The sequence below is a fragment of the Bactrocera latifrons genome, unplaced genomic scaffold (assembly GCF_001853355.1).
Source record: "Bactrocera latifrons isolate USDA-ARS-PBARC rearing strain unplaced genomic scaffold, ASM185335v1 scaffold_3, whole genome shotgun sequence".
NCBI lineage: Eukaryota > Metazoa > Arthropoda > Insecta > Diptera > Tephritidae > Bactrocera > Bactrocera latifrons.
The window spans coordinates 2,316,390-2,561,129 of NW_017536629.1; the positions used below are offsets into that span (position 1 = coordinate 2,316,390).

The 244,740-nt window shown below is 36.4% G+C and overlaps 13 protein-coding genes across 23 annotated transcripts; 5 read left to right on the top strand and 8 right to left on the bottom strand.

Moving 5' to 3' along the window:
• Nucleotides 1-18,821: 18,821 nt before the first annotated feature.
• Nucleotides 18,822-20,349, bottom strand: LOC108970394. The gene has a single exon (XM_018935733.1). It carries the CDS (start codon nucleotides 20,077-20,079, stop codon nucleotides 19,480-19,482), a length of 600 nt encoding a protein of 199 aa, XP_018791278.1. The 5' UTR covers nucleotides 20,080-20,349; the 3' UTR covers nucleotides 18,822-19,479.
• A 5,772-nt stretch (nucleotides 20,350-26,121) lies between these two features.
• On the top strand, nucleotides 26,122-28,582 carry LOC108970395. The gene is made up of 2 exons (XM_018935734.1): nucleotides 26,122-26,233; nucleotides 28,006-28,582. The coding sequence occupies exons 1-2, from the start codon at nucleotides 26,209-26,211 to the stop codon at nucleotides 28,467-28,469; spliced, it is 489 nt and encodes a 162-aa protein (XP_018791279.1). The 5' UTR covers nucleotides 26,122-26,208; the 3' UTR covers nucleotides 28,470-28,582.
• A 12,194-nt stretch (nucleotides 28,583-40,776) lies between these two features.
• Nucleotides 40,777-57,437, bottom strand: LOC108970400. 2 transcript variants are annotated; one of them, XM_018935738.1, is made up of 2 exons: nucleotides 57,313-57,437; nucleotides 40,777-41,240 (listed from the first exon to the last, which is right to left on the bottom strand). In XM_018935738.1, the coding sequence occupies exon 2, from the start codon at nucleotides 41,220-41,222 to the stop codon at nucleotides 40,974-40,976; it is 249 nt and encodes an 82-aa protein (XP_018791283.1). In that variant the 5' UTR covers nucleotides 41,223-41,240; nucleotides 57,313-57,437; the 3' UTR covers nucleotides 40,777-40,973. The 2 variants fall into 2 exon arrangements, with proteins under 2 accessions (XP_018791283.1, XP_018791282.1); XM_018935737.1 differs by lacking the exon at nucleotides 57,313-57,437 and adding an exon at nucleotides 51,760-51,875.
• Nucleotides 57,438-58,644: 1,207 nt separating this feature from the next.
• LOC108970390 (DNA-directed RNA polymerase II subunit RPB1-like) lies at nucleotides 58,645-59,701 on the bottom strand. Its single transcript, XM_018935728.1, has 2 exons — nucleotides 59,610-59,701; nucleotides 58,645-59,554 (listed from the first exon to the last, which is right to left on the bottom strand). The coding sequence occupies exons 1-2, from the start codon at nucleotides 59,620-59,622 to the stop codon at nucleotides 58,761-58,763; spliced, it is 807 nt and encodes a 268-aa protein (XP_018791273.1). The 5' UTR covers nucleotides 59,623-59,701; the 3' UTR covers nucleotides 58,645-58,760.
• A 700-nt stretch (nucleotides 59,702-60,401) lies between these two features.
• On the top strand, nucleotides 60,402-70,502 carry LOC108970495 (WD repeat-containing protein 20). Of its 2 annotated transcripts, none has more exons than XM_018935928.1 (5): nucleotides 60,402-61,674; nucleotides 67,985-68,173; nucleotides 68,244-69,438; nucleotides 69,496-70,148; nucleotides 70,222-70,502. In XM_018935928.1, exons 1-5 carry the CDS (start codon nucleotides 61,138-61,140, stop codon nucleotides 70,282-70,284), a joined length of 2,637 nt encoding a protein of 878 aa, XP_018791473.1. In that variant the 5' UTR covers nucleotides 60,402-61,137; the 3' UTR covers nucleotides 70,285-70,502. The 2 variants fall into 2 exon arrangements, with proteins under 2 accessions (XP_018791473.1, XP_018791472.1); XM_018935927.1 differs by having other exon boundaries at nucleotides 60,402-61,001; nucleotides 61,054-61,674; nucleotides 68,244-70,148.
• A 4,952-nt stretch (nucleotides 70,503-75,454) lies between these two features.
• Nucleotides 75,455-77,697, bottom strand: LOC108970368 (protein YIF1B-B). Of its 2 annotated transcripts, none has more exons than XM_018935704.1 (4): nucleotides 77,548-77,697; nucleotides 76,625-77,199; nucleotides 76,171-76,557; nucleotides 75,455-76,106 (listed from the first exon to the last, which is right to left on the bottom strand). In XM_018935704.1, exons 1-4 carry the CDS (start codon nucleotides 77,579-77,581, stop codon nucleotides 75,870-75,872), a joined length of 1,233 nt encoding a protein of 410 aa, XP_018791249.1. In that variant the 5' UTR covers nucleotides 77,582-77,697; the 3' UTR covers nucleotides 75,455-75,869. The 2 variants fall into 2 exon arrangements, with proteins under 2 accessions (XP_018791249.1, XP_018791248.1); XM_018935703.1 differs by having other exon boundaries at nucleotides 77,533-77,697.
• A 462-nt stretch (nucleotides 77,698-78,159) lies between these two features.
• On the top strand, nucleotides 78,160-81,297 carry LOC108970475 (bifunctional purine biosynthesis protein PURH). 2 transcript variants are annotated; one of them, XM_018935882.1, is made up of 7 exons: nucleotides 78,160-78,190; nucleotides 78,997-79,079; nucleotides 79,160-79,646; nucleotides 79,730-80,315; nucleotides 80,372-80,805; nucleotides 80,872-80,998; nucleotides 81,068-81,297. In XM_018935882.1, the coding sequence occupies exons 2-7, from the start codon at nucleotides 79,061-79,063 to the stop codon at nucleotides 81,185-81,187; spliced, it is 1,773 nt and encodes a 590-aa protein (XP_018791427.1). In that variant the 5' UTR covers nucleotides 78,160-78,190; nucleotides 78,997-79,060; the 3' UTR covers nucleotides 81,188-81,297. The 2 variants fall into 2 exon arrangements, with proteins under 2 accessions (XP_018791427.1, XP_018791428.1); XM_018935883.1 differs by lacking the exon at nucleotides 78,160-78,190 and having other exon boundaries at nucleotides 78,976-79,079.
• Nucleotides 81,298-81,888: 591 nt separating this feature from the next.
• On the bottom strand, nucleotides 81,889-126,168 carry LOC108970476 (ATP-binding cassette sub-family G member 8). The gene is made up of 11 exons (XM_018935884.1): nucleotides 125,380-126,168; nucleotides 87,306-87,439; nucleotides 84,945-85,076; nucleotides 84,638-84,871; nucleotides 84,438-84,562; nucleotides 83,782-84,341; nucleotides 83,330-83,717; nucleotides 82,802-83,271; nucleotides 82,616-82,736; nucleotides 82,277-82,557; nucleotides 81,889-82,198 (listed from the first exon to the last, which is right to left on the bottom strand). Exons 2-11 carry the CDS (start codon nucleotides 87,434-87,436, stop codon nucleotides 81,965-81,967), a joined length of 2,676 nt encoding a protein of 891 aa, XP_018791429.1. The 5' UTR covers nucleotides 87,437-87,439; nucleotides 125,380-126,168; the 3' UTR covers nucleotides 81,889-81,964.
• Nucleotides 126,169-127,888: 1,720 nt separating this feature from the next.
• On the top strand, nucleotides 127,889-132,315 carry LOC108970372 (ATP-binding cassette sub-family G member 5). The gene is made up of 11 exons (XM_018935710.1): nucleotides 127,889-128,237; nucleotides 128,434-128,542; nucleotides 128,606-128,796; nucleotides 128,868-129,012; nucleotides 130,511-130,808; nucleotides 130,872-131,039; nucleotides 131,100-131,217; nucleotides 131,275-131,368; nucleotides 131,433-131,571; nucleotides 131,633-132,011; nucleotides 132,085-132,315. Exons 1-11 carry the CDS (start codon nucleotides 128,169-128,171, stop codon nucleotides 132,196-132,198), a joined length of 1,824 nt encoding a protein of 607 aa, XP_018791255.1. The 5' UTR covers nucleotides 127,889-128,168; the 3' UTR covers nucleotides 132,199-132,315.
• A 3,301-nt stretch (nucleotides 132,316-135,616) lies between these two features.
• Nucleotides 135,617-154,685, bottom strand: LOC108970498 (mucin-5AC). Of its 2 annotated transcripts, XM_018935933.1 has the most exons (6): nucleotides 154,601-154,678; nucleotides 153,625-153,914; nucleotides 142,707-142,903; nucleotides 138,474-138,690; nucleotides 137,860-138,174; nucleotides 135,617-137,737 (listed from the first exon to the last, which is right to left on the bottom strand). In XM_018935933.1, the coding sequence occupies exons 2-6, from the start codon at nucleotides 153,662-153,664 to the stop codon at nucleotides 135,684-135,686; spliced, it is 2,823 nt and encodes a 940-aa protein (XP_018791478.1). In that variant the 5' UTR covers nucleotides 153,665-153,914; nucleotides 154,601-154,678; the 3' UTR covers nucleotides 135,617-135,683. The 2 variants fall into 2 exon arrangements, with proteins under 2 accessions (XP_018791478.1, XP_018791477.1); XM_018935932.1 differs by having other exon boundaries at nucleotides 153,625-154,685.
• Nucleotides 154,686-190,841: 36,156 nt separating this feature from the next.
• On the bottom strand, nucleotides 190,842-196,146 carry LOC108970501 (prolyl 3-hydroxylase sudestada1). 2 transcript variants are annotated; one of them, XM_018935938.1, is made up of 8 exons: nucleotides 195,994-196,146; nucleotides 192,874-192,964; nucleotides 192,664-192,803; nucleotides 192,404-192,601; nucleotides 192,146-192,340; nucleotides 191,583-192,058; nucleotides 191,383-191,524; nucleotides 190,842-191,321 (listed from the first exon to the last, which is right to left on the bottom strand). In XM_018935938.1, exons 1-8 carry the CDS (start codon nucleotides 196,043-196,045, stop codon nucleotides 190,999-191,001), a joined length of 1,617 nt encoding a protein of 538 aa, XP_018791483.1. In that variant the 5' UTR covers nucleotides 196,046-196,146; the 3' UTR covers nucleotides 190,842-190,998. The 2 variants fall into 2 exon arrangements, with proteins under 2 accessions (XP_018791483.1, XP_018791482.1); XM_018935937.1 differs by lacking the exons at nucleotides 190,842-191,321; nucleotides 191,383-191,524; nucleotides 191,583-192,058; ... (2 more) ...; nucleotides 192,664-192,803; nucleotides 192,874-192,964 and adding an exon at nucleotides 193,391-195,698.
• A 436-nt stretch (nucleotides 196,147-196,582) lies between these two features.
• On the bottom strand, nucleotides 196,583-201,914 carry LOC108970493 (ankyrin repeat and SAM domain-containing protein 1A). 3 transcript variants are annotated; one of them, XM_018935925.1, is made up of 12 exons: nucleotides 201,783-201,914; nucleotides 201,282-201,434; nucleotides 200,978-201,215; nucleotides 200,350-200,899; nucleotides 200,102-200,282; nucleotides 198,820-199,157; nucleotides 198,399-198,762; nucleotides 197,977-198,311; nucleotides 197,494-197,900; nucleotides 197,196-197,432; nucleotides 197,002-197,133; nucleotides 196,583-196,941 (listed from the first exon to the last, which is right to left on the bottom strand). In XM_018935925.1, the coding sequence occupies exons 2-12, from the start codon at nucleotides 201,386-201,388 to the stop codon at nucleotides 196,810-196,812; spliced, it is 3,021 nt and encodes a 1,006-aa protein (XP_018791470.1). In that variant the 5' UTR covers nucleotides 201,389-201,434; nucleotides 201,783-201,914; the 3' UTR covers nucleotides 196,583-196,809. The 3 variants fall into 3 exon arrangements, with proteins under 3 accessions (XP_018791470.1, XP_018791469.1, XP_018791471.1); XM_018935924.1 differs by having other exon boundaries at nucleotides 198,399-199,157; XM_018935926.1 differs by lacking the exons at nucleotides 198,399-198,762; nucleotides 198,820-199,157.
• A 479-nt stretch (nucleotides 201,915-202,393) lies between these two features.
• LOC108970349 (putative mediator of RNA polymerase II transcription subunit 26) lies at nucleotides 202,394-205,541 on the top strand. 3 transcript variants are annotated; one of them, XM_018935677.1, is made up of 5 exons: nucleotides 202,394-202,507; nucleotides 202,553-204,207; nucleotides 204,268-204,336; nucleotides 204,407-204,589; nucleotides 204,652-205,541. In XM_018935677.1, exons 2-5 carry the CDS (start codon nucleotides 202,668-202,670, stop codon nucleotides 205,356-205,358), a joined length of 2,499 nt encoding a protein of 832 aa, XP_018791222.1. In that variant the 5' UTR covers nucleotides 202,394-202,507; nucleotides 202,553-202,667; the 3' UTR covers nucleotides 205,359-205,541. The 3 variants fall into 3 exon arrangements, with proteins under 3 accessions (XP_018791222.1, XP_018791221.1, XP_018791223.1); XM_018935676.1 differs by having other exon boundaries at nucleotides 202,567-204,207; XM_018935678.1 differs by having other exon boundaries at nucleotides 202,394-202,446; nucleotides 202,575-204,207.
• Nucleotides 205,542-244,740: the final 39,199 nt, after the last annotated feature.

A 244,740-nucleotide genomic window follows, 5' to 3' on the forward strand; every position in this document is an offset into this window, starting at 1 on the left:
ATTTTAATTTATTTAAATATTAATTTCCTACATATTCATATAGATATTACCGCGATAACGAAGTATCTGAGCTCCCATATATTTTCCACACAATTAAATTTTTGCTCTTCATTAACCTTGAAATGCAACGTCACTTCCTCCACATAGACGTTCTTTACCTTAGCAGACACGATGTAGACTGACACCAATGTCAGCACCAACTAAAGTGACACTCTTTCATGCACACGATAGTCTGCAAAATCCTCGCATTTCGCTCCTCGCTTGTCATTTCGCAAAATAAGAAATATTTGTACACACACACTAATCCACCTCAACTGCTGGCATTCGTTGCACTTCAAAAGCGACAGCAACTGTAATTACTCGGCAACTTGGCATATTATCTCGATTGCAGTTGAAATAGTTTCAGAGTCACACGCCCTTTCGAGGAGGTGTCTAAAAATACTGCATGCTCAGCATAGACACATGCCACATATTGCCACACTCAATTATTCCTCAAAATGCACAAACATGCGCATGCAGTGGTGTTATTTTTCTGTCGCTTGCTCGTCTCGAAGTTCAAAGGAAATCAGCTGAGAATATACTCGCACACTATATATATATATATATATATGGTATGTGGAGGAGTGTAAAACAAAACAAAGATGAACCAAATGAGGAATTTTCTTTTTGATTTCAATGTCATATAAAATAGTTTTCCATTCTTTAAGGGATAGAAGGGTATACTCCTGCCAGTTCTGTTACAATTTCTAGGTGATATAGGGAGTAGGAGGATAGGAGTAATGCTCAAAAATTCTACGAAAAGATGTGACGCTTAACAAAGGGTTTCAAGACCGGAGCATACTCTTGTAGAAACCCCAGAGGTGATCTAGTGACAGCTGCGAAGAGCTTACTGAATTTATAGAGGGAACATTTCTCCAGCCAACTAATTGACAGTGGAAGCATAACCGACAATTGGAATTTAAGTGTGCTCTTCCCAATAAAGAAAAAGGGAGAGCCCACAATATGTGCCAACTACCGTGGGATAAGACTCTTCAACAAGGCTCTGTCGAACTTACTGTGTGAAAAATTAAAGTCCACCGTCAATACACTGATTGTACTTTATCAGTGTGGATTTAGGCCTAGAAAATCATCAACTGACCAGATATTCACATGCGCCAAGTCTTGGAAGAAAACCATGAAAAGAGAATCGACACATTTGACAGCATAAAAAGGAACTTTTCTTTAGGTGCTATACGAGATTTCAGAGAAGGAGATTTCCTATCGTGCAACTTCTTCAATATACTCCAGGAGAAAAAGCAATTCAAGCTGCAATCTGGACACTTAAGTTACAATCTTTTATAAGAGGATAAAACTGCTGCCGTGCGCCGATGGTGTTGGTCTCATTGGTCTCAGGAACCGCCCCGTTAGTTCTGCTTTCTCTAAACTATATAAGGAAGCAAAGAAAAAAGGTCAGGACAGTCATAACTTCGAAATCGTAAATAATTTCGTCTATCTTGGAACCGGTATTAACACCAACAACAATTTCAGCCTCGAAATCCAACGCAGAATAACTCTTATGGTGCTACTTCGAACTGAGTAAGCAATTAAAAAGTAAAGTCTTCTCTCGATGAACACAGACCAAACTTTATTAGTCACTCATTATTCCCGTCCTGCTATAAGGTGCAGGGGCATGGACGAGGACAACATCTGATGCTTCGAAGTTACGAGAGAGAGAGAGGTTCTGTGGAAGGTTTATGGGCCTTTGCGCATTGGCGACTTGGAATCGCCAATTGGCTCGAAACAGCGATAAGACTGAACGACTGACTCGCTGTTATTAACTCGGCTATAACCTACGCGGTTGTCTACGCCAAAAAGAAAGAAGAAGCACAGAGCCAGTTGAGATAACCAAACTTATTTTCAGGAGCTAGTCTAATTTCTGGACATACTTAATTCCACATTAATTAAAAAACTAATTTGATCAATGATCGTTAGCAACTATATTTTGTTGTTGTTATAACGGAAATGCCACTTACCTCATCAAAATTTCTTGTCCGTCAATTAGGCGTTAACGTGTCAACGAAACCGTTTTGCTGCTGTACTGCTGTCACGGACGTTGCCGTCACTTAAAAATATATTTCTTTCTAATCAAACTAAATTGCAGCGAGCCTCGGTGCCGCGAAGGCACAGTGGGTTAGTTGAGCGCATGGTGGATTTGCACTGTATGTGTGTATGTGAGGGGAGCTTGTGTGCTCCAATGCCGCTTTTTGTTGTGCATTTTTTGCCGTTGTTGTTGTAGCTGCAGTCCAGTTGTTATGCACAGCACGAAAACTAATTAGGGGAGGGGGGGAAATGTTACGCCAAACTGACGGTTACCCCAAAGGCGAGCAAATGTCCAGCGAGCGAAATTCGTACTTTTTGTCTCAAATCCGGCAGGATATAACCGAAGGCACGAAGGGGGATTAGAACAGTAAAAGGACATTTCAGTTTCGCGTTTGTTAGTTTTTGAACAATTTCTTCATTTTGCCGTGCCTGGATCAACTCGTTTGTATGGAGGTATGTGCGTGCTTACTAGTGGGTTTGTATGTCGTCTAGTCACACACACACACACGCTTCCGCGCTGTACACAACAGTGGCATATCGAATATCTTGGGGCAGCATATGTCATTGCTTTAGCCGAGTTGACTTTTGATTGGAGCGAAATCACTATCATAAGCGAAATCTAAAATAAAAGCAACAACAAAAGAGAAAACAAACGTGGCAGCTGGAAAATAGCCGCACAAGTAGTGCAGCGGAAACGAGCTTTTATTCCAGTGGCATCCGCTACATTTTACGACATATTTTATAATTGACTGCTGATATTGTTTCGAGCAGCGTGCCACGCACACACAAATGTATGTACTATGATTGTTCTATTGTCTTTTTCTAGTCTCGTTGAATTTTTTGTTATTTCGTACTCTCTTTTTTGTGACTGCGGGTAGGTCCGTTAGTCGTCTTTTAGCTGACCAACTAGCAATTAGTTGGCATGGAAAAAAATGCTTAATGTAGGCTTTTTTCAAGTTATTTGCAATAAAGAATTTGAGAAAAATTAAATCATTAGGATTAACAGATTTTGTTGCAATCTTTTACTGCTTGCAGTAAGTGATATTTATGTTAGGCAGGTCATATCAATCATAAAAGCCATTAAAAAAAATTGATTGAAAAAAAATTATGACTTAATTCTTTTTTTATAGAAAATTATATTTTTTTTTTTTTTTCGATAATATGTGAATATAAGGAATAGCAAAGGAAAAACTAAGTTCGGGTATAACCGAACTTTTCATACTTTTGCAACTTGCAAGGACTAAAGGCCTCAAGTAGAAAAAACTTGTTAGTTGTAGGAAATTTAGGACGTGTTTTCACCCGATTTTATTCATTCTAAACATAAATATGCACCGTTATATGAAAAACACGCTCTCTCAATTTTATTAAGATAACTCACATATTGGCCGATGTATGAGGTATGAAGTCACCGGAAGTTCGAAAATCTTTATATTAGGTGTATGGGGGCTCAGGGAAGTATTGACCGGATTCATCCTATTTGTAGGACACAAACAAATTACTTTTAGGCAAAGATTCTCCTTGAATTTAAATTACACATCTCATACATTGACCAAAATTTTCGGTAAAAAGTCAACTATAAGCACTGGGTCCACACTTTCAGTAAATCTTGAATGTTTCTAATGGAATTTAAAATTCTGTTTTATGCAAAGTAGGCGTGGCTTTAGTCCGATTTTGCCAATTTTTACACTATAACATAAGAATGTCACGTAGCAAATTTTGTAAAAATCGTTTCGACGCATTTCGAGATATGTCATTTTACACCGATCGTCACATGGCTCGATTAAAGGCCTCTCATACCATTTTGGGGAAAAATTTAATGCCTATGGCGTACTTATTTAAATTTTATTATAAATATAATAAATAAAAACCTTAAAAATTTAAACACCCCCTACCCTTCCTTATCTCATTCCCAGATAGCCCTTACAATATTTTCCCTTAATATCTGTTATTTTAAGTTTTGAATCCGTTGGGTTTCATCCAACTACGATTCTTTTTGTTTTCAAAAATTGTCTACCCTGTTCTATACAACTTTGAAGTTTAGATTATTTCAATATTTTCATTTTTAGCAATTATTTTTTTCTGAAATATCAGAGTAAATTTCTCTTCAAGTCATTAAAAGACTGTTTAAAACAGCGCCAGCATAAATATTCATTCCCTCATTTTTTACCTAATTTTAACTTCAACTACCTCCAATCATCCGTTAAAAAGTCGGTCTAGATTCAGAAGACGATGTTAGCCACTGATGCATAACTAACCTTCTCATTCACGTTCTATCTGTAAATTTAACCTTGTTAACTCAAAAACCGATAAACGTCGGTCTCTCTATTGATGTTGGACTAACTTTACATATACACATTATACCCTGTCAAGAAAGTATCGGAAATTCTTCATTTAAGTCTCCTGCTTATATGGAAGGCAGGTACATTTTTTTCCTAGGTTGGTCAACTGTCCTTAATTACGATACCAAAAATTATTACGTTTACAGCAGCTGTTTATGTCAGTTGACCTCAGTAGTGTTTTTCGTATTTCGCAATGACCGAAAATATTGATCAACGTATTTGTGTTAAATTTTGTGTTACTATATCAAAAATTACTGGTGACGAGACGTAGGTCTTCGAATATGACACACTTGTGAACCAGCAATCATCTAATCGAAAGTGAAGATAATGCTCATAGTTTGCTTCGATATTCGTGGTGTCGTCCACTATGAATACGTTCTGCCAACTGGTCAAATCTTCAACAAATAGTATTATCTTAGTGTTGTGAGGTGCTTACCAGACGCTATCCGTCATAAACGTCCGAGTTTGTGGGCCAACAATTCGTGGATTCTTTATCATAATATCGCATCATCGCACAAAGCCATCATTGTGAATGAATTTGAAATATGTTGAGGATATTACTTTGAAGACGATAAAATAAATTTGGATGATGACTGAAAATTTTTCGTTTTATTCATAAATTCCCGATACTTTCTTGACAGGGTGTATGCCCAATGATTTTTAGTGCGTAGCTTTCAGTTTCGTTTCTTTTGGTTCTGGAACTCTTTGCATTTGTGAAGGGCATTATAGCTTCGAGACAGGCGAAATTAAGAACTTATCTTGTTTATTATATTTTTTATTTGGGAAATAATAACAGTGAAAATTCCAAAACTATTTGTTATTTAAAATTTGGACAAAAATATAGTATATGTTCCTTTCCATTTTTCTTTTTTTCCTAACTAAACTTTTTTAAGCTTCCAATTGTTTTTAGACACTCCTAATATTAGATAAAGCATACAAAACTGTACATATTTTCTTTGTCCTCTACTTTTCGTTGACACCACCAATTTGAACTCGATTTTCGCGCAATTTGAAATGACTTCGTGACAGTCGAACGTGATCTCGGCGAAATTGAACTGGGCTGCAAAGAAAATTGCTTTAGGAACAAAATTTCGTCAACTACCGAAAATCAAATATGTAACTGTGTATAAAATAACTGTTGCTTTTCCTGAAGTATACTTTAAAAATAATTTACTAATTTCTTTATAACCTCAAAATGGTTTCAAAAATAGACTCGAATATTCAATTTCTACATTAATTTCAGCGTAGTTTCTTGTTACGTTTGAAATAAGTTTAAACGCCATAAAGCCAACAAGAGGCCGCTAAGTGACCTCTGTGACAAGCCTCCTACTATGCAATTCCATATGCTCACCAATCTGCGGCGAGATGAGCGCTGCCAACGAGGAAGATGAATTGCGCTCGTTGCGGCAAGTTCGCTGTGACAAACGACCCGCTGGATACATAATACATAATCCAGAAATGAGTATTTAAATATGTGTGCGTGCATGGAGCGATAGCGCGTGGGTGGTTGTGGCGCAATTGCTTGGGCATTTGTCGTTTGTGTTTTTGTGAAATACTCATCAACTACATTTGCCAGCAACAACACTTGGCACGCAATAACTTGACACTTTAATCAAAGAAATTGCCTCATATTTCATAGCAGCTGACAGTCCTAGCAGACTCCTATTGACTTCACTAACTGGTGTAAGCCCGGCGTTGGCACACACACACACATGCCAACTCGATTGGCTCGTTTGCGAATCGATGCCGCAAAATGAATTCAAGTGTGGCGACTTGGTGTTGCTTCCACTTGACTACTTGCTTGCCACCTACGCCGCTACCTGACGCTGTGCACGATGCGCCTGTGTGTATGCTTACATATAAACTTACAAATAGAAGTGTGTCAGCAGCGCTGGAAGCTCAAAGTCGTGGGTGTCAGCATCCATAGGCTTAATTAGTGATTTTATGCTAAATTAATTGGCATTATTTTTACACGTTGAAAGCTGAAGTGTGATCAGCTGTTGCTGGCGGGGTGGCTTATTACTATTGATGAATGATACAGCAGCGGAAGTAGCTAAGTGTGTGTTTAATAGGATTGCTTTTCGTTGATATTCAAGCAATCAAGAACATATTTAGCAAATGTAACCAGAAGTTTCCTTTTTTTTCTAGCCCAATAATATTTCAGTTCACGTGAAGATGGAGCCATGTGTAGAAATTCACGCAAGTGAATAAAGTTTTCTGAGTGTCATTCGATGGAGCGGATGTTCCATTCACTCAGGAGTGAAGAAATGTGATGGTCGAGGCGAGGACTGAGGCGAGTAGGTCCTTGTGGCATTTACTTCAGTGCCCATATAAAGGAGCTCAAATTCGATATCTTGGTGGGAAGGAAATTCCGTCGCCAAGTGCTGGCATTCACCTGATGGATAAACGTCTATCCACAATTCGCATCAAAGCGAAGTTTTTCAGCATATCGCTGATTAGCGCCGACGGAAGAGAAGATGTGGCCAAAGTTTTCCTCTATAAGCGCTTGGAGCGCACTTATGAGAGGTACCACCGACACTCCCCAAATTGCTTGAGGCTCATCGACTTCGGCGGGACAAGAAATATGGTTATGTGTAGTACCAGATGCCAGCATCGAAAGAGAGATCAAGCTACCTGGCTGTCTCCGGACCACTACTTTGTTGCAGCGCTGATGTACATCAACCCCTTTACAGCAAAAACGCACATCCACAAACACGAATAAGATTCGATGTCCAAAAGCTGCAATCGCAACACACAGCCGAACAAGATGCGCCGAATAACATAAGGTTTCAAGACCGGAACTTACACGTGTAGTATTATTGACTGATGTCCAGAGCATACTGAAATCACGAATGGAATATTTCTCCATCCTGCTAAATAAATTTAAAAATATAAGACCAAGAAATGGTGAACTCGATTCCCTAATCGCTGTCGATGGAGCGGATGTTCCATTCTTCCATGACGCCAACAAAGCGGCGGCGGCCAATGGGTTACCAGCCGGGCTATTCAAATACGGCGACAAAGAACTGATAAAGAGCATGAATCAGCTTCCTTGTAGAATATGGTCTTACAAAAGCAGCAAAGTCATCAAAAAATTTTGTTTATAAAACCTGACAATGCCACACACGTAGCAAAATACCTGATTCTTTTGCAAACATCTTCTTAGAGAAGCTGTCAAAATATTTTTTTCAGTTCAGAATAAATTTGGCCTGATTTATATATATATTGAACATTACTGAACAAATTTCCCCAATAATATGGCAGTATGTATTGAAGCCAAAATATGTTTTTATTTTCAATTTAAGGTAAAAATAATATGAAATACTTTTACAGAGATTTCAATATCTTTCAAACCCATATACAATTATACACATTCTTAGAACTCTTGCCCACATTCCTTCTGGATGCAATTTTTATTTACAAGTACTTCTGAAGGGTTGAAATCAATAAAGTTGAATCATTTTATTGAATAAAAGTCTGTGTGGGAAAGAAAAGTGTCGATGGACGTGACTTTTATACAAATAACCGCTCACCGATGACTACTCCAACCTTACCACATGTTTTAATCCACAATTCGCATGCAACTTACCTTAACTTGCCCGTATTTAAACACATACCCTGCAGGAATTGGACAAGTAAAGTTTGTCATTCGTAAAAAACGGTGGCCGAAGACTTGAGTTATGCTTCACAAAATTTCATTCATTCATATTTTGATGCGTGATAGGGAGTTTTATTTCCCACAGAAAATCGATGCTACCAGAAATACTCCTTTATGAGTGATTCGAAGCAATATGCAAGACAGATTAACAGGTAGGATAGCTTTACAAAAATTGTAGGGTATTCCAAACGAAGGCAAAATTGGAAATAAATACAGGGTGTCACAAAGTGATTAAGATTGCTTAAGCTTATCTAGACAAGCACCTAAAGATATGGTCGAAATAGTGTCTTAACTTCGTCAACTGTGAAAACTAGTTGAAACGGCGACAAATTTTATTCAAGCTTTAAGTTTGGAATACCCTATAATACACTAATTTGGCTACTAAACAATATTAGTAAATGTATGGCCGATAAATTAGCTAAGAGTTATCACTTCTTGCTCCAATTTTAGAAGAAAAATGTCAAATCATCCCTTCTCGCTGAATTTTCCTACAGGGCAGCCTACTTTCTATATAAGTATGTACCTGCGAACACATGAAGCAAACAGCGCACTCTGCATTCCAATTTAATGAATGAATTCCCTCAAGCAAATTCAATAAAATACTGAGATTGTGTGCGCAAACAACAGTTAACATCAAAGTACCGTAAGCATACAAATGCATGAGAGCAAATATGAGCGTACTTACACACACATATATATGCTTATATACTCACACAACTGTAAGTACAAACACTTAAGTACACATGTAAATATACTAACGGCACATACAAGTATATCGACTATACAACAATGTTAGTGCGCTTGTATGTGTTTGTGTGAGGACAATAATTTTTCAAGCGCTTTACTTTAAACAAAAGCGCTGAGAGCAAATCAATTTAAAGTATTTCATGTGGAAAAGTGGTAAAGGATTTGACAAATAAAGTCACACACATATCAGTGGCATTAATCTCAAGCACAACAACACAAATAATTGCCTTTTTTATGTATGTATGTATGTATATAACTAGTGAATTTCACTTTTATCAAAGATTCTCATACTCTTTCTTTGCCTGCTTCGACCATAAATGTACTCGGTGTGAATATTATTAATGATATTTTGCTCACTTTTAAGCGCAATAGAATCAAAAATTTGCCTTATCGTAATTATGTGTAGCTTTAGAACCAACTGTGACATTTTAGAAAGATTAATGACTTTTTTAATGTCTGAAGAAATTGATAACCCATAAGTATGTAAGGGTATAAACGGAAGAATAATTCATTAGTGTGACAAATGGTATGACGATATTCGTGGTACATTTCAAACTACTGAAGAGTGTTATAGTGGAACTATAAGGGATACTTTAATAACCTGAAAGAAAGTAATTTGAAATTTTATTACTTGAACTTTATTTTTCAAATCTCAAATTTCGAATCTCGTATCGAAATATCAAATGTCAAATCTCGAATCTCAAATCTCTATTCTCGAACATCAAATCAAATCAAATGTCCATTTTCAAACCTTAAATCTCTGCTCTACTCCACTCTACTCCACAAAAAATTTCTCAGTCATTTTATTCAATAATAATTTATTTGCGCAACTCCGCAACTACTCATTTTGAAGATTTTTTTTTTAGTGATTCTCTCCAATATCCCCTTACTTTTCTGACATTTTTGCACTCAAATGCAAGTCCCTTACATTGCCATCGGCATTTTATCGCTCAATTGTGTTAACACTTAACCAAAATGCCCCCACGAGTGTGGCCTACTTTAGTCGCCTGGCATTCATCTTCCATGGCGATTCAATGAATGCACTCGAATACTATTCTCTGGAAGTAGCCTTGCACGTAGTGCCCTGCTGTCTGTGGCACGTGCAACAAATGTAATTAATTAGTTTTCAATTTTCTCCACTAAATATGCATAATTTATGTGCACTTTCGCATCCTATTCACTGTTGAAAAATGGGATTTTAAGCCCCTCCCACATGCATGCGAATTTTGGTACAGGAGCGGATCTGTGTTATATGCAATGTTAACGGCGGCAAAGCGGCAGATTAGTACATGAGTACTGCATTATCGATTTATTTATTTTTTTCTAAAAACTTTTTCCATAAAAATGTTACATGGAACATCAAAGTAGTGAATGAATCCGTATCCATTATCGATTCTCAAAAATTCAACAAGTAATAGCGAATATAAAAATCCACCGGATTACGCTTGGTGTCATTCTATTAATATTTAATATTACTACTATTATAGCGGTGACCTTAAATGTAGGCAACATATTTTTTAAATGTTGACACTATTTTTATTACTTTTCAAACACTACTAATCCGCCTCTGTTTCTTCATCCCGAACTGCAATAAAACTTGTTATCAGCCCGTGAGCTTAGATGGCATTTGTTACACGCTCCTTTTCTCCTAATTTATGTATTCACCTTACAATTGGCTGTATTCATTTCCGATGACTTCCTTTCTTACATTTTTTTCCGCCTCTAACATTTTATTTCACTTACTTATATTTTTCCCTGGTCCCTTTTGCTTCGTCGAGTGCCACATTGGTCGCCACGTTTACATTTAAAATTTATTGTTTGGCCGTTAATGCTCGTTTTACGCGAACAAGGCGCGCAAAGTAGGTGAATGAGTGAATACATTTGCATGTCGCCGTCTCTGCTTTGCGCTTTTGCCTTATTCCACACCTCACACCCTACACCCCCATCACCAAATGCGCAACAGTTACCCAGACCGCCAACTGCAGACCTATAAAACAAGTTTAACCCTCTTTAAGGTAATTTAATAGCTGCATTCCAAACTAATTTCGCAAATTCAACCATTTTTCAAATGAAATGGGGCATTGGCTGCCAGCTAAATAAAATTGCAGCCAAACTAATTAAATGGAATTTCACTGGAATTTTATTGGTGTAATTAATGTGTCAGCTTCCGAGCGAAAACAATGAAATGTTCACGGCGAAAGAAAAACGAAAAAGGTGTAACATTATTGCCTCCGCACTTAAGATGTTCAAGAAAAATTTAGCAAATTGTATTATTTTGCTTACCCTTACCTTTCAGGTAAGCAACACTCCTGGAGCTGTAACACCTTGCTGCGATGAAAATAGCTTCCCCTATGCTCCAACGCGACCGGAAGTTTGCGCTCTTTGTCCACTTTATCTATGCTGTAGCACTTCCGCTATTAAATAATGAAAGCGGCTTGCACGCAAGTATCAATAAAACCTTTAGAAGGAATAATTTCCGTTGGGGAACTTCAGCTCAGCTTTAGTTTGAAAGCTTTTAAAGTAGGAGGTTAACAATTACTTACTTATTTCACAAACTTTTTGTTGAAATTTTTTTTTTTATAAATTAACCACGAAATGATTATATGAAAAAATCTCTTTGAACGATCCTACTTTCTTAATGGAATTCCGTTAGATAGTTCATAAGCAGTTGTCAGTCTTTGGGATAACTAAATTGGCAACTCTCTCACAGTGTGTTATACCGCGGGGCTCTCAAATACGTGTGGCGTTTCGCGACCATTGTGGGAAAAGTGTACAAGATATTCCATAGTTTCACTAGTGCCTTACTCTTGACATTTTCTGCCGTCATCTTGATCTGTAAACTCCATTCGGCTGGCCACCAGGTCGTGACAATAATTCTCCACAATTCCTTGAAGAGTAATTTGGACTTTTGTGTATTTCTAATATACCCTTTTTACATGACTCTTGCAGTTTTGGGTCTCAGTAGATCATTTCTTTGCATTTTGACGAATGCATTTTGATGGATGCGTTAGACCTTAGTCCATTTTTCAGAATAAGGCTTCTAAAAGCTTCATGTTCACATGGCGGCGAACTGATAATCAAATTCTTGTATTGAAAACTTTTTAATTTGAAAAGTTATCTACTTAAAAGTTGATGTATAGAAAACTTTTATATTGGACAAGATAACTTCGCGAAATTTGGCACGAATTATTACCTAAGACAGTGTTCTAATATCCAAAGATATTGTTCAGATTGGTCTACTATAGCATATAGCTATCATACAAACTGACCGATGAAGATCTAAAGCTTATTTGGCAACATATTATTTTCCTTAAATTTCCACCGAAATATCTCACTCTTTTCACCTGTATCTACACCACCTTAAACATAACCTACAAATGCTTTCACACACAGTTATTGCGGCCATAACAAGCGACCAAATTTGTATAAAGTTTCACCAAAATTAAGTGCGTATATGGAAATTTTGGAACATTTCGACAATCTTTGCCCCGCTCCTGTGACATCTGTCTTAGTGGTTTACTGCGATCACTGAGTGACACGATCATAGGTTTTTTATATATAAAGTGACGACTTATCAGTGGTACAAAGTGAAGTCAAACCCTTCGACAGCACATTTTCACAATTACCGCTTTTTCATGAAAGCTAAGCTTTATGCAAGCTTTACTACTTAACAACCGGCTATGTTTTTCTCTCAAAGCGGGCTTCTTGTTTCAAACCACAATATTTCATTTGTGAAGACACACACCTGTGGGAATATTGAGGCAAAATAAAAAAGAAGAATTCTCATGACAAATTTCCACAAACAACGCCATTGAAACTCTGCCACAATCTCCTCTCAAGCCGCAAAAAAAATTCACCGTAATTCGCGTGGTTGGCTGGCAACCGCTGCACTGCAATGCGATTTGCTTTAATAAATCATTTTCACCCATTTCACACTTTAGTGCCGTTTCTATTTAAGTTGTGGCTGAGTATGTGTGGACAAGGGGGAAATAGCAAGAATTTGTTGTCATTTCAGATTTTCGGCGTTTAGGCCGTAAGCTTTAATGCGCCATTACTATAAACGTCTTGTCTATGAGCTGTGAGGAATGTACTGCTACTTCATACATATTTGCTCATTCGTGAAATCGCGGCAATAAAAATAACCGCAAGCAAAACAAATGATACATGCGATAATGTTTGTTTATTTTTGTTTTTGCTTTTTTATGTGTGTTAAGGTTCTGATTTAGTTTTTTATGAGCTGGGTGTAAATAGTTTTATACACATATGTACATATGTACGTAGGTATAAAGAGAAGTAGATTGGCTGAGTGCTTGTACAATATATAGACTGAAAAAAATGTCTTAATTTAACTCGAAATAAAAAGGTAGGCGTGAACCAAAACAAAAAATAATAATAAAACACCAATTAACTTTTAGTACTTCTGCACTGGAAAAAAATATAAAAGCAAATTTGAAGGGACTTTGTTTTACGAAGGTTTTTTTTTATATTTCGAGCCTTGACAACACCGGTGTTACAATCTGGAAACTGCATACTAAGAATGCTTTGGCGTACATGCGTTATTTGTATTGTTTACAATAAGCTAAAATAGTCATCACGACAAAAAAGTGGAATAAAATTATATTTCACTACTCTCGACGTGGGTTTATTCAGCAACACCGCCTCGAGTAACTTAATTCAATCTTTGGCGGTGAAACTTCATCAAGAACCAATCTAAATCGATGGTACGGCGAATTTAATCGGAGTCGTAGATCACTCCAAGAACAATTTCGTGAAAGTCGTTCTAAATCAGTTATGGTTCCGGAAACTATTGATGCTGTGAGATAGCAATATCATGATGTGACCTGTTGTCAGGTTGAGACAAATATGGGCATTATTGGGACTAGTGATGGAAGCGCTGCAAAACAAATGGTTGTCCAGTTCTTTTCGGAAAAAAATTAACATATTGCAACCAAGCCACCAGAACAACACAGAAAAGTAAATTTTGAGTGGTACAAAACCATTTGGCCGCCAGTTGTCTTTCAAGAAATCAGGCCGCCGAGAACGGATCTCTCTTCAACAACTGCATTTGTAAGCTTTCATAACATCGGTTTTATGACTTAACACCATATACTATATATAATTTTTATTGCCGTACGTAAAAATTCGACTAAGAGGTCAACATTCTTCAAAACTTAAAAAGTTGTTAATGTGTTCAGAATGTTTTGGAGATACCTCAATCAGAGGTCTTCGACAATTGATTTAAACACAGGCAATAGTATATAGATTTGAATGGCATATATTTTAAAAAACAAGAACGTCCAATAAAACTCCAACACTTCCTTATTAAATTATTCACCTTCGAACTCAACAGCCAAAACAACTCATCGGAACACCTGACTCACTAAGTTATCAGTTTCCATTTCAATTAAAACATGTGATACCAATAAAGCAGACTGAAAGGCAGCCAATTTGAGTTAACCAACACAAACACGAACAAATATCTTAAACAATCAACATTTCATCATTCTATTCTTTCATTCTTCTTTTGCACATTTTCCATTACACCGGTATCACGCGCTCGGAAGCTGATAGTGACATAGTTGACAGCGGATTTCAAATTGAAAAATATATCTGCAAATAGAAAAGTGCATAAATTGAAATCAAATATCAATAAAATTCCGCGTATCAAACGCTCGTTGATACAACAAATCCAAATGTCATACAGATGAGTGAATAGAATGTATATTGGATACTAGATCAACAAAAGCAAATATATTTATACAGGTTTATACAACGGTATCGAATTCATAATAATTTCATGATTTTATAATATCGTGGGGCGAGAGCAAGGTAATATAAAGCGTCATCTTAAAATAGTTGCTCTCTTGTAAAGTTTAGCAAAGACACAAACCTTGAATGAGAAAAGTTATGAGTTGCTGGGTGAAGTACAAAAAAAAAACAAAAAAAACAATTTTGAGCATAATTTTATGTCGAAGGCAGCCTGATAGTGGTATGATCCCACAGGCTACCTAAGTGAAGCGTCCCTTTGCAAAATGAACATCCTACCGAGCTGGAGTGTTCTTTTGCAAAATGAAGTCAGTTATTGAACTAATTTTTTTTTTTTTTTTTTTTTTTTTTTTTTTTTGTTATAATATTAAAGTTTCAATCGTCGATTTTTTCTGTTGCTTTCTGAATAGGTTCAATGCACACTTTTTTTACTTGACGTATCTAGCAGATTGCGATAAAAGTTGGTAGTACAAATTATGATCAAATTTGACCCGGACTGGTGCAACAATGAAATTTTTTTCTACATTGTAAAAAGCTGCGCATAATAGAAGCATTCAAAATGCTATAAAATACTTATCTTCATTCCATCATCCAATCATCTGTGGAATCAAGCCTTAAAGTACTTACGAATTTCAAATTTCATTTATTGAAACTCCAAACCACTGCAATGCGCTAGTCAAAACACAAACCTAACCTAACTCCAGTTCGAACATACACCGCCTTACAAAAACAACAAAGAAAAGCGCAAATGAAAATGAAAACAATACCCGATTGCCATCAAGTACGTAATTTATTTTCTAAACCACACTCGGTTCGAAACTTTGCCAGCGCATGGAATTTGATTTCATTCACCAAACAGCGCCAATAGCACATCAATATGGCAATATTTCTTAATTGAAAAGTTGCATGATGCATTGCGACAGTCGAGTTGCACCATTCAGCGCATCCGCCCGCAGCCGTGGCACTATGTCAACTGGATAATAGCAGCAAGCGGCATTGCTAATGCGCGCAATCTCACCTACACCAGCGTTTTGACATGCAAACCAACCTGTGTCAACCAAAACACACACACATTTATGAACAGATTTGCAAACATAATGTTGCAGCGGATTCACCGCCGTGCTTCACCTGGCAGCTTTGCCCTATATGAACTACATCCTCATTCTATTTATATGGAATATTTTTCATTTCCTTTTTTAAATTTCGAACATTCTTTTCATTTCACTGTTACAATGCAGACCATAGACACATACATATGTACATGTGCATGTGTTTTTCCAAAGTTGGCAAAGTGGTTGGAATTTAGTTTACAAGCATGAAACCACATGGAATTTTCAATTTCGCTGACGCTCATCGAAGCTGACTTTCGTGATTGTTTGTCATCTATTTCAGCGCTCACATATCACACACACACTCGCACACATTCATATACACATAAATGAACTCGAAATGAAAAACACATAGTTGGCAAATATTTTCAAATAACAATCAATATGCAGTAACATGCTTCTATTTGTGATGAGCCACTGGTGTGCAGAGCTATTGCCATGTCTATTATTACATAACCACCAATCATAGAAATTTACAAGCTGCACATGGAAGCAAAAAAATTTATTTTGAGTTGCGCATATATGATTTCCATTGGAAATTGTTCCAAATTGCTATTATTAATCATCGCATTTACAACCACGCTGGCGTATGAGTAACCTCAATAATTCAGTGTCGAAAGACTATATTCTTTTTCACTATGCAGTTGGTTTATTTATAATACTAATCATGCTGATTTGGCGTTAATATTAAATAGCTGAGTTGGTTGCTTGCGTACTTCGCTCTTGTATGTAGTCTTAATAAATAAAGCGCTGACTTAGTTTATGTGCAATTTTATTTTATTTTTTTTTTTTTTTTTTTTTTTTTTTTTTTTTTTTTTTTTTTTTTTTTTTTTTTTTTTTTTTTTTTTTAATTTTTTTTTTTTTTTTGGACATTGCCTTAATAAGTTTTTTATATCGAAATTAGCTGGAGAAAGATATGCTAATTATGTACACTGAAGTATTTCTAATGAAAACTGAGTAAAGGGGTTAGACCGTCTGAGAGCCCTATAAAAAGTCCCAATTTGTTCTATAAGTACGGAAGGGAATAGAATTTTTTCTACAGGTTTTCTTAACATGGTATTTTGATACAAAACGGTTAGTAGCAGCCAGACTTTAGAATCACGATGCTCTGGCCAGTGAATTACTGAATTACTTAATTTAAAAAATGGTGTCTCGTGAAAATTGCCTTGAAAGTTTTACCTGCTGAAAGTGAGGGAACTCAATGAGTCGACATTACAGTGAATTTGACAAGGTATTAAGTATTTCCTATTTGTACATTCTGCCAATATTTCCAGCTTTTTAAAAATGCTAGACTAACCAAACCCCTTAATAGCAGAAGATGACATTAATATTAAGAGCCAACAAGGCGCCTTGCGCTAAATGTTGTTAAGGCGGCTAGCTATGATGATTTAAAAATTACCTATGCTGTTGCCACATTTCGTTTTGACTACGGCATCACCATTTAAACATGATTCTATCTTTACGAGGAAACAGCTTGTTGATGTAAGCGAAATAAGTATTTTTTTTTTTTTTTTTTTTTTTTTTTTTTTTTTTTTTTTTTTTTTTTTTTTTTTTTATTTTTTTTTTTTTTTTTTTTTTTTTTTTTTTTTTTTTTTGATTTCACATTTGCAATTTCAGTGGCAAATTACTGAAGGAACTTTTTCCCCGGCTTATCCAAAACCCCTTGTTGTTCGTATATACGAAACGAATCATTGGAGAGGATTACAAAGAGCTGTTTAACAATTCTTAAAAATCATCTCCGATCTTCTGATCTCTCTTTCTTCACTGCCACCTATTATCTTAGAAATAATTGATATTAAATGTATTTATTTTCTGCACTTTTTCAAAAGTTTCAGTATAAGATAGAAGTTATCCAAATTCCACAAAAGATAAAAATGAATTGATCTTAAACTCTAGAAATTCAAAATTGCCAATTTCTTCTTAAACGCAGATGTAGAAAACTTAAAATTTTCATCTTATTTATAAATTTTTGGCGTTAATGAAAGTAGTTGGACAAACATTTTCTCATCGGAACTTTCGAGATAGATGATTTGCCGCGATAATTCTATCTCAAAAAAGGAAACATGGAAGATCCTATGAAGTATATGAATTTATATATATATTTCTTTTATGAAAAACATTTTAATTTGACGAATATTTACCAAGATAACGCTGCAATATTCAAAGAAATGTTTCAGAACGAACCACCATAGCATATAGCCAGCATATAAATTAAAGGATAAAATCCACGTTCTTAAATGGAGATTTTTTATTTGACTAGATATGTTTACGATATTTTGTATATATTATTTTTTATGACAACGCTACAATATGTGAAGAAACTTTAAAATTTCGACTACTTCACATATCATTTAGTTGTCATACAAACAGGAGGATCAGAATCAAGTATTTATATGGAATCACTTTGCTTTGTGCGTATTTTTCTAGTTTCGGTACAGCCGAAGTTGACGCTTTTTCTAATTCAATATGTTAATAATGAGGCAATATTACCATCAATTAATACTAAAATTGTGGTGCGGGGATGTACTGTCCAGAGTTTGGCATAAGACAGCATTTTAAGTTGCCAGACCGCAGTATATTTCAAGCAAAGGCACCTGCAGGCAATTCCAGAGACAACATCTATATAGACAGCCAAGCAGCAATCAAGGCATTAACCTCGAATTGCATTTTGGACAGAATTATCTTGGAAAGAAAGTGGGAAGTGTTGCCAAAAGCAAGCAACTTCACTTCTACTGTGTACCAGGCAAAAAGGCATCGAGAGTAATCAGATAGTGGATGAAATTGCCAAAACTGGTGTACGGCTAACACTATAAAACGTAATCAATACTAGCTCAGCTTATTTTGACAAGCATTGTTTAGAACAGCAACTAGAACTAGAAGAAAGCAGTCTTTTAGACGTTAAATAACCTTGTTTAAATGTGTTTAATTGCATCAAAACCTTTTTCCAAAAACATAAAAATCCTGTCAAACAAAAATTTTGAAGTATTTCTGAGAAGCAAATATTCCAGCTCAGGTATACTTCTAAGAAAATTTCATATTTAGAGATATAAAATTTGCAGCTTTTATTAAAAAAATATTATTTTTATTTACATTTAAAATCTTATTTATACTTTATACACACATACAATATACACTTGGAGGAAATATTTGAAAAATCTACTTAAATTTTGTTCTATAGAAATATGATTCCATATATAGCTACATACACATATTTTATATTTGTTTGTCATTATAATTTCACTCGTCGTATTTCTAGGAAGCACTGTGAGCAGAAATCATAATTGTTATCGCATTTCAATTTCATGGCCCACAGCAATTTCAATCAATTTATTCATTAAACGGAAACCAAGCAGAGATTTTTTCCAACACAATTCACTGCCACTCGCTGCTATCTTATCAACAGTATCAGTCGAAAAACAATTTTGGAACTTATCATACCTATTTTAACTTAATTACAGTTTTTACTTTTACCAACGTGAAAGCGCTGCCACAGCATTCTTGCCATAGGGGGTCGTATAAAAACAAAAAAACAAAACAAATTTATTGCATAAAAGCGCATACGTTTACAAAAACAACACACACATATGAAGCGTACATGCTGCATGAGTGTGTGTGCGCAATGTATGGAATATTTCGAACAACAGCGACACATGAATGCACTCACTCGGCCCCCTCGCACAGCAGTGCAGCATCCGCCCTCACACACATATTTGCACATGTTACTCAGTTTTTGCGTTGCAAGTTTTAATTTTTTTTTTTTTAACCTCAATTAGCGGAGATCTCAATAGAAGTCCGTACAATGCATGTACATGCGCCACTTCTCCCATGCGGCACAGCCTGCAATGTGCGTGCCTTCGCCGCCATGAACGCCACCACCCTCGCCAGTCCAGGCGCTGACATAACCTTTGCCCGCTTCACAGTTCAGCAGCAACGGTTCGGAGTGCTCACTTTGGCATATGTAAAATTTATTCGGATTCACAGCCGCCCAGGTCTGCTGCAGATGCAATTCGTCCTTGCATATCTCCACGGTGGCATTGCTACGCTGACTGCCACTACTACCGCTGTTTTGGCTTTCGGGCAGACTGGGGCTGTCGAGGCAGGCCGGCCAGTCGGCGTACGGTATGCAACCGGAATAACCGCGCCCACGAAAGAAGCCACGTCCCGCCGGACAGCGCATTTGACGCGTGGCGTTGCTCGTCTCATCGCAGATGTAGAATATGTTCGGGTCGACATCGCCCCACATGTGGGGTTGCGTGGAGCTGTTGCAATTATTTCGCTCAATAGGCTGTGTAGGTTTGTTCGCTTTGACGCTGGACACGACGGCCAGCAGGGAGATCAGTGTAATCGGCGATTGCAAGTTCGCCATCGTCAGCCATATCATTGTTATTTATTCCCTCTACTTCACAGCTGCTCGATCTCGGTTGCGCTCGTTCGATAACTTATCGCCTTATTTATGGTTAGATATATGTTTTTGCGTTTTCGTCATAAACAGGTTAATGAATTTATCGGCGTCGTGCGCGCGCACTCTCACAAATTGACTGATTGATGCCGCGTCATTCTCATATACTTTTATAGAAATTACCGCACATTCTCGCTTATGACAGTGTCATTTGGCGCAATGACAGCTTTCTCTGCGACGTTGTTGCTGCTGTGGGTGAGGCTCGCGACTGAGCAAGTTGCCAGCGGTGTCAACGGTACTGGTAACAGCTGGTTGCAATCAGTGCTACAGACGAAAAAAATGTTTACATATCGATATGAACCGACAAATGCTTGTAAGTATGAGTGTGTATCAACCTATATATGTAAGTTCTGAAGCAATGTTTCTGTGGTATACAATCATTATTGTTTGTAATTGGCAATTTCGACCTTGTACCCTGATAATAATATTTGTTGTTGTTGAAAAGCAAAATGAGTAACCAATGTTATATGCAACTTTGAAACCCATTAAATATATTATTTGGCTATGACTAGCCAATGGAAAGATCAGCATTGAAATAACTCTTGCCAACAGGTGCTACTTCGGACAGAGTAGGCAATTGAGAAGTAAAGTAGTCTCTCAACGAACAAAGGTACGATGACAAAATCTGATGAGTCGACGTTACGAGAAGATGATGTATGAGATATACGACGGCATTGACATAGATCAGCGAATTAAGAGACAGGGCTAGGTCATGTCGTCAGCTCTGGGAGTATCAGCTCTGAGAGTATTCGACGCAGTACCCGCCGAGGGAAGCAGAGGAAGAGGAAGACCTCTTTAAACTCTGCTATGACCTGTTCTGATATGAATCGTATTCGACAAGTCAGCTAAAACTACCCAACCGCTACTTAGTAGTTTATAACAAATATTGCAATATGAGGCCAAGCATTTTATGATGGAAATTTATTATTAATGCCTCAATCAGTTTTAGAAGTTTATAATACAGCACTGCTCTAATTTTACTAAATATGTACATAGCATGACCATGGCGGCGTGGATATTCGATTTTGTCGTTGATTCGGCCGGTTTACCGTGTTGCAATGAAATGATTTTTCGAGTTAAAGGATCTGGTATTGGATTCATTATTCATTACAATTCGCTGCAAAAACGACTTCCAATTTTTCAACGTTTTTGTTTTTTTTTTTACTTGAAGTCAAATGGCACACAATTTCCTTGCTATTGAAAGTATTTGGCAGCTTTCAAACGCTTTGAAATGGCTTCTTGAATGACTTTCGAGGATATTGCGAGCTCTTCTGCTGTTCGGGAACAATCTCCATTGACTAATGCAACCAATTCCACATTATCAAACTTTGGAGGCAAGCGTCCATTCCTTCGAGTTCCGAGTCAAAATCAATACCTCTAAATCGTTCTAACCACTTTTGGAACATTCTCTCGGCTGTATCATGGTGACATTTTTGAGTCACAAAATTGTTCTTATTTCAGTGAAAACAAAACAAACTTAACTTCGGTTGCACCGAAGCTGTAATACCCTTCACAAGAACAAAAGATTCCTTACAAGAACTTTGATAAGTCAGTTTGAAAGCAAACCAGTACATGCTACTGTGACTACATCGGAACAATTTTTCGGAGATTGCACCGTTGACTTAGGCAATAACCCATGTCAAAAACTCTTCCATACAAGTACTTCATTCAAATCGTTCAGTTAGTATGGCAACTAACTGCTATAGTGTTGCGATATTCGCCGCTCCAACAAATGAGTAGCTTCTTGGGCAGCAAAGGATATGTGCAGAATTTCTGATCGATATCTCAAAAACGGAGGGAATAGCTGGCATATATACAGACTCATATATACGGGTGGATGGACAGACGGAAAAGGCTATATCGACACAGCTCAACACACGGATCATGTACATATACGTTGCTTTATAGCGTCTCTGTCTTCTGTTCAAGGGATGCAAAGCTACGCCATCTCTTGACGAACCTTATAAAACACAGAGCTAAAATTAAAATTTGGATAATTAATGCCGGAACAAAAGCCTTTATATGTATATATAGACATATATATATATATATATATGTGTGTATTTCACGAAACTTAAGTGTTAAATATTCACGATCGCGGATACCGCATAACGCACTTTTCACAATCCAATTTCCTCTATTTTCAAACTGAGTTTATAACCGTTTCAACAGATTACAGAACTATTGCTGCCATTTACTTTGCACAATTAAATAATTTTCATTTAAGTTTCCACATTTTATTTTACTGGTACATTTGCTGACCCGCAGATCGGGCAACCGCCGCTGCAATTTAACGCTTTTGACTAACTTAATTGGCACATTTTTGTTACACAGGATTAAAAGCTAAGCCCTCAAATTAATTGCACAGTCAACGAAGCGGCTCGATTACAAGCCCTCCCGAGGGCAACTGGTGCATACACACACACACACACACACTCGCGCCGTAAAAGTGCTTTGCCTGGATTTAGTGCGTGTTGCAACAAAGGCAAATCCCCTGGCAAGTGCTTTGCCGTTTGAAGAGTTGGCCAAAAATGCTAAAATGCCGAAATGCCAAAAATACCCAGCAACAATTTGACATGTTCAAACGTTTTGACAAGCCTCGCCAACATGCGGCATTTCGCAGCGGTCGCAGCACAGGGTGGCACAGACGGCCGCGAACCGAAACAGCAATTGGAAGCAAACGGCGTTGATTGCCAGTCGGATGTTCATTGCTGATTGTTGATTGCTTTGTTGCTGCAACATTTTTTTCCACCGTTTTTGTTGTTAGTGGGTTTAAGTATTGGTGCGGTGAGTTGGTATTGGTGTCGTTCTTTCTGTTGCTGTCTGGTCTGGCCAAATGAAATGCATAAACGCAGTGTTGTTGTTGTTGAAATGCTAACAATAACGTGGCTTTGTTTATGCACACACACACGCAGGACCTCTGCAGTANATGAAATGCATAAACGCAGTGTTGTTGTTGTTGAAATGCTAACAATAACGTGGCTTTGTTTATGCACACACACACGCAGGACCTCTGCAGTACATCTTCGCCACTAGGTGCGCCAGTGTGTGTGCGCACTGAGCCGATACGAATTGACTTGTGTTTAGGCTGAGCTAAATTCGAACAAATCCGATTTGTTTATGTTAACACTTGTTAGAGTTGTTGCTGGTTGCCTGTTGGAGTTGTTGTTTGCCAGTTGACGTTTCCGCCATTGCAAATAGTTAACAATAGTGTGGGGAAGCTCTCCCAATTGCATGTGTCAGTGTGTGTATGCGACTGTCAAAACTTTGCTGCTGTTTTGTTTGGAAAGTTTCGTTGAGAAAACAACAAAAAGTGCTGGCTGACAGATACTGCAACTCAGCGCTAAATAACGCACACACACAAACTTACTGATATGTATGTATATGTATATGTACATATGCGGACTTTGCCTGGTTCGGTAAGCCATTCAGTGGTTAAAAGTTTAATGAACCCATCGTCAGACGGGTCACACCATGTTCGTTTATGTTATGGCAACATTTTAGATATGGGTATTATAACAGTATTCATTGGTAAAATAATTTGAAGTAGAATGAAATGAAATACAGTACTTTTGATAATGGTTTTGCCGCAAAAAAGAAAACTCGCAGGCATTACTATGCTCTATTTTGGCTGCTTGCGACATTCGTAGAACCCAAAACCGTGAAACTTCCTTGCTTGAGCCCACATTATTATTTAAAAACTCTGAGAATAAATTCATACTTCTTCCGTTACGACATCTGTACAAAACTTGCCGATATTGTGGTTCGCCAAAACTGTACTGAAGTACTAAAATCGATACGTTTGTGGTCTAAAGAGATGCTTAGCAATTTTACCTCTGATCTTTTTTTTAGAGGTGTGTTGAAAATCATAACATTTATTATTTGCGGACTGAAATATGACATGATTTCACTCATTTTTATTGCAGTAAGTTGCTTCAAAATTATTAATTTCTTATCCGTCTATATACATGAGAACTAGTCCAATTTTCTATCCCTCGATCTGTATACGGGTGTTTGTTGTATTTTCCTTATTTAATAACCACACATATCAACTTCGGAGAACCGGGGACACATTCAGGGTCCCAGAGGTGAACGTTCCGGAATCCTATCACACTTCGGTATCGTCACTGATAACTTGGAACACTGCGTCGCGGATTCCACTCCTAGCAGCTTCTTTCCCGCCCACATATTTCAAAGAATATTAGCGGCGGGGCGGAGGCGCCGGAGAAGACGGAAGGTTGGAGGGGAGTCTCTGTGGTGAGCTCTCCATCAAGTATTTGTTTCAATTTGCCAGACCACTGAAATGTCTTGCAAGCAGAAATGACAGCTTTTAAGGTAGCAGCAGACGTACTCCAACGAAGTTGAGCACAAAAGTTCCATGAAACTACTAGCACAACTCTGCACTTGTGGGGTGAGAAAGATGAAGCAAACATCTAAACTCTCTCTGCATCAATGTCCAGCTATGCAGGTTTGGTTGCATACGAACTGGAGTAGTTATGGCCCAGCTTTGAATTTGTGCCTGGGTCTATGCGTATTGTATGGTCTTTTTGATTCATTGTTAGGCGTTCTGAACATCACAACGCTCAAGCGTCTCTAATAGTTCAAGTGGGATTATTCGAATACAAACATATATAGTATATCTAGCTAAACCTTACCTATTAAGTAACCCGTTGACCGGTTGCGTTCTCAGATTTAATTCGAGATTCCCTACTTTTTTATACAAAAAACACAGAAACTTCAAATTTAATGGGGAATGTTTATTATCATTCGAAAGAAAATTCTATGGCATTCATTTTTTGAAGATTATCTTTTTCAAATGTTGTCCGTGGCTACGTCTCAGATGGCCCATCCGTTAAGCCCACTTCGCGATGACATTTCGACCGCTGACACGTATGATGTTTGACCGATGCGATTTGGTGCGATGTGGCGCTGTTTTGTTGAAACCAAATTTCGCCGAGATCACGAGTTTCTAGTAAGATATAATAAGAAATCTATTCAAAAATACAAAATCGGCTTATTTAAAAAACGACCTCAATATATTAAAAGTAAAAGTATATATAAAAATATATATAATAATAAATATATATAATAATTATAATACTATGATATAAAAGCTACCATTTAGGAATATTTACTATAATAATAAATATATATAATAATTATAATACTATGATATAAAAGCTACCATTTAGGAATATTTACTATAATACTTATATTGTATATAGCTTATGCTGTGTGAACGTTGCTTATTACTTTCTTTTTCTTTTTTCAAGAGCTTAAAAACCATGAAGATGACATAAGTGTTTTTTAATAATCGGGTTAATGTGCGATAATTTACGATGCATTGTTCCGCCATTCATTCATTCACCATAAATCAAAATTCTTTAACGTGAGCTCTATCTCCTCTTGCGGTTTCAGATACGGTTCGGAGCATGAGTGCATTTTCTAAATAAACACAAGACACGAGGAATTACATCAACGGAAGCCAATGAGATCACAAATAAAAATATTTATGCGCCCACTAATATTACGACAGTCTAATGTGTTATAAGACATATCACTATTTATGGATTTCAAAAACTTTTACCCTTAACTTTTTGGAATTAACGCCCTAGCAAATTATAGGGAAACTTCTCATGCATTGCGTTGCCATTAATTTAGAAATAGTATTTTTATCACGCGAGACAATCTTTATTTATTATATGGAGTCTACGGTATAAAAATCAGTTTCGTATATGTACATATGTCTATATATATGTAGTCGTCTATGCTGAATACATGTGAATATTTATAGCGTTGCCGAATATAGAGTTATATCTGCAAATAGAAAGATAACACCAGCGAAATTAAAGGCCTGTGGAAATCACAGCGCCCGATAAGTCAAATTAATTGGCGATTGGGATACGTTAGTGAGGTAATAAAATGCCAAAATTCAAAAGCATTCAAATCAGTTTACGTTCAATACTTGTTTATCACGGATCGACGCGAACATCGTGAAAGACACAGCACAAGAGCATAAAAATTAAAAAGAGAAAACTCTAAAGTGAAGTGATGTCGGGCGTCAACATGAATAAAGGTGCGAAAATAAGTTTGTCATGTGTTAAGATTTTAAGATGAGTTACAATTTTTGTAAAATGAACGCTTTAAAGGATATATAGATGCTTGGGAAAAAGACATTGAAATTAAATAATACTTCAGAAATTAAATGAAGACAATAAAATTAAAAAAAAATATCTCAAATACAATAAAAATCAATATAAATATACAGAATTTGCTACATATTGCGATAAAGAGTAGCCTAAATATGTATAAAGAAGATGAATTTTTTTTATGGAAGTGCTTGTAGGTAGTAGACTTGGTGAACAAGGTATTTCCACAAGCAGTGATAAAAACTCGAATTTAACCAAGAAGTTATCCTGCTAATTGTCGGATATTGGTTTCGATATTTGTTCCAATTGTGAGAAATGCTGCGAGAACATTGTGAAGTAATATACATTTTGGAGTACGCGAACAGCTTAAAGTTGTTTTTTACACTCTCAACTAAACTGAATTTATGCCTTGTGAAAGAGGGAAGGTCATAAGAGATCATAGTTCGCAGTACATAGCTCAATAATTCTCGATTATATTATAATCATGGGTTTTTACGGAAAGTAATCTATAAGAAAAATATTTCTTAAGCAGTTACATAGGTTTCCTCGAGATACGTCGCGTTGGCAGAATAACTCCTTACAGGATCATCTAACGTGAAAAAATACGTAGTTTAGTTAAAACCTTAACTTAGAACTTGAACGAAGGAAAGAAAACAGACATTTTTAAAAAAACAGAAAATTTGGAGAATTTTTTTTTTTTGTTTCAATAGTAATATAATCTGAAAGAGCTGTGTAAAATTTAATAAAGATCGGTTGCATGGTTCTCGAGAAACCTTTCCCATCGACTTCAAAAATACAGCTTCGAAAAAAACGCGTTCAAAGGCGGCGCACTTAGCCTAGCTAGCATCGAGCGCACAAATTCTCAAGACTGTATCTTTGAAACTACTACCCTAATCAACTAGAAAATTCAGGACAATATTCTAGAGATATTGCAAAATTTAATAGGACAATAAAAAAATGGATTTTTTGAAATCCGTAAACCCATGTAACCCCGTAATTAAATTTAAGAGCCAATAGGCTTCGGTCGAACTACCAATCAAACATTTGACATTAATAAACCTACTCAACTTTTATGAAAAAGCAAAGTTGGCTTCGCAACTATACCATTACATGGTTCTGGTGCAAACAAACATTTTTAAATTCGGGGAGTATTCAACTGTAAATAATCCCAGTAATAAGATATAACCCTCAAATTTAGACATTTAGCATAAAATTTTCAATTTACTTTTTTTTTACCCATAAAGGGTTAGGCCAGTCTAGGATACGGAAAAACGTCTGACTTCGACAGTTTTTTAGCGAGTAAAGAAGCAATCGGATTTCTCTTTCTTAGGCTTTATTTACTTATATTTGAGTTGGTAAACAATTTTTAAATATTAATGTTTTAAATATTATTAAACTCGATATCACCTTTTTCAAGTACCATCAGACACAAATTTGAAGATAAAAAGATTCTTATAAGATTTCATACCCACTTAGTGCTTTATGGGTTTATTTAGTCGATGAAAATCTGTCATTTGAATTCTTAGTAACCAAAAGCGTTTAGTAAAAGTAGAGAGAGTATTTCGTACTCATATTCCCCAAAAATGTTTGCGACTCTTCAAATATAAAACACTTCTAAAAGTTGTAAACTAACTAGTACAAAGTTTTTATTATTATTAACTATTCAACTCAGTATTTTCCACCAATTATCTAATTACAGTTGTAATTTTATTGGCCTGGCTTTTCGGCATAACCATGACCGCTATCACAGCCGCCGATGATACAAGCTGTTTGTACCAAGATGAATTGTGGGGCACTGACGATGGCACCAAATTTTATTTCTGCGACCCAGACACCAATACATCAATTCTACAAAATTGCCCCGATGAAACTTTCTTCGTACGTAATGCGACACTCACCGGTTGTATACCAATCGCTTTGATGGATCCCAATTGTGTATATACGGCTAAAGTGGGCGCCTGTAGCGGCATCAACGTTAAACAGCCACAACCCAGTACGGACCCAACTAAATTCTATCTCTGCACAAGTAAAGGTGCTACGCCATTGTTGTTACCTTGTGCGGATGGCAAAGCGTTCGTTAAGCAGAACGGATATTTGGGCTGCTTCGACTGGGCCCAGTGGCGTGCGCTGCGCAATTGCTACACGCTGACCAACCAAATTTGAACAGTCAAAGCGATAAGAAAGAAATGAAATATTCAGATATATTTAGTTAAGAAACATCCATGTTTAAAGTGAAAATATACAGGTGTGATCCGCACTGTAAATACTGGCATATATATTAATTTGTATCAATATGGTTTTCATACATAAAATAACAGTAATTTATATATGTATGTTTCTTCTTTTTTTATACCTCAACTCATGAATATTGTTTTTTTCCAGCAAAAATCAGTTATCCTCGAATTATTTAGTTTTTACGAAAAAACAAGTTAATAATATTTAAAAAAAATCCTAAAAAATTTCGAACTAAAAAAAACTCAAAATCATTAATTGTTAAGTTAAAAAGTCGTTTTTAGCTTTCCGATTTTTTTTTTTTTTTTTTTTCTTATAAATAAAATTAATTTTCTAAAGAATAAAATTAAATAAATGGGCGTCACTCAATTAAGGCTTCAAGCAATTGCCCGAAAGGAAAGCATAATTATCCATATAAATAATATTATATTTAATAACTATTATTCAATTGCTACGAAATGCTGCTTTATCAAAGCAATTTGTTTTCTTAATAACTTAGTAATAATTAATTGCGATTAACTTATGCGATTGCCATTCATTTAACTCTTGAACCTGAGTGGTTCGACTCAATATTCAATCCATTGAAAATTTGAGTTCAATCAAAAAATCATAATTACCTTTTGCCATTCAGCATTCTTGCTTTTGCTTTCGCTAATGAGTTTCTTATCTGGCACTCGGCGCCAGTAGCGGTAAATAATTGCCCATTCTAGAGCACTCATACCGTTCGCTTTGACTAGATAAAATATCGTATTAGCGGAAACTAATTAATTGCCTTGCAAATCAGTTCTCTTAGTTCACAAACAAATGTGCGAATGTGTGTGTGTATGTGTGTAATTATAGTTTATTTATGCTTCTGCTCTTATCGTTTCGAGTTTATTATCTGCGCCAGGCATTCCTTCCGAAGGCTGTGATAAATCTGTAAACAAATGAGAATTTTAAACTGCACACAAATAGCGACAACAAACTCGTTGTCCAATTAAAACACGAATAAATAATACGTAAATATAATTTATGCTCGTATTTATGACCTTTATCTCGATCTCTAAAGAGTTTTTAAAGTTTATATGGCAGCTATATGCTAAAATACGGTTCTGACAAATTAGGAACTTGTTGACTAAATCGACTTAGCTCGTCACTCGGAAGGTGTATGGCTGCAAAAGTTGACATCAGACTTAGCGAATCTGAATTCCTAAAAGAGCACGTGTCCTCACTTTGACTTCATACCGGATCATTTCAATTATTGAGTCGCCAAACCGAACTCTGGGGGCCATCTAGCGGGGAGGAAGTTGTGGGTGAGGGACAGTGAGCTTCTTCACGGATGGGTCAAAGCTTGGAGGGAAAATTGGTGGGGGTTTTACTGTCAGGGTTTTACTATCATCAACTACAGTGGCACACTTCCTGACTATTGCAGTATATTTCAGGTCGAGGTTGCAGAAATTAAGGTATCAGTAGATTTACCGCTTCGGAGTGCAGCCTTCTTCAAAGAAGTGACCATCCATTCAGATAACAGAGGCCATAACTTATTAACAGTGCGTTCAGAGCTGATCAAACTGCGCCTAACCTCGCTATCAATAGCATCGTGTGCCGTTGTGATAAGACCGGTACTGAACTAAAACCGCTATCGGTTAAAGTGGGAGCTGATCTATGCCCCGTGTTCTCTTGTGTTCTACTACTAGATAGCTGGGCTTAGCGAAAGTTTACACGGTTTCTAATATTTTCTTCTAGGTATTACAGACACTTAATGTGGCGGCGGTTGAACTTTCCTAAAATTGCATTTATGAACCGATATTTTGTTTCTTAGCTTAATTTATCTAGGTGAACAGAAGATTCTTAAAAGTATAGTGAAATGGCTCCGGGACTACTCGCCGAATGCACAAAATCACTTGCAGAAAACATAATAAAATAATATATTGCACAGTTTGTCAAGATTGATGGCATTTCGAATGACTCAACATTCAATTCTGTGATAATATACTAAAACACTGTGGTCTATCGGAAATCTATCTAGTCTGGAAACGTGGGTAATAACAAAATGAGATTAGAAAGCGCATGGATCATGTTAGATATGTTCAAAGTCTTTGGAGGCGTCCGCATGAGCGATGAATACCGAAGAAGATGGTTACACGAAACGCATGAGCTCCAAGGTATTCTGGGATGACGATACTTTAGCGAAAGGCTACTTCGATTCGTAAACCGTGGATGGACAACGAAAACAAGGGCGCATCCAATTTATGGACCACAGCATAAAGGCAACTGTCGAAATTTTGTGTTCTCGGTCCATACCGATCTACTGTAGTAGAGTCACAGAAGAAGAACATACTAGAAATCACTATTTAAATCAAATATAGTCAAAGAACAATGTATTTTCATCTTTTTCCTTCCACAGTTGATGCTATTCAAAGAATTGAACGAGATTTAAAAAGAAAATAATAAAAAATTAACTGGTCTGGTCTGGCTTAACAACTAAAGATCCAAAATTCCTTTAAATCATTATAATTTATAAAGACTTTAAACTATTATTGACATCAAAAATGTTTCTAAAAACCTGTTTATAATTTTAAATCAAGATCCTGAAATTGAAAAGAAGCTATACCAAACCATAAGTGCTTCTAAGTATTACATAAAATGGATCAATCAGCTAACTGCTCACAAGCACTCACTAAATTCAAAAGCTCTTGCTCAGTCAACTCGTAAAGGAACGCATTTTCATGGGCCATTTAAATTTTAATCAGTATAAATTCCCATATTATACAAGCATATGTTTGTGTGCGTTAACAGGACATAAGAGAAGGTGTTATAGTTAGTGGGATCAAAAAAAAAGCAGGAAAACTGCCAAGAAAAGCAATTGTAGCTTTTAATGTTACCAAAGAAATCCAACGTCTTTGGAAATATCCTTTTAAACTCAAGAGAATAATACCATTGCCTAAGCGTCGAAGCGAGGAACAGCTCAGCAACCGCGCTACCAAATAAACGAATTCGCTGACAGTGGCGAGGAAGCAATGCAAAATGAAGAAAGCGCAAAAAAGTTTGTGCAAGTAAAGGAAGCTTGAGCCAGCCGGCGGGAAGATCGTTTGACATGCACGTGGAAATGTGCAGAGTCAGCGGCAATTACCTTTAACGAGTTGACTTCAAGTGCAACAGCTACAACAGCAATAACAATAACACCAGTGGGGTTATTTATATGTATATGTGTTTTTTATCAGGATTTTTTCTTTCCTTGACGCTTGTAAGTTCGTCGAGTTGACAAAATTGCAGCTTCAAATGCACTCAAGTGCCACTCACCACGACGGTGGTTGAGAAGTAGCTTTCACTTAACGTCGTCGCCAATTATGTCGCCGACCGCGAGATAAGGCAGAGCCACTTTCTGCCCAATTATATACAAATTTATCTTCAAATGACATACATCTTACCGATTTGGAGGAAAGTTGAAAATTGTGCTCTGATAGCTTGATAAGTCCTTGCCTTTCAAAACATTTTCATTCGAGTAAGTAGATTTTTAATGGTGTACTCATTATCCGATTCAACCACCAACCAAATTTCACATCCTAGAACATTTACCATCAAAATGCTTACTTACTATACTTCAAAGTAATGCAACTGTCTTTAGCTCAACATATTATTTGATCAATAATCTTTTCTTCCTCTTTTTAATTGTTAGATTTCGCTATAGTAATCACATATTATATTTATAATAAGGAGTGATCATCGGGGTATGCATGATTCGGACAAATTTCCAGTTCTAGTTTTTGTTTATGGTGTTTAAGCAGATTCGTTCACATTTTGAAACTTTCACACATAAAATACAATGTTGCCAATTTTCATTCTCTATACAATTTCTTAACAAACTGCTCTAGTGACGGATCTTCACTCAATAAGTTTTTGAGAGAGAGCAGAAGAAGTTTTAGAGAGAAGCTCACTTTATTCAACCAGAACAATACAATGTTGCCAACTTTTACGACAGTGAATTACAAAATTTAGAGTCCAAAAGGTTATTGTATTGGACAGTTGAAATCATAGATGTAGACACTGTTTATATTGAAGTTTTGAAGATTTATAATTTTTCGAAAATTGTCCACATGTGCACTCCATTGAAAAAAAATATTACCAATACTTAAGTTGACTAATCAATTCGCATGCGTTTAGAAGGGTCCTTCCTTGATTGCTACAAGATGCATTGTAAGACTAAAACTTGAGGAAAGCAGCTGTAAACTTATCTGAATTGAAGTGTAGAGTATCGGAACCAAAAAACTATCGTATATATGAAGTAACAACTAAAGTCCGTAAATCTATCCCTCCATTGACCAATACTAGAAATAATACACAATCCAATCTTTAGAATTAGATATATCTGTTTATATATTCACTTGGCATAAGCTTTACTACAAATGTATCGAATGTAAGAGAGATACGGCAAAATAAATAACTTCTATACCAAAAGTACTAGGGAGACAAAAACATTTGGATCTGAAACTAAAACGTAAGCTGAAATACTGATGCCATTATAAACAAGCTTAATTATTTATACAAAGCTTGCTAGAAATTCCAAGAAGTTAAAAGTAATTTTAGTTTAGGTTATACCGGCCGAATATCACGCCATGCGTAGACTTACTGGTCATTAGTAATATCTGATGGAAGTTCAGTTTAATTTGCGGTGAAGAATTAATCACTTTAAAAGCGACTTTATGTCTACATTGGATACTTTGTCCAGTCCTCTGAACTTCGAAGCTCTTAAATACTTGAGACGAGTTGTAGATAGTGCTGGACAAAGACATCTCTCATGTTAACTTGCAATTTTTGCATGTATCGTTATCACTTATGCTCATTCGGCTCGTATATGATGCCAGCAGGTTGTGCCCTATCAAGAAAAAAACAGTTATCCACCAATCCTTTCGAGACTGTATGAGTAAGAAGCAAGCGAGTTTTCCTAAGGGTCTCTTACACATGATCTTGGCGATCCTGGATGTACTTGAGGCATGCCATCTCGCCCTTATCTGCCTGTCAGCCTTTTCGTAAATCCGTTGTATATCGTTTTAGTGACTTCCGTATTTCTGGTACTTGTTCGGTAGCCGGACGGATGGCACTTTTGGCTTAGCACCTGGACTAGTTTCTAGAGAAGATCTAGGTGATGCGAGTAGTCGGCGTCTAGCTAAGGCAGAGGTACATGTACACTCTCCTCTTCCTGGAAACAAGCTCTGCATATAAAACTGGGGAAGGAGGTGTATATCTACTTCTGCCATTGCTAATGAGGTACCTGGTGGTAGATATAAAATGCTAGTGGATAAGGTTCCCCGATAAGTAAACTCAACCTGAAGTACCAAAAAAAATTAATAGTAAAATACTGTAACATTCATTATTTTCAAAATTATGTGAAAGCGAGTCAGTCAGCCGCGCAACACATTACGCCAAGGGCTTTCCCTATAAGCTACAAGCGTACACAATGATAAAGACTGATTTACACATTCAAGTAAAAACCTCCATTGACACAATGCCAACACATTTGCTAATTAACTTCCGCTCAACATCTGCTCTGCGCACTCAACAACTCAAATACTCGTATGCTTGTATGTGTGTGCTTATGGAGAGTTCACGCCTTCAAAAATATCACGCTGAAAAATTTCGTGTAAATACAATTTGCGCTGGAAATGAATTAAACGCATTAAAAATGTGTGCAGAACATTAAAAATTCCTAATTATTGTTTAAAGTATTAATTAAAAATGTCATTTACACTGACGCCAAGCGGAAAATGAAACACAAAAAAAAGCACGTGAAAACGCCAATGACGTTTGCGACGACAACAACGACAAACTTTCGCAGCCGGCTTTAAGTGGCCACTTTGCACGTTCCTTTTCGCCACAATGATTTGCTAAATTGCCACTTCGCGCTAGCTGCCACCGAACTGGAGCAGCCACCCACACCCACCCGCACGCGCCCACACCAGCTGCCTTTGCCGCTGTTTTGGCATTTGCCCTGACTTTCCTTTGCTTTGCTTAACACGCTGCTCGCCACTTGCCACTTACGCTGCCTGCGGTTGCGTTATGCGTTGCAATTTACCACACTTGCCAGCCAGTGAGCGATGAGCAGGCGGGTGTAGATTGCCACTCTGCCACTCTGCTCACTCGACTGCCACTTCTGTGCTGCGTTGTGTGTAATGAAATAACGTAATTAAAGCCACCCGACGGCCCTTATTTCGTCAGCTTTTTCTATTTTCACATATTTTCTCACTTTTTTCCCTGCTTTTCTGCTCGACTTTTACTTTACCCTAAAAGGACAACAACGAAAACACGTAAGCAGCACATTGTTGTAGTTGTTGTTGCTGAAATGTAGACGACCACAGCGGAAGTTATTCATTTGCCAATATATGAGAACTCGGGATGTCGCAACGCGCTGGGAATCATGAACACATTCACAAATATGTGCACACGAGTGCATACATATATGCAGGTATGCATGTCTGTGTGTGTGTTTATATATGACTGTATTTACTTGTAAGTCGTTGACATCATGGTAGAAAGCGCCTCGAGCAGCTGCTCTTGAAGCGTGAGGTGCTGAATGTAAAGAATCCTGACCAGCTACGTGCGGTCATTAGAGTAGCGCGGAGTGCACAACGCTTGAGATTTATTGAAATATGTGGTGGAGAGAAATTGCAAAGTCAAGGACTACACATTTTAAGTTTTTAATTTTATACGGATTTAGTTTTCTTTATCAAATTATATAGTTTCCTCGTATTTCTCGTATTCTCTACCGTTTCTGGGTTTCACTAACCAGACGCAAATAATTTTTCTTCCATATTAGCGTATTCTCTCAATGAAGGAATCTCGCTCAGATGAGAAAAACTATCTATTCGACGAAAAAAAATGCGTGACCATTGTTTAGTTCTACGACAGTCGGGTCTACGTAAGGAGAACTTACCCGGATTTTTATCTGGTCAACGACTGTCAACTCGGCAGAACTCTTCTTCTACAACAACAACAACCAAAATATATATTTTCTTTCAAGGAATCAATTGCTATCAGGGTCTAAAGTAAGACCAACAGGAACTTTGAATGAAAACATTCGTTCCTTTTGATCTCAAGAGCCCGCAGAAACAGTTCTCTCGCCTCAATAAGCAGTATTTTGGTTTCTAATTGACTGTTTGTTAGGAAACTCCATAGAGCTATCATAGAAAATAGTTTCTTTATAATTATTATCTATTATTATTATCTTATACTTCCAAAGGATAGAAAAGATTTATTAGGGAATGTTTGTTATGATACCAAAGAACATTATTTGACATTTATTTTTTGAAGATGATCACTTTAAAATATTGGCCGCGGCTACGTCTATCCAGAGTCCAATTTTTGACAACTCGTTCGAGCATTTCGACTAGTAACTGACAAGTGACGAGCGTTGATGTTTTCTTTAAAGCCTGAATCAAAGCAGAACTGTCCGCATAAACTTTACACTTTACATATCTCCAAAGGAAAAGGTCTAACGATGTGATATCACAACATTTTGGTGACCAATCGACCGGCCCAAAACGTGAAATTGTCTGCTTAGCGAAGTGTTCTCTCTCAATAAATCCATTGATTGATGCGATTTGTGAGAAGTTGCACTGACTTATTGAAACCAAATGTCAAGGAGATCACAAGCTTCAATTTATCGCGTCGGTTATTATAGCGCGATAACGGTCGCCATTGACGGTTATGTACTCACCGGAAATATTTTTGAAAAAATATGGACCGATGTTTCCACCGGCCCACAAGGTACACCAAACCGTTGCTTTTTCTAAATGAAGTGGCAGCTCTTAAATCACTTCAGGTTACTTTTCGTCCCAGATCCTCATCGCTGAATAAAATTTGGCCCGAAAAGGTCAGTTTTTCTTGAAACTTTTCAAAAGCAATTTTAATAAAGTTTGAAGGATTTGTGAATGTTGTTCTGGCATAAGTCTTTCCTTGATGAAATGTCGAACAATACTGAACAAAAATAACATGACAACTTTACATGACTCACGTGTGATCTGTCAAAAAGAGGCTACTGAAAAAAGTTCCTACGTTTAGATCACCCGTTATTAAGATCATTCTTAATTTTGTTTTTTTTTTTTTTTTTTTTTTTTTTTTTTTTTTTTTTTTTTTTTTTTTTTTTTTTTTTTTTTTTTTTTTTTTTTTTTTTTTTTTTTTTTGCAATGACCCAGACTGGTAATATATCAGCATAAAAATTCAACTTTGGTGCATTCACTCCTCTAGTACTACAAGTTCGTAGGGACTTCATTTCCCACCCGCCGTTTTGTGATTTGGGTCTTGAAGTTTTCAACAAAGGGAGGGCCAACTCCAAATGCTTTATTATTAAAAAAACTGCTTGACATAAATACGGTCTAAGCATGATTAAGTATAAGTCGAGACTATGATCGAAACTGGGTCAGTGCCTATAAGATTAGTACTTACCGAAAGTCCTCAGGATATACTGAATGAATGTCTGTACTGAGCAAAAGCAATTATGTTGAGCAGAGGTATCGACTATAACAAGAAGAACAGCAAAATGGCTTGTGTAGGATTCATTTTCTGGCAACTAGATTACGCCATAATACGTCACACTAACAATGCAGCCTTCAACCGAATGTGTTTCACAATTGCCGCGACTGGAGCAACAATAGCGTGAAGAGCAGCAGCAACACCACTTCCAGCCAACGGCTGAAAATGCCAAGGAAACAAATATACGCACTCGTTTGACGACCAATCAGCCAGTCAGGACATCAGCCAAGTGCGTTAACCTGCCAGAATTTCATGTAAGTGACACTCCAGTGGCACGAGCGAATGCCACTCGCTCAACTAGCAACTAACTGTCCCGCTCCCAGGCTCCGTCGTTTGAGTACAACCTCAGTGGCTGTCTACGCCAATTTCGTTTAACCGGATGTGCGCGAGTGCACCAAGCACGGCTACACACGTACGCACATGCGAATATACAGGCATAAGGCACATCCAAAAAAACGTTAGCAATATCGCCGCCAGCAATGCGTTTCAAATTCCAAACGGTAGCAGCAGGCGGCAGGCAAAAACACCAGTTCCAGCCAACGAGTCAAGCAGTCAAGCAGTGAACCGTCAAAGCGTCTCACGTGAACGCAGTCGGGCGTGCGTCATATTCATTTGCAGATCCCCAGTTTAGCGTGTATTCTGGCACTGTTTCCATTTCTTTTCATATTCTTCGGCGTTCGTTATGCGTTCACTTGTATGGTTATATGGTATCCTATTAATTCCGTAGCTCGGAAATATTGGCCAGTCTCAGTGCACCTACCCGCCGTGGACCCACAGAGTATTTGGCCCAAACTCACACAACGTTTCATAATGTCTGTCGCTTCCCGTTATTTCCCAACCGCAGCTTTTCAATCTGTTATGGGTGAGCTTTTCATTTTGGTAACATTGTCATTGTCATTGGTGCGTTGGTCGTTGGAGTTGTGGCTGCTTACATCGTTAACGCCTTATTGCAGTTGGTGCGTAACCTCAAAATTTGCGACCACAACGCAGCACGACTGGAAACATACTAAACGGGTCTCATTTAATAACATTTGTTATTCTTCTCGCATTTTATTGTTTACGTATATATTTGTTTAGCGCGGCAAAAAAATGTTTGTGGGAGTGGGGTCCCCGTCTTCCAACAATAGATAATAAATATCCAACATAAGTGTATAATAGCACTCGAAAAGACAACAACACTATCGAAAAGAATAATTACCTTCATAAAATTCTATTAATCATCCCAAATTTCGTTACTTTCCTAGTACGTACATGTTCTTGTAGAATCCGCAGAGGGGATCTAGTGACTGATCCCTAGTGCATACTGAAATTAAGGCATCGAAGAGCTGATAAGGAGCATTCATCAATTCTTTGTAGAACATTTTAGGAAGTCGTAGATAACTTCGTCTATCTTGGAACCAATATTAACACCAAGAACAACGTCGGCGTTGAAATCTAACGCAGAATAACACTTCCCAACAAGTGCTGCTTCGGACTGAGTTGACAATCGAGAAGTAAAATCCTCTTTCGACGAACAAAGACCAAATCCTACAATTTGTTCATCATATCTGTCCTGCTATATAGTGCGGAGACATGCACAATGACAATATCTGATGAGTCGACGTTACAAGTTTTCGAGAAAAAAGTTCTACAGAAGATTTATGGTCTTTTGCGCATTGGCAACGACGAATACCGCAGTCGATGAAACGATGAGATGTATGAGATATACGACGACATTGGCATGGTACAGCGAATTAAGAGACAGCGGCTACGATGACTGGGTCATGTCGTCCGAATGAATGAAAACATTCTAGCTCTGAGAGCTTTTGTCGCAGTACCCGTCGGTCGAAGCAGATGGAGAGTACAACGTCCACTCCGTTGGAAAGACAGACTGGAGAAGGGCCTGCTTACACTTGGAATCTTCAATTAGCAAACAGGTGAAAAGGAAGTGAACAGGAAGAAGGAAGGACGATTGGCGCGGTGCTGTATACTCGGTTATAACAGCGTGAGCGGTGTCTACGCCAATAAAGAAGAAGACTAGTACATATATTTTGAAGGTTGAAAGTTCGACATATTTTTCAAAGGTTTTACGCTGCATACTCGGATATGTAATAACATGTAATTCTCCATCGTCTATCGTATGGACTAATTTCTATTCGAATTATTGTATCCTTTTGGGCAAATTCGTTCAAAATCGGTATCATCATCTATTGATATTATGCTATGCTATGATCCTGTAAATCATAAACAATCATTCCCATTTCTATAATGATAGTTTTGCTAAAATCCTGAAGAACGCGCCTACAGCTCATAAACGCAATCTTCACTTCAGTTTTTACTTTACAACTTCCGCTCTTATATATATTTTTAAGGCCTTACCTAGTGTGACAGCGTAACAAATAGATTTTTGGGTGTTATATGGTTTGATTTAACAAAAATTAACTTTTTGCTAGGTATACTCCCTAACAATATGTTATTAGACTTTCCCTCCGTAAGCCAAGAAACCTTCAGACAGACAGAGTAAACCGTTATGTACCTTTTACAAGGACGTAATTATAATCGTACTCTCTGGACCACAAAGTGAAAAATAGGGAAACCTTAACTGCGGAGGCCTTGTATTCAGGCTCTTTATATTTAAGGCGAACATAATTTTAAAAGCCTGGAATTTTCATAGGATCTCTATGGTCTACACCAATAAATTGCTCAACTTTACTACAGGGACATTTAAAATGTGCTGCGTGTTTGTGCGTTGAAGTGTAACTTTGCATACAAACCCCTTTGCGGGCATAGGCGCTTAAGTGAAATGGATTCGAGAGCAGACGACAAATGCCAAAAGGCAATGAAGTGTCTGAAACTGGCTGTAGCACAAGCGGCTGGATCAGTGGTACAGCCGAGTAATGTGCTTCAAGCACTTAAAAGCGCACGAGTTCGATAGCAACAAAACAAAAAAAAGATACTTAAAAGCTGCACAAAGGCAACGCGAGCACTTAGAACACTCAGGATATGGAACATTGAATGCAAACTCAACAAAAGCGTTTACAACGTCGGCAATGGCAACAACAAAAGCAACACTTAAAAGAGCCATAAGCAATAAAGCTGCTGATGCGGAAAAGCAACAACAATTACAAAGCGAAGCAAATGAACCCGTTAAGCCACTTTACAACAAAATAACGCAGCGAAACGCCCAAAAGGTACACAAAATGGGGTATTTACGCTGTTAGCGGTCGGCAACAGCCAAAACACAGCGGCGACGGAAGCTTCACGCGCTCACAGCAATCGAAATCGGCGGCTGAACAATATTGCATAGTCGGGGAATGTAAACGTAGCACAGTGATGATTGTGGCGATGAGCAACTCTGCTCTTGCTGGCTGTCAAAGTCTGCGTATCGAAGCGCATTTCTGTGAGGGACAACACCACAAGCACCGAGTGGCTAAGATGACAAACGACACACAAACTTAATGAAACTTCGCCTGACAAACACAATAAGCAGCGAATTTATGATTGGCAGTATAATTGTTTGGAAACTGTTTGTGGTGGCAAATAATTCGCGCTGAAATGAAGACAGAAAGAAGAGGTGAGGTAAATCCAGGTGACGTGAAATACGTGAACCGTTAACTAGTGTATTGAATATAACTTTGCTGGTTGCCGCACTAATGTCCGATGGTGTTCAAAGGAAAATATATGATGAGCACGTTTACAGCTTTAGGAAAGAGATATAAGAGAGTTTTATATGTAATATGTTAACCAATAATAATGTTTAACGCTGAACACTGTTATTTTATTTGTAAATATATTAAGTTTGTCTGCCTTAAAACATTAGAATCTGAATTTATAATTCCTAACGACGATTCTGTAAACTATACTCCTATCATTATTTATTATATCCACAAGCTTAGTTTGATGTATGCTCCTTTTTTAAAGTCTACTCATCAAGATGTTGCTGGTTCTTCACTTGTTTGCTTTACTTGGTCGACTAAGTGGCTCTTTTGGATCCGACCAATGCCATTTCTTCCAGTCAATGCACTTTTGTTCCTCCTCCGAGTAGAGTTTATTCGCATCGCAGCGCACCATTTTGGCTGGTTGTCCTTGTAGACCGCATTGCCAATATGAGGTGGGATCTTCGAAATTACGATATCGCTGATTTACTTCCAAGACAGTTTTGCAACCGGGTTCACCATTGTCCTCAATGTGTACCATGGTTTTTGTTAGATTCAACTGGAAATACAAGTGAAAAATTTAATGTGAATGCCATTTAATATTGGTTAATATATGAAATTAAAATTATTATTGCAGAGGAAGAAAAGAAAAGCTACATTAATAGTCGTAGTCTCACTCATTTTTATAACTATATTTTGCTATATTTTGCTTCATGGCCATGAAATTGGTATTAAAACCAACGTAATGAACACAAAACAGATTGTGGTATAAACTCTACCAAAGAGGCTATATTCAATTTATTGAGTACAAGTGAAAAACATCACCCTTATGATCACCCCAAACACAGAGTATTGCCTTCTTACCGAAGCGATATATTTTGGCAGTTGTTGTTGCTGTAACAGGCACCTTTGGATAATAAGTTGACGTCGACGTCATTCATCGGTAGGCCCAATAAATGTGCTGTTTGTACGGGGTCGGAACAAAGAGGTGTCAGGTGAGTAGGGTTTGTGGGGCATACAAAGAGGTGGGCAGGCGTTTCTCGTGGCAACTCGGCAACCATTCACTGAGAGGAAGTCGGTGAAGGTATTGATGACTTCACTGTGAATGGCGGTCTGTACTTATCGGAAGTTAATTGCGTCCGAATTCTGGTCGGCATATTGTTTAATGTCTTCGACGTAGTTGAGGAGTCACTTTTTGATGCTCCTAGGAGGCGATATCGCTCCAAGCATGTTCATTACGCTTCTTAACTGGGAGCATACGGGCCCCACTATGCAGGCCCCGGTATTCGATAAAAGACAACAAGAGACATCTCGTCGTAGTGGAGTGTTCTGACAAGTTTGGAGCTTCCTCGTCTGCGTTTCACTGCATCCAGGCGACCATATTGGTGCGGTGTAGTTAAGGACCGGCCGGCCGATTGCCTTGTAAGTTGCCAACAACGTCCTTTCCTCCATTTCCCCGACAAGCGATTTGACGTCTTTGTTTCGGCCCTGTACTTTGGCGACAATCGCGGTGGTATGATGATTGAAGGAGCACAAACTATCAAAGTCACACCTAAAATTTTAGGTCATCGCCAAGGTCAAGTCTGTACACCTTCATCCAGTTTGTGAATATGGTCGCTGTGGATTTAGTGGTGGAGAGATTCTTTCCGCAAATCATCACTTTTCGGTTCAAAATTTGACATTTTCAACAGAATGACAAAATTGCATTAATAACCTTCAAAAGAGTATTTCATATAGCAATTACAAGCGAATAGTTCTACTGACGACTTTAGACGTTCGAAACACCTTCAAACGACGAAAAAATTTTAGAATCCCCGATTGGAGCTATGTTAGCTAAAGAAAACTGCTGTGCCAGACTAGAGATTGAACACGGTAAATAGAAGTTATGTCAGGAGCAGCAGTCCTTTGGAACATTACCTATGACGGAATAGTAATACTTGAAATGGCCGACAAAACATATTCAATCGGCTATTATAAGGACACCTAGGCGTAAGACCGCTCTCACCTACAAAAAAAAAATACAAAAAAAAAAAGCAACTACTTATATGTAAGTACAACTATATCTTGGCGAAATAATAAAGAAACTAAAAATATTTCTAAATTTTTTTTAATATTCAAACATATTAGTGAAATTCTTTAATAGTCTCCGGTCTCGACAAAAGATGATTTGAAAACATTATAAAAGTTTCAAAATAAAAATTTTTTTTGCATCTACTATTCAAATGCCACATTTTAAGAAACAAATTTTTAGAGTAAATATACAATATACTGCTGTTATCATTATTTTTTTTATCTTTCCAATTGAATAGAATTTCTAATATCTCAAAAACAAGTAATAGTATTTACAAACAAATACTTCTTTTTTTATATAAATAACTGTAAAAACAATAGCATAAGGTAGGACATACATATATGTAATCATAAGCACACATATCCAACTATTGCTAGCAATTTTTCAGATTTTCGTTATTTTCCTACAAGAAAACATGCCATAAAAATTCGCAGGAAGTGCAAACATTAAGTGATGAAAAAATTGCAAATATTTTGCAAACCACCTTTGTAAACACCTAGCAGTAGTATACGAATGCAGACTACACGCCTGAAAGTATGCAAACAAATAGTAAAAGCTTTCATTGCATACTAAAATGTTGTAATAAACTGGCATTCACTTTGCAACAACTGAAGGCATGATACGTTGCTTGTACTTGGTACATATGTGTGTAAATTTCATAGAGTGAGTCAATAGGAATAATGAAAGTTATTTAAAGAAATATTATTTCAGCTTCTATATGCTTACGTCGTTGTTTATCGGATTTCAAAAGCCAAACATGTAAAGTCTAATGTTTATGCGAACAATCACGGGCATATCAGGGGTGTCATTCGCCAGTTAGCAATCGAAATGCTCGAACGAGTCATCGAGAATTGGACTCAACGAATGTACCATCAGAGATGTAGCCGTGGCCAACATTTGAAAGAGATAATCTACAAAAAAACGAATACCAACGAATGTTCCTACGACTGATAATAAACACTTCCCCTTAAAGTTGAAATTTCTGCGTCTTTCCTTACAAACTTCGTGACAAACTTAACATGGGTATAAAAATATTATTTTCAGGGTTCGATAGTCTATACCTTAAAAACTTTTAATAAAAATCTCCTACAGTATTTGTGTTACAACCTTCTATGTAAAGTGTAAGTAAAGTCCCACAGGGCACCTCAGTTGAACTGTGAAGCAACATAAACCGGCTAATCCATATAAAAGCATTATGCAGGCATGAACATGAACATTTTTATCATGCAATACGGAGAATACCGAAACGAAATAAAGCTAATGAAAATAAAAAAAGCAATTTGCACTATTCAATGTATGCGTATGCATGTATGTGTATGTAATATGTGTATTTGCAAAGACGTATAACGCTGCACATTGGCAACCACTTAAAAGGATTTCATTATTTATATTTTTCCAGAAAAGATGTGCTCCCCTCCAAGACCCCAATCAAACCGCCAATAAATAGCAACTTCTGTGTGTTATCGATTACATGTGTGCCAAATACAAGCACGCTGCTTGATAGCTTCAATGTCACGCTGCAAACACATTCACGCTTAGCAAATGCTTCGATCTCTTGCTTCGCCATTGCGAAAAAAATATTTGCGAAAAACCTGCAAGTTTTAAATTGTATTTACTTTTGTTTATTGCAAGCGTTACAAATCAAAAGCAGCAAACATTTGTATGTGTTTCGTGTACAACGCGCAGCGGCGACGATCTTCAGTGCAAAAGCGAAAGTAAACAAGCGCATGTGTGCACGTATGTGTGTGTGTAAGCTTGCCTAAGTATGTGCGAGCGTGCATGTTTATTTATATTTACAGGTGTCTGGCAGTCAAGTGGTTGCTTTGTGTATGCGGTGGCTTCTTTAGCTTTTAGCCGGAAGCTATGTGCACGAGTTGTGTTCGAGTGCAGTGGGGGTGGGTGTGTATTTATATAGGTGAATATGTGTATTTATGTATATGCGAAGATGTATGTGTGCAATATTTCGTGTTACAGTTTGGCTTGGTGACAGGCGACAAATTGCCAACTAACCGAATATACGTGGGAATTTCAAATTCACTCTTCGATTGCTGGCAATAGGAATATGTATACCCTATATGACTCAAAAGCATTGATTGGTTAAAAATTACCAAGTTCTGCCTACCAACGATAAACACTGGTGTTTGATGTCGTTTTAAGGCCAAAAATTTAATTCAGTTTGTCGATGCACTGTTGCTGAGGTAAGTCATGTCGAAAGTTGTGAAAAATAAGCGTGCGGAAATGTTCGCTATTTAGTTCCGAGATAGCTGAGCTGAATATTTTAAGTTACTGTAAACAACAAAACCCTACTGAGGTGCCCTGTGGGATTCCCTGCATAGGGTTGTGCGCTGGGTTTGGGACCCGCCACGTAAAAAAACCACCCCAATGAAAACGCAACAACAGCCTCGGATGAGAGACCCCACTTTTGATCTATAATCGCGTAAGCGGTGTCTACGCCAATCAAGAAGAAGAAGAAACAACAAAACACTATGTTAAAACGTTCTTAGTATTTATAAATTAAAAAAATCAATTTTTACGTTTAAGCTGTGAGGTGATTAGGTTTGTCACTAAGCTTGTAACACCCAAAACGAAAAGTCTGAACTGAAGACTCTATAACCGAGTCAATGTGTTTTACATATCTCTAAACTGAGAACCTTATAACTGAGTCGATGTTGCGACGTCTGACTACATGTATATACGCAAACAGTTCACTTAGTCTTTGAGTTATCCATCTCATGGTTTTCTCATGCTCTTTTCTCTTCAAGGAGATGCTCATTTGTCGGATATGTCCTTGGACCATTAGAGGTTATAGTTGCCATACAAACTGAACGATCGGCATCAAGTTCATGCATGGAAAACTTTTTATCAGAAATGATATATTCACAAACTTTCGCATTGAGTATTATCTAAAGCAGTACTATAATATCTGAAGGAATTTTTCAGATCGAACGACTATAACAAATAGATGCCATACAAACTGAACGATCCAAACAAAGTTCTTGTATAGAAAAATGTTTTCTGATAAGATATCTTCACAAAATTGAACGTATATTACTGCATATAACTCAAGGGAAATTTTCTTAAATTTTTGTGTAAAGGGTATACCAAATATTTTCACTTCATTTTCATTGACTTTCGTAAGCTTGGGATCAAAGCGCAATTGATTGCTATTGCAAATCCAGTAAACATGGAATTTTCATTCCATATATACATACACATGTATAGATATACATTGCTATGTAACACTTTTGCATAAAAACGCTGGGTGCTAGAAGCTATATAAATATTTGCTGACGCTTTTACATATCAGCCAAGCAATACAAAACTCAAGCATAGCAGAAAGTTTGCTTAGATAATTTTTAGAAAGAAATATATATTATATGGTATGGTACATATGACTAAAATACAGACGATAAAATGCAGTTAAACTATAAATTTAACAAAAGACGCCTAAAATCACAGACCGGTAGCCAGCCACTTTGCATGCCATTAAACATTCAAATTAATTTATGAGGAATTTACGAACAAAAACAAAGCCGGCCTCCAACCAGCATTAAATCCAACCAAAACCATTAGCTCGGGCAATTCATGCCACACGCACACAAAGGTTGCGCGCTGAGAACGCTGCATAGCCCACATTAACCTTGCCGTTGTGTGCACCACATACACACCAAATTACACAAAAATACACATACATACACATAAGTGGCCAAAAACACATATACACATACATAAGTTCACATAGGCGCACCGCACAACCCCCATTCACACTCTGCACCTATCTGCTGCCTTCTATAATTATTTGCCAAATTGTTGTTGTTGTGCCCGAAAACCGCCATCCAGACGACTGGCATCTACATTTCAGCTACTTTGCCGAGCCGCACATGCAATTACTCAAGTGTGCAAACTATTTACCATGTTACGGTACGGCTTAAGGCACTAAACCACTACTACACAGTCGGCTCGGATTGATGGCGTTGCGACAATGATGGCAATGGCAGCCAGCACGAGGCAACGGCAAATGGCGACGTCAACAGCCGCAATGACAACAAATGTTCCTCGGAAATAGGACGCTGTGATAAAGCCTAAATTATGCACCCACATTGTTGAGCGTTTCAACGGCAGACGCACGCATACCAACACTTATGCAAGCAGGTATGTGTGTGTGTGTGTGTTTGAGTGTGCATAAAGCGCATTGTGTCGCCTTGAAGTTTCGGCTGCGGTTACAGCTTCTTAGCGCGAATGCGATGTATTACGCATTCACGCTGGTGACACGGGATTTATAGTGCTCTGCTATGTTGGGAGCCATGAACTCGCAGAGCCACTTATGTGGATTATATGTATGTATATAAATGTGTTAAAAGTATATGGAGCACAAATTTAACTAGTTGTTTAGCCAGTTCTTTAACTAGTTGTTAACTAGGTTTTCACCTAATTTGAAGGTAGGAAAATTATGAAATTGTATATTTATTGGAGCCTTTTGAGCATTCACTTGACAGCTAATTTCATTTGAATACGAGAAGTCTCACAAAAGCGCTCCAGAGATAGTCATCTTAAGGGGCTATACCAGTGTGACGCATGAAAAATTAGGCGATTTTCGTGAATTTTTTAAAAGAAAGTACTAGATTGAGTGTTTCGATGTTCTATGGACGTAATAGAGTAAATTTTTAGCTATATTAAAATTTTTTTGTTTACAAAAATATTGAAAAAAAGCGGAGTTATGTGCTGTCTCCGGAAGTACCGAAAAAAGTGCCTCAACTGCTGGCATGATTCCATTCGAATGAGTGCTGAAACAAAAAAATTCAAAATGTTTATTAAACTCAAATATATTTGCTATACATTGAACTGCAATCTTTGAAAAATATCAAAAATATCAAAAATTAAGAAAATGGCGTAATTTTGACAAAAATATCTTTTTTCTACAAAAAAAAAAGGTCGTTTTTTAATGCCAAATTGACAATTTTCAACCAATCAAAAAGATCGTAGTCCACTGTATAGCAAATATATTCAACTATGCCCAGTTTTAATTAGAAGTCGATCAGTCAATTTTTCGTTGAGTTATGATGTCAGCAATTTTGAAAACTGTTGTTTCGAGAAAAACGCGTTTAAAGTTTCACTTATGTATATCTGTTTGCACCCCTGAGAGGTCGCTGTTTAGAACGCTGCCATTCAAAAACTATTCGAGATACGACTTTGCCGATTTCACAGGATATTTCTGAATATATAAACTATCAAAAAAGCAAAAAAATTGAGAGTGTCGCACTGTATAGCCCCTTAATGTGTATTTATCTCAAAGTGTGGAAAGCACAAATTTATAGCACTTGCCTACGATGAATGTATTTTTTGAAACATTTTTCAATTTAGAAGTACTCGTGGAGGTATGACATTACCTTTCTAAAATCAAGCACTACTATAAAAAGCTTTTAACGTATAATTTTTAAGTTTATCTCTATCATGATTAGACTATCTGTGATCCTCTAAGTTGAAGGCTCGCTCTCAATGCTCTTCGCTATAGCGTTGGTATCATCGGAGAGAGTCGAAAGGACTTTAATGCGTCGAATGTACTTGAAAGCATCGCAAAGACTTGAAAGCGTAAACTGGAAACAGCGAGGTCTCAAAGAACCTTAATGAAGATTTTTATCTTGGTTTCCTTTGGATAGTTGGTTTGGTGCTGAGCAGCTTCTTGGAAGCAAACAGCCTATTGAAAACAACACTTCGAAATCGCGAAAACTGAGGGTTTAATTCGCATATATACAGACAGATAGACAAACAGACAAACGGGCATGGCTAAATTCGACTCAACTCATCGCACAGATCTTATATGTATTCATATACTTTATAATGTCTCAGGATCTTTTCTCCAAGTAGGTTTTTCGAGCCTCTATATAGGCAAATGCTTTTCTAACCTTAATCAATGTTGCTATAAATGATATATTTATTCCTGAGGCAACTTTCTTTAAGTGCTTAATGTAGCAATCAAAGAATTGAATGGAGTAGATAGCTTAAGGTCTCTATAACAAAGTCATCAGCAATTCAAAATCAAAAATAGCATCGACTTTATTAGTCAAAGTAATTAAAAACTACAAAACAACTAGTTTTAAACTGGTTTCAGAAGAACTGGTATCAGAGGAACTAGTTTCATAAAAACTGTTTATAGTGCGCCTGAAATAATTTCTCCTGAAACTAGTTCGGTCCCAAATTGTAACTAGTCCTTCTGATACCAGTTCGTAACTAGTTGTTTTGTCATGAAACCTCGCACAGCTATAAACTGTAAATAGAATTACTTAATGGATTACCTTACTTTGACGATCGCTCCACCAATACTAACATATTCACACACACAATTCCAATTTGATTGCAATTTTCCGGGCAATATCTCGTTACACAATTTAACATTGCATTCTGCTAGGCTCTCCTTAGCCATTCCAATATCAACCAGTTGGATGAAAATGTGGCCATTTGTGAAGGTTGATGGCTGAGCAACTGAGCTCTGAACAGCTGTCCGTCTGAGCTTCGCTCTGCCTGAAATGCTAAAAGTATTTGTTGCACGAAAATTTCTATGAGCTGTGTACTTTGAATTAATTGGCATTGTTTGTAGCCATTTGCGATTTCGTCAAGCTCAGCACTTGTCAGCGCACACACACACAGCCACGCATCTACACACATGAGAGCAAGCAGAACATGTGCTTAGGTCGCCTGGCCGCTTTGTTGTCAGAGTTGCGTATACGACACGTCTGCTTAGCTCATAGTTTATACGTATTGCGTGTGTGCTTGGTTATGGGTGTTTGTGGCTTAATGTGTGTGCCTATGACCGAAAATAAATTGCTTACACAGTATCTCAAATTGGTAGCAAACATAGGTACATGGTAGGTGTGCGTGTGTATATATACATATATGTGTGTATGCAAGCAATATTTTATGCTAATATATGCATTTGAATATACTTGTATGTGTAGGCTCCGCATTTCTACTCAAACACACATCCTTACCTACGAGTGTGCGCTGTTGCAAGATTTTGTTCTGTGTCTTTTCATACATTTGCCGGATTCGTCTTCATAATTCAGATTAAACTTGCCACTATTCAAAGATGTTGTTAGATTTTTTTTATTTTATTCGGAATTTCAGCTTATATGTTTTGTTGTCTTATGTATTTTATGGAAAAAAGATTTTGCAACGAATATTTCATGTCTTTTACACACTAATTTTTGTGTTGCTTATCGATTGTACAGATTTTCTTTCTAATTTTTAAGGAAGGTAGTATACACATGCATAATCAGAAGTTAACGGTATAAGTGTCTAAGTAGTCAATATAAATAAATTTGTTATTGATTTGGTACCACAGTGAAATATTACATCATTTTTTTAGCTTGTTGAACTTCAGAAGAAGAAATCTATATGAAGATACATATATACTTCGAATTGTCAGATTGACTTTGATTATTTTTTTGGTTATTATTTTCGTTATTATTTTGGTTATTATTTTAGTATTGTTTTGGTTATTATTTTAATTATTGTTTTGGTTAATGTTTTCGTTGTTATTTCGGTTATTGTTTTGGTTATATGGTGAAAATATTGATAAAGTTGGCAAAGGATAATATAAACTCATAGAAAGGAACCCCTTGCGAGCAGACTAAGTGCTTTGAACCCAACACAAATCTGCTTGAGGGACACACCTACGTAGAGTGATAGCCTTAACAAGGCAATTTTTAAGAATTAAAAAAAGTTCAAAAATAATTATTTAAAAAAATAAAAATAATGATTATTAAAAATATAAAGATTATTATAAAAAATTTAAGAAATACAAAATTATTTTTTTTTTTTAATTTCACACTGTTTTCTAAACTAGTTAGCTTTCCTGAATTGCTAAAGTTGTGAATAAAGAGCATATAAGATCTGACGGTTGCCCAGCGCTCACCAAGCTTCGTAATACTGGTCCAATGATGTTGGAGTAGAGGATCTTTTCCTGTAAACTCTTCAATTTTGAAGAGCAAGAACCAAGCATTAACACACGTTTCATCACGAACTAGCTTGATTTAATTTTGAATGAAGAAGTCTTCACAAATCTCGAGATCAATGAGGTAAAGGTTAGTAAACTATTGATATGCATAGTTCGACAAAAAAAAACAAATTATTCGAAAATTCCTTATAGAAGCTCCTGAATTTTACTCAACAATTACTGTATTTCGAGGAAAAAATCACAATCCTACTAAGTCCAATAAATTAACTGTCTTTAGGAGGAAAAAATCACAACCGTACTAAGTCCAATAAATTAACTGTCTTTAGAAGGAAAAAATCGCAATACCAAATTCAATGTAATTACTAATTTTAGAGGGAAAAATCTGAAGTTTCCTTAAGAAATTTTCAAATAAACAACGAAATGATTTTCCATTCGTTTTAGAACTAGTAGAACTGATAGCAGTTAAGAATCTGTACACACTTGAACTCATGCCTTAGCACTGGATATTTGAAAAACTAACACTCAGTACTAAGAAGAAGAGGGTAATTGGAAACTTTTTTCAATGTAATTTATATAATTCGCGTTCTATATACAAAATTGGCAAACCACTGGATCCCCCGTACCATAATGTCACAATCTCTCAATAAAATTAAGATCACTTAAGTACAAATTTGGAAAAGAAAAAAGATTATTTAGTAATCAATCAAACAGCTTCCATAGTCCCACCCAACATAAGCTAAAAATCGGTGTATTGGACAAAAGCATATTTCTATTCTTTCAGCAACTTTCTGCAATAAAATTATCATTCTTATTTTCATTTAAAAATCCAAATAACTCACTCGCAACTTCTATTCAAAAATTCACAAGAAACAAATATGTATATACATTTGTACACGAAATGCTTCCAGTATATTATCCACTATACTACCCGGTATACCAAACATATGTTACCAAGCGATATCATTCGCATATTATATTATGTTTACATGAAAACTTCATCACTTAATTAAGTCTTTATAATTTACTATATTTGCAGAACGTGTCACTACTTACAATATTCTATTACCAAGTGGAAAAACACAATGGTCAAATTATATAAAAAAAAAATAAAAAATTTTAATTATACGCCAAACAGCTGTTTCTCGACGTTTGGAGCGCATGCAAGTAAGTGACTAAAGTCGATTTCCAACTTGTTGCGTGCGAAAGACTCCATTAGCGCAAACTATTGAGTGCTTAGCGGAGCTTTCGATGTGAGCTTTTCACAAGCGCTCGCTAAGAGACATTCATAATTTGCATGTGTTCAAGTTTCGTAATCTTGAACTAATCCGTTAGTATTAGGCCTTGCACAGTGGTGTTGAACATGGAAAATTTGGCTAAAATAAAAATTGACAAAATAGCGGCTTTGAAAAATAATCCGAAATTTTCGACGTTTTTGCCTGCCAAACTCTTTTCCTTCGAATCAGAACTATATGCTCTATCACGTACAGAACAGAAATTTGATAGTGAACCTTTGTCTTCGAATAATGACTCAATCAAAATTGAAAAATTTAGTTTTGAGAAAATTCATTTTAAAGATATATGAATAGAGCCGCTTGAAATGGCGGTAACCCAAAGGCTTGATCTTCCTTTCCATTTTCTGAATAAGTTTACCATATATGTATATTTATACCCTCAGAAAGCAGAGATTTCTAATCACATAAAGCTGACTTTGAAAAGTAATTTGACTTGAGACTTTTTAATCTTGAGTCAAAATAAGGTTTTCTCCTTTGTAATTTAAATTAAAAAAATTAGTATGATTGAGATTCAAGAGATAATAATAACCAAAATTTTTCATATAAATTTATGAAAAAAAGCTTATATAGAAAAGTTATAGAATTTTTCATTACCTACAACATCGGGCTTGTAGTTTTGCTGGTGATAGCCATTCTTACTTACAAACCTTGAAAATTCAACCACGCCACTCTCCTTACTTTTCTCGAACTCAGATCGCTCGTAAATTATTTTCCCTTTAGTATTTTTTATTTTATCTTTCGTTTCCGATGGATTTCATCTTACTAGTATGAAATTGTTTCCTTTTTATCATTTTCTGCACCAGTCTAAGCATGATTTTAGTTAAAAAAAAATCTAATCTAAACTCATTTTCAAATATTAAACAAAAATCGTTAAGCGCTTATTGATTCTAAATTACAAATTTAGATAACTTTTTCCATAGACGTTCTAATTTCAATTTATAATAAAATTAAAACGAACTCCTTAATTTTTCTTAGATTGTTTTTGTCAACATTTAACTGCAACTAGACCACTGTGCAGCGCGAATAGGCATGAAAACTTTGATTGCCGTTTGTAACTTGGTAATTCCCTAGTAATTGAATTGATTATAAACTTTCCAATTTAAGAGTAATTATAAGTGGTTAATAATTGTATAACTGTATATTCCATATATGTAGGCTAGAAAAAGCAAATATTTCTGATTAAAGCTTCTTAAGTAGTCTCCAGCGTTATGCAAGAATTGCACAAATTTGAGAATCAGCACTGAGTACTTCGGTGAATCTCGATTGATTTCAATAGAATGTTGGAAATACAAGGTGCGTTCCAAACTAAACAGGACTTAAAAAAAAAACAGAACAAATGGTTTTCGCCAAAATAAATTTATTTTATTGAAAATAATCTTCTTCTGCTTCAATGCAGCTTTTTGCACGGTCCAGAAGCATGTCGAACAAGTGTTTTAGCTCGTTGGCCGGTATAGCCGCCAGTATGCTGGTTCAAGCCTTTTGAATGGCCTCTTTGGTCTGCATAACACTTTCCTTTCATGGGCAAATGCATTTTTCCGAAAAGCAAGAAATCGCACGGTGCCATATCAAGTGAATACGGGGAGTGGTTAATGGTTACAATTTTTCACAAGTTCTTCATCGGTCACAAGTGTCGATCGAATGTTGGATTCTGAGCAATTTTTGTTCGTCGGAGCAAACCGTGCACACACCTTTCGTAAGCCCAAATGTTCGGTCAAAATGCGATAAATTGATGTTTTGAAGCTGTTCAATACCATTTCCATGAATTTCTATTATAATATCGGCTAATTTTTGATGAATTCACGCACAGTTTCGATGGAATTTCCGGTGATCACGGATTTCGATTGGTCCACATGTTGATCGTCATTTATAACTTACGACCACTTGGAAAACATTGAAACCACTCGTGCACCCTGCTACAGTGTAGACAATCATCCCCATAAACTTGTTTCACCAATTGAAACGTTTCGGTAAAAGTTTTAAACAAAATTTAATGTCGGCTCTTTGTTCCAAGCTCATTTTCGGTAACACAAACATACTGACACTTAAAACGTAATAACGTCACTTTCAATCAATGAAATGTCATGAAATTCTCACTGGAAAATCGATAAAGGTAGCAGATTCTAACGCACCAGTCGGCATATATATAGGTGGCGCCATCAGGGGACGCCAGATTCAAAAAGTCCTGTTTACTTTGGAATGCATCTGGTTCTATGTGCAGGATATGTAAAGTTAGGGACCTGATTTCACCAGACTGGAACACTACTAGTAGAATAGCCTAAAAAACAACCGATAGAACTATGATTTAACGAAATATACGACAAAAATGTCATTTTGTCATCTCTTAAAATTTGTCAGCATAAATAGTCAGTAAAAATCGACCATCACCCGCTGCACCCTCGAAATAGCTTAGTCAGCTTCAATGTTGTCACGTTTATACTGCGAGCGTCTTCTGGGTTTCACCTTCGCATTGACAGTGTGCTTTCAGTGAAGGTGTAGGTGTAGTTTTTATTTTTTTATACATATTTGTTCCCTTCAATCAAATCAAACTTATCTTATCAATACAAGAACAACAAGCAATTACAGGGCGTTTACTCAACTTACTCGCCAGCGTTCGCTCTTCTTCCTGTAGTGTTTATGTAACTACACATGTACCGATATAGCGTGGAGTAACGGTATAATACGGTATAATTGCATGTTGAGTTATCATAATTAAGTGGCGAGTTTTATCGCACATCAAACTGCTTCACACATATACATATTTTATGTACTTTCACACATTAGTTATCTGCTTTTTTTATATAATATTTAAGTTTTGTTGATAAAGTGTAATTAATTAATTGTGGCATGCAAATGTGAAAAAAACACCGTCTCGAAAAAGTGCCAAACGCGTGAGCTTTTAGTGAATAACTGTAAAATCTCACCTTGCCCGGCAGGTCCTAATTGCAGTTTAGAGGTCAGTATATGCACGTTTGTTTAATGGCTTTGTACAATTGTGAGAAATGCTTGTTGGTAAATAGAAAATATTTTGAAAGTCTCAACTCAAGTGCAACAAAATGTGTGACCTTGAGTACCCTTATACTGGCAAGGCCATTTGCGAAACGCAAGGCGTGTGCCCTGTAGGAAATGTAATGATTTGAAAGCGCAACTTTATCTTTAATTGGAATATTTTTTTTTTTTTTTWTAAAGTATATTAAATAAAAATATAAAAAAATAACCAAAACAAATTTTATAATATAATAAATTCATCACTCGAGAATTAAAAAAAAAAAATAAAAAATTTTCATTTAATAGCTACCCAAGAACAGGATTGCAAGTATTACTTGAAATAGTAATTGAATTAATATAAGCTTAACACAAATGATTTCCAATTTTCTATTTATATTCTTTTTTATCCCAAAAATCTTAACTCAAAATTTTTTTAAAAAATTCGAAAATAGAATTTTTTCACTAAGAAATAATTATAAAAAGAATTTTTCCACCAAGCAAGAATCATTAAACTATCGCTCATGCACCAGAAAACATGTTAGCGCAGCGTGGCATCACAACTGTTTGTTTGAGCAACTAATACAGTTTGCTCCATTCGCTGGAGAGTAAAGCTTTGGCGAATCGAAGAAGCAATTTTAAGTTTTTTATGATTTTCACTGAGAAAATTGTGACATTAGTTGATGATTTGATACAATAAGAAGCTATAATCACTTCAAACTCTTGCTTCAATGGATTCATAGAGAAATTTAAATCATAAAAAATTCACAGAACAGATAAATTGAAAGGTCTCCGACCAAGAAAACCAAATTCATGGATTTTAGGCATCGCTTTCACTAAATACGGCAGCCATAATCATGCCAGCCGATTTGCGTTTATCCATGCTTTGGAGCGAGTTCATCAAGTGCAGTCTACTCGGTGACTGTCGATTGTACTTCGGAGTGAAATAATGGAGCCATGTTTCATCCATTGTCACTTATCGTTGCTAAAACTCGGATTTATTAGGCTTGAACATCTCCAAACACTACTGCGAATCATCAACAAGTCGCTGTTTTTGGATAAAAGTGAGCTCGCGCGGAACACGCTTGGCACCGAACTTACTCATACCCAAATGTTGGGGAATGTTATGATGTAAAGATTCAGTTGATACCTTTAGAGTACCTGCTAACTCGAAAAACTTCACTTCAAAGTCCGCCACATATCATTTTGTGGACTTTTTTGATGTTTTTGTCGGTAAAAAACTCTCTATCTGCGTTGTTGTTGTAGCATTAGAAAATATTTCGAGGAATGGTGCCGAGTTGACAGCCCTTGGCCGGATAAAAATCCGCATCCGTTCCGGCTACTTAGAACAGTCTGTCATCATCATCACATCGTCAGCGTCCACTGCGTTCACCACGTCTAAACTTAGCAAGCCACTTTGCAACAGTTGTTTTTCGTGGTGCAGTGCCGCGAAACTCGTCATCGAGCCAAGTAATTGCTTCAACTGTGTTTTTTTTTCCTTCAAAAAGCAATATTTTATCAGCACGCGAAGTTCCTCACTCAAAATGGTATAATTTGCAAACGAATGATCTGACAGCTGTCAAAATTTTGTACACAAGTAGTTTAGGAATAAGTAAAAATCATATGAACTTAAGTCTACTAGCGCTACCTATATGTCAGTTCGGGGAACCATTAGTAATATTTTGAACTCACTAAAAACCAATTATTCTCTCAGCTTCAATATTCACTTAAACTTCACTTAAACGTAAATTCAGTATTGACATCAGCCTTTCATTTCCTACTGGGTACGAAGCAACATATGCACGCATATAAAAACAGTATCATATTCACCGTTATTCGTGACAACCAAACAAACGGCACGATTGCAGCGCACCGCGGTGTGTCGTGCGGGGCGTCTCGAGCAGCTGTTGTTTGTTTGCATTGTGGTACTTGTGGCACGCCCCACTGACCTACTTCCCAGCAAAGCTACCGGAAACAAGCATCTCTACGCTTAATTACAAATACAACTACAGGCACAAAGCACAAACCAACAGCAGAGCATACAATTAGGCGCGATTCCATAAGCATTTGCCAAGTATGTACGCAGAAATGTGTTCGAGTATATAAAATATGCACTTGACCTCCGCAAAAATTGCGTTAAAATAGTCACAGGCACCTGCAGCGACCAAAACACCCACACACACACGCACTCACATATGTATTCAACGCTAATTACACACATTCATTTCATTTGCACTTTTGGGCAGCAAATTATTTGTTGATGCTGACGAACACTTGTTTAATACTTGCATAAATAACTGTATTTCTTATTTGCCACGCCGTCAATATTTACCTTTTTTCTTTAGTGTCTTGGGCTTATAAATTTGATTTCGTTGTTAATATTTACTAGCGAAGGCATTCAATTTATAGTTACACTAACTGTAAGCAGATGTGATTTACGAAAAATATTTGACCGAGTGCGGGAGGCCTAGGAAAACTACGAACAAGTGCCTTGTGCATTCGTTGTGAGCTATCGAGAGCTTTGGCGAGCTTTCGCAAAGGCATTTGTTGCTTGCTACGCACGCAGGGAAATGTTAGTACGCTTAACTTTTAAGCAGAAAATAATGCGGAAATCAAATTTAAAAATAATAAAATGTGAAACAAAAACAAAAACAAAAAAAACGCCAACTTCCAATTCACCGTTATATTATTAGACCTTGTTAGGTCTATTTCTGCTAGCAAAAAAGTGCATAAAAATCAATTATTTTGATTGTGATCAGTCAGTTTGTATGACAGCTGTATGCTATAGTAGTCCCATCTTAATAATTTATTCAGATATTGCAGCAATTCATTGAATAATAATCTGTGCTAAATTTGATGAAGCTACCTCTACAAACAAAAGAGTATTTCATACAAGGACTTGAGTTCGATCGTTCGGTTTGTATGGCAGCTATATGCTATAGTAATCCGATCTGAACAATTTCTTCGGAGATTACATTGTTGCCCTAAAAAATAATCTATACCAAACTTCGTGAAGGTACCTTGTCAAATAAGTAAGAATTTCATACAAGGACTTGAGTTCAAGCGGTCAGTTTGTATGGTAGCCATATGCTATAGTAGTACGATATCGGCGACTCCGACAAATTCGCAGCTTCTTGGGGAAAAAAGGATATGTGCAAATTTTCAGATCGATATCTCAACAACTCAGGGTCTGTTTCGGGTATAACTTCACGGACAGAGAGACGGACAAAAAGCTAAATCGAGTCAACTCATCACGTTTCATATATATATATACTATATATATTATATATTTATATATTTCCTTTAGGGTTTCCGACGTTTCCTTTTTGTGTAGTTAACTTTGAAGCAAACTTAAAATAGGAACCCTGTTATAAAATATTTCAGCTTCAGTTAGTCAAAAAATGTAGACCGTTTCTTTAGGCCGAGTTTAAGGGCTAGCTCGTCCCACAATTCCATGTCTAGCAGTATGAAAGCGATTTCAAGTCTGTTTATTGACATCTTCCGAAGAAATAATAAAGTTCTCATGGCCCTTTTTGAATCTTTAAGAAGCAAAATATTCTTAGACTGCCATCTTCGACTCTCCATCAATTTTAAGAAAGTCACTTCTACTTGGCTGTAGTTGCAGCGGCGTGAAGAAGTTAGAAAAAATCACGGACCAAAAGACTTTAATTCACCAGCACCAAATGTAATAACTTTTTAATAAAATTAATACGAATACATATTTATATAAAAGTCAAGCCCTGAAACTCTTCTCTAAGTTCCTCTGGATAGTCGATCAGTTTAAGCGTTGGGAATTCCTGGGTATTGTGGTCGTGGTGAAATCATTGGATGTGGTGTATTCAGTACCTGTTGAGACTGCGGCGATAGATGTGGCGAACTCCAGACCAAAGGAGACTGTGGCGGCTGCGCAAAAGGCTGCGAGGGTTGAGCAGGATGCACAATCTGGGGAGACGGTGACGGCTGCGGTGGTAGTGGACCTAGAAAGTGCGGCTTCATAGATAGCTGTGGTTGTGAGAACGGACTTGTTGATACTAGGGATTGCTGCGATGCTTGAGAATATAACGGACTTGTTGCCACTAGGGATTGCGGCGACGCTTGAGAATATAATGGACTTGTGGGCACAAATGCTTGCGCCGCTGCATAAGGATATAACGGACTTGAAGGTACTAGATTTTGCTGCGGTCCTCCTGGATAAAGCGGACTTATTGGTGATAAAGCTTGTGGCGTTGGTTGTGGATATAACTGCTGGGGATATAATGACGAAGGCTGTGACTCCGTTTGTATGCACATAACACCAGTGGGACAACTAGGCGGATACACTGGCACCTCCCATTTCCAATATCGCCACGGAATGCAACGACCCAAACTCTGTTGGAAGGCGGTAACATCGGGACAACTCTCGCCTAGCGGCTCCAAATCTAAACCAATGCAACGCCAATAACGCATCGGATCCCAAAAGTTTCTATACACATTACCGATTTCACCCGGCGTCTTGCAACCCGGCTTGCCATCGTACGTGCTGCTCGACGCATAGCAAAGGCTGGCACTAAGCGCAAGGAGCAGCGGTATGTGGCCTGCAAAATGTTAACATTTCTGTGGTAAAAGTTATTTACAATAAAATTCACTCACTTGTAAACTGCATCGTTAACTGCAAATCCCGTTGGATGCGCCAAGTAGCATTAGCTTTGAATGACCACGCGGGTGTCACCTGTAAACATTTTATATGCTGAAGACTTTTTTACGAAGAAGACTATCTTATTTTTTATTTTTATAAATATCTTTGCTTAGTTCAATGTAAGTCCCCGGTTGTGTAACAAATAGGCAAATATTAATATGAAAGAAAGTTATACAGGAATGTGTCTATATGTATGTATTTGTATTGTATTGTGTATTGCAAAGGCAAACTTCTTACACTGACTGATTAGCTCTGTCAATGCCATTGAGCACTGTCTCTTCGTTATTTGCTCAATACATACTAACTGATTCCCTTCTACCCTTTAATACAACATTTTTCTATAAATAAGAAAAATTCTTCGATTTAGATATCTACAAAAAATCGAAGATGTGAAATTAACGATGAACATAGCGTGCATTACCGATAAGCGAGTGAGCCAGAGAATGTAAAACATGTTTAAAATATCTTTTAAGTTCTCTGAGTGAGCATCGTAGTCGTCACTTGGACTTGAAAAACACTTGTGAATTCATAACCAAACTTCTCGTCCAACAAAAATACCAGCTGCGCCACCTGCATGTGAAACTAATAATATTTCGCGCCACCTGTTGACGCATAGCTATGCACTTGTCGTTAAGCAACATTTGATGTCACCTGTTCCGGGGAATGTTGCACGGCAACATTCTGCTCTGCTGTCAAATCGGAGAATTTATCAGAAAACTGTCAAATTAGCGAGAAATGTCAATTAGAAAATAAGAAAAAATTAGAATGAAAGTAAAAACGCAAGAAATCGACGGAAAATTGTGAAAAAGTGCAAAAAGTTCTAATTACAAATAGCGGTGGACTAAGTGATTACAATAAATTAAATAATCCAATTGGTAACCGAAAATTTACGTCACATTTGTGTGTAATAAAAAATGAGACTTCGTCGTGTGGTCGATTTTGAAATTATAAGAATGAAAATGCATATAGTGTGAAAAGCGAAAAGAAAATTCCTCCCAACAACAAATGCAGCAGTGGCAAAGCAGCTTATACGGCCGCGCCCCCAAGCCCACTTTCTGCCAGGAAGAATAGCACTGGTGGTCATAGTGATTCCCTTACAAAAGAAAATTCTTATATCGCGTTACATATAAATCGTGAAACAAGTTTAGTTAATAGCAAAAGTTACGAATTTTACAATTACAAATAAATAACTTGCAAGTGTATTAGCATTCCTTTATTATATTGTGTTGTCGAGTGGTTGTGTGTGATCAAACGATTAGAGGATAGCAAGCCAGTGGCGAGTGCCACAAGAGCTGTGACGACAACGAGTCGGTCGGTGGGTTAAGGTGGAGGAGGTTTGCTAAAAGGTATTTGAACAACTTTTCGCCAAAGCCACCCACTTACCTACTTTAACACTAGCACATTAGCTGAAAACAATCAGCCGCTTGCGTAGTCGGCTAATACAACCTTCAGCAAGTCAAAACAAATATTAGATTCAGAGTAATGGCCGCACAACTCGATCCGAATGTCAAGGACGACTTGAAGACTCAGTTCGTGACGCTTGAAGGCACCTACCGGTTACTCACGCTGTCTGAGTACTCCCGTCCAAATCGTGTTGGCTATAATACCAATCAAAGTTCACCGCAAGTGCGTGTTTCCATTGTGTCGCTGCCTAATAATAACCCGTGTCCAAATACAATAAGTGGTACGAGCGGTGGTGGTAGCACCGCTGTAGCTGGCTCTATAAATGGCAATGTGAATGGTTCTGCAACAAATAATTCCAAAGGAAGTGGTGATGGTTCTGCGAATGGTAGCAATGCGTCCGCCACTGGTTCTTTAGTGAATGGTCAACAACAGGCTGCTTACGGTGTGCCAGCTACCATGGATGCGCGACTTGGTGCGGGCATTTCTATGCATACAATGATCAACGGTGGATCGGATGGACAAAATGGTCTGGCTAGTCAAATCTATGGAGGTGATAGGATTTGTTTCAATTTCGGCAGGGAATTATACGTTTATGCATTTAGAGGAGTGAAAAAGGTAAATGACTTGTAACAGTAAAACAATAAAAAAAAATCATAAAGTTTATGTTTGTAGTTCGTAGATAATAAATGAAAACGATTATTAGTAGAATCTTTTTATGATGCCGTAGCTGAGTTTCGGGCTCTAAATGCGATTACACAATCATAAGGCGCATCCATACGTACCACCTTTTCATTTTAAAAGTAACACCGCCATTCTTCTTCTCTACTTCTATTAAAAGTCTGAGTATAAATTAAACACGAATTTAAATAAATAACAAACACACTTCTTATCTTATCTAATGCGCGTCTGTCGCTGCTGCATACCGACATTTCATCTGCAAAGCAGAGAGCGCCATTCACACAACTCCCATAGTCACACCATGGACGATCGCCAAATGTTAACACACTACCAAAGTGTTGTTGTTTTGATTCATGCTGTTTGCTGCAAGTTGCAACCAATTGTCACTGGTAGTGGCTGGGATAATGTTAAATTGCTCGTGTAGTACGCAAATATAAAGTCAAAGAACAAACCTGCAAAAATACGAATGTGCTAGATTCACACAGAAAGACAGATGTTGTCATAAATATCAGCAAAACAAACTGCTGTAATATGAAATTAAATGAATTTGCTTGGTATAAAATTGAAAAAGCAAAACAACTGCAGTGCTTGTGGCAAATGAAATTGAAATATAACGAGTTTGTTTACTCATTGCAACGTATACATATGTGTGATTGTGGATAAAAATGCATTCAAATGATTTGCAAACAATCGGTTAATTTGTCGGGCAATTGTTGTGCGGCTAGCGGTTGTGTGCAGCAGCTAACCACTTTGCTCGATTAGTCGTGTGCTCTGCCACAACAACAAAAAAAGTCATTCGCTGTAAACGATGCTCTAAAGCGGCATCTAATAGGCAATGTTTTGGGTGATCGAGAAATTACAAATTGAAATTTACCGGCATGCTTGTTTGAGCTTATACCTGCCGCGAGACTTGTTACCGTAAAGGAAAACATCTATGTATTTGTTTACAAAGATATTTTTAATATTTTACATTGCTTGTTTTTATACCCTTCACAGGGAATATTAAGACTGATAGCAAGTTTGTAACAGAGATAAGGAGTCTTCAGAGGCCTTATAAAATATATAAATAAATGTTCAGTAAAACGAGATAAGATATAAGTATTTCCGTTAGCTTTTGAGAATCGATATGATATTTTGCACACGTTCTTTTTACCCCTTTAAAGTAGCTTCCTGCTCATTTATTGGATCACTTTAGTATGTAGCTTCCATACACACTGATCGATCTAATGTTGTTTATATAGAAAAACTCTTTTTATATTGAAAACTTTTTTATTTGACCAAAAATAAAATTAGTATCCACGCTAACGATATATTATGCAAAAAAATTATGTAGATCAGAGTAGCATAGCATATATGTAGCTGCCAAAGTTAGTTTTTTTTTTAGTTATAAAATTTTTTTTTTTTTTTAATTAAACGGAAAGATTTAAACAACGACATCGTTTTTTCTTTTACGAAAATATTTTATTTATAAAATTTATTTTATTTGTAACATACAAAAAAAACACTCATAAAATCAAATTCAGAAATTATCTAACGTTCAGTTTTACTATGGCAAACTTTTCAATTGAATATACTTAATTGATTCTCAAGCAGTCGCGTTGAATTTGCTCAATTTTTATTCAATTCAATTTCTTACATACACTCAAGTACATATAAATAATTACACCAACATTTATTGGACGTTTGTCACTACGTTTGTTGCTGTAGCAGTAAAATTTCGATATCTGCATGGATGTGATTTAGCGATAGGCTCTGAAAACACTGGGTGGATCAATGAAGAAGAGGGGTTTGATAAGATTTTACAGATCCTACAGAGATGTGCGTATATAATGCATATGTAATTTTTATTCCGATAAAAATTTCCATTCAAACTCCGAAATATGGTAGTAATACACAAACTTGTTCTGATAATAATCGTTAGTCGCCGTGTTAGTATTTATAGAACACTTGCAAGGAGGTTAGTTTGTTTAAAGTGTTGTCCAGTACGTTGCCCCATTTATGATGACACTTCTATTTCGATAGGGTGCATACATACAAAAGAATACATACATTTATACAATACATATGTATACAGTAATATGTTTACCCTACTACTGAGCAACTGGCGCGTGTTTGAGACATTGTAAACGCTGGTGGCCATAGCGCGCCGTTGCCATCAACAACAATTTAATTCCGAATTGTAACAATAAAAGTGGCAAGTGCAGTAAAGTATTTACATATGTACATATGTATGTACGCACATACAATAAGTACATTTACGTAGCTGCGACTGCAAAAACGCCAATTGAATACAACTACATTCACCGAATGCACTTGTGCAAATGTAGACATGGCAGTCGTCGGTGGGCATTAATACTATAACTACCCAGAAGCAACAATGATACTCAAATGAGCAGTGACAACACTCGGCTGTGTCACACTGAACTCTTACGCAACAATTATAAAGATAATCGCCACGAATCAAACTTAAACTTGACAGTTCTTATGATCGCGTATATTGATGGTGACGGCGGTGGGTGCTGCCGCTGTTGAATGTCGCTATTGCTGATCATGAAGTTCTTGCCGTTTATGGCAGTCATAGCGTCTTCAAGCGTGATATCAGAAACTCTCGGTGGTAATGTGATCGACAAGAAAGGGGAAAAACACAACTTTTTATTATATAATATTCAAGTACTCGTCTTCACCGTAATATGTTTTAATCAAATAAGTCTATGTAGGTAGTTGTGTGTTCCTTTGTTTACAATTTCGCTTGTGGGTTTTACTTCACATAGAAGCTACAAAATTCGTTTTTTAGTTTCATCTAGAGCTTAAAGCAACAAGCTGAACTTGCTTGAATGCAGTTGTAAGCAGTTGATTGTAACTAGTCGCATTAGGGTGGTAGTATATTTTTGATTACGGTAGTGGATATATAATATTACCACAATCCTAAATGTTTTAAAAAAGATCATTAATTGTTAAGAGAAATATTAATGCCCGGTTTCACATTTCATACTTAAGTTATGCTTAAGTACTGAAATTTGTTTTGAATTGTTTTGAAGTTTCAGCTATTTTCATAAGAAAACTAATTTAAGAAATTTTTTGTGAATAAAATATGGAATCGGATTGGGATTTCCAGCAGTTCCAATAGTTGCTCCGACTGGCTAGCGGTGAAATTCGGGTTCTCTTGTTGTTTTCATCCATTTTCGATAGAAATTTTCTAGTGAATTTGTGTATTGTCTGTTATAATTTAAATATTTCAAACATATTTTTATGGATGATATTTGTAAAACATATGTTACCCATAACGTTGCCATATATCATAATAATATTTTATAGAAATTAAAAAGTGACTGTAAAACGCAAACGACTACTCAGTCTGTAACAATTCTTAGCTAAGATTTTATTTAGGCACCACGAATTAAGTATGGACTGTGTAGTTGTCGTACAAAATGGCCAATCTAAATCAAGTCCTTGTATGGAAAACTTTTTTACTTTAGAAGGAAAATTGTCAGGTGGGATTGAACTATAAATAAAATAATTAAATAAATAAAAATTATATCTAAATATTAAAAAAAAAAATTCAAGAAACAAAAAGTAGTTTTTGTATTAGAACCGATTATGCACATTAAAAAAAAAAACATCATAGGTGGCACCCTAATGTACCCTATACAACTTCATGGGTATATGATACCGTAAACGTTTTTTTGTTCACACCCTTAGTTCATTTTGTACTTTGAAAATTTTCTAAACTAATTATGTAAACGAACAAATGAAGTGGGTTCATATATCTATGGTGTAGAAGCATAAGTATATACATACATATATACAAATATTTTCTTTAATCTAATATTATTAGTGTATAATCTCTTCGCTTTGCATGTATCCACTTTTGACGTTATGGCCATATTCGCATATCATAATTACAGTTGAGACGCCACAAAATAAGTAAATACATATGTATAGATATTTTATATAGAGGCACACTTGTCTATTTCTGGAGCGATAATACTAGTAGATATATCATACGTCAAAGATTAATGAATTGAAGGTTGCGTGCTTGCGGCCGGTTCCATCCAGCTGTAGAAGTAAGCTAAGCATTTCTCTTTTATTTAGGTGTTAGGTGTTTTCGGGATTGTACGCGAGAGGGGAGGGCAGGCGCCCAGCTGGTTTTGTGCTTTTCTCATTGTGTGAAATATTTATTTTGTTTTATGTTGGTGCAAATAACCGTTTGTGTTTTTAATGATAAATAAATTATATTTATAAACATTCTACTATAAATAATATTTTCCAAAAATAGAATAAAGGCTTTACAATTACCGCTTGGCCAATCTTTGAAAAGATAAGTACAAGAAAGTTACTTTTAAAGCTCAACAAAACTGTTTACTTTCCTATTAGGAAATTTCCGAGTCACCGGAAGGGAACTATCACATAAATTTATTTAATAAAGACCTTGATGTCGTCTAGTGCGTGTATGTTAAGAAAGTTAAGCTGTCAAAAGGATTTCATTTGTGATTATAAATTATGTTTTGGTTGTTGTAGTAGTAGAAAAAATTTCTGAAGTTATTTCGAGTCATGGCAAAGAGTTGACAGTCCTTGGCCGGATAAAAATGCGGGTGCGTTTCGATTTATTAGAACCCACGTGGGAGCGGATTATGAAATATATCTTGATCCACAGTAACACATTTTTCAAGAATTTTAAGCTATTTTTAAGTAAGCGCATTATATTGTATTTTTTTTTTTTTTTGTATATTGTATTTATTTGTTATCCACACCTCATATGAAACGCTTTTCAACGCGTTGACACCGTTATTAGTTATCGATTAACTAATTTATCAACTCAAAAATTGCGCTAATTAATTTTTTATACCCACATACATATGAAGACGAATATTGTATGTTTCTGTATTAGGAAGTAAAAACTCGCGAATTGCTTACTCTTTCAATTGTAATTAGTTAATAAATGAGGCATCAAATAATTACAGACTTTACTTTCACCGACGGCATTATCATATTGTGATGAATTAGCTGAAAACAGTTCGCAAATGCAAATCATGAATTCTACATTACTTAAGCGGTGATTTAAGATAACACCAGAGCTTCTGTGATTATATCATAAACCTCTATATATTTATTAAATAATTTTTCTTTCACTATTAGAACGATCGTAAGATGTTGATGTTAGTTTTTATCACAATGACAGTGCAAAAAAATTATTTGTGATGACAAAAATTTATAAATCAAAGTAATATTAATCTTTTTTTGTAACAGTCACAATACTCAGTAAATATGAAAGCATAATGTTAATAATATCAGAAGATCACGTTTTTAAATTGATTGACTTTCTATTGGTAAGTAACTTTGTAGAGTTTTAGTGTCAGGTTACAATGTGGTAGGCGATAATGAGCTGGCCAACCAGCTTCCCCGCTCTTGTTGTTATTATAGCGGTAGAAAACATTGCTGATATTAATTCGGGTCCGTTCCGGTTACTTAGACCCGACTGTCGTCCATATACCATGAAGGACCTGCTCCGCAAAGAAGAGTGAAATGCAAAGCAATGGCAACAACTCACAGACATGCGTCAGGCAAAGCTAATAACTTATAACCTTGTGCTTATAACCTGAGTTAAAATGTTTAATCACCCTCCCGAGAGACAAATATAACTGATTAGCGTGATGAGCTAAGTCGCTTTAGACATGTCCGTCCATTTCTATATGTGCGAAATTTCGCACACACATTCCTCCCCCAAAAAGCAATCGGAATCGCCGATATTGCACCATTTTGGTAACATTCCCACAACTGTCGGGTCTACATAACCGGAACAGACGCTGAATTTGTTTCCGGTCTGGGACGTGAACTCGGTAGAATTCTGCCACTACAAAAACGACAACAACAACCACTTTTGTATATAGCTGACATACAAACTAATCGATCCGATTCTTGCCGGGATTTGTGAACATATCTTTACAAAATTTGGCAAAGCTTATTGTTTAAGGAAACACAATAATCTCAACAACAACAATCTCTGCAGAAGTAGTTTAGATCGGATCAAAATAGAATATACTTAACTTAAAAACATTGACGTAAGCAACTTGTCAAAAGTTAATTTAAATATATACACACATCTTTACAAATAACCAATAATAATTTTTTTTTTTGTTTCTTTGTTGACTAACTAAAGCACATACTTCAATTAAATACTTATAAAGTTTTGTAATTTTGTTAATCGTAAGTAAAGAAATTGAACTTAAATGTTTATTATTTTTTATAGGGTGCAGAAATGACCAAACCGATCGACAAGAAGTTCTATAAAGGCACCAATCCGAGTTGTCATGACTTCAACGCGACCACAGCCACGTCGACTGGCGCGCCACTGCTCGTAGGTTTCACCACAGGGCAAATCCAGCTTGTCTCCCCACAGCCAGGACCACGTGAGCTACGCAAGCTATACAATGAAGAGGTATACATATATAATATAAATAATAGCTTAAAAATAAGAACAAAATAATGAGTTAAACTTTTGATTTCAGCGGCTGATTGACAAGACCAAAGTGACATGCCTGAAATGGTTACCGAATTCACCGAATTTATTTTTGGCTTCGCATGCATCAGGCAATCTGTATTTATACAACGAGGACCTCCCCTGCACACCGACTGCGCCCAACTATCAGCCCTTTAAAATGGGCGACGGCTATACAATACTCACCTGCAAATCGAAATCGACGCGTAATCCACTATACAAATGGATATTCAACACCGAGAATTGCTGCATCAACGAGTTTTGCTTCTCGCCATGTGGTTCCAATTTGGCCATCGTCTCGCAGGATGGCTTCCTGCGTGTCTTTCACTATGACACCATGGAATTGCTGGGCATAGCGCGTTCCTATTTCGGTGGCTTTTTGTGTGTGTGTTGGTCGCCAGATGGCAAATATATTGTGGTCGGCGGTGAAGATGACCTGGTGACGGTGTGGTCGCTGCACGAACGACGTGTAGTGGCACGCGGTCAAGGTCATCGTTCATGGGTATCCGTGGTGGCATTTGATCCCTACACCACATCGTACACCAACTGGGATGGCGGTGACTTTTCCGACGACGAAAATCAAATGAACGAATACGGCATTGGGCGAGAAGCGCGTTTCTCGGCCGATTCAACGGCCAATGGCTTCGATTACATACCCGGTGTCAGTAGCATTGCGCATGAGAAAAACTCCACACCGAATCATACACGACAGCGGCCACACTCAGCATCGTTTCGTTCGGATGCATCGTCATCGGCGGCGCTGGCACCGGACAAACTGGCGATAAGCTATCGTCTGGGCTCGGTCAGTCAGGATACGCAGATTTGTCTGTGGGACATAACAGAGGATGTGCTGAGACACCCATTGTCTCTGCGTCAACGAGTCAATAGTGTTAATTTGAACGATACTAGTTATATGAACGGCGGTATCGATGCGGATGGCATCAAAGTGATACGGCCAATAGCCATAGGTAATATATCGGCACCTTTCTCACCACCACAACACACCAGCAGTCCAACGAAAGAAACAGTAGCGCCTGAGAACAACAGCAACAGCAGCTCAAGTAAATTTTCTACAGCGAATTGTACCATATCATCGCAATCGTCGAACGCCAACACGCCACCGGATGAGGCAATGCCGGCCGGCAGCAATATAACAGGGAATAACAACAAAGCGAACAATACGAACAATAAGGCGAATGCAACAGGTAACTCAATAAAATTTCCCAACTGCATCAGTGCCACCAAATCGGACTCCATTGAAGGTAACAACAAGGACACCGCATCGAGTGTCTCCACGTCCGGCTACAACAGCAAGAACTCGAATAGTTCCACCAAGTCTTCAGATTCGAGCGTCTCGGCATTCAACAGCCTCACGCAGCGCTTTTCGAATTTCAGCTTTCTTAGCAACTCGGACAAGAAGACGACCTCCTCAATAACTGGTTCCTTTGATGCGTCACAAATTGCGGCGACGCATCGCACACATCGCAAGGGCATGAGTCTGCTCAAGTCCAACAACCAAACGAATAACAGCAATCACAACCACCAAACATATGGTGCGGGCAGCAGCACGACAGCCAGCGGCAACGACCACAACAATAGTGGCGGCGGCGGCATTGGCAGCAGCAGCACGACGGCGCATAGCTTCGGTTCACTTAAACTGGGCAAATCCAATACACATTCACACAGCTCATCGCTGAGCGCAGCATCCAATGCTGTAGTGGCTTCCTACGATCCCATGAAACTGATCGGCACACCCTCGTGTCCACGCTTCGACGAATGCCCACTGCTCGAGCCGCTGATATGCAAGAAAATCGCGCACGAGCGACTCTCGGCGTTGATATTTCGCGAAGATTGCTTCCTAACCGCGTGCCAAGATGGCTTTATCTACACATGGGCGCGACCCGGCTATGCAACCGTAAGTATGCATAAAATATGTACGCAAATGTTGTGCACATCATATGTTTTTGTTTTTGTACCACAACCTATAGCAAAATGTACCACAGCATTTATCACCAAGTCAAGTGGCGCCTCCCGGTGGTACGGTAATATAGTTCGATAAAATAAATATGAACAACTATGCACAGAATCGCAAAAGGAGCAGTCGCATGTCATTGGAAACGCCGGAATAAATTTACCAACTCATGCGCGCGCCGGCCCAAGTCACAAAGTGAACGTTGTTGAAAGTGCGTAGATTTAAACTGGTGTGGCTGGTGTGAAATTTATGCATGCAAAATACACTTGGAAAGTAAAAAAAGAAAGAAAATCAGAAGCAACATTTATATATAAACAAAACATACAAAAATACCATTTAAACGTCATTTAAAATGACGTCGATAAAACTATAAACCTATTTTCAAATATTCCACTGTAATTAGCATAAATATATAATATATACAAGCAAAGTATGTAAAACAATACTATTATGCATATAAATATATTAAATATTTTTAGTAATCTTTAAGTCAACTTGTTGAAAGCAAAAACAAAGATATAAAATAACGAAAATGGAATGAAACAACAAAACAGGAAAACAAAAACAAATAAAACATTAATTTAATACTAAGGTATGCAAATAGTGAGCACACACTTACACACATACACACCATAACGAATAGCAAACGCGTACCCACAAGAAATTCACTAAACAAAAAATCTGCAGCGAAAGAAAAGAAGCTGGCAAAAGCAAGCTGTTTAGATTGCTTTAGAAAGCAGCGTACGGAGCGTCAGCTACGCTCCAGCGTCCACTTCAGTGCACACAAAGTCGTACATATATTTCTAGTGACTATTTCGTAGTGTGTAATTGTGTTTGTGCGGTGAATTTTGTTATATTACAAAAATATATGTATGTATATGCGAAATGCAGTAGAACTGAAACTTTGAACGATTAAAAGCAGTCGCTTGTTCAAATCGAATGTAGTATAGTAAACTAAATAGATTTCATAATTAGCCACGCCGCCGCATACACTCACACACACAGAAATGTGTCCATCTGCAGGTATTTCACGTCACAAAGTACGCAAAGCGTTAATTGTTAAAGTTATAGCCAGTGCTTTGCACGCCTCCTGCTCCTCCTGCGTCGAGGTGCGCTACAGCGCAGCAATGCTTCAGGGCTCGCGCTGCAAGCCGACATAGCGCAACTTAATGTTGTTGCCGGCGAGTTAAAGTTGTTGTTTCCGTGTTTATTGCAAATCATTTCGAACCGTTTTTGCTTAACTAATTTAATTGAATATTATTTTCCATGTTGTAGTATCCTAGTATCCTAGAGAAATCGCTTTAATTATAAAATGTGCATTACTAGTAGTTTATGTTGGGCAACGCTATGTTAATAATGTGTTATAAATATATAAAACAAAAACAAAAACAAAAAAGAAGAAACAATAATGAATTCATATAACTTGTATGTTTGTATATACTGTATGTATGCTATATATAAATATTATATATAGTATATATGTTTTTGATTTTATGCTCTTATTTATGTATGTATTAAAGTCATATCATTAAAATTGCAAATTTATTGATTAGTTGTAGTGCGTTGGAAGGTGATGTAGTGGCGTCTCGTCGAGGAGCAGTTCGGTACGTGCGACGATTGCTTATTGGGTGAATTTGTATGGCTACTGTTAATAAGTTAAAGAGCGTTAATTACAGGGAGATAGAGCGTGAGAGAGCGAAAGCGCGTGTGAAAATTGTTAAACGCTGTTTTTTTTTTTTATTATTTAAGTTTTTGCTTAAGTGTATGTACATTTATGATAACAAAAAATATAGAAATTATAAAAAAAATACAGTGCTGTGGTGACTTTAAAATCTTGATTTAACTAGCTTCTTCTTAATATTTTCGTTAATAACGGGCTTTCAACATTTTTCGACAACTACAAGTGCTCTAATTCAGTTAATTGCGTGTAGTAAGGAACTTTCTCGTTTTTGTTTGCAATATTATTCTTGTAGCTTTTATGGAGACCCGACTGCCGAAAACATTATTTACAGTTGAACTTCCCTAACTCGAATCACCGTAATGCACAAAATAACTTCGTGCCAGAGAGAGATATCAGGTTATGAAAAGAAATTTGTACGAAATTTTACTCCTTTTTCCAATTCAAGAGTACGTGTTAGGGAAAATTTTAAGTTGTAAAAGTTTGAGTTATGAAAGTTCAATATTTGTTTAAATTACTGTTATTATTTATAAATTATTTTCTTTTTTATAAAACAACTTCGACAAGCAAGCCAAATAACGGTTAAAGGGTTATATTCACTTCCAAGTAAAAAAAAAACGGGTTTTAATAAGCATTTTATTTAATATATAATTTTTTTTTTTGTAAATTTCAACATATTTTGAATTTGTTTAATAATAAAAAAACAATAACTAAATTTCATGAAAACACAATGAGAATCGTAGTATGTTAGTGTTATGCTTAAATTTAAAAAAAAATAAATTAAAAATTAATTCACAGAATTTAAGTAATTTATAATCTTCGCTTTATTTTTTGTTTTTTAATATTACTATCATAATAATAATAAAAATTATTTAAAAAAAAATCAATTTTATAAAAAATTAAATTTTTAAATTTTTGAAAAATCAAAATTCGGAATTGAAAATTTTAAATCAAAATTATAATTATAAAATTGACAACCCTATCGGGAATTCTTCATCTAAATCTCGCACTTATATGGAAGACAGGTAAATTTTTTTTCTTAGATATTGCTCACATAGCCTAACTACCGTATTACCTAGACCTGATTTGGTAATTTGATATAATTTTTGACAAAATGGCGGGTTTTCAAAAGAAAGTCGTATTTTGTGATAAAATTTACATTTCAGTGTTAGAGAAAATTAAAAAAAAAATCAAATGATTGTCAATCTTATAGTTTCGATCAGTAGCTATCAGAATTCTCTAGGAGGGTTTTGTTATTTCAGACAAATTTTCTTATCTTACTTTGTAATGATTGTCTCGAAAAAATGCGTGTAAAATTTTGGAAGCTGATTAGACTAAGTTAAAAAATTCATATAAATACACCCTTCAGTTTTCGGATTTCTCAAATATATTTTTGAAATTGTCGGGTGGATATAACCCATTTTGTGTTTGATTATTAATTTTTTAAATTGCTTCATATTTAATTTCTATGGACAAAAATTTTCGACATGTTCTTGTTTTTGTTAAAGTATAAATCATTATTGTAGTCTCATTACGGCTCTCCAGTTGCTAAATCTGGTTACAGCACTTACTTCGATTCCGCTAACTTCAAAAAAGCTAAATTTTCTCCCAGCGAGTATCGATTAAATGAATTTATATTCTATTTTGCGGTGAAAACACAGCAGTGAGTCCCTTTCGTTGAAATTGTGAGCCGTAACAAAACTTCCTCGATAATAATTTGTCTTATTACTTGTATGTACATATGTACATACATATATTTCATTTGATTATGTTGTATGTAAAAGATATCAAAATTTTATGTAAAAAGTGTACAAAGTTATGATTTCATTATTTTAAGAACAAAAAAAATTATTAAACGAGAAAATTATAATGCAAACTTTTATTAAAATTTGTATATGTACACATGTATATCAAGATTTTAAAAACTTGGAAAATATTTTTTTTTTTTTTTTAATTAAATAAATGTATACCATAGAGTGGTGTAACCATGATCTTTGATTGCTTACAGAATAGTGTGGACTAATTTATTGAAATCGAAAATAAACGAATGTAAGAAAAAAAACTTCAACTGCGCTCTTGAGTTGAGTAATAGTTATAGAAATCTTAGACTCTTATTACAATGCGAATTTTGTTGAAATATTACACACATACACACGCATACATACACATATATAATACATCATTGTAATGAAATTAACATTTAAAAGAATGAAAAACTACGAAACTCTTTAAAAATAAACTAACTAAATAAATAAAAATTTATATAAAACAATAAAAAAAAACTTAGCAAATAAAGCAACAAGCTAGCAACTATTAACAGCAAGTTTATTATAGACAATTGAGCATATGGCAATGCATAAAACAATAACAACAAATATTTCTGTACATACTTGTATGTATGCATATGTATTAAAGTGTACTGTAGTGCAATTCAAATACGAATGCGTAAGCGTACATTATACTTTCTAGCATAAGTTATTAAAACATAATTAAATTAGTACTGACAATGATGTAAGCGTTTATGCCGGTGAAGACCACAATGAAATTCAATAGTCATGTGTGAGATGATGCAATCTGCATACATACACGTGTAAACAGTAGTGTGCATGCAAATGTAAATATGTATACAAGTGCGTTTGCAAAACATCCGATGAGAGTTTTCATATAATTAAAGAGACTAAAGAATTCAATAAATATTATTATTACAAAATAAAAGTGTTTCATATATACATATGCTTGGTGTGTGAAAATTTGTAAATTGCGGTGAGCAGGGTTGCAAACAATACATAAAAAATTGTTTTTTTTTTTATTTTATAATCTCGAAAACCTTAATAACAAATATTTTTAATTTTTTCATCCCAAATGCCGGATGAAAAAAATGTAAAAAGAATTTAGTTCCTAGTTCATAAATTATTAAAAAAAAATATTTTTTTTTTTAATGAAATATCAACAAATTTGGCTATTAATGCCCTATTTACATTAATTTGCTTGTAATTATAGTTTTTCAGTTGGAAATATATAAAAACATATTTCATTTTGTATCCATTTTCATTCCAAATTTGAATTTGAAAAATAATATTTTTTATTTGTACCAAAAATTTTTAAATTACGTATTTATATGTATTAAAGAATTATCTCAATTTTCAATCCGAGATGTTTAGAAATGAAAATTTATCTTGAAATTTTTATTGAAAATTAAAAAATAATCAATTATTATTAAAAATTAGATTCTAATTTTTTTCAATTTCCATTTCAAGATGTTTAGAATTAAAAACTAATTTTGAAATTTTTATTGCAAATTAAAAAATTTTAAATCAATTTTATTAAAAATTTGAATCAATTTTATTAAAAATTAGATTTTAAAATTTTTGAAAAGTCAAAATTCGGAATTGAAAATTTTAAATCCAAAAGTAGAATTATACAATTCGCAACCTTGGTGGTGAGTATATTGAGGAATTCAAAGTTTTCGGTTAGTTACAGTTAAAAATATTATAAATTAAAAAAATTAAAATCTCGTAGTGATAAATAATGAATCATATTTACCTGCACATGATTAACACCTTTTGCTTAATGTGGTTTCATTCGTTTTTATTTTAGTCATTCGCTAACAAAAATATGCTTAGTATATGGAATCGAATTTAATATTTGTTTGTATGTAAGTATATTCGTATGACAAAGCTTTCTAATTAAGTAATCTCTCTTTTTGTCACATTATTGTTGAAATGCCGATTTCTGTATTTCCTTTTATAAAACTACCAATATCTTTTGTTCACACTCCTCACTACTTTGCAAAGTTTCGTTATGTTTACTTTCACTTCAGGCAACTTAAGGTTAATTTCGTTAATAAAATTACAATAATTTTTTTTAGTTATGCATAACCTTCAGGCGAAAATTCAGTTTTACTTCTTTAAAGCAGCTTACAACAAAAACACTAACTGAAAAAAAAGTACGCACACTGGTCATACCAAAATAAGCACGATTAGGCATTAAAATTGCTCATTTCTAACGGCTAGTACCGCAGCGTCCGGAAAGTACAAGTGCTTTGATAATAAAAATGATAAGAATGCTTGGCCGCCTACAATGAGAAAGAGGAAATACAACTTTCGTTTTCGACCGCCAGTGTAGTCGAGTTGCTGCGGATTGCCGTATGGATCATAGTTGATAGCGCCGCTGTTGACTGTCGGTGTAGCATCGTGCAGCACTTTAGTCTTTAATGTGCGTAACTGTGAAGTTGAAATAGAGAGATATTTACAAAAAGTCAATGCTATAAAATTATAATCAGCATACCAGAAAGAAACCCAGCGTAAGACTTGTGTAAAGCAGTGCCACGTAGTAGCCAACGCCATGGAAAAGTGTGCTAACCAGCAAACTTGTTACGATTATAACAAATTTGTAACCGGCGAATGAGAGTAAATCCAGCGTTTTTAGACTTGTTTTTATGTTCACCACATACAGTGTGATCGAATAGACAACCAATTCGAAAATACAGTAAGCCAAAGCACTGGAAGCTTGTATGCCGAGTTGTTCGGGTGAGAAACGATTCTGCAAGCCCAACATTAGACCGGCCACCACCACATACGTGATGTAAGCCATAGCAGGTATATAGAGGTCTGGTGCATTGATGTCATAGCGTGGCTGTACAGGATTCTCTTGATCATACTTCAGTGACCAGTCCTAAAACAGATTAAGTTATATTAGTTATTTAAAATATAAACAAAAATGTATTATATTTATGCCATACCTTATGTGTGAATGGGAAGAGCAGTAATCGCAATTTATTTATTACATATTTGTTGTCAACAGCGAAATAATATTTCAATTTCGCAACTGATACCCACTTCTCAAATTGATTCTCCACCAGCTGCTTGCCTTGATCAGCCAAACGCTGACCATATTGCATAGCCATATCTTGCACAATCGGTTGCTGGAACATAGCAAATTGTGGTACGCCTGCTTGAAATTGACCTTGTGCACCTGGTGCTGCACCCATGGCTCCTGGTCCGCTCATTGGCATATTTCCACCATACTGTGGCTGAGCAGCAGGCGCTGTGGCAAATGTTGTTGTCTGCGAAGTTGGTGGCGCAGTATAGCTGTAATTTTGATTTTGCACTGGCGCTGGTCCAGTGTTGAATCCACCAATGTTGGTGGCTGTATGTTGCGGCGCCATGCCATAACCTACAGATACTCCAGTCGTGTGATCAGGTAATGGTGCTCCAACTGTTGGCTGCATATAAGGCAGCGGTGCGTTCATTGGAGCCGTTGGTCCCATGGCGTTTATATCACTCACACGTTTTGGCTTGCGGGATGGACCTTGAGCTTTTGTTGCAAAAAGTATTAAGAATGTTAATATATATATATACCATAGTCATTTCATAAAAACTGCAAGACGAAAACGCGCAGAACAAATACTCACAAATACATATATATAAATTAAATGTTAGAATTACAACGAATAAAGCAAACAAGCAAACTATAAAATAGGAAACTAGATAACTACTGTTAATATTAGATAAAATTTAATTTAAAGGTAAACAAAACAATTCGTAGAACAATAAACCACTACGTTTGTGGATATGTTTAGTTCAAGCAGTCATCACCAGTTGAACCAAGTGGATGCTCGTATTGTACTTGCGCTATCTTCATCCTTACAGGTTTCCCACTTACGATTCCGGATCCCGGCGTTTGGATTGTAGTTCATCTCGTCCTGTTTGTAAATGCACAGTGCTTTGTTTCGAGAATTCCTGAATAATTATTGGAAATTTAGTAATTGTTTAAGCAGGTAGTACACATCACCAATCAGATCAATTTGACAGTGCTGCTGACAGCTGATACCAGCGCTGACGTTTCTTAAGTTAATAACTGAGTGTTGCCAGCTGGTATAAGTTCATAATTCAAAAGCAGATATGTTACGAAAACCGAACTGCTGCAACCGAAAATTTTAATTTGTAATATTACTTAATAATAAAATTAGAAGAACAAATAATTGAACATCATCCAAATTATAACATTTCACTATACTAAATAATTGTTCTAATGGTTTAAAAGTGTTCGACAAAATTGTAGTGACGGTATAATGGTTAATATGTCAAATTCGAACATTTTTTTTTTAAATTTTTTTTGAAAATCTATTTTAAAAATTTATATAAAAAAGGATAGAGGAGTTAATATAAAGGATATCTTTCCAATATATCTTTTACTGCATATTTGTATGATCTGGCAGCTCGCTAACGATCTAACTAATCTCAACTTATTAAAGTCTAATTAGAAATGATTAAATTCAGTCATAACGTGCACTTGGTTGACAGTGGTAATATTAAGTTCTAAATATTTTATATTAAAAGTAATAATTAATTAGTGTTACATTAGTTAATTATTTTATAGTGTGTGAGGCATTGGTATTGAAGAATAGAAACCATAATATCGAAATTATAGCCATAACTAACAAAGTTTGAAATCGGATATGAGTTTTTCAGCAAGTTACGACTTTATTTTACCAGGCCACTATACTGACTTTAAAAAGGATTTCAGAAAAAACCAAGAATCATAAGTTAATTGTAGTTATGTTTAGAGCGGCATGCAACAAGTTTCCGAAACCCACATGTTTACATTGACGCAAAGCAATTTGAGCCGCATGCGAAGGCAGAAAATAAGTCTTGAGCAATAACAATCAGAATATACGCACATGCATACGTATATATGTAGTTAAACACGTGTATACACATATTTACAAACATAAATCTTGTTGGCGAGCGTGTTTCATAGGATTTGGGGTTGCCGAGTGCTGACAAAAGTAGTAGATAAGGGATGAATCTTTTGTGTTAGCTAAATGTAGGCCCGTGCCTGAATACATATATACACTTGGATGTGGCCGTTGGCCATTACTGATAACTTCAGGTTCAAATCAGAGGTCAATTACAGAGATCTCAATTATCTCCCATTAGGCGGAAAGCAACGCACTGCTTATCTCCACTAATTGCAATGATGTGTGTTAAAAGCAGGTCATTGTTTGCAATATTTTTAAATAACAACTGAAAGTAACCAACATATTAACACAAATCTTTACTGTTTACTTTGATAATAAACCAACGCAGCTCATATCATTTTTATTTACAGTTGAACTGTGTTCGCAAACGGTACTGATTCTCTATCACAAATCCTACAGACTTCATCAAGGAAAATGGCAGCGAAACGTATTGGTGAGTGTCCATTAATTTACATAATTATACTTATAAAAATCAATCTTTGTCACATTTGGAACATATGTATGTATTTCCAGCTCTTCTTAGTGTATCGGACAAAACCGGACTAATCGATTTGGGTCAGAGTCTTGCTGCGCTTGGTTTTCGCCTGGTTGCTAGTGGTGGCACTGCCACGGCCTTGCGAAATGTTGGTCTGGCGGTGGATGATGTCTCCGATATAACCGGCGCACCAGAAATGCTTGGTGGTCGCGTCAAGACCCTGCATCCAGCCGTGCATGCTGGCATACTTTCGCGCACCACAGAAAGCGATCTTGCCGATATGAAACAGCAAAACTTCGACTTGATCAGCTTGGTTGTGTGCAATCTGTATCCATTTGTAAACACTGTATTCAAACCTGATGTGACAGTGGCCGATGCTGTTGAGAATATCGATATTGGCGGCGTCACTCTGCTGCGTGCGGCAGCTAAAAATCATGCTCGTGTCACGGTCATCTGCGAGGCTAGCGATTATGCCAAGGTGCTCGGCGAAATCAAGGAGCATGGCGATACTACTTTGGACACTAGGTAAGAGTCGGCTAGTTCAAATTCCAATTTTGAAAATAACATATTTGTGTATGTACATACATACATATGTATTTCGATTTTAGAAAAGTGTTGGCGCTCAAAGCCTTCACACACACTGCCGCGTACGACGATGCAATTTCCGATTATTTCCGCAAGCAATATTCTTCAGGTGGGTCGCAGCTCAACTTACGTTATGGCATGAATCCACACCAGAAACCCGCACAGCTCTTCACACAACTCGAATCGCTTCCGCTGAAGGTGGTCAATGCTTCGCCGGGGTTTATTAATTTGTGTGATGCGCTTAATGGCTGGCAACTTGTGCGCGAACTTAAGCGTGCACTAAATCTGCCGGCCGCGACCAGTTTCAAGCACGTCTCACCGGCTGGCGCAGCCGTGGGCACACCATTGAGTCGTGAGCAAGCCAAGTTATGCATGGTAGACGATCTGTATGACAGCTTGACACCGTTGGCCATCGCGTATGCGCGTGCGCGCGGTGCCGATCGCATGTCCTCATTCGGTGACTTTGTTGCGCTTTCCGACATTTGCGACGTGGTGACTGCGCGTATAATTTCACGTGAGGTGTCAGATGGTATTATTGCGCCCGGTTATGAGCCAGCCGCGTTGGAGTTATTGAAGAAGAAAAAAAACGGCGGTTACTGCATTCTACAGGTAAGTTTCAGCGTTGAATATGCCATAATTGCTTTCAATGCTAATTTATGTCACAGATGGATCCCGATTATGAGCCAAGCACATTGGAACGCAAAACCATCTTCGGTTTAACGCTGGAACAGAAACGCAATGATGCCGTTATCGATGCCTCACTGTTCGCCAATGTCGTCACGAAGCTCAACACTCTACCTGAGAATGCCGTACGCGACTTAATTGTCGCAACTATCGCGCTGAAGTTCACGCAAAGTAATTCCGTGTGCTATGCACGCGATGGCCAAGTTATTGGCATTGGCGCCGGTCAGCAGTCGCGCATACACTGCACACGTTTGGCTGGCGAAAAGGCCGATAATTGGTGGCTGCGTCAACACCCACGTGTCGCCGGCATGAAATTCAAGTCGGGCGTCAAGCGCGCGGAAATCTCGAATGCCATCGACAACTACGTGAACGGCACCGTAGGCAAGGACATGCCGCTCAGCCAGTTCGAAGCGATGTAAGTTTTTGTAAATATTTAAAAAAATATATTTAAGTAATTATTGTTTTTGTAACGACGCTGCAGGTTTGAGGAGGTGCCACCACAGTTGAGCGGGCAAGAGAAGGCAGATTGGCTTAAGCAGTTGGACGGTGTTTCTTTGGGTTCCGATGCCTTCTTCCCATTCCGTGATAATATCGATCGCGCCAGATTGGTAAGCATGCGCAGTTGTTGCTATATGCGATAAATACTAAATTTGTTGTTGTTGTTTTTATTTATATAGAGTGGCGTATCATACATCGGCAGTCCGGCTGGTTCCACCAATGATGCTGGCGTTATCGAGGCCTGCAATGAACACGGCATTGTGTTGGCTCATACGAACTTGCGTCTATTCCATCATTGATAAGAAATACTACATTTTATTTAGCAAGCAAAGCATAATCCTCTTAGTGACAATAAGCATTGGAAATCTACAATATATAAATATACATACAGACGTATTTTTCTAAACCAGACAAACGGCTTATCATTTGCGCGCTCATTGACAACACTTTCTTTCGTTTATTCTAAATTTATTAAGATATTTATATATTTTCCTTTTGACGCTATTTATACATAAAACTTAAGCGCTTATCTCTAAGAAGAATTAAGTACGTTAATATTGTAGTCATACATACATACATACTTGCTGTATAAACATCGCATCGCACTTAATCATGTTCAATTGGAACGCGTTGGCTAAATTTATTTAGTATATTTTTAAAAATAATCGTTACTCAATTAGCATACATATCTATTTATAGTAATTACGTCGGTAAATGCGTTGTTAAAATGTGCGTATTCTGCTACAAACTATGGAAGTCAGCGTAAAAATATATTTATTTTTTAGCACTTAGCTAACGTTCATTATGCACTACATTTTTAAACTTTTTTTTGTTTTTTGATAAAACAATTTTGCTCAAAACTCTTTTTCCAAAATTTTTTTTTTCAAAATTGTTTTTCTCAATTTTTTTTTTAAATTTTTTTTTTTATTTATTTTAAAAAATTTTTTCAAAAACTTTTTTTTTTTTTAATTTTCTTCAAAACCTTTTTTTTCAATTTTTTTCAAAAACTTTTTTTCAAAAACTTTTTTTTTTAATTTTTTTCAAAAACTTTTTTTTTTTTTTTTTCAAAAAATGCTTTACATGCGCTTCTGCTTCTTGCGGAAAGTACTGCGACAATTGCACACGAAAACGAAAAACGTCACCACGAACAATATGACCGAGGCCAGCACCAAAGCGAGTGTGGTGGTCTGCTCGTACGTCTCGCTCGGATCGAGTATATGATTGCGCGGCAGCAACTGAAAATCGGCCAGCACATGGGTGCCGTTCGGTGGTGGGCACGGTTGCTGCACAATGATCTCCTGATGTTGCACCTGCAAAACAGAAAATTTAAGCAAAATTCATTAACTTGTTGCCGGAATCAAGTCTTAACTGCTAAGCCCCACACTTACCTGCTTGTTGCGACAGAGCTGTAGGCCCGCCGAGTTGGTTAGCGTGTCTGCGCTGTATTCATCCTGCACCAGAACAGGCAGCAACCACTTCTCGGGTGATATAAGCTGTGACCAGGACCACAATTTCGAGAGATCGCGCGGATGCACGGCATAGCCGCCCACAGCAGTCAGACCTAGTGTGATAAGTGCATTGAAAATGCTAGCAGACACCTTGCAGGGCATTAGGTGAGCGCAGAAGAGGCCAAGTGTTTGTATGACGGTGAGATAGAGCAGCATGTAGCCTACGAGAGCAAAGATTAAATGAACATTCACACCCTTAAGCACAAACGTGAAGCTTACCCATATAGAGATAGATGCCGGCATCGCTGCTGGTCGAATATGTATACAACCCGGCCATGCTGTGCGCCGGTAGCAAGTAAGCCAGCCAGATGCAAAGACTCGGAAACAGCCCCAATAAGCACTGTGAACGCAAGAAGTCTTCTTTAGAGAACACTATGCTACAGCAACCAGAAAAATTGAACCTACCTGTATTGTAAAGTAGAGACCACGCGAGTAGAGACCCAAGCGTATGTCGCGCTCGGCATGTCGTCGATCCTCTTGCGCATCGCGTATGGTCAAGAGCAGCAATGGCCAGTAGACCACCGCCATGACGCAGTGATGATAACCAAAGCGATCGTTGTAAGTAAGTTGTGCATCTGAAGCGGGCACATCCCAGAAAATGCAACCGATGCAAAGCGAAAGCAAAGCCGCCGCAATCAGCTTACTGATCCAGGTGAGCAGCGAACCCGGTTGCTTGTAGGCGGCAAAGCGTTTTATTAAAGCTTTCGTCTGTCCCCAGAAACCCGCTTTCCTTGTGAAGTTGGGCAATGATGCCGGTGGCGCGGCTAGCGGTGGTTCGGAGTTGATTTGATCCCACGAGTTGGCTAATGATTCGATGCGTGCCGATGACTCCAGCATGGCAGCAGCTGACAGGTCATCCAATGTAACTAAATCCACTGCAATGAAATAGCGTGTTAGTAGATGTATAAATTTTTGTTTGAAATCATCACTTACAATAGTAATCGGCTGGGTTTTTGAAGGGCGGACAAGGATAACCCAACTCCCCCATATGTCGTGGCAAGTCGGAGCGACTGCCGGAAAACACCGTACGCCCACCTGATAATAACAGTACACTGGAACACATTGAGAGTATTTCGAATGTGGGTGGCTGTAGTGTCATGATCACAATACGACCACCACTAGCCCATTGTCGCAAATATTCCACCAGAAAGAATGTGTCGAATATGTCCATATTACTAGTAATCTGATCGAGTATGAGCAGTGACGACTGTGCAAGCAATTGACAAGCGACACTCAAACGCTGCTTCTCGGAGTGTGTGAGTGAAGAGACATTCGAGGCGCGCACGGTAGTCAAACCGAGATCCTCGATTAGCACATCCATCTAATATGAAAAGAGTTAACTTAGTTTGCTACTTTTCTAAAATATTTCTACTTCACACACTTACCCGCTCCTTGAGGTCCGTTCGATCAAGCGGCCCTCTTAATGCGGCATGGAAATTCAAAGTACATTGCACGCTCATACGCGGATCCAGCGAGGATACTTTCAACGCCGGCACATAACTGCAGAGCTCACGTAAACCGCGTCTATTGATTTGTTGGCCATTGATGAGAATTTCACCACCCATGCGCTCGTGTAAGCCCGCCAAGCACTCCGTCAACGCTGTGCCTTCACGTTGCGACGTTGCCATTATGGCGAACAAATCGCCGGCCTTTGCTTGTAGTGAAACTCCGCGTAGACATGGATTCACATCCAGACAGTGCACCTGTATATTGGGATAGACAAGTCCGATACTCGAATGTTTCCGGCTGGACATAATGTAGCTGGCGTGTCCACCGTTCGGATGGTCTGAACTACGATTGCGCGATGTGCCATAGATACGTGACTCGCCGTAGTCATAACCGATGACGTCAGCGCCACCGGCCAACAAATCGGCTTCACTGTGCGAACGATGACCGTAATGCTTGCCATTCGGCATATAGTGATGAGTATTGATGTGTGTGCCCACTGTCATGCGGGTATCAGAGGAAAGTAGTAGCCATTATAGAAAAATTAGCACTGGCATGCCAAAAGAGGCGAATCGATAAAGTAAACAACACTTACCAGCTATGCTTGCACGACTGTTCGCCTGTCGCAGCGCCGTCATGGGTACGCCCTGTGCGCGCGATTCGGGACGTGAGCTTGGTATGCCGCCAATGGCACGGAAGTCCGACTCACTGCGGTATTTTCTATAAGGAATAACATGTAATTTAGTAAAATATATTTGTAAAGGTGGGATTTTGTAATTTCCCCAATGAGCTCACCTCAAGTTGGGCGGCACTCGGCTGCGCGTTGTTTCGTTGTCACTGCTATCGTAGCCAGATGAACCGGCTGGCGGCACACCTGAGCTATCGCGGAAGCCACGATTAACACGACCACGCACGCCACCCGGTCCTGGTCCCGGCGGTCGGTGTGAACGCTGCGAACCGGCATTCGGTGGAAATACGCGCGGCAGTCCGAATTTCAAATATGTATACATATTTGATCCCAAGGGGGATCTATGAAAGCAGAAAGTAAAAAAGTTGTTAAGTTTTAGCTTTTGGTTTGACTGTCATCGCAGTGAGAACTTACTTCGGTCCGTACCGCGGATGATTGAGAATTGATTGCACTGTGGTGTCGCGTAGCTGGAAATTTCCATATGGCAGCGGTGATTTGTCCGATGAGCCCAAAGCGGAATCGGTGAAGTCGGAGTTGAGATTTTGTCTGCAATTGTAAGAAGAAGAGCGGAACAATGCGCAGGAAAATTACATTTAATTCAAGCTTTGTGTGCGGTTTTCTATGACATTATGGATTTTTTTTATTATAACCGTAAATGCAATGAGCTGTTGGCGGGTTTTGCTGTGCAATGACAAAAAAAAAGAGAAATGTGTTGAGGTTGGTTGAGGTTGCAAGGGCTTGGCGTTCAACAAAATGCCTAAACGGGCAGCCATGGAAGGTGTGGTGTGCTGTATTGTGATGCGTTCAAGCGCTACCTGACATTGGCTCTTGCGGCTCAACGGTTTTGATTTAACGTCAAAAATCAATCAATGTTAATTTATGAGCACTTCCGCCTAAGCAAGCTACTCGACCGCAGAATGCAGCGACGAAGCTTCGTCTGCGGGCGTTGCAGCCCACATACCAATGAGACCACTCAGTCCTATTTTTCGATTTGTGTGCGCACCAGCGGAAATAAGTAATAGAGTAAAATACATATGTACACGTCATGTGACAGGTGGGCTTACACCGAAATAGATTGAAGCAATTTTTTTACGAGAATTAATGTCAAAAGTTTGGAGTACGAAGCGTTCAAATAAAGACGGATTATTTGTCAGTTTCAAATTGTATGCTTTATATAGGAATTGATATAAATACTAGAGAATATCGTAGAGCATTTCTATATGGAGTTGTAGTGAGAGACCTTGGATTTAAGTACCCATTAAGACGGAGATTTTTATATGTACTTAAGATTAAATTTTTTTTCAGGTCTTCCTTGGAAATTTAACTTAGATTTTTAAAGTTCTTAAAGATTTTATCGGTTTTGTGGCTTTTACTTGACACTTTTTCGGTAAAGGTAAGGTAGCTTTAGTACAAGGCTGGCAGTGACGTATATCATTTCAAAAGCGGAATGTTAAATATGGAAAGTCAATACATATGTAAGTGATGCTGCGGACCACTGTTCCTTAATTGCCTGTACCAGCTTAAGGAATGATATGTTACAATTTAACCGAACATTGTTGTACCGACAACCGAGTTAAAAATAATGTATCTCTTGATGGTGGATTTCACGTTATATACTATCTGATCATGTTTGACTCGGACTGTCAAAAAAATACAATACAAGCATGGCGTACGTTTACTTGTTATAAGCCGCGGCTCGTATGGCCTTTATTTGCTTTAGTGAATTTTAAGTATTTCAGTTTCGGCTGTTTTTTGGAGCACCCATCGCTAGATTGTACAGTTACCAGCAAAAACACTGCTTAATTAACATTTTCGATGTTATCACCACTAATAGGGGTGGATGGACGATTCGTATAGTTTTCGATAATTTCGGGACCTTCACTGAGTGCTTTATGTCACTCAAATACTTGTGATTGTGATTAAGTAGACGCCATAAAACAATTCTCTAAAAATGTTTAATGACTCTGTAGTTATTATTCCACTAAAAGTATAAATTTTCAAAAAACCCCATGGTAAGACACAACAAGCTGCCAAACACAAATAGTCAATGGCCTGTTAAAACACCACATCTGGGAAGAGGCTCGCCTTAAGGCGGGCAAACTAGATCTCTTGGGATCGAACTTGGGCCAAAACTCATTTGCGACAGCGCATATAAAGATACTGAATACGGGAGCTCCGACCCGCTCCCATACCGAAATCGGTTCTAGAGTGCCTTTCCTTGCTAGCTCATCAGCTTTACCATTTCCTGCGATATCGCAGAGACCTGGCATCCATAACAATCTTATAACAAAGACACTCGATGCTTTTGATAACGAAGTTAGACACTCCTTGACTAACTTTTACCCCACTATAAATGAGTTCAAGGCTAGTATCCCGCTCTGTTACATTTACAGAGCAGTAAATCTATTGCTGCCTTAAGTCTGCAACCTCGGCTTGGAAAACACTGCAATAGTCAGAAAGTCTGAAGCTGGAGATGATAGAGAGCTGACAATAAGCTTTGACCCACCCATAAAGAATATCATTGCCTTCCCAATCACAACTCCCTGACCTGTATGTGGGCAGAGAAGAAGTCGGCAGAGTTCAGTTTGGCGACTTCATGATGCAAGGGATCGTTATAAAATGAAAGTGTGTGGTTATTTCCCCGTAGAAATAATCTGATATCATTATCTACATTTAATTTAGGTTTTACATTTTGCGTCATTGTTTTAGGTTACTAAAGCTCCGCATACTTTCTAAATATACTCCCTGAATCCACTCGTTATGAAATTAGCTTACCTATATATCGACCAGGCATGCAAGTCCTCTGAGGCCGCTGGCGGCTGTGGTGTATGGGGGCCGTGAGGTACTGAATATCGGCGCTCCTCGCGCGATATCTTTTTCGATGCATTGAAATTGCTTAATTCCATTGTCTGCAAAGAAGAATAAAAATATTTTAGTCAAATATTATATAAAAAAGTACATAAAAATATTCACATTAAAATTTGTGTATAAAAATAAAAAATATTACTTAACAACTACGACAAAAAAAAAAAAACCGTTTATATTGACAAAGCGCAAAAAGAAGCTTCATTAAGATTTTCACACACTATAAATTTCTTGTGTAATACCACGTAAACCAAAAAAAAATCGAAGACAAAGTCCGTTAAGAAAAAGTTGACCGTTTAGAGAAGAACACTTTAAAGCACTTTGTTATAACCGTTGCTGGCGTTTTTCACACTAACTGCAGCTTGGGGCTAGAAGCGGTTTTACCAACGGTTCTGCATGTTTTTTGTTGCGATATATCATAATTACAACTTTGGTGGCAGGTACCTGTTCATGGCGCGTTAGTGAGGCACCCATAAAAAGCGGACATTATTTCTCATGACGACGAAAGTAGTGTTGCAGGGCGCTAGTGCTGGGTTTCTGAAAGTATACATTGTAATTTTAATACGCGCTCAACACATCATCAGTTATATAAACGCGCTTTTCTAGCATTTCTAATGAACCCTAGCAAAAATATTCATTACTTTTCCTTCGCAGAACACAGAACGCAGAAGCGGAGGCAACAGCGAATGCGCCAAGAGCATTACAAATTAGCAACTCTCCCGGTCCGTTCTGCATCTAATTTTACTTTCCGTTAACAGTTTTTCATTGGAAAACAACAACAAAACGCGAAATGGGTCAAGCAGCTGGCTACGCGGGCTCAAACACTCAAAACATATGGCAAACAAAGAACGTTGGTAAGCGCTTGGCGCCCAGCTTCCACTTGATTAAACTCATAAAAGACACGTGACACCGTGCATTTCGGCGTTTTAACATGAAATCCAGTTAGAATTTGCAGAGTTTGAGTTTGCGAGTTTCTTGTCTGGTCTTTGCTTTCAGACTTTCTTTGTGCAGAAGTTCACATAAATGGTAAACCGATGTACATATACACATGTGTGTATAAATATATTTGTAGAAGTATGTATTTACCTGCCTTTATAAGTAATACACGCTTATGGCGTTGTGCTGCTGGTGCGCACGCGCGTATAAGGTATTATTGGCTAACTGTTTTATTTGTGGTTGCTTATTCATTAAATGTTGTTGTAGTTGCTTATTTAGGCTTTTACCTGAACTCTGCTGCGCGGTGAGCAAAATTCCTTATCAGTTAGTATTTATCTTATTATTTATAACAATTTGTTTGGAGAAAACTTCAATATGCCTATATGTACTTATGTATGTTTTTAGTTATCTACGTGTGTGCAAAAACGAAAAAAATTGGGTTTGTTTGCAGAAAAGATTAACGAACTAAGTTATAATTGCTCTTGTTATAACAAATATTACCTTATTTATCAGACTTCTTTATCCAACATATTCTATAGATTTAGCACTTTTTCTGCTTTGAAAATCTCAAATAATAACACATAAACATGATAAGACTATTTCGAGAATCCCTAAAAGGCATCTTATTTTGAAGCAATGAAGTTGGAATACCAGTGAACCCAAGGTTTAAAGTTTATCTAACTAAGTTACCTAGCAGTAAGGTCTCTTCTAGATTCGCTTACATTAAAAATCGATGACACTAGAACCGCAAAGACATTAGTATACATTCCTAAAATGTTCGCTCTTTTCCGTTATATTTTTCGACCAGCCTTATTTATTGGGTAGTCGAAAAAGTCTTTTCGTAATTTTTCATATTTATAATAATAAATAAATAAAATAATATGTAACATTTTGGTCGACCACTTTTCGGCATTTTCTCACTAGAGACATTATTCCGTCAGTGTCACTTTTCTGGTTTCTCGGCGAAAAACTGCGGCAAGTAATTTTCACTGTTTCTCTTGCAGCCAGTTTTACTCCATTAAGGGTGGTTTTCCATTGACCGAAACAAATGGTAGTCCAATGGTGTAAGGGCAGGGCTATATGGTGGATGCTTCCCGGCCAAGCCCTCCAGTTTTTTCCGAGTCATCAAAGATGTGTGTGGTCTAGCGTTGTACTGATGGTAGTCGAAGTCCTTTCTGTTGATCAGTTCTGGCCGTTTTTTCGATTGCTTGCTTGCTTCAATCTCATCAGTTATTGACAGTAAAATCAGAATCAATCGTTCAGGCTGGGGCAGTTCATAGTGGATGATTCCTTTCCAATCCCAACAAACACTCAGCATAATCTTTCGAGGCGTCAATTCTGGCTTTGCAACCATTTGTTGAGCTTCACCACGCTTGGACCATGATCTTTTTCACACATTGTTGTCGTATTTGATCCACTTTTCGTCTCCTGTTGCCATTCGCTTCAGTAATGGTTCGATTTCATTTCGTTTCAGCAAAGAATTGCAGATGTCAATTCGGTCCAACGAAGTGATGCAGCTTCGTCTCTGTAAACTTCATACATTTTATTTGTGGCTTGCGTGGCATTCTTTCCATTTTAATACAAAAATTTCAAAATATAGCGAATTTCTTCAAAATTTTCACTTTTTTTTCCAACTTATCCAAATTTCACCTTTCAAACACTATATGTTATAATACAATGTGATTGGTAGCACTGGAGATATACGACTGCAATGACATCTATTTACAAAATACGAAAAGACTTTTTCGACTACCCAATATATTGTTTACAAACTATCACTAAATAATTATTTTCATTTGCCTCTTCTCTACTTTTTCTCTATTTATTTGCCCAATCAAATTCCGTTGAAAAAATCTTAATAAATTGAGAAAGATTTTATTATTGAATATGCCCCAATCTAATGTTCTCATATTGAGACACATACATGGGCACCTTTAACAACAAACAATTTATCGAAATTGCTGCGGCGGTCAGAGCCATTAAATTTTCATATGATTCATAAAATTGCTCAAGAAACGGCGGAAGAATCATGACACAAAAATGTCTGACATTTACCTCAGCGAGTTTTTTGCAGCAATTAAGTTGAAGTCATATTATTCGTTGCGTTATATTTAATTTTTTGTGCATATATATACACTAAAATACACATAAGCGCGATTTTATTAGTGACTTGATCAAAGATAAAATATTCTTGCATTCATCCAAAGGAAATTAAAACGGTCATAAAAGTCGCTTATTCATGGGTACACATGGCTTTATAAACAAAAGCAGAGTCATCAGTTCGCTTTTTGCATTTGCAGTTAAACTTTAAAAAGACAATCCTCTCATACTTGTGCTTCTGGAAATGCCACCTGAGTATAGCGTTTTCTGATAATTTTATTATTATCCTGGCTTAAACAAGATTTATACGTAGCTTGTGAAATCAAATAGTCCGAAATCTGACTAGCCGTAAATTCATAAATTGCAATCTGCAACTCCATTAATCCCATATTGCCAGATGCCGAAGAGATAATTGGAATCATTCTTGCTTTATTTATGGCCGAGAGGAAAAGGAGATGATAGTGAAATCCTTAAGGTGGCGATTTGCAAATAATGACATCAATGCAATCATTAGGCGATCGTTAAAAATATTTAAACAATAGATATTATGACGACGGTCTCCCATCCGAGGCTGTTTTGTTCTTTTCACAAAAAGTTGCTTTCATATAACAGAAGGTTTCAAGACCGTAGCATACTCTCGTAGAACAAAAAAAAAATTTAATCTAGTGATTGATGCCCAGAGCATAATGAAACTGTGGAGAGAACATAATTCAGTCTGATGAATGGCAGTGAAAGCAAGATGTCGAACCCGATTGCCCCATCGATGACGATGAAGCAGACGATCCATTTTCCGACCATGAAAAAGTGCAAAAAGCAATTACCTGTCCGAAGAACATTCTAAGCGGTGGGGACTGATGGATTACCGGCCGAGCTATTCAAACACGGCTGCAAAGAACTGATAAGGAGCATGCATCAGCTCCCTTGTAAAATATGGTCAGACGAAAACACGTCCACTGATTGAAATTGAAGTTTTTTGTGGCGAAACCAAAAAATCTAAGACCCCACAATCTGCGCCAACTACCGTGGGATAAGCCTCCTCAACATCGCATATAAAGTTCTATCGGGCGTACTGTGTTAAAGGTTAAAGCCTACCCTCAACTACCAGTGTGGCTATAGAACTGGAAAATCAAGAACTGACCAGATATTTACCATACATCAAAACTTGGAAAAGACTCGTTAAAAGAGAATCGACACGCGCCACCTCTTCCCGCAAAATCAATTCGGCTGTGTAAGCTGAGAATTTTTTGAGTTTATGTATTTCACTTGCGTAATTTCAAGCAAAAAACAAAAAAAAAATCAAATATAAAGTCAAAAATAAAAACGTTAATTTTCTTGTATAGAGCAAGTACAATTGAAATTACCTTGAATTATTTAATTAGATGTGGCATTGCATTCACAACCACTCGACTTAAAATTTAGGACGGAAAATTAACAGGTTTCGCAACACCTGTCAAGTGTCTGCCTTCTGAATGGCTGAGCGGAAATGAAATTCTTGCGATTTTCACAGGAAACACATTGGACAAGTCAGACTTAGAACAAGTATAAAGCGCTTATGAGTATTTATGACTTTTGATAAACTCACACAAACACTAACAACTCTGAGAATGTGCAAATTTGAGCATTGAGTAGCGAGAACAATAAGAACCGTATATTACGACATTAGCGTTCTAGTTAATGCATTATTTTTCTTTAAGTACTGTTTAAATTTTCTACTTCCATACTGTTAGGCGCATAACAGTACCTTTGCTTTACGCGGGTGGCGCAGAATTCGCATGCAAATGAGTTTTTAATTAAAGCTTCAACTTAAGCAATCGGAGGCATGCCACCACAAGAGACGCATAAGCGTGCGAACATGGTATTACGTAAGCGCATAAGCTGACCAATATGGGTGACGACTGCTTGCTGCTCAGCCGGTTGGCGGCCGACGGAGCTGAAGACAGCAGACGCAGCGCCGCCAACGTGAGCCATATGTGGCAGCAGCGGTGGCAATGGCTTGGCTAATAGATCGACGCCAACCAGCAAGCGTAAGCAAGCGTAAACAAGCCTAAACAACAACAACAACGACCACAAATAAGCAACAGCCGAATGCAGCAATGACAACAAAGCCAGCTGCATTTAGCGCACCGCCAAATAAAATGGTTTTGCTGGAGCTTCGGCGTAGTGGCTGCGGCAGCTACTGTTTGTGTTGGCGCGCTGGTGCAACGAGGCGTATGAATTTCCGTTTTGTTTTGCCTGATTTTTTGTTGTAAATGCTGAAAACTATTTAAGCGTTCGTATAAGCCCTGAGGAAAGGCACTCAGACGCCATGAATGAACGGCGAATATTAGACGAAAATAGCAGCTGTTTGCAATAACAAGAACGCATATATTTAAATATTGTTTGTGCGCTAATATTTGTATGAAACGGTGTATGTTTGCGGTGATAAGCTGATAACCCGCAAATATGACGCGAATGAAAACGATGGCACAGCATTTCTATACCCGCAGCCATTTCTATGCATACGTTTCTTAATACATAAATCCATATGTATATATAGTTACATTTATTTGCGTATGTGCATGTGTTTACTGAATGGTTTCATTCACTTCGGCGCACTTTTACTTTCTACGTTGAACGGGCGGGTTCAATGCACACAACACCACTTTGTTAATGTTTTGTTAATTGCTTTATTGTTTTTGCTGTTATTGCTGTCGTTGTTGTTGCTGTTGTTATTGTTTTAATTTATGATCACCCTGGCATAGTAGGCCAGTTGTTAAATATGTAGCTATGACCACAAAGCAACAATGTGAATTACCTTTTAATCGCATATGGCCGCACGACTACGTACGAGTATACGAACTAACACTGGCCGAGTGCATATGTACTCGTGCATGTGTATGGTTAATGTTTGTAATTTCAATTGTAAACGTAATAGCGGCGATTTTCGCTAATTTGCGGACGGCAGTGAGATGGTTTTTCCATCAGTTCAGGTCTTTTGTCTTAATCTTTCCTGCTTTAGCTCTAAATATACACCTGTGCGCAGGAAATTAGCAGTGTTTTTGTTTTTGCACGTAAATTATATAAACAGAAAATGTGTATGTACATACCACACTCATAGAGAAAGGCCAGGGTACTTTTCATACCGAAAGCAGGTAGAAACAACCCAACCTACTCAAAAGAGTTTAAGCCTATTAGCTTAACTTCCCTCTTGTTGAAAACGCTAGAGATCTTGGATGTGCACATTAGGGCCGCAGCGCCTCTTAGAAGCTTGTCCTAGACGCAGCACGCATATACGAAGGGTAAACCAGTAGAGATTACACTCCATACACTGGTTTTTAATATTGAAAGGGCTCTTGCATATAAGAAATATGCAATATTGGAGTATTCCTGGGCATTTCTGGAGCATTCAGCAACGTCTCTACGGAATCTATTCTGAGGAGTATTCAGTCAATAGGTTTTGATACAACACCTAATAATACCAGTATATTTCGAGTTGAGATGTTTGCTTTGCGAAAGCAACGTAGTTGGCCTCTAATACACCTGCAGGTAATTACAGAGTCAACATCTACGTAGACAGCCAAGTAGCAATCAAGGCAGTAACCTCATATCGCATATCGGCCAGAAGTGTCTTGGGGAAAAGCACACTAGAAAGTGTTGCCAGAAGTAAGCAACTTCACTTCTAATGGGTGCTAGGCTACAAAGTCATCGAAGGCAATGAAATAGTGGACGAGATTACCAGGATTATACGGGTAACATCCAAAACACGATCAACATGAAACCCCTACATTGTCTATTCGGCGATCTGGACAGAAGCATGGTAAAGAAAATCAAAAAGCAATGGAACGAGCCGCCTGGGTACAAGATTACAATCGTCATGTGAAAAACGGTATTGGCACTCGATAGAGAGATTGTAGGAACATGATGGGAATACTAACTGGTCACTGAATGGTGCTGACAGGTCGAAAAGATTGAATGACAATAAAAAAAAAATTTCGCCCCATAAAATGATGAAAGGCTTAATTTTTGCAGAAATTTAAATAATATTAAGGAAATTCGTCGCTCTAATATTAGTAAACTGTTCATTGCTACACTTTCAAACGCAACTGTGCTTGTGATGGCGCCGCACCCTAAAAGTAGTTTAGTTGCAGCCACTAACCGACCATTTTTGTTTTCAAATACATAATTGCAATGTGCGGTTTACTTTGTTTTACTATTAGCTCATTTTCAACACTTACGTATGTATGTAAGTATGTGTATATGTATGTACGCAGATTTAATAAATTTTTCTTGGAATAAATGCAGTTAAGCACAGATATGTAGTTGGTGCGTGCGAGTAATGGCGCTGCTGTTTAATGCCTGTTTTTTGCTATCAAAATATTGCTCTCTAATTTCATTTTCTTTATTACCGTTATTTTCTTTTAGTTTTAAATTTTTTACTGTTTTTATATTAACTTTGTTTCATAAAAACAAAAGGCGCGTCTGCTGTTACAGCATTTCTTTCACGCAATGAAAGTGCTAGCCACTTGAAAAATCCCAACAAGCGATTAAAATAAATTTTATTAAATGTGTGCTTTCCGACATTTATGTGTGCAAATAAGCGGCTTGCCATGTGTTGAGCCATAAAAAGAGCGCCTAAACTGTGTTCACATGCAAATGAGTGTAGGTAAACTGATACCTAACTATTGTTGAGTGTCTGTTGGCTTGTTGGGCGCTATCAGCGCACAGTGACCGCGGGTCAAAATCGACTATAAAACCTCATTAATTATGGCTTTTCATTTACTCTTTTTTTTTTACGGCGAAGCAGCAAAAGAAAGCGAAAGTCGCGAATCTTAGTTATTTCATAATTTCGTAAAAAAAATAACATTAAACATTTTAGGTCATTAATTTCATATCACTTAACTTATTATTAACTTACGTAACTAATGTAAAGTAGCTGCAGTTTTTGTTGTACGAAAGCTGAGAAAGTTTAGCGTGATTTTATAGAAAGCTGTCTGTTCAAAGTTTTAATATGAGCAAGTGAATGCCTCATTTTTAATATCCTTATAACTTTTTAATGACTTTTGATAAAATAACGAGTGATCCAAGTAAAAGTACTTTTCTCATTAGCCTTTCTTTGACTGATCAAGCGGGAGTCGTGTCAAGCTGTCATGTTGTTTTCGTTCAGTATTTTTTGACATTTCATCTTCACGTTCTGTAAAGAATGTGTTTCGCGCGCTTCGCTAAATTTATGTTCAACATAAGCGGTCTACTGAGTGTACTATTCGCAACATCGTCACCCATATTGAGACCCAGCATTAAATATTGGATAATATTCGACCAAACAGACCACATCCAGCACGCAGTGAAGATAATATAGCAGCCTCAGCCACCAGCTCGGTCTGACGCGTCACCCGTTTGGAACGACTTGGCGTATTTTATGTCGAAATCTTAGATTGAAAGCAACAAAATACAGCTTGTGTAAGAACTAAAGCCTCTCGACCTTACCAACAACATAGCTTCGCTCTCTTAGCTCTTGAATAGTTCCAAGAAAATTCGACGTTTGCGAGCGAAATTTTGTTCAGCGAAAAAGCTCATTTCTGGCTCAAAGAGCATGTAAAGCCTAAAGTCTATGCGGATAATTCCGCTTCGCAAAATATCACGGGTGTCATTTGGCAGTTACCAGTCGCAAAGTTCGAAATTCATTGAAAATGACATTCAAATCATCGAAAATTGGGCTCAACAGATGGACCATCTGAGACATACAGGGTTTGTCCAGAAAGCAATTGGATTGATTTCCTTCTGCCGGATTCGGTAGAGGGCGTTCCTAGCTAACGACCGAGCGGCTGGTCAATTGTCTTCGAGCATCTGGAGAGTCAGAACAAACATTTTCGAGCAACGTGTTTCTGTGAAGGGTGCAGCATTCGTTAGAGCAGAGGTACGTCATTAAATTCTGTGTAAAACTCAGTAAAACTGCGGCATTTGATATGATCAAGCAGGTTTATCCAGATGTTGCTTTAGCAAAAATTGGTGTGTTTTGGAGGCACCAGGCCTTTTTGGAGTGCCGGGAAGAGGTCACTGATGAATGACATAAAAGGGATCGTCCAATATGCATTTGTTCCTCCTGGATAAACCGTCAACTCCAAGTTTTACGTGGAAGTCCTCAAGAGACTCAAACGAAAGGTCAATCGGGTCTGACAAGAAATCGAAGCCGTTTGGAAGTTGCATCACAACAACGCCAACGGCTCACACCGCCTTTCTTGGCTATTTAACCAAGCTCGGCATCCCAACGCTTCCGCAGCCACCCTACAGCCCAGATGCTGCATCCGAGCCTTGTTTTTTTTTGTTTTTTGTTTCCTCGCCTGAAAAGGCCAATGAAAGGACTAAAGCAGCGTGGACCTCAGCTCTCAAGACTATTCGGGCGAATGCCTTCCGTGACTGCTTTAATGCTTAGAAATCGGCCTGCCACCGATGCATCGACGCAGAAGGAACTCATTTGAAAGTTTTTAAAGAATTGTAATGATTGGTTCAACTTCCAGACAAACCCTTTAGCCGCGGCAACATTTGTAAGAGCGAGTAGTTCAAAAAATAAATATCAAAGAATGTTCTTTCGAGTGATGATAAATATTCCACATTAAAGTTAAAGTTTCTTTGTTTTTTCTTTAAAAAGGTATGGAAGCTCGAAATCGATCACCTTTTACATACATTTAGAAGTATATTTAATAATGAAGATTCAACCACCCGAAAGTAGTTCTTTATGGGTCAGAGGTGTCAAAACTTTGTTTTTTTCATATCGCCAGCCTATAATCATTACTGTACTCAGTATAACGGCATTGGTTAAATGTAATGGATACTAATGCAAGCAAATTAATTAGCTATTAAGAAGCAATCATTTATTACTCACGCTGGCAAGTCAAAAGCAATAGAGTCACCAGTCCACTATGTCGTCTAAGTGAATATTTATATGTATGAGTGTATGTGTGTCAACGCAACCACAGCTGAAGTTAAACAGGACAGCAGAGTGACCGTGCAAGCGATCGATTGGCCATCAATTTAGATTCGCGCTCATTGTTTGTTGCAATGTCGACGGTGGCGTGGCAAACAAACCCGTTTGCAATAAACCGTTTTGTTTGATTATATACTGTTACCGCACTCAGCAACTGGTAAAAGCCGCAAACAAATGCGTTTGTATATATGTACATATCTAAGTATGCGCCAATTTGTGTGTGGCTGCTTTGTAATGCTTGTGATTTTTATTTTTTCCTCACCAATAGTTTGCAATTGTCATTTTTAATGACGGCAATGCAACGCGTTTCATGTAATGTACATTATATTAAGCTCTAAGTGGTTGTATGTATGTATGTGTGTTACTTCCTTGAAGATACTCAATAAGCGAGTCGTCTTCGAATGTGAATATATTGGTGCATATCGCTAACTGTGTCGCCCGGTTAATGTCACATTGCACTTCTCTGCTCTCAACTGATGTTTACATACTTTTATGACCATCTGCGTAAATTGTATTTCATTCAAAGTTCCATTTATTGCTACTTTATCACATAGGTCACTGTTAACTGTTTATTGTTTATTAACTGTAGTCTTCTTGTGAAATGCATTTCGTGCTCTATTTACATACTTTTTTCGCATGACAAATTTAAGAAGAGACTTTTCGGATGCTTTCAAATACATACAAATTTAATAATAAAATAGTTAATAATATTCAAAAATTAATTAATTGCTCATAATTTGTAATTTAATACGATATTTTATAACTGGATTTTCAATAAAGACACTAAGTAGACCGATAGGGACAGCGACCGATGCGATATTTTTCAGTTCTTTTGACTTTTCTCTCATGCCTTTTCTTCATGAAAAGATGCACGATCCAACAACGAGTCAAAATTATTAAAATTTACTACCAAAGTTCGGAGTCAGTGGTCTCAACTTTAAGGGCACTACCTCAATTACAATTTATGGTCGTCATAATCGTCCTGCCAATTGAAGAAAACCCAAATCAGTCTCTTACATGTCGTTCTAAAGCATTTGGTATGTCTGTGACATCGTTGCGGCGAATTTTGCAAAATTTATCTTGGCCTACATCCCAACAAATTCCAATTGAGGCAAGAACTGAAGCCACTGACCACCAGAATCGTCGTATGTTCGTCAATTGGGATGAGCAACAACTTGAAAATGATCGGGATTTTCATCAAAATAAGTTGATAGCGATGAGGCTCATTTGTCAATGGGCAAAATATGCGTTATTTGTCAGGCAGCAATCCACACGTACTCCAAGAGTCACCATTGCATTGGCCGGCGGCGTCATTGAGCCGTATTTCTTCCGTGATGATCAAGACCGGCACGTTACTGTGAATGGGAATTGTTACCGCTTAATAATAGCGGAATATTTTTGTCCTGAGTTGAATGATATGAACTTGGACAATATGTCGTTCTAAAGGAAGGGCGCCACACAGCGTAATCGATTTATTGAAAACCAAGTTTGGTGAACGTATTATTTCACGAAATGTCCCAGTCAATTGGCGGTTTCGGTCGTGCGATTTGACTACTACATATGGGCAATGCCAACAAGCAAGCGACGATTGATAAATTTCGTACCAATATCAAATGTGAAATCGCAGCAGTATCGACCGTTTTATGCTTGAAACCCGTCGAGAATTGGATTCAGCGTCTGGACTTCTGAAAGCGTACCCGTAGTAGCAATGCAAAGAAATCGAGTTCCACACATAATGACATCGAATATTTTTTTAACGATAATGTCGAAAAGATAAGTAAGGCGGCTAAAAATGTGAATAGTGCTTATGGTCTTGATATTTTGAAAGCCAATCATGTGCAATTTTAATTCCGTGGATCGCGCTTCGCTTATTTTTGTACTAGACAAAATTTCTTAGGGACCACTTAAATAAGGCTGAAGACACAAAGAAGACCGATGTATTGATACTATACGCGTTAACCCTGATGATTCTGAACAAAATCGATCCATTCCTGAAGCAGATGACTTCTGGTGGTATAAAGAAGGTCACTTATGGCAATGCCACGCGAAAACGGTCCTGGTCGCAATGCGGTCAGCCGACACTAATGTTGACCGAGCCAGGATTGACTGTCAAGTATGGTTTGTTTGGTTTGTTTGTGTTTGGTGGAATTGGCAGGCAATCAACTACTATGAGCTGCTCCAGTACAGCCAAGCTTTTAATTCGACGTTGTACTGTCAATTAATGGAACGTTTAATGGAAAGATCGCCCAGAAGCGGCTAGCTTTGGACAATAGGAGAGAAATTGTACTCCATAAGTGACTCGCCAGAAGCTCAAAGAGCTTTGTTGAAAGTTTCTTATGCAACTACTTTATAGTTAAAATCTATCACCATTTCATTACTATCAGTTCTTGTTCATGCAAATAATTTCGTTGGTGAAAATTTCGCCACAAGAGAAGCTCGTTAAAAGCGTTTGTCCCAGTGTTTTGACAAGAGTGTTTGGGCAGGCCACAATTGTTTATTTGAGAGTGGCGCTATGAAATTATCTAAAAGGTTTGGATTTTATGCAAATTGGAAATTCTAACTATGCTAAAGAAACCTCTACAGAGGTATAATTTCAGACTTTAACCCTTTCGCGCTAAGCTCATCTTACTACAAATATTTTTAAATTCCAAAAAAAATTTGAGAAAAAATACAAGAGTTAAATACTCTTATATAAAATATAATAAATAAACACTCTGAACATACATACATACTGACATATATACATACATGCCAATCATTCACAGATATTCACTAAACATTATTAGAAATCTCTGTCAAGGCAAAAGAATCTTCTCAAATGGAGTAACGACTGCTGATGATGATAAATTGTGAAAAAATGTTGCCATTCAACTAAACTAAAATAAACTTTCGACGAGTAGAAAAGCAATTTGTCTATGGCAAGAAACATTTAGCGCTGCGGAACACCCGCCGGCAGCCGCGCTTCACACAGTCAACCCCCCAACTCGTTCGCTATGAAGAGATTAGCGCCGACTATCTTGTAGCGAGTAAACGCGCGAATAACTGCGCATGCTTGTTGTCTGATGAGACGAGCTTAAGCATAACTCATTGGCACCTGCTCGGTCAACAAAAAACCAACACAAACAACAACATATGGTACATATCGATGCCAGAAGAGGTTGTGAGCAAACAAGAAATCTTCACTAACGCGTCGCGTTGGAATGTCGGTCAAACTTGATTTTATGAATTGATTTAATGTGCGCGCACTTTGCTACGAGCACAGATATTCTGACAACGCGCAGACTCAGCACTCGCCGTTCATATATATATATGTGTATACAATGTACTACTATATGTATAATTAAATGTGTGTGTGTGCGTGAATGCTATGTACCGAAAGTCAGCGGAAATGTGAAAATTCATAAATGAAAGTTGGGATTTAGTGAATGTTTCGCTGCTCACTTTCGGATATGTGTGAAAAATGTTTTGAGGCTGGGCATTGTTGGAAAGGTGAAAGGCGCGGAAAGAGTGGCTAAATTACGTTACGGCTGGACCAATTTTTCGTATGCAGAAATGTGGATTAGTGCGTAGTGAGCTAGATTACATATGTTTGTATGTAAATAGCGGACATTTATGAGCTCGATTTGAGTAAGCCGTCACGTCAAGTGAAATTCCTATGTCTGGACTTTAAGTGCTTGAAATTTGGTTCTTAGTCAGTTATCAAAAGATGTATAAAACGACATAGAAACAAATTGCGGCAATAATTATTTTTTAGTTTTTTTTAATAATGTTTTTTTTTTTTTTTGATGCGCAAGCGAAAATGCCAAATTTTGAATCGGAGCATTTGAATATGGTTAATTTATGTAGTTATGGTTAAAATGCTATTAGTCAACAAACCTTTTTTTTATTTTTTTATACACATATATACATATATAGGAAAATTTATCTACATTTTTATCTTTCGTAAAATTTAATGTAATAGATACAAGATACGTTTAGATACAAAATACGTAGTTTTTTTTTAAACACAAAAGTATTTATTGCTTTTGTACTTATTTTTTTGATTGAACAATAAAATGCTTTGATATGTGTACGCCAAGTAAAAGAGCTTACTTAAAAAAGACATTGTTAGAATATATGAAAGAATTTGTTTGTCCTTTTAAGGAAGGTTATCACCAAGAAGGCCGTGAAATCAGATTTGTTGTTACTTTTTAAGGTTTTAGTTTTCGAAATAAAAATCACTCTAAATATTTAACATCAGCAAAAGATGTGGATGTTGTTGTTGTAGTCGCAAAAAACATTTCAAATTAGTTTTCACTCAAGCGGGCGTATTGACAACCCATGCCAGACACAATTTAAGGTATGTTCCGAATAAACATACCATATTGCTGCGAAAAGGAAACAAAAAACAAAGTTCATTCTTACCAAGTCATTCCATAGGACGAATTTTCACGCGCTTTTATTCATTCAAAACACAAATATGCACCGTTATAAGAAAAACACCCTCCCTACTTTATTGTTTTGTTGGTACACTCTTCATACGAACGTACATATGTATGTGACGTTTCATTTCAATCTGTCAATTCAATCTTTGTTTACAAGCCATTTAGTCGCCGTGTCAAAGTATTTTTTTACAATGGAGAAAATTGAATATCATGCAGTTATAAAATTCTTATTTTTGGAAGGTGTAGCACCAAAAGAAATTCGCGAACGAATGTTAAAAGTGTATAATGATTGTTCACCTATAATTAGAACAGTAGAAAGACGAGTTGCTGAATTTAAACGTGGTCGTACAAGTTTTGAAGACGATCCATGTGAAGGATGTTCAAAAAGCGCATCAACACCAGAAATCATAGCCAAAATGCAGTATATGGTTTTAGAAGATCGTCGATTGAGAGAGAGAGAGAGATTCGAATGTGACTTTATTAGCAACATTTGGAGCGTTTAAAAAATGATAAAGTTAATAAGATTTAGGTCCATCAGCATGATCCAGAATCAAAACAAGAAGATAAGGAGTGGTGTGAACCTGGTTGTTCGGCTTCGCAGTAGAAAAAAATGCTTTTTGATCAGGACAATGCACCGTGTCACAAGAGCATTTTGACGATGGCTAAAATTCATGAGTTAAAGTTCGAATTGTTGGAGCATCCACCGTATTCTCCAGATATGGCACCCAGTGACTTCAATTTGTTTCCAGAACTCAAAAAATGTACGCAAGGGTTTTTATCAAATGTAGAGGTCAAAAACGGCTGTTGAAGCTTATTTTGCAGACCTTCCGAATTCTCACTTCAAGGATGGGATCCACAGATTGGAGGATCGTTGGAGCAAATGTTCGATGAGATTATACTGAATAATGACTCATAAAATATAAATCATAAAATTGTGTGTTTGTTATCAAACGACAAAATTTATTGCACAACCTGGTATGAGCTATAAGATCACCCGGAAGTTCGAAATCTTTTTATTAGGTATATGAGAACTAAGGGAAGTACATTTGTATCACACAAACATACTGCTATTAAGAAAGGGTTCTCTCTAAGTTTGAGTTATATATGTCTCACATTTAGAGGAATTTTCGGTAAAAAGTCAACATGTTTAGTACCTAGGGGCTTGAACAGTTTTGGTTTGATTTACGTGATTTTTGCTCATGAAGTAGAAGACCTCAAATGTACTATTTGTATAAATTGATTTGTATACTGGCAAATGAAAGATACAAATGGAATTTAATTCTCCATTCCATTTTCTCATTGTAATATAGGAATGTCAAAGAAATGTCAAGTGCAATATTTGGTTGAAAGCTGTCCGACGGCTCCCGAAGTGTGTGATTTCACTCAAAAAATGAGCGGTGTCATGCTCATCCTCCAATTTTTAACACGGCTCCTGCAAAGCCTTCTCAATGGTTAAATTTGCAATTTTAAACAGTACGGTTTCATTGGAACTGAGCAGCGTTATCATCCGATTTCATCTATTTTCATCCATTTTTACACTGTCAGAGTTCTTGTAATATTTGCGCTAGGCGACTTTAGTTGTTGTTGCTTTAGTGGTTTAAGCAACAGCAAACATGCCATTTTTTCAAAATTGTCAGTTTTGAACATAATAATCGCTTACTCCTCAATAAGTTGGAGATAACTAATTATTGTTTCTCAAATTTCGCTTATATCTCTACCAGTTACACACGCTTTCACATGCCAGACTTTGGAATTAAAAAATGTAAGCCTTTTTAAGCGGGTTAAGAAGTTGCTTGCCCCACAATGCGCACATTTATTTTATACACACGTCCAAGTGAGTCATGTGTTTTGTTTTTGTCTTTTCTAATTTATTGTTGTTGCTGCCAGCATGTTATTTATTTGCTAAATTTATAACGTCAGGCATCGTTGCGTAAAGTCAAGCCATAAACCCTCGCCACAGTGCGCCAACGAGTTCAAATAGCACATGCAGACACACACATGCAAACGCAGACAAACAGGGAGTCACACACACCCACCATATGTACCTCGTTTCATTGTGGCAGCCAGTTTGCTGCGAAAAGTTCGAATTGTTAAATGTTTGTTACAGTTATCACAATCATTTTTTTTTTTAATACATCCATTGTGTTTTTCTCTTTTTGTTGTTGTTACGTTTTGCGGCTGCGCCAGTTAATCATTGCATACATTTTGTGCTCATCGCTTCTTTGTGTCCCAGAAGCAGCGTTTTTGACATGAAAAATTTCACTTTCTCGCTGAAAATTCTGCAATCACATTTATACTCAGGTTTTGTTGTTGTTTTTGATTTTTTGCGTTACGCGCATTTTACTCCGGCCTCCCATTTCGAAAATGTGAGACCCCATTGCTGATATCTTTTGGACGTTAGTTGTCTGGTCGCAACCATCACTTTCAATAATTGGTATTTACAAAAACAAAACGAAATGCAATTGGTGTTGTTGTTTCTCGTTACCAGCGTTGACATGGAATGCTGTAATGCAAGTTTATATTGCACTTTTTTGTTTATTTGTTGTGCTGGTGCAAATTTCAATTTGTTGTTGTACATTTCATCTTCCTGCAGCAATTTGCTGTTGCAACACGCAGTTTGTGGCAAGTGTATCGCGTATGCCTTATATGCATGTGTGTAGGTTCGTATATATCCACTCGACTCGCTGTCGCGGCTGAAATTCGTGTTAAATTTTTGATGACCAAAGAAAGCAAGTTGTTGTAGCGTCTTTGCCAACGTGCGGCTAGTGGGATGGTGCTTTGCTGTTTTTGTGTTCGTTGTACGTGCGTTTATAATTTAGCCTTGAGTGAGCCAAAAGTGATCAGTCAGGATTTTTCATGGCGCATGATTGAATCATTACAAAAGGAACACGGTCGGAGTTCGAAAATGTTGAGCGAACGTGGGAAGTGAATTAATAAAGCTTTTTCGTATTTTGTTTTAGTTTTAATTTTACATGACAACGTTGTGACAATTTTGACTAAATAAAAAAGGAACTTATTTTCTCCGATTAATCGCGCAAAACGTGAAGGAGCGTGTATACTCCTCCAAATTTAGTGAAAGTAAGCGCTTCAGGTGTAAATGAAAGTTTTTTCTGGCCGTTGGAAAGGGTTATGATCATAGCGTGGCCATTAAATGAAGAGATAATAGTGAGAGAGATCCAACGTTTACATTTTAAAAGGTATTTTGATGATTATTCTGCTATTTGTGACAGGTGTCTTGTGGGGTACATTGCTACAAGTTGGAAAATAGCAGAAAATTATACAAACATACATTGACAGCTGAAATTGAGTTGAATGCACCTGTTTTGTTCACAGAATTTACAATTTTATTAAAGATAGATATATAATAAAAGTAAATTCTGAACTTGTTCGACTCCATGTGAAAGATGAAGCTGCGTATATCTTAAACACTTTATTAATTTCTTAATTTCAAGTCAATTGGAGCAAACTGATGAATTTATGAGTATTTTTGCTTCGACCATTTTGAAATTTCGAACACTATTTCGTTATATGATGTAAAGACGGAGAGTATATATTAAAATTTGTTAAGTTTTTTAATTTTGCAACTACAAACTAACCGATTTTTTCACAAAAGTCTCGTTCCTGACTTTTTGTTCAGTTGTTGTTGACGTAGACACTACATACGCGGTTATAGCCGAGTTTACAACAGATTCCAAATGTGGTCAGGTTCTTCTCTACCTGACCTTTCCAACGGAGTAAAGGACTTCTTCTTCCTCTGCTTCCCCGGCGTCTACTGCATCGAATACTTTTAAAGCTCGGTGTTTTCGTTCATGACACGTGGCCTAGACAACGAAGCTGCTGTCTCTTAATTCGCTGAACTATGTCAATGCCGTTGTATACCTCGTACAGCTCATCGTTCATTCGACGGTGGTATTCGCCGTTTTCAATGCGTAAAAGACCATACATCTCCCACAGAACCTTTTTCTTGAAAATTCTTAACGTCCACTCAGCAGATGTTACTATCGTCGTCAATACCTCTGCATCATATATCAAGACGGGGATGATGAGTGGCTTGTAGAATTTGGTATTATTTCGTCGAGAGAGGACTTTACTTCTCAATTGCCTACCGTGTTCGAAGTAGCACTTGTTGGCAAAGGTTATTCTGCGTTGTATTTCGAGGCTGATATTGTTGTTGCTGTTAATACTGGTTCCAAGATTGAAGAAATTATCTACGACTTCGAAGTTATGACTGTTAACAATGACGTGGGTTCCAAGTCACGAGCATGACGACTGCTTGTTTGATGTCAGGAGATATTTCATCTTGCCCTCGTTCACTACTAGGCTCATCTGCCTAACTTCCTTATCATGTCTGGTAAGACAGAACTATCGATGTCAACAGCAAACGCCACCAGTCGTACACTCTTGTAGAAGATTGTACCTTCTCTATTCAGATCTGCGGCTCCAATTATTTGCTACTGAAGTATATTGAACAAGTCGCCTTGTCTGAAACCTAGTTTGGTATAGAATGGCTTGGAGAGGTTTCTAACGATACTGACGTTGCACCTGATATTGCTCAACTTCAGTTTACATAGCCGTATTTCTTTTGCGGAGATACCAAATTCAGACATTCGAAAGTCTCCCACGGCTGTTTTCAATCTTTTCATTGGGGAGTGCTCTATATCTTTATTTCACATAATACTCTATAATTGTTAGGCAACAGTAATATATTAGCATTTTCTCTTTATACCTTGACCAAAACAATTAAAATGTTCATTACAAAAAGGAAAAAAGTGCACAAAGAAACTTGGCAATTGCATTTGCTTACATTTCAAGCCAATTGCATTGCATTTACAGGCACATAATCGCCGCATGGTGAGCACCGCTTGGCGTTTTAAATAGTTTAAAGCGCAGTGTCATCATTTGAGTGAGAAGTTAGTTATTACAAATACAAATTTTATATACATCTAAATATATACATACATTCATATATATATATACATACTCAACACTACCTCATACTTACCTAAAAACCCTGAATTTCATATAGAGGTCGAAAATTGTTGAAATATTTCCACAAGTGGCTCATAAGTAGCTACATATATATATATACATATGTATATATAGGGTTCTTAGGTAGTATTATTTAGTGTTGAGTTGAATGTGTTGTGTCTTTAATAAAACAGGAAACACCATAGATCCCTAGAAGGTTTTCAAAACTATTTCGTTTAGCTTAGGCACACAGCTTTTTCAAATAAACTTTTTAATTAAAGTAAAAAATGTTTTGCTGTTAATTATGTACACTTAGAGACCACAAAGTCAATGTCAAGAAAATTAAATATAATAACAATAATAACTAAACGAACAAAAATGCAGTACGTGTCAGCAAGTGCGTATGAACGAAAGAAATGTTCCATAAAATTTACACACTTGAAGGGACAAACAAAAACAACAAAAAATAAATAAAAAAATTAAAAAATTATTTAAAATGCGTTTTTGGTTCAAATCCATTTTAATTAGCTAAATATAAGCGCATACACAAACAAATGCTTAGGTACCATATACATATATGTATCATGTATATACATTGTTAAACATATGCTAGTAGCATGAAGAATGTGTTGAAATATAATTTCAACAGCTCTAGTTCAGCACGCTGAAGGTCGGTCGCATTTGTTTAACAAAGTATTAAATTTGATCTCTGATATGTGTCGCTGGGTCGGCTTTGCGCAATTAAATGACTTTGTTATAGTACCGATGTTTTAAACGCTTTAATAAGCACCCAAAGCACACATAGACATACAAGTATGAATCAACAAGTGTAAGTGTATCTATGTATATTTGTGTAGTATGTTGGGCCGAAACGGCAATGGCACTTAACGGCAAATTACCTTGACTATTGAGCTTCTATTTACATTAATAACTAGATTTGCATATATTATATGTTGTAAATATGTTTTTTATATATACACATTTTTCCAAAACCGCTAATTTAGTTTACGGCATTTCGAAATCGAAAGAAGCAAATATTAGATGTGTGCAAATATTTATATAGACGTAATTATAATTCACTAATTATGTGTTTGCTTGTTTATGCACATTTCATATATTAACTTTTCATGTGCGTGTAATTTTCATGTCTGTCTGATTGCATCCAGCATTGGGGTTTCTCTCGCATATTTGTCATACTTGTATTTTTAGGTGCGGTCTCACTTTCAGAATTGTCGCTTGCCATTTTGTTGGTGCGGCATTACAATTAAGTTTCGCTGCTTCAACACTTCGGTATGTGTTGGCGTGCTACGCTCGTAGTAAGGTTAGGTGTGTAAGTATGTATTTGTGCATATTTGCATGCAATTCATAATTCAATTACTAATGAAGCTTCTTCACAGCAGTGCATTTGAATTTGTCAGAAATTTGTTTAAAGTTTTTTAACAAATTTGTTGTTTTTATGTTATGCGAAAATGTACAAATCTTATTTGATTTTGCATGGAAGTGATTGATAAGTTTTATTCTTACAGCGATTTCGCATATACTCAAACTATGGATAGGTAGCTTTTAATGTATTGCTGGTATAAAAACTGACCCGCTTTTTCAAATATTTGGCAAAAGATGGACAATAAAGAGTTGAAAACGGAAATTTGCAGTTAACTAGCAGCCGCTGCGCTGAAAGATATATAAATCTATATATATAATATCTTTTAAATATTTAAACAAATTTAAATTATGAGATAATATTACAATTATTTTTATATATAATTAATTGATAATTTGGCTTCGTTGACCTACAAATATGAAAACAATTTTTAAAATTTGCTGAATTCAATAATCAGAAAGAAACTGCTTTATTACGAGTCTTGCCCAGGAACTTCCGCTGCTGGTATATAAGGATCAGCTCAATATATTTATTAGCACTAGAAAGTCTTACTATTTTTTGCCCTCATATTTTTCAGGAATTTAATATAATGTAAAATGTTTAAGAAACTATAATCAAAGTGTTGTATCGATAGCTATTATTCACTCTTTAGCAGACCATTTTTCGCGAAAGAGCCATGCTACTACCAATTGCACGAAATATAGCAACAGTTCTTTGTTTTGCATAGATATTTAGATTTGCCTGTAAAATATGATATTAAAAATAGGTATATAGAAGTATTCCCCTAGCGTAGAGGTGACTAAAATCCTATATGCACTATGTCTGTGTTTGGCTTGCTCGAAGTCATAGCATAGTCTTATCAGAAATTGTGCTATAACACTCAGTTTGAACTGATATGATTAGCTTTGACTGCGATTCTCTCTAATAAAAAATATTTGAAGTTCAAGCGACAAATGTCACCAGTCATTGAGTTTGATGGGAGCTCAACTGTTAGTAGCAAAAGCTACAAGTCCTAACCGGAGACTTAAATCTAGTAGCACGGGCAGCAGTTAGTCCCTTAAGTTTGCTCCAATTTCCTCATTTGTTTTGGCAATGTGGGGAGATACGACGTGGCTGTAATTTAAACCTAAAGGATGGTAAAATTGAAAATTCATTGTTTTGATCTAATATTTTTTTATGTATAATTTTCGAAGTTTTATTAAAAAAATTTAATGTTACAAATGAATCAATGGTCAATTTTTTTAGAGTTGTATATCTTTAACATATGTATACATATGTTTTTCCGCGATGGACTCCTAAACTACTAAACCGATTTTAACAAAAGTTAGCAAACTGTGTTCAGTTCGAACCAACTTAGAACATAGGATAGTAAAAACAAAACATAAATAAAAAATAAAGTGAAAGCTCTATTAAATGGACGCTCTATCAAGCGGACATCTTCACTAACCATGCACATTGGCCGGTCCTACAATTAGATGATGTCTATTAAGCGAACAACTCTATTAAGTGGAAAGAAATGCTGGTAATCACATATTGAGAAAGCAGCCTTAAATTCGTTATTTTATCCAATGAAATTTATTTGTATGAACATATTAAAAATTAAATCTCAAGTAGATTCCCTTGGATTCTTATACCGACAAAAACGTTTTCGCTTTTATTCGTAAATAAAATTGTCACTGTATTGAATAGTTTATGAATAATAATATAAAATGTACACCCCATCAACACGTGGCCGGCTCCAAGAATCCACTTATATTTCGTACAATGTCTACAAAATTTTTGCAATAATTTGAAATGAAGAAAGCTTCAAAGTGAGAAGACTATGTACTTTCATAAATTCTTCATGAAATTCTGCCTCACATCATTTGACATTGCTGGCGTTGAAAAACTTGTTCGCAATAAATACTTTTTTTTTTACTGTATTTTAGTGGCTCCCAACCTCTTATATGCATCTTATGTATATTTACAATACATGTTTGTATGTTTATAAGTCACTTTTGCGCATCTGTATACATGAAAGCGCTTTAATATTTCCACATGCAAATTTTTTAAATTTTTCTACTATTTCCAGGGCTTGCAGTTGCAGCAGCATCTAACTTGCAGTTTCTTCATGTAATTTGCGCGGCACGTACTGCTATGCTTGCATGGGTTATACGAAGGCATGTATAGTATGTATGTAAAAGTAATATAGTAATATATGCATATATTAGAAATTGTCAGACTGACATAAAAAAATGTGAAAAAGCAAATTGGCAAAATTCGAATGACACAAATTCCACAAAGCACACATAAATTTCAGCCAACATAGCTGGAACAAAACAATGAAAAAATAGCAACAACAAAAGAAAAATTGCCTATTCATATGCTTAGCGAATTGAATTTCAGCAAGCGTTCTTTTAGCTTTGTTGGCGAGAATTTTTTTGTTCACTTTTCCAGTGACTTTAGCATGCGACTTTGTTTTGGCGCAGAGTCTACCACATCAATTGAGTAGCAATAACAACGGCAACAATTTGGCTTTATCTATTGACAGTCATGCCAACGCCGAATTCACTTACATACATACACATATCTATGTACAAGTGCTTATACACATTCGTACACACACTTGCGCACATTTTAGTACTTGCATGTTCACGAAAGTATAAATTTGCTGCTGGCTGCTTGCCGGTTCCCACCCACGGTTGTTTGGCGAGAGATAATGAAAGATGTAATGGCCAAGGCATGAGGCGAGCAATAGCAACAACTATGCTGGTGGACTCGTAATACGCCGCAACACACACAGCCACGTAATTACTAAGGCACACACACTCATAGGCATTCACTCACTCAGCCAATGGGCCGTCAGCTGTCATGCGGTCACAACATGAGTGCCAGCTTGGAAGCGGTGCGACGGCGCAGTGATGGAAAGTTGCTAATACACAAGTTGAATGACATAAATTTAACGGTAAATTTATGCGCAGCGCGCCAGAGTGGCAAACCGTCGAAGGTGCTGCCTTGCGCCGATGAGAAAAGCATAGCGCAGAAGTTGGCTAAGAGGCCGCCGCGGGAACTATAACAATGCGTGTTGAATGCCATGAAAGTGCTCGAGTTAAGTGTAAGGGGGGACAATGTATTTTTATTTATATGTATATGTGTGTGTTGGTAAATGAATGAACGCTTTCGAGGCGCTGCGTGCAGACTTCTTGTGCCATTCTTAAATTAATATTCAAGCATGAGTCTCGGTGGCTGTGTATGTGTGTGTGTTTGTTTTGTCAATGCTGTCATTGTGTCACAGCTACAAAGTGTATTTGAATTTAATCCTCAAATGAATTTCAATTTTGCCTGACTTCCACTCGCGCGTTTGTTTGCGTATGTGCGGCGTCACGCACGCGACCGCAACTCATGCGCTCACGTCTCAACCATTGTAGGTTACATATTTAAGCATTTTTTGCTACTTTCCATGTTTACATGCTTTCACACACTCGGCTAGGCTAATTCAATTGAAGTCCAATGAAAAATAACTTAAGTGCCAATGAGACGAAGTTAGTGTACACGCATTGCGTTGCTGCAACATTATCTGCAGACAGCCCATTTGTACACGCACTTAGCTGGGTTACGCACCCAGAGTCAACACGCGTTGCAAGCTGTGCATAAATTTCATTGTTTACGGTTATTTCGTACTAATTGTTATGCACTTTGTGAACCGTGGAGAAAATTCAATCAAAACAACCGAGTCAATTAAATCAAACCAAAGGCGCTAAGTCATGGCCGATTTGTTGGAATGGAAAGTATTCCTTGTCAGATCTTTAATGAAAACTCTACAAACTATGTGTGGGTGCGTTAATATGGACTGCATTTTTTGACGGCAATTTTTTTTTTTAATTTTAGGTAAGAAAAGTTAAGTTAGGTTTCTTGTTTTTTGTTGAAGGGCCCGTTACTAATCGATAATCATATACTATATAATTAAAAATATTTCCAGAAGTTTTTTAATAGTCGAAATGAAGCTATTGGAAGCCCTCTCCTCGAGAATGGACGTCGAACCAAGCGAACCCATGCCGTCATTTGATCGAGCAGGATGGCTTAGCGGAGTCAAAATTTTGAAATGCAAAGACGACACGACGCTAACGTGGGTAAGAGAGGTGGTCAGAACGCTTTAAAACCTGTGGGACAACAAAATTCCTCGATAGAACTAGATAGAAGAGACTGTAGGAACATGATGGGTATACTAACAGGTCACTGTCTGGTGGCGACATACGCCCGCAGGATGGGGCTAACAGATCGAAAAGACTGCAGAAAATGTCTAGAGCAGGGCACCAGGGAAAGAATGGACTTGGGTGCACTTGTCCCGCATGACAAGACTACGCTGTAAGCATCTGGGGTCCCATGGTATTATACACTGCAAGAGGTATCGATAGTGAGAGCACTGTCTGTTAAAACTCGCGTAAAGCGCAGGCATCGTAAACGATGACTACTCCTCTTGGACTTAGCACCTGAACTCCATCTGATATCGCAAAGGAATTACTGGTCTATGCATAGCTCATTGGCCTACCAGAGGTGTAGAAAAAATATACATATTTTTTTTTTAGAAATAAAGAACAAAGTGAACTTTTGAACTTACTACAATAACATAATAAAAACAGAATGAATATAGCGATAAGTTATACTAAGTATATGTATATACCCAAGAGGTCATATAAAGATAGCAAGGAAAAAAAAAATTATAAAAAAATATTAACAAAGATTAAAAATACTTTAAAAATGAGCATGAAACTGTATTTATTCATAACTCATGCTATTTAGTTATTATGTTAATATTTTAGAAAATTTTTAGACTTTAGTTTCAAATTCAACAAAAAGAATTCGATCTGTCGATTAGCATTCTTTACCATCATTTTCAAGATGAAAAATGTATTTTATTATGTAAGAAACTTTTTTTTTCATACTTTAAGATATTTTATTTATTTCTGACGTATTTTTCTGTCGAAATCCGCTGTAAAATTATTACTTGTGTACTTGACCATTGAATGACTTCACTGCTCATTGAGTTCGCTGCTTAAGTCTTTTGAATCCATGCCAATCCAAGCACTGCGCATTCGTTTCAAGTATGCATATGAGCAGAGAAATATGTATAAACATTTATATGTGCATACTCCACCACCAAAGATATTGTCACACCTAAATAATTGTACATATGTATGTAGCATGTATGGCTTCAATTACTCATTTGTCGGCAAGAGTTGCGCTCATATTTGAACAACTATACTTACAAATGTCTATCAAATATATCAAGTATCAGTAAAATTTGTAAGGCGTTGACAACTAACTACCCACATATAAGCGTACACTTGCGATATATAGCTATTTTTTATTTATTAATTTTTTGTATTAATTATAGCAAGGGGACGCAAAATACTTGGAATATTCAAGCAAAAAATTTAAAAACATTCAACGTTTAACGCAAATCTTCATTTAGAAATTAAAATTAAAATAAAAAAAAATACGAGTATATAAAACTCTTAAAATTTTTTACGAATTTTGAATTTATTTTTTTACGCCAATTTCCACTTTAATGGCGTGAGTAAATTTTTTGCGGTTATTCGATAAACCATAGTAACACACTTGCATCACACATCCGGCGCAGTCATTGAATAAATGCAAACCGGTCATATTAAATGCTATGTGTATGTGCATATGTGCGTATGTGTGTATCAATGAGCATGTGATTCAGCTTTAAGCATGTCTAGAAAATTGTATTTGCTTTGCTTTGGATTTTAATGTTTCCTTTTTAATATATATTTCATGCTAGTGTCATGTTGTGAGTGTTTCTAGTATTAAGTACCTTCAATCATAAAATAAATGATAAAACTGTTAGAGTATGCGCTTGCCACAGATTTATTGCACAGCTGCTTGAAAATGCCATATTTATAGCGGTGTTATGAAATTTTAAAAGCTAGCTACTTTATTAATCACTCTTTTGTAATTATTTCTTTTTTTGTAATTATTTCCTTGCATTACTCGTAGTTTGATGCTAAATTTGTTCGAAAGTTTACGCAAAAATCAAGGCAAACCTGTCTGGCCAACCTAAAGTAGCACAGCTTAAAGACACAAAGTAATGTTAAAGAAAAATAACAAGAATGAATCGCTGCTCATATTTGATTACCAATCAACGACATAACTGTTATCGACATCAGCAGTTAATTTTGTCATTATTAGCGTGAAATAATTAAAATAAATATTTGCTAAGGTTTGGTTTGGTGGTTGAGTGTATTGAACGATATTAGAATGCGGTCAAATCTGAAGGTTGAATAATATGATTTACAGTTAATAAGTCTCATTGCTTACTTTGATTCCACAAACATAGTTTTTTCTCATGCTCCTAAATGTAGGCAATATATGCTTTTGGTACGTATAAAAAGTAGTGAAGTATACAATTAGGAGCATTTATCATACATTATTTTCTTATTATTAACGCAATAAAGCAAACTAAAAACGTATAACAAATAAATTTCTACTGTTGGACATATGAAAATTGAAAATTGAGCTTAAAGTTCGTTTTGGTCAGTAAATAATATTGCCAAATGTCATGAAATATTAATACCAAAACATCGATGTGATCAACGATCCGTTTTAAATAACCACGATAGACGAACTATCAACCACCTGGTGATCTCGATAGCAGTAAAATAAGGTAACGAGATTCAAAAAGTACTGGAGAGGACGGACGGAATACAAGTTACTCGCATGACTGTACACCGCGAGTTGAAAAAGTAAGGGTTTAAAGCCAGTGGTAAAATTAAAAAGCTTTGCTTACTAAACATCATCAAGAAAATCGTTCAAATTTGCAAAAGCGCTCCAAAACTAGACTTCAGAATGCATTTTGTACAGATGAATGCAAGATTAATCTTCGCGAGTCAGACGGAATACATTACGTTTGGAAGAAGTCAACAAAAACTATTACCACAGCAAATAGGGTCTGGACAGTAGCAAAATTATTCTGATGCAAGACAACGACCCGAAGCAGAAATCTAAGAAGACTATGGAGTATTTTAGAAGTCAACGAATTGAAACTCTGGAATGACTCCTTTAAAATTCCGATATTAATTCTATCGAGAACCTGTGCTTTATTTAAAAAAAGATATTATGCCAGTCCACCGAAAACAAAGGCGGAATTTTTTACAAGATGTGTTGAAGTATGGAACGCCATCACTAAAAAAGCAGGCGAAGACTAAGTTAGTAGCATTCCCAAACGTATTGAAGCGCTGATTGCGGCAAAAGGAGACTATACTAATTATTAAAACGGTAAAAGTTCCATTTTTTTAAAACTAAGCAAGTGCCTTATAAAATATTTTATTTTTTATTATTATAAAAACTGAATAAATTGGTTGCTCATATGTTGTTGTTTATTATAGACGGACCGAAAAATGCAATTCACCCAAAATAAATAGACATTTTTTGTAAGAATCGACATTAGTGATTTTATTTTCTCAGTTGTCTTACATACTGCATATCTCTACATAAAATAGTCCAATATTGAATTCTAATTATAAAACTCCGGGCAAGTTTCATTCATATTAAGACTTAAGCTGGTTAACTGCTTATCACCATATGAAGGAATATTTTATGATGTCTTCAAGAATAAAAAAAAAAATTTAACTAAAAATTTAAATTTGTATACTTTATAAACATTTCAAACAATAGTAGCAACATTAAGCGTTCACTGAACAAAAAGTATTTGTTTTTGCGGTTTTCACAGCAAAACTACAGCAAAATCCCGTTGGCAAGCCGCATAACGGTTCAATGTAAGCAACAATGTAGTATTAAATAAATAAAAAATGGAACATAGAACCAAACCATAATCAGTAATCAGCAATCAGTGCTCAGCATTCAGTTCGAAGCAACTCACAGCTGCGGCCACACCTCTTGCCACCGCTAAACCGTTAAGTGCGCTAGAATATCTGGCGACGTGTATAAGATACGATAGCCACTAGCAAAAGTATTGCCGGCTGTCAATGCGAAACCAGCAAACGCTTCATTAACTACCGTTTCAAGCACTCGCATGTGTGTGTGTCTTGCTGTAACGATGATTGATTTCATTGCCTCAGACTGACGATACGCTAGCAACGAGTTTTTGTCCGAAGTCTTTCGTTTTATTTAGAATCGATTTATTAGCTAGTCATTAAGCTTAGAAGTAATTACAAGCTTTGTAATGATTAATTTTTCGATTTATTTGATTTTTGAGACAATGCTTATTAGGCGCTTTAGGTGGCAAGAACCGTTAAGGTAGGTGGTAAAGTTTGCTGTTAAACTAATTTCTGCATTAAATGGAGTATTCTCTGAATTTCTGAGGATTGGGGATGAAGAAAACTTAAAAATAACTAAACTGTTCTCAGAATTTAAGAGAATGGGGAACGAAAAAAGATCAGTAGGTGCAAATGTGCTTCGTAACATTTTTGTATCGTTTTAAAAACTATTAATGAGATTTTTTTTGTAAGTATGTTGCTCGACATTTTCTTAAGCTCTGCACATTTCGATAGTCTGCTCCTAAAAACACAACACAAAAATTAGAAATTAATATTTTAAATATTTTTTGAGCTACAGGCTACAAGGTAGCTTAACAGGTCAATCAACTCAATCACCACCAATAATTTTTTTGAATTTGCTGCAGTGATTACGGGAAGACAATAGAGTATAGGACTAATATTTGAAAGCATCCATTGATATCTTGGAACAAATATAATCCTGATGAGGAAATATCATATTTTAGCACTACACTACTTTACTTTGAAAAATTAAGCATAATTGAAGAATAAAAACTTAGAGTTCTCCTATGGATAAAAACTATACATAAGTATACATCAGCAATCATTGCTGACGAAATGCCGCAATCGTCGTGTCGCTGTCATCAAAGCCGTTGCATTTTTTACTGATTTCTTTTTTACATGGAATTTCGCAGCAAGTGTTGAATGGAAAGTATCTGCTGCGCTAAGTGGAACTCGATGTGCTGTCGGATTTGAGTCGTGAAAGTGGTACTGTCATGCAAATACACGCACACACGTGCACACACAGACGTGAATTCCCGTTTGACAACAGCATAATTGTGTTTTGAGGAAGCGTTAAGCTGGTAAAAATTGTATACAAGTCTGTTTGCAAGCAAATTATTCACCTATTCACCGCGCAGATTTAGGTGAATGGCATTGTTTGAGCAACACCAAATTTTTAGGTGTTTTTGTTTTAAAATTTACTCCTCTCACGGTTGACTACTCACTGCAAGCGAACGTAATCCTCCCATAACATAATGCGCTGTGACATAGTGAGTAAACAAGGTGATGCGGCTCGTCCATGATATTCGCGTGCGAGTGTAACCTTTTTGGGCGCACGACTTTATACAATATTTGGGTACTAGGTATCTCCTTATATACATAAGTGGCTACGTGAGCGCCAAATTCAATATCACACGCTCCATATTTACATTTTTTATCACTAATGAATTTTTAGTAGACTTAGTAAGTACGTGTAACCTTGAATTTGCAAACCAAAAAAGGAAAAAGTAATTTTTAAATAATATTGTGTGAAATTTCTACTGAGGTATATTTTTGTAAATAACAGGAAAGCTTTTGCAAAAATTTTAAAATCATATTTCACTGTGTTTATTGAAGCTAATGCTGTCTTTCCCTCGTTCTAATAAATTTTTCCATTTTGGCTCGTAGATGTAGGCAACATTTGTAATGTTGAACTTGAATATATTTAACTTATCCGAAATGGGCATATTAACACACACACTTGCTTTCGGAGAAAATTATACATAAATTCTCTAGACTAATTTAGCATATTTTTTGGCGCGCGCGTATATATTTTACTCATCTTAATTGAACAGATGACTGTTAGCATCTATTATTTCATTGCTGCTCATTTCAATCTCCTTCCGAGAAAACGTGAGTAAGCTATTTAGCTATTTAGCTTTTTTTGCGTTATTTATATGTATGACATAATCTTTTTTAATTTTTCATCAAGTTTTCAATTATGTAATTTGCAGTAATTACAACATGCATTACTAAGACTTCCGTATATGACTAAATGCACTAGACGGATGTGCACAGAGTCAATAAAAGATATTTTTGATTGCTTTACCATTCGCGAAAAAAATTTTGTTTTTAATATTATATTTTATGATTTCATAATATTCATGTTAGTTTTATTTACAATTTCGAGTTTAGCTTTTAATACTAAAATTAGTAAAAAATAGGAGGATTTTATTCATAATTTTAAAAACCTCAATTCTCACGAATAATCAATGCAGTATGCAACGTTTCATTATCGTTATGTGGAATCCAAGAGTTGTCGGCCTATAATTCCGTCTTCTTTTTACGAAAAGATTAGCGCAAAATACGCATAACACTCAAAAAGCATTCCTTGTTGACAATTTGGCTGATCGGTAGTGGCCCACACCTCGATAATCGAATAAAACTGGCAACAGAACCTTGATTTTTGGCCTGCTTTGACGTAGTTTTTCGACTTCGGCTCACCTTTGTCACGATATTCGGCCAATTGATCAACTGTTTCCGGGTCGTTAGCATAGATCCAAGACTCATCACCAATAATAATATGTTTTATGACATCTTGGTGGTCGGAAAGCATTATTTCACAGAAGTTAATGCAATGCTGCTTTAAAAAAAATTGAGAGCGTTTGAACCAATCGTGCCTTTACCTTTCTTAGGACCAAATGATCTTAAAAATAGTTTTCATAGATCTATCCGATACTCTAAAGGTGTCAGTAAGATCTATGGCTGTTAGTTGTCGATTCTCCAGAATGTCTTTCGACTAACGCTTTTCTTCCATACAACAAATAATGCACATAACTATAATTACAACCCTTGCGTCATAATTTGTAATTAAATCGGCTAACAAACAATGAGTAACTGCGCTGTATGATTATTGGCTTACAGTACACTTCAGTTATGGCAAAAATGGCGCTCGCCATTCATAGTGTGTCTATAAGCGGTTTTGTTTAGCAGGAAATCAATGAAATCGAAATTGATACCATTTGTATTGGTATACAAAACGAAATAAATATTTATATTTATCGCATGACATAACATCAATGGTGCGCGCAATGCTGGTGAATATATGTACGTCTGGCAAGGCTGAAATTTAAATTCCATTGAGTTAAGCTTGTTTGCCTGTCCCAATGTTTATATGCATACATATATGTAGAGAATATATTAAAAATAATATGTGAAAAACCGTTTATGCTGGAATGCTAAGAAATTTAATTAGAAATTGTCAAACGAATAATCTGTGTTAATACAAATAAGCAATATCGCAGCCATGCTCAGCGTCGTTTAAGCCCGTGCGCGCAGTGAAAGCTGTCAGCTGTCATAAAACAAATCAAATTGGCAGCTCGCAGGTGCAGGTATGTGCTTGTACTCACATACATATGCAAATCAACGCTGTGAAGATATGCCCAGTAATTGCTTTGGAATGCAAAACAAGCAAATAAATTTTATTAACTCAAAGAGTTTGTAAATAAAAAGTGAAATACGTGAGCTTGTCGCGATGTTTTGTAGAAGCAGCTAATGCAGAAATAAAAAAATGTATTTGCATATTCTTAGTATTTAATGATTGCTTTTATTTCTGCATAAAAATGCCAATAATTTGTAGACTTTCTACTTTCTCTATAATGTTCTTGAGAAAACAACGTATTTTGAGCATTATATATCAAAATTTTGTATTTCTAACTAAATTTCGTGTGTGGAATCGTTGCAAATGTTGGAAAAGGTTTAAGGTGATTCAAAAAACAAGCCTTCAAAGACGGTGGAGACATCGTTCAAGACATGCCTCGTTCTGGACTACCTCCCCAACTTATGATTATACTAAAAAGTGAACGATATGGTATTTTAAAATCGTCAATTAAGGGTTACAGAGATGGAGAGAGAATAGGACATCTCTCGTTATTGATTTTGGTGGATATTTTGGGTATGAAATGCGTTCTTTCTCTACACGTCCCGATAAAGCTGAACTTTTTTTCAAATTGCTCCAAAAACGCAATGAATACCAACAATCAACCACCGAATTCACCAGAATTTCCTCCTTGTGATTTTATTTATTTATTTTTTTTTTTTTTTTTTTTTTTTTGTTTCTCAAACTGAATTGCCGCTCCATGGAACCCGTTTTCAGTCGAACAAAAAATGAAGCTAAATTTGCTGAAATAGCTGAAGGTCATCCAAAAAGTGCTTATGAAAAGTGTTTCGCGGACTGAAAAAATCGTTGGCATAAGTGTTTTACATCTTGGAAGACGACAAAGAGAAATTTATAAAGATTTTTGTTTACAGTTTCTGAGTACTTTTTGGGCGCAATGTATTTTCTTATACTCAAAAACTTTATCTTTTTGTCATGAATATTCTGCTTGTATTTCGCATACGTATGCACAAGTATGTTATTTCATTCAACATTTACAAATTATGTAGTTTTGTTTATAAAAGTAAACAATCACATTTGCCAACAAGGAAGCTAAGCCACTTTGAAACATGAGCCTGTGCATAAATATTTTTTAATAAAATTAATTTCAAATATTAATCAGCTTTTGATTTTTAGGAGCAAATAAAATGATTCAATCCATATCGATAGAGTATCCAATATCTTCCCTTTTAGTTGTACCCAAATGTTCTTCCATAATTCTTTCATGGATTTTTCTGTTATCTCATTTCATTAAAGGTAAAAGAAGTTTAAGTAAATGGAAATTTAGCCAGTCTTTTTAGTCTAATCTACATAAACTTTTAAACCGCATGGTGAGCTGACTGTTTTTATCCAGGTAAGAGTCCAAATCGTTCAGATATTTGAGTATGGGCCCAGATAATCGTTTTTATAAGTATTTTATTTATTAAAAATCTATACAATAATGTTACTGTACTGTATTCTATAGATCTATACACTATTTACTTGAAGCTCATTGCAATTCTATTGCATAAATATCAATATGTAAAAGAATATTTACCTCAAACCGACCACAAAAATGTTAATTGATGCCTTTATGCTAGAAGCACCTAGAAATCAACCAACCAAACTCACACTTGCACTAACTCACGCACATACTTGCAGATATGCTTTGTACATTATACTATATAAAAGTATAAGTATATATTGGTTTCAGCGCAAAATCAATAAGCAACGATATAGAGAAAAGCTGGAGAAGAAAACCTAAAAATAATAGCAAAAACTGGATTCTTAATGCCAAGCGGAAAACGGAAAGAACAATCATACCTGGTGGAGGAGATGATAGGCGACGAAAAGATACAACAAAAGCAGTAGCATAAATAGCAAAAAGCACGACTCAACAGCATTCTACAACACAAGCATAAACAAACGCAACAACAGGCTAAGCAACTAGTTTGCAAAGTTTTGTAGTAGAGAAATAAGCGGCGCGCATGCGCGGTCTAGAGAGCAGGAAAGAAAACGATAAGCAAACGATCATACATAGCACATATTGGTGCTGCTTTGACTTCTTAGACGTGCTACGTACTATAAGTGAGGGTAAATTTGGTTGTTTGAATGTTGAAGAAATAGAAGTTTGAGAAAAGGTTTGTGGAGAAATTGTTGATTTGGAACTGGAACTATTTGTGGTGATTTTGAAATCACAACTAGTTATTTTTACTTGTACGGTTCTTGTCAGTTGTCGGAGATGCCTTTGATGTGCCAAGAATACATTAATATATAGTTAGAGGAGTAGCCGAGATCTTAAGTTGAAAGCATACAAAGTACAGCTTGAGCAAGAACTGAAGCCGATCGACGATCGAGATCTGAAGTTCTCCAGCCAAATTTTGTTCAGCGATGAGGAGCATTTCTGGCTAAATTGGTATGAAAACAGGCAAAATTGCCGCATTTGGGTCTAAGAGCAACCTGAAGAGATTCAAGAGGTGTCATTTTATCCAGAAAAAGTGAAAATTTGGTGTGGTTAGTGGGCCGATGGAAACATCGGTCCATATTTCTTCAAAAATGATGCCTGGTCATTTTCCAGTTACCAGTCGAAATACGAACGAGTCATCGAAAATTGGACTCAATGGATGGACCATCTGAGACGTAAATGCCGCCAATATTTGAAAAAATAATCTTTAAAAAGATGCCAAAGAATGCTCTTTCGAATTAAATGTGAAGTTTCTATGTTTTTTCTTTAAAAATGTAGACAACCTCGAAATGGATAACCCTTTATTTTTCAGTTACCACTTTTGGAGACCCAGAAACCTACAGAGTAAAAAATAGACACAAAGAAATAAGTTTGTTTGAATACATGATATTTAAACTAGTCATAATGTAGTTACTTCCGAACCAATTGCTTAACAAAAAGTAAGCAATATTTTCCCATCTAGAAATATACTAAATTTCCAAAGTATAAGAAATTCATTCTAGCCCTTCTTTTGTTTGTGTGTGTGTGTGTGTTATTTGCTTGATATTATTGTTGTTGTTTCAGTTGTTTGCTAAATGCTTTTCAAGATCTTTGACCTGTTACAACGCTGCCGCCTAAGGTAGGGGCTATGGTTCTGCCCAACTAAACCGCCACAATATATATGTATGTGTGTATGTGTTGGACTGAAGTTACAGAAAAGCAAACAGACTTCTTTGATTTTCTTATTACTTGACTCGTTTTACTCGTACTTTTCCCGTTTGAAACTGCTCGTTCTCCCTTCGCGATCGTATAGCATTTGTGTGCTTGTGCAATGGCGAGTTGTTTGTGTTGTTGCATTTGTTCTTGAATCCAAATGAGTGTAGGTTGTAGGTTGTGCACTGTGTATGTATAGGTGTGTAGTGTGTAGGAACTTGTGCCGGTGAGCACCTAATGCGTAACGAAATTAACTGTTAGGGCGCGTTACGTGCATAATAAACGCATGGGCAGGAATTAAAGCGAGGAAATAAGAAATTAACGCTGCCCAGCGGAATGGCTCGCAGGCGGTATGTTGTTGTTGTAGGGTTGTCGTTATTAAGCGCTTCTAATATAGAATTGCTTTTATATATATTTACCGCTGACAAGTGTAATAAAGACGTAATGCGAGTGAGCATGCCTCAGTATGTACATAAGCAAAATAACTATATAACATATTCTTATGTGTGCATATAAGCAAAACGAGATTTAGAAGCATTTACTGTAATATTGGGTAACTTTTTATATACATATGTACATTTATCTGATGGTGATATATTTGTACACAAAGGTGTTAATTACTAAATGTTTAAAAGAACATTTTGGGTTTTCCAAGGAGATTTCAAAATAATATATGCTTAGAATTTCTTAATGAAATTATCATTATCGTTAATAGCTTTTCGCATTCGATCGAAATTTACGAACATTTCCTGAATAATCCATTTAATCAATAAAATAATATTAAGATTGCTGAAAATTTCTTTTCTTTCGGAAAATATGTAAAAAAAATCGGAAAAATTTTCGGAGTTTACCAGAAATTGTTCACATCTTAAAAAATTGCGCCAAACTAAATAAATAATATGTGAGTAACAAATTATAAAAAAAAAATTTAAAAAAAAAAAAATAAAAAATAAACCCAAAAAAATTTGAAAGCAAACAATTTTGTTTGAAACAAGTTTTAAATCAAAACTTTTTTAAAAAAACTTTTTTTTATTTCTTTATTTTATTATCATTTTATAAAATTCTATGTTTCTAAATGTGTTTTTGGAAACTTTGTAAACACTTTATTTCCTCCAGTTGCCTTTTCACAGTTCTCATTATATTCATTAAAATGTTTCATTTAATTTTTAAAATCACTAAGGGGAATAAAAATGCTTATTTTCATAGTTATAGCAGTTAAAATGATATTTTAAGGCATAAGGCAGGGTATACCAATAAAAAAATAGCAAGTAAAACGTTTTGGGACAACAATTCGGCTGTGAAATTAAAACATTAATTTTTATGAATTGCCAAATCCTTTTGTTTCCGGATCCTAAAGAGCTTTTGATATCCAAAACTTTTTTGAAATGGCATTAAACTTTTGCAAGGGATATCGTAGGTATGTCTCTGAACGACCTCTTTAACTTATGAAAATATTAAAAAAGTGAAGGATCCATTGCTTGAAAATCTTCAAGCAAGTGTTAGAGAGATGGCAAAAGAGCTCGACATCTCTCGCGAGTCTGTTCGAATGCGTTTGGTGGATATTTTGGGTGAACACGCGTTCTTGCTCGACTCGTTCGGATAAAGCTGTATTTTTTCAAAAAGAGTACCGTAAACAGATATCTTTGGACACGCTTGAACGTGCGAGGCATGTGAGGCGTTTGCGTGATAGCGTCCGTTGTGAAAGAACAATTCATGGATTTTGCACGTTGATAATGCTATTAAATATAGTATTTAAGGCCAAAAACGCAATGAATATCATCGATCAACCACCGTATTCTCTATACTTGGCTCCGTGTTATTTTTCCTTGTTCCCCAAGCTGAAATTGCTGCTGCCTGGAGCCCGTTTTCAGTCGATCGAGAAGATATAACTAAATTCGCTGAAAGAGCTGAAGGCTAATGAACAGTGTTTCGAGGACTGAAAAACTCTTTATAATAAATGTATTACATCTGGTGGGGACAGAATAAAAATATTGATGAATAGCTACATAAATCACTACATAAGTCACAATGTGTCACAAATACTATAAGAGGTCAAAATGGTTTAAAAAACATAAGAATGTTTAATTTCAAAAACACTAGCCTGACTTTAAAGGTAATTAATCAAAGCCTTGCATATTTCTCTCTTGGTAATTTTTTTTTTAATAATAATAATTTTTTTTTTGTTAAAATAATAGTTTTCTTCAAGCAATATTGGCAACATTACAAAAAAATTCGGATAAAAAATAAATTCCTGTTCACCAAAATAATTTTTTGTATTCACCTTGATAGTATTTTAACCCGGTTTAGCTATTACAATGGTTCAACAGATCACAAACAAAAAGTCATTAAACCATATTACGAAACTAAAAATGTAAGAACATTCACATATACATTTGTAATTATTTTACACATTTCTTTCACCTGTAATTCTTCATAAACTCACACATCATTCAAAAACCAAACATATAAAAAAGATAAGTAAACTGTTAAAGAATAAAACAAGAAAACGCATCGCATACAAATTCCTTTAATCGCACCAAAACTCCACCCTCTAACTAGTCATTTCAAAAAAATATTTGCATTTGTTATAATTTATGTGTTTTAGCTCTGTTTCTTATCTGTATTTACAAAGCTGTTTCACTCACCGAATTTTGTTTTATTTTCTTTTTATGCACCTTTGTTGATTCTATTGCCACAATTCCACGAAGAGAGTCGTTTGTTGTTTGCTTCCTTTGTGGGTTGTTGATTTTGCGCGAATTAAGAACCGAAGCCAAAATATAATATACGAAAACAACAACAAATATTCCAATAGTGCATACCACGACTAGTTGGGGTATTTATTTCAGCGGGCAGCCGTTAAACCACAACACACACACGCGCACCAAACTACGCGCACACCAACAACTGCATAGATACGTGTGAGTGTGTGCGTGTGCTTTTCTCTATAGAACAGTGCTGTGCGCCTGCATACGTGTTCGCGACTCCACTTGTGTATCTATCTTTTTGAAAATCTGCACAGCTAGACGAAAATTTCGCTTTGCACTCCGTTCGCTGCGTATTCTCGCCGTTAAGCACTTTTCACAATTCTGTTTGTACGGATTGGGGCCCGGTTGGCATGCGCTCTCTTCTAGTTGGCCACATACATGTGCATGTGTGTGTAATTATTTTCTTATTTTACTGCAAACACTCTACTAGTTAGAACTATTATTTATAATTACTCAAATTATTTATTTTCAACAATTCTTGCACTTTTTATTTTTCGCGATTTGTATTAGATACGATTTTTTTTGGAAACAACTCGTGCTTCTCAGCTTTTGTGCGTTTTGTTTTTCATTCAGTAAATATTTTATGTGGTATGTATGTATGTATGTATTTATTTTTATTTAATTTGTAACTCACGACGCGCCGCGCGCCGACCAACTGACGTGCGCAAACTCTCTCGTTTAACTGAACTGAACTTGGCCTCTGACGCCATCTTAGTCGCCAAGTCCAACTTGAAAATTTCGACTGGAAACTGTTGGTATTTCCAGTTAACTGGTTTCATGCAACTGATCAAATGTGAGCGAAGCGTACGTTCGCTCAGCGACAGCGGAGAACAGGTGAGTGCTAAATCTAGAATAACTTGTACAGTGAGAGAAATAAATATGTTTGAATGACAAGTAGTGACAAAGTGCTTAAATTAAAATAATTATATTTAAGTATGAGATAGTTATGACGAAATGGAACAAATCGCACTTCAAATTATTCTGAAAATATATTTGTACCGTAGGAAATGAGAAACTAGGAGATAAGCAGGTATATATAGTATGAATCGAGCCTTTCATGAATACTTAGAATAATTTAAAATCTGTTAATTCAAAGATTTTTTTTTTTAAATTAGCATTTTAAGTAAAAAATTTCACCATTGATATTTTGAATTTATGAGAATGAGTGAAAATAAAAACAATATTTTTATAAATTGCAAAGGTATAAAAAGAAAATAAGCGTTAATCTACTTCGAGGTTTCGTATTTTTTTTTTAAGAAAAACACAGAAGCTTCAAATTAAGTGGTGAATATTTATTATTATTCGATAGAACATTCTTTGGCAATTATTTTTTGAAGATTATCTCTTTCAAATGTTGTCCGCGGCTACGTCTCAGATAGTTAGCAGATAGTGCCGAAAAATACTGAATAAAAATAAAATAACGTTTGGCACGACTCATGTGTGATCTGTCAAAAAAGGCTATTGATAAAAGTACCTACGCTTGGATCAGCCTTATTTACATTTTTTTTATTTATTGAAACCCCACAATTAAGTATAATATGTATAAATAAGGCAAAAAGTTTTTGATTTTTTTTAATGATCTTATGCATTGTTAATTTTCAATGCAGTTTTTGTGGTAAGAAACTTTAAAATTATTTTATATTAAGAGTTTTGGGATTGCAACAAGCTTAACTTTAACATTTGAGATAAGTTCCAATGATAAAATTATTTTTTAAGGCCCTGATTAGAGATCACTCTCAATATTTAATTTTAGTGCATTATCAAATATATGTTATTTTCCTATGATACCGTTCGATTAATATTTCTTTACATAATCTTCGAAATCGTAAAATTTCCATGAACTCCTGAAACTGCCATGAATTTCGTAAAAATTATGTTTTTATTTAAAATAAACAGTACTTTATTAAATAAGTAATTATAATAATTTTTTTAAAAATGGTGTTTTCTTTCATGAAACTTTTACATTTTGATAGTTTCTTAAAAAAAGATATGTGTATTTTATTTATTTAAGAATATATAGTATATAATAATACATTATCTATAAATCTCTTTCCAAAAATTGCATACCACATTTGCTTAAACACCTGTATATAACTTACAATTCATGAAGGCAAGAATTTCTTTGCCAATTACAACAATCAAAAATTTGTAACACTTCAACTGCAATAATGTTTCTCACCTGATAAATACAGTGTACTGTTGTTGCTCACCTGCCGCTAGACAGCTCTCTTAAATTAATGGTAAACAAGTACATTTCTACACATTCTCAAGCCGCTTCATTCCAGTTGGAAAATTGTGCTGCCAACTCGCCAACAACGCGGCTCAAAGCGTGGATGTGGCTTGGCAAGCCACAGAAAGCCATTCCAGCTTCAGTTATTGCGGAGCGTTTTTTGTGTACGGACGTGTCGACGGATCGCGCAGAGGTGGTAGTTGGTTTCAGTTGAGTGCTGACTAGTGTTGTTGTTTTTTTACAAAGTCTCTCAGCGCTTCAGTAACAGTGAACTCAGTAAACATTTCAGTGTTGCTTTTAGTGAATGTGTGTGTGTAAACAAACGAAAAGTGTAAACAAAACAGAAACGAAGAGAACAGTGCACATTTGCGCGTTTTGTGTTCGCGAGTGTGTGTATGTGTGACGTCACAGCCAAGCGGCAGTACAGTGTAGCGGCTGAATGAATGACATGAAAATGATCGGCAGCGATTACGTATTGGAGGCGCACAACATTTTCCACACCACTGAGGTAGCGGCGTGATAAATGCCTAAAATATTTTGTTTATACTAATTTTGAAAAAAAAAATTAAATAAAAGAAATACAAAAACTGTTGTATTACTAAGTATTAAGTTAAAAAAAAAAATTTATACTACAGAATATATTCTTCTCAAGTTCGCTGCTTAAGTCTTTAGTTTTCGGATAACTTATCCATTGTCTTACACAGGTGGATGGCGGTGGTTGCTTCAATGGCGGCGGCATCCCAGCGCTGGTGCTCAAAGGCGTCAACTTGACTGTGCACAGTGGTGAAGTGATGGCCATTTTGGGCTCCAAAGGTAATAAAACAGTAAAGAATTGCTTTTGTGTATTAACTGAATCATATTTTTGGTGGTTGGCAGGCAGCGGCAAACGTGCATTGTTGGACGTGATTGCACGCCGCGCTGATGGCACAACGCGTGGTCAAGTGCTACTCAACGGTTCGCCACTAACGAAAGCACTTTTCCAGCAACGTTGCGGCTACGTGACGCAGTCATGCACATTCATACCGGGACTAACGATAGCGCAGACCTTGCATTACACGCCAACTATAGTGAGCAAATAAATGTGAAAAACTACATGCACATTTTTTAATTTTTTCAATGATTTTATTTTCCGTTTTAGCTCTCCGGCTACCTGAAGAGCTCAAAAGTTCGTCAAGTCCTGGCCGACTTGGCGTTATCTCAAGTGGCTCACAAACGTGTCGAATATTTGAATATGAGTGAGGCACGTCGTCTAGCTATTGGTATACAGCTAGTAAGAGATCCAGGTGTGTACCTTAAATAGGGCAAAATTATGCTATTGACATACAGACAACAGGGTCGAAACCAAAATTTTCCACGCTAACCTGATAATTTTAATATGTACGTTATAATGTCATGCAACTTATTCTAATAACACTACTCAACAAATCTGAAGAACAAATTTGCGACTGATATGCTAAGAGGTATATGGGGTATTTGAAGTGTCCTGATTACGAACTTAAGTTCAAAAATTTTTCATTACGTATAGCGATTTTTGTAATTTTAGCAAATGGTGATGGTTTGACTATTACATGCCTTGATAACAGCACACAAAACTCTACGTATTAAGAACTTTTTACTATCATTTTCGGTTTTAACAACTCAGAATTAGCCAGAAACCGACTTTAATATCACAGTGATAAAGCACTAGTTTAAAGTCATAGTGTGACTCGGTTCATATATGGATAATATCTTAACGCTTAGCCACAATCTTTCTAAAGTAATATTTTAGTTTATCTAGTTGATTTATGTGTGAGTTATTGTGTTGTTGTTCCTATAGAGGAAGAAAACATTCCTGAAGTAATTTGGAGGAATGTTGTCAGCTCGAAAGTTAAAATCTGTTTTCGTTGCGACTACGTAGACGTATCACCTAAAACTAATTGAGATACATATTGGGTTACATATATATGAATGATCAGAATGATGATAAAATTTTAAATCCGCTTGACTGCGTGTCTATCCGTCCGCTTCTTTCCTTCTCTTATAATGATATGTCTGTATGTCGAAAATGAGTTAAATCGGGCCAATAATTCTCTTAGCCCCTACATAAGTAATACCACAATTTTCGAACATCCGGCTGACTTTACTATATTTGATTGGCTAAGGCCCTATCGTTGCTTATTCAGTATATTTTTTCATTTACGATTCACAAAAATATTTTTTTTATTCAAATTCGTCGAGCGAAAAGTCCACATGCTGTGGTGGATGTCAAACATGCTTTAGCTGAGTGAACGCGGCATCGTCTTAAAAGTTAGTCTTTGCTCCGTCTGTCTGGAATTTGTTCTTTCTCAAAATGGTGCAGAAAAATTGGCTTGATTCATTCTTAGCCGTCAAGCTAGCGCAGTTCTTTTGTTATGCGGTGCAAAAAGTTTCAGAAAGACGGGAATATGTTTTAGCTTCAGATGATATTTTGAATACGACAATTTTACTACTAGTCATTTGGGTATAAGAAAACTGAAAGCATGTTTGGATCCAAGATCACTAAATTTTTTTGAAAAACAGATTCGCGTTATCGTCTGTGAAACAATGCTTTCCGATTACCAGGATGTCAAGAAAGCGTTCATTATTGGCAATGAACCTTTCATCGATACTTATTACTCGGCAATAGTCGGAGTTGAAGAATTAATTAAGAATTTTGCTCCTAGCCAATATTTTCCAAAGAAATATGAAATTTGTATTGAAAACAGTTATCTTAACCTAACGTCTGTTGAATTTTAAAATCTAACGACTTTATTCTGATTTTAGTTATGCTCCTGCTCGACGAACCCACACAGGGCTTAGATCCGCTCAGCGCTTATTTGCTAATATCGATACTTTCGAACAGCGCCAAGAAGACTGGTTGCGGTATATTACTCTCTTTGGAAAAACCACGCTCCGACGTGTTTCCTTTTCTCGATCGCGCATTGTTTCTCTGCCTGGGCGGTGTGGTATACTCGGGCGGTACCCGCGCAATGCTCGAATATTTTCACAGTATTGGATTTCCCTGTCCACAACTCGAAAACCCATTGATGTACTATCTCTGCTTGAGCACTGTAGATCGCAGGTGAGTCTAGTGGCGAAAGCTTTTCGTAATAAAATAACTGATATATTATATTGGTTTTCGTAGAAGCCGCGATCGCTTTTTAGAGTCCAGCCAACAGATCGAAGCTTTGGTGGAACGGTTTTCGCGTGAAACTCCCATGTCCGATGCGCCACTCAATACAATGGGTAGCGGTAAAGTGCCCTTAGCTTATGGTAAACCCGGTGAATTGAAAGTTTGGATTATGTTGTATCTGTGAGTATTGCTTAGCGACTTAGTAAGCATTTATTTAAATGTTTTTGTGCAAAATTTTAGCAAACTGCTTGCTTCAACCTTTTCCTGTGGCCTCTCCGGCATGAAGGCGCTCTTCATGCGCTTGCTGTTGCTACCCATAGCGATGGCGCTCATGTGGCTCTTTTACACCGATGTGGGCGTAAGTTATCACAACGCTTTATTGAAAATAAAAATTTTATCATTTATTTGCTCGTAGGATGATACGCACGGTTTCTTCAGCAAAAATGGCATGATACTCAATATTATTGGTTTGGCCTACGGCTGTGGCACACTCACCACCATATCCCTATGTACATATAGACATCGCCTTCCTTAACTTAAAATAATTTATTTTATTATTTCATTTCCTCACAGTTCCAATCTGGCGCAAACGTTTCTCACAGGACACACCCGAAGGTCTGTATTCGGGCGCTACTCTCTTGATCGCCTACAACTCCATAGCAATACCCTTCTCGTTGATATCGGCGGTGTTTGCAAGTTGTGTCATTTATCCGTAAGTACCCTAAAATTCAAAATTCATTATAAAAAATTGTATATTTCCTTTCGCTTCCCAGCCTGCTTTTGGATCCGAAATTTCCCAACGGCACCGTTTTCGCCTATTTATTGGTGGCGCTGTGGTCCAGCTTTGTTCTCGCCGAACAGTTGAGCATCGCCTTCCTGTTGGTTGTGAAGGTGCCCTTCAACGCCGCCATTGCAGTCACATACATTCTCGTTATCAGCATAGCATTAGCTAGCGGCACAGTGCGTTCGTTCAAAGGCCTCCAGCCCTGGTTGCAGGAAAATACAAAGGGTACACATACCCGTTATGTGTCGTCGTTGCTGCACAGCATTGCCTTTCAATCGCGCAAAATGAATTGTACGCCCACAGCGTCCGTCATATGCCCCAAACCGGCCGATTTTCTACACGAACGTCTCGGCATGGCCGATCCTGATGTGAGTTGTATTTTTTTAACTCAGTAATAGGCGGTTCAATAATTTTGTGTATAAAATTTTTCTGTTTATAAAGGAAACCATTGATGTTGCCGCCTCGTGTGCTTTCGCCGTTGGGTTGGCAGCTTTTAATATGTTGCTCTATCTATTCCCGATGCCCAGATGTGTGAAACAGAAGTTTAAAGACTGAGAAAGTGGCGGGAAAGCGGAAAACTTATTGCTCCTTTTGATCCATTGTACTACATTTTGGATTAAGCTTTTTAATATTATAATTTCTAATTAAAAATAAATGTACTTAAGACTGTAATCTCATGTGTTCCCCAATGAAGACATTGTCGCTCATTAGTTTGCTATTTGATAAATGTAATAGGAAAATGAAATCCTTTGTCGAGAAATTTTACTGGCATCTCTCATCTGGCAACTCTGGGAAAGTTACAAATCTTTATACATATTTAGAAACGACAACGACTTTCCTCTCATTTGCCTGGGGTACAAATAATCATGCAAATATTGTCATAATATCGATGATGATGGGAAAACCAGATGGAAATATATAAAAAATTTGCAAAAACAGCATTTTAAAAGAAATAAGTGGAATACATAAAAGATTTTTAAGTTTTGAATAGCAGTAAAGTGATGCTTTGAAAATAGGCTTTGGTTGATACATTGATTTCCAGAAAATAATAACTTTCTGGCATAATTACAGGCGCATTGAATGCGATACACTGCAGGAAATTTTGTAGAACTTAAGTTTTTTATGTTCATCTTAATTCAAAAATAAAAATATGGTTTCAAGAATTATATAATTAACAGTTTCATCTATAGTTGATCTGTGATTATCGAACATTGGAGATATTTGAAAAATATTATCAATATTAATAATAAGTCTTTGTTTAGAGATAATATTTCATGATAAACTTTCAAAATTTTCCACTTGGAACTATAGGCTATCCCAGCCTGAGCTAACAGGGTTTGTCCGGAAAGTAATAGGACTGATTTTCAGCCGTTGCGAGTGTACTTCGTTCTTAGCTAAAAGGGCGGTCAGTTGTTCCCGAGACCTGGAGAGTCAAGATACACATTTTTGTGAGCGCTGCAAACCGAAAATGCAACGTTCGTCAAAGCAGAGGTACGCGATTAAATTCTGTATGAAACTCAACTACGACAGAGACGTTTGATATGATCAAGCAGGCTTACCCAGATGTTGTTTTAGCAAGAAGTGGTGTGCTTCGGTTGCACCAGGCCTTTTTGGAGGGTCGGAAAGAGGTCGCTGACAAATGAGCAAATCCAAAGTGAAAACGATGCTTATTGTTTTTTTTTTTTTTTTTGAAATCGTCCACCATGAATTTGATCCTCCTGAACAAACCTTCAACGCCAAGTTTTTCGTGGAAATCCTCAAAATGCTCAAACGAAGGGTCAATCGGGTCGACAAGACATCGTAGCCGATTCGAAGTTGCAGCACGATAACGCTCCGGCTCACACCGCCTTTCTTGTGAACAGCTATCTAACCAAGGCCGGCGTCCCAACGCTTTCGCAGCCGCCCTACAGCCCAGATTTGGTCCTCCCGGACATTTTTTTTTTTTTTGTTTCCTTGCCTGAAAAAGCCAATGAAGGGCAGGCATTTTGAGACGACAGAGGATATCCAAGCAGCATGCGCCTCGGCTATTCCCTAGAATGCTTTCCCTGACGTCTTCAATATTTCTAAATCACGCTGGCAGCGCTCCGTCGGCGCAAAAGGAGCCTATTTTGAAAGTTTTCTAAAAAATTTTAACTATTGGTTCCAAAAATTTTATTAATCGACTCAGTCCTATTACTTACCTTACAAACCCTGTATAGGAAGGGCATGAAAAATGGATTAAACGTTGGCAAAGTCAGGAGACTATTTTGAAGGCGATAGTAAAGATTCGTATTAAACTATTTGAAAATGTAGCTTTTGTCAATCTGAATCAAATTTAGTAGCAATAATTTTTTTAAGGCCAAAAAGGACAAATAAGGAATTAAATTACTTTTATTTTGAAGGGATAGGTACTCTGTACCTATAATTCTGTGTGCCTTTATAGACCTATCATATAGGTAATAACTACATATATTGTATTGGGTGATCCGGAGGAGGTAATTTTTTCTGTCTCTTATACACATCTAGATGTGTATAAGAGACAGGGTAATAACTACATATATTGTATTGGGTGATCCGGAGGAGGTAATTTTTTTAATAGCCTTGCTCAGACAAATCACTTATGAGTTGTGCCAAGTTCTTATGTTATTTTTGTTCAAAATTGTTTGGCGAATAGATCACGTCCAGCACACGAAGCAAATATAGCAGGCGTTACTAAAAGTGCACTCGAAGACCGTGCAGAGTCAATTCGGCGCCGTTCACAGAAAATCGGTTTGACGTATGGAACGACTTAGGGCATTTTATGTCGAGATCTTAAGTTGAAAGCTTACAAAATACAGCTTGGGCAAGAAGACCTTCCCAAGCTATATCGCTTCGCTCTATTGGCTCCCGAAAAGTTCCAAGAAGAGCCGAAGTTTTCCAGCCCACTTTTGTTCAGCAGGCAACTTGAAGAGGTTCAAGAGTTGCGATTTCATCCAGATATAACAACAGTTTGGTATGCTTTGTGAGCCGGTGGAATCATCGGTCCACATTTCTTCAAAAATAATGTCGGTGAGAATGTAACCGTCAATGCTGACCTCATCGCACCATGATAACCAACAATTTGATGCCTAATATTGAAACTCATGATCTCGACGACATTTGGTTTTAACCAGACGGCACCACTTCCCACACATCGGATCACCCTTTATTGTTTTCTATAATGAATTGGATTTTTGAAAATTTGGCAATAGTCTTAAATACTACTGGGAGGTTTCTCAAACTTAAGTAGGTTAATATTACTTTCCTTCACAATATAAAACTCTATCCTTCACAAAGAGAAACTCAAAAACACAAATGTTATTAATTTTTTTATAACTAATTAAATAAGGAAACAAACACAGGAGCATATATTTTTATTTTAAATATTTATTAAAATTTATTTACAGCAAAAACTTACAAAGTAAATACACTTTGTTGTTACAATAAATTGCCATTTCGAACTTATGTAACTTAACTCAACTTGTCTTCTTTATAAATAAAAAAAAAAAAGTATTTTATCGAAAATTCTAAGTAAAAAAGAAAGACTATTAGAGCACGAAAAGTGGTTGCATAAAAAATCGAGGTCTAAAAATAAAAGTGTAGAGTATTTGTCTAACGACTATGAACTGCAGCATTTTCGCGTATTTTTATAATTATTTCGCAAATAACTAGAAACACGCAAATAATAATATTAAATTACAAAATATTGGATGGGGTATAAAAAGTACAAAAAATAATAATAATAATAACTGTATAATGAAGAGCGCGGCACACGCTGTGGCTACGGGCAAGGTGACAGTGGGCGGATGAAGTAAATGTGACATTAAAAAATTCTGGCACTGACACCGACTTCAAGCTTTGACAATATCTTCAAAGAAGTTAGTTTTGTTGGATATGGAAAGTGAGGTAACAGCTCAAGACCCACTTTCTGTTTTTGTGGAACGACACTGGTTTAGATGTAGTTCAAATATTCTTCTGTAACTGTAAATAATGGCGCGACTGTGAAGTATGGGTGTTTGTGTGAATTGCCTCAGCTATCCTCCTTAGTTCCTGCGCGTTTTCACGAACTCAGCAATCTCGTAGTCTGGATATTCCTGCGGGGACTCGCTTAATGTGTCGGTGTCATAGTAGGCATAGTCGTAACTGGTATCCTCATCGGCATGTGGTGGACGCTTGGAGGCGCCCTTGCCTTTCTTGCCCTTTTTCCCTGGTGATTTGCTGCTTTTCGGCGCCTTGGTGACCTTGGTGGTCGAGACTGGCACACTGTATGGTGTGGTAATATAGGTGGTTGGACGTCTCGTTGTAGTTGTGGTGGATGTCGTCGTTGGCGGTGCGTTTGTGGTGCTGGTGGTATACAACTTAGTTGTCGGCTGAGTTGTGGAGTACGCGAAGTAATTATAGGTTGTGCTGGGTGTGGTTGTTGTGTAGACCGCTGACGAGCTAGTTGATCTCGTCGTGGACGGGTCAAGCTTCGGACTGTATTGTGAATTATATTGCTGTGAGTTCTTCTCGGCTTTGAAAATGTCTGCGCGCAATTTATTGATGCTGGCAGCGCCGAAATTCAAGGAATGCGCGGTTTTAAAGAGTTCATCTTCATCGCTCAAATCGGTTGGCTCCGCTTGCTCTTGTTGTTTGCGGAATGCGGTTTGTTGTTGGGTTTTCAGGTGTTTCTGCGGATTCTGGAAATCATTGTTGTAGTTAGAAGAACGTGTGGTTGATGTTGTTGTAGTTGGCGATTTTGTTGTGGACGAGCGTTGCAGATTGAAACGATTGCGTGGGAAATCCACCTCATACAACTCCGGATGGTATTGGCCGTCATCCTCATCGGGATCATAGTATGGATTAGCGGTGGTAGGTGTTAAAGTGTTAATTGCACTACTCGGTTGTTTGGTCGCCTTACTTGACGGACGTATAGTTTGTTGTGTCTGATAGACGAAAGTATCCAGTGGTTTCTGGTAAGTTGTTGGTTTGAATGTTGTCGGCGTCAACGATTGCTGTGTTTTCGGCACAAGTGTAGAGAATTTCTTGGTGGTGCTTGTCGTAGGCGCATAATAGTCCGTCTCGCGTTGTGTGGTGGCTTTGTAGTTAATGCTACCGCGACTGGCAAAACCACGTGGACGCGACTCCGGATTAACCGAGGATCTTGCCGTACTAACGACGGCAGTTGTGGGAGTACCGCGCTGTTTCGGAGAGCCACTAAACGGAGTTGGTTCTTGATTGCCCTGATTGCGTTGCGACTTTTCACCTTTTGCGCCACGCGAACGGAAGTACTGCGGTTCTTGGTACTGATTCGCTGTAGTGGGACGTTGAGATGGTTGCGTTGATTGCGTTGATTGTGCCGATTGCGTTGACAGTGTATTTGGTGCAGGCTGGAACGGTTGCGGTGGTTGTAACTTTATTTTCGAGAAATCATCGAACTCATTCGCGATGGCCAGCTTTTGTTGTGTCCGTTCTAATTTTTGCGCTTTGCGTGCCGCAGCGGTCGGCTTACTTTGACTTTGCGTCGTCTCTTTGGGCAAATACGAATTGCCGCTCGTGCTCGTACTTCTTCCTCTCGCGCTAACAGTACTCTCTCTTGTGAACTCGGTATACTTCGGTGTTGTGCTTTTAATACGATAAACACCGCTCGTCGGGTTATAGGTCGTTGGCTCGATTTTTTCTTGTGTCTGATAGTCATTTGAATTGAAACTGAAACGATTTGCAGCACTGTAACTCGGACGTGTAGTCGAAGTAGCAGATATAGTGGTAGTCGACGGAGTAGTGGACTTCGGCTGGGTATAATCGAAACCACTGACGTTGTAATAAGACTGCAGTGTGACCTTCTTTATGACTTTCGGTGCATTTGTGGCAAGTGATGTGGAAGTAGCAGTAGTAGTTGTTGTCGTCGTTGTGCTGGTTTGCTGAATACGCTTCGGGCGCGTTGGCTGAGCGCGTGTTTTGCCAGTGGTGGCGCTTTCTGTAGTCTTCTTGCTGTAGTCATTAACGTCGTTGAACTTCGCCTTCACCGGGTGATCAATAAAATCGTCCTCGCGTCCGCCGTTGCGATTCGCGAAGAAATGCGAACTATGCGAACCTTTGAAGATATCATCGTACTCTTCTGCAAAATGGTGACGTGAGAAAAAGTGTTGAAATAAAGATAAATCCAAATACAAAAACAAAAAAGAAAGTGAAACTTCAGCAGCAAATGGATCACTCATTAAATAATTCGGCATCACTTACGTTTTGAGTCGTCGAAATTGCGTTCAGTGGTCGTTGTTGTAGTTGTTGAGGAGCTGGTGGTTGTGGAAGTTGTTGGCGTATAATAATTAACAATGGGTCTACGCGCCGGTGTCGTCTCGATTCTTCGTGCTTTTGTTGGTGCATAATCATCGTTGTCATTGTTGTTGTTGTTGTTGTTGTTTTGCGTACTTGGATTTGCGTAATTATGGAAAGAGTTGCGTTGCGGTGTTGCGCCGAAGTGTTTCGAATAGTTCGGCGGTTGGTCAGGGCGTGACTTTTGATCAACACGCGTCTCTTTGGAGCGGCGTATATCGCCTATTTAACAAAAAAAAAAAAACAAAAAACAGAAAAGGAAGACACATGATAATGATATATTTATGGCAGTTGTTGCATAGTATAATTACTTTTAATTTGGAACGTTTGCATGAATTGGCGTTATAAATAGGTGCAGGGTGTTTCACGATATTTTAAATTTGAAAACGTAAAATATAAAATTATTAAATAATCTACTCTTTCTAACAAATTTTACCATATTATTTATAAAGTATATTGTAACGAAAGAGAATATATACTTTTATTGCATTGCTAAAAATTTTAAAATTTTGTGCACTTACTGCTCTCGGCACGCTGCAAATGGAACGTTGCCTCCTCTTCTTCAGCCAAAGGTGCGCGTTTACTTTCAAAACCTGAACCCAGACGATACAGATCAAAGTTGTCACTGCCATAATAGAGCACGGATGACTCGCAGTCGACGTCACCCCAATCAGCGCATATTTGCGCTTCCTGATCGAAGGCGGTGCCATTGGGACACAAGAAACGGAAGTCCTGCACCTGTGAGATTTAATTGTACAATTTTTAGAAATGGCATATAAAGTGTGTATTATATCTAAAATAAATTTTTTTGAAGATTTCATTCCAACAAAGCCTACATTCTGTCAAAAGGTGCCACAGAAAATTAGTCATAGTTTCCAGTATTCACCCAATGTTACTGTTTTGATACTTTTGTAGTAAAGACAGAGTGATCACCACGTGTAAAGGGGTGTAGTTATGCTTCTGAGTAAGCATTTATAGTTGTAGTACTATACAAAATTCCTACTCCTGCATCCTCGCCGTTTACCGTAAGGCACCTTTGTGTAATATGCGGCAGCCAACCCGTGTGGAGCCTGCGGTAACGGCTAAAAGAGAGGAAGCTTCAGCGAAGCCGCTCTGGCATCATCGATTTAAGTGTTTTTTGAAGTCTAATTGCAGCGTATGTTCACCAGAGGTGCGGCTGCGAGCGGACATCGGTCTTCAAGCAAGCGGGTCGCTATATAAATGGGAATAAGACTTTATACTCCTCGCCTAGCGATGTTGTCCGCTGGGTTTGAGACTCGATACATAGACACCACTTCCAATTAAAAGGAAACAACAGCCTCAGAGTATAAAGTCAGCGGGTCAGAGTATAAAGAAATAATTATATTTAAAGACGGAACTTTGAAGACTCTTACACTCGTTGATAGATAATGATTTAACTAGAAATAACATATTAAGAAGTTAGAAAATAAAATACTTCATACTATATACCAATTATTTATTGCTATAAATATATATAATTCATAATATTAAAATTTAAATTTTAATGCTTTTGAAACAATTTCAAAAATTATCGATACGTAATCTTTTAAAGAATGTCATTAATCCATATTTCTTTTTAAGCAAAAATGTGAATAAGTATATACTATATATATACGGATTATGCACATTCATATATATTTATATCCATAAGATAACATATATTGATTCAATTGGCACTTTTATGAGAACTCTCTGTGGACTACTTAAAAGTAAGTGCATGATTACTCATGCCCCCTAGGCCAGACACAAAATTAGTATGAAAACAGTTATCCGCGTAAAAATGTATGTATATTGCGCTTTACAGTTGTATTGCATTAGAGTGCATCATAAATTTTATAATCAGCGCGAACAGCAAAAACCGCAGCAAAATCAAATTCTGCAATACATAATTATCGTTGCAGTTGAACTCTGCCATTTGGCGAAACGGCAAGCGCTGTGGGAGCATTGCCAAATACAAGCGCACACACAGCCATACAGACAGTCGCGCAACGTGCAACATACCATAAATGTTGTGACACACATGGAAAACTAATGGCAAGAACACTCGCACACACAAACACACACATAAAACTTACACTGACATACCGTCAGCCGCTTAGAAGTCTAAGCTTGGCTACCGTTAGCTGCCGAAGCCAATAAAATTCAGAATGTTTTGCGGCAACTCAGCACTTTAAATGTGACCGACTTGAATTACCAGCTGCGCTGATTTGCTGCGAACAAGCTCCAGCACTGCCGAAGTGCACATTCAATTAATTTACAACACAATAAAGACAAAAATATCTGTTGACAATAAGAGTGGAAAAGCAAGAATCTGCAAATAAACTGTTAAGCAGAAATGTGAAACCACCAATGAAGGCAGCCAACTGCGCGAGAACGCTTGCAGGGAGTTTGCAACCCACATGCTGCTTCTTCCTGCTTATTTATGTCCCAGCATTTCGAACCGAATCGAAGATAAATATATGTGCGAGTATGAAGAAGTAAAATTTAATTTAATTGCAAAGGTCATTCGCAACATATCGCTTGTTAAGCTCGTGTGGCAAAACAGTAGGAGCGTTCAAAAATGTGACGCCACTGAAGCTGCTTTTGTATTTGCGTAAAAATCGGCATGGCACATCTTAAGTTGCTAGTAGTCACGACTGGGTTACTTGAGTGGAATATGAAATTCACGAAAAGTTTGGAACGACCATTTTTTATTTAATTTTAATACTTAAGGTGTAAGAAAAAATTTTTATCACTATTGTCTAACTAATAATATAAAAATTTGAATAGCATAGAACTTAAGGCAGTCGCTCTGGTCAACCTATCGTTGAAAAAATCGATGAAATTAGAGAAAAGATTGATAGGACCGTCAAATAAGTAGCCATGACATTGCTGAGTGGTAAAATAATGTGCGAAAAAGTCTAAGGCCCAATAGTGGTGAAGCTCAACAAATGGTCGCAAAGCCTCGAGAGGTTATGCTGAATGTTTTATGGGATTGGAATCATCCACTTTGAGCTGCTCCTGCCTGGTCGAACGATATATTCTACTTTTTATTGTCAACAACTGATGAGATTGAAGCAAACAATCGAAAAAACCGGCAAAAGTTGATCAACAGAAAGGGCTTTGTCTTCCATCAGGACAACGGTAGACCATACACATCATTGATGTCTCGGAAAAAACTGGGAAAACTTGGCGGTCAATGCAGAACTCCCTTAATGGAGTAAAGGTGGCTTCAAGAGAAGCGTGTGAAAATTACTTGCCACAGTTTTTCGCCGAGAAATCAGAAAAGTTTTACACTGATGGAATGATGAAGCGTGTCTCTAGCGGCAAAATGGCAGAAAGTGGTCGACCCAAATGGTACATATTTAGTTCATTAAAGTTCATTATAAATAGAAAATAAAATTAAGTTCACGTGTGATTAGAAATACGAAAAGACTTTTTCGACTATCCAATATACGATCAATTGTTTCTGGCAAGCTTGCAAGTTCAAGCAATAATGAAGAGAGATAATTAAGAGTGAAACCAGTTCCAATTTATATAAAGTAATTGACGGTATTTTCGCGGAATTCAATCAAGACTTCGAGCTCTTCGTTCGCAGCTTAAATATTTGACTCCTTAGATATCAAGGTTCGAGAAAGAGCAGGTAAAGGTTATAGAAGATTCTCAGTGAATGACTTTGAGGTGCCTGTATATGAGTTATTTCGTCTGTTGTTCATATCATTAATGTAACAAGTGTCTTCAAGTTGAGATTTCTTCAAAAATATATGAGCAGAATATATATATATAATTCAAATATATATGAACAGAAATCATATAGCGCTTTATTTTAAAAATTATGTGCAGAATGTATCAGTGATCCAACTATAGTGTTTCAGCTTGTCCGTGTACTTTTTATTTGCATCCTGAGAGTACCTGAGAACCATACATTAAATATTTATATTGTATGGAAACTGCTCAAACCAATCTGGCACATTAGATAGAACTGTTTGTCGGTGATAATGTGAGTTTCAAAGTGGGTTAATATCATAAGTATTTCAAGATCTGTTCTAAATATCAGTAGTGACCTTGAAAACAGCTTAAAATATACTGATTTCATTTTCAAACTATTTAGCTAAACTGTTGTAGGATACCCGTTCTGCTATAGGTGTAATCACAATCAACTTATTTTTCTGAGAACTGAAACTACTCAGAATGCCATATATACATTTTAGCTTTGACTTTTTCAGATTCAAGTTAAATTCTGAAGCTTAAGAAACACGAATTGGAATTATTAACCTCCTGTACTCGAACAAACATTACGAATAAATAGCAGCTACTTGGACACATATCTCGTTTTACTAGCAACTGGAGATGCACGACAACAGAAAATTCAGTGGCAACTGCTTCGTGAAGGGAGCAACACTATCTTGTGCTTATTGAGCATGCGCATATCCGATGCCCACATTGCGCACCGCTTGCAGCTGCCATCGGTATATCAAAGAAAACGCAAGCGTATCGCGTTCGCATATTTTGACATTTCGATTGTGATTTCGGTCTAATGGCCACTCGCGATGGCCTGCATCTAACACTTTGATTGTAGTTAGTTGCAATATTATTTCAAATTTTCCTATTTTTGTTCTTCTTGGCAGTTCGTGCGTTGCAAAGTAGCTGTTGTTAGCGTTCAAAGCTGCTATTGCCACTTGACTGGACTGGTTGTGATCTTCACACAAACACACTTACACATTAGTATTTGAATTGAAGTTGCTGGCACTTACCCCCACACCGGACACTTTGACGCAGACGTGGAACATCTGACATTGAGTCTCCGCATCTGCATAGTAGCCGCCGAGTATCTTGTCGTGGCATGTGAAGCGCGTCTGCGGCATGTTTTGCAGGCTGTACGTCGGCCATGGCTTGCGATAGTCCAGCTGCGCTTGTCCCAGAATGCAAGCCGCCGTCGCCAAGAGTATTGCTGCAATGACAAAACGACAAAAAGACACAAACAAATATTATAGTTTCTTGCTGTTATTATTGTATTTAACGTTTAATGTTAATATTTTTCGTGATTGCGTATGTAGTAGTTAGTGGGCTTTTGGGAAAATGCGCTTTGAAAGTAACTGCGCTTTGTTGCTTCAATCGACGGCTCATCGCGGCCGGATGGCCTTGGCGCAGAATTGGTTTTTGCTCAATTAAACTGGTTTAATGACTTTATATGTTTGTTGTAGTTTATGACTGTACGTATGTACATATTTAGGCCATTTAATGAAGAAAATTGTTTAGTCAAAATATGAATTAAGGCAATAGTGTTAAGAATTCGCTGTAAGTTGAGATGTAAAATTGTATACAATTAGCGTTATCCTCCTATTGTTCGGTCGTTATGTATTTCGTAAATCTTATATGTAAAGTGATGTATAATTAACTTACCAACCATTTATTTAAATAATAAACTGGTTTTATTGAAATTGCTATTGGAAATAATTTTCTGACTACTTTAGTAATTTAATTTGCGCCTTCTTCCACAAAAAAACTTATGAGGAGTCAAAAGGAAATACTTACTTTTTACTTTATTTTTTAAGAAATTAAAAATCTTTCTAAGGAAAATATTTACCGTCCAATTGATAAGTAGTATTTCTGTCTACGAAATATGTCGTTATATTGTTCTAACTACATATTTTAACAAAAAGTAATAGTAAGTAAAAGTAGTTAACACTAGTTTAGCTAATTGTAATTGGTCATTTTTGAGAAACGAAAATTAGTTGGCGAAATTTTAGTTTGAATGAAAACAAGAAAATTTCAATGCTAAATTGTATATAAAAAATGCTAAATGTATATAAAAAAAAAAAAAAAAAATAGCGACACCTTGCAGCTAAGGTAAGCGTGTGGCTTGAGGGAGCATTTTTTGTTTGTCAATCACTAACATTTGAGGGGGTAAGAGTTGAAAAAAAAAATTCCAAAATTTTTTTTGAAGCACCCTAGTATACACCCTGTCAAGAAAGTATCCTTAACGTTGATGCTAAAAATTAGTGCTATTTGTCAACCAATATGTTTACAGCAGCTGTTTAGTTCAGTCAACTTCAGTAGTGTTTTTCGAATTTTAAAATTTTAATCAACGTATTTGCTTTAAATTTTGGCCAAACACTTTGGCGGCGATACAATAAATTTAAATGATGCTTAAAAAAATTTCGTTTTATTTATAAATTTCCTATACTTTCTTGACAGGAGTAATTAGGTTAAACAATTATTTTGCACAATACAAGTTTGAAAGTAACTCATTTAGTCTAAATTACGTTATAAATATTTGAAGAAAACTGACGGGTAAGGCATTCCTTTCGGGAAACATCGAGACGATAGGTTTATTTAAAACAGAATTAAATAGCTTTCGCTGCCTCGAAGTTCTACTAACGTTATATAATTGTTAAAATTCTGTGATATATTACTAATTGATTTGATTGGACGGCAAGTTTTCTGAATATTTGTAAAGACTCCGCAATATAAGAATACACAATATCAAAGAAAACATATCATTAATATTTTGTCAAAGTATAAACTGAAAAAAAAAAACAATTTAAAACTGCAGTAATTGCTGCCGAAACAATAAAATTTCGAAATGCACTCCAAATAACACACAAAAAAATTATTCTACAAGTTTGAGATCCTATTTGAGAACACGTTAATACATTATCGCAAGCAATGAGATCCCTAGAGTACACTTTCAAAAAATAACCTTAGCGGCAGAATGTTCTAGAAAAGTATTGCTGCAAAATATCTAGTATTGGTTCCGAAAGACATGAACTGCTCTAATTATAGTTCGTTATAGAATCAGAATTTTCATTATATTATAAGAAAAAATCTTAATCTTAATCTAATTAAATTTTGGAAAAGCACCAGAAGGAGCAACCTTTATGCCGTCATGTCTGAATTTGGTAACCCCGCAAAACTAATACGGCTGTGTAAACTGACGTTGAGCAATACCAATAGCACCATCAGTTTCGGAAAGGACCTCTAAAGTTCTCTCTAGACGAACAAAGACCAAATTCTACAAGTCACTCATCATCCCAGTCGTGCTATGTGGTGCGAAGCATAGACGATAATAACTACTGATGAGTCGGCATTACGAGTTTTCGAGAGAAAGGTTCTTTGCGCATTGACAACGGCGAATACCGCAGTCGATCGAACGATGTATGCGATATACGTTGACACTGACATAGTTTAGTGAATTAAGACTCAGCGAAAAGGAAGAACGACTGGCGCGCTGTTGTAAGCTCGGCTGTAGCCACGTAAGCGGTGTCTACGACAATAAATATTAAGCAAAGAGAGAATATTAAGCAAAGGAAGAAAACTAAAATGTTAGACGTTTTGGTTAAGAAAAAAACATATGAATATGTTTCTCTATAAGGTGCTTGATAAAATTACATACGTACCAGTACGGAGCTAAGTAGGATCGCTCAATATGAGAAGCGTCTAGTTTCGGAAGCTACACTTAAGTTAGTATAATTAATGCATTATAGTTCACTAAATTCGGGTCTACAACATTAATAGGAGTTGACTAACAATGAGTACAAGTAAGTATAACTAACTAATAACTTTAAAACATTTTTACACATATGAAGAACTCCACTTAATAACATTCAGCCGAATCTAATCGCAATGACTTAATCACTGTTTATTAAGGAAAACAAAGCTTTATTATTAAGCCTAAAAAACCAAACTTTTTTACTCGTAGTTTGACGTACAACTTCAGCTTGAAAATTTTCATTGAAAAGTAAGTTTGAAAAAAAAAAACACTCGAGGAAATAACTCAGTTTTAGCAATATTAATGACCATTCTCATATTAACAACTATTGAGTTTACAAACAAAAAACAAATAGTTTTTACTTATTCATAATAGTAAAACAGCGATGATACCAAAATCATCAAAATTACTACACACCGTCAGTTGGATAATTTCCGTTTTACTCACATTTACTATGCAGCTTAATGCCAAATCACCGGCGCTATACCTTGATGGTCATTAGCCAAGTTAAGTGTCAAGAAAAAAATATAAAAAACAAACAAACAGAAATGAAAACATTTGTACATATATTGTATACGCATACATTTATTTATATGTATTGAAATGAAGTCTTGTGCCCAGCTCAATTAAGACAGCAAGGAAATGTGTAAAAGATTCACATAATTAAGAAATTGATTGGACACACACGTAATATTATTGCATAATTGATAAAAATTTGAATTTTGAATGGAAATAGTAAACGCAATAAAGCTTGGGTGCTGGGAATATTATTTGCTTGCGAATTCTTCATAACCTTGAGGTGCCGCAATTAAGTGCGCCACACAAACGCGCGTGAAGAAGAAATTAAAATAATGAATTGTTCACAAAATAAATCGGATATTTCAAATTCGCCAAATAATATAATGTACCAATAAACAATAAAATTGTTGTTTAATACATTATTTAATTGTGTACCCCAGCCCTGCCCTCTCTTGCGCAATGTGTCATATTGTTGTTGCCACATATCACGTCCATATTATATATATTATATTTTGTGCAGCCACAAGCGTGTGAATACGTTTTTTCCTTAGCTTTGTGATGCGTGTGTTTATTTAACGGATTAGCGACGCCTCACCTTCAAATTCGGTACTTATGAGCTGAGTATGCGCTCCACCTGCTTTGGTGGAGGCTTGAGTATGGGGTCGGCGTAAGTTTCAGCCACACATCTTCCCAAATCAATTAAAAGTTTTGTTTTGTTTCGGTGATTTCTTAATATTTCTCCACGTTAATGGATTTGGATATGTTCAAAGATTCGATAAAGGCAATTAAATTGACGGTCCAGTCGCATTAATCAAATACATGTGTCCACATATCTGCTCACAGCGTTCGTTGCTGAAGTGTTTTACTTCAATGATATTGAAATTATTGGTGTGCTGTAATATTATGGAAGTGTCGTGCTTGTGTAATTGGCCCTATTTTGGTATTTTGGGGAATTATTAGAGATTTGGGGTTATTGTGATTTCATAGTAGTACAGAAAAAATACGGATTTTATTACTTTTTTAAACAATAATGTTGAGAAATGCATGCAATTTATTTCAGTTTAGCCCTTTTGTAATAATGCCTATTCAATAGTGTGTAATTTTTTCTGACCAATTTGAAGTTTTTAAAGCTTTTAACAGTCCTTTCAAACATGTTTTAAATATAGGCAATTATGTCTATATGTGTGAAGATTTGTGGTTTCAGACGCATAATGAGGTCAATTATTACATTGAAATTACGTTATACAACCTGCAAGAAAAATGTTTCTACAGATCTAGAGTTAGTCAGTAATTTTATATAATATAACCGACAATAATTACTTATGAGTCCAATTTTACGCAATTCACATAGGTTGCTTTTTATATTTCGGGATTTTGGAACCTTAGTATTGAATTCTTTATCGCAAAGTTTTTTATTTTTGATGTGTTGTTACAGTAACTTAAAATATTCATCTTATCCAAAAAATAAAATAAAATCACGATCATTACCGTGCGATTTTTTATATATCTTTCGAGGTGGATTAACTCAGCAACAGTTCATCGTTGAAATTAATTTAGATCTTGATGATGAAACTCCAGCCAGAGCCAATGTTTACGGGTGGTACGGTGCATTCAATTGAGGTCGTAGATGACTCCAAGTCGTGAAGGTAGTACAAAACCAGTTGTTATTCCGTAAATTATTTATGCTGTGTGCAAACTAATATTGCAAGATCGGCATGGGACCTATTGTGAGATTGAGACAACTATAGGTATTATTGGGACTGGCAATATTACATGCACATCTTTTTTTTTCACATTAGACCGGATGCAAAATGCTTCAAAAAAAGCTCGTGTCGACTTTTCGAGAGATATGTTAAAAAATACCGGTACTTCGAAACACGCTAATGAAATCATGACTGGTGATGAATGATGTATTTACGCGTATAAGTCCGAAAGTTAGTAGCAGTCGATTTGGTGGGTGAACCGTATCCAACAAAAGTTATTTCTCTTTCTGGAAAAACTGGACATGTCGCAATCATAACACTAGAACCACTTGGAACCGTAAATTCCGAGTGATACAAGCAAATTTTTTAGCCAGTTATCTTTCAAGATTTCACGAACACCAAGCACCGAAGACGGATCACTCTACAATACGACAATCTCTCACACATCGACTGAAACAAGTCAAGTTCGTCCAATTCGACAATTGGTTCAAACGAATGCAAAAGCGATGATTAATAATTGTTTTTGTTCTTCAGTCCTGAAATATCATGCACTATATATGTATACTATAGTATATAGATTTTATATTTTTATAGTTATATGTAAGCAATATTTCGAAATTTGTATGCTTATATTGACATAAAGAATTTTTAAGCTATTTTTATGAATATTTTTAGGCTTTAAAGGCGTACAATAATATTTTCAATGCTATTTTTTTGAAGGTTATATAGAACACAAAAAATTCATCGGGAATACTTCCTGAATAATCATTTACTTACAATTTTTTGATGTACTTGGACAGCTAAACACAAGCGTTAATTGTGTGGAAAAGGTGTTTTTCGAAATCTGAATTTCGAAAACGACAGTATTTTAGTTTCATAAAGATTAATCAAAGATACTCAATATTCTTAAGGTTCGATTATATAAACCATGGAACAAACAAACAAAATCAGAAGTCATTGTTTTGTTATCTTATGTTCAACAAATTGTTGAATGGTCTTCCAACTCAGATCGATTTAAGCTCTAATAAGCCGATGAAACCAATTGTCATAAGTTGCATGGAAATTGAATAGAATGTTTGTACATTTGTTTTGTCTTAAGATAAGCTATAATAATGATTTGTAATAAATTTCAGTTTACCACGAGTTTGTAAGATCCGGAAGAAACCAATCCGACCCTATAAAGTATATATAGTATGTATATAAATGGTCTGTCTTACGGGTTGAGTCGGTTAAGCTGTTTTTCCATTCCTACGACTGTCGGATCTACGTAACCGGAGCGGAATCGGATTTTTTATCGAACCAAGGACTGTCAACTCTGCCGAATTCTGCCGCTACAATAACACAATTAAACTGTGTTGGTCTGTCGAACCGTCTATCTGTATATAGGCGTTCGAGTTCCTCAGTTTTGAAGATGTCGATTTAAAATTTTGCATACGTCCTATATTGTTGACTGCCCACATATCGAATCAATTTTCCTTATTTTACAATTTAATTCTATTCTCATTTTTATATCTCTATAATTCCGCTTTTTCGTAAAGGGAATGGAAGGATCCAGTTTGCAGTTTCGCATTTGACTCTTTTGGCAAAGTTTTTCCAAAATTAAGAAAGACAAAACAAGCAGTGTTTGAGTATTTTTTAGTTTGTTTGCGGTTTCATGTGTTTAATTTGTTATTCTTCTTCTTCTGCATACCACTATTTTAATAACCTGACGAATCTTCACGGAAATTGCATGGAACTAGCAATTATGTCTGAAGCTGCACGAGACAACGAAAATAGCCACCGAATGCAGTTAAGAAATATTATGTAATTACGAAGATGTAAACATTAACAAACTAAACAATAAACAAATAATGACGAAATATTACTTTTTAACTACGAAATCACAGTTATTGCTCAATTTGTTAGCCCTTGTTTACAACAAATAAATAAACCTAAAAATGTCGGAGAAATAAAAATATTTTATGCACGTTAATCTAATAATGATCCGYTTCATTTAAATTAAAACCATCTAAATATGATGAGACAATGATTGAGCTGTGCGCCTTTGATTGTTCGACCTTCAGTCACTGTTTTGTTATGGCAGCAGCGGCGGCTTAAAAGTACAGCGGTTGCATTCAGAATCAATTTTCTATGCGTAATTAGATTTCACAACACAAATGTGTGTGTGCGATTGTATTCRAAATACAACAAAAGCAATACACGCCGCTATTGCCCACTGTGATTGACCAAAACAAATGCTAATGAGCGAAACAATTTTTGTACGCATTTATCAACATTTTATTTTATTTCATTTCGAGTGCGATTTTAACAAATAAACTATTTTTTAATTTCAACTTCATCAGTTTTTTATTGTTTTCAGTTCCACATATTTCACGCTTCTGACGCTTTATCAAATTTTTRAACGCTAATGTCAAGCTTGTAGCGTTTGTGTATACATTCATGAGTATATGGAATTATATTTAAGTGTGGGAGATAATTATGCGAATCACGCATTGGGCAATAAAAGCGCCATTATGGTATTTTAAATGTGCTAAATTTCAACGAAGAGTACCAATGAATGAACCTTGAAATTTGAGCAAATTGTTGCCAACCCAATGGACTCATACATACATAATTCCATAAGCATTATCTTCTTTTAATGATGTAAATTGTGCTGGTCATTGCGGTGTGTCATTTTCTGGCGACAWTATTTGAAGAAATTCCCATAATTCAGTTCATGAAAGGTCTAGCAGTTTTATAATTCCGTCGCAAGTTATCAAATAGGATTTGCAATTTTCGCCTGACCTTGGTAGGAGTTTACTTTGAGTCGGTTTTCAATTGCGCTGRTTCAATGATAAAACGGCTTTTGGTGCTGTTAAAGCCTTTGTGTGATTATGACTTTCTTTCAGCGTTGCGAATTTTTCAATTAAAAAAATTTAATTAAAATTTGAAATTAATTTTTAACAACGACGGCAGGATTAAAAATTTAATCAATAAAATATATACCATTTGAATGTGGAATTTGTCGACCACTGATATTCGCGATTACAAAAAAAAAAAAAATATCATAACAGACAGGAAACAAAACTACGCACTTTCCTAARCACTTCGAGTTTTCGAAACAAAATATAGGTACTAGTACAGTCGATAGTTTGAGAATTGTACGATTTCTCAAAGTTTTTTGTTGCGGCTCCCATTAAGTATGAAATAKTGTTGATATATCTATTTCAAATACTGAAGATAAAAACTTATCCTTTGTTTTCATTTTCAGCAAAAGCCAATTACATTATGATGTTCAGAAAAATTCGATTTAATCTCAGTATAAATGTTGTAAAMGGATCAAAAATGGCTAATAAAGTTAGCAGCGGCATCTATTGGCGGAACTCGAACTACTCTTCAAGCTGCCGGAGTATCTTCCATGCAGAAGTCGTTGCGAATATATAATTCGATAGCCAAACGTCAATTAAATCAATAATCTCACATCAAATTGCCTTGGATAATATTATGCGCTACATTTCCTGCAAATATATCGTCAACTAGAAGGTCGTGATTTTGATAATTCAATTTGTAAGCCCGTTATATGCTCTTAGGGTCCAACAAACGAGCAGCTTCTTTGGATGAAAATGTTGTGAGAAAATTGAGGATCGCGATTATACAGACGAATGGACGGACTAAATGACTAAATCGACATAGTTCATCACAGTGATCGGTGCCAAATTTAATATTAGAGCTTTTTAAAGCAATTTTCGAAACCTTCGCTCGCTATTATTAAAACTCAATATATTGACAATTATAAAATTTCAAATAATTAGCAATCGAATTGGATCTGTAAAACTATCCCAATGTTAATAATCGATTATTAATTTACCTATAGTTAATGGCAGTAATGTAGAGTTACTATACTGACAAATTTTGTTAAAGGTTGTTCTACGAAGTATAATAGTTTTCTTCAATATAAATTGTTTTAATTATTTTAAGTACAAATATGTAATTTGATGCAGAGTATCGTAGTGTGAGCAGCACCTGTCATTTGAAATTCTGTGCGTGGCAACGTGCCCTAGTAAATTTAACTTTGTTTACTCTGTTGAGCCGTCTATCTGTATATAGGCGATCGCGTTCCTCAGTTTTGAAGATGTCGATTTGAAATTTTGCGTCCTATATTTTCAACTGCCCACATATCGAATCAATATGCTATAAGAAATGCACCTATGACGGATGTTATAGCAATGTTTTCCTTATTTTACAATTTAATTCTATTCTCATTTTTATATCTCTATGATACCGCTTCTTCGTAAAGGGAACGAGAGGATCCAGTTTGCAGTTTCGCAATAGGCTCTTTGGCAAAGTTTTTCCAAAATTAAGAAAGACAAGACAAGCACTTTTTGAGTATTTTTTAGTTTGTTTGCAATTTCATACCACCGTTTTAATAACCTAACGAATCTTCGCGGAAATTGCATGGGACTAGCAATTATGTCTGAAGCTGCACGAGACAACGAAAATAGCCGCCGAATGCAGTTAAGAAATATTATATAATTACGAAGATGTAAACATTAGAAAACTAAACAATAAACAAATAATGACGAAATATTACTTTTTAACTACGAAATCACAGTTAATGCTCAATTTCAGACAAATATTCTTCTTTAGACATTGTTAGCTCTTGTTTACAACAAATAAATAAACCTAAAAATGTCGGAGAAATAAAAACATTTTATGCACGTTAATCTAATAATGATCCGCTTCATTTAAATTAAAATCCCAAACAATTTAAGGGGTTACATTTGTAAGCGGTTTCAAAAAATTTAACTTTTTTATTATCTTGTTAAATTTTATAGCACCTCTAGGATATGTTCCAAAATTTTCAAGTTGATCTGAGTAATAGTTTCGGAGATGCAGCCTTGAGAGCTTGTGCGCTCGAGGCTAGCAAGGCTAAGTGCGCCGTCTTTAAGCTCGTTTTGCTCGAAACTGTGTTTTTGAAGTCGGTTGGCAAGATAACTCGAGAACTACTCAACCGATCTTCATGAAATTTTATAGCGGTCTTTGAGATACAAATCTTAAAGAACTGAACGAAGGATTTTTTTTCGGTTACAGTTATTTCAAACAAAAATCGTTGTGGAGTTTTCTCTGAAATTTTCATTCTTTTGTAAAAATGTCTGCCAAAAATCCAATTTTCAATTTTTTACCCTTCATTCAAGTTCAAAGTTAAGGTTTAGCTAGAAAATATACTTTTTCACTTTAGGCGATCCTGTAAGGAGGTATCCTGCTAGCGCGGGCGTATCTTTTTTCCAAGGAATCACTGTAAATGGTCTCGCAATGGCCGAGTTTATAATATTTATTTCCAAAAATTTCATATCTGTTTTGCTTATAGTGTATATTTGTAACAATAAAAAATTCTAATGAAATATTTTATTTTTTACCAGAGGAAGCCCATGAAACCCCATTAAGCCAAATCAACCAAACTTGATCGGAATGTCGTTTAAGCACTTCTAATGCAAGTGCAAAAATAGTTGAAATCGCATTATAACCTCGCCCACTCCCCATATTTAGGAGAAAATCTATATCTCGAGACCTGCTCCCTCAATTTGCAACAATTTCGCTACACGATATGACAAATCTAAAAAAAACACGCCTCGTTTCATATAACACAATCTGATTTGTACACTTTTCAGTAAACACGTCAAGAATCAAACAATGTATATGGATAAGACTTTGCATGAATATGAACTCTCAGCTACCGAATATGTGGACCCCAGTTGCTATCGCAAACCAAACATATAGGTCAGTCTCTGAGATATATATGGGAATTCGAAAAATACCTTTCTTGACAATACTATGCTCGGACATACTTGCCTTTCCCCCAAATGCCCTACATAAAGATTTTCGAACAACCGGTTAATCGTTTGGTTACACCCGAACTTAGCGCTTCCTTAATTAATTTTAATGCTTATTTCACAATATTAAAAGAGAACTCCAACTTACCACCGATATAAATCCAAGTTAATCTTTGAAGCCCCAACATAATGCTGCCGTTGCAATATCCACTAAAGGTTAACCAATTTCTGTTAAGTTTTAAATGACGTCCTTGTCCAAAAATGTTTGGCAGTAGTGATTTTCACAGGCGATTAAACGGTTTTTACAGGTAATTAAAACTATATAATCGATTCGTTTAACTATCGTGATAATTTCCGGTGGATTTATGTAGAAGTATTTATTATATTTCTTTGCTTGACTTCACTTGTCACTTGCGCGCACTTCAAGGATACCCGCACCTTCAATTAGATACAACAATGGCAATAACAACACAATTATGAAGACACAGTAAGGCACTGTACCAGAATTGCGAAAGAGTAAAAGACCACGAACGCGTATCAGACAACAACAATACGCTTCCGCTAGTCACCGCTGTTGCAATTTAATTCCAGTTAATGATTTTCTAATTGCAGCTGTTCCATAAAAAACAACAACAACAAGAAGTAACACCGAATACACGCGTTTAAAACGTTTTTGAGATTTTCACAAGTCCACTTTGTTTTTGTTGTAGTTGCTGTTGATTGTCATCGCTATTGCGGGAGTTTGGTTGCTTGATTTAACGGTAACCTTTTTGCTCTACGCCTGCAACGTTTGTCGGTTTTAGCTATTAGACGCAACGGCACTCAAGCGGAAAAACAAATGCAAATACGCATGCGTATACGTCCGTGCGAGCGTTTGAGGTGTCTTTAAAAGGCGGACACTGGCGCTGGCGCTCCAAAGCGTTTACAATGTGCAGCGAAACGCGAAGAAAACCGTTTTGTATATACAAAAAAAAAACAATGTTTTTACAAACAAACTATGTAAATACACGAAAGCGCTCGTTGTAATTGACAGCTTTAGTAAGTGAGTAAAATAATACAACAATAACAAGAAACACACAACAAATGCTGCGCACAAAGTTTTTACAGCGCGCACAAAGTCTCACCGGTGCCCACAGACAAGGCAAAGAAGCACACACAAAAAAAATGTTCAAACCACTCGTTGTGGTGCGCGATGCACGACCTGATCGTTTATGAATTCGAAGCGGAATGATCTGTGGCAAACGAAAGGAAAACCACTTTGGGCCCATCTCTGCGCAATCGCAACGACGCCAAGCCAAAAGAGCTTCGAAAAACATCTTCAACGCCGCCAACTGCACGCCAGCAGCAACGTCGGCAGCGACGCAGCAAAACAATTTCAGAAGCCAAAAGCGGTTTCACGGAGCAGCGCAGCGCAGAGCTGGTAGCGGCGACAACAATGTTGGCTTTGGCGCTACGCAGCTTGCTGCCACACATACACACTTCTTCTGCCGCGCTGCGCATTGTGCGCGTGTTGCTTCTTCACCACACTGAATTGCTGTTGACGGCTTATGGTTTTATTGTCTAGCCATTATTGTTGCTGGTGCTTTTGTTGTTGGCTCACGAACATTGAGTGGTCGATGGAGCTTCACTTTCAATAGCGCGCGGTGGCATATGCAAGCTGTCTATGTGTGTGTGTGTGTGTGCAAGACGCTTGTATTTTATTACAATTGCTGCCGACCATATTGCTTTACTTTGTGTAGAATGTTCTAAAAGTGAAAGGGAAGCTAAGATATACGCGCATTGTTGTAAGTGGAATCATGCATCGTGATCGCAAATGTGTAATGAGCTGATTATAAAAATTCTCAAGGAAGTGTTAAGCAGTTGACGATTACAGTTTATGCAGTTTTCAGTTGCGGATTTCAATGCAAAGCGGGAATAGCATCAATATATAAAAATATAGCTTTTTCTAAACTAAGGAAGCTTTTAAGATTTTTCTATTAAGATTACTCCTCAGCAAATCATAACACGAACTCAACTCAACTCAATCAGTTCTAAATATTATGGTATGAGTATAGTGGTTCCTTAGATCTATAGCGGAACTTCCTGAACGAAATTGTTTAAACGCATGATAGAGAGAATCGCCTTAAGCCTCTTCACAATATAGTAAAGTTCTGGACAGCATTATTCTTCTTCTTTATTGGAGTAGACACCGCTTACATGGTTATAGTCGAGTTTACAACAGGGCCTCAGTTGTTCTTCCTTTTCGATACTTGGCGCCAATTGAAGATTTCAAGCGAATCCAGGTCCTTCTCCACCTGGTATTTCCGCAGGAGTGGAGGTCTTCCTCTTCCTCTACTTCCCCCGGCGGATAGTGCGTTGAATACTCTCAGAGTTGAAATGTTTGCATCTGGACAACACAGCTGCAGTCTAATTAAAAGAAACCATTCTGATAATGTAGAACCCAAAAGAATGATTACCTATATTAGTGTGAAAGATAGAACAAGTGAAGATAGATCAGTAATTTCGGATCCGCCTCACTGAACGTTGAAAGACAAAGCCCAAGAAAATCGGAAATATATAGTAAAATTTTCTAGACTGGGACTAGAACACTTGAAGCTATCTCTTCCAGTAGATAGAACTGTGCGGTTTCTGCAATAAAAATATTGTAACATAAGATCAAATATCACCCGGACTGAAAAAAACTACAATATAACGCCTTCCAAATAGTCTACTGAAGCAATATAAGCATGTCAAATGTTAATCGAATTTTCCATACAAATGTTATAAGTATCGGGTGCGACGACCTTCAATGACATAGTGGATAGTTTCGACCTCAAATTCATTAGCCAACATCGCGTTATCAAGAATGATGGATTTGAAGAATGTAGGGTCCTTAGATATGTTGTCAAGTCTCTTTAGCGTTCTCTTCTCATAGTCGTTCTGCAAACATATTTACGTATTTCGATATGAGTCCAGCATTATGATATGAGTCACGATTTATGTTAAAAACATGAACACAAGACATTAGTGTCGATCCATGAATGATATTGAGACCCTTTGATTTTTTTATAATGTCGATACGATGATTTTCCAGCAGTGTTTTTTTATTCTTTTCGATGTTATAGTCATTAACGTTGGTGGAGGGAAGATTTTGACTGCGTGCTGTGTCGGTCCCCCAAAACACCTTTTCAATGTTATCAACAGATTCGGAAGCCCTGATACCATTGGAAGCATTTCCATGGTAAAAATCGGCAAACGGCGTTAGTGTCAGAAACAAACAACTGCCAAACGCCCATTACTTTATATGTGAAAATTAAGATTACAAGATTTTAAGATTATAAGATTTTCACGAAATTAAAAAGGATGTACCAATTTGGAAAAAGATTGATTAGGTTCCAGTCCGGGTCAAATTTGATCGGATATAAATCAAGTAGGGATATGTATTTATTTTTATTCACAAAAAAATAAAAGGAAGTACCAATATGAAAATAGATGGATTTGGTACCAGTCCGGGTCAAATTTGATCACATTTAAATACAGAATGCATTTATCTTTATTTTTATTGACATAAAAAAGGATGTATCAATCTGGAAAAGATTGATTGGGCTCCAGTCCGGGTCAAATTTGATCAGATGTAAAACCAGAATGCATGTATATTTATTTTTATTTATATTAAAAAAAGGATGTACCAATCTGAAAAAATATGGATTCGGTTCCAGTCCGGGTTAAATTTGATCAGATATAAATCAAGTAGGGATATGTATTTATTTTTATTCACAAAAAAATAAAAGGATGTACCAATCTGAAAAAATATGGATTCGGTACCAGTTCGGGTCAAATTTGATCACATTTAAATACAGAATGCATTTATCTTTATTTTTATTGACATAAAAAAGGATGTATCAATCTGAAAAAGATTAATTGGGCTCCAGTCCGGGTCAAATTTGATCAAATGTAAAACCAGAATGCTCTTATTATTAAAAAAATTAAGGTAAAGTTAAAACATGAAAGCTAAAATTAAGGTCAAGTATACGGCCAATCAAACTACATTTACATTTATGCTTCTTCTTCAATTCCCGAGGCAAAACTATATATTCTCTTTACTATTCTGACAACTTGCGACTTTATTGAAACGGAGAGGTAGCGTGTGCTGCCTAAAACACGCCTTTGCCCAGAAAACCCTTAACGAGCTTAATGTAGGTGGAACAACCTGCACTTGCCACTCATGACCCAATTTTATAAACATCTTTGCATAAGTATTTTTTTGACATAGTAACCCAGCAGCTGTCAAGCAATCTAACGCCCTAACTAATTGCAACCACACCTGCGGCTAGCATGCAATTGAATTCCGTCCCAAAACATAGTTAACGCATCATTTTCCCACTCCACACTCTTACGGCGACTACGTCAAATACATAAAATTATACAAAAACACACTTTTCCGCATTAAAACTATGAATTATATAAGAAGCGCAAGTGTTCGCAGGCGTTCGGTTGCGACCCACTGTGCGCATGGGCTCAGAGATTTTAATCTGCTGAAGATGCCTCAACTGCTATGGGACAACATTTACGACAGCCAGCAGGCAGCAAACAACAGACAACAGACAAAGGCGACTAAGCGGCCAACAACAGCAATAACAATGACTATGCCCAGCACAAAGAGACAAAAGCGACGAATGCAGAAGAAGAGGCAGCAGCAGAAGCGGCACAAAAGCGCACGGCAAGCAACTTTGGCAAATAGCGAAGCTGTGTGAAGCTTCGCAACGCAACCAAAGGAAGCTGAGGCTCTGCGGTTACTGATTGCATATGTGTGTGTATATATGTGCAGGTAATGTCTATGCGGCATGCAACAGCGCAAGTGGATGGTCGGCGTATGCGCGGGTGATGCATCACACTTTTCGGCGCTTACATCATCTATAAATGTAAATATACACACACCTATGAGTGTGTGTTTGTAGGTGTGTAGCTTCGTATGGCCACTATTGCTGGGCGCTCAAAGCTTCGTCGTATGAATAGGAGATGGGCCGAGGAAGTGCGCTCTTGCGCTGGCTGCTGTTGAATTGCAAATGCGGTTTGGGCGCATTGAGACAATAGTCAAGCCGTTGGGGGAGTGAGCGTGTGACTCAACTGTGGCTTCGCCTGCATTTTTTCGGTTTCTAGCGTGATTGTTTTACTATTGCGGAGATGCGACGGCAGCGATTGTTGCTACATGGTTATAGATGTGTGTGTTTGTGTGTTGTCGGTTGGTTGCTTGTTTGTTTGGCTGGCTGGCGCAGAAGCTGGCTATATGTGCTGTCGATTGTGTGACTGCTGCGGCTGGAGGCCATGGAAAATGTCTTTGACTTGTTGGCGTTTCGTGCGCGACAAACGGCGAGAATTGTTGCAGGCGTTTGTTGCTTGTCGCCGCAACATGCAAATAGCAGTTTGCGCGTGTGCGAGGCGGCGTCGGAGGGGGTGGAAGCTGCCACAACTGAGGCGTGTGTATGGAGACAGAAAAATGCGCTGCTTACAACCGGGTAATGCCACATGTTGCATGCTGTTGTTTTTGTTAGAGGCTTATACATCGCTTGGCAACAACTGCGCACCGCATGCAAACAAGTTGAGTGTGCGTGCTTTAATCCCCTGCCTGGGTTGTTAGACAATCGCGCGCTGTTTTGCTTAGTTGTTTAAATGCTGTCACAGCTATTTGTTGCTACCTTGCTTTTATAGTTACTTATGAGCGTGTGTGTGTGTATGTGCATTACCACACGAATGTAGGTGACTGTGCCGCACCACAGCACAACGTGGCTCGCTCGCCGTGGCATGTGACATATACTTGCGCGTTGCTCGTGGGGTGGCAGTGCGGCGTGGTGCGGTCGGTGGGCATAGGCAACAGCTCTGCAGCATCCTCACCTCAATTGCTGTCGTTGCTGCCACATTATCGTTTGCGTCGTTGGCGACAGCGTCAACGTCATAGTTGGCTCGGCTGACGTCTGCGGCAGTGTGGGAACTTGTAGTCCCGCAACAACTTTGCACCCACACACGCATGCATACTTGCATCGGTGTGTATTGCTTCGTGTCATTTAGAAAATATTTATTTAAATTTGGCAAATATTCATGTGAATTGCTATGACGGTTGCGGTATCATTACAATTGTATTTTAGTTGCTCAGTCATGGATTAGGCTTTCCACTCTGTCTGCCGATGTAGATGTTAAACAATTGATAGTTTGCCAGATTATGCATATATATATATATACGTGGTTGCAAACAAATAAAAATTTCAATGCTTTCGCTGCATTTGTGGTCGATTTCGTTGGCTTCGAATGGATTTGCTCAAATTTTATTATTGGAAAAGTTAATGGTGAATTGCTTACTTCAATGACACTGCAATATCAGTTAGAGTAATGAAGTCATTGTTTCAATCACATTAATATATTTAAAGCAATTTAGTTAAATAAAAGTTTACTGTTGCATTTCTATGCTAATTTAAAGCGTCTCATTTGCTTTTCTCATAATTCCGGATGAGTCTCCTAAGCAAATATTTTGTGCTTTTTTGAAGTGGCAACTTTTTACCGTTATTTGTGCATTCTATATAGAATATTTACGACAAAGAGTTAGAAATAATATATTATACACCTCAAAAAAATGTTTAAGGTTCAAAACGTTTTTTGATATGCCACGATCTTTTTGGTTAATTATTATAAGAGTTCTGGGCATCAAAAGTTGTTCAAATGGGTTAATACACGGCTTCAAGAATATCTCCTTCTATATTTATAAAACGTAATAACACAACGTCAGGAGCGGGAAGGACCTTTCCTAGCCCTTTTATCCGGCTTCTTCAATCTACTCCTGGAGAAAACAGCTCTGAAGAGAGAACGTACAATCTTCTATAAGAGTGTTTGAGAGAGTATTGATATCATTGGCCTCAACATCCGCACAGTTAGTTCAGCTGTCTCCAGACCAGAGAGGGAGAGGGATGCGCAGAAAATGGGTCTGGTAGTGAACGAAGGCAAGGCAAAATATCTCGGGTCTTCAAATATACAGTTATCACTAGCGACAGCCATAACTTCGAAGTCGTAGATAATTTCGTCTATGTTGGAACCAGTATTAACACCAACAGCAATGCAGGCAATTGAGAAGTAATCTTCTCTCTTGAAGAACAAAGATCAAATTCTACAAGTCACTCATGATCCCCGCTATGCTATATGATGCAGAGGTATGGACGATGACAAGATCTGAGACTTGTTACGAGACTTCGAGAGAAATGTTCTGCTTCAGATTGAATGTTCTTTGCGCTTTGACAACAGCGACTACCGTAGTCGATGGAAGGATGAACTGTATGAGATATATGACGGCATTGACATAGTTCCGCGATTTAACAGTCAGCGGCTACGCTGGCTAGGTCGTGTCGTGCGAATGGATGAAAAAACTCCAGCTCTGAATGTATTCGACGCAGAACCCGCTGGGGAAATCAGAGGAAGTTCCACTCCGTTTGAAAGATCAGGTGAAGAAGGACCTGTCTACAATTGGAATATCCAATTGGAGATAAACAGAGGGAAGGAAGAATTATTGGCGCGCTGTTGTAAACTCGGTCTACGCAAATAAAGAAGACGAAGAGCATAGCTCTACAAAATCAAAATTTTTTTTTGTTGCCCTGGATATCTTAACAAATTTTGTTGCTTTCAAGTGTCCACATTACGATCTTATTCATGAAAATATTAGGTACGCGCTTATTTTTAAGATAATTGCATATCTAAAATTTTCATAAATATCGACTTAGTAATAAATTGGTGATAAAAATTTAGTTCCCAAGTCATGAATGGGGTTCCGCGCACCTTTTTCGCGGATGCAATCGTCACGTGATTCTTAAGGTTTTACAAAAAATCAAACATGGAGATATATAGAACTGCAGTCTACACAATGTACTATTTTAGCGATTTGTCATTTTAAAAAATGTGATGTGTTTACGAAAATTTCGTTTCAAATATAATATTTAGAAACATGAAAAAATCGTCCATATTTTGTAGACAAACTTCACGATTGTAAGAGCAAATATTAGTATCAAGTTAGACTATCTCCGTAATCGTTTGGATATATTTTCATATAGTTTAGTTAATTATCGTGACGTTATTTTATCTTAATTGTAGGATAGAAAAGTGATGAAAGAAATATAAATGGTTGATTGGATCGCTCCATTATGACATATTACTGCTGATACTTAAAACGATATTAGTTTGGGCGTACTTCCAAAAATTATTAGAATGTATTATTTCAGTAAACGAAGATGCACGTACATATTTATGTCATCGCATTCTGCGAGTACTCATGTATGTGCTCTGGGCTGCCAATGTATGTTCATGGCAAAAAGAACGCCGACCGATATTAGTGTGATCGATTCGAGGCATCTTAACAAATTTTAATCTGTAATTGATCACTTTATATAAAACACCCATAAAGTTTTCACTGAATAATTTTCAATAATTTACCTTTTAAATAGCCGAAATAAAGAAAGCAAGCGACAGAAATTGAACGATTTAAAAACTTTACAAATAAATCAATTGGAAAACAAAACAAAAAAATTGAAAAAAGTGTATGGAAAAGTCACTTACTGTAAATTTTTGCTCGTAAGTCGGTTAAAAACTAACATTTCAAATCTATATGACGCAGAACTAACCTATATTTAATGTGAAGACTGAAGTTAAAAATACCATTCAAAATAGAAATTGAATCTTTCTTTGTTGAACAGCATAATAATTTCCCAAGCATACACATGTGTATGTATATATGTACATATGCATGTACATACACACATAGATAATACACCAAAAAATTGTTAATACCAATTATTAGCATATTTAATAAACCGTTATTTACTTCCGTCATTTGACTACTTTTTAATAAAGTTTTGGACTTTGATTGCTGCAACGGCTGTTAAGTTGAAAATTGCTGCAATCATTTATTCGTGCACCTTCGACAGCCACCAACGAGGCACAAAGGTTCCAAACCTCGAAAACTAAACAGCAAAGTGAAGAATTATTACAAAAGCCATAATAACAATAACAGTGACAGCAAATATAAGAAAACTTAAAGGCCGTCCAACTTGCCATCTCTGGGATGCGACACAAAGCAAATGTGGCGGTAAGTAAATGCGATTTTGGCATTTCAAAGTTGAGGTTGCTGGAAAAGCCAACAACAACATGAAGACGAACGAACGGCTATGGTAACCACGAAAATGGGTGAAGTCGCAAATGATTTATATTTTTCGAAGTACATCAAGTGGGAGAGGGTTAGCGCATTATGTCAATCAAGCTAAAGTTCGAGGTGGTCGAAGGTAGCGTCTTCAGGCGTCACCTTAAAGCGCTTTTAATAGTCTGTCGCCGCTTGGAGACGCGGGCAAAATGCAAAATAATCGACAGCCCAGTACGAGTCTGCTATCATAGCCATCATCGCACCAGCAGATGAGCAGTTTAGTTGGTGTCGTAATGAGCCGCAGATCGATCGAGAAGAGTGTGTGTGGAAGCAAACTTATAGCTGTTGTTGCATTAATTTAAATTTAGTTTTAATACAGCGTCAAACACGATTTGGCAATCCCTGCTGAGCGGCTGCGGTTGCGGCTGCGGCTTTTAGTTGCTTCATTTATGGGCACAACAATTAATGCAAATGCAACGAAGCGTAGGAGCCTTACATTTAGTTGAGGTGACTTTTTATAAAAAAGGACTTAATTTGTGAATATAAATTTTTTAAGAATTCTTAAGGATTATTCTGGAGTCTAGTTATTTTAGGGGCTACGTTAAAAGCGTTACACCGCAACGTAATTGTATATTATCTTACTAGTGGTGGACCGAATTAGATGACTTTTATATAACCAGAAGGTTGTAGAGTTGCTACCTTTTGAAAAAATTTAAATGATAAAATGTCTACGTTATTAAAAATTTACAACACTGAGATCAAATTGATTCTTATAGCTAACTTTTTTTTTAGAACGGTTGCCACCTATTTAAAATTAATATTAAATTGACACAAATTAAAGAGGTTTCTATAGGACCTTTTTCGTTTATTGGGCTCTGTTCAGATATAGAAACAAAAATTTCGGATGGTACCAACAACTCAGTAAACAGGACATCCTTTATAGTAGAGTTTCCCTGTACGCCCTATTTTCCTCCTTAGTACAATGCCTGCAAATTCAACATATAGTATATTTTTCTTAATACGGACTACGCTTTTAATAGTTGTTACCGACTATAGTGTGCATTTATGTACTCTATATGTTTGAACCTTTGCCTATTTAGCTTTTTTCTCACTCCTTTTTCTCTAAAGCAGTTTTCTATGCTCATTTATATTGTTGTGATTTTTTGCATTGGAAATGTCTTCCTTATGTGCGCTGTAAGACGCCTGCAAACCTCCAAAAAGAGGCGAGTATCACTTAAAGCTTAGCAGTTTTTCAGTATTCGAATTTTCCTGCCGTCGAACTCCTGGAGAAACTGCTGAAGTCAGCGCATGATGATTTTCTCATTACAATCAAGTGTTATGATGCTAAGCCATGACCAATTGAGGTTGCCAATAATGGCTGAGGGCATGATGGCACTGCATATGCATTTATAAACAATATATGTGAGTTTGTAAGTACATTAGGGGTGTTCGTTTTAAATAAAATATTAATCAATGATATGTATGTCTATTTTTTCGATTTTTCTGATTTATACAAAATATCAATATATATGTATGTTATATGTATCGTTACCTAAAACACAAAACAACATATCAAAAAAATTGAAAGTTGTTATCGGATATAATAACCAATATATGACTATTTTATAACTAAAACTCTAAATAATAATGAGTGTAAGATTACCAATATATAACCACTTTATAACCAAAAGTCAAATTAACTTCATAATAAACAAAGCATTAAAGTCCGATTTCGGTTAATAAATTTTAGACTTTTTTTATTTGTGCATTTAAAAATAATTTTCGGTTCCAGACTCTCCTTCATATTGCCAAGCAGCAGGCTGAAGCAAATTTAGATATATGACTTTTTAATCGCACGTATTGGCTCATACGAGTTTTCTTCACCATACCCGCTGTCCCACGCGCTGTAAATAATTGACGCGCATTTTCAATTTCATTACAATCGCGTCACATTTACATATATATATATGTAGTACATACATACGTCCATGCAATATTATGGAAGATGCCAGTGGGCACTTTTAAAGTCATGAAAATGCTGGCAATAATCGCTCATTTGAATGCGCGAACGCTGAGTGTCGATTACGTTGTGGTAAATGATGTAGTTCGCGATGTCTCCAGCACTGCAGCAGCAACCGGAAGACATGTGGCGCTGTGCAGACCTTGCGTGGGAAGAAGTGCAACTGTCGCTGGCCAAACAATCGATTGAGCTGAATACAAAAGACCCTTGCTGCAACGAAGTTTTAGTTGGCGAAATTCATTGCTGTCAATCTACTGGCATTTTCTGCTGTTTTCCTCGCAGCGGGGTCATTAATCTCTGTTTACGCTTCAGAGAAATTATTATACTACTTTTTTACTTTTTAATTAATATTATTTCTTATTCGAGGAAAACATGATATTTAAATACAATAAAATTTCACTTATAATGAATTATTATGGGCGCTTACTTGCATAGAAGATTCATAATGAGCACGAAGTAAATACACTTATTTGATATGCAAATTAATACGGTTAATTCAACACGATTTCCGCCAAAGCGAAATATAGTATTGCAATATCACAGCTAATTTACTTAATATTAATGAGACGAAAGAGGTGTCTTACTCTTTGATTTCCTAACAAATGATATTGTTTGAAGAGACAAATTATTCATATATATTTAAATGTGATTAGCTAATGTCCAAATTTATAAAACGTTCACCTTTTGTATTGGTATAAGCAGTGGCAAGTTGAAAAGAGTATGCTTTCATTATGAAAATCAGCGATTGTTATGTAGCTAACATTATACCGGGTTTTGAAATAGAGATGATATGAGTTCTAAGTGTCGTTTTGGTAATTTTTAATATGTTCTGATCTGTAATTTTTTTTTCATTGTATACTTGTTTACAAATTATTCAGTTTTCTTATCAAAATAATCGTTCTCCAATTGTAATAATCGTCCACCTACGCTCGCCATTTTTTGAATTATTGAAAATTTCTAGTGTGCATTTCTTTACATAATATTCAAAAGCCAATAAGACAATGAAGCGATCGAAGAAATCAAAATATTGTTGCCGTTCAGGTAAATGTTGCTGAAGACCCCAATTTGTCGATTTCAAGACATTCTCACGAATTGCGACTGTCTCGAACCGCAACCTGACGGATTTTGAACAAGATTCGTGCTTACATCCGGATAAAATTGTTCTCACTCAAGAACTGAAGCCATTGAACCACCGTAATCGTCGTGAATTTGCTGATTTTACCTTAAAACAACTTGAAAACGATAGCAATTTTTTAAAAAAATAAATTTCTCTGATGAGTCTCACTTTTATCTGAGTTATGTAGTAAATAAACAAAGTGTTTGGTGTGGTTTTTGGTCTGGCCAAATCATCGGTTCGCAGCTTCAGAGCTGGGGTCACCGTTACCGTCAATGGATTGCGGTATAGATCGATGATAACTTTATGGCCGCAATTAGATAAAGTTGATCTTGAACGGAACTACGTTTGGAGAGTCGTTTATTTCTAGAAATTGCGACATTGAAAGACCGCTAATAAATTGTAATTTAACAACAACAGACTACTTCTAGTAAGATTATTTGAAGTCATTGGTCTTTAGCCATTAACTGTACTATATTCAAGTATTTAAAAGTCAATATTGAACAAGCTTTTCATGATTTACGACTTGATTTAGAGTAAAAAGTGCTCGGAAATTGGAAGAATCACCATCAGCGGCTATTTTATAGCGTTATTGGACCGTTTGAGGGACGAAGTCGCCGAAGGAAGAAATTGCGGTTTCACAAAAACAATGCACCGTTTCTCAAGTCAGTGAAAACGATGGCAAATCCATGAATTGGGCTTTGAATTGCTTCCAAATGCACCGTATTCTCTAGATCTGGCCCATAGCGACTATTTCGCCGAAACTGAAGCCTATTTTGAATTTTGAAAAAAATTTATTTTCCTATGATAAGCCGGGCCTTTTCAATGGACCTGTTAGTTATCGGTTGAGTATCCAATTCCAATCAATTGGAGGAAAGTATTATAAAGTAATTTTCTGTCTGTTCCACTAAAATTCTCGAGAACTGAAAGCATAACAGTCCTAGAGGTTTTGAAAATATAGCTCTTTTTCAAGAGTTTATACATATACATCTATGTATCTACTTTACTGTATTTTTTATTGAAGTTAAAGTAATAAAATAACTTAATGCTGAAATAGCATAAAAAATGTAATCAGTTAAACTGATTAAAGGTTGATGGCAAAGATACAAACAATGACACCTAATTAAACAACTGCTAAAGGCCTGTTGCACAAAAACATAAATAAGAGCACGTGAAAAAATATAAACAGTGAGCATTAAGAGTTTTTTTTTTTGGACTTAATAGGTGAACGTAATTTTGAGATATCTATGTGTGATTGCATGTTTGTATGTATATCGTAGGAAGGCGAGAGACATTGATTAATTGTATCCAGCAGCCGAAAATGGAAATGTTACCACAATAAATAAAAGCGATGAGTGTGCACGAATTCGTTGTAATTCCAAACAAAACAAAAACAAAAATAATGTGAACAACAAGAATTAAGCGGCTCAAAGCAGAATAAATCAAATTTTAAAAATAAATAATGTGCACTTTATCAGTTAACAATTGCCACATTGCCGGTGAATTTTTCTGTTGTTATTGTTTTTCTGTTACTTACAGCGGTGTTGATAGTGCTGCTGCCTACCCACTCTAAACACACAACCTTTACTTAGGTTGTAGCTCCGTTGTTGCCCCTTAGTACCACATCACATCGCGAAGAGGACCCAGCGTTTTGGAGTCGTTGAAATTGAAAGTGCCAAAAAATGCGGCGTGTAGCTTTTATCAACATTTTATTGCTGTTATTTGTTTCCAAGCCCTCGAGCAGCTCATGATTTTCGCCAACTTATCACGATCTTTGCAATTTTTTTTGTTGGAATTACGAAGACTTTTGCCAAATCGCGCCTGTGCGCGTTGATGTGCCCTCGTCTTATTAACGTCAGATTAGCAACATACCCAAGGAGAAGTATTAATGTTCATACATATAAGTGGTTTAAATCACTTGTGTTTGGCAATATTTATGGAATTTATTAGGGATTTCAAAGCTTTTCCAACTGCAGTTGGAACGTTGTGTTGGAAAGGTGAGATTTTAAGCTTTATTTACCCAAAAAACAAATTAAATTCGGGACGTTGAAAAAAGTTACAGCTGTCCAAAAATGAGTCAAAATTAAAATTGTATGAAAAAGGGAAGAATACCACGCAACCCACCAATGAAATTTGCGAAGCTTACTGTATCAGTTCATGTATTACAACAATGGTTTGCTCGCTTCAATCAATTCGTTCGCTTCGAACAATTGATTCTACATTTTACTATCAGCAACTGATGAGATTAAAGCAGGCAATCGAAAAAAAAACGGCCAGAACTGGTCAACAGAAAGGTCATCCATCAGAACAACGCTAGACCGACCACACATATCTTTGATAACTCGACAATAACTGGAAGAGATTGGCTGGGAAGTTTTAATGCAACCACCATATAACGCTGACCTTGCACCATTGGACTGCAATTTGTTTCGGTCAATGCAGAACTCCTTTAATGAAGTAAAGTTGGCTTCAAGAGAGAGCGAAAATAAATTGTCGCAGCTTTTCGCCGAGAAACCAGAAAATTCCACTGATGGAATAATGTCTCTAGCGGAAGAATTACAAAAAGTGGTTGACCAAAATGGTATATATTTGGTTCATTGAAGTTCATTATATATATAAAAAAAAATAAGTTGAAGTTTGATAAGAAATACGAAACAACTTCTTCGACTATCCGATACACAAGTACAAAACATAAAAAATATTGTCATTGCTCAATATAAGTTTGTTGATTTAAAAATTCATATCGTTGAGTATGAAATAGATCCTCAACTCCCTGCCTCTTCTACGGATTAGAATGTTGCCAAAGCTATTATACAATTATTTTTTAATTATGGAGAAAAAAATAATATTCACCACATTGCAGCACATGGCACGCAATATTTCCACATATTTCGAAATCGCCTTTCGATTGCAACAAAAAATAATTACATAACGAATGCATAAAAGAAATTAAGAGCCACATTCATTTAGTGATTTAGTGAAGAGTCGTCGTCATAGTGCTGCGACGGAAAATGCTTACCAGACGGGTTAAACGTCATTTAGACAGGCAAACAACCGCAACCGCACTCCAAGCGCAAAACCGCAGCCAATAATCCACAGTTCGTAACCGAACAAGCAAACAAACAAGAAACGCAATAAATTTTCCTTTTATTTAAGCACCTCAATGCAGCGCGACAAATGCCAGGAATTTGAAGATGCGCCACAGCCAGCCACACACCAAACCGCGCAATAGTTGACGCCATGCCAACGCCAGCTGGTGAGCCAAGCCAACCAAGTGGAAAATCAATTTCTGAAACGTGTGCATGGAAACTGTGAATGCGAACGCCAGAATGCGCAGACTCGCTGCCTCGCCGCCTCACTGAGCATTTGCCAAATTATTGTGAAGAAAAATGCCAATGTGCCGCACAACGGCTTGCGTCTGTGAGATGCGCCGGCGTGCCAAACGTGTATGCGCCGAGACGTGGCCACAAATCTGACGCGTCAGCCAGCAACAAGCCGCAGACAGGCTGGCAAGCAAGCAGGCCGCGTTGTAATATGCACCGCCAGCATTTTGAGAAATTAGCTTCGTTCGGCGCTGGCGTATTGTTGCTGCTGTTGGCTGCCTACCGCACAACTGACTGTGACTGCTGGCCGACGTTCGCCTGCGCAATCCAGTGACGCGGCACAGTCACCGCATGACATAGTGGCACATTTTTGTATTTTGTTATGCGGTGCCATGTAATAAGCAGCTCACCGCTGCAAGAGTGCAAAAAATAATAAATTACAATTGAAGTAAATGGTAAATGTTAAAGAAAATCCCTGCAGATTTATGCGCGCTGATAACAGCGATTACGGCAAATGTTACTCATACCGCGCGGTGTACCAACTAAAACAACAATTTTGTGCCCAGCACAGCGTCTATGTGTTTATGCGTATGTGTGTGGGTATGTAGCAGTCGTGTTGGTAGCTTCTGCTTTGCCTCTTTGGCAATCACAGCCGAATTTGCGCCTTTGCTCACATATTTCTTGCAAATGTGCTACATTACCGTAGTTAAGTGCATATATTATTCGCATTCTTCGTTGTGTGTGCACGCTTTGCATGTGCGGTTATAAATAAATTCCATGTCCTACTCAGTACGGCAACAAAAAATACAAATAAAGACATATTTTAACTTAGACAAGTTTTGCAAGTGGCTAATTGCGGTGCGCATGCGCTTTGGCAGTTTGGCTTCGTACTTTAAGTTGCCGTTTCTGAATGTGTAAGCATGTATTTTTAAATTTTTATGACTTCACTGCTTTTATGCGTATCTCGCTAATGCATTCTTATGCACTCAAGTTGGAGTGGTTATCAATTTTAATATTTATTATGGACAAAGTGTCTGGCATTGATGCTGCTTTATATAATTTTGGTTAGTCGAAAAAGTTTTCTCGTATTTCCAATCAAACCTCAACTTATTTTTTTATATTTATACTAATAAATTTGCCATTTTTCCACTAGAGACATTATTCCTTTCACAAAAAGTAGTAAATTTTCATATAAAAGTGTTTCTATATAAAATTAATTTGTTACGCACATTTTTTGTGAACAATTAATCTTACTAAAATAAAGTGGAACAATTTTTCCTCAGTTAATTGTGTGCTTTTTGTTTGTTGGAAAAAAATTAAAAAATTATATTCTCTTTCAAAACTCCAACAAAACTCCTAAATCGAATGCTTCCTTCCAAATTCCTTCTCTCATCTGCAATTAAATTGAAAATCATACTGCAAGCATTCAAGTGAACAAACATGATCTTAAATAACAGTAAGTATTTATCGGAAGCACTCAATTTTATGCGTCTATCAACTTTAACTGTTATTGACATAAAACTTACAGTTTAGCGTTCAACACAGTACTCATTAAGCTGAGTGGTTGCTCTTAAATGTTACAATTGGCTTAATTTAGTTAAGAGTGCAATAAAAATGTAATTAAAGTCAAGTTACTTCTCTACTTTTTTGAATTGGCATTCGGTTGAATGTTGATTACCAGAAATCACTTTCAAAAGTAGCGATCGGCCAAACGAATATTTTGAAACAAATTAATCAGACCAAATATGCACATCTAAGCAGGCTGCAGTGGGTATATTGCACGAAAACTTTCATTAAAAATAAATACAAAAAGTTGGTAAAATTTGCAATAATCTGATTGATCTATTTATTATTTATTTTGTGTGTGTATGTATTGATTAAATCGTGTTGGAAAATTTATAAAAGAATATTTTCATTTTTCAATACCATATTATAAATTTAAATTTTTGAGTGATATCCAATTTTTTGTATTAAGTGCATAAAGAGGATTCTCGCTTAACTCTTATTCGGGTTCGTTGCTTAAGTCTTTTGTATAAGAAACAATATTCATAAAATTATTGAATACATGCATATGTTCTAGAAGTGATGTCAAACTAGAAGCTGAAATAATTATCAACCCTTATTCACTGCTATACATAAATTCAGCAATCTTGCATGGAAGTTCTCGGGATCCCGGAAGTTATATAATATATATTAGAACCGCATATTATTTTCATGCTGCAGTAAATTAAATGGAATATGGAATTTTCACTTTCTATTAATTTTAATTAGTCCCGAAGATATTCGGTACCCCGAAATTCAGAAACTTAGAATTTTTGATAGAAAATGTATAAAAAAAAATATAAAAAATTTAAGCATCTACTGTATATTTAATTAGTCCCGACAATTATCGGGATCCCGAAACTTCAGATTTTAAGGAGTAGATATAGAACCAAAATATTTAACTAGTCCTGAAAAATTTTGGGATCCCGAAATGTCTTAATGAAATCCCGAAATTTCAGAACTTAATAAGTAGATACAAAACAAAAATATTTAATTAGTCCCGAAATGTTTTATAGAAATCCCGAGACTTCAGACCTTAATAAATAGATATAAGTAAACAAAATTAAGAAAAAATCATAACAAAACATTTAATTATTATCTATCCAAATTACGTATCAAACTGATTTGACTTTTATTCTTCAGATAATGAAATAACTCTCTAGAAGCAAAATGTGAATTTCCATTAATACCATAAGCATTCTTTCTCGCTTTTGGACAACAGGTTTGCCCTCAGGTCAAACGAAAATTACTTGAACTTCATTGTCATTTAATTATTCTCCGACGTCTTACAAGCCGACAAGCATGGCTTTAATGGAAATTCGACACTTTGGTACACAAATGATGGATGTCAATAACTTAGAAGCACAAAGTACTTACGAGTATTTATATATTTGTATTTATGTACATACACATTATGTCTTGAACAGTCATACACACATGTTGAAGACTATCGAGACAAAATATTTTTACATTTTAATGCGCCGCGATAAATTGCAAACGGATTTCCATTCAATTGTATAATAAATCATATAAAGCTATATTTTCCAACGCCAAAAACAACACGTGACAAGGCACTCCCAACAATTTTGTGCGCCTTCAATAAAACATCAGCCACCACACGGACGCACATCAAAGAATTTTAATGCCCAACAAATTGTAATGACGGCCGCTGGTATGTGGGTACTTGCTCAATCACATATGTATCTATATACATATGTATTTATGTTTATAGCGATTCTTTCGATAAATCATGAATTCTTCAGAGTATCACTGTCGTAAGTACCCGTGGCGGAAGAGTGCTGGCAAACGTTACTTGAAAAATGTGGCTATACACTTATTTATACGAGTATGATATCTACAACGCCGGCGGTGACTTTTTTGTTGTGAGTCGCCAATTGACCTTGCAGTTGGAGCAGTAAAGAACAAAATCGCAAGTTGACTTGAAAAAAAAGCTGATAGTTTTCGATTTTAATATGCATGAACTTTTGAATCCATTTTAAATATCATTATGCAAGCACATACACTTGCATATTTGCATACTAAATACTTGTTTGGCATAATTAGACATCTTCGCGGATGAACTATTATATTACGTGCTATGTATTAATATAGGGTGTTACACAAAAACTTGGATATATGTAAGTACTCTATCAACATAGGTAAAGTATAAATAATGATTCGTATCCAATATAGGAATTCTCTACAAATAGAAAATAAGTAATATTCTTATTATTTTCAGAAGCAAAAATATTTTCTTTGAAAAACCATGGGAGATACTCATATATAGTAAGTTCAACTAACGCTGCCGCTTAATTCAATAGAAAACACGAACAAACTTTAACTTCAGCTGCAACGAAGTTAGTAGAACCTTCACAGGTGCATTTCTTTAAGTGACGTTTTTAAAACACCCTGTTCAGGGTATAATACATTTTAAATTGTCCAAATATCATGGAGACGAGTTTGAAAGAAAATTTCAAAAATTTATCTTTTGGGTCAGTATGGTTATCAGCCGAAATGTGATTGAAAGCACCTAAAGAAACATAATTTGAAATACTTCTTCTTTTTCTACTTTATTGACGTAGACACTGACACTTTACGCGGTTATAGTCGAATTTACAACAGCGATAATCACCGTTGCCAATATGCAACCTTAGACCTCGAAAAGTAATAACGCCAACTCATTAGATGTTGACATCGTCTATACACAATATAGCATGACGGAAATAATGAGTGACTTATAGAGTTTGGTTTTTGTTCGTCAAGAACAAGTTGGGTTCTGTTCGTCATTCCGAAGAAGAATCAGTTTTCGAGAGTCATTTTGCGTTGGATTTTGAGGCCGACGTTATTGTTGGTATTAATACTGATTTCAAAATAGAAGAAATTATCTACGACTTCGAAGTTATGACTGTCAACAGTGACGTGGGAGCCAAAACGCGATTGCGACGTCCGTTTGTTTGATGACAGGAGATATTTTGTCTCGTCTACCTACCAAAACAATTCTTACCCAGAATCGTTTCTGGCTATTCCCAAGAGAATGGGGCTCAGAGAACTTTCCTCCAACCGCTTATAAAGTAGGTGAAAATGAAAAGTAGAGTTCGTAGTATATACGTATATTATTTAAATTTGATCAGTGACTAGATTCAAACCAGCTGTTTGGTAGGCTACTGTACCAATAGATTCTTAAAAACTTAGGCTCAGATGACTTCCGTACATAAATTGGTAATTTTTTTCGTTCTTACATATTGAGTTGAAGTATTTCTTTTATTAATTCATTATATTTGAAAAAGAACTATTGATCTCCGAGATCTTCTCTCCAAAAATACGTTGTGTGGTGACTACAATATCTCTGAACTGGATGCTCTAAAATTAAAAAAACCAAACCGAATTCTTTAAAGTAACGTTGAATCTAGTAAAGCAAATCGGAAGTATAAGCAAGGAAAATTTTTTTGACAAAATGGCGGTTTCTTAAAAAAAGTTGATTTTTGCTCAAAATATCGGGCTTAAATTGTTTATATAAAAATATTTTTGGGTGAAAAAAAATCTTTATGTAATTACTAAAACGTATATTTAAGAAGCTCGTGTTATAATTTGAGACTAATCAGTTTAGCCGTTGTGGAGTAATCTTGGTCACTGATTTTGAAAGCACCAATTTGAGAAAAACACCGTTTAAAAACTGGCCTTGCTCTTCCAAGCACTCTGAAGCGTCTTTTCAATTATGCGTGTAACTCCAAAAATATTCATCCGATCTTTATGAAATTTTGTGTGTGCATTCTTGAATATATGTATACTAAGAAAAATAAAGTTAAAGATATCAATTTTTTTTTTATTTGAACTGATAGTAAGCTCTCATAAAAAAATAATATTCGGCTGACTGAAGTTTTTAATTTTACTAATAATATATAACAAAAAATCATGCTCAAACTCACCTATAAATAAAAACATGTAAATATTTCCAAGAAAAATCGAGCGAAGTCAAACGAAATTTTTTTGCATCAGTCACTTCACCATCTAACACCCATTATGCAGACTTCTTCTATGCTTACACAGACGGAATAAATGAGTAAAATTAGTCATTAGCTCAGCATTGCATCCTGTTGCACCAAAGCCACAAAACTGGTTGGCCTGCTGCTGTTTCGTCTGAGACTCGTTTGTTTGCTTGGTATTTAGCATAAAAGGTTAACAAGTCACTCCCAAAACGCCCCCCCGCGCTCGCCATAACAAATAATTCTGCCATTTGATCAAACAATGAATGCCGCATGTTCTAACTGCAGGAAAAATAAGAATAAAATACAACAAAAATAATTACAAAGCGACTGCAGCGGATGTAATATTATGAGGCACATTTCTGTGTGGTAAAAGCAACAGCAAGCTCAAATGAAGCTACACAACAACAACTACAAACGCAAAGTGGCTCATTAGCATCACTGATTGCACGCATTTGCCAACACTTTGCGAAAGATGCCAACAACTTTGTGGCAAATCACAAGCGAACGAAGAATAATCAAAATACCAAAAATGTGAATAGAAATAGAGAAAAAAGAGAAAAGAAGTAAACTTAGACTGCACCGAGATTAAAATACCCTTCACAAATAAAAAGATTTGTCATACTAGGACGATTATTTTGATTTTTTGATCGACCACTTTGTATGGCAGCTAAATTATATAGTCGGCGGTTCCGACAAGTGAGCAGCCTCTGGAGGAGAAAGTGATGTTTGCGAAATTTCAGGTTGATATCTTGAAAATTGGGAGACCAGCTCGCACATTTAAAGTCGGGCATGGCTAAATTGATGTCGCCCGTCACGCAGATTCTTTATATATTATATTTGCTTTAAAGGATATTCTATATTCCCCTCTAGTTGGCAAAAACTTCGTATCAAACTCTGTTTAGGGTATAAAAAATAGTACTGTGAAGCGATGTGTCAACGCTGGCTGGTTGTGGGGCGGCATCACAACTACACAATTGTTGTTGTTGTTTTTGGAATCTTATTACGAAAATGTAGTTTTGTGCATCTGCGATAAAAACACAATTAGTCACACCATCGCAGAACCGCTGAGTGCTGAATGAGTGCCAAGCCAAGTCAAACCCAGCCAATTCAAGTGGAGTGAGAGCCCGACACTTCAATTTGAAGAGACACTACACAAGTCTTCGCCGCACTTCTAAGCCGAAGCGTGTGTGTAAAAATAAATAAATTTTAAGCGCATGTTAGTGAGTGTGTGTGCATGCACGTACTTGTAAGCGCATTCGAAATCAATGCAGAAATGCAAATTCTACAAGATTTTCGCGAATTGTACGAGCACATTGTGTGCCGTTCGCTGTGGCGTGTTGCATGTGCAACATCTTGAATTGGTGTGTTGGCGTTGCATTTTGTTTTACTATTTTTTTATTTTTATTTTTTGAAATTTTTTTATTTTTGTTGTTTAGTTTGTTGCTGGTTTTCTCAGTGTTATTATTCAATTTGCACGTTTCCACTGCGCTGCATTGCTTCTAGCTTAGCATAGTGCAGATGTGAAGAATTCTCACGTCGTAATTGTGGGCATACAAATATACATATATGTATGTATGTATATACATTCATTTTCACGCACGCATACAATAAACTTCGAGAAATACACATTTACATGCTGGCTTTATTAGCAATAACGATTTTTTTTTTGTGGGTTTCTTCGCGATTTTCAAGAAATTTCGTGTAGCGAGTTTATGTTAAAAACTTTTCAGCTGAGGAAAATATACTTCATAAAAGGAAAATTGGAAAAAAGTGCTTTCGATTAAATCCAATTATGCAATGGTTTTTGGTGGCTGGGTCTCATTGTAATTTAAAGGGCATCTTCTCATAAAAAAAAATTAACTTTTCAGTCTTCCCTAACTTCTGAGGGCTGTTTTTACAATGTCTGGTTAGCAGCCCTACCTACCACCTTCACCAGATTTGGCTTCGTGTGATTCGTCGATCGAAGAAAAAACGTTAACTTTGGTTACACCGAAGCTAAATATCCTTCACAGGTGCATTTCTGTTAGTAAATATGTGGTCAGTTTGTATGGAAGCTATATGCTATAGTAATCCCTTCTGAACAACTTTTTTGGAGATTATATAATTACCTTAAGCAGTAATCCAAATTTCGTGAAGATAACACTTCAAATGCAAAAGAGATACACGCCCATACACGATCTTTATTCCAATCGTTCGGTTTGTATTGCAGCTATATGCTATAGTATTCCGATCTGAACAATTTCTTTGGAGATTACATTGTTGCCTTAAAAAGTAATCTATACCAAATTTCGTGAATATATCTTGTCAAATGTGAAAGTTTTCCATACAAGAACTTACAGTGATCCGATATCGGCAGTTCCGACAAATGAGCAGCTTCTTGAAGAAAAAATGACGTTTGCAAAATTTTAAAACGATATCTTAAAAATTGAGGGATTAATTCGTATATATACAAGCAGACAGACGGACAGCTCAACATACTGCTCATTTATATACATATATACTTTATAGGGTCTCCGACGCTTCCTTCTGGGTGTTACAAACTTCGTGAAAAACTTAATATAATCTGTTCAGGATATAAAAATTCGCAAAAAGTGCTTATGAAAAGTGTTTTGAGGGCTGAAAAAATTGTAGGCATAAATGTATTATATCTTAAAATTTATATTTTCTACGGTTTAATTTTAAATATTTTCTGTAATTACAGGCTTATTATAAACACATTTTAACTTTTAATAGGCCATGCTCATATCAACTGCGCACAATAATTATAATTCAATTACAAATATTTCAAGTCAAAAATTACTATTACTTTATTATCGTAAAATCCAAAAATTAGGCATGGTATTTATATGTATTATATAACTTCATCCGGCTCTCAAGGACCGTTTAAACCATGGATTGCTATATTAAAAAATTAAAGTATTTTCATTCATACAATTCAACTATCATACCGCAGAAAAACTTAACTCTTTAAGTGTTTTTAAATATTTAAATAATATTTTCAAATAACTTTAATTATGACTAATTAGATCCGGTTGTGCAGAGTCTCCATAACTGACGCGGCATATAAAAATAAGAGTTATGGCAAAGAACTAATTTTCCAGTTATTAGCATGAAATATGTATACTAATGTAACAAATGGAACTTTATAATCAAGTTGATAAATTTAATGCATAATTTATGCCTGCAAGGAAAACTATCAAGCACACAAGCACCCGGTAGGAAAAATTGAACTGAAGTCCGGGAAAGTATGAACACTTATAAAATGCATTCTAATCATTAAAAGCTTGAATTCTATACACTATAACTGATAACCGCGACTTATTATATGAAATTAAGGCATTTGCCCTCTTTTTACAGACACTTCACAATCATAAAGATATCACGCTGTACATTGTGGGTTTCCCAGCAGGGAAGCAGCGATTTACATAACACATCATAAAGCGTGAAAAGCGCTTAGCAAGAAGACATGGCCTTGGATATGCCTCACTGAGAATATTGCACCTGTGGCAAATGCGTAGTTCATGCTTCAGGTGCTCTGGCAAGGCAACATGCCGATTTGTTTCCACAAAGCTGATAACGCCAAAATAAAAAATGGAAGTAACAAAAGTAATGAGATAAATGGGAGTATATGAATGATGAACAACAACAACAGCGCGTCGCGGCGTGTAACGCACTAAATGCTCAGCAGGTGCGGCATCATACGCAGCGCACGCAATTCATGCATGTGTATGCAAATGTGTGTGATTATATACACATATATGAACAAATATATATAATGGGAATAAAATTTCCAGTTTATAATTAATATAAAAATTTTTATGACAAAGATTTGTTTAATAAAAACACAAAATTAAAGATGATCTAAACAATTTGTGTACTCGTATATATGTACATAGATATGTATATGTGTTGTAACTGGTATGTAAGTGTATGTGTATACAATTATCAATCTCATTAGTATCTGGTCTTATTGACTGGTAATGAGAATTACGATTTATTTATAAGAAAAGCAGTCATCACCGATCTAAATTTATCTTTTGATTTATAGGTAAACAAATCACGTACTTACTCTGGAGAGCTGTGAGCTTCATTCAAGAGCAGCTTTGTAGAAGTGGCATTACATACTCGAATTACCATAAATGTAAATTGTATATGTGTAAGCTCATTTAAGGCACTGTAAATATAAATATTTATGTTACTGATGACAGCAATTAATGAGTGGATTCAATGGTTACCAACGTGTCCAGCGCTGAGCAGTCTTACAAAGAATATATTTTGTACTTTTGTATAGGAAAACAGTACTACATACGTTGTTAAAGAAAATTTTATATTTGTAATTGAAAAAATACCCACCGCTACTTCTCACATGGTTCATCCATTGACTTCAACTTTCGATGACCCGTTCGAACATTTCGACTGGTAACTGGCACGACAAGGCTTGAATCGAAACGGGATTGTGTACATATACTTTGGACTGTACATATCCCCAGTCTACCGGTGTGATATCACACAATCTTGAAGGCCAATCGACCGACTAAAAGCATATAATTATATGCTTACCGAAGAGTTCTCTCAATAAATCCATTGATTGATGCATTGTGTGGGAAGTGGCGCCGTCTTGTTGAAACCAAATGTCGCCGAGATCATTGACGGTTATGTTCTCACCGGCACCGTCTTCTGAAGAAATATGGACCGATGATTCCAACGGCCAACAAACCCCACCAAATAATTGTTTACTGGATGAAATGACAGCTCTTGAATCTTTTCAGATTGCATTGAGCCAGAAATGAGCCTATTTGATAAAAGCTTCATATCTTGCGCAGCTGTATTTTCTGAGCTTTCGATTTAAGATCTCGACGTAAAATGCGCCAAGTCGTTCCATATGTCAGTCCTAGTTGCTGCGAACGGCACCGTATCGACTCCCCACTTTCTTCCTGTACACTCTCAACTACGGCTGCTATATTTTCTTTACTGCGTGCTGGATGTAGTCTATTAGATCGAATATTGAACGCTTTGTAAATGTTGTTCTGGCATAAGTTTTTCTTTCTTTCTATGATGAATGCCAGCGTTTACTAAATAAAAAAATAAAAAAATGCTTGATCTGTCTAAAAATTGCTATTGAAAAAGGAAGCTCTATTTAGATATAATGACACTCATGTGAGATAATTAGAAGTCATTCTCCATATTAAATAAACATATATTGTAATGATATGATAAATGTATGTTACTTCCAAAGGAATGATGGATTCTATAAACCTTAAGCCAAATGTTTTTTTATTTAACAATTTGTCCCAAAATGTATATAAATTTGCGTTACATGTCCTCCAGGTGCCGTTGCTACTCGCGCGCTCTCTCCAACCTCGCATACCAAATTTCGCCGCTGCTTTTTTTTACTTAGTTACTCCACCGGAGATACGATCGACAATCACATCTTTTACCACCGACTCATGCATCGAAAATCGCTTTCCATTAATGTTTTTTCGTTGGACAATGTCATGTATAGCTCACACAGTACGTGTGGCTTATATGTATTTACAGATGTACGAGTTCAATGAGCAACCTGTAAAGTGTTAATTTTGTGAGGCGAGAGAGGATGTTACATCCTAATCGTCTACTGAGCTCGTTGTAGTGACTATTCGAAATTGTTATCCTTTGATCTCCACGTTGGCATCAATTTTGCTGTTCAAGGCGATGCCAAGCTAAACGATGTTTGCATCGGAAATACAGTTTTCAGCTTCTAGCGCATTTTTCTTTACATTCCTGCTGGTAACCAGCATATATTTCGTTTCGATTAAGACTGATTTCGGCAGATTCTGCCTTTATAGCCGAAAACTCAGGAAACATTCAGTGCTTGCTTAGATAAAATATCGTGCCGCCGAATGAACACCTATTGTAGGTGAAATAGCTCTATGACGAAGTTGCCGAAGGCACAAGATAAGGGTTGGTCTCGAATGAAACCTCGCTTGGTATCAGAATGTTTGTGGAAGTTTGTTCCTACCTTGATAGTGGACGCATGTAGCACAACGTCATTCTGCAAAGACGTATGAATAGAGTAATATCATTGAGTCTGTTCCAGGATTTGGCGCAGTGTGAATACTTGGTCAATGGTGTAATCACCGGGTACAAAACGGTCTAATCAGTTTGTTGACAAATAACTTCGGTTTTTCACACAATATACTTTATGCGACCTTGTTCAAAAAACACCTTCTTCAAAAACAGACTAAAGTTATAGATAATAAATACATTAAAATGGTATACATATTATTATATATTATCGGTAACAAAAGTAATAAATGTTAACCCACTACCTAATTGCTTTCGTGATTATATTATATAGTTTTATTTGTTTACAAATTGGTCAAAATTTTTCTGAGAAAATTTCAGCCTTTAAGAACTTTAAGTACCAAATTGCATGCTTCTGTAGTTTTGGTGGTGTGAAATATAATAATTGTAGAATATATTCATTTTTTTTTTGTCTCAAAATAACTTTTATATATCTAACTGAATAAAGGGAAAATAAAAATCATCATATTATTAACGGCGCCTTTTTACAATTAAAAGCATTTCAAGTTTTTTTAAATGCTATTCACATACTCTTACTAAAATTTTCCATTCAAAATGAGTTTTTTCAAAGTACCTCAGCATCGCGTGAACTTCGCGTCATGTCAAGGTCCTTCTTGCACGAATTCAACAGCTCAATGCAGCTCACACGTTGATCATCTCCAAAGCATGAATGCTTACCTATGTAACTTTCAAAATTGTTAGTATGTAAATATTAATTACAAGTCTTCAATTTAATTGAACGTTTATTTCGGGGCGCACAATGTAACATCTTCATCCACGACATACTCAACTTCACATGCAGCATGCAGCAAGACACTTTATAAATCATGTTTGTTTGAGCAGCTCATAAGCTGTCTTACCACAATGCAATTAGCTGCGGTTGGCGCTATTGTTATTCGTTGCAAGCGCTTCGGCATTCAGCCGGCTGCACAAGGCATTCGTTAATAACCGCAAATATTTTATTGGGTAAATATTTTAACACAATTCCGGTTCGTGTGAACTGGACGGATGTATTGTGGAATGCAACTATGGTATATAAAGGCATTAAACTGTAGAAATACTAACTTATTTACTTATAAACATACTCCTGCTTGAATGCTTACTTCTGTGGGAAAATACAGCCCAATTGCAAAGCGCATGCGCAAACTCATTTGTTATAGTCAACTTCCAAAGCCTTACTACTTTAAAGTATATATTTTAGTCTCTGAAACATTTGTGAATGACCTAATTTAGTTTGTGAAATATTTTAAGTATAAGCAAAAGTTGACAACCACATATTTTTCTTTTATGACGAAAGCAGAAACAAATTTGGATAATTAAGATTATGTACATTAATGCAGCTTAATACTGTAAATAAGTGATACCGATTAATTTGGTGGAAATCTCTACTTAAAATAATAGCTTTTGTTCCAGTTACTCATGGAGATTACGTCCATCGACCAAACGACTGATGCAACACTAGTTCGGATCTTACAAAAGTCGCTCACTTTATCAGCATTAAGTGGCACAATTCAGGGCTAAGATTAGTGGCTTAGAAGCAAATATCGAAAATTTATTGTAAAATTCACTTCAAAAACCAAATATTGTTCATGATTTTTATTTCGATTTCATTAGGTTGCTATTTACGATGTTTTTTAAAAATACAGGTTACCAACTTTTATCCTCTTATTTTGTTGACTGGTTGAAAAAAAATACTCTGCAATTTAAGGAAATGAGGTAAACACATGAATGTAAAACCGGACCCAAAATTTAGCAAAGACATGCACCCCACGTGAAAATAGAAAAATCCGGAGTATTTCGGAAATATTAAAAACACGTGTATATTAACTTATGACAATGTGAAAATGAAATTTTTAAACGTTGTCAAGAGCAGCACAATGCAGCAAGAGTAAAGCTCTTCATATATACTTAGATTACTGCTTAAAATACATATAGTTATTCCAATAGTTACTCAGTCCTCCCATTTGTGTTGGTGCTTCCACATACGGTATGTTTCACAATGGCGTCACACCCAATTAGGATATCCTTCCTTCTCTTCTCCTCTGTTAATTGTACTAGGGATGTAAGTGGCACGTCCCTGTCGTAAGTCATGTAAGATGACAGTGGTGGGACAACAATTTCTTTTTCCATCGAAGCCAAATATCTGGGAATTGAATTCGATAGTAAACTAAATTGGAAGATTAACATTAAAAAAGAGCAAATAAAGCGTATAAGACCTACTAACCTGTAAAACAATACTTAGCAGATGCTGGGGTCTTAAACTAAATATAGTTATATGGAAGGCCAATTCTAACATAAGGAACACTAGTTCGATGGCTAGCTCCAAAGAAACACTATAATATCTGGAAACTAACAGGAGTACAGAAAGCCTGTTCAAGTGTTACCGGTGGTATAAGATAATGTCTGACTGATGCACTCATTACACTGCTGCATCAGCCCATTGACGTCTTAACTCAGAGAGTAGCAAAATATTCTAAACAGAAGATCGGAATAGGAAGTTTATGGACTTAGCGTTATCCTGGACCAGCTAAACATAAGTAAATAAGATTTTATTCCCCCAAAAGTTAGATTTCAAAGTTCATTTCCAGTGAGGATACCCTCTAGAGTGAGTGGAGAAAATGTTTGTTGGAAAGGATTATGAAGTTTCTATCTATACCGACGAGTAGAATATGGACTACGGAGTAGGTGCGAGTCTATACTCAGATGACATTAAAATCTCTCTCTCTCTCTCTCTATCCTACGACCAAGCTTAGCCAGTAACTTCCAAATGGAAATGATCTTTAAACTCACTGGACAGTCAACTCCACCTGTCCTTAATTTGGGTTCTCAGTCACAGGAACATTTTCGGTAATGAAAAAGCAGACGAGTTAGTCAAAGTACGACCCTCTCTAGATGTATCCGTAGCGGAGTTAATACCGCTGAGAACGAGGAAAAGAGTGCTTTATACCCACTATTAATAAATGGCACAGTGTAGATGAAAATCAATAGCCAACTGAGAGATAACGAAGCAGATATGGCCCAAATATGATAAGACTATAGCAGAGGACTTACGACATAGATCCAGGAATAGTATACTTAGGCTTACGGCAACTAGAACTGAGCACTGGCCTTTCGTAAAATGCTAAAAATGGATCTGCCCCATAACAATATTTGTCACAGCTGCACACTAGAGGGGAATTTAAACAGTCTTCTACTTTCTTTGGGAGTGATACAGAATCAGGCATCAAACTTTGAATGGCTGTTCACAAAAAGTATAGCGGACATAAGCAGTTTTATCAAAAATACAAAGTGGTTTGAGCGCAAAGATGAAACGAGATAGCAAGTATATATGTAAATAGCGCATTCAGCGCTAGTTGTGCCCAAATTAGCAGAACTCATACCTGGAGCATTCAATCTGATCTTAATACAAGCTCCGAAGGACTTTATTGCTTGGCGTCGGATTATTTATGATCTAACTTTTTTCCCATAACCATTAACAAAATTTCGTCAAACGAAAAAATATTTTTAGTACAAGGTAAAAATAAAAAAAACGAAATTTGGTTATGTCAATTTTTCACACAAATTTAGAGACTATGTGAGAAAGATATTTTTTACTGCCAACAACATTTTCATATAATTTTTTCTATAGAACTCATAGCTTCGGCGGAAACCGAGATAAACTATTCCTATCCCTTAAGAATTCAGCAACGCCACTCTCCTTAATTTTCCAGACCACAGATCGCCCGTAAATAATTTCTTTTTCGATGTTTTTTTGAAATTCAAAAGTGTATGTATTATACTTATATAACCACTTAAGAAAAAATGAAGACTTGAGTTTGCGAATGGAAAAGATTAGAGAATTATGCCGTCTCTGACGGATGGTAGTCTTTTACGAGAGAAATTCTTACCCCCAAAAAACTGGTGATCACATTTTTTTAAGGCTAAATTTAGAAATCACAATTTCAGATCTGTAAGATGGTTACATATAAGGTGTAAATCGTGTTATACCAAAATAATATCAACTGAAATTGAGTAATGTTAAAAGTTTATCCGTAGGTCAACCTTTACATTACAATGCTTGCCTTTCTTGTTGACAGCAGAATGAAAATTCCACTACAAACTAATTAAAATCATTGTGAGTTTTTACAAGGCTTGCCTTACCCTCCGTTTATAAGCATACTTATGGTATGATGTTGAGGTATTTCTTCTGCAATCCAAATTTATTGCTTCAGTTATTATTTGCGCCGGTTTTTAATTGCAGAGGTAAAGTTTTTATTGCCTCTTTGTCAAGGCAAACCAAATCCGAGACTTACCACTGCAAGGCACCAACAACACTATACACTTTTAGTGCCGCGCTCGACGCTTCTGGCAAAATTGATGCCAGCATGGAGGGTCTGGCTGCGAACTAATATATCTAGCTACACAGTTTGCAGGTTATAAAATACAGTTAGAGCATATTTTGTGTATATGTGTAGTTGCCACTATTTGTTAGCAGTTGGGTAGCCTTGTTTTGCGGTCGCATTGTTGATCCTCACCCCACGCGCTCCTCGCTATTACCAATGTTCGGCTGCTCAATCGTAAATAAATAAAAGTAATAATAAAGCAATTACATAAAAAAATAATTTTTTTATTTGGCGAAATGTTAGCGCAGCATTGTTGAGCGCCACTACAAGTGATGAGCCCTTGGAGCTGGAAGTCCAATCGCTTAATGAAATATTCAAACTAAAAATAAAGAAAGAAATGCCGAAAAGGAAAAACTCGAAGCAAGTGAACATGATCTAAGTTATACAGAGACATAATGAATCAGCAAAACAATAGCAAATGCACAAGTAAGGTGAGGTAGAATAGTTGAAAATATGCTATATTCATGCAACTTAAATTCCATATATCAAATTCATGGCAAGCCTCGTTCCTATTGGCAAAAAAATGGATTAATCGATTTTCACAAGCTTATTTTGAATAAATTTTGTCATCAGCAAATTTATTCGCCGTAGTAGGCCACATATAGAAACCTCCCAGTCAAGCTCGTGGAGCTTCTGGCTATATTCCTGGTTTTCTTGAGTAAACTCGTGTGGCTCCCGTCGAGCTTTTTGTATTCAGCCTTATTTATACAGTTTCAACGATATTTTGTGTAATCTTTATCTCCTTTGTTTACGTGGTGGTTGGATTCGAAGATTTCTATTTTTTAGCGATACTTTCGCTTGGAATAGAAATGACTTCCGGTCTTAGACTAAGTATCTTCTGGGTAGCCAAAGAACATCCGTTTGAAAACGAGATGGATTGAGAAGACGAACTATCCACCTACAGGGTTGTGGGCTGTGTTTAAGACCCGCCACGTAAAAAACGCCCGCAATGAAACAGAAACAACAGCCATAATATGTGAAACCCCTTTTGATGACGACCATGGGAAACACCTTAAGGATTAAGATTTAAGGATATGCACATGGAATGTCGGGTACTTTAATTTGGAATGTGCCGCTGCCCAGCTGGTTGATGTCCTCGTAGGGTAAAAGCGGACATCAACGCTGTCCAAGCGATGGCAGGGACAAGGACTGAGACAAATAAGTCCATAAAAACAAAAATAGTATTAACACTAACAACAACAGCCTCGAAATCTAATGCAGAATAACTCATGTCAGCAGGTGCTACTTCGGAGCAGACAATTGAGAAGTAAAGTCCTCCCTCTAAGAAGAAATGCTAAACTCTTCAAGTCACTCATTATGATGAGTCGACGTTAGAAGATTTTGAGAGAAAAGGTCCTGTCGTCCGAATGGAAGAAAACACTCCAGCTCTGAAAGTATTCGGCRCAGTACCCGCCGGAGGAAGCAGAGGAAAGGAAGACCTCCACTCCGTTGGAAATACCAAGTGAAGAAGGACCTGACCAATTACCGCCAAACAGCGAAAAGGATGAACGATTCCATATATGGTCATCCATTAAATGAGTATGTTTCTTTGGATTATGTAGACCAGAGCTTACATCGTCCTTTGGCTTTCGATTAGAAACAGTTGTGCTTTTCAAAAACAGCGAACCGCAGTTACGCCCTTTCATAAATCTCAAAGTAACTTTTGAATGGCAAAGTTTTTGTTATTGGGTCTATAACTAGTTTCCATCTGACAGTGGTGGATTTATCAGCAGGCTGAGTAGGCTGGAGCCTAGAGCGGCAGATTTTAGGGGGCGGCAAATTTGGCCCAAACATTTTATTTTGTCTTACAGAAATTAAATAAAATTGTATACCTACACAAAGAGATTTGACACATTTATTAAATTAAATACGTATATTATATTTAACGTGTAATATGTTTCAAAATTTAAATATTTACTACTATGTATGAATKTATTTGGGTACTTAGTCGTTTTTGCATTGCTGCGCGGGAACGAATGATATGACCGTTCGCTAAGAGTGTCTGGCTGGCTGAACGAATTGACAGCACGAACCACAAGCGAGCGCGCTCGGTTCGCGTCGCGATCGTGTTGCCGCGAGCGGCTGGCTTAAATTAATGAGTGAAATCGGGAAAGGCAAAACCCTGAAAAGAGTGAATCTGACACGTTTGTCAGCGAGGGAGGACGCGTGTAAAAGCTTGGGAGATTCTTGGCACGAAGTTCTTAAGACTTTGGAATCAATCAAAGACGATTGTACCGAAAAGCCTGTAACGCGACAAGAAGCGGCGGGAATACTCTTGAATTTGGAGAAACTGGAAACGGCGGTAATGGATGTTGTGTGGAATGTTTTTTTGGAAAGAAAAAACAAAGTGAATGTTCAAATTCAGGCTTCCGCCGTCACCGTTGCCGATCTTTACGAATCACTTCGTAAGTTTTTCGTAGCTGAACGAGATAATTTCAAGTATTTCGAAGAAAAGGCGATGGAGATAAACGTATCGAAACAGTACACAACAGAAATCGGAAAAAGGCAACCGAAAAGAAAAAAAAGATTTGATGAAACATCAGAAGAAGTTATTACAATGACTGCGAGTGAAAGTTTCAGAGTTAACACGTTTCTCGTCCTCGTAGATAGACTGGTGACCGAGTTAGAAAAACGGCAAAACGCCTACAACGATTTTAACGAGAAGTTTTCATTTCTAACCAAAATGAGTGAGTTGAAGAAAAAAGCCCTTTCCTTGGAAAAAATGTATCCCAATGATTTAGAAACTGATTTAGTTCAGGAATGCGTACACTTTCAATGTCACATTTCTTCTGAAAGAATTTTGATAAAACCAGATTCTGGATCATTGAAAAGTCTATCTTTGTTTCTACGAAAACAGAATTTGGAGAACATTTATCCAAACTTGGATATAGCACTTCGTATGGCTCTATGTACACCAGTGACAAATTGTTCAGGTGAGAGAAGCTTTTCTTGCTTAAAGCGAGTAAAAAACTATCTACGATCTACTTTAAGTCAAGAAAAGCTTAACGCCTTATCTCTTTTGTGCATAGAGTCAGAACTAATGAACAAGATCTCATACGATGATATAATTAATAATTTTGCGAATTTAAAATCTCGCAAAAAGTTAATGTAAAACTTAATTGATCTCATTGTCACTATTAACCTGATTGTTAACAGATTATTTAATAGATATTGTTCTGACTGACACAACTATTCCCTAGTTCAAAATCATCCTAATAACGAAAAAAACGATGTAATGAGGACGATAGAGGACAAATCATAATGTTGCAATTTCATTAACACAATAAATGTAATTAATAATGATTGTGAACTAAACTAGCGCATGAGGTCAATAGGGGCGGCAAAAATTGAATGGCCTACTGGCGGCAAATTTCTAAATCCGCCACTGCATCTGACAAAGCTCACGCGCGTGCTACGATGTTTACCTCGCAGATTGAACATATTTCTGTAGATTTTAATATAATCTATCAGCCTAGAAGACCATTAGGTTATTCTACTTTACTTGCAGAGAGCAAGAAATAATTAACATTGCCTTGGGAAGGAAAAATAAATGAATTCTCCATTTTAATAATAATTATTTTTTTCCATTCTTAAAAAATAATTTGATATTAAATTTCAAGTCGCTTCTTCATTTTCTTATTGCTGTCTCGCTATTTACTTTACTCAATGTTGTTGTTGTTGCTTGTTCGGTATTGTTATTGTTGGCACGAAATAGAAATCGTATAATTGCGAGGAGGGCCACAAACCAGCGCGCCAACCTGAGCAATTCGCAGTTTTCCCACGCTTCCTTCTTTTACATACCGCCGCTTAGCCGTCTTCGGCTCCATCAACGCGGCACTATTCGCTTTGGTGGCATCTTCAATCGATCGCTCAGCTTGTCGAGCGCAGAATGTGGCATTTTTTATCGCTGATAGCCCTGACATCAAATGGCACCTCACACCAGCACACACACACACGGACTGAAAAGCGGAACTTTATGCGCTTTGTGTGTGCAATGCAACAACAACTACAACGTCAAAGCCATCGTTAAGCTGTCAAAGACTCAGCGTGGCGCGTCAATGCTTGCCGATGATGGCTAAATACCGTTTCGCCAATTTCAAGTGGGCAGGATGAATTATATTGCTGTTGTTGTTTGTTGTTGCTGAATGAATGTTGAGGAAAAAAAATCACGTGAAATTCACACATTGTGTGCATGTTTGTTTGCGCGAGTGTGGGTGCGTGCGTCTAATTAAGGTGATAATTAGCGAATTTTTCATATACGCGAAAATAAAAATAAAAAATAAATTATTGCAATTAAATATGAATTTACACAGGTATTTTTATTATCATCTTTTTACGTATTTTATGAAGAAGCGAGTTGCGGATTTTAATATAACATGCACAAAGTTATGTATATTTTGCATTTATATTTCAAGATACCTATTTGAATGACAAAGTTATGGTTATTGAGTGGAAAGCTGGTTTCCATGTGAAAAATTTCTCAAGCGCTGTTCCAAAGGTGCTCACCGTTGCCAATGCGCAAAGGACCATAAATCTTCCGCAAAACCTTTTTGGAACCTTCTTGTAGCCGACTCATCAGATAATGGTATTGTTCATACCTGGGCACCATATAGCAGGACGGGATTAATAAGTGACGTATAGAGTTTGGTTTTTGTTCGCCGTGAGAGGACTTTACTTCTCAATTGCCTACTCAGTGTTGGTAAGAGTGATTCTGCGTTGGATTTCAAGGCTGATATTGTTGTTGGTGTTGATGCTGATTTCAAGATAGACGAAACTATCTACGACTTCAAAGTTATGTTAGTAGATTTTTCAGTTCTAAAATCCCTCTGATAAAACCCAATTAATATGTCCTACATAGACTACGCTCAACCTTTACAATATTAATGAGACTTATTCCACAGTAATTAGCCCAGGTTATGGGGACCCTCCTTTTGGGCAGAGCATACTTTCACGACTAAAAGAGAGAAAGCTTCAGCGGAAGCACTCCAACGTAATCGGTTTAGTGATTGGCTGAAGTCTAATTGCATCGTCTGTTCGCCAGAGGTGCGACGGCGAGCGGGCTTCAGTCTTGAAACAAACGACTCGCCATATAAATGTATATATTATATAAAATATTATATAATTTTATATATTCGCCTAGCGAGGTTATGCGCTGGGCTTGAGAATCGCCACGTAGAAATCACGTCAATAAAAAAAAGAAAACAAACAAGTTGAGGCTCTATAAGAAATAAATTGTGAAACCACTGCGACTAAAATGCCCATACATAGTATGTCTTCTCCGCACCACACTCTGCTCTTGATGAAGTTCATCAATGCAAAAAAAGTGTACCTACATATATGTGCAACTTCCGATCGCCAAGAAACCGGTGGCCGATAATTTCTATTCTTTTCCACGCCAGGTCTAAGTAATCGAAACGGACCCGGATTTTGTCCGGACTGTCAATTCGGTACTAATTGAAGAAAGCTTTCTACCGCTACAAAAAAAAAAAAAAAAATAATAATAATAATAATTTTCCTATACAAAGCCTTGAACTCGCATTTTCCTCAGTTTCATTTTTTTTTAGCGCTTGGCAGTTTCCACAGTAATGTTTGTATGGTATCAGAGTAACTTTTTCCCAATTACAAAGTCATGTGACACTTACCAGTTTTTCGCTACTCCAACACGATGTCTAGTTAACCGTTGCAACAAGAGTGAGATTGCGTTGGTTGGTCAAGCCCTCTTTGGCACTAACCCCCCGCAAAGATTGGGTTAAAGTTGACCCCAAACAGCAAATAAATTCCATGGCACACGCTTTTCGTACGAAAATGTTTTTATTCAATCAGATCAATTATCAGAAAATCATTACAATCGATAAATTAATAATACTACCATGAATTTATAGCTAAATGACATACAAAAGCAATACATACAAACGTATGCATTAATATATAGATTACAGTTACATTAAGCGACTTTCTGCTTTTTGGCATTGCGTAATTTCGTCAACAGCTTGCGAATCATCGTAAACGAGGTGATCACCGGCACCATAATGGGCAGGAACAGTGGAATGTATATGGCGTATTTTTGTTCGTCAGGAAAGTATAATTGCGCCAGCAGACTTGCATCGAAGAACGCATGCTCCGAGGCGACAAAGGCTGTTCTTGCGTAGTTGGAGGCAGCCAGCAGATTACCCGCAGCAAGCGCCTGCTTGGCCAAAAGCAACTTTTTGTAGGCGTCATTAATGGACTCGCCCACGTCATCGTTGATAACAATATAACTAATGTTGTCTGTAAACATAGGTGTAAGGGTTTTTGAAATTAGCTTAATTCAGAAGTTGCGTGCGCTTACCTAGTAGCTTAATGAGGCTCTGCAGTGTATTGCTTGCGGTGGCGATGTGCATCACCACGCTGCGGCGTATATAAGCTTCATATTCCCAACGACGCGGCGCTATTTGCTCTAGAGCCACCGTTTTGACGCCGTCTATGTTGAACTGAAAACACAGTTGCATAAATATGTAAATAAATGTGATTTAGTTGTTAGTTGCGCACCTCCACATTAATGTCCAGCAACTTTTGCAGCTGATACAACATGATTTGCATGACATCATTGGTGTTCACGTAAAATTCGACCGGCTGTTGGGCAGTGTTATAGTTGTAGCATGCCTCGGCGGGCGGATTGGCAATGATGATGCCACCCCATTTGGGCGAAATGAACGAGTCCACCTTCTGGCGTGTGGCCTGTTTATTTTGACGATTATAAATGTGCACGGGCGCAATGTCACACGGCGTTATATAAACCACCAAATTAATTGCCGGCTTAGCCGTTATGCCAACGCCAAGATTCTTTTCAATCGATGTAATTATGTGCGGCAAATCGGCCTCGCCCAAAGCGTAATGCCGTCCAAGGTTTGATGCGTCGCGCACCTGTTTCAAATCTGCTTCGAAAGGCAGCTGATATTTCCATTGTGTGGTGAGCGTGTAGTTGGATATTTGTGACACCTCCTTAAGGAAGGGCGCAATGTAGGCTAACAAGTTGTACATGGTAGTAATTGTTAATAAATTAAGGATAATTTTTAATCAAGTAAGATTTCGTGGAAAATAATGACACATACTTTCCACAGCCATGCGCACATTCCACTTGGCGTTCATTATGTCCGGACGTGGATTCAATATCGAAACCACGACATCGTACTCCGTCTGCGGCGCTTCACTCTTGATCGCTTCTCGGTGATTTGCGTTAAGTATCTGTTGCATGCGATGAGTTTGCAAAATAAGTGTATTTATGACCTGCTTAATGCGTGTGGAAGCTGAAATTAAACCAAAAAAAGATCAAATAATATAAAAGCATAACATTTGTAGACAAAACGTACAAGTATCGCTTCGTATCAGCGCGGAACGCTCTGACGTCAGCAAAACTTCTTCCTGCAATTTTGGCCATTCAATGAAGACAAAATCGCCAGCTTTAATTTCTTCCACCTTCAGCAATATATTCTCAAGAGCAGCAGGGGTTTTGGTTTGCAGCGCTTTCTCAAATGGCACAATTTGCACAAATTGTGGACGCCATAGCTCTATAATTAAGAAAATAACATAAGACTGACATTTGGCATTTATTACGGGTTTACGAACAAACCGTTATGGGCATAAGCTTCCGTCAGTTCTTTGACTAGTAGTTCACCACGTGACTTTTCAAACGTGTATATGGCAATCTTTGTGGCAATTTCTATCGGTTTATCGCTCAAACTCATGATGTCCGCTGATGGCAAGCTCACTCTGTCGTTAAGCGATTCAAAGAAAATTGTTTGTTGTTGTAATAAATATGCATAATTTGAAATTAATTTACCTGTACACTTCTGTTGTCTTCCACCACATGGGTACACCAACAATAATGACCACTATCATGAAGGCCATAGAGGCAAAAAGACGGTATTTATCTGAAAAAATTTTAAAAAATGTTAACTAACAAATTAGTTTGTTATAGTAACAGTGACGTAACGTTATAATTTATATACCGAAAAGATCTTGTCCAACTTAGGATTTTTTCCTTAAATTCTTACATCTTTTCAATTTATTCATCGAAGCATTAAGGCCAAGGAATGCTAGTCGCAGGTTGTCTCTGAAGCCACAAAAAAGAACAACAACAAACCTACGTATGTATTCCATATTGAGTCCACAATTGGGATATTCTAAGCTTCAACGGATATTATCTTCAAGTGTGGCACACAGCCGAAAACATTATGGCTTCTTGCGGCTGGTTTTTTGCTGCCTTAGCGACGTTATTCCACAAATAATTTGGAGTAATGCTGCCGAGTTGACAGATGTTGCCCAGTTAAAAATTCGAGTCCGAAGACGTAGTCTCGTTTAAAGTAAGATCAATTGGTCTGCTACTCGCGTTTGACTCATTAATATATTGGCAACCGAAGTTTATCATTCCGTTTCTGCCGCCACAACAACAACATTCCGTTTCTACGACACTCGGGTCTAAGTAACTGGAAATTACCCGCATTTTTATCCGACCAAGAACTATCAACTAGACACCATTTCTCGAAATTACTTCACCAATGTGTTTTCCGCTACTACAACAACAACTACTACTACTACTACTTCGTAACACACCAATTTAAAATTAATTGTCAAGCAAATAACTGTTCTCATTAAACTCGAGTATAACTAACCAAAAGGTCAAGTACGTTATTCAATCAAGCACTGCACTTATTTTAAACACACTTATAATTTTTTCACCGCAGAAACAAAATTACAAAAATTATGCTACAACAAATTAATAAATCTCGTTTGTCTTCATTTATACCATGCATACTTCGTTATTTGGAACAACTAATACATATTTATTTCTTTTTTTTCTGTTTTAAATAATTATACTTCAACAAAATAATTAATAGGAGGTATAAACTGTGTTTTCCTTGCTTCATTATAATTTTCGTGTACCGTTATCCGGTTGCCTTTTTTGAATGTGACTCAGCACACAAAAAATGTGTAGTAAACTAAAATATAATTACAGTTATCATATTGATAACACTTAAGATTAAATTAATTTGTGCGTCGTGCTGCTAAAAGAGACGTGGATGCTTAGCACGCACTATTCTTTATAACTGCAAGAAATCACATGGACCGGCCCGCGTTCCAGTGGCGTATTACGCGACACGTATTTGGTGAATTTGGTCGTGCCTTCACAACGATATACAATATTAAGCGCATTATCCACTGGTGTAATTGTTAAAAGTACGGAATCGTCGTCTTCCTCGTCGAAGTCAATATCATCAATATCTGAGTCTTCATTTCGTTGCTTCTGTAGCGGTTCATCTGCTTCCGGTGAGAGATAGGTAACAATAGCAGCGCCTTCACTGGCGTTAAGGTAATAAATTAGGTCCAATGTGTTCTCCTCACATATGGCGCCGTCACCGAGAACAGTGTAGTTGCCGTGTGACCAACGTTGTATTTGCAGATTATATGTGGGATTAATAGCGTTCGGTCCAGCCAAGTCCAGATCGGTGTAGTCACGTAGTAAGGCAAAGATTTCGGTACTTGAAAATAGTGAAATCAAATGAGATATAGATTTGCTGGCGGTATCAAGTTCAAGCACTTCATAATTATGCGCATTTGCTGGTCCTTCCAGACGCCATTTCAAGGTGTCGTCGTGCAACAATTGATCTAAGGCTTGTTCGAAAATTTCACGCCTCAAAAATTCGTATAAGCAAATCTCGGAATTGTCTTCGATGCGTTTTTGTATGCTTTTTTTGGTTTGAGCTTTTAAGTACACCTCGTTTAACAGTTCACTTATATTAATCGAAAGCTTATTTACTGGTGATGTGAATTCTTGTTTTCCAAATGGGCGCATTATGTCAGAGATCAAGTCATCATTAGACGCGCCATGAAACCAACCATTTATGGTCAGACGTGGATAGTCGAATGATGTCACTTCGCCAACTTGATGAAATGAGCGTGAGCCAACTTTGAAAAAGGCAAATTGGTTGTTTTTAGGTGATATTTTTCTTTTAACGGGAAACAATGGGAAGCAATGATCATCACTGTTGAAAAGCTCTAAACAACCTCCTTGTTCTTCACGCCACTGTTCCATATTTTCCCAAGGTGACAGATAGTATATGAAAGCTATTTGCCGATCTTTTAGTAGGTCATCGTGTACCAATAGGTAGTCTCCGCAGGTGTACATAGAGCAAGAAGCAGACACATAATCTAATTTTAAGCCTGTCAATGCCTCTAACCAGGGTCTCACGGTGCGTCGCAGCATTTGTAGGAAACTTGTTAATAATTTACAAGTGGCCATATTGGACAAGTCTGCACTTTGATAAAATTCATACAAATCCATTTGCTTGCGAGACCATTGAACTTTTTGCACCATTTCATCGACAAGTTGTCGACATGTAATTTTATTTTGTAGTAGATCTGGTAGCAGGCAAACTTGAAAAGGATCTCTAAAAACTTTTACATCCGTTGCCGTATCGTGAAAGTCTTGTTTCTCTTGGGAACACCATTCTGCTTTTAGTTGCTCTGTAAATGACGGTGTTGTGTATGAGTGATTGAGTGTTAAGTCAGCTATGATGTTTGCTTCTTTGCTAAGCCTTGCAACTTTGCATTTCGGTTCACCGTTAGCAGATCCTGTAGTATAACCATCATTTTTGATGCCAGCAACTGCAAATGCAATACAATGAATTTTATTGTATTAACTAGAAAACTACAAATCTCATACCTTATCAAGAACTATGATTTTCTTAAAAATATTTTTCTTTACGTTGTTGCTTGTAACAGCTTCTTAATAAAAATAACTGAGAACACTGCAAACTTTCAAAATGTGTCAAATATTATGTCTTTTTTTTTCATAAAACTCCCGTACATTTTCATGTAAATAAAAGACATGCCTAATGGCCTGTCTGCCTCACCCTGCACATGGGAGAATTCTAACTAATACAAATTCACAACAGCTTACCTTCTCCATCAGCAATATCCTCACTCGTAACTTTTGCCGTAGACTTTTCCATTTTTTGGGTTTACTGGTAATACACTACTTTTATTTAACAATATTCACAAAATAAAACAAATTGTTATTTCTTGAATAATGTGAAAATATATTTTTCACACCTGACGGCAAATGCCGTATGTCAAACAATGACAGGGATGCAAAACCTTCAAATGTGTCAATGTTGCCATCGTTATTTAAAATATATATTTTTTTATAGAAATAGTGTAATAATAATTATTATTGAAATAATATAATATAATATACTTTTATATATAAAATTTTTATTAACATGTGTTGATCTCGTCAGTTTTAAACAACAACTATAAAATATATATATATATATATAAATAACAAAATTGTTTCAGAGTCGCGTTGTGATATTTTAAACTTCACATCACTAATGCCCGAATAAATGAGCTTTTTTTATGCCAAATTCGTATATATTCCCTTAAATTATCCACAGGATGTATTGTATGTATCCGGTTATTTGCGAACCCTTCAGTTGTAAGAGCTTTCAAAGTTTTATATACATGTCCATATATTAAACAAAATACAATTTGTTTTCATAAATAACAAGTTTGTATTAAAACCTTAAAAATTAACAAAAATCGTAATGCAACGTCACGATTTTGCAAGAATCGTGGAAAATGCGATAAACAAAACCTCGGCGGTTTTAAATACCTTCATTAATACAATTTGAAATTTTAAAAACCAACGACTAGTAGTTGAATACAAAATGAAATTGAATTAGAAATTAAAGTTAGTAGTTAGTTTATAGTCAAACTATATTTCGGCAATATTTTCCATAGACCTCGAATTATTAGAAATCGGTGCTACATCTTCTTTACTTAGCGCCAACTGATATGCAACTTCAAACGCCTCACCCAATGTCAAAATTATTTCGTGTGATAATTCCTGAAATAAATAATAATAATATAGTATAAATGTATATTTCATTATGAACGAGTATTGTACCAAATTATCCACCATAAAAACATGGCAGTAATGCATATCTTCTTCTTTAGTAATATAAGCAAAATACCGCAAGTCTTCGGCATCCTGACACACACAATTGATATTTTCGATATCGTGCGTGCAAATGGTGGACTAGAAATATATGTGATTAGTGATTTTTGTTCAAAGTATACGTATAATGTTCGAAATTTTACGCTATTGTCAGTGTTTAAAAACTTTACACCACCACAAGACACAGCAAGACCAACTTTTAGACGCGTATCCTGATTAGACTCTTTGAGCATTTTGGTTAAATTATTGCAATCCTTCACTAAGTTCGATTCCCTCTCCTTGACCACTGGCAGTGGAGTGGCATTTCGCTTAAATTTTAATATGGATTTTCGTGTGGAAGTAGTACCGTGCAATTCACGTATAACTGTGGACCCCAGATACTTTAAAAAGAGCACAAGTTGTTTTAAATTCGTTTGTACAGTTAAATCATATGCGACATACATATACTGTGTAGAGTATTTGTCCGAATATAAGCGTGTTTGGCGAGTGGCACCAATTGTTTGCACAATCGTCGTTACTACCCAAACACAAAGCTGCTGGCCTACGTATTTGCAATGACTCCTTATTCAAGGTGCTGGTTTTATTGAGTTCGCTTAATTTTTCCGACTGTTTATTAACCTCATTGCCAATACTTTCTAGTATGGTATCAATCTCTGCCCACACTTGTGCAGCATTGAAATTTTCGGCATCAACCGTTTTTTGCGACTGAGCAATGTTTCTTTTTGGTGGTAGTGGCTTTATTGAGCGTACCAAACTCGGTGAGCGTAGGCCACTAGATGCGCGACGAACGGAAAAGCCATCTTCTTTACTATCCATCGCCAAATTCAAAGTAGAACCTTTAAAAAGTCCTATATTGTGAAGAAATGAAATAAGGTTTAATTTTACAGTTAGTAGCATATTTCGCAGAAATGTATTTAAACTAACCAGCAAAAGGTGCATCGCCCACAAACTCCTCCACACAATCCGATACACGAGAACTCAGCGGAGAATCAGGTAGCTCAAATTGATTTATTGCGTCCACAATGAAGGATTCCAAATCTGGGTGCGGTTGTTGTTTCAGGCCCAATGATTTACGCTTGCTATGAGTGCTGGTAGGTCTCATAAATTCGAGTATTGTATGCTCCGCCTGAGAAACCGTTGGTGGCGGAAAATCGGGTGTGGGCGAGTGTTTCTTCTCGTTAATATTATGGCAATTATTGTTCGCATCTTTCACGGGCGATACTTTACATGGCTGTGGTGGTGGGCTTTGGTCCTGTGGTCTGTAATATACACTCGAGTATGTGAGTACTCGTGTAAAATACAAAAAAAAAAAAAAACACCTTGATAAGTGATGTTATTTTACTTACTTTTGCGGCATGGTTGGTGATAACGATTCCGCCGCATTCGTGCAATTAATACTTGAATTTGATGTTGTTAAAATGTGATTAATATTGGCATAGTCATTGGTTCTTATGGAACGTGGGCTTGGTATGGGTTTTTTCGGTGGTGTAGTGTTATTCGAGGAGCAACAATTTTTGTTCAAATTAGTCACGTTTACAAACCCATCGACAGAACGCTGACGCTGTGTAGACCAGTACGTGCTTGAAGAATGCAACTTCTGCAAATTAGCTGCCCTTGCAACATTTGGTGAGGAGTGTGTAAAAGAATTGGGGTCAGTCATCTCTACATACTCATCCACGCAACGAGTACGGGTGTTGGCGTTAATATCGCCTAATATGAATACTTTTAAAATAAGTGTCAAGAAATATTTGCAATGAAAAGACATACGTTTCGTATTATGCACGTGGAGATTATGCACTGAACCGGTTCTGGCCAAAGAAACATGTTCGTATGCTTTGTGTGGCATTTGTGCACGACCACCATACCTACTCGGACTACTTGGACTACGTGTGCTAGGCTGATTATTAAGCACACTCCACAGAGAACGCTGTTTCTCTACGGGTGAAAATAGCGGTAGAACATTGCGACCATCTTGGCAAAATGGAGGCGCAATCCCTGTATGAGAGTTTTGCCAAAGAATCGGTTTCATTGGTAAATAATTCGAATGAGGCTTGCTGGTCTGTTCTAAAGAACTCATCGAAACAGAAAGTCTATTTGGTTTCACACTATAAGAGAATATAATATAACATCTCGTAAGCAGTGTTGATTTTTGTTTCTTTCATTACATACATTCATTCGTGGATAAATGTACAATATGAGATAAATAAAACTATTATATATGTGGTTCGTTTACCACGTGTGGGAGTAAGCTTTAAGCCGAGTAACGCTTTGTAACGTGAATATATAAACATACTTTAAATGTGTAAAGTACACATCTAGATTATACGCATAAGTTTAGAAATTATTAGCAGGATGAGAAGAAACGATGAAATGGTTTACAAAATTGCACTGCTACAACTATAATAATGTATATAATTTTGTAAAGGCAGAGTTGTAAGAATTTTCGCAGCAATTTTCACTAAAAGTTTATGACAGGCCCTTACGAATGGCAGAGTTTTTGTTAGACAGATTTGACCAATTTGTTTGTGGTTTTTGATTATAACGCAACAGGTGGATTAGATTGAATGAAATGTGTGAATCACCAAGCAACGAAACGGAAATGGGTTGATGCAATATATATATATATCTATATATATAAATATGTATGTACATTTAATAATTGCAGATGATTTTAGTTAAACAGTAATGCTTAATATATTTTTACAATGCTAGACACATACAGAACTTTGGTTAGTTTTAAACAAATGCTTGCCATTTATATGCATGATAGGGTAGTTATAAGTAGGTATTATGTATATGTATGTAAATAATAAAAATAATAATAATAATAATAACAGTATAAAGCTTCGCTAATCACAATAGTTAATATCATACTAATATTGATTCTAGTGCTAGGTTGCATCTTAAGCGATAGGCTACGAGTAGCTGTTTAATGACAAGTCTGTATCAGGTTTATGATAATGATCGTGGACAATGGGTGCGTCAAATGGAGCATTCTGAGTGTGAATTGCAATACACAAATGAGCCATTCATTCGATCCCAGTCTTACGTCTTTGGCATCAAAAATTCCTTGTGTGCAATAGCACTGACTTTTGCGTCGTTTTGCCCTCGTTCGAAGGCTATATTTGGCACTGGCGAGATGGAGCTGTCACTGCGCTCATGATCGTCTCCGTCGCTGAGCTCGTTTATTGGCTTAAAATGGGTACCATTCGAGGCGTCTTTATAAAAATCTAACCAAAAATCAGCAATTTTGTTTCTTCAATAAACAAGGAATAAACTTGGTCCACAAAAAATTACCTTTTATTGCGCATACAATTTCGTAAGTGACATGTGGTGGATAGTCCTTGAGCAAATCTAGTGCTGTATGACCTGAGCCATCGGTAGCATTTGGATTAACACCGGCTTGTAGCAGCACATTGACCACAGCTTTTTTACCGCAAAGTGCAGCCTCATGCAAGGCCGTACCCGAGTTTGTCATAATGTTGACATCGACACCAGCAGCTAAGAGCGCTTCGACAACTTTTTTATGGCCATTACGACTAGCTAAATGCAAGCAAGTATGTGTAAATAAATGTGTCGATGGTGAAATCGTGTACGGTGTAGATTCAATGGTTGAAGTTGTAGGAGTTTTGCTGCCAGATGAACGATATGGTGCTAACAATTCGGGATGTGTGCGTATTAATGTTTGTACCGCCTGCAAACGGCCGAATTGTGCGGCAAGATCTAATGCTGTTTGAAAACTATTGTTGCGAACTGTTGGATCAGCACCATAGGCAAGTAAAATGGCTAGAACGGTGTTATGTCCATGTTGTGCGGCACAGTGCAATGCTGTTTCATTGTCGATAGTCTGAATATTGTAGACAGTTATATAGTGTTGGTTTATTAATATGTGTATTTTAAGTATAATAGAATAATATCTACTAACCTGTGCATTTGGATTAGCTGCTTTTGGTGTGTGAAGCAAGAGTTGTTTTACAATCTCGTCATGACCTGCCCAAGCAGCCAAATACAGAGGTGTTGAACCGCGTATATCGGGCATATCAGGGGCAGCATTATGGGCCAATAAAAGGCGTACGATATTGCCATGACCATTTAAGCAAGCATGATGAAGTGGCGTGTAGCCATTAACATCTTGGCTATTGATGCATGGGCTACGCCGAAAACTAAATAATTATAAGATAAGTTAATAGCAATCACATATGCAATGAAGTTTGTTTATTTCAAAAAACCTTGAGAAAGGCCCGCTGTTACGTTTCGAAATCTGCTCAAGTATTTTGCCTACAACAGCAATATTTCCGATGCGTGCCGCTTCCAAGAGTTCTTGATCTTTGCCCATTGCAACACTCTGCGAAGTTGATGGAGATTACGAATATTGTAGTTTGCTAAAAACAAATTAAAATAATTACAAGTTATGACTAATCACGCATGTAAGATGGTTATCGTTCTAGTTATCTTATATCTTTAGTTACTAGCGCGAACTTATATTTTCTTTCGAGAAAAATATGCACATGATTTACTAATTTTTCACATATTTCAAATGTATGTATTGATTAAAGAAGTGATCTAATGTAGTTAATTAGAAAATAGCTTTGTGCTCTTATCTATGCTGAGGTTTGTTTACTTTATGTTCAAGGTCTTTGCAGAACGCTCAAAGTTATTTTAATCATATTCTTATACACATTCATCACTTCATTTTAAATATTAAAAATTTTAATTTTTCATTTAATTACCAATTAAGAACACGCATTCATATTTCTCACATTATTTGCACGTAATTCCATTAATGAAAACTAAATTTCTCTGCCCAAAAACTATTAGTGCAATTTTTGGGCCGTTCTAATTTCTAAACCACTTGCAGAGTTACCCACTCCACAATGCTATAATATTATTTTAACATAAAACATGCCAAAAATAAATGGCAACCTATTTGAAAGGAAAATCGTCGTGGAATGAATTCAGCGCAATAGCACTCAAGGGTTGCCAATACAACGTGATGCATTTTTTAATATAAGAGAAAATTTATAATATTCAATATACCATACATTTAAAACTTACCGATCCAAAGTGAATACGTATGTAAGTGTTTCTAATTGTTTGAAATATTTATATATATTTCTAAAGTATTTATTTATTAAAAAAAATAAAACCTGTTTTTAATTGCGTACACCTGAGAATATTTAGCTTTTCCACACACCCTGGAAGAGTGCTTTTGACATCTTTAAATTTCTAAACATTTCAAGAGCTATTTTTCACCCTTGCCACAGAGTTGGCAGCTTCTTATGTTTCTAATTGGTGTCTGCTGAATTCCGATTGAAAATGAATTCAGCAAATTTGAAAACAATCGGCCGCAAACTGTATTCAATTTCAACTTGAAAAGAAGCATCTGCTAAATAAGTTTGTAATTTTTGTATATTTCAACCGATTTTCTAAAGTATATAAAATAAGATGAGTATCTGTAAGGGCTATGAAAAATAATAAGCTTCATAATTTGTTTAAATAGTTTCATAATTGCAGCGTTGCAGGAAGCCAAATCCGCGGGCTCATCCAACTCCCAATACCGAAGATCCTCGCGTCGCAACCGTCCTGAGGATTTGGAGAAGGAGGTAGAGCTGATAATGTCCCAAGAAGACGATAGCGACATAGAAATGGATATTGCTAAGGAAAATGAAGTTCCGGTAACACCAAGGTCAAACAACCATACTGAACAAATTTTATCGCTCGGCGAAATAAAAACTAATGCGCATACTCCTAGACGTAGTACACGCAAAAGCGTTAAACCCGTACAAGAATATGAAGAAATTGTGACTTGTAAACGTCAGCTGAGATCGACATCAAAACTGGGAGAAGAAATTAAGGACGATAAGGAAGGGGAGGCAACTAATACTGAAGAGCCACAGCCAAGATGGACACCCGCGAAGGTGGGTCGTGTGTCACAGAAGCGAAGTCGAAAGAGCCGTAAAACAGTTGGAGATAAAAATAAACCCAAGTTAATGAATCCAAATGAAAAGGAAAATCCCACGGAATCAGATAAAGCTGAAAATTTACAAAATGATAAGGTCATTCAATCAAAGGACGAAAATATTAATAAAGCAGATATTCAGGAGGAAAATGTCGCTAATATCGAAGAAACTGAAAAAGAAGTAATAACAAATAAGGAAGAGAAAGACATTACCAATATGGAATGCATTACAAATAAGGAAGAAAAAAATATTAACAATACTGACATTACCAAATCTGAAGTTGAAGATGTTACAAACAAGAAAGAATGTGATGAAGAACATCATGATGCGGTCGTAATTAATATAAAAGATAACGATAATAAAAATAAAAATAATAACAGTAATGAAGAGAACGGGGAAGAAATTATCGTTCTGAATGAAAGTATTTTCCAAGAAAAAATAAATGAGAGTGTAATAGAAGTTAGAGAAGAAAAAAATCCAGATAACTTTGGAACTTACTTGAAAAGTAATAACTTGGATTTTTCCGATTTGGGACTTAATCCATTAACTGAAGAAAACGCTTTAAATGAAGATACACAATTGATAGAACAAAAGGATAAATCTAAAATTGTAGAAAGTGCCGACGCAGATATCCAAGTTCTTTCATACAATGATGATTATTCCAATGCCAGCGATTGCATTATGTTAAATACGAATGTAGCAGAGGATGAAGAGGAAGAAATGCAGCCGTTACAACTTTCCGATGATGAAAGTTCAACTTCACCACCACGTAAAACACCTCGCATTATTCTGACCACCGATGATGGAGTAGAGCAGAAATTAAATATAACCATTCCTCAGAATGATGGTTGTACACCGAAAAGATACTCTAAGACTGCAAAACGTATGCCTACACCATACAAAAAAATTACTGATATTTCAAGAACAGAAGATGACGGCAACGAAAAGTGGGAGGCTGATGAACCACCTATTACTGTAGAAATTTCCAGAATGGAACCAAAAGAAATTGTTTTGCGTAGCATTAGGAAGCGTTCATTTTCTGTATGCATTGGAGCCGCTGAAACAGATAGCAAACGCAAAAATGTTACATTTTACAGCCCTGCTAATCAGACTGTTATTTTGGAAGATGTGGACGTACGTATGATCCAGAGTGTAAAGAAAAACACCGACTTAAAAACGGCACCTACTGAAACTTGTAAGTGATATTATACATTGAAGTGCCAATTACACTACAAAATACTTTAATAACTTTCAGTTATAACCCAACGCCGTAAGCGTTCTATGTCCTTTGACGAGGCAATGATAAATAAGTCAAAATATCGAAGTAAGTTACAATTTATAGTAAAATATTTTTGTTGCTTTTTAAATACAAATATATTTTTCATATTTTCTAGCACAAACACCGAGTAAAATGGGTGTGACGCCACAAAAGGTCAAACCAACACGTACAAAATTACCAAATTTCGCAGCTATTCATCAGAAAAATTTCGAGAAAATGGAAAATTTAGTCGATCATGTGAATCGTAAAGCAGAACGGGCTAAAATACTTACGAATTCGGCCTCAAAGGATCGTATTGGTAAGTTGCCTAAAACTAGTAATTATTAAATATTTATATAAAATGGCGACTCTTTTCATTAGCTAGTGCACAAAAACCAATAAAAACACATCAAGCCACTAGCATGGCTACGAATCCGGATAAATCTAAAGCAGCGAAGCGTATTAACTTGCACACATCTGTGAATTCGACATTTTCAGGAATTAGTAACACATCTATGCATAAAACATTTGACACATCACACAAGGAACTTCACGATTCTAAGTTGCCTATACCACGTATAGGTGTTTGCAAACCATTGGTTGCAGCTGAAACAACACACAAAGAAAACCGTGAAGTAAAACTGCCAAATCCACGCTTGGGTATCATTAAGCCGCACACTATAACTGTTGTCAGCAACAGAAATAAGCCAGTGACGCCTGCCAAGAATGCACTGAAACCGACACAACCACGACAGGCCGCGCGACCAGCTTTCAACCTATCAACGGCACTTGAAACGCATGCCAACAATGTAAAATCGGCAAACGCGACCGCCGTCCAAATTACCACTGCCGCGGTGACGAAACCAAATGCCATGAACGCAAACACAAAATTCGCTCCAACAATGTCAGTTGATGAAAAAATGGCTACGCGTCGTCAACGTCATATGGATATGTTTAAGGGGCGTGCTGCCAACTCGCGCACCACTCCTGGCACAGCGGAAAAGAAATTCGGCCAACTTATAAGAGGTGTGCGTTCGAATCGTCGCTTTGAACTGCAAATGGCGCATCGCCAGAACATGGAACATTGAAGCATCAAACAAGTATATATTTTTTTTTTCATTTGCTTATACTGGTTTTCGTAGTTTTATATATTGTTTAGTGTATACTTCTCGAGCTCATTAGCCAATTTCCTTGTGAATTGATAAAAATATATTTATATGTTTGACATATTTGAAGTCAAAATGATTTGCATTAAATTTGAATGTTCAATACATACTTGTTGTTGTATGACTTTAAGAATTTATTTGTTTATTGTTATTTTGGTGGTCAACTGTCATGGAAGTCACTTAGCGGTAAGTCGTAAGAACAGGATGTTTCGACGAGGTTGTTGTTGTTGTTATAACGAGTATCAGTCCCCGTTGGGATGGTGGGGGTTATCAGTGTTGTCGTCGATGTCATCTAACGGGAGGCCCAGGAAACGCGCTGTTTCGACGGGGTCGGACCAAAGGGAAGGGGTGTTAGATGGGTGGGGTTGGTTGGGCATGCAAAGAGGTGGCCAGTGTCATGCGGAGACTCGTTGCATGCAGTTTCGACGAGGTCGGGCCCTGTGCCCACGACAGTCGGGTCTACGTAACCGGAACGGACCCGGTCAAGGACTGTCAACTCGGCTGAATTCTGTTGTTACAACAACAGCGGGGTCAGACTTTAAAGAAAGTGTGTTAAGTAAATGCTTTTTGCGAGACTAGCAAAGTGGTTCTTATTGTCATGTCGGGATGGTATGTCATGACCTGTTTTGGATAAGTAAGATTTCAATCTACTTCATGGATATTAAATGGAGTTGTTCAAGGGTCGTAGAAGTGGTTGTCGCAGGAAAAAATTCATTCTAGTCATTTTGGTATCACATTTCACCTACAGTTATGTGTGAAGTTTTCCGTTATCAGAGCAATCGTTGCAATTTAACGTATGGGATTGAAGATGAGGGGATTCTGTGGCTGTCTGATGAAGGCAGGCAACAGGACACTGGCATATTTCTAGCCGTACTTAAAGAGCATATATGAAGTTTTAAGCTATTCGCTGCACTGCTGGCTTACAGGCTACATTTAAAGTGTTTTAAAGAGAGCGCATCTCTGGTGGATAAGAGCACAAATACTCTACTTACACAATTTCTTTAACTAAAGAGCTTATTTGAAGGCTATTGTTGACTTAAATACTTTCTCTCAATTCGTTTGCACTCTCATTGAATCCGTCAAGCTCTTACGCAAGCATACAACTCTTCTCTCTTTGTCATTACTCTCAGCCACTCATTTATCCGCGCATGCGCACAATCCATCTGCACTCACAAAGTCAGCACGTGACTTTTGTTTACATTAAGCACAAACCCACAAAAGTAGGCGGTAAAAATGCAGCAACGACCGTGTCATCACGCAGCCTTTGTAGAATCTTAGCAAGCGGTCAGAATTTCTTGAAAGAAAAATGCAAATATTACATCAAATGCTCTGTGCGGAAAGCAGCGTTGCTTGGTAACCTACTTTTCATAGCACCGCTTTGCAATTTGGACCACTCACGGATGTCCTTCGCTTGCACACATCCTTCTTATACACCCACAAGGACTGCGGTGCGTTAAGCTTCGGTCTCGCTGCGAACCCCCGTGTCGTTGTGTGAAAGCTCTGGTCATTTGTGGTTTTGGCTGACAATGCATGTGGAGCGCCAGCGTGATTTTGAGCAGGCGGGTCCATGTACTACGAGTATTCAAAAACATATGTTTTGCAGCTTGTATAGACGAGCTTGGTCCCATTCCCATAAGGTTTGATGCTTTGTGGTGGGCGCATATGTGCGTTTGCTGCTCTGCTTGCTGCGTGCTAATCGCCCAATTACAATTAAAATTTGTTCTTCACTCAACCGACATACATTCGGCAGCGCAAGCATTATTGTTAACGGAAGTAAACGAGTGCATAATTGCGTTTCTCATTTGCTTGTGCGTTCGGCAACTTGAAATTGCGGTTGTTGTTGTTGCATTGCCTTTGCTGCAGTGTGGAGAAATGTATGCGGTTTCTTGCTTTCCTTTACTCGTCCAATAACAATGCAGCAGCCATCTGACCTTGTGCTAATAATTACTGCTCACATGTTCAGTCATGCAGAAATGTAGTGTTTTTGCATTTGCAAATATGTATGAAGACTTTAGTGCATATTAGGCGGCTCTGAGGGGCTCTCTAATGGTTTAAATTATAAAAATTAAAAAGTCGTTTAATTTGGTTCTCTGCCTAAAGTGAACCCTGGATAATGGGTTCTCATACAACCAAGCCCACTTTTCATATAACAAAATATAATATTAAATTCTTTCAGAAATTTTTACTACTTTACAATAGAAAACTCAAGAATCAAGTCAACAAATAGTAGCATTAAGGCGTGGCATCTCGCTAAAATTGCCAAGATCGGACATCAACTCATCAAAACCCTATCTATTGCTGACTTTATACCCAGCTTATATGCTATACTCAATGTCATTAAGCGGATAAGTTAACTATAATGTCAGTTCAGAGGTTTATCAGCTCACGACGCGCCAGTCGCTCTTACTTTTCGCTACGGGGAGCCAATTGGAGATTTCAAGCGTAGCCAGGCTCTTTTCCCCCTGGTTTTTCTAACGGAGTGGAGGGCTTCCCCCTCCTCTGCTTTCCCCGGCGGGTATTGCGTCAAATACTGTCAGAGCTAGAGTCTTTTCATCCATTCAGACGTATGGCGTAGCCAGCGTAGCCGATGTTTCTTAAATCGCTGAACCGCTACAGGTCATCGATCTATCGACTGTGGTATTCGGCGTTGCTAACCTGCAAAAGACCATGAATCTTCCGCAGAACTTTTCTCTCGAAAACTTGTAACGCCGATTCACCTGAGTTTGTCCGTTTGATCGTCCATGCAGGACGGGAATAATGAGTGACTTATAGAGTTTGGTTTCTGTATGTCAAGAGAGGACTGTGCTCCTCAATTGCCTCCTCAGTATGATGTAGCACCTGTTGCCAAGAGCGATTCTGCATTGATGTTGATGTTGATGTTGTTGACTTCGAAGTTATGACTGTCAACAGTGACGTCGGAGACAAGTCACGAGTGCGGCGACTGTTTGTTTGAAGACAGAAGATATTTCGTCTTGCCCTCGTTGACTAACAGATCCATTTGTTTCGCTTCTTTGTCTAACTTGGGGTAAGCAGAACTAATGGCGAGCTTGCTGAGGCCAGTGAAGTATAATGATGTAGAAGAGTAAGTTGAAGATGTCGCACGATAGGGAGTCCACTTGTCTGAAACCTCGTTTGGTATCGAACGGCTCATAGAGGTTCTTCCCGATCCTGACGGAGCTCTTGGTGTTGCTCTACGTCAGTTGACACATCCCTATAATTTTGGCAGGGATACCAAATTCAGACACAGCGGCATAGAGGCAGCTCTTTTTCGTTCAAAAGGTCGATCCTCTTTTCACTGGTCTAACTATTTAACGAACCATACTACACGGGCCTTCAATTTTATTTTAATATAATCAAGAAGTCATGTGCGAATAGAGAATTTTAATGAAGAAAAGGGAAATAAGAAAAATAAGTCGTTTTGCGTCAGTAATTGGCGAATTTAAGCCGTTAACTGTCAGGAAGTTGAAACCAAAAGAGAATTCCCCTGCACCGTGCAATCATGACCAAGTTCCGTTGCTGGGTCTCGCAGCAACTGCAATGCAGCAGTAATTTTCAATTTTTAATTTAATGCTGCATTAAACATGACAACGCCGCGTCGACTCGCCGCCACGCATACGAAATGGCGAAACGATAATGACACTGTGCAGACGAAAGGCGGAAGAGGAGACAGAAGTAAAGATGTTGAGACCAGCAGCTACTTGAGTTTATTGTTTTATTTCAGCTGAAGTTTGAAGATTGCTGGAATGTCACATATACACATACATATACATATGTATGTAAATATATACCTATATATCTATTTATATGCAAGTACTAGCCATGTATGCATGTATTTACATTAGAGTGGGTCGATTTACAGTGAGCGAAAACCGAAAAAATCGCGTACAAAAACATTGCTTAAGAGCCTATAGGTCTAAAACCGATTTCGGGTCAGGGATTTTTAAGGCGAAGTTTTTTAAGTATCAAAAAATATCTTCTTCAGTTTTTGAGAAATCCAATTGAAATTTAATACTTAGCTGAATTTTGACATTCTATTGATCATTTGTCGGAAAAGGTCAGCTCGAGCCACTATGTTTATCACATGTCTCACATTCAACTGATTATTCAGATTTTTGTAAGCTTCGCCTTAAAAATCGCTTGCACGAAGCCGGTCTTAGAGCCATAGTAATTTGGGCAAAGTAGTTCAGAATGTTCCATGGGGTACTCTTCCCATACTCATTTTTGTGAACTATCTAATAAACATATGTAGATATGTATAATATTTTAAATAAAATATAATAAAACATCGGCCTGTGATACAATAACACGGTCTCTGGTATTACTGTCTATTGAGCCAGCATGGCGTATACGCAACATTCGAGTGCTAGGCCTTAGCAAATCTTAAATGCTAATGCAATAAATATCCTATAAGCAGAAAAACAAAAAAAAAAAAAAAAAAAAATGCGTAAAAACACTTTCAGGAATTATAGTTTTAGTTTTTTTTTATAAGAAGTCTCTTCAGAGAAGCTCATTGTTGTGTGTTTGGTAGACACGCTTTTCATTTCATTATAAAAAATTGCTTTAACTCACGAATTAGATAAAACAAAGCGAATAATCCTTCATTGAGGAACATTTTTCTGTTTCAGAATGCGACACCCCGCTGATGGAAATGAGCGATGCCAACCACAGCGTCAAATGATATTAGCGCACAACAGAAATTGGTGACACGCAGCTGCAATACGTGGCTTGAACATTTGAACGCTCACATAAATTTAACACATATGTAAACGCTCTTTTGGTTTCCAAGTGTGAACGACATTGCTAGGATTGCGACATACGCGCACACAACCGCTTCAACACATCCACGCTTGCAAAAATCAGTTTCCCACCAGTTGGTTGGCGTGAAATTTAAAACCGCAGTGCAAAATTTCCCACATATTTTCCACCAGCCGGCCGGCCAATTGAGCTCACAGCCAGAAATCTGCGTGGGCAATGTCTAAAATTGAATTATCGCTGTGGTAACGTGTGGTTGCGCGAAAATGCTTGCGGAATATGAGACATACAGCTGGTCGTTGCCGGTTTTCCTGGAAATAATTTCACTGACACACACTTAAATGCAGCAGTTCATGGCTTTATTTATACATTTTATGCAATTTCCATAAGCGTAGCTCGATTACACTGGTGCAAGTATCTTGTATGTGTGTGCGAGTGGTTTATCAGCCTATATTAAGTTAGTGTATAAATTTGTAATATTTTCGATTGAGTGGACATAAATATTTCTCGTAACAGCTGACAAATATACTCACATAAAATTGCGAAAAATATATTCAATGCCTTGTAATTCTAATAATTCATTTTGGTTCGTTAAAATCGTAAAAAAAAAGTAAAACTGATGTTCGGCTATGAGAACTGTCCGTAGTGGCGAATTTTACTGTATATTATAGGCATCAGAGGCATTAGCATTAAAAAATAATTTTTTATGAACGTCAATTTTCTTTCCATAAGTTAATACCTTTTCTTTTGGTTATGCTAATATTTCTTAATGCTCACGCCAAAGAACATCTGCATACATATCGGTTGCCAAATTCGCTTAGAAGGAGCTTTTTTTTAGAGACTGGTGTAGTTTTCTGAGTACTTTTATAAAGCGGGAAATTCTGCTCCTTTTTGACGTGGTGTAATTTCATTTTCGAAGTAGCGCTGTTTCGCTGTTTCCTTATAATAAACTTCCTTCTTTTTCTACCTAAGCGCAATCTGCGCGCAGCGACATCCAGCGGTTGTGAGCAGATGTTTTGGCTATTGTAGGTACACAAACCGGAGGTAAAACAATTACTGCAGATTTGATGGTTTTTGCCGCTAGGAGCACGACCAAAATAAATGTATAGATATCTAAAGCTGATAATGCTTTATACTTTTGCAACATGTTGCTACAGAATATAACAGTTCTGTGCAGAGTATAATAGTTTCGTTCATTGACCTCGTCAAAATGTAAACAAAGTGGTCAGTGAACTCGAAATGTAAGAAAAGGTAGTTGACTTGGCGGATAGTAAAGAATGGTTGTGGGATTGGCTAAATATAAACAAAAGAGTCATTGGCATTATAAAATGTTCACAAAGGGATCACTGACCTCGGTAAAATATAAACAAAATGGCATAAGGAACTTCGCAAAAAGTAAATAAAAGGGGTCACTTACACCATAAAATGATAACAAAAGAGTCAATTAGCTCCAAGTGGTAAAAAGGTTGTTCACTTGGCTAGATGTGGATGGTTGTGGGCTTGGAAAAATATAAACAAAAAGGACACTGACCTCGGGAAATGTAAACAAAAGGGTCAATGGCCCCATAAAATGTAAACAAAAAGGCCAATTAACTTCATATTTAAAAAAAGGATTTTGACTTGAAGAAATGTAAGCAATGGTTGTGGACACTTAAAATCTTAGGAAAGGGGTGATTGTTTTCGACAAAATTTAAACAAAAGGGTTATTACTGTATATACTGTAGAAGAAGGTTGTTGACATGGCTAAGTGTAAATAAAAGTTGCAGACATGGATAAAGGTAAACGAAAGAATCATCGACCCCTTATCACGATGCTCAATGAAATTATCTGGATTTCTTGATAAATAGTTTTGATAAATTTTTCCGAAGTCGAAGCCTTAGTGTTGATCCAACCGAAGTATAAAGAAAAAGCATATTGGTGGATTAAGGTTTATAAGGCCCTTCGCTGTATCTCTCTGCTTCTCTTGCGAACATTTCTTATTCTAACAAAATCTTGTTCGGAAAGAGGACGCTAAACAACTTGTATCTCAAAACTTAAATTTCGTTGTTATTTACTTTTTCTTGCAACTTGGAAACTTGGTTTTGTGAGTAGTATAGTTTTATGACTTCATTTTCACATATAATAAGGGCAAAGTGATAGCAAATATTTAATTCTGAAGTTTTAATCACTAAGATCGCCATCACAGTGATGGAGTTTCTAGTCTAGACTAATTTCAAATTAGCAGCTTAAGAATATTTAAAGTTAATCACTTAGTGGCGAGTTCTAAGCATGTTAAATTTCACTTCACTAATACATATACACAAAACTAAATACACACACACTTATATGTAGATGTCCGTATATATTTATTTGGCGGTGATACTGACTTGTCTGCAGCTCAACTGACTTCACTTAAATGAGTTCGTTCCCCTCCTGTTGTTGTTGTTGTAGCGGGAGAATTCAGAATTGTTGCCTTCTCATATATGGGAGTTTAATTAGTCAAACTAAGCTTGTGAATAATTGTGTTGAAACTAAGCCAAGGCTGACAGTTGCCACTGATAAGACCACCTACTGGCTATTTGTGTATATAATTGTAGATGATGTTTGATTACTTCTATGAATTCACTCATAGACTAACACAAAAACTTGATGCACTTGGATTTAGGTCTAGAAAAAAAAACTTTCACATTGAAGTATACCAAGAATGCCATAAAGTAGCAGTAAGGCATCATTTTCTTAAAATTAAAATTTTATAAGTTTCCATTCCATTTCCCAAAATGCACAGGGAGGATGCCAAGTGTGGGGTCATATGCGTTTAGAAGGTTTCCCTACGGAAATAAGATAGTATTTACGATTATTACTGGGTATTTCTCATATTATAACTGTCCATTCCAGCCACGAACATAAAAAGCTTATAAAGTGAGTGAAAAATAACTCATATGATCCGCCAACTTCGATACGTAAAATGTGATCTCTTAAACTACCTTAATGGCTGCTGAATGGCTCAAGGTACTAGTGACAATAAAGCAAACTTTGAAATCATTCTGGATTTATTGCAAAAAAAATTAAGCTGAAGGCCAGATAATTCACTCAGACTTCTTCCGAAAAACTTTCACTCACGATTGACTTTCTTTGTGTTATTTATCTCTCCCTCATCTCATTCGACTTCCATTTCGTCCTTCTACCACCTACTTTCTTCCATTTTCATGTAATTTTCGGTCCAGTGATTTACTATACAATCAGTAGTAAATATATGGTTCAACGCCGCGTTTAGCTCCAATGACAATAACAATAACTACAACAACATAAAGTGAAAGCATACTGGCATCCAGTGCTAAATTTGTGAGAAAAAAGTACAAGCTTCAGCTAATCTTGGTCGTTTCAGTCTCTCTATGACCAATTCGCCATGACTATGACTCATTTTCTTACAGACTTAGAACTATAAGAAACACTTTCGACCAGCTAAATAATTTATATGAAAGTGTGAGTTGGATTCTGCGACATTCACCGCGCTATTCTCATTGGTGGCTTGTCTATTTAGGCATGCTTAGCGAGCGTTCTTACTGCAGCGTATACTTTTCGCTTTAGTGCCATCTTGTTGTTGTTATGATATCAATAATAATTATTTATACCACCAAAATAATATGTAACTTATTTATTACAAATAATATGTAGGATATTTTAATCGGATTTTTGTAAATCCGGAGAATATGTAATTTTTCTGTCATCAAATGTATCTGTTTTGCGTAGAAGCGTATGCTTTGCTAATACTTTTTGTTGGGATGCCATTATGTCAGATTGCTTAAATAAGCAAGCAACACTTGAGCACAGTATGACGCTAAGAGGAAGAACCAGTTGACTGCGCTTTGCTATACTTGAATAATTTTGATTTGGCTATTTTACGGCCATCTTTTGTAATTTTTTGTTGTTATGTCTATTATTATTATTTTTTATTTTTAGGCTTTGCTTCTTTTCTTGCAAAACTTTCGTGTTTCAAAATTTTCTTATCGCACCATCCTTGTTTGTCTGCTTTCCTTTAAGCCTACCCCTTCTATACAAGCTGCCGCTGCTGTGCAAGATATTCCGCAGAACCTTTAATCAATTTGAAATTATAGTAGAAGAAAGTAAGCTGAAATTATTGCATGCCTCTATGCAATATGTTGGTGATAAAAGTAAATAGAGTATAAAATCAATATTGTTCTTGTATTGACAGAAATAAGGAAATCTACTTGGCTGAATTAAGGCTTGAGAATTCCGTCGAAAATGGCAGGAATTGTGGAGCAACAATTCATGAATTTTACACGTTGATAATGAATAATCGCATCGAGCTACGATTGCGACCGAATTCATAGCCAAAATTGCAATGATTACCTTCGATTATCCATCATGTTCAACAGAATTACCTCGATGTGATTCTTCGTTGCGCGAAACTGAAATTTCCGCTTGGTGAAACCCGTTATCAGTCGACCGATGAGATAAAACAAAATTCGCTGAAGGAGCTGGAGGCCAAAGGTGATTATGAAAAGTGTTTCGTGGTCTGGAAAAATTGTTGGCATCATCATTATATCGGGTGGGGATTACTTTAAAGGCTACAAATAAATATTGACGAATAATTAAATATTTTGCGTTTTATTTACAATTTCCAGGTACTTCTTTGTCAGAATATATATACAAGAAAACCTTGGTATTAATAAAATTATTTAAGTGAAGATGTGGGTACAGAAAACTGTCTAGATACTTCACTTATTATTTCATTAAAATCCACACCCCAAACTTTATCTAAGTATCACTTGTGATTTATATGTTTGAGTGGGTTTTAAGAATCAAAAAATCAACCTCCCTCCCTAATCACTAAAAAACACTTCACTCTTACATTACGGCTTTCGTTATCGCAGCTGTTCGTAGTAATCCATGTTATCAAAGTTGTTGATAGCTCAATCTCATTAATTTTCGTTTCTAAAAAATTCAAATGAGCCGATAGCAATCAGTAAAACTGTCAAAAATAATTTACGATGTCTATGCCGCTATAAAACTTCATAGAAAAACCTTTCAGCAACTTCCGTTACTGTGGTCAACAGCATGGCATTGAAGTGTTTATGCGAAGCGACATTTCTTATTTTCTACTGCGTAGCAAAGCATAGCTGGTGTAGACAGTAGATAAATAGCCAAACAAACATCAAGTGAAGATTAAAAATCAAGCAAGTACAAAATTTTCCATAGAAAATACTAAAAAGTAAATACAACAAAACTAGCCACGTATTTAAATCATGTTTTTGCATAATTTACCACTCTAGGGGAAACTGTTCTTCCGCTTAAGCTTTTCAATAAATACGATACGTTTGGCCTAAAAGAAGAGATTTACGGATGAGTAATGGCACGTGGCAAGCTGAAACCAAGAGAAGTGTAGCGCTTAATAGGCTATCAGCGCTTTTTGTTTAGAGAGGTCATACTAATTTCAAAGTAATATATTTACATTTCTTTAATAGAATTAGTTTTTGGTAAATATTTCAAAATAATAATAGAGAACTGAAATAGTTCTGTAGTTGCCAGGTTAGGTTCGGTCATAGTCACCCAATATTTTTTCATGCAGTCAGTTTAAGCGCCCATAACTTAGAAGAAAGACCTCTCTTAAAACATGTAAGGGTGTGTTCACAATAAGCTGCACATTAAAGCACATGAGACAACATGTCGCAAGGCGGATTAACAATAAAGCTGCTACGACATCAGCTGTAGCTGACCATGATGTAGTAGAATGCATGCATTTCTTTATGTTATCATCAAGTAAAAGATAATGTGATGAGCACTGCAAAGAAAAACTATCGACAAGCCATTTGGCAGCCATTGGATGCAGCGAGCGGTATTCATTCAAGGCAAACGCTGCGTGTGGCAATAGTGTCTACTGCGAAAGCCGAGAGCTGTGGGACTAAACCGCACGTGACACGCTTTTGGGGTGGCGTTGATAAGCAAAAACAAGCATCTTATAAACCCAAGGGATAACTATACGCTACAAGAAAACAAACAAGGAAGCCATGGATATGAAAACTAAAACAAAAACACAAAAGAGAAAAGGAACTAAGTTTCTAACAGCAATGACCTTCCTCACGCAGCTGCAATCGCAGTCCACCATGCAGTGAATTCGCAACGAGTGCGCGTCTGAAGAACTTGTTGCCAGTTTGGGTTGTTTCAAGCGCTCTCACGAGTTTCTTTTAGCTGCTCCCGCCAACGTTTATTTGGTAGCAGCGAATTGTGGCAAAAGAGCGCTTAATCTCATTTCTAAACAATATGGTAGCAACACAAATGCAATAACAAGAAAAAAAATACATTAAAAAAAGTTTGTTTATGTTTTTGCTGCTGCCAAGTTACTATTTGCCGGTTGCGGCATTGCGCTCTTTTTAGCTTAACGGAATTCGCGCATCAACGTCTGCGTCGCTGTCCATCTCGACATCGCAGCTGCAGACGACCTACAGTAGCAGACACAGGAACAGCGGCAGTGACAGCAAATGTCGTCGGTGAGCAGCGTTTGTGTGGCTGCATTCGTAAGCGGTTTAGTTTATTCCACTTCAGTTTAATTCTGTTGCCGGACGTGTGCAGAACATTTGATCAGCAGAACGCTGCATGCGTAAAATACGTATGTATTTGAAGAAGAAGAAGCAGTGAACTTCTACTTACATTCCTCGTTCGCAAGTTCTCATTAATTCTCGCCATTTTCGTTAATTATAGGAGCGAAAGATTGTGCTTTCAATTTGAATTAAATATCAATTTGCTTTTGCTGAGGTTTGTGCGTTAATTGTGTACAATGGTAAGCAGGCTAAATTGTGATTTTGTGAAAAATTACCTACACGACATATAGTGCTTTTAATTTCAAAAGAGGGTAGTGGTTGGCTAAGAATATGAATGAAATATCGAGTTATCTGTCGCACGTTTTTGCCTTTTTTGGTGTTTATTTAGAGAAATTCCTCCGAATGGTGACCAAGTAGAGGTATTGAAGTACATTTAAGGGTAATTAAAAAAAAAGAATTGTTTTTTTTTTTTTTAATTTCTGTTCTCATATACCCTTAGAATTAATATAAAAACCCATCTTACAATCGAAAAAGGCCCAAAAATAATAAGATCACTTGACGTTCAGAGCGCTCGGAGTGCACACCTCAAACTTTAAACGCGTTTTTCTCAAAGCACACTTTTTTAAATTGGCGGACATCATTCCGGTCGAACTAACCATTCGATCTGCTTAATTTTTTTTTAAATGTTCACAAAACGCCTGACTATCGTCCCTACTAGATTCATAAGTTTTTATAATTTATTGACAATGTTATGACAAAGTTTATGTCAAAAAACATGAAGAAAAATTAAAAAAAAAAACGTAAATTACTTTTTTATTTATCAGCATTTTTTCATGATTCTAGTAAGGACGATAACCATTCACGCACTATTTAAGAATAAATTGGGATTTTTGTGTTTCAGATGATACAAACGTGAGATATCGTGTCCGCCAGTGAAAAAACGAAATCACCCAGCCATTTCTCCTCCAGATGTCATCAAAAAATACCGAAAAAAATTGTTTATACACTCCACGATATACATCATGAAATTTCAAAAAACAGGCCATATTACCCTACTGACCCCTTAATGAAATATATGCTTAGACCAGATTGTACTTTAAATGAAATACAATGTTATGTTAAATAGGTGCATTTCTTTTAGTAACTATGTGTCTAGTATGTATGGAAGCTATATGCTATAGTAATCCGGTCTGAACAGTTTTTTCGGAGATTTTTTCGATGATTCAGTTTGTATGACAACTATATGCTATAGTGAGCTGATCTGAACATTTTCTTCGTATATTACATTATTATCTTAGAAAATAACCTGTGCCAACTTTTGCGAAGATACATTGTCAAATGTGAAAGTTTTCCATACAAGCACTAGATTCCGATCGCTCAGTTTGTATGGCAGCTATATGTTATAGTGGTCCGATATCGACAGTTCCGACWAATGAGCAGCTTCTTGAAGAGAAAATAACATTTACAAAATTTCAAAACGATATCTGAAAAACTGAGGGACTAACAGTATATACAGACAGACGGACATGGATAAATCGACTCAGCTCAACATACTGCTCACTTATATATAAACTCTATAGGGTCTCCGACGGTTCCTTCTGGGTGTTACAAACTTCGTGACAAACTTAATATGTATACCCTGTTCAGGGTATAATTAAAATGTATTCTAATATTAGTTTATTTGAAAAAGAAAGAAATTATAAAAAATAAAAATATGAAATCAAATAAGTTCAGTAAATCCGGAATAAAAGTGGATTATTTCTAACCAAAAGTGAAAACCACAAATGCGTTAAAAAATTTTAATAGATTTAAAATAAAAAATGTCGGAAAAAAAGGATTTAATATTAAAATATAAAAACTATCAACAGTACTGTAGAGTATTTATTTAAAAATCGGAAATTCAATACTGAATTGTGTAAAGTATGGAAAATTAAATTTCGATAAGCTTTAAAATCTTTTCCGGCTGTGAAAAATAAATTTCAAATTTAGTTATAATAATGAAATTCCAAAAAAATCTTCCGAGATATCAAGTGCAGTAAGGTCCTTCTACACCTGATATCTCCAACGCAGTGGAGGTCTTTCTCTTTCTCTGATTTCAGGGGGGGGTGCTGGATAGGTTTCCCATGAAGATGCACTGTTGACTGCTACCATGACGTTCATATCAATGTATATTTCATAGAGCATATTTTCCTTCAACTGCCGTAGTAGGCTGGGAATGAAGAGGTACTTGAAGAATTTGGTCTGGTATTAGTCGAGAGGGGGTTTACTTTTCAATTGCATACTTAGTCCAAAGTAGCATCTGTTGGCAAGAGTGGTTCTGCGTGGATGCTGTTGTTGTTGCTAATGCTGGTTCCAAGATAAAAGAAATTATGTACGACTTCACAGTTATGATTGTCTTGTGTGACCTGCGAGACAAGTCGCGAATGCGATGATTGTTTTGTTGATGACTGGAATATTTCGTATTATCTTCGTTCACAACGAGATCCATACGCTCCGCTTCCTTATTCAGTCTGGAGAAAGTAGAACTAACGAGGCGGTTGTTGAGGCGCATGATATCAATATCATCGGCGTACTTCAACACTTTTACACACTTATAGAAGATATCGGCCCCGGTCGCTGTAATGCTTGCTATTTACTCACCAGTTAGCTTTAAAGATTTCTAGACATTTCCTATTTAAGTACGTTCCTAGAATATTATCTAGAATTTTATCAACCCCCTATTAGGTTCTCCCTTATGATCGGAACATATGATTGCAGACATCTGTTGATGACTGTAATTCTTGAAACAAAAATTTATATAATTGTAGCATAAACAAATTTTCACATTTATGTCCATATAGGAACATAATTTCGAGTAAATATGTATGTTTGTATGAAATAGTATTTACTATATTGAAATAAGTCCAAGAACGCTCACATATTCGCAAATTACAATTTGGAGCTGCGGTTTAGTTTCCTCAAGTACCCGATGTCACCGAGTCAGAGTTACACAACCTTACCGCGTAACTGTACATTTGTGTGTAATTAACCGTTGCCATGACATTTGCTCTCATTGTTTGACGTTTAGTGGACAGACTAACATCACAGTATGCTGCTGTTGACAAAGCGGCAACCCGAGAATTTCGGCTCGAACACTTGAGTATGAATGTGTGTGTGTTATATACATACAGCATTTCAGATTTCTTGTTGACCAGATTTGTCTACTTAGGCGCTTGATAATCTCAATGCTATCAAAGTCAATGAACGATAATTTCCAATGATAATACCAAGTTAGCGAAGAAAAATATTTGAAAGTGCCTTTCCGCTGCCTCTTAGGTAGTTGACTAAGGTTGTATAAGGTATCTTTAAGTATGTCTGTATGTGTTTCTGGCTATTTCGTTGCATCTATCGCAGTCATTTGCGCTGATTTTGGTTTTCATTAGACATTGATGGCCGACAATTTGTAAATATGCATTTTATTTCGATATCTTTGGGGCTGCAATTTCGGAGATAAGCCCAGAGTTCGTTAACATGCAAATGACATAATAATAACCACAATTTTAAGAGATGTTTGGGTAGAAAATGTGATCAGCCAAATTGGCATTATTGGTAATATGTTGAATATACTTGTTGACTAAATTTTAACTGCCTGAATTATTATTATAGTTAAATGTAAAAGTTATACGCCGCGACGAATTTGGAAATAAATTTCGTTTGAGTAACGAAGCAGTGCCTAAGTATAAATGCAACCAATGGAACTGAAAAGTGCTATACTTCGTCAATTAATCTAAATTATCTATACAAACATTTTTTGTTCAAATCTCGATACTGAGCTACCAATATTCCAACATGAATTTATTAATGTTCATTTTTATTTACCTAATAATTAGCGGTGACAAGCTTTTGAAATGCAAAAACTAAACATAATTGCGAATCACTGTTCTATTTTTACTAATAAAACCTGAAAATATAACAATTAAAATAAGTAAAATTTTCAAACGCAAATTAATGAGGCGATAAAATGGAAATTATTTATTAATCAGAAATAATCTGTTGATATTATGTAAAATGAAATTTAATAATTTGTAAAGCGTCTATTTGCATACCTGATTGAAATTAAGAAAAATTTGCATATATTTGTATTGAATATCACAAATATGTTCCAATATCTGAATTAACAATTGTAGCACGCATTCTGAATATACTGCTAAGAGTAAAAAAATAGGACTACTTTCTACATAATTCTAAATTATTAATTATTCTTCAAAATCTATGTCGTTCCCTTCAAAGTAATCTCATTTGGTCTCAATACACTAGTGCCAACGTTTTTTCCAATCATTGAAAAAGCTGTTAAAGCCAATTTGCGTTTAATGCCTTTAATTAACTTATAACGGTTTCCCCGGAGAAGTCGTTTGGGATTGCTGAATAGCCAGAAGTCACACGAATACAGTTGTTCCGACACGATCTTAGTTGAAAAGTTTTCGAAAACTCAAGAAGAAGTCGGAATACAGAATGCGACAGTGCATTATCGGGGTGCAAATACCAAGATATATCGGCCCATAATTCCGGCCTCTTTTAACGAATACCTTCAGGCAAACGATGCATACCATTCATCTAGTATTCATTTTTGACAGTTTGGTCGGTCAGAAGGAATTCGGACTGCACCACATTACGACAATTGAGGAAAACTCTCAACATAATCTTGATTTTTGACCTGCTTTGACGTGGTTTTTTCGGCTCTTCTCATTTTTGTGACAATACTTGCCCAATTTATCGTCTGTTTCCGGGTCGTAGGCGCAGAGCCAAGACTCATCGCCTGTAATAATACATTTCATGACATCCCGGTAGTCGGAAAGCATTGTTTCGCAGAAGTTAACGCCAAGCTGTTTGTCGAAGAAATTGAGTGATTTTGGAACCAATTTGCTTTCACTTTTCTAAGGTCCCTGACTGCCAGTCGTCGATTCTCAAGCACCAATTGCTTTGTTTTATTGACATGTTGATCATCAGTTGAGGTTGATGGCCGTCCTAGACGTGGTTCGTCGTCAAAGCGCCCTCGATCCTCTTTGAATAATTTGTAATAATCAAAAACACTTTCTCACAGAGGTCCTTTTTCAACACTCTGAACGTTTCGGCACCTGTAGTTTGATCCCGCACACCAAATTTAATGGAAATTCTTTCTTGAATAATTTCACTCTTTCTCAAAATGGGCGAATGTACTTTATGTACGCCAGAAATACAAGAGTATACTAAACACTAACTATTTTAATGTGACATTTAGCACAAATGCAGCTGGTAATCACAACAACCTAGGAAAAAATATTTTGACTAATGGGTTTTTGCGCCAAGTTTAAGTTAAAAAATCTTACTATTTTTTGCCCTAATTAGTATTAAATATTATACATATATCCAAAGAGAGTGATTCTTAAGTGTTTATATCGTTTTTATCTCATGACTTTGGTACTTTTTTTTGTGTGCGTGTAATTACTAAGCCAAAATCTCCGCCGATGATAAAATGCTACTCAGTGCCACTCTGGTTTTCCAATCGCAGTTAATTCGCATTATCCATCAATTCTATACCTCTCGGATAAATAATTCATGGTACACCTCAAAATTCTCTAATCTTTACAATTTAATTATAACATAATTTGCTTTGGTTTTTCTTCAATCTGCGCGTGTATATATTGGTTAACAAAAACGATGAAAGTCAAAAGGGAAAGCAAATAAGTCCCTACCAGGCTGATTATTGCACCAATTCAATTAAAGCCATGTCGACTTGTTGCAGTGTGTGTGTGTGTATTCATTGTGGGTGCACGAATTTCGGCAGTTGATAGTAGTACTGGCATTAGCATTCATTTTCGTCAAACAAATTGCAAACAATTTGCTTTCATTAGGATACCACATTTAATTGTTATTACTCCTTAAGGCAGCCACGCTCATTTAACAAGACCACAGAAAAGCTAAATAAGTACGGGTATAAATGCCACATTGTTGATATTTCAAAAGTTTTATTCACTATTTAGTGTTGCTTGTAAACACGGAATTTTAATGATAAATTTTTTCAAGTGCAACTGTAGTGAGTAAAACTTAGTTGCTTGACATTACCACAAACTCAAATTCAAAGGCTATGTTTTTATTTCATCTACACCACAGTCGATTATGGTTGCATTCCAGCAGGCAGCTAACAGCAACATTATAGATTAAAAGCAACGGTGGTATTAAGCTTTAACCGCTTTTGTGTGTGGATCCTCGACTTAATTGCCAAATGTGTAATGATTATTTGGTAATGTGCTGCATTTACTTCGCTTAATTGCTATTAGAAGGGAAGATAAGAAAAAAGAAGAATGCCCGAAATATTTCATCGGAAGTACAGACGAAAGCGAAAACTGACTATTATATGTCATGAACGTCAAATTTTGGTTCAAGAATTTTATTTCAAGAACTCTATTTTTAAAAATGCCCATCCATTAACTATAATGGTTGTTGATTTGGGAGAGCATATGCTTCATTCAATTCTTTATGTACAAGAATTATTGGTAGTGCGAAGAAACTGATGGAGCCTTAACACGCTGCTGAGCAAATTTTGAAGAAAAGTTTCTTTCTATATGGTTTCAGGTTTCAGAAATATTTTTGAGTTTTTTTTTTTTATTTTATGATCGAAAATGTTATTGACATGGAGTAATCTTACAAAATGGGTACCAAACTAGTTAGACTGAAGAAGTATGCAGTTGAGATCAAGAAAAGTTTCCGCTTTGATGCACAAAATAATGACAAAAATTAAAGGAACAATAATTTAGGAACGATCTGTGTAAACGATAGCTGCGAAATATATTCAAAAAAGTCGTCAAAAAGTTATTAACGCCCATCAGCACAGCTTTTCGTCTTAAATGTCAAAGGAGGTAGCATCTCAAAATGAGCTAAAAATATTAATTTATCATAAATTGATTACATCACAAGCACAGTCAGGCTTTATCGATTACTAATATGAATCGATTAATAATATGAACATGGGCACACACTCCTACTTATATAATTAGATACTTCTGTTTCAATAATTTTATCCATAACTTTTTTATTTCATGCAAACTGCTTTAGCCTCTGAGCTTCAATTGTCTTACTAATTTACTAAACTAGAAAAAATTATTTAAAAAGGTTAAAGAAGAAGCAGTGGTGGCGCATGGCAATAAAAATATGCATACGCGTAATAAATTATAAATTTTTATAAGCCAAACACTGCAAATACCGCAAGCAGACTCGACTAAGGAGTTCTCCCTTTCACTTATATAATTATTTTCATGGTAATTAATGAAATTAATAATTTTTTCTATTAGACACCGATCTTTCTAAGGAAATTTTTAAGTAAACCCTGAAGCAAACTGTGTTTACCCACAAGCGGTTGTTGGGCTAGCTTCCGGTGAGTGATGAAAGAAAACAAATTACAGCTAATTAAGAAATACGGATGTGATATTTTGATGTTTAAATTGCATTTATTGTAACTTTTGATTTACATCAGTTTCTAGTGAAAGGGAGACATAAACTTTGTTCGTTACGATTCAGAAATTATGCACGCATGGTCAAGGGCAGAAAATTACAAAACTGTTAATGGGTGTTGTATGTAGCTGAGTGCATTAGAGGTTAGATTTGGGCGAGCGTAAAAGAATATGGATGATTACTTAGTGCATTTAAAGGTGTAAGAGTATAATTCAGACTTTGGATGGAATGTATTGATAATTTTTTGCATTTTAAAGTGACCTTGCTGAAGTTCAATGTTTGCATATTCTGTACCAGGATTTGTGTTCATTGATTATTTATTCTAAGTTAATTCGCTGTCATCAGCCATATATCAGACAACGAATTGTGGGCCAACCAACCTCATTTTGTATTCAAAATTTGACTTCAAAGTCACAAAATCTGGAATATATTAAATAGGGATAAATTCCTACACATGCCAGTTGGCGCCATGTACATATGTATATGTAAATATTATCCATTCAAACATTTGCTCGCATTTGGTATACAATATTTAGGATTTTATGCATGTACAAACATACAAATAAACATTTATTCTTGTACAAATGTATGAAAGCCAAATCAAATTACTTTTCACTTAAAGATCTTTTATACTTTAACTACATGAAACCCATATCTGAGCACTTTGCATCAGTTTCAAAGTTTCCACAAATGTTTGACATAGATATACATATAAGTATTATATATGTATTAAAGTATAACACAGATTGCTTTTAAAGCATTGTGATCGGAAAACGAGCAAATTACCTTATCTTGCCAAAATCGTATGTTTATAAACACGTAACTGTAACGAACTGACCTTGGGGAATGGTATACTTTTTTCTCTTACATAAGAGCTGTCAAATGCTTGTTGAAACATACATACATAGGTTACATACAAATGTCAAAATCACTAAAAGTCTTCCTGGCTACTTTTAAAGACAAATACCTAACAGCACGAATCATTGAATAAAGGGTCAAATTCGAACAATGCGTCGTTTAAGACTCGTATCCGGTTCCCTTAAGCTTTCCCATGGGTGCATCTATAGTAATGTGCATGGTCCAGTAAGAATGTTTCTTAGTTATGTTTATGCATTTGTACTTAAATCAAACTGCAAAAAAATTGCCAAAATCACACAAACAATTGTGATCCACAATTGCAACCTACGAAAACAAGAGTGATTAATTTGTCTTTGCACACATATTGTGTTTCTCTGCACTATGATGGTGTTACAGTAAAGAGTAATGGAGAATGGCATATTGCTTTGTATTTATTGCAATAGAATACGTTGAAAGAAATTTGTTCCGTGTCAGAGAAATATCAGATAATCTTTTTATACATTTGAAGACCTCCCATCATTTTATCCATAATACAGTAGATTTTATTAAACCGAATAAATGTAGTGGATTTTATCATTTTATAACAAGGAGAAATATGGAAAATTTTAGTGTTCAGATTACTTTGTTTGTCACAGCTTCCTCTAAAGCATAATCTACATATAACACAGCTCTACAAAAAAAAAAAAAAAAATAATTTTTTGTCCTGGATAATTTGGGACAAATTCTGTGGTCGATATTTTGATCCATTGAAAAATCGCAATGCACCACTGAGGTGTACCGGCTTAAGCAGCTGCTGTCCACAAACCGGTTGACAGATCGCGTTCATATTTGGCAAAGTTCTACCAACTAAAGTAGCTAATATATATTGTTTTGAAATATAATTTACTCTCTTATTACAACTCGTGGTGCTTTTTTGTCACATTATAGATCACGTAACGGTTGTAAGTATTTGTAGAAGTCTCATGTATGTAGGTGCCCTTCATTTGCTTATTACGCCATCACAAATTGAAAGATATTGCATAAATTTTGCCTTATCTACGCATGACTTGAGAACACAAAGGTTAAAGAAAAATAAAAACAACACAAATAATTTAGTTAGACTAACTTGTTTTATTATTCGCCTCGTGTGGATGCAAAAAGCAACACGTGATGACAATAAAACACAAAATTATTGTCGAAAGCATCGAATCAGCGTCATTTATTACACTCACACATATATTATTATTTTCATAGATACAGTATAACATATATTTTTATGTGACGAGTTCGTTTTTTTCGGCCAGACATTACGACTCATTACGTCTACAGATTTGTGTGAATCAATATAATTATGTGAATTTCTAATTAATTGTCTCGGGAAAGCTATCAACAAAGCAATTTAATTGTGATTATAGAGATTGTGATACTTATACTTTGTACGACCACTAGCTGGCAATAAAATTTTTTGCTAAGAAGCGCTCTTAAATAATTTGATAATTTATTTCAATAAAAAAAGCACACCTTTAGTTTAACAGGTTTTTGGAGTGAATAGTATTTGTCTAGTTGGGAAGTTAATTTCACTAAAGAATAACTTCTTTAAGCTACTGTTATTAAATAATCAATTTACTGCTTTACAGCCCTTAACATTTACAGTAACAAAAAAATGGAAGATTTTAGTAATTCTAGCAATGCAAGAACACAAGTACTTGAGCACTTTGAAGTTGTCTAGCAGGGCCAATGCTAATCCAATCAATTGTATACTAAGAACTTTATCTCCTCTGCTGGACTTTCCCTTAGACGGTCACCGACAAAAGCACTTTGCATCTCAGCACTATTTGAAATTCTCGATTCCTACCATAGACCCGCTACTGCTGTAAGTTTACGTATCTTTGAAAGCTCCAAATCGCCATTGTTTTCTCTACATTGTGACCTAAATGTCACCATTGTTCATACACCTGCAACGGTTGTTGCGGTTGACGATGCTGCTGTGTCGAATTAATTCGGCCGGTTACATGCTCGTGCGTTTGAATACGAATGCTATCGTGCGTTAGCTGCGATTACTGTTTGCAAATTCAGCACCCAAATGAGCTAAAATGCAGACATATCTACAAATGCTTCCCGCTGATAGCTACCAATTTTTATACAATTGTACTCCGTTAAACTTATTATATCTACACGGCACTCGCAGCGGTTTAAATTGGTTTCTACGTGAATACGTGACGATTACTATCCGAAATTCTATTTGCAAGCTCTCTATAGTGCAAAATTCTATTTGCATATATTATTCGGGAAGTTGAGCAAACGTTCACACACACACACTCGCTGATTTGTCCATGAATGTGTGTGTGTGCAACGGAGCCCTAAAATTTGTTTACATGCTTCATTTAATATTGTTACTGTTAAAATGAGGTTCAATTTAAGTCGACTGAATATAACATATACACAAAATTTACTTAACCATACGAACATCGAAGCGAATGATAAACTGCAGGGCGTATGCGTAACTAACTAATATTTCTTTGTTCACAAATTCGCACAGCGCTCTTTATTGTTACTTTCGATATGAAATTTTATAAGAAGTTTAATAAAATACCTATATTACATATTCACGTTGTAATTAATATAAAATTAGAAATTGCTGATTCTAATGAATGAATTATGCGAGTTGAACTTTTTAAGCAAACATATTGTAGATTTTCCATAAAGTAAATATAAATATATATCGTTTTAAGTTTCTTTTTCCGTAATTAAAACTTCATATCAAAAACAACAGTAAGGGCGCTGTGTGAATTTTTGAACAAATAAATATTAGTTGGTGACGTATACGCCCTGGGTAACATATGTTACTTCGATAATATGTATAGTACACTTCTTTATGTTAACAAAATTTACTCAGCCATATTAACATCGAAGCAAAATTAGTACTTAAGGGCGTATACCTAACCAATAAAATATTCTTGTATAATATAATTTTATCTCTCTAAGAATCACTGTCGCATGTCTTATTTTATTTCACATTCATGTTTAATGCATTCAATTTTCACCACGACTCTTAGTAACTGAAGCTGAAGAAGATTAATTGTTATCGCTAACAACAGATATACTCACATATGGAGATTCTTAGTGTGTGTGGTTAGTTAAACATCTCATCATACATTTATTAGCCAAAAATTTGTTGAATATAAAACACCATATATGTATATTATTTGCCTTGTGTAATTTAGCTGCCTTTTATGCTGTCGATTCGTTATTGATGGTTACTGACGGATAATTATCTCTTCTTATTCTCATAATGCAACAGACAAATTTTTTATTGTTCTTCATGATTTACAGACTCTGGGAACGCCTTTTATTTCACATTGCATAATTATCGTATTTGTTGTTGTATTTTATTTTTAATGTTTTGTTTCTGCTCATGCAAGTGATCAGTAGTTTATTATTCTCTTCATTCAATGTGATAATAATATGCTCATATGTTCATGCTCAATATCAAAATATCAAATTTGGCCGTTACTCGAAATAATAGTAGAAAAGTTGTCTAAAAAGTAAACAACAATTTTCTATTTTCAAGGGATGATATCATTCTTGATCCGATGAGTTTGCTACGAAGTTTATAATACCAAAAAGGAAACGTCGGAGACCTTGTAAAACATATACACAAACGTTCAGCATGACGAGCTGAGAGGATTTAGCCATGTCCGCCTGTCTGTATTTACGAACTTAGTCTTCTTTTGAATTCAAAATCTTATTTATTATAAGCACACATGTTATGTACCAATAAAAGTTTATTATGCCAATTGCTGATTAATTTTGCGGAAACCATTTCGCCATTACTTAGCCAGTATATTGGCTAATCCTTCATCTTTATGCCATATTTATAATATCATTTTCAATTACGTCTTCATTACAAATTAATATCTTATTGAGTTATCAATGGTATAAATCGTAAATTAATATTTTATACTTATACTTCATCTTGTTCCATTGCACCTTGTAAGAAAGTTTACTTATGAGACCTAAAGTTTTTGCAAATTGAAAAAAACCAAAAGTTTGCTTTTATTTGAAACTTACTATTATTACTGAATTTTGAAATCACTTACAGCGTCATAAAGAATTTCCTACTGGGTGTGATAGCTGTTGAGGAACGCAGTAATTAGAATTTATACTTGGTAAATGTTCCTGCGTTTATGTATTACGCCTAAATATAGGCTAATAAAATTTAATTGCCACATATTTTTGTATATACTCTTTCTCAAAGTGAGACATACACATTTACATCTAATTTGTTATCCTCCGTATATTGCGTCATTTCATTTATTAAGGAGAGTCCGGCTAATGGCATGCTATGCCTTTTATGACAGTGGGTAACATTGGTTCTTATTTGTTTTGAGATTTAGAATTTATGACGCTTGTCACTGTCGTCATTGCATTTTGAAGCGCATTTTCACAAATATTTTCTTTCCGTATATAGCATGACAAAAATTTGCAGCACTCAATTCGAGATTTTTATCTCCAAAATAATTGAAAATTGAATTTCTGCCTCGCGTGGTATTGACAAATTGCTATTTATATAAATCAAACTCTATAAGCTGTGTTCAGCTTATTTCCTCTCCCGCATGAGATGTCCAGGAAAGTGTATTAATCCTTCATGACATAGCAAATTTCAAGAATTTCACAGATAATTTTTCCACATGTTGATAAGTAATGTCATTATACTGACTAAGAATACCGTTTTGTTGCACTGATTGTCTTTTTTCACTATAAACTTTGTATTCTAGTAAATGAGTTTCGAGTGCAGTGTGAATATATTGAAATAGAATTGAATAATAAGTTTAATCGATTAAAATGTGCTCCAGAATAAACTTATATGTAAATATATATGCGTGTAAAAGCTTGTTAAAACTGATAACGATAATAAACTCCTGCTTTCAAAAAATCGTTATGGATGTGTCTTCAGCCCGTAGATATAAATATGTATGGAACAGTGTGCATTTGTTTGTTCTCGCATCGTCCTTTGAATAAATATAATCACAAGCACATGTGCTATTTTTTCAACCACGGAATTTTCCGTAGCTTTAAAATTGCTTACCAAATAAATTCGAAAATTTGGCTTAAAAAAGCGCACATTTCAAAAGATTCACAAATTCACCTCGTTCATGGTGATATTTAAGGGCAAAAGGCAAGTTTAAAACAAACAATTGCTATTAGCCTTAAGTGCTACGGCTTAGAATACCACGCGCGCTTAGACAGGTGTGTAGACGAACAGGTAGGCGGAAAAGAATAGCAGAGTGATAGAAAGCAAGAAAACCCGTTTATTTTCGCTGAAAAACGTGTAAGGAAAGTTTTAAGCAGTAATTTCTGTGGCGACAGATATAGGTAGATACCAATTTACTTGTATAATCACGCGTGCCAAAGAAATTGTGTTAATTTTAAATTTTGGAAAGTTTAATGAAAACTTTTTTGCAAACATGCATGTGCATATATTAGAGTCGGTCAAAATAAATCATGTTTTTTTGCTAGGTAGTCTGCTAAATTGATTGATAAACACCTTTAAAAAATCTTTTCCAAGTATGAATTTTTTATGGTAAAGGGATGGCTCTCCAGCATCTTTTTCTTCTGTGTCTTCCGCTTGTAATAAAATGATCAATATGGTTGGTGGATTTTCGATCCGGAGGCAGGTATCTTGATGTATTTTTCTACGCTATAATCTAGTACTACAGAAACCCATTTGGGGATTTTTCATCATGGAGACTCAATTTATCGACCGTTGTGCCAAAGATACCTTCTTTGCCCATCCTGGCATTCAAGTCGCCAAGCACGATTTTGAAATCAAGGCGGGGACAACTCTCATAGGTGCGCTCCAAGCGCTTATAGAAAACATCTTTTCTTCAGACAGGGCGTGGAGGCAAACTAGCGATATGTTGAAGAACTTTGTCTTGATGTAGATTGTAATTTTTTGGACGGCGCTGATATCAGCCTTTACTTTAGCTTGCCTTCAAACTTACATTTCTTGGCTACTCTGAGGATATTTGGTCAAAGACCGGAAGTTGTGAGCTACTTGAGCCATATGTAAAAGACTCCTTTCTAGCCACTCTCAAGTGAATAATGCTCAAAGAGCTTTCTTCTCTTGCACTTCTACACATAGCTCCGTCCTCCGCCTTAGAGTTATCTATTATTTTCTTATTATCAGAAAGAAAAATTTACATCTTGCTTCCAAATATTTGAAAAACTATCTCATTTCTTGGATACTATCCGTATGGGAAATTGAATATTCTATAAAACGGTCTTCTACGATATATTATTAAGCCTAACCATTTATACATTTTATAACTCGACGAAAAACATCACTTTGTTTTGCAAAACTTGTAGTTTTGTGGGAAATTTATTGGTCCACAAAAAAGGTCTGGTATTTTTAATTTTTGTAATTTACCAAGCAAAAACACATTAATATTTTCTGACCCACCCTAACATATATAAAAAAAACTCAGACAATTGTCCTCATATGCACTGATAGACGCAAATATTTATGTAAAAAATCTCTTTCCTTTCATGACTTAGCGCGGATGCGGATTGCACACCGCACGAGTGTTGAGCGAGAGGAGTGTAAACGTTGGGTTATTATTTAAGAAATGCAAGAAATTTTTTGGTTTGACCTTAATTTGATCCAGTACATTCTATAAAATGAAATGCTGCATTCTTAAAGACCCAAATGTGTACGGACAGGCAGTAGATATGAATTAGTTAAGCTTCGAACCACCAGCAGGAAAAAGTGTCATGGGAAGAAAAGTTGTCATGAAACAAAATATATGAGAAAAGAAATTCTATTGCATATTCGAATTCGTGAGTGGCTGTAGTGTATATCAATAAACATTGCTCTAGTATTCGAAACTACCTCCATATATTTCTTTCTCAAATTCTATTATTTTTTTTTTTTAGATTATAGGTGCATGCAATCAAAATTTGTGAAGAATTTGTACTTTTTAACAGCAAAGTTTTAAAATCCAATACCATATATTTTCGACAGCAATTTAACTTACCTCAAGTTCCGCTCAATTCTGCTTTTCTTTTATTTGAGAGTCTCCGCACAAACATTGCAAGGGTTTTGTGAACTTTAAATTTAGCTTTTGCTGTCATTATTCTAAATTTACGACACACACGTGTTCAGAATGTTGGAAAATGTGTGAAAAGAAAACAAACCGATGTAGGATTAAGGGCAAAGCAAACACATACATTTTGTTCCAGCTGACTGCTTGATGTAGTTCACAAACCACGAAACAGCAGACGTATTACACGGAAAGCGAAATCGGGTTTTTACTTGTTTTTGGTGGAAAATACATGGTTTGTCATGTCATATCAGAAAACTTAGAAACAGCATATAGTATATGCGATCAGCTGTATTTGTAGAGAAATTTATGCCGCAAAAGCTCAGTATTTTTATTTTATTGCTCGGCAGAAACCTCTGAGTTCTTAATCAATATCGACCTCGATGAAAATAGATTCAAAGGATTAAAGCATTGTTTGGTCAGCGGTTTATGTATCAATAAGTGTGCAATTAAGAAGACGTCAAATAAATGCGTGTATGTCAACAACTCCGTCAAAATAACAAAGCAAAATATCTACAATCTGCCAATGAAACACTTAAGAAGCTCTCTAGACCAGGGCATCGCTTTGCCAACCCTCCACTAAGTTTTAACTTAATATGGCTAAATAAACATTTACATGATTTTGATATGACACCGAAAACAACACATCAATTAAAGTGACATAAGGCAGCAGGAGAAACCACTTGCCACATCGACACGTAGGCGAGTCATCTAGGGCAGCATATGGGCGCCGTTAAGCACGCGAAGCCAAATTCAACAAGTAGGCGCGTCATCTATTTGAATAGCCTAAAGGCAAAAGTCGTCAGTCGACTAAGCTAAGAGCAGAATGTGCTTGGTTATTTTCGAAACTGTTACATTATGACGCGACGGCTGAATTATGTATACAATGTGTTTGGAGTTAACAATTATTAAACAAATTTGTGGGAACTTCATTTAAGACAGACGATTCACGTTATATATATAAAAAGAAATTCTTTAGTGTAATAAATTTATATTATTTTCCGTTCTCTTCACATTTCAACCAATCTTATCGCATCCCCTCAGATCTCGTATCGTCGCATTTCATATTGCCTCTTTAATCCAGTTTCCGAAATATCACCTTTCTTTATCTCATACCGTTTATTCCTTTCCTTTTCAACTCTATTCTTCCCATTCATTTCACCAACCCAATAAATCATCACGGTAATTCTTACCGCTCTCAAAGTCAAATCTACAGCTATAGCGCCTTCCTGCGATATAACGGTTCCATACGCCTAAATAGTACGCGCGAGCCAAGTAAATGGTAAACCTGCAGCGACCGCAGGTGAAGAACAACAACAACAGAAGCAACACCGTAACTTACTACAGTCTCAACTATCGCAGCGGTCCAGTAGAGCCGACAGTAATATTCTATTTTATTTGGAGTTGTGCTCTTTAGCATTATAATCGAGGTGATCCCTCCGTCATTAGCAATATTATGGTCCACGTAGCGGGTAATCAGCGATGATCGCATGTCGATTAACTCACAAAAGTAGAACGGCAGCGCCTGTCAGTATAAACTTGGTGACATTGGTGAGCTTGACCCCGAACTGGCTAAGTACGATACAATGAATAGTCTGATAAAAGTGCGAATGCCTAGTGCTCAACAATCGCCGACTCCTCGGCGTCTCAAACTACGACTATTTAGTAGTAGATAATGTTAATGAACTAGAAATTAGAAATAAAACATAAACTGTTAAAATTAAGTGGTGAGAGTCGCTTTAAAACCACTCGAATTCGAATCAGCCACATTTAAAACAAAATTACTACAATCTTTCCGTATGTGTGCTTTTGTCAGTGAATATTAATTACAGGTCACTGTAATTAAAAGCAGCAAAATTTCCATAAGCCATGGACTCATGTTACGACTACAATTAATTTATGCACATTTCTCTTTGGGTGACTGCAGTCGTTTTGCTGACTTCGTGTCCCAAATGATTCATTGCCACAAGAGCTGAATAAATTAGAAAACTGTACTTGGCGTTGATGAATGTTGTAACTAGGTGAATGTGCGCCAGAAGGTATATTTAATCAAAATAGTGGAATAGGGGTCAAATTGACTAGCTGACCAGAGGAGTTTGTTTAAAATTAGATTTTTATGTTAATTTAGTTTTTCTATCTTGATGGGTTTTATTAATTATGACAACATATGTACCTATACTATTCACGTATTTCTCTTTTTTCTTCTCCTACTTATTTTTTCCAAAACCCTTCACATGCAGTTTCAATGACTTAAAGCTGGATTTGGAGTATCATATATGCACGCCATTTTTGATTTACTGTGACTAATTTATTTTACAAACCGCTAAATCGTTTGGATCCACCAGTAGTTATGGCATGGCTTATGATATCTAATTATTGACATATAAATTCTCGATTTCATTGTAATCTCCACTTTCAACAGTTCTTCAGAGTTAGGTATTAAATTTTGAATAACCTTTAAGTTGAAATTGAAGATTTATTTTATTTTAAATGAAAGAAAATAAAATTGATTAAAAAATAACACAATAAAATAAATAAAAATAAACAAAATAAAAATAAAAGGAAACATTTTTATTGCAATATATAATTAAGATTTTGACTCTCAGAGTTTTATTCATGTAAGTACTAACTTCACACACTGCTATATTGCTCCTACACTTTTAAAGCATTGGGAAAAGGCTTCTATTTTGCTTGCTTCACAGTACGTGCAGGCTCTCTACAAGATTTTCATAATCATCTGCTAATTCTTTCTATAAAACTCCAAATATATAAATAAAAATCCATCCCTCAATTGATTTAAATGACGGTACAAAGGATAAACAGTGAAATAAAAATTGCAAAATGTTAAACAAATTTTATTAAGCTGACAATAAAATAGCTCACTTCGCCATTCTTAGCCCACATAATTGCAAATTGAAGCGAACTTTTTCAGCTCACTGCTTTAATTTAGAGTCTTCTATTACTTCTTATTCGTATGCATTGGTGCATACAAATATTGTACATATTTTTGACTAAGCAATCACCGCCCACGATTAAATGCTACTCAGTGCCACTCAGGTTGCCAACCGCATTACCGAAGAAATGTGCCACTGTGTATTCGGATCATTACCGATTAATTAAAATATCATTTTCGTAGTAGGCCCCACCAAACGTTCTCCCAGCAATCAATTCATGTATGCTTGTATGTATTTACAAAAACAATGAACGAGAAACACAAAGTAAGTCTCTGCGAAGCTGGTTTTCGCACCAATTCAATTAAAGCTGCACTCAATTGCTGCAGAGGGTGTGCGGTGCACAAATTCCGACAGACAAAATTAGCATTGGCAGTAAAATTTACTTTCGTTAAGTGAATTGCAAACAATTTATTTTATTTTCATACGCTATTTAAATTTCATTGGTCCTGTGGCAGCCCATTGGCCAAGAGCACAGGAAAATTATTTATAATCTCTGCATATATTTGTGTTATGTGCTTTAATGTGGGCTTGAATGCCACACAAGTATTACCAAATTTTCGGCAGCAATTTATTCTCAAGTTTTTATGTAATTTTAAGTGTTTTCTTGTTGCACATTACACAAATCCAAAGAATGTTTATTGATTTATTAAACTTCACTCCACACAATGGTGATTATATTCCCACGTGCCAGTATCAGCAGCATAGCATTTGTTTTTTTCATCCAAGCCAGCGCATGGACGGTCACGTTTGCCTACACTTTGTCTATCTTCTCTTGTATTTGGGCATCTTTTGATTACTTTGGTTGGGTTTAATGACTCAATTCTTCGCATGATCGCTGTCATTCAAAGGCAAGTGGGTAATGATTGCTCGCTAATTGATCGTTGTTTATTTAACTTAATTAGCATAATATTTTAATTCTATCGTCCCTTGTAACGTGCCACAAATTTCTCGCATGCGATTTTATTTTTCGAAATTGAAGTTTGAAGATCTTTAAAGCCACTGAAAAGAACTTTGTATGAATTGCATACATATCTAAATGCATAAAGACATTTATGAACGAACACACATACACTTAAATAATTAAATAAATTAGCTTGAAACTTGCTAAAGTTGCAATTTCCTCCACAACTTTTTTATTTGATCCACAGAGCTTTTGCCTTCGCGCTTTAATTGAATTACCAAGTTGTCATGTCAGAAAGAGAGTAGAAAAGGCAGTGGCACGTGGAAATGAATACTGAAAGTACCGAACGATATTAAAAACTAAATAGATTTCAATGTTGGAAAAGCCCTTCGGTGATAATTATTTGTCGAGTTTATTTTTGATTGGTACAAATTAGTCAAGGACGGTCGAGTACGCGTAGGCAACGAACCACGTCCAGGACGGCCATCAATCAACACTAACTGATAATCAACACGTCAATAAAATAAAGGAATTGCTTTTTGAGAATCGAGGATTAACAGTCAGAGGTCATTTTTAAAGACCATTTGGGTTTAAGAAAAGTGAAGGCACGATGATTCCAAAACCACTATTTTTTTTTCGAAAAACAGCGTCCTATTAACGTCTATGAGACAATGATTTCCAATTATCAGGATTTCATGAAGTGTATTATTCTTGGCGATGTCCCGGATCGGTCGAATATCGTGGTAAAGATGATCAAAAATCAAGGCTATGTTGACAGTTTTCTTTGATTATCGAGATGTGGACTACTCCGAATTTTTTCCGACGGGCCAAACTGTAAGCAAGGAATAATATTTAAGTGTTACATGTCATTTATGCAAAGCTATTTGTAAAAATAAGCCTGAATTATGAGCCGATAACGCTTGGTTTTAGCACTATAATAGAGCTCCGTCGCATATTGCATTAATTCTTCTTGCGTTTTTCGACAAATTGTTAACTAAAATGGTGCCGCAACCATCATTCTAGCCGGATTAGGGTGGCTACTGACTGTTCAGCAAACTCAAGCGATCGCTCCCGGGAAACCGGGAATTTTGTGTCAATTGAAGACATTAAACGTGAGGCGCTACGCATATTGAATTCAATTCCGGAAATTGACACCTGTTTTGAGGATTGGAAAAAATGTTGGCACAAGTGTATTAAGGCCACAGTGTACTTTGAAGGGGACGCGATAGATTTCGAAGAATAAATTAAGAATTTTAAAATTTTGAAGAAAGCTTTACAATTTTTTGCTCAGAGTCTTATCAGTAATATGAGTTTTAATCAAATTCTATTACACCTCAGATATTCTTAAATAAATGATATTTATTTTTAGCATTTCTGGTTTATTCACTATAACAATTTGGCAACGAACAGACTAATTATTAGCGATTTGCTTTAAGTAAAGCTCCGGCAAACATAATAAATATACATACATCAACGAATGGGAACAACATTTCATATTTGGATTAATATGACTTATACTTAACCTTATATATATATATATACCTATCAGCTATTATATCAAGTATGATGTTGTGATGGCTATATAAGAAATGATCCTCTTGAGTAGTATAACATTTCTATTAACCGCTAAGCTGCGAGAGCTAATTTTTCATCCTCTGCTTCCCATTTCATTCCACATATGGTACATGTCTTGTCAAATATATAACTATATAGTACGATATCATATATCTATTTCAGCGAAAGTAATTACATAATTTTGACCACCAAAATAAGTAAATGACTAAAAGAAAGTTTGGATGTAAGTGAGAGAATAATGGTAATGGCTAAAGTTGCACTTTGGATTACATTAATCAAGCGAAGTGTTCAAATAGGCGCAGCTTATATTTGAGTCAGCTCATAATTCTAGATGTAGTACAGACGTATTTGTGAGCTGTTAATGGTGTGAATAATGCAATTAGACAAAGTTTTGGTTAAAATTGCAAATACATTTGTACACAAACATATGTGGCTTTCAAGTGGAATAATAACTGTTGTGTAATAAAGTAGTGTTTATTATGAGCGCGAAATGCGAACGCGTTGGTTTGAGTATACTTTATCTTACTTTCTGTTGCCTTGATGCTCTAAAAAATATAAATTCCTTTTCATTTACATGCGCTGTTACAAATCCAATTTAAAACTTTTTGCCGCAATGTCATTACATATTGAAAATTAGATTAGTCAGATATGACCCAAATAGTTCGAATTGCAGTGTAATCAGAGTTTGCACATCTTTTGGTGGCGAATAATGGAAGTTAGGAAGCTGTAGGTTTTATTTTTATGCCAGTTTCACTTATCAATTGTTAGGATTTTTTGGTTTATCTATAAAATTTTGTTTTCGTTTGCGGCAATTATCAGAATTTTTGATCATAACTCATTTAGGATGTAGTGCTCAGAGGGCAGCACAAGAGATAATTTTTTAATTTTCTAGCATATATGTCATGAAATGCCTCTACCACCAAACAAACAAAGATCTGCGCTTCAATTTTAAACTCTATCATTGCCGCCCTAGCTAACATTTTTCAAAATCTGTGATTTTTTGTACCCCACCAACGTCACATAACTTTATCTCAAGTGGCCAAAAGCTGTACGTCTGGTAGACTTGCTTCCAATTGTCAATAACACGTGCTGATTATTTCACTTGAATTCACAATTGGCGAAAAGAAATCGCCAAGTAAGTGGAAATAGCAAAAATAAAAGAGAAACCACAAATATGCTGAATCCATGCTTTATTCAGCAGACAATCAGAGAATGCGTTAACCAGTACTACTTGCATAAGCTACTCTGTATCTTGCAAAAGTGATCTCCTGATTGCCCTCAATTATTTCCACGAGTTAAAGGCGTTAGACATCAACATCCGCCAAAGGCCACAGATATTTGATTTTAAGCAGAATTTGCCAAAATAAATAGTGGTTACGCATTACTGTATACATGTGTGTGGATGAGTGTAAGTGCGTAATACACAAGTACTATACATATATACATAATATGTTATATTATAGTGATATAGAGTTTCAATTGAAAGAGCAGACAAAGCGACAGTGTCGCAAAATCTAATTATTTCGAAGCAGTTGGTGCCTTTTGGCAATTTCATGGCGCGCACACTTGGCATCTCTACAACTGTGGTTACATATGGTTTATAATTACTGTAAGAAGGCTGTATGATCTTAGAAATTAGACCACATAGGCTCACATGATGTATCGCACGCTCATAAATAACAGTTTTCGGGTTTGAACAAAATTACCAAAAACTTTAAATAATTTACAATTATTTCCCAGGTCTTCATTCCGAGCTTCCAGTGTATGCATTGAAAACATAAGTTTGTGTATCCTTTTCTCCTCAAGCTAATATTTAAGTATATCAAACTTTGTCAATAAAAGCTAATAGTTTGTATTGTTAGATTGTTGGGCAAAACAATAAAAGATTATCAATATGGAATGTAGGAACATTATATCACTGTTTGATTTAATTTTAACAATTTTTAAACGTGTGGCATTTATCATTTGCAGAGCATAAGTTCAATTTTTTATAAAATATTTGATTAACTCAATTTATTATGCAGAATATTTCAAGTTAGATTGAATGAAACGAGAGTACAATAAAACAAATTTCAATTTCTGTTAACTCTTAGATTCAAATGAATTTAAGCTTTCTTCTGTATTCTTAACTCAAGAAAAAAAAAACTATTTCTTTATTTAAATATCGACGTAAATATCCGTTGAACTTGATAAATGACCAACTTGCCAAGTGGAAACATAAAAAAATGTGGCGTGGTAATAAAAATATTTGTACGTTTTGTGAATGTTGCTAACGGTAAACGCACATTTTCTCCAGTCGTTCGGCCTACTTTGCATATTTGCAGCAAGGTAATGGAAATTAAACTGGAAATTTTACGGAAACTTTTAAGATAAATATATTTAAGACCAACAATAGAAAGATGGTAAATTACTATTTCCAAAGGCAGTCAGATATGCCATATACTTATTCAAGTGTTTCATTGCTTATGTTATACGTATATGAAAATTTTGCATTAGATAAAACTGAAATAGGACCAGAGATGATTTTAGCTTTTAAAATGAATAAATGAAATCACAGCTTGTTGCTTAAGCAAAAAAAGCTTAAAAAACTGAAAGTCCTTACTTTGCATATGGTTACTTTGTTGATCAATCTTCGATTGAAGTAGATTTAAAGCGAACTCAAGGCTAATATCTCTGGTCTACTATCAAAGTGGATACTTACAAATCTGAAGAAGACTGCGCTCAGGAGTAGTATATCTATTCCAAACTTTATGCCAGATATCTCCGCTGGGAAGACGCTGCAGTAATCGGGTAGCCTAAAAGTGATGTTGATTTAAAGTTTTTGGCAATATATTCCTCCACCAACCATCTGCTGAAGCTTTGATCCATCCGTAAAAAAAACCGCACCGCCTTCGAATGTATGTAAGCAGAGAAACGACAGCCAGGGCTTGATGATCTATTCTATATCTATGTATCTATGCGTGCAGTCACCAAAGTACCAAAATTGTCTGAATCAGAGAAGATCTTGTGGTTTGTCCACCGGTGCTACCAGGGGCAGCGAGGCATCTAGTCCCATAGTGACAGTGATTCCTAGTGCACCATGCGCCATAAATACTAATAAGAGCAGCCCGCGAAACACTTAGAAATCGGTAAAAGAATAGGGTGTACCGTTCAGTTCATCAACCATTCCACGTGAGTTAGTTTCTCTGACTATTGCGTTTTCTTCAACTTCCTTGTACGTGCATATACTATACAATTAAAAAATATAAGTAAGGAAGGGCTAAGTTCGGGTGTCACCGAACATTTTATACTCTGGCATGATAAAGTGATAATCGGGATCTCAGGCGTGGTTGTGAACCGATTTCTCCCATATTTGATGCATGCCATCAGCGTGTTAAGAAAATATTATACGCCGAATTTCATAGAAATCGGTCGAGTACTTCCTGAGATATGGTTTTTGGTCCATAAGTGGGCGACGCCACGCCCATTTTCATTTTTTAAAGAAAGCCTGAATGCAGCTTCTTTCTGGTATTTCTTCCGTAAAATTTAGTGTTTATGACGTTTTTTGTTAGTCGGTTAACGCACTTTTAGTGATATTGCCATTGCCACCATATTGTGGGCGTGGCATATTTCATACAACTCGCCATCCACAAATACTTGTATTACAAAGCGAAGACTCCACAGCATATATAAATATAAGTACTCATTATATATACTCTTCGTATTATATATATATATATATATTTTGACTAAATAAAACACTCGTATAACGGTTTTCCAATATGATTTGTTAATGCCGTTTCGGCCATTTCTAATATGCCATGATTCCCTAGTTTTGTATTCAGTAGCGTTTATAATTTCATCATGGAAAGATATACGTAAGAACAACGTTTCCAATTTCATAAATTTTATTATCAAAATAATCGTTCTCCAATTGCAACGTTGCTTTGGCCTTTTTTGGTCGTAATATAATCATCCAGCTGTGCTCGCTATGCGTCTAATCGTTGAAAATTTCAAGTGTACATTTTTTTATATAATGTTAAGTGCCAATAAGACAAAGACATCTTGAAGTAATGAAAATATTGCAGCCGTTCAGGCAAGTGTTACTCAACACCGTAATTTTTTACTACGTTCTCAAGAATTGGGACAGTCTCAAACCACAACCTGGCGGATTTTGACAAAACATGAGCAACCACTACATTCATCCAAATTAATAGTTTGGTGTGGTTTTTGGTCTGGTGGAATCATCGGTCCGTACTTCTTTCGAAATGAAGCTGGTGACACCCTTGCTGTCAATTAAGAGCAATCTTTTTATGACCGCAATGGGAAGAAGTTGATCTCGACAACATTTGGTTCAAGCAAGATGGTTCTACGTGCTATACACCACTTGCAACAACCGAGTTATTGCGAGAAAACATCGGAGATTCGATTCTTTCAAGAAACTGTGACATTGAAAGGTCTCCAAGATTGTGATTGCATAACATTATATTACTTCTTGTAGGGTTATTTGAAGTCGTTGTGCTTTAGCAATAAACCAGACTCTTTTCAAGCTTTAGAAGTCAATACAGAACAATACATTCTTAACATACGACTTGATTTAGTGGAAAAAGAACTCGAAAATTGGATTCATCGAATTCGTTCCTGCAAGAGAAGTTGTGAAGGCTATTTCAAAATATAACGTCATTCAAGAACTTATTTTTATCGATTGTACTTAACATTAAATAAAATACAGTCGAGTTCTCTTAATACTATATTTAGTGTGTTTGTGATGTAAATTTATGCGTTTGTCGCCAATCGTTCCATCAAATTGAAATATTTTGCTTCAAAATAAAAATGCTATAAGCAGGAAGGTCCTGCAGCACTTGAAGAAATATAAGCATATTTATTAGTATCTGATAGACATACTCAAAAATGCATGCATTTTATATGCGCGCCCTTCATAAGAAAATAACGCAAGCTTTGCAGCAGCTATAATGTATTTTTAGGAAAAATATTAGAGAAATCTATGTTTAAGTAGATTATACTAGACTTAGCTGTAAGTAAATACTTGTGTGAATATATGTCATTGATTCTAAGCAAATTCTCAAGAGCCCTAGTGAATGTGCACACATTTTATCAGCACTTTTAAACACAAACACATATCTGTATTTTTACTTCACAAAGCACTTAGAGCATAGAGAAATTGGGTCACTGTTGTTTATGGCTCGTTCATAACTTTAGGTTGCTGGGAAAGGAAAATTATAATATGAAATACATTCCTACACACATAAGCAAATTTGATGAATGTATGTGGGTATTAAAAGAAATCTTTCATAATAAATCTGTAATGCTGGCCTCTGATGCTTACTTCAACCTTTAAGAGAAGCTCAATTTGTTGTCCATTTTTGTAATTGTGTGATCAAGTAAGTGAACAAATTTCATATGTGAATGATTTTGAGGATAATATTTCATGAAAACCCTTGCTCCAATATGAATGTGAGCAAATATCACCTAATTTTCAATACTCGTTGTGCAGATATGGGGTTAAATATCTAACTGAGAAAGTAGTAGTATATGAATATTTGCAATTTCTAATAACTTAAAAATATTACGTATACCCTAGTAATTTCACATATTTCTTTATATTTTTATTTTGCTTCGCTTAGATCATCCTGACACGCACATGTTGCGAGATCAAAAAGCGTGAAAATTAGGTTCGAAAATAATAAACAAATTCGGCTGAACAAATAAAGTAAAGTAACTTCACACAGTCAGAATATACAAATAACTCCAGCCCAGGCCATCGTTTTGCCAACCATCCACTCGGTCCCGGTTTAATATGGCTAAACAAATATTTACAAAATTTTGCTTTGACACCAAAAGCAACACGTCCATTAATGGCATATAAGGCGGCAGGGGAAACCACTGGCATAGCGATACGTAAGCGTTTCGACTTTTTAGTATGAGTAAGCCAGGGCGGCATATAGGCGCCATCACGCACGCGAAACCAAATTCAACAAGTAGGCTTATAATCTATTTATAGAGCCAAAAAAGGTGAGTCTTCTTCTTTCCAGACAGTTGTGCCATCAACAAGTAAACACAGGCAGGATTTGAATAGTTATTTATGATTGTGTTGCCTAATTTCTCGGGAAAGTTTGATGGAGCCTTCTTAATATTTTCGTATCTTTATAAATTAATAAATGTATATTATTCTTGTTTTCATCTAAATTTTGCTCGAAAATTAATACATGCGAATACATTGTCGTAACCAAAGTCATCATCGCTCTCTACAGGAGAGCATCCGAAATACAACAGCGCCGAGATCTATCAACATCAGCAGTGCATCGAGGGGCAACAGAGTTAGTCGTCATTCTCGTTTCATAAAATCTTTGTTATTGAAGAAGTGAAAGCCAAAATAATAATATTCTAAATAACATAAATGTAAATATAAGAGCCAGTTCACAGATTGAATTATGAACATCCCGACTTCCTCAATATTTGTCTGAATTGAGCTAACTGCAATTCATAACATTCTCATAACACGACAAAACTTCGTTTATGTATCAAACTACGCCATTTCGAATTTCAGATTATGATCTGCATAATTTCAGTTCCGAGTGGGTACGAATATCTTCATACTTCCGGTTAAGCGTAAACTAAGAAATATCCGATATTCACGGAAGACGAGAATATTTTCGAAATGATATCAGATATCCCAGAAAAAGTCTTTTCTTGTACAAGGTACAAAAATAAAATATATATGCACATTTCTCTTCTAGCACCTGTAGTAGTTTTTTTGTGCTCCACGGACACATCGACCCTAAATGACGGACAAAAGTAAAAAATTGTGGCTGGCAGTGATGAATGATGCAAATGGGTGAGCTTGCGCCTGAAAATAAATTTAATTGAAATAGAGGAATAGGGGTCAGACTGACTTTCTGACCAGCAGAAATTGGGTAATTTCATATGTTAAATGAAGTTTCTTGCATATGGATTATTTAATATTCTCAATCTTATATTTATACACATATGTGAAATTACAATATAACTTACCATCACATTTAAATCATTTACTCTTTCCTTTTATTTCTCTTTGTTTTTAAGACGTTGCATTGGCGTAGTATTGATAATGTGCATGCTGCTTTGCTGATAATAAAAATATTCACAAAATATACGCATTACTTACATATTTATGGATTTAACTAATAAAACAAAAAA

What these genes read in the sequence shown, in the direction of transcription:
- LOC108970394 (XM_018935733.1), bottom strand. Translation starts at nt 20,079, where the DNA reads ATGATATGGCTGACGATGGCGAACTTGCAATCGCCGATTACACTGATC.
- LOC108970395 (XM_018935734.1), top strand. Translation starts at nt 26,209, where the DNA reads ATGTCGGGCGTCAACATGAATAAAG. An exon ending in GGGCGTCAACATGAATAAAG is followed by an intron (nt 26,234 to 28,005) that starts GTGCGAAAATAA and finishes ATCTAATTACAG; the next exon opens with TTGTAATTTTATTGGCCTGG.
- LOC108970400 (XM_018935738.1), bottom strand. Translation starts at nt 41,222, where the DNA reads ATGGTACACATTGAGGACAATGGTGAACCCGGTTGCAAAACTGTCTTG.
- LOC108970495 (XM_018935927.1), top strand. Translation starts at nt 61,138, where the DNA reads ATGGCCGCACAACTCGATCCGAATGTCAAGGACGACTTGAAGACTCAG. An exon ending in CATTTAGAGGAGTGAAAAAG is followed by an intron (nt 61,675 to 67,984) that starts GTAAATGACTTG and finishes TATTTTTTATAG; the next exon opens with GGTGCAGAAATGACCAAACC. An exon ending in CGCGACCCGGCTATGCAACC is followed by an intron (nt 70,149 to 70,221) that starts GTAAGTATGCAT and finishes CACAACCTATAG; the next exon opens with CAAAATGTACCACAGCATTT.
- LOC108970368 (XM_018935703.1), bottom strand. Translation starts at nt 77,581, where the DNA reads ATGAACTACAATCCAAACGCCGGGATCCGGAATCGTAAGTGGGAAACC. An exon ending in TCTTCCCATTCACACATAAG is followed by an intron (nt 76,558 to 76,624) that starts GTATGGCATAAA and finishes AATCTGTTTTAG; the next exon opens with GACTGGTCACTGAAGTATGA. An exon ending in TTACGCTGGGTTTCTTTCTG is followed by an intron (nt 76,107 to 76,170) that starts GTATGCTGATTA and finishes TCAACTTCACAG; the next exon opens with TTACGCACATTAAAGACTAA.
- LOC108970475 (XM_018935882.1), top strand. An exon ending in GATACTACTTTGGACACTAG is followed by an intron (nt 79,647 to 79,729) that starts GTAAGAGTCGGC and finishes TTTCGATTTTAG; the next exon opens with AAAAGTGTTGGCGCTCAAAG. An exon ending in ATATCGATCGCGCCAGATTG is followed by an intron (nt 80,999 to 81,067) that starts GTAAGCATGCGC and finishes TTATTTATATAG; the next exon opens with AGTGGCGTATCATACATCGG.
- LOC108970476 (XM_018935884.1), bottom strand. Translation starts at nt 87,436, where the DNA reads ATGGAATTAAGCAATTTCAATGCATCGAAAAAGATATCGCGCGAGGAG. An exon ending in CGAGTGCCGCCCAACTTGAG is followed by an intron (nt 84,563 to 84,637) that starts GTGAGCTCATTG and finishes TATTCCTTATAG; the next exon opens with AAAATACCGCAGTGAGTCGG. An exon ending in AGCTCTGTCGCAACAAGCAG is followed by an intron (nt 82,199 to 82,276) that starts GTAAGTGTGGGG and finishes TCTGTTTTGCAG; the next exon opens with GTGCAACATCAGGAGATCAT.
- LOC108970372 (XM_018935710.1), top strand. Translation starts at nt 128,169, where the DNA reads ATGAATGACATGAAAATGATCGGCAGCGATTACGTATTGGAGGCGCAC. An exon ending in ACATTTTCCACACCACTGAG is followed by an intron (nt 128,238 to 128,433) that starts GTAGCGGCGTGA and finishes TGTCTTACACAG; the next exon opens with GTGGATGGCGGTGGTTGCTT. An exon ending in GCAAGTTGTGTCATTTATCC is followed by an intron (nt 131,572 to 131,632) that starts GTAAGTACCCTA and finishes TTCGCTTCCCAG; the next exon opens with CCTGCTTTTGGATCCGAAAT.
- LOC108970498 (XM_018935932.1), bottom strand. Translation starts at nt 153,664, where the DNA reads ATGTTGGGGCTTCAAAGATTAACTTGGATTTATATCGGTG. An exon ending in AACTTGGATTTATATCGGTG is followed by an intron (nt 142,904 to 153,624) that starts GTAAGTTGGAGT and finishes TTGTCATTGCAG; the next exon opens with CAATACTCTTGGCGACGGCG. An exon ending in TTTGCAGCGTGCCGAGAGCA is followed by an intron (nt 138,175 to 138,473) that starts GTAAGTGCACAA and finishes TTTGTTAAATAG; the next exon opens with GCGATATACGCCGCTCCAAA.
- LOC108970501 (XM_018935937.1), bottom strand. Translation starts at nt 196,045, where the DNA reads ATGGAAAAGTCTACGGCAAAAGTTACGAGTGAGGATATTGCTGATGGA. An exon ending in GGATATTGCTGATGGAGAAG is followed by an intron (nt 195,699 to 195,993) that starts GTAAGCTGTTGT and finishes TTGCATTTGCAG; the next exon opens with TTGCTGGCATCAAAAATGAT.
- LOC108970493 (XM_018935924.1), bottom strand. Translation starts at nt 201,388, where the DNA reads ATGGGCAAAGATCAAGAACTCTTGGAAGCGGCACGCATCGGAAATATT. An exon ending in GAATTTTTGATGCCAAAGAC is followed by an intron (nt 199,158 to 200,101) that starts GTAAGACTGGGA and finishes ATTCTCTTATAG; the next exon opens with TGTGAAACCAAATAGACTTT. An exon ending in GGGCGATGCACCTTTTGCTG is followed by an intron (nt 197,901 to 197,976) that starts GTTAGTTTAAAT and finishes TTCACAATATAG; the next exon opens with GACTTTTTAAAGGTTCTACT.
- LOC108970349 (XM_018935676.1), top strand. An exon ending in AAATAAGTCAAAATATCGAA is followed by an intron (nt 204,337 to 204,406) that starts GTAAGTTACAAT and finishes CATATTTTCTAG; the next exon opens with CACAAACACCGAGTAAAATG. An exon ending in GGCCTCAAAGGATCGTATTG is followed by an intron (nt 204,590 to 204,651) that starts GTAAGTTGCCTA and finishes TCTTTTCATTAG; the next exon opens with CTAGTGCACAAAAACCAATA.